This window comes from Cinclus cinclus, chromosome 20 (assembly GCF_963662255.1).
Source record: "Cinclus cinclus chromosome 20, bCinCin1.1, whole genome shotgun sequence".
In the NCBI taxonomy this organism is placed as follows: domain Eukaryota; kingdom Metazoa; phylum Chordata; class Aves; order Passeriformes; family Cinclidae; genus Cinclus; species Cinclus cinclus.
Genome location: NC_085065.1, coordinates 5,979,598 through 6,213,020, shown reverse-complemented (window position 1 = coordinate 6,213,020; position 233,423 = coordinate 5,979,598). Strand labels below are relative to the sequence as shown.

Sequence of the window (233,423 nt, the reverse complement as noted above, 5' to 3'; positions counted from 1 at the left end):
CACTCAAACCATTAAGCTATACAGCCAATATTGGGTGGGTAAATCCAGTTCTTATAAACAGAAGTAATTGTATTTTTCCTTTTTAATCACAGTTTCATCCCCTTATTAGTCAATCTCAGTAGTGCTCTGTTTATATGGACTAGCTCCCTGTGTTTGCTTTCTCTGCTCCTGCTGTCCCACATTACTCATTCACCTATTTAATGACAGATCAGGCTTTAAAGTATATCAGCACTTACTACTTACAAAGGCACACATGAGATTTCTTACTACAGTAGCAAAATATCCTAATATAGACATAGTTTGTAGCACCTTTGTTAATCACTTTCAGATTGATATCCTCAAATATGTAGATAAAAATACAGGTATATATCTAGACATATACATAAATATTCAGTTGAAAATCATGCTAAGAGCTGAAGTTGCTAGCACTTAGCATGGATTAAACTTTTATACCAGGTAGAAACAAATATCTTCCTTTTCATGTTCTGCATCTTCCCACACCATTACAATGTTAAAATATTTAGCATTACTGCATTCAGTGAAGCTTCTTTGCTCATCCTTCCATTTAATGCAGTCCTGGGCAGATATTTCAGCGCCCCCAGCTGTGTGTGTTATCAGCCCACCACTCTTGTCACTGGTGCCATGAGGATCAGTCCATGACTAATTTGCTTGATATGAAAATCAATTGTATTTGAGATAGCACAGAAGACGACATGTTCTCACGGCCTGTTCCTTGCCTTATCCACAGAAGAACAGCCATGCATGTAATTGCTTCAATAAAAGCAGTACAGATTTCTGCAGAGTCCACTCCCACAGTTTATGATCTTTATTAACCTTTACCTTGTATATTTACCCGACATGAACCATAATTGAACCCTCTTGCAGCACGTAAAATTGCAGTGGTTTCACTGAGTTTAGTTCGAGACAAGGGAATTGCTCCGTTCTGTGCCCAAACCATTGTACAACCAAGGCAGAATTACCTGCTACTCTTTTAATTCGCTCCTTGGCTTTGTTTCATATTTTTTTCCCCCCCAGATAATTTACCTCACCGTGCACGTATTGTGCCCTGTTTTTACCTGCCCTCCCTCAGCTTCGTGAATTTCAATGCCGTTATTTAAACTGGAACTGATCCAGGAGTAGCTACCACAAGAAAACCAGCATTGGAATGCAACAGCAGAACATAGAGGGAGGTAACAATTCTTTAAGTAATCAGTGGGGAAAGGTCAGCCGCTTTACAGAATAAAGCCTCGAAAGAGCAAGGCTTTACTACATAATGAGACAATCAAATACCTCTACACAGGCTCATTTATTTTTATATATTTTCTATCATTTAATAAAATATATATAATTATATAGAGAGAGAGAGACGAGCTGCATCCATCACGCCTCCCCCTCAGAACAGTGGCACCGCCCCCCGCCCACAAAATGGCGGCGGCTCCCGCCCCCCCCGAGGGGACACGGTGCCGCCCTCACCCGCCCACAAAATGGCGGCGGCTCCCGCCCCCCCCGAGGGGACACGGTGCCGCCCTCACCCGCCCACAAAATGGCGGCGGCTCCCGCCCCCCCTGAGGGGACACGGTGCCGCCCTCACCCGCCCACAAAATGGCGGCGGCTCCCGCCCCCCCTGAGGGGACACGGTGCCGCCCTCACCCGCCCACACAATGGCGGCGGGCCGGCTTTTTCCGCCGGGCACGGCTGCTTCCTCCCCGTTCCTCGGTACGCCCGGTTCCTGAGCCTACGCAGCCCGGGGAAACGGACAGCCCAGTGTGGTGTCCCGCGATGGACCTGGGTAGGCTGGAGTACCTGCAGGCGCTTGTCACCGAGTTCCAGGTGACGGACAGCACAGGTAACAAACGCTGCTGCTCGCTCGCCCTCCTCCTCCTCCCCCCCCCCCCCCTCCCGTGTCGAGCATTTCCTCACCCGCCCGGCCCTTTTCCCTTGCAGAGGCCAAGGAGCAGGTGCTGGCGAACCTGGCCAACTTCGCTTACGATCCCGGTAACTACGAGTATCTCCGTCAGCTCCAGGTGCTGGACCTGTTCCTCGATATGCTCACCGAGGACAACGAGACCCTGGTGGAGTTTGCCATGGGTAAGGGCTGCCCGGGCAGGGGACACCGGGCCCCGCGCTCGCTTTGGTCGGTAAGCCGCCCGAATTCACGCAGGGCTCCAAAAACACACACACTGTGCTGATAAAGCCTCGTTCAGTGCAGAATGGGAGAGAAGTCAGAGGCAGGCATGACCCTCCATCTCCTTACAGAGCTTAACGAAGACACTATCTGGAAGGGCTTTTTTTTTTCTTTTTTTTTTTTTGTTTTGTTTTGTTTTTTTTGTTTTTTGGGTTTTTTTTTGGCCTAAAAACTACCTGATTAACTTTTTACTGAAATTAATCCCGTAGAGAAGCAGTTACTAATACACGGATTGTGCCAGGTACATTGTACATTCTGCTATTGGCCGCTGGTCTTCCAGAATATTTACTTGATATTCTTAAACAAGTCTTTTGAGGAGCTGCCATATCACCATTTTTCATGGTCTGAACAGAAGCTAACGGGCCAGATGCTGTGAGTGGTTCTGTGAGATGATACTGAATGGATTTGATTTTTAAGGTTTGTGGCTGCATCTCAAAGTGTCAAGTTTCAAACATTCTGTGCTTCTTGGCTACCAACTCTGTTACCTCCATTCTCTGGCTTTCTCTAGCACCTGCAATAAACTGCTGGCTTGTGTCTTCTATTAGGGATGAGTGAGACTTCCTGGAATCATTCTGTGGAAGCAGCTATGTACAGCAGTAACAGTGCCCTCTAATGACATGCAGGAGGAGGACTGTGCTGGTGGTAAATCGTTGGAAAGAATCAAAAAAAAAAACGGCCTAGGGAGCCGTTAAGAATTTTCTATCCGTACAGAAGATCTGGATGTTAGAAACAGGACGAGCGGTGAATTTGCGTCACCTCAGGTACTCTCCTCTTGCCTTTTCAGGTGGTCTTTGCAACCTGTGCTTGGATAAAACAAACAAAGAGTACATCCTGGAGGCCAACGGGGTGGAGCCCATCATCAACTGCCTGTCCAGCTCCAACGAGGAGACCGTGGTGTCGGCCGTGAGCACGCTGATGTTCCTGACGACGCCGCGGTCGCGCGCGCAGACCACGGCGCTGCCCGTGGTGGAGTGCATGCTCCGCTTCTCGCTCTCAGCCAACAGGCGCCTCAGTAACCTGGCGTCCATCTTCCTGCAGGATTACTGCACTGCTCCGCAGGTGGAGGAGGCCAGGAACCTCAGCAAGCACACGGCAGTGGGGATTCCTCTGCCCAAGGACTGAGCAGGGCTGTGCAGGGGGGAACCTCCTGCTGTTCTCGCTTGCTGCTCAGCAGAAAGAGCAGCATTAAAGAGAGGAGTTGGTCCCACCAGTGCTGGTGTTTAGTTAACAAATAGGAGGAAACAGCATTAATGTGGCAGCTGGGCCAACAGCTAAGCCTGCAAATATTTAAAATAAAGCAGGTCCTGGCTGCGTGTTGGAAAGTACTTTGCCAAGTGCAGCTCAACACCCAGCTTGCACAAATAACCCTTCCCAGCAATGAGGGGTGTTCTGCTTGGGTTATTGGGCAGAATTATATCCATTTCAGTTCCTGGCTAGTTGTGCTGCCCCCTTCCCATTCAGTGCCTGTGACAAGTGATGCTATGTGTCGAGTCACTGAAATGTCACAGAAATTTATTCTTCCTTCAGAGAAAGGAGTTTCCCTGCCCTGGCAGTTCACAATCTCTCCTTCCCTGTGGCACTAATTATGCCATCCTCTAATCATGGCAGAGGCAGACAGCTAGGAATCACTGGATAGGGCAGGCTGTAGCTACCCTGTAAATGAAGTAAGTTTGTCTTTCATTACCATTGGTGAGAAAGGTGAAGTGGACAAAAAGAAAAGGGGCTCAGGGCAGTCTGACTCATGAGAACAGCTGTCTTGTAAAAGCTTCTGTTAATAAAACATTAACTTAAATGCTGAGTAATCAGTTCCATGTGAGCTCATGAATATTTTTCTCCAGCACTTGCAGCCATTGCCCACTCTTACTCAAGCACAGGGGCCAAGAAATCGAAGCCAGCCTAATCCTTTTCATTATCAGCCATGAGGTAAGAGAAAGCCCAATGACCAGGGTGGCTAAATACATAAACTTTAAAGGATTTACTGTTTACAGTGCTTCCTGGCAGACACCCACGCTGGATCTGCTCACGTTTGAGAGCCGCCTTCTTTTTCTCTCCCCTTTGCCCCCAGACAACACAAACAGCACAAACCAAACAGGAGTGAGGTTAAACACACACAAAAAACCAACCACAACTGCTTGTAGTTTACAGTTTCTCTTCTCCAACAGCAACCATCCAAAATGCTACAGAGATTAACCAAGTGCAGAGCAATCTTCCAGAAACCCAGAGCACTGCGACAGGAGCAGCTCATTTCTTTCTGTGGCTGATCTCTCAGTGACAGTGCCTCCTGGGCACGGCAGGGGCTGGGCTGGTTCCCTGGCCAGGGGGAAGAGTGCAGCAATCCCTTCCTGCACTACTGCCTGCGCTTGCTCTCCAGGATGGCCTTCCAGTCGTGGGCCCAGGAGCGCAGGCGCCGGCGCGGGGCCGGCAGCTGCACGTGCCTGTTGTGGCAGCAGGTGAACAGGATGTGCTCCCAGCTCGGGTTTGGCTCTGCGCCTGTGGGAAGGGGGGAAAAAAGCTGGAATGAGCTGGGGGGTGGCTCCCCAGCCAGCAGCCAGCCATGAAAATGCTGTTCTAACCTTGGATGGTGTCCTTGTCATCAAACAGCAGGTCAGCGGCCACCACGGTCTTGTCCCGGGTCAGAATAATCCGCTCCACGAACTCGGGTCCCAAGTGTTTCTCAACCCATTTATACTGCAGAGACAAGGAATAGGAGAGAATCCTGCTGTGCTCTCAGTTTGCACATCACTTATGTCAGACCAGCCCTAAGAGCAATTTCTTTCCCCTTTAAACCTTCATTTGTGTCTAGGAATCCCCACATGTTGACTGGCTGTGGCCCAGGATGTTGATTTAAGTTGTTTTGCCCTCACTCAGCACTGCTCTGGCTGTGCCCAACTGTTGAGTTTATGAGAAGCATTGGCTGCTTGCCCAGAGCACATGGGTAGTACCTGTCTGAGTCATTCCAGTGACCAAAGTTCCCCTCCCATTTTGCCCATGCCACAGGCAAAAAGGATTTATTCCAACACTACACCCTCCTCAAAACAGCACTGACCTCTTTTGGGACATCTCAGGCTCCAGATTTAGACTGATGTAGGTTTTATTTGTTGGTGGTTCTCTAGAGTGGAATCCCCTGGGAATACCCCATCCCTGTGGGCTGCATTACAACAGTTCCTTTGGTGTCACCTGCTGACACAGCTGGTCCCAGTTCCAAGAGCCCAAGGCTCACATGGTCCACAGTAATTCTGGCACCCACGTGGCACTTGGAGATTCCCTGTCCTGAGTTACTGCTCTGTGTGTGGGAAGCTATCCCTCAGATATTGAGGGAAGCCTAGCAGCTGGAGCAGCAGCTGTCTTTAGAAAGGAGTAGCTCCAACTTGGGTAGTATGAAACAGCAAGGCCTTGCAAAAGCAGCATTAAACCAAATAAAAACAATTCTCTCCTACCTTTTCCACGATGCAGTGCTCATATTTCCGCAGAGGGCTCGTGCAAATGAAGACATCAGTGCTGAAAAGAAACAGCCTTTGTTAGCAGTCAGGGGAAAGTGTGTTAGAACCTGGAAAAGGGCTGCAGGGTGCCAAGTGTCCTTACTCCTGCATGTGGAGCATCTCCCGCACAGCTTCCAGGGCTCCTGGAATTGGATCCAATTTGAGGAAGAAGCCGGGTGACTCGTAGACACTGGCTACCTTGTCCTGCAGGAGACAGAGGACAATGAGCAGTGGCTGTGCTCTGTCGCAGCACTCTCCAGTCACCCCCTGTGTAACAGCCTGCTGCTTCCCCACAGGAATGAATTATAAAATTTCTCACCTTTAGGTTCTCGGAAAGGCCCAGCTTAGGCACACAAGAAGGAGAAGTCCCTTTCTGGTGGCTCACGAGGAGGCAGAGCTGCCCCTGGTCTGCCTTTGCTCCCACAAGCAGCCCTGACCCACTGGAGTCTCGGGGGGCTGAGGGAGGCAGAGCTCCCATCCCACCCCATCCCAGCAGGTCTCTTTCAGCTGGCTCCAGTGGAAACCAAAGGAACAAGTCAGAGGCTTCTCCTCCTCTGTCACATTTGGCTGACATTAGCCAAGGGCTCAGGAATTCGGCAGGCATGGGTGGGCAGACACAGCAGTGTCCGTGAGCCCCTTTTCCTTCCGAGCAAACAGGCACAGCAGTGACTGTGACAATGGCCAGCCCAGCACAGCCACACCTGGGGGGAATCCCTTCAGCATGAGGGAAGGATGAGGATGAGAGCTCTGGGAAAGATCCGTGTCTTTGCTGCTTTCTGATTTTCAATCACCCACTTAAAATATTGTTGAAGGAGCAGGCGGCCTTGGCTCCAGCCTGGATGGAGCTGTTCCCCTGAGGTAACAGGCTGGTGCAAAGTCTGCTCCAAAGAGTCTGAGATTGCAGCAGGAAGTTCAGAGGTGATCCCTGTGCTTCCCCAAGAATTTTTGGCTCTGTGAGATGACCTGTGCACCCCATGAGCCCCATCTGGGCTGGGTTTGAGGGTGCTTTGGGACACAGTTCCTCTCACCTGGCTCAGCATTGGGCTGAGCTCTGCAATTAAGGGCTTTATCCCTTTTGTGTCTGCACCTGCTCTTGGTGTAGACCCACCTTCCATACAGGCAGGTGGGATGCCATATGAACCAGAGAGGAAATTAATGATAAACAAGTGGCGAAGGAAGTGAGCTCTAAAGGCAGAATAATTATTAAGTGATTGTAAATAGGAAAGAAACAGGATTACTGGAGGAGCAATGCTAATGTAGCCAAAAGTAAAACAAAAATGTATTTAATATGATACAGTACAATGGCATCTTTAATCTCTGGAAGGAAGAGCAGTATTTCCAGGGCAATTTCTAGGTAGGACTGTCCTTCCAGTCCTTTTTTTGTCTTCATTTACTATAAGACGTTTTCACACCTTTTATTATTAGGAAATTTACTGGTTTGAATCCAGCTCTGGTTAGTTAATTTTGAGAATTGCTCCCTGGTGATTATTCAGTAGCCTGTGTTAAATGAGTATTTCACAGCAGGGCACAGCTGATGGGTTTTCCCCTTCCTCATCCCACATCCCATAATGACAAAGGACTGAGGGCCCTTCCAGGCTTAAGTTTCATCTTTTGACAGAGAGATTAAGCTTTCAATATCTCTTTACCCTGAGACACAGGATTCTTAACTTCCTTGGGGTCACACAGTGAACTTCAGGGGTGTCAAAGCAGCATTTTTCCACAAGCATTAAAGTGATACATTCCCATGCCACTGGACAGTTTGGAAAACTTAATTCTTGTTTAGTATTCTTCAGTAGTATTCTTCTAAGCAGTCTTTGCTTAGAAGAGTCCAGCTCTTTAGAGTCCAGCTGAAGCTCTCCTTGCTCTATACCACCAGTGGAACATCAACAAAAACTCACTTCAATTAAGCAGCTGTGAGGAAGAGTCAGCATTAAGCCAGACTTCCAGATCCTGAAGCTCACTCAATTATCACCACCTACAAATACTCATAAATCAACAGCCAGAAAGTTGGAAGCATGCCTGATTCCACATGCAGATTAGAAGAGGTTCAGGAGCCTGTCTAGGTTCAGACGTAGCAATCGGATCTGCCCCGATCTCTGTTTCCATGCAAAGCCTCCCTGATCCCAGCAACAATTCTCAGGAGCTCTTCCCAAGGAGACTGAATTACAAACCTGGGACTCATGTCTGAAAGCTCTTTTATCCTACAGCAAGACACCAGAAACTGGCAAGTTTCCACCACATTGCAAAAAAGTCTGGCTTTGTTGGAGAAAGAAATTTGATTTGATGACTCTTGGAACCAAAAGCCATTTCCTCTCATTTAAAAAGTGAGTAGAAAAAGAAAGTAAAACCATTTTCCTTCCTCATTTTCATGCCACCAATGCTGAATGTTTCCTTTTAACTTCTATTAGTAAGATAATTTGAATGCAGAACTGGAAGGACTACATCTGTCCCTATGCTTTCCCATTTGGAGAACTTAAAAATAATTCTAGAAATTTTTACCCCTGGTAGGGATGTTGAATGCTATTCTTGAAACTGCTTGGGCCCAGGAAACATGGGGATAAATCCCCACCAACAAAATGGCCACACACACAAGAGGGCAGGTGGGCAAGTGCAGTGAAAAGATCTTCAACAAAATAAAATGGATTAGAAGTCCTTCTAAATAAAATGGATTTACATTGTGAAATTATCAACTTGCAATCAAAACAGAATCAAAAATGAAATAATGGCTCAAGTTTCAATGGGCAGCTGCTCAGCACCAGCTAAGCATGAACACCACTCAGGAAGTGATAATGCATAAATCACCACCCCAGCACATCCCTGTCCCAGGAATATCCCACATCCTGAAGTTCATGGACAGACACAGCCAACACCTGCCACAAAGATCCTGGTGTCCAGCTGACCTTGTGGTATCCAGCTGATCCTGGTGTCCAGCTGATCCTGGTGTCCAGCTGACCCTTTGGTGTCCAGCTGACCCCCTCCTTCCAGCACTGACAAACTACAGGCTCAGTGTCCCTGCACTGACACATGGCCTCACAAACTGCCCTGTGTGGGCTGCTGGTTCCTGCCAAAGCTTTCCCTGCAGCTGGAGCCAAGGAGAGAGTTTCCACAGGGATTCTCCTGTCCCACAGATACTCTACAGAGCCCCAGCAGAACAAACAAGGGCTCTGTTTTTAAACTAATGTATGGCATTTACATAAAACCCAAAGGAGACTCAAATCTTTAAAACTGTGACTTTATTGTTCTGCCAAACGTACCTAAAGCAGCCCAAAGCTCCAGAGATTACTGAAGGAGACAGACACAGCACAGCTCCATAAAGATAATTTCCTTAGGAAGTCAGGCTAGAACAGCAAGATAAGAGCTTTCTGCCACTGCTGATGTGCGTGGGATCCAAACCAGTTATCTGGTTATTCCATTGCCACACCTAAGGTCTAGGGAGGAACAGGATGAGCATCAACCAAATTAGGGAATGAGGATTCCAGAAATAGAACAAAGGGCAATTTTCTTAAAGATCAGATTGTAGGCCTTCCAAAAAAAAAGAAAAAATAAAAAGTCATGACCCCTTGAATTAACTCTATTTTTTTTTTGTCCACGGGATTTGTTTAAACACTTAAACTCATTTAAACGAAAAAACAAACAAAAAATCACATTTGTTTGTGCAATGTAACAGCCAAATTTGTGCCTACTGACCATATTTACAGGTTTCTGTTTCCAGGAACTTTTGACCATCAATAGTCATTGATCAGAACTCTGGTATTTTGGAGCCTGTGGAAATGCTGACTGGATCCAGCACTACCGCCCCTTACTGTGATGCAGGAGCCTTTACCTCACTTTGGAACAGGAGTGAAATGAATTGTTATTTCTTAGCAGTAAAAAAAACCCCAGACCCAGTACAGGATCTTAAAATAAGCAATGAACTTCTCAGAGAAAGTGTTCAGCACAGCCTGGATCAGCAGCTTCCTTACGGAGTCCTCAACCGTCCTGTGGTGACAAGAAGGAAGGGTGAAATCTAGATTTACAGTTATTACCAGTTTTGTTTCATGCAGCCTTAATTTGTGCACTGATAATCAGTGACTTCTTCCAGGAGGATAAGCAGCCCTTTACAGAGGGATGTATTTGTGGGAATTCTGCCGTCAAACCATTCACTGAATCACCTTCTTTACCTACTCATGGTCTTGCTTTTGCTTTGCAGCAGAATAATAACTTACTCAAAGCTCCCTGAGCACTCTGCACGTGCTCACACAGCTCCACAGAAGGACAAGATCTATGTTCTATCTGGGTGGGCACAGAATGAAATCCTCTACCCATACTCCCTCTGCATGCCCTGACAAACCGAGTGCATGGCAGGAAAGAGATCAGGAACACTGGGAGAAAGCTGGTGGAACTTCCATGCAAACTGCTGCCATTTTTAATGTTTGCTGATAGCTGAATGAGTAACAGGGAGGTTTGCAAGGCAAAATCACAAATACTGTAAATCCAGACTTCACCCTTCCCTCTGGTCACCACAGGACAGTCGAGGACTCTGTAAGGAAATGGAACAGATGCTGATCCAGGCTGTGCTGAACACTTTCCCTGAGAAGTTCATTGCTCATTTTAAGATCCTGTACTAGGCCTGGGTGTTTTTTTACTGCTAAGAAATGACAATTTCACTTCTCTTCTGGTCCTATAGAGAAGAATAGGCTCCTGACACTAGCTGATAGGAGTATGAATTTCTATAGGTTCCAATCTGCCAGAGCTCTGATCGAAGGCTATTGATGGTCAAAAGTTCCTGGAACTATAACCTGTAAATACAGCGAGTAGGCATGAATTCAGATGTTATCTTACATAAACAAACATGACTTATTAAGTAAGTATTCCTTAACCAAATCCCATCTAGGTATACACGGACAAAAATGCCTTGCAGGAAGTTTCATTTAATAAATAAATAAATAAATAAATAAATAAATAAAAAAACCACCGAGCTTCGCACAGCCCGGTGGGCAGGGAAAAGTTTCCCAGCGTAGTGGGGAGGGTGTGTTGGTGTTGGCCCCGCAGCCGCACTCACCGCCAGGTCCTCCCGCAGGCTGCGGTACTGCTCCCGCACCGAGAACCCCCGGCGCTCCGCCAGCTCCACGCGCGGCTCCGCCGGGAAGCGAGCGCGGAATTCCCGCAGCACCGCGCCCTCGAAGTCGGCCAGGACCCCGTCCATGTCCAGCAGCACCCGGAGCGGCCCGGCCGCGCTGCCCATCCCGATCCCGATCCCGATCCCGATCCCGATCCCGGCTCGGCGCACGCTGATGCATATGCATTCAGCACATGAATATTCATTAACACCTGCGGGGCGGAGCGCAGGGGAACGGGGCTGGGCTCCGGCAGGAACAGAGCACGAACCACACTCGCTCCCCTCGCCGGCCCTCGGGACCCCGCAGTGGCCGGGATGTGGCTGCCGGGTCCCCGTCCCGAGGAGAAAGAATCACAGCGGAGCCTCAGCAGCCGTGGAGCAGCACTAACGAGCGCCCCGGGCACGGGGCTTGCCAAGGAAATATTAATTTATGGGTTATTCCCCGTGCTCTCTATGCATGGCACACCTCAGCTACAGGGAACCCCCCCGGATGGAGGAACAACCTCAGAGTAAATCCAGTTCCATAGGTTCAGCAGCCCAGGGCTTCTCCAGCAGTGATCTGGGAAGCCGGGGTGCTTTCAGGACACCGGTTCCTCCAGGAGAAGGGTGGAAAAAGCACCAGCAGACACAGCAGCTCCATACCCATCCTCTGCTGTGGCTTATGGACAGCACAGCCCTCCCAGAACAGCAGAGAACTTCGTGGTTTGGTCTCACTTCCACCCCCTCCCTTTTTAGGGTCCTCTTTTTTTTAATGAGGAAAATGAAACTTTTCTCAGTTTTCCTGAGAAAAAGCAGTATTTTAGATAAAACAGATTATATACATATATATATATGTAGCCATATTCCAGAGTTCTCTGACCTAGAAGACAAAAATGAGAAGTCAGATTCTCTCTTCAGGGGAAGATGGCACATAGTGGTGACCTCAAGCCAGGTGTAAGAACTCTCCTCAGGGAAGGTTGGCTGAGACAAGAACAACTGAGAACAAAGCAAAACCAAACCCGTGAAATAAAGCCCACACAGGAAACACTGCTTCAAAATTTCTATATTATTTACTTTTAAGCAACAATCCAGCTTCGTGAAATTACAACACACATTTTAAAGGATGAGATTTTTCACCTCATGGTCAAGCACCAGCATGATCATGCACAGCATTGAGTCAGTTGTAAAAAAAAATGCCCTGTAATTCTTATTTATATGATCCACTCCACCTTTGCTGAATAATGTCTGAATCAGCCCCTTCCCAGCACTAGGCCAGGTGGCTCTGGTCATCAGCCCTCTATTTGGCACAGACTTTGTGTCATAGTAGTCCAGTATCAAGATTTATTTTGTTTTTAAAGGCAGCATGGTGTACATTAACCACTTAATGATTTATATGGCACACCAGGGCTCAAGGCATTTACCACATGCAGTCAAATGAAGCCTTTTAGATCCCTAAATCCCACACGTGGAGGAAGGGACTGCTCTTGCTGATTGTTTGCTGGCCTGGTTAACCAGGATTCTAGACCCTTGTAAAGCTAAGGGGTTCTAAAAGAAAAAAATCTCAGTACAAAAACCCTCTAAGCACACTTAGAACCAAGCTACTCTCCTTTGAATTACATTACAATACTTCATAAAGCTTTCCCTCAAGTCTATCACTAGAAAACACTCATGTCACTTCCAGTAGATCTGGGGGAAACACAGGACAGAAGTGGAAAAAAAACCTTTAATTTCAAAAAAAAAAAAAGATGGAGTACATAAAGTGCTTCTTTTTAATGAACGAAATTTGAGATGTACAGTCAGGCTCAAGTTGTGCAGATCACAAGCATGGGGGAAAGAAAACAGACACGAGTTCAAAACAGTCAGGAAGGGAAAGGTTTAACCGAGCACTAGGCTGGACTTGCCACCGGGTGGATTTCTCCTGGAGGGTGCAGGTGCTGGTGCTACTGGGCTAGGAACAGGTGCAGCAGGCAGGGACTTTTCTTCACTCTGACCTGGGGCAGCTTCTACATCAGCCTCAGTGTTTTCTAGAAGAAAAGAAGCTTTTAAAGTGATGTGGATGATGAGAGCCAGATGTTTGGCTGGCTCAGACAGAAGCTCGGCTCCTGTCAGTTTTGTCCAGGGGTACAGACACACTCCAATGCTGTCACCCACTGGCAGGGCAGACTCAGCTCTCAGAAGTGTTTCTCAGATGAAATCTAAGGCCTCAAAGCTCAGTCTCAGGCCTTCAGCAAGAGCCATATTCACCCAGCTGCTATTAGGAGACATCAGCAATTAATTTCTTTTCAATGACAAGCAACTTAAGGCTTAAGTCTTCTACATATAATCAGTCAGTGTTGTGACTCTGGCATTGTCACTCAGGTCTGAGCAGGTGCTGGGAGCCACAGCAGGACCAGCAAGGGCTCAAGCTTCATCCCCAATTTCCTAACTGGAGGGAAAAGGATCTGACACACTTCTGAGGCTTCACACAGGACACAGCAGGGAACAGCCATGCATGGGGAAGCTCTGATTGTACACTCCCTGGAGAGCACGTGATGGTTTATTTTAAATCCTTCTGAGCAACCACAAATGAAGACAGTGCACAGAATGAATTCTTTACAGGAAGCACTTTAGATACTGGAGCAAACAACTAATGTATCTGCATTGCTGACAGCTGAGTCTAGCAAGTACATCAGCATCACACGTTTTTACAGATCAGCATGACCAGTTCTGAGCCAAAGGCCCAAATCAGCACCAAGCAGCTCCTGAGATTGGGGGTGAAGATGAACCTCACCTGTTTTCTACAGATCCCTTGTTTCCTCTCATGATCACTATTTCTGGGTTGGGAGAATTCAGAGAACTGCTCCACATTCAGCTTAAGCTTCATGATTTAATAGATCTTGATCAAATTTTCCCTTCCTCTAGTCTTCTCTTCAAACTGAACAGCGACAACTATTCCAATCTCCCCTCACAGAGCAGCCACTGCACCCCTTCACCTTCCCCACAACCCCCTGCTCTTTCTGTGTCAAGGTCTGTTACACAATTCAAGATATGGGGGCATTACCACTGTTTACAGAAAAAGGGGTGTAATTTTCCATCATCTCCCTGATGATGACATTCAGTATTTTGCTGGCACCTCCAAACACCTCAAAGAATTTCAAGGGGCAAGACTTGAGGCAGACCCTGGGAGCACCACAGCACAGAGCTGAACACAAGGCTGCCATGGTTTCATTTTGGGGGTTCCCCCCCCCCCCCCAGATTCATTACTTTACACTTGCTACCTTTAACCCACCTGCTTCATTTATCTGAGTCCTTCTGGCAGTGAGATTTTCCCACCATCAGCACAATTTGACTACTTGAAAGAGGCAATACCACCAACAAAATTGGGAGACTTCACTGTTCATTGCCTTTTCCAGGTCACAGACAAAGGCACGGAATAAAACCACCTCCAGCATCACCTCCCATAGCTCATTCTTCCAACCTGAAAGGTAATTACTGAGTCCTACCCTTTGCTTCCTATTCTTCCTACCCCCAAGCAGCAGCTTTCCTCACATGCTGTGTCAACTCAGTTTATTTTTTTCAATGCAAAACGTTACCAGAAACACCAAAACACCACTTGTAAGAACTCCAGCATCTGAGCACAGTCCTCATGCAATCAGGAATAATCTCCACTACAGATGCTCTGCTCATTAACCCAGCACAGCTGAAACAAACAGTTAACACCACATTTTAAGCCCAAAGCTCCTGTAGCTGCTCTGTCCCCCAGTGTCTGCTGACTCAGCAAGTGCTGAATGTCCCTGCCTGGGGACAGTCCCAGCACTGTGCAGGATCCAGGCTCCACCTTCCTGTGGGTCATGTACAGTCAGGCACTGCTGACACTCAATCGGGCACTGTCTAATTCTCCTTAGCTGCTCACATTCATTCAGATCACACTGCCCCTGAATCACAAAAGAAACAAGAATTACCAGCACAGGAGGTTTTGGGGGAAGTTTCTGTAGCTCCTTGTGTAACTGATACAGTTATAGCACTTCCCACATAACCAAGCTAAGTTTGCCAACCTGATGAGTGAAGTGGTAAAACCAACAGGATCGGATAAAATATTAAAGCTCTTCCTTTCTCAGAAGGGGTCTAATTCCCTGAAACAGCTTCCTGCTGAGGGCACTGCAAGCCACTGGGAACTCTGATGCCCAGAAAAGAAATACAGCTCCCAAAGAAGAATCAAGAGCCATAATGCTAAAGAAATGGGGGTTTTTACCCTACACAGGCTTGGTTAATATGCATACACATCCCACCTAACACATCCTTGGGGTTTTATAATCAGTTATGTGCAGAAAATAATTTCCACATTCAAAAGAAGAAACATTTTTTAATGACAGAAACCTAATAAGAATCTGGTTGTGCTGTGAACTTGTCAGCAGACAGCTTTTGCTTGGAAGTGTGTTCATTGTTCCTTTCCAAACCCCAGAGACAGCCCTACAAGGCCATTACAAAGTCACAGACATGCCAGTGGGATGTTCAGCAACCCAGGTATGCTATCCCACAGCAGGAAAATCCACAGGAGTGACAGCCAGACCAGCAAGACTGGGCTCCACTGAGCTACAACACCCAAAGCAATTAATGGTAGCAATTCATTTAACAATTCATCAGGATGTTCAGGTTGTCTGCCACAGACACCATTTCCAGGAGGCATTAATTTCTACTCCTTCCTAAGCACCATTAGTGAAAGTTTAACATTTAAATCTTTGCCTGCCATTTTTTCTTGGCCACCTTCAAAAATTTAATTTTCAGTCATGGCCACAACAGGAAACAATTGCAGTTACTTTCCATAATACTTCTTTTTTAACCATCTCCTAGCATAGATTCACCTGACCCTTGATAAGGACTTCCTTCACTGTCACTTGCCAGTAACAAACCAAAAGACAAATATGACACCTGTGAAATGTGAACTTTATATAAAACATCAGGGATACCACTCCACACTCCAAATTTCAGCCAGCTGTCCTGATCCCAGGCAGCCCTATTTCTGCTTCTTGGCATCTCAGCCCTTCTCACCTCCCTGCTGTTTATGGGATCTCCTCTGCCCTGTGGGGAGCTGGTTTAAACAAGCACCAGGAAAAGCAGCAGAGCCCTCAGAGTAGTTTTTTCTATTAGCAAACCACATCCTCCTACTCAAGGCATAAACACTAGATGCCTACAGTGCTAATTAAGTTCAGACAGCCATGGGAAAGAAATCCTAGAGCCTGTACAGCTAAATTAGAAACAGCCTGCTAGAGAGGCAACACTTATTTTGAGCACAGATACCAACTCAGAGGTGGTGGAAAGGTCCTGGAAAAGCTCTTCCCTTTCCCAGCCAAAGTCTTTTCAGGACATGGAGGTGCTAATGGCCTCAGGGATGTCCCACCACTCCTAGGTGTTGAAAGTAGCACTAGGAAAGCAGCAGTCAACACACACATTCCTGTCATCAGGAAGTCAGACATTCCTGAAGTGAATCTTGCAAAGGAGACATTTCCAGCCTCGGAACTAGAAAAAGCAATTGAAGGGGAAATGCCCGTTTACAGGAGATTTACAGTATGCAGATCAACTTCCGTGGCAAAAATCAGCATTTAAAAAGCAACAGGAAGTCAAGAGCTAGTTAATGCAGACACTTGCAGAGGCAGTAGCTGGGTTTGAGTCTTTCTGTGAACGTGGAGTTTGCTGTACTTGAAGACAATGTGAAAGAAGGAAACTGCTAAAACTAAAATCAATTATGTGAACTGTCCTATTTAATTATAAGCAGCTCTAAGAGCAGCGTGGCCTTTCAATCACTGAACTCTTTCAAAGAGTCTCCACCTTACCTTCTAGTACTTAAGACAAATCTTGACACCAACAGCTGCTGGCAAAATAAACCAAGAGGACTGTTCTCCTTTTTACCCTGATGAACAACAGCACTCCACCATTTCCCTCCATGCCCACACTCCACTGAAGTAGTTGGTCACTTTGTTGATTTGATGGGTTCCAGGGACAATCCCAGGCTGCCTCTCTCCTAATAAATGACCATTTAGAGATCCTACATCCTCTTCTCCTGCAAAACCACCTGCAACAGGCTTTTACTAGAGGGGTTCCAAGGAAGTTACTCACCAAAAATGTCACCACCAACATCTCCTCCCTAGAAAAGAGAGAGGAACATGTTACATCTCATGTTGCACAAAGCCTTTTCCTACTCCATGGAGTGGATACTCCTCCACGGAGTGACCATGGTGACTGGCACACTGCTGTGGCACCACATTCTGAGCCACAGGCTCAGGGAGGCACTTCCAGAGCAGCAACAGGCTCTGAGGGACAGAACCCAGAGTAGCACAGTGGGTTCTGCACTCCTAATTCTGCAGAGTGAAATGATGGTTTTGTAAGCACCATTTCTTATAGATTGACTTGTAACTTCACCAGTTCTTTATGTGCCTAACACACTTCTAAAAGCTGAAACAGATATTGGAGTAATCCTAATGACACATGGCACATTTGTTATTCCCACAGTGAAGGACAGAGGTGGGTAAGAACACTTCATTGTACAGAGCATCCCACATCAAGCAGCACTGACAGGATCCACAATCCAGCAGGATTTGCCCTTCCAGCAGCAAGGGAAAAAAATAACACTGACAACAACAAGCAAGAGTTGAGTGTCCTCTGCTTTCTACTGAGCAATTTGTGGCATTTATCTATTAGCAAGGCCAAGACCATTTGTTCTGTCCAGGGTATTTAACTTCATTTGTGAAACGTAGATCAGCTTTTTCTTCACCCTGACAAAGTTTCCTTCACTACATAAACAGTTAAACATTCTTCACATGCTTAATCTGTTCTCAGTCTGCAGCCTGGAACAACGATAGGGTGTCTCCCAGCAGCAGCCACAGCTCCTCAATGGCATCAGCTTTATCAACTTTCATAGATTTAACATTGCTAATTACACAGTGAAACTGCAGAAATTGGGATTTAAAAAAAAAAAAAGCACAGAAACTGACACAAATGTATCACCTGAAGTCTCAGGCTGTTTGCAGCTGAATTACTGCATAAAATAAAGTATTCCACATGGGAAGAATCTGTTTGCAAAGCTGAGAACTACAGTATTTAAAACAATTTATTATAAAGAATTAGACTATAAACAGTTAAATTTATAGCTGAAAATATACCACAGAAAATAAAAATGGCATTTTTTTAACAACAGTTTTGTGACTTAAAGCTACAATTAATAACAAAAGTGGGTTGTGGTGCTTGATGTCAATTACCAAAATAAAACCTAAGATAAAAAGTGTCTGCTACAAAGTTTGAGACGATTATTTACCTACCCAGCTCTTTTCAGAAAACCTAAGGCTGTAGAGTTTCAAACAAGATTTCTTCTTTCCACTTTGTCCATGTAAATACAGGCTATCCTACATGCCAAGGGATCCAAGTTTATTTTACTTACTGAATTTGTACTGAATTTACTGTGTTTCAAAATAACCTTGTTTTTCCCATAAAATGTAATTACACACCTAGCAAATTTTATTTAACACCATTAACACTACAAATCATGCTCCATACTACTACTAGGTGAAGAGTTTATATAGAAAATAATACACCCGATGGTAGTATTAAAACAAAACAAACATTGGTACTACTGAGGCAAGAACTTGCTGGGATGTGAAACCAAGCTCTGTCAGATTCACAGAGACTCTGCTGTAGTAACTATTGTTTGTGAGATGGTTAAACCCACAATCACACACAGAGCTGAAATTAGATTTCACATCACTTCATTACTGTCTCAGCAATGAGATGGGTTAAGAGCTCTACAAAGTGGTCCTTATGAAAAATCCAGCCCTTCCTTCCTCAGCATACTGGAAGAGTATCAGATGGAAAGGGGAACCTTCAGGAAAAAAACAAACGTGAGAGAAAGGATTCAAATCCTACAATGCTTTCAACTGTGTGAACATCCCTGATAAATCAATCCCACACAGAGTGTGAATTGTCCATTACCAGGTTCTTTCTAGTCAAGTACTGACCTTGGGATCTACAAAGTCTCCACAGTTTGCCTCAGTTGAGTTTGTTCTTTGTGGTCCAGAGGATTCACAGCTGTCTCTGGTTTCACCTGGCTTAGCCCCTACAAACAGAGATTAACTCCGATCAGGTTACAAGATAAACTTAATGTGAAAGCAGACCATAAATAGTCACAGGTTTGGGTACTTTGGAAGAGGTTTTTCTTTGAAATTGCAGCTTTACCATTCTATAAAGTCCTGGTGCTTTAGATAACAACTCACAATTTATTGTCTTACAGCAGCACCCCATGCAGTGAGGGTGTCATTTAAGCATATGGAGTTTGGGGTCCCAAGGCCACCCATAGTGGCAGTGCTCTGCAGAAACCCAAGCATAAACCCAACGTGAGAACACGACTAAACTTCCTCTGAATAATCAAGACCAATCATTGCTACTCCAAACAGTAAGATACAAGTCCACTTGTGTGACTCAAACTGGAGAAACTGCATCCAAAATACAATTCTCTGCTTGCAACATGCCCATCACTTCTGGAAGAAATTAATGAGATATAAACAACTCTATGCAAGCAGACATCACTTGTAAGCCCAAAGTACCACGTAGGTAGGGAACTCTAGTTTCCACACCAGCCACCAGCAGCATCAGACTGAGCCACAAAATAAATCCGTGCTGGTCAGCAGATGTAGAAACAAAGCACTACAGCCTTACCTGATGCTTTAGCCCAGGAAGGTGGGTTCTCCTCAGGAGTTCCAAAGATGCTGGATGCCATTTTGTTCCTCCTCACGGGTTGCTCTTTGGGCTCATCAAAGCCCAGGGAGAAGTTGGAGCCACCACCGGGAGGACGCAGCACTCTGTGGAGAGAGGCAGCTTTACACCCCGTGCCAGCCCCCAGCTGCACTCCCAGCACATCATTTCAACTATCCAGGTAAGCTCCTGCCAGAATTCCATCCTGGCACTGTATCTCCACTGCTCCTCAATGGCACTTACAAAAATAAAATGCTCTCATGCCCTACTTGTGCCCTTGTTCCATCCAGTATCACATCAACGACTGCTCCCACCAGTCTGAGCCAAATAAAAAAAAATAACTATGTGGGCATGTCAAATTACAGCTTTTTAAAGAGCACCCTGGGAAGGTTAATATTAATCTTCAAACTGGCTGCACAGCAAAGTATAAAGTTTGAACCAAAGGACTGGTTGCACCACTGATGGCCGGGGGCTGCAGCCTTTATTTAGATTTGTTTCCTCAGGAAAAAAAACTCAAATCTGCAGCATGCTGCTGGTCTAGAAGTAAAAGATGAAACTGAACAGCTTAGAGTTGACTATTATTAGGAGAGACACGTGTACAAAGCTCCAGATATGTAACCTAAATCTAACAATCTCCTCTTAGACACAAAAGAAGCCTGCTCAGCACTTCAAGAGCTTGATTGCAGTCTGTTTTCCAACCTGCAGAACCAACCAGAATGAACAGCTGCAGCAAAATAAATCTTGAAATGGAAACTCCTCCTGATCTACCTTTCATAAGCAGGAGATCTTGGGTTAGCTGGAGAAGCCAGACAAAAGTCAGGAGAACAAAACTGTGTGTGAGAACTTTCAAAACTCCCAGACAGATGTGAAGGCACCAACAGGCTTCTTGGGCTTTCAAGACCGCCACTGCTCCAAAATGAACAAATCAAAGGTAGAACACGAAACAGTACCCAGCTTGTTAATCTTCCAAGCCTGGGAATTCAACACAAAGCGTGTCCAATTGTACATTTCCTATCTTGGCAGAATTTGTGTCTGTTACATTGCAGCTGCAAGACAAAAAAATGCTTCTCCAGCCTACAGAGCTCAAACACCCCAACGGCAAAGGAAATTCCTAAAGGTGTGTGACATGGTATTTACTGTTACATAACCAGAAAAAATACTTTTCCTTACAAAATTATTTTTCTAAGAATTACTAATGCTCAGCTGCTAATGGGAGGATCCCAGCAGACTAGAGAGCATGTTTTATTGAGCTGTTTTGTCTCCTTTCTGAATCAAGATGTCGTGTAATGGTCTTGAATCACTCCTTATCTTTTTTTCCTCTGAGGAAATATATAGAAGGTTTATTGTTGTAGTTATAGCTGTTACAGTTACTAATGTGAAGAACAGTCTGTTCAAAGCAGGGCTTGTTCCCAAACCTTAGATTCCCTCTTTTTACCAGAGCAGTGAAACCAGTACTCTCTTAAGGGCACAACAGTTTCCACTGACAGAGTTAATGACATTAACAGAAGAGACAGCTGAAGGGGGGAAAAAGTATCCATCACTCGATCTGTTAAAAAGGAATAATCCCTTTTACCAACCTCAGGTAAAGGCTGACATATTTTATTAGAAGCCTCTCACAGCCTCGAAATGCTGTAACCTGCTTTATGAAAGCCACGTTTAACACTTCAAGCAATGAAATGCTGTTAAAATTCCACCTGATACCCAGCGATGTCTACCGAGAATCCACCCACAGCGCCAGGAAGAGCTCTGGTAAAAGGTTTGGAAACAACCTTTGTAAAAATTTTTTTTTCCGCTTTAAAATACACTCTAAAAAGCCAAAAGGGAACAGGAAGCATCCGTTTCGTTGGGCCAAAACCTTATAGAAAAAAAGCCACGAGAGCGTGAAAAACGACGCGATCCTCTCCAGCTGTGACTCCCAAACCCGCGGGTGCCCGACCTAGCGCTGCGCATCTCCTCCAGACCAACCTGCCAAGTTTTCTTTGTTTCCAGACGGGCTCCGCTTCCCCCCGCCCCTTCTAGCCCTGTCTCGGCACCGGGAGCGAGGCCCGGGCCCCAGGGAAGGGGCGACCGCGGCCCCGAGCACCGCAGCTCGCGAAGCGAACGGGCCCCGGCGGGCACGGCGGCGCGGGGCGGGCAGGGGGGGCCGGGCAGCGCAGACAATGGAGCCTGCCCGGCCCCACCCAGCCCGCGGCGGCTCCGCGGGGCCGAGGGGCGCGGGGCCCGCGACGATGGGGGGAAGGCAGGCGGGCGGAGGGGCGCGGTGCCCCCCTCCCCCGCGCCGTGGCGAGGCGGGGAGTCACCTCCCTTCTTTGTTCGGCGGCGGCGGGGCCGCATCGAGCAGGTCTCGGCAGCTCCCGCACATCCCTCCCCCGGGCGCGGCGCGGCCACGGGATGCTCCGGCAGCCCATCAGGGTGGGTGCGGCCGCCCCCCGCCTCAGGCCGACCCGCCTGGGAGAGGCCGGCAGGAACCGCACACACCCACAGCCCCGGCCCGGCCGGACCTCCCGCCCCAGCACCGCTCCGGATATGCCTTCACCGGGACCCCCAGACCAGCCGCCCTCTGGGTCTCAGCGGCCCTCGAGCCCCCCTCAGACCTGGAGCTGTTCCTGCCATTGGGGTCCATGCCCGAGAACGTGGCCGTGGTGGTCATGGCGGAAGGGCCGGACCAAGGGAAGGGCTCTGTACAGTGACGGTCCCGGAGAGAGAACAGCTCCCAACGACCACTCCTGCCGCTACCGCTGACAACTGCAGCCGCCGCCCGCACCGCCGCACCTTTTATACTCAGCGCAAGCCCTTCCCACCTGCGGCCTCCTCATTGGGCGGTTCAAACGCAGTCGCGAGCTCCTAGTGGACAGCTCCCTGCCACTCTCCCATTTGCCCCGCCCCCCTGTCTATTCGGGGGTGCCTTGCCTCTCCGCTAAGAGCCCATTGGTGAAGCACTACGTCTGCTCTGCGGTGATTGGCTGTGGCGCCCGTTGTTGGTGATTGGCGGGACGGTTGTCGCTCACTGTCGGCGAGCTGTGATTGGCTCAGCCCTACCTGAGGCCAGACAAAAGTCCCCGCGGCGCTGCCCCGCTGAGGAGGGTCCTTGGAGGGGCTGTACCGTGAGCGATGTTCAGCTGCCCCATCGCTGGCTCCGCGAGCCCCGCATGGCTCCTGTCCGCAGGCACCGCCCAGGACACACCAGCAAAGCGCCCATCGCGCCACCAAACCCACCCCTGGCACCCCCTTGGCCGCGCAAAGCCCGGCTCCCTCACACTCGTGGTCGTGGCCGGCCCCTGCAGGTGCGTCAGAGGTGTCATGGGGCAGGCTCCAAGGGACAGGGATGAACCGCAGCGAGGCCACCGCGGTGCCGGAGGTGCCGGCACGAGGCTGTTGTGGCTTTGGAAGTTGGATCCGACGAGGACGCAGCCAAGGGCCTGCAGGGCCGCAGGCCTGGTGGGGAATGCCAACGCCTCAAAAATCATGGCAGAATAAAATAATTTGCAATATTGGTGTATTCTTTTTATTATTGTATGAAAATTGAGTTCCAGCATGGGTGCTATAGCTGGAGTACACGGCCCAGCAGTGCTGCTCACCTGGCTGTCAAAAGCACGAGGCTGCACATTCTGGGTTGTGCATCTCCCTCCAGCACCAGCACAAAACTCAGAGTTTAAATCGCCACAAGTTGGCTGCTGACCCATCTGTCACATCCACCTCTGACTGGGTGACAGGGGGCTCCCTGCAACTTCCACAGACACAGATGCTTCCCTGATCACAATTTTTACTCCAAAACCTATGTATCAGCAATATTATTTCAGTTAACACTTGCATAAAGGAAGGAGTAAGGGTAAAGAAAACCTATCTTTTCCAGCCACTCCTCCCAGTTTCCACTAATGACAGCCCATAATACCTCCAAAACATTTTCTAGAGAAAAGTGTTTCTTCTTGGTCTGGAGGGCACAAGGCTCGTGTTACATCCCTCTATGCACAACATGAGTTGTCCAACATCTGAATTAAACACTAGCCTTAACACAGATCATGAAAGAAAACAGTTAAATATACACAAACAGGACCAGTGTTTTATTTTTTTCTAATCTATAATCCATTAAAAAAGGTTTTTTTTTAAAAAAAGCTCCAACCACTATTTAGATCCCCAGGGAATTCTCTGTTGCACCACATTTTTTTTAGAGGTAGATTAAAGGGAAATTTTAAGTAACATGACACTGTTTTTAACTCTATTATCCCTTAGGCTTGGGCATTAGGAAGTCAAATGATACCTACCTGCATACAGGTAAACATCTGCTCTCTCAGGAACTTGCAGAAGTATTTTGTCATCTAAATGCTTCTTATTCAAACCCACAGGATTTTACTCTTTAATTTGTATCCCTGAGACACACAGAGAGCCACTTCTTAAAGTCAAGATGAAGAAAAACCCGTTCCCTATGACAAAGCCAGTTTTCACACAGAGGTTTAGAATTCTAAACCCTAAGCGCTTCCAAGGGGCCCCACTGATCTCTCACAGGCCTGGCTGCCTGTGGCCCTTATTTAAGGGTGGCCCTTAAATAAAAGCTGCTTTTCTGATTATTCATCCATTACAAGATGAAGGGCTTTATGAAGATGACGACAGAAATTGGTCTTACAATCCATCTCAGGATGATGACATTTGACCAGAACAATTCTCAGCAGCTGTCTGAAAGAATCAGACACCAAACAATTCCACCTGTTGTTGAAATTTCACCAGCAAGGAATGCACAATGCATCTGGAAGTCTGAACAAGACCCAAAGAAATGCAAGGGTTAGGCAAGGAGAGATACCATTGGTTTGAAAAAATCCTCAGCTTGGTCATCCTTCTGTGAACACGGGTTTCTTCATGCCAGTCTCTGCTACTTATGGCTGTCAAAGAGAGCATTCCTTCTTTATTCCAAGCACGAGGCACAAAAAAAAGACGGTTTGCCTCAGTCTCTTCTCTTGCCCTGTTTCATTTACAGCTGAAGTGCCAGCTAATAAACAATCCTTGCCACAGCTGGATTTGCTGCTGTCAGATTTTGCCATCTGGAACGATGCATGGAAGTTCAGTGGAACGTGGTATCCTACAGATCCAATGGTGTGTCCCACAGAGCTGATGCTGCTGTTTGCCAGAGTTGATAAAGTTGCTCTGGTACCTCTCTACATCTTCAGGAAAAGTTCCCAACAGCCCATCACTGTTTGGGAAGGGGAATTGTACCACAGTGTCCAGGCTCGTCTCAAGAGCTGCAGAGATGACGTTCTGAACAACACAAAAAACAAGTGACCAACTCATGCTGCTGTTCTTGTCTGAGCATCCAACACCACCAAGCCTGCTCGTGGACTCCAAAGTGTTCCAGTGCTCCTCCTTACTGGGAAAAGGCAGGGATCGCTGGAAGGGGAAGTCAGTGTCCCAGTTTTGTTTTGTTTTGTTTTGTTTCAGTTTTCTTAAAACAGTGAGGTTTTCTTATTCAAGTGATCCTTCAAGATCCCTTGCAGGCATCAGATGTGTTTTGATGGGATCCATGGACTGCATGCTGAAAGGGGAAGATCTAAGCCACCAAAACCAGCAGAAATTTCACCACAAAGGGTATCCTTTGCATCCATGTTTCCCTGAAGAATATTCCTTTCCAAATGAGAAACTATTTGCTAATTGGTCTTCTGCAACCTTAGCCTTTCCCCATTACTCCAAAGTCATCCTTACATTGGGACTGTTTGAACCTACAGCTCTTCCTACAGTCCCTATTCCCACTGCAGCTCCTCACAGACTCACACACATCCCTTGTCCTTCTCCAGCACCTGCTGACCTTCCCTTCTGGGATCTCTGCTGACTCGAAGCCAGTTCTTTCACAGTTCCACCCACCACCTCACCCCTCCCACATCAACTGAAATCCTTCCGGGATAAGGGAAAACACTTCCTTAAAGGGACTTCAACCATTCCAGAAACACTGGGTAGGGCTCCCAGCATCTGCATGTTACAGTAAGATCACCATACCATGCTGCTAGGGAAGAAACCAGGAAAACCCCTGTAATTAAGCAACTTGGAGGTCCATCAAAAACTGAGAACAGGGATCAAAATTCCATCTTCCATTTATACTCGCACTCTTACGTCCTAATCACCCTGGAAGTGCTGTACTACCAATTCCTTCTGCCACTAAGTACCAAAAACCAAGATAAACTAAAGGATTGATTATTCCCTGCCAGAACACATCGTCTGGAAATTAATTACAAGCAGAATGAGCAAACCTCAATAAACCAGAGAATTAAATACATTAATTATGCTAGAAATAGAATAATAATCCAAATTACTTAAATGCTTTTAGATTAATACTCCACAAGAGTCCATCACAGCAGCTGACACACATGTACCAAGAAGAGGCCACTACCTAAAATTCTAAGAAAAATACTTGGCTTTATTGTTCACATGATGACCAAGGAGGTATCTTTTCATCTTTAGCTCTGAAAACAAATTGCTATTCCTTAGAAATTCAGTTATTTCCAGCTGGCTGAAGCCTAGGAAGCCTCCTCTCTTTAAGCCAGTCACATTATGCCTTTTCATTAATGTTGCAGTAAGAGACAATAGAACCAGCATCCACCAGGCAAACGACAGCACTTACGTTACACTGACTCAGAAGTAATGAAGTGAAGGTAGTAGAAAGGAAAATTCCTACTGGAAAACCATCTCACTTTGACATTAACCCTTGCAGAGATGCTGTCTCTGTTCTGATATTGCAGTTATCTTGAAGCAGCAATTATCTTAGTGCTACTTTAGGGATTTTTCTTCTGTTAAGAACACCTCCATATGCCAGTGCAAGAATCTCTCTCATGTTACCACTTGGAGTATTTCCTTACAGTCCTGGCAGCTTGGAAGATTCCATGTCAGAGCCTTGCACTCCTGAACTCCTTTGAATCAGCACCTTGGGCCAGTTACCACTGACCCCCACAGGAGCCCCCTGGGTGGGTGTGATCCCCACTGTGCAGATAAACAAAAGCATTTTCAGGTGTCAACCACCCAAACCAGCTGTGACTTCAATCTGTCATTATCTCCCCTGCCCATGATAATAGTGCCTTAAGGTACCTGACATAATCTTGGTTACTTATTTTTAAATAACTGATCGTGTCCATAGCTCATTTGAGGGACTAAAACCCCAGCACAGGCTGAAGGCAGGATACAGCCATCCACCAGAACTCACTCCATCCTTTTTAATTTAAAAACCATGGGAGAAATAGTAACTAAATTGTATGGCAATCACTTTAGAACACATTATTTGAAAATTGTGGGTCATTTTCCCAGGCTCTTGAAAGATCCCAACTGCTTAATTCACCATGAAGAACTTAACGTCCCAACTAGCCTGACAAGACCTCTTTGCCCAGTGTTCCTTTATCCTCCCCATGTGGACTTCCAGAAGCCCAGTGTAAACCTAGGAACTGCCACAAACTAAGCCAAGCAGCAAAGAGAGTTTAAAATAAGTTGATTCAAATTGTCCATATCCCTGTACTCCATACCACTTGCAAATCATCACCCCCAGCAGCAACTTCCTTAAAAGAGGTAGTCACAGTAAAACCACTGAGGGCTCCAGCAAGGAGAAATCCACAGGTAAGTAAATCTGTAGCACCAGAGGAGCACTACAGACAAAAACAAGTTCTGACATAGAGTACTTGCAAGACCACACAGGAAGAGTGCTAATTTTCTTTTTTTTTTTTTTTTAAAGGACTGTATTTCTGCATTACTGTTACACAAATGTGTTTATATATATGAATCAGAAATCAGCCCACTTTGCTATACTAATGGAAATTCAACATTTGAGGCTCTCGAGAAACTAAGTCACTGAAGCTGAGATGCTTTTGTGGTTAGATTAAAAATACAAGAAACTATCTCAGAAAAGACTAACAGTTTTTGGCTGCAGACACCACATAAGGTTACACCATTCAGCATTGTTTGAGGAATCATTTCAGGAACAAGAATAAGCCCAGGTAAGAACAAAAAGATGTGAACAATGGAGGAATGCAGGTGAATGCTGCACTTAAGTTCATGACAGATGAAGCAACCCTCGCCTAATTCAGGAAATGAAGACATTGTTTTTAAAAGCTCTTCAGTACCTGTCACTTGACTTCTGTTGCCTCAGGAAATAAAAAGTACAAGGCAAGATACAACAGGGAGCTTTGAGCTTCATGATCTTAAGTTGAGCTGAAAACAAATTGTATTTAAGGAGACCTCACCCTTTCTTCAGAAACTAAAGCAAGTCCAAACACCTTTTTTGGCCAAACAAGATAAAGACAACTTTCTCCCGGGAAAAGTCTTGGCATGACATCAAGTTGAAATAATTTTGTACACTGGTATCAGAAATTTAACCAGCTTAAAAGCCAGAGATTCTAAAGCCAAAAAGCAATGTATTTCACGTGCAACCTAGGAATGATGTTGAAATATATTCCCCCACCACCCTCTTTTTTTTTTTTCTTGTAAGTAGATTTTTTTTTAGGCCTTTTAGAGTTTGGACATGTAAACATTTGTTCACAAGAAGGAATTTCAATCCTGCAAAACACAAGTTTACAAGATACATCCCAGAATGTGAAGTAATCTGCTTAGCAGTAACATTTCCTTGAATTAAAACAGAGGCACACAGTAGATTACATTCTTCAGCTACAGAGTCAAAAGCAACTGCAAAAACAGATGTTAATTTTCCCTGTATCTCCACTGGATGGAACTAATGTAGCATCAAATGCATTATTCCTGACAGAAGACAAATAGATCACAACTCATCAGCTAAATGCACACACCTATCATTCTGCCACAAAACTTTCAGCTCAAGCAGGTACAAGTCCCAAATGTAATAATCACTCCTTGAATTAACTGTTACAAAAGTGACCACCAAAAAGTGGCCTCTTCTGAGACATTTATACCTAGAAAAGCATTCGCTTACTGCAAGCACTAAAATACTGGAACGTTCCTAGGACATCAGAGAATACTGTGGGTTTGACAGGTGTATCATCTTCCATGAACACCCATGGATTTCACTCCAACCTTGAAAGTTCCCCCAAAAAGTTCCCTAAGAACTCAATAACTGTGGAAAAAACTTGTGAAAAACACCACCATCACTTTATCTCCCTTCAGCCTCTTTCCTGCAAGCAGAACAGCAGAGTGGGGTAAAGCAGAGCCTGGAATCTCCACCACCACAGCTAAATACACCCAAAAAACAGAACTCAATTTTTTATTTTTGCTTTACATTTCCAAGCAGCTCCCATTTGATACCATGGTAAACTGAACGGTTAATGAAATTATTTGCTCTCTTTAACTTCATGTTTACATCAATAAGCATTCAAATACAGAGTCTTAAATGTAACTACTGCAACAACAATATTGATGCTTCTATTTAAAGACTGACAAAAAGATCTCAACCCAAAGGCATTACTAAGTAGTTCAGTATTTTGCAGATTGCCTAATCAAACAGTTTTGGCTTAGCAGAACATTCACAAAAAATTAAAAAGAAATCAAAATAAGAGAAAACTGACTTATATTTCCAGTTCAACTGTTGACTGACAGGTCTCAAGGAAGCCTTTCCTTTTCCAACAGTCTTCTGCCTAGACAAGGGGATTATGCTTACTTACCACAGAGAAAGCTGAGATTTGAGAAGCATAAAGTGCTGCAGAGAAAGAAATACAGGTGCTGAGTACTATTACTCCACAGAAAAAGAAAGAAAACTGGTTATTTTAAACAAGAAGTTTATTTAAACAACAAGACGTTTTACTTGAAGGGAAAACTATCTAGGATTTTTTTTTCTTTTTTTTTTTAAAGAGTAATTTACCCCTACTTAGACAGAGATTGCTCTACATGTAACAGCTACGTACAAAAAAGTTATAAAATTGCCCTTGGTTTTACAATAAAGAAAAACATTGAAATTATCCAATCAAACAAGGTATGCAAGGTTTTTTGTTTTTGAACAGTGAGAGCAAAATAACTTACTGGAATATAAAGATAACTCGGCTTATTCTGTGATTCTGTAAAAGTAGAAGGAGCATGCCACTAACGGAGAGAGGGGCATTTTCACAGAACCAGTTTGTTTTCCCACCCCATCTCCATTAAATGTTGATCAAAACATACCATTGGCCATTTAGTTAAAAAAAAATATGCATTATGTCTGTGCACATCACCAGTTACTTTATGTACAATAAAAGGAATAAGAAAAAAATTCAGAGAGAAGAGAGAAAACTATACTGCAGTAGTCAGGATGTGGCTGAACCAAGTCTCATTTTTCTAATTGTGAAGTGTCGCCTGTGGGAGCACAGTTCTGGAGAGGAAAGTAGCAGGTTCTTTTTTGTGTGTTTGTTTTAGTAAACTCCTCCTGTTTGCTGCTGGAACACATCAATTGTATCTTCATCCTCCATTTCCAACTACAACAGAAGAAAGAAAAAAATGTATTTCAACTCTTCTCACATTTATACAGCAGCCTGGGCTGTTCTTTCAGTTCCTGACTTTATGTTTATTTTTAATGCAACTTAACCAGAGAAGCCCCACTCCCCTCCACCACCACCCCTTTGTACATTTAACAAAACTCACTAACTCAAAAGCAAAGAAACTGCACAGAAAAGAATGCCAACTGATAACTGTTGACCTGGAATGAATTCTAGTACTAACTTCAGGGTACACTGTGTAACTCCTAATAAACAAATTTATAATATTTGATTTCTGTTGCCTGCTTTGCCATTGCACCTTTGTTCTCCTGTTTACTCCCTCAGTTTACCTTAGAACATGGCCACAATTCCAGCTGGCTGATGCTGCTGCTCAAATGGCTACAGCACAGGGGAAGCAGACTAGAATTAAGGCCTCTGCCCCACCAGGCAGTAAAATCAAGGATCAGCAAGTACAAAAAAATTAAAATCACTTTACATGTAACCATGTAACAATTACCAGTGAAGAACAATACTTCATTAATATAATTCTCTTTATTCACCCTTATTTTTATAGTTGATATTCCCAGGATGTCAATGGCACCTACTGAATTTGTACCAAAACTGAAGGAGCTGCTGTAACTAATCTAAGTTAGATTTCTAAACAGACTCAGCTGCTGCTCAGGAAATAAAACTGGTCTATGCCATTTACCACAGCTATAAACAGACTGATCCTGAGCTTCAGCAAAACACAGAAGGGAAAAAAAAAAAAAAACACCCTATTGCCTTAATTAACAGTATTGCAAATTAAGAAGTTGCACAGACTGGGGCCACAAGAGGCACAATATTTGAATCAACAGCTTGGAAAATTCAGAACTAAAAACTGAAGTCCATTATTTCATTACAAGCGGTTCTGAAAAGCAGATAAAACTATCACTTAGGCTGATTAAACAGAGCTCTGTGGAACAGGACAGAAAAATGCTCCACAGCCACAGGGAACCATTCTGCTCTTGGAGTGGCCTTCATTCAAACACTTACAGACAACCCAAACTTCAGCATATTCATTAATTCAATGCTGCTGAAACAACTTGAGATTACAAACAACGAAAAATTACTTTTGGATTACAAATAGAAGGTTGCAAACAGGATCTCTCTGATAACATCCTGGCAAGTTTTTATATAAAAGATAAAGCCAATGCTTTAAGAAAATCTCAATTCTTAACTTACCATCCTTATTTCAGAACCATGAATCAATAAAGCAAAAGTTTTGCAGGACTCACTATCCGTACATTGTACTTAACTGTTCTATTATTAAAGTGATAAAGATTTCCTGGATTCCATCTCTAATTCTCCTAAGGTAATTACACCAAAATAATGGCAGAAAAGATCCAATCCTATCACTAATATACACATTTACATAGGTATTTGTAGGAAAAGGAAGCATCAACTCCTAGAGCAAATTTCAAGTAGTTCTTCAGCCTCTCTCATGCTGTTTACCTGTGCAGGTGTGTCTGTTTCATTAATTGGCTGCCCATCGAACCGGAATCTGATTTGCCTCATTGACAACCCCTGCACAAAGAGAAACAACACGAAGGGAAATAAATCTGATGTAAAAGTACTCAGTAGTTTACTCTTGAACTTGTCACTGAATTGCAGCACCATCATTAAGAGCCACCAGAGATTCTGTTCTTCTCTCATGTCCTGACTTTTAGGCATTTCACTCCAAATCACTGCAATCTGTTTTGTATTAAACACTGCATTGTGTTCATCAACTCCTGAGAAGCAACAGTGCCCCCACTGACTGAGTTAAAATAAAGCCATTTCTGCTACACCCCAAAGGCCAGCAGGTTTATTGTGCTTCTGAGTAATTCACTCAAAAACGAGGTGCAACACTCCATGTAACAAATGTCCAACAGTGACACACGACACTCCTCTTTGATCTTCTCAAAAAACATAGGTATTCTAAAATATTTCTTCCAGAAATGCAACAAAACTAGACTGCAGCAGCAAGGAGCAAGCAATGGGAACTTTTTAACCTCCAATTCCTGTTATAAGTGTATCAAAAGTTTTTCCATGCATGGATTGGAAAAAAAAAAAAAAAAGAATTTTCTACTTCCAGAAATCAGCCAGTATTTTGGATAAAGTACCTACTTTGGATTTCTACCACATAACAATCATTTTGCTGACCTCTTCCATCCCTAGAAGAATATCTCATTCTCACCTGAGCCAACAGACTGGAAAATGGGAATAACAACCAACCTCTCCTACTGATAACATCAGCTCCAAAATCTGAGTTTTCCAAAATATTTTACAGCACCCCACATTCTGCAAAGGCAGGTCAGTGACATCTGGAGATACAAACTACCTTTCCAGTTCTATCCATTCTATTCAGAGTATCTAAATATCCAAGAGCCCAATCTGGTTTTGAAGCCAATCCAATGGATTGCAGGGTCGTGCTTTGGCATCTCTGAGTTAGAAGAGAAGCCTCAATTCAGCCTGGCAAGAGCGGATGTCACACATAACAGAAAACAATGTAGTAATTATTTCTGAAAAGCAGATTTGTCAGGAAAAATATTTTAATAAATGTGAGTAAACTTTTTTATTAACTTTATGGTTTGCAGCAAATTGACTTCTCCAGCATGACCAAGATACTGCAGTGTTCACTCAGAACATCATCTGGTCTAAGGAAAGTGAGTGGCTCAGTCTCATGGCAGCAACACATTTCTGCACAGGATCATTTGGTCTGAGGCCTTTTCTCTGACATTGTGTTTCTCAAAACATGTATTTCCTATTCCCAGAGTGTTGTTTTTTTCCAGGTTCATGACAACTTTATGAGATAAATAAATGTTGGCTGAAAACATACTGAAAAACTGTCCTTTGGTGAGTTTAGTATCCACAAAACATGAAGTATGAAACATGAATGATTTTTTCGTCACTTAAAATAATCACAAATAGCCTTGATCTTCTCAACAAATCACTCAAATTTAGTTACTTCCACTTTACATCTACTACACACAACATATCATTATCATACTTTATAGTTGGTAAGTTCTCTACCACCTCTCCAAAATTAAATCTCAAATCCACAGTTCAAGGATTTAAGTTGAGGTACACCTAGTTAGGTCTCTAAAACATAGCTTTTAGAGACATGCAGAACAAGTGCTTTTAAGCAAAATTTCAGAAGTAAGTGCCTAAAGACAAATCCACAATCACAAAAAAAACTGAGAACAGAAAAAACGTCTCCCTTTCTCAAGATTTACTGATTGTTTTTTCTCCAATCAATACCTGAGGGGTTTTTTTGTTGTTGTTTTTTTTTTTTTTTGGCTAGCTTCAGTTTTGTTTTTCTTTAAGCAGAGTAAACATTTTGGCAATCTAAGACAATTTGAAATCTTACTTTTGCTTGTTTCAAACTAAGAATGAATGATACTTTTAAAATTTTATATGCCAAGACTTTATAGACAAATAACCAATCCTCAAATTCCCTGAAAGGCAGATATAACTGCACTCTGTGACTGGAAAAAGCAACACAGTGATTTACAAAATATAACAAGAGCTTGTGTGACTGAGGTAGGAAAAACAAACTCACAGCTTTCAACGTTCACTAATTTCTCAACAGAACACTCATACAAGAACATATTGACATGTTAGCCAGAGCTAATTTTTCCTGTCTTTACACTTATTCTGTTGTGGCACAGGATAAAGTGAAGAGGTTTTACCATTCTCTATATGAATCACAGCTTTTTCTTCCCGCTCATGAAACAGCTGCACCAGTATCTTACACTAATTTTACTCTATGCAATAGTATCCTTGAATATTTGTGTTTTAAAAACTAAAAACTCGCAAATTCTGGACACTTTTGTAGAGCTATAACTTTTAAAAGGCAGTCACTAAAAAAATATCATGGATAACAGAGATAAAATTTCCCTAACTAGGAGCTTCAGAAGGAAGAATTCCATAGCTCTACTCAAACAGGTGTTTTTAAAACTTGCAATAGCTGCCTGCAGCCTCTCACACTAGCTGCAGCTGCCACCACATCAGCAAATACATGGGGCGTGTTTGTCTCTCAGATTTGTTTGTTAACCAGGCCACAAGAGAAAAAACAAAGCTCATCATTAAATGTACAAACTCCTTCTCAAGGTATCTCCTCATCTCAGTACAATAAAGCTAATAAATCAATAGTCAGTGACCAGTCCAAGAAGGTACTCAGAGCTATAAAAATCCCTGATTATCACTTTGCTCCCTCTTCCACAAGTTCACCCCAAACCCACCCTTTTCACACTAACACTTCTGAGCAGCAGAGCAGCAGTTACCTCCCACAAACCTCCACCTATAAATGCAGATTTCATAGATGACAACAGATCTTTATTTCACCCGTTTCCTGTAACAACCCGACCCCAATGACAATAAACTTCCCACAGCACAATGGTTTCTTCTCATTCTCTATCATTTTGCATATTTACTTAAGTTTGAAGACTTCAACTGTCTTCCTCTCTCCCTGTGGAGAGCAGCTCTCCCCCAGAAACTGTTCTCCTGAGATCATACCTGTCGTTCACAATAGGCTTTCATTAGTTTACTAAGTGGTGTGTGCCTCTTAATCTTAAACTGCACCACAGACCCATCTTGCCCTGCCACCTTCAGATTAATGTGGTCATTGTTTTCAGTCTTCACTCCTTCCTGTGGAGGAAATAAAAGGAAAAATAATAACCAACACTCTTTAAAAAAGGTATGAAACAAGAAGCTAACATTTTACCAAAGTGCAACAGGGTATTAAGAAGGAGGAAATAAAGATATTAAAGCTGTTTACTGACTTGAAACCTTGAATTAGGGAATAAAGGTCAGCACTTTTCAGTTGAAAATGTAAAGGAAAAAAGCGACATACAAAAAAAAAAAATCTGATATTAGCTGTCATTCTGCAGACTGGAAATTTAGCAATGAAGAATTACCAGGCCAGGCGTTCAAAACAGATTTTTAAAAAAAGTTATTTCTATCAAAATTACAACAACATGCTACATCAGTGCTCCCACTAAAAGGAATTAAGTTACCTATGTTATAACTATGATTTGTTATAGCTGATTTGTGTTATAACTGTGATCTCAACCAGCACCAAGGCTCTTTCTCATCACATCTCAAAACTTTTTTCTATCGTTTCACGTCTTTATTTAAAAAAACTTTCCAAGTACTTCAAAGGGCTATGTTTGAAACAGTGATAAAAGCTGAAGCGGCCCAAGTCTTCTCCTTCAGAAAACGTTTAAACAAAAACTTCACATGAGGCAGCCCGATCCTCTCGGAGCAAAAACCTTCAGAGGATCAACTTCCAGCTCGATCCCTCGTGTTGTGGCCGGGCCTCAGGGCAGAGGGACGGGGATCGGGGCTGTCCCACACCCCCATTCCAGCTTTGTTTTCCCTCTTTTCTGGGAGCCGGGTCCCGCCATGTGTCAGCCCGCGCGCGGCCTCGCGCCCTCCGCCACTTCGAACTCGGTTTCAAAATCGTGTGGGGAAGAAGAAAAAAAAAAAAAAAGAAAGAAAAAAAAAAAAAAGGAAGGAAGGAGGAGGAAGGAGGGGGGAAAAAAAAAGAGAGAAAAAAAGCGCCAACCCCCCGGCGGCTATCTCTGTTAATTCCTGCCGTGTGGAGCCCCCGCGGCCCCCCCCGGCCCCAAGGCGGCACAAAGGGGCCGGAGTCGTGCGGGGACTGTGAGGGCAGCGGCTGCCCAGGCGGCCGGCGGGGATGCTGCGGCCGCGGAGGAGGAGGAGGAGGAGGAGGAAGGCAGCAAAAAAAACCGCCTCCAGACCTGCCTCTCTCCCCGCGGAGGGCGGGAAGGCAGCCCGGGTTCGCTCCCCCTCTCCCCGGGGATCCCCCGCCCGCCCCGGGAGCCGCGGCCTCGGGCTCCCCCCCACCCGCGCAGGAAAATGGCGCGCAAAGGCGGCGCGGGGGCTGCGGGCCGGGGCCGCCGCCTGAGGGGCCGAGCGCGACGGCGGGAGCTGCGGAGCGCGCCGGCCTCACCTTGGGCTTCTCGTCGGCCATGGCGAGTCGGCGATGCGGGGGCGGCTCGGAGCGCGCACAAAGGGGGGGCAGAGCCGGCCGAGCGCGGCGGAGACAGGGAGAGAGAGGGACACAGAGAGAGGGGAAGGCGGGGGGGCCCGGGAGCGCGCACGCACAGCCGCGGGGCCGCGCCTTGCCCCGTGCGTGCGCGCACCCGGCGCGCTCTCCCCTCCCCCCCGGGCGCGTTCCCGCCGCCCATTGGGCCCCGGCGCGCGTGGAGGGGGCGGAGCCAGGGCCGGGCGGTGGGGGTGAGGCGGGAGGGAGGGGGAAGGGGGTCGGAGAGCGCGCGCGCGCGCCCCGCGGCCGTTACATAACGCGGCGGCGGAGGGGAGGGGTGCGCGCGCGGCCGCGCTGCCCGCGCGCTGCGTGCGCGCGCCCCCGCCCCGCCCCGCGCGGCGGGCATTGTCCTTCGCAAAATGGCCGCCGGGCCGCCCTCAGCGCCCCGCACCGCGCCTCGCACCGCGCCCTGCCCTAACACAACTTCCCCTGACCCCCTCAAATCTTACATCTCCTCACATCTTCTCAAAGCCGCCGGGCCGCCTGCTACAGCCCCCGCAGTGCCCCTTCAGTGCCCTACGTGGTGATCTTTGCCTACACCACCCCCAGCCCCATCGAGCAGGCGGCCCAAGGATGTGGTGAGTTCCTGGCCCTGGAGGTGTTTAGGGGAAGGGTGGATGCGGTTCTCTGTGCCATGGTCTGGTTGACAAGGTGCTGTTGGGGTACAGGTTGAACTCGCTGATGTCAGAGGCCCTTTCTGACCTCCGGTGATCTTCCTCGTCTCTGCCTCATCAGATCTCTCTCTGCTGGTTGTGCCCCTTGCTGTGTTATGGAGGACACTGATGGTGGGGCAGTCCCCCCAAAACCCTGGCCTGTCCCTGTAAGGAGGAGTTGTCCTGGGAGAGGTGCCATGTCTGTGAGGGAACTGAGCACCTCCAGCACCCCAACAATTACACTACAAAAATTACACAAATCAGAGGATATATCACCAGTGATGTGGTTTCTTAAAGTTCATTCCAATGGAAGGGAGGAGAAAATTCTCAGTAACTCCAGAGATTTCACAGGTTTACACAAAACAGTTCCTGTGCCTTTTTTTTTTAATCAGCGTTACACTTGCCACCATCATTTGTCAAATGCTTCTCTTCATCATGTAGGTGGAAAAGAAACATCACAAGAATGATTCTTGTTGACTCCCAGGGATGGATTTTCCAGGTGGGCATCACTCCACACTGGTGCTGCTCTGTGTGGGAACACTCTGGTCCTGACACCAAGGTAGTCGTGTGGTAACACACCTCCTGCCCTGGCAGGACTAAACTGTCTGCACCATTTCAGAGATGTTCCTTGTCCAGAATAAACTGCCCAAGTAGTGAAATACTGACTGAAGAGAAGCTTCACTTACAGGCAGAACTGCAGACTTGCTTTTCACTGTCTGTTCTGGTCCCTCTCCTCTGCCTTTGTCATATTATTTCACATTCCAGCTCCCTCCTTCTGAGTAAAGGTTGGATTTTTACTGCAGTTTTCTGGAAAATGCACAAAACTAATACCCACTGGGCAGAGGAAGCTGAAGCCAAAGGCTGAAGCCTTTATCCAAGTCCCTAGTTGAGAAAATGGCACAGCCATGGCCCTGCCTGAGGCAGGAGGATGGCCCAGACAGCCACCTGAGCTCCAACAAAAAGTGAGCAGTGAAGCCTTTTACCATCCCTTGTAGTCCAAAATTTAGCCTGAAATTTCATATAACCTTTTAGTTTTAGTATTTTACTCCTGAAGAGTCTTAATGAGTCAGTTACAAAACAATCCCAGGCACGGAAGTGTTCAGTTTGACCCAAGAAGGCAACAGATATTGTTTCAAATTGTGACTGCGACTGAAACAGACCCTCCTTTGAGCTCTGCTTTCCACTCCTACCTGTGTCAATTTACTTGATTTATCATCAAAAGATCAGTCACTTGATCCCACCTGTTTTCTCTGTGTTTAATTACTCTTGCTATTATTTTTCTATTTATTTAAGGTACTGGGAGGTGAGAAGCACCCTGGCTGGGGAAGACCATGTGCTTCTACCCAAACCCTCCTTCATGTGTGATGCCTCAGTCTCCTATGATCTCCCTTCCCCTTTCATTTGAGCTCTGAAAAGCAATGGACACCTTGGTTTGGACCTTCTCAAGTCCATCATCACTAAGAAGTAGAACTACTAATGAGAACAAGGAAACAAAGCACATTAATCCCCACCCTTCTATCTCATTCATAGCTTTTTAAAGCAAAACTCCAAACCCAAGGGGTACTTCACAGAACAAAAGATGGGTTGTGATTACCAATGGATCTTAAGTTCTATTTTTAGAGATGATGCAACATCACAGAGTAGTGTGAGGAAGAGCATCATTGGGATTGATGGTCCTGTTGTATTTTGTTCTTGTCCCTTCTTCCTCCTCCTTCCTTGAAGATCCCTGCAGGCCAAGGAGGAGAATTTTTTGGGGAGGTGGGATGAAACTGGCCAAGGCTTGAGTGTGGCATGAAAGAACTGAAGGCAGGAATGGCATCAAGTGAGACGCACATTAAGGCAGCATCACAAATAGAACAAATGTGCTAAAAAAGACAGGAAAATTCTCTAGAATTTATGAGAACATATGGGAGTTAGACGTGCTCAGAAAGGCTGAAAATGGCTTCAGCTGCACCAGCACTGGTCTCACCACCAATCACACAGATCCCAAATCACAGAGCAGGTTTCTACAAACCTCATCTCTGTGTGGCTTTTCTTTTTACATAGCAACAGAGGAAACTCTGAGAAACTCGAGCTGACAATAATCGGTGCTAAAACCTGCAAAGGAACTAGCCAGACGGCAGCAGAGGAAGTGAGCAGTGGGGGGAGAAGCCACACTGGGAATTACAAAGGCCCCTCTCCTGCAGGGTCCAGGCTGCAGGAGAGGGGAGCAAAGCAAAGCTTTTTGTCCCTCTGAGCTCCTCTTCTTCAATGCACCAAGCTGAAGGGAACTGAATGGGAAAGCATCACAGTGAGAATTCCTGAGAAATTCCATCTCTGTGTGAAAAAAATTCCACGTGTTGTTTCTTAAAATATTTCCATGCTTTGTTTCATTCTTGTACTGCAGTTTTATAAGGAAAAAATCTAGATTTTGCAGCGTTCTTTGGCTTAATTCTCCACCCTCTGATGAAGAGGGCAGGGAACACAGGCATTCCATATATATGCTCTTCACACTGGGATTTTAAAACATTAAGTTTTTTGACACCAAAGGAGCTACAGGGAGAAGATATATGCTCCTGCATATCAGCAAGCATTAGCTTACAAAAGCAACTCCAGCCCCTTTAGAACTGGGTGTTACTTTGCACTGAGTCCAAGGCAAGAACCAAAAGCAAACAATAATTTGGAGGTGTAAACGAGTGTGGCGGGTTACTGGCTCAGACCCTGCAGGTCTGAGTACTTTACTCAGGCTTTGCTCTTCATTAATTCTGGCTTAGCCCTGGGAATACAAAATACCTTTTGCCTACGGCTCTGCCTGTGCTGTGCCTTCCCTGTTCATGATGCTGATCATTCCCTTCTCTCCCCAAATAACTTCCAAACCTCCTATTTCACAGGGTAGTAACTGCTATCCTCATCAGACCTTTGGGTTGTTTTTCTCCAGACTGTAAACCACACAATTTCTCTTTGCTTTCCATGCTGGACCCACAGTCCATACTCCAAAGCCTTTCTGAGCAATGCGAAATTCCACACTGACATGGAAATTCCCATTTCTGCTTAATTATATGGACTGGAGAGGCACAGAAGCCTCCTTGAGAGGTGAGCAGGAAGGTTTCACTTCTAGATATGAGCAGAGCTCCAGCCAGTGTTCAAGAGGACTAAAAAATGTCAAGATTTCATACTAAAATTCACCTTTCCCAAGATGGTTTCTGCAGGAATCATGCATTTAAGAACAACAGATGCTGCGGATATGAAAAGCCACTGACACTTTTAGGGAGTGAGCAAAGTGGATGCTGTGTGCCAAGAGACAGCAGGAGAAGATCAAAGAGTTCCAGATTTCAGTGTCTCTTTACACAGATGGACCTGGGAGCAGCAGAGGATACTGTCCCACTCCTAGATCCACCTCCCACACAGTGGATCCCTACACAGTGTTACATGGATATTCTAAATATATTCTTCCACTCACAAGAAACTGCTGCAGTTAAAAAAGCAGTACCTTAGCCATGAGGAACAGTGGCAGGAGACCTTGTACTCCTGGGTTTTGAGGCATCCGGTTTTGATTTGCATCTAGAGCTTTCAGTGATGTGTGGGATGGTATTTTGGATCTAGGATGCCCACTAACATCCTCAGAAAGTCTGCAGCACACACGAGGACCATTGTGTAAGACAACAGGTGAATTTGACTTTGTACAGCAGAGATTAAAATACATCCTCAAATAACAAAATATAGACCCTTACCCATGATAAACGGTGAGGGGTTTAAAACTGATGAGTCTTCAGTTTCTTAAGCAGCTGAGTATTTAATTTGTTCTACCTGCAAAAATTCATTCCTTCTAACCTGAACAGACACCACTTCCTTTTTTCAGCATGACTGGTTATATGACATGCTCTTCCCAGAGATAACTGCTGGCTTTATTTTTATTGGAAATTATGGATGCAGCAGCTGATAAGTAAAAAAGGGCAATTTAGCCATGGAGTGTTGCAGCATTTGTCATACGAGGACAGCAAATTATTTACATTATCTTGAAAAGTTAATTTTTAGTGAGTGTCCTGAGAAGGCACCAGCCTAAGAGGGACTGGTTCTAGCTGTGAGATCAACAAAGCAGCACTGCTAATACCTGTCTTTAAAAGTGTATTGTTGAAGAACTTGGTTATTGGTTAGCACAGGCAAAAAGTGAGGAGTACACAGAAGTGGGGAGGAGAGCAGAATGGAAGGAGAGAAGCAGGGTACCATTAGTGTTTTATCACACCACGTTATTGAGTTGAATGCCATGGCAGGTGAGCTCCCAGCATGAACAGAAAGACGATGAGCCTGCAGCAGCCTCAGAAAGTGCCTCTGCCCAGTGCCCAGGGGATATCGACCTCCTCTTCGACCCTGAGGGAGGGACAGTGGTAGTTCTTCCTTCCTGCTGCCATCCTGTTTCATTACAAGTCCTTCCCCAATCTGCAGGCAACTCACTGAAGTCAGAGCATGTAATTTGATTCGTCAGCTTTATCAATACCCAACAGCTCCAGAGAGCGTCACCTCCAATATCCCAGAGGCTTCACTACCTGCACGAGTTTGACATGCATAAAGAAACGGGAAACATTGGTTGTTACACAGCAATCCGTCAATGAAGCCAGTATCAAAAAAACACTGTGACTTGCACTTGAAGAGATCACACAAGGTGTGGGATCTCCTTCACTGGAGATATTCCAGAACCGTCCGGACACAATCCAGTGCTATGTGTTCTGGGATGAGCCCGCTGGACCAGAGCAGGGAGTCTGGACCCGAATTTGTGGTCCTTCCAACCTGACCTATTCGGTGAATCTGCAAACGCTGCCTGACCAGCTACATCGCTGCACTACACACCCGGGGCCAGCACTGCTCCCGCCCAGCACTGAGTTTGTCCTGACAAGGAAATGAGGCAGACTGTGATGGGATGCCGTGGTGCCTGCCATCCATCCATCCGTCCGTCCGTCCGTCCGTCCGGCCGGCCCGTAGCAGCCCCGCCCGCCACGGCCCACAGGCACGGCGGCTCGGGCGGGGGCGGAGCAGCGCCCGTCCCGCCCCGGCGGGGCCTCGGGAACGGGCGGCGCTTCCGGGGCGGGCGGCGGTGCCTGTCCCAGGGCGGCGGAGATCCGCGGCCCGGCCGTGTCCCTTCCCGTCCCCGGGCGGCGGCTCCTCCGGGGCAGCAGCGGCCGGGCCGGGCCGGGAGCGGGGCTCGGGGCGCGCAGGCGGCAGCGCGGGCAGCCCGGAGGGGCCTGCGGAGCCCCGGCGGGAGCGGGAGCGGCGCGGCCGCCGCCATGGACGAGCCGGACTCGGAGCCGCCGCTCGTGGTGAGGGGTGGGCGGGCGGGATAGAGCCGGGGGATGCGGGACCGTGGGCGGTACGGGGCTGCGAGCGGTGCGGAGCCGCGGCGCCGCTGACGGACACGGTCCCCCCGCAGGTGGTGCCGGGCGTGGATCCGTCGGCCCGGCAGCTCTGCTTCGCCTGGGGCCCCGCGGAGGTGCTGGTGTGCGAGACCCTCTTCGACCGCGCAGGTGGGTCCCGCTCCCGATGCCGGTCCCGCTCTCCGTGCCCATCCCGGTTCTGGGGTGAGGGCGGGGCGGGCGCTGCTTCCCGGGCGCTGACGGGCTCTGTTGCAGGTACCGGGCATGGAGCGCCGAGCTCCTCCCGCGTCTTCGTGGTCCGCAGGGATCAGGACATTTACATCCAGACCCTGCGGAAACTCTTCAACGAGTCTCACGGGATTTTTATGGGGCTGCAGCGGAGCGAGGAGGAGCTGGCGGGGAAGTCGCGGAAGGCGCAGTGAGTGGATGGGGAAGGTGGGAGGCACCGGCTGCCCGTTCTGCAGCCGGGAGCCAACGAAACACCTCCGGTGGGGCAAATGCCGCTGGCCAGGCTGCTTTTAGCAGCACTGGAATGAGCAGCGGGGCAGACAGAATGACCATTTGGGGGGATTTCGAGACTCAGATCCTTCCAATAACCGCTGTGTGATAGAGTGTAGCACAGTCTCACTGATTCAGGCTGGATCCACCCGGGTACTGGGCGTTGCTGCTGCAGAGAAATTTGCAAGGCTTTTGCAACTCCAACAGCTCCCTCCAACCAAAGTAATTTTGTGTTTGGCAGATTGGTTCAAGTGAGTAAAAACTACCGGTCGGTGATAAGAGCCTGCATGGAGGACATGCATGAGGCAGCTGGTAAGTTTGTTTGTTTGTTCTTTTACTGCAGGAAAAGGGATCACCAGTTGCAATTATTAAAGTAGGATTGTAATGGTAACTCATTGCAACTACAGTACAATAGCATGTGTATGTTTCAGTAATTACCAAGACTCTATTTCCATGCTGCAGATTTCCAGGTTGTACTGTAAATCTGGTCAGGGACTGATTTTTCCCACTATGTTGTAACTGATTTTCTGGGGACTTGCAGCCATTTCGTATCTCATGTGGCACATACATGGAAAGCTGTGAAAGCTCAGAAGGGACTGTCAAAGGTAGTATGTTGCTCTTTGACTTTCCTTTTTTTCCCCTCAGTTTCGACCAGGGACCCTGCCCTGCAAGGCCAGTACAGCACTCAGGTAATCTGCACTCCTGTCAGTTGAACATAGATTACTGGCTGGTGAATTCACCAGGCCACCACTGTGGCATGAGGCACTTTAGATTTAACTCTGCCTTATATATGAGATGGACTTCATGACCAAGAGTAAATGGAAATAAATAGTTAATTCCTGTACTTCTAAAACAGTAAAGATGCCCAACACCTCAATTCACTGCCATGTCATAAACATATTTGCTGTTGCAGATGTGATGTTTTCTTGTCATCCCAAAGCTGACAAGAAAAGTTTCAGATTTGCTGTGTGGTGTTTCACCTCTCAAACCCTCAGATTCCAATCAGCTGCATCTCAGCCTCCCAGCAGCCTCTGGGTGTTCACGGGGAGCTGTCAGATCCATAGGAGTGTTCTGGGAAGAGCAGAGTGCTCACACCAATTTTGTCCTATCAGCTGCAGTGATGTTGCTTCATTTCTTCCTCCAATGTTTGTATTGAGTCTTAAAAGTGCAGAAAGGCTGAAAATAAGACCAGTTAGGTTGCTCACTGGTGACAGATTATTGCTGCATTTCATTACACGGTGTCAGTGTTTTCTGACAAAAAAAAGTGTGAAAGCGTGGCCTGTGTCTTTTAATTTTTATCTCTGAATGTCAGTATGATATTTCTCTGTAAGAGCTGATTGCTGTGGACAGCAGCAGATACCTTTGTGTGGTTAAAAAACCTGACTGGAATAATGACTAGCTCTGAAACTTGGCCCTGCTTTCCTTCAGGTTTCCATTCTCTCTGCCATGGAGCTGATTTGGAACCTGTGTGAGATTCTCTTTGTTGAAGCAGCTACAGGTGAGCTGTGAACTATCCTGGTGTAAAGACTGAAGGGTTTCTTCTTTGCATATTTATTTGTTTAAAATGTATATCATATTCACTGTATCAGTTTAATGTTTTAGAGATATACAGAGTGTCAATAAGCCTTTTAATACCCCTTCTGCCTCAGTTGCCTTCTTTGTATTGGAATTATGTCAAGCTATTCAATTTGCCTTCTGCTTTTCTCCCTCACTCTGATGTAAATTGTTTCTTTGTCAGAAAGGTTAGGAATAGGAGGGATATCAAAAGTTGTTGCAAATATGTTTTATTTATAAGCTTAAATAGTCTTTAAGCATGAAATGTGTTGATGCTAGTTGACATTTATACAGCTCTGATACAGCTTCTTTAACTTTAGGTTGCCATTTTTGAAGTCAGTCTGTTTACATTGGCAATTTAAAGTAGGGAATAATTTTTGAAGGAAATGATGTTATGCAAATAAATGTGCTACTTATACAATCCCAGAATTCAGGAGAGATTCACAGATTATAGATTGAGTAATCAAAATTAATCACCTAGTGCTAAAATTCTTCCTCATATGCAGTTAGTAATAATGAAATGATGATAAAATAAACAGAAATATTATATTTTTCTCTTGGCATTGCATAATTTGTGATGTGGATTACTCACTTTTTATTTCTTCAAGTTTGGGTTTTCTATTGGATCATGTTACCACAGGAAAACCTGTCAGAGGCTGGGTGCTCCCAGGGCCTCTCTGCTTAAGGAACTCTGTAATTTGGGGGTGGCAGGTAGAAATCCAGTCAGTAAATCTCATCTAGTGACGTCAAACTGTTACAAAATGCATGAGAGCAGTTTGGGAACAAACACATGGGAACTGACAGGGAAATCCAATCCATCTGCACAGCTGGGCCCCTGCTGCTTCGCCTCCTGGACTGGGTGCGGCTCCACGTGTGTGACGTGGACAGCATGGTCAGGGAAGTTCTGAGCAGTGAGAGTCCATCCAAACACAAGCTCTTCTGGAACGTGGTGAGTATCACCACCTGGAAGATTCTTAAACGAAAGGAATTAAAGTCTGTGCTTTCCTTCCTCTTCCCTGTTGGACACGACACCTCACTGCTGTTTGCCCGTGTAGGCTTTAGGATGAAGCCATTCTCATTCCCATCCTCATCCTTTGTGACCCATAGAGGTCAAGCCTTACACTGTTACTTGAATTAGCAGTCCTACTGTTTAAACATTTTAACTCCACTTCCCTTGCCTTAATCACAGGTTAAAATGCCCCTCTGATCCCTTTCCTGGGTGTTCCATAATCTTGCCCCCTGTGGAGCTCATGGACAGGGTGTTTTTGCAGGTTGATGTCTTTGTGCTGCAAGGCCGGATGGACGAAGCACGGCACCTGCTCTCCAAGGAAGCCAGTGCCAATCCCACATCCATGAACATGTACAAAATCTTGGATGACTTGATGAAGAAGATGCCTGTGCCCAGTGTATGTACAAAAGTGTTGTTTTTTCACACAGTTTGTTGGGAAAAGCCACCCAAGACCGGTTGTGTCCGCTGTAACAGTTTGTTCCCCTTTGGAACACTCAGTCTTGCTCCTTTACAGTAACAATACTTGTGTTCTTGAATTGCCCAAAGACCCACCAATTCAGATAAAAGTCTGTTAGGTGACAAATCAACATAGAAAGATGACAGGCAGCCTCCTGTGTAGCTTTTTATCAGGAGTGACTGTGAGTTTGGCCCAAGAGCCTGGTGTGATTTGACTTGGTGTTTCCTTTATTCCCTCTGTTCAGACTGGCAACACCCAGACACTGACAGAGCTGGAGCTGAAGTGGCAGCACTGGCACGAGGAATGTCAGCGGTATCTACAGGATGGAACTTTTGCTTCCAATCCCCACATGGAGTCCATCTGCAAGGTGAGTTTTTGCTGGGAACAAAGGAATCTTTGGACTAAAGTTTTGAATCCATCCTTGTGGATTTTGGGAGCCCAGTGTAGCCATAAGTAACTGATGTCTCCTGTCCTCTGCTGATGGTTTTCCAGCCTGGGTAGATGGGTTTCTCTCCCTGTCCGAGGCCCTAAGGCTGATTTGGAAACTGGGCTGTGAGAAGGACCTTCGTTATGTAATTTTGAATAAATCCTCACCTTTGCAGAGCAGGAGTAATACCGCTGGAGTGCAGCTGTGTCCTTGCTGAGTCTGCAGCATTCCTCCTGTGTTTTTGTCCCATTAGATCCTGCTGGGAGATGAGGATGCCATTTTGGAGAAGAAGGAGCTCATGACCACATGGTATCACTTCCTGGTCACCCGGCTGCTGTACTCCCACCCAACGGTGAAGCCAATGGAGCTGCGCTTCTATGCACAGGTAGGAAATGCAATTCAAATATTCTCCACTATTGCAAGCACACAAGTGTTACTACACTGAAAGAATAACTTAGGGAAAAGTCTTACAGCGACTATATGCCTGTAAGATGTTGTCTGGAGTTTGTAAAAGGACTGGGAGAATGATGAAGTTGACAAATAATTATTGAAGACCCACTTTTCAGTGTCATAACATTGCCAGTCTTGTTCCTGCAAATTGTTTTCCCAGTTCCCTTATGCAAAAATGAGGAAAATTCCATTTTGTTAATGTGTTCTGTCTCTGTGACCTCTTATTTTCTGTAAAATAACTGCGACATCCAAACAAATGTCTTGCTTCTGAATTTATCATGTCTTGTCATCTCATTCCACAGTCTAGTATGGATCTGTTTCTGGGTGGAGAGAGCAGCCCTGAGCCTCTAGACATGATTTTAATGGCAGCCTTTGAATTTGAGATGCATCAAGTGATCAAGGAATGCAGGTTGAGTTTTAAGATTTTTGATTCTCTAGTTCTACAGTATTGCTTCTGTGTATTTGGAGCGGGGGGTATGGGTACAGGACCCTTATCATCCTTGCAAAGAATTCAGCAAAAATATGTGAAGTTGGCAGCAATTAAAAGTATTCCATTAGGTCTGGGACATTGCAGCCAGACCTTGGATTGTAACAGGGCTGTATATTGGTAAGAAATGCCTGTGGAAAACCTGACACAGTCCCTGGTAGGTTAGGCTTAGTTTTTTCTTTTGCCTCAAACACAGCATTGTCCTGAGCAACTGGTGGTTTGTGGCTCATCTGACTGACCTGTTGGATCATTGCAAACTCCTGCAGTCTCACAATCTTTAGTAAGTATTTTTTTGTGTTATTTGAATAAAGTTAAGATAGTCCAGAGGGGAAAAAAAAAAGAAAACATGCTGCAGAAATTGACAGTACTTGTGAAATAATCAGATTTTACCATTGAGATGCAAATAATAATATCTGGGTATTTGCTCTCTTTCAGTTTTGGTTCAAATATGCGTGAATTCCTCCTGCTGGAGTATGCCTCAGGACTCTTCTCTCATCACAGGTACCAACTTTTGTTTTATTACTCATCGAACACACTTAGACTGAGGCAGCCAAAACAAATAACTGCATGTTCATGAAGTAAAAGGGCAAAGCTTAGAGCAGCCACTGTTAGAATTTCAGCAGAGGTGTTCCTAAGGGATTGTACAAAATAGGCACATTTCCCTTCCTGAATGGAGACAAAAGCTGTCTGTTAGAGCCCTTCTCACCTCGTGACCTGGGCACAGCCACTGCTACCACTGTGCAGAGTGTCTTGCATGAACTGTACATATTCCAAAGTTAAGTTACAGGGAACTGGCCTGGGGCAGAAAGGAAAAGCCATTTCAGGACAGTACAAAGTTAATCAGAGCTAACAGTTATTAATGCAAGCTGAGATTCTCCTTGGGGCTTTACTGTTGTGCTCATTGAAGCTCTCTAGGGTTGGAATGGTGGTGATTTCTCCTTCCTCTCAGTCTGTGGCAGCTGGGGGTGGATTACTTTGACCACTGCCCGGAGTACGGCCGGGTGTACCTGGAGCTGCACATCGAGCGCATCCCGCTCAGCACTGAGCAGAAGGCCCTCAAGGTGCTGAGGATCTGTGAGCAGAGGCAGATGCACGAACAAGGTAGTGCCTGTTCAGTCTCACTGTTTTGCCGTGGTCCAGCTGAACCTACTGACACTTCCTCCTTTGCCGTGTTCCCCCCAAGTGCGCAGCATCTGTAAGATCATGGCCATGAAGGCTCTGCGGAACAACCGCCTGGGCTCCGCCCTGTCCTGGAGCATCCGAGCCAAGGACGCGGCGTTTGCCACCCTCATCTCAGACAGGTGAGCCTGAGCCAGCTGCTCCCAGCCTGGGGGGGGACAGGGACAACGTGGCTGCTGTGTCAAGGGCCAGGAAGGCTCCCACTGCTGCAGGTGGGGCCAGGTACCTTCTTCTGAACCAGAAAACACCTTCGGGTGGACTCCCCTGCAGTACCCCCAGCTGTGCCTTCTCTGTGTTGTTTTCCTTCCTGACATCTAGAGACAAAACAGATTGGCTTTATCTGAGAGCCCAACCCCCTTAGACCTTGCTTGGATAAACATTTCTTTTAGCAACTTCTGTCCTCTGCCCTTCACTTGCTGTGGCAGAGCTGTTCAATGGGCCAGACAGTGACCTAAGGGGCTGGTTTGGGTGGAGGATAATCCTTACCTGTGCTTTATTCAGCTGATTATTTATAATCAAGTTCACCTCACAACCTCCAAACAAGTGAGTGGGAGTAACTTAAGCCACTGTTTCTACTAAAACTCTCACTGTTTTACTAAAAATTTGCATCAAGGAGTGGTTTTATTGTGTCCGTGGCTTTGTAGGAGCCTCTCAAAATTCCGGACCTTTTCTGGGGTGGGAGGGTTGTTATCAAAGTGTGGACAATATTGACACTTATTGACAATATTGACTCAGGCCTCAGCAAAAGCTCTGGCAACTCTTTATGCTTTGTAATCTTTAACAATCCATGTTGTGTGGGTTTTGCTAATTGGAAATAGGCAGGGACCAGTCTCTGCATAGTTAAGAGTATTAATTTTGAAATTACACTCTGGGTAGGTGGCCAGGCAACACTCTGTCTTTCAACACAACCTGGAAAAAGGAGTGGTAAGAGATTGCTGGTCTGAGGTTTGAGGGGGGTTTTTGTTTGTTATTTGAGAGAGTGGGAATCATTACATTTCCTTCAACAGATGCTTGAAAAAAAACATCACAGGAAGCAGCTCTGCAGAAAGCAGTGTAATGGAGGCTGTGACATAACAGATGAAAAGCTTTTAGCATTGTTTTTGTTCCTACTGCTTATCAACCTTTTTACACAGCAGAAAAACAGAGCTTTTGTTATGATCTGAGAGTGTTATTTAGGCATCCACCAGCCTCAGCTTCCTGCCTGCCTTCCTTCACTTACTTCTTTTAAGAAACAGATCTCAGCAGAAGAATCAATGAAGTGTCTGTTAAATGTACATTGCACCAGTTCCTTGGCCACTTGAAGGGAACGTTTGACAACTTCTGAAACCCTTGGGGAGGTTGATTAAGATGGAATTGAGCCTACAGTCCAATTTTCTGGGGAGGGATTAGGAGGTACAGCATGGATGTGGATGATGTCCTTCCCTCTAAGCTTTCCTTGTGTTCCACTTTCTCCCCAGATTCCTTAAGGATTATTGTGAAAGGGGGTGTTTCTCTGACCTGGACCTCATTGACAATCTGGGCCCATCCATGCTGCTCAGTGACCGGCTCACATTCCTAGGTGAGAGCTGCCTGCAGTGTCCAGACTGGTCTCTTATGGAGAACTCCATGGAATTGCTTGGATTTATGCTTTCTACTGTGCTACCTCCTGGTTTAATGACGAGGGGAAAGCAAATAGTGAATGTGGTTTGGGATGCTTGTACCAGGGGTGGCCTTTACCACTGCCCTCACACCAGGAGGTTGCTGCTCTGCTCTGAGCAGGACAGGCCCAATTCCTGACACTCTGGACTCCTCCTTCCTTCTTTTTCCAGACTCTATTGACCTTGAGAGGCTCTGAAATACTAACAAATGCTACCGTGGGGGGTTCATTGGAACAGTAATCCACTGGTTTAAGTTATGTTGACCTTGTTACAATTTTACCAAGTTCTCCAAAGTCTCCAGTGTGTGGGTTCAGTGTGCCAGTCAAGCTCACTGGAACAAGAGCCCTCTCGCTGGGCACTTGTGCCAGGAGACAGTGAGGGCCTCCAGCTCATTTCCTTCAGGTACCACAGCTTCCTACTCCTGCCTGGCACAAGGCAGGCTGTGGTGAACTGCCCCTCGGCCTGCAGCTGCTCTGTGGCCTTTGAACCAAAACAGAAACTTGATTTCTCCGATGTTTTGAGTTACGAATCTCAGTGTCAGGGGCCAGAATCTGATAGGAATTTGGAATAGCTGTCATCATTGCACTGACTCCCCTCTACCTGCTGCCACCCTTACAGGGATGGTGAACATGAGTTTTATGCTTCCACTTGGTCCAGCTTGCAAAACTGGAACTGAATTTCCTTAATTGAAGCTTATCCTAAAGTTGGGTCTAGAAGCTAAACATGACTTAACAAATTGGTAATCCCTCAGCTCTGCATGCCCGGCATCATCTGGTAACTGTCATCCCCAGAGAAGCCATTTCCCTCTCTGCTCTTTCTAAACAATCCTGACAGGCCTGAAAATATTTCTGCCTGTTTTTCCCTTGGAGTTTTTAGAACATGCTGGTCAACTTCCCCATGTCTCTGTCTTAAACTCAAGCAATTAGTCAGGGTGAATCCAAATGGAAATCATTAACTTCCAGTATTGACCGTTTAGTGGATACAGAACGAGCCCCACTTCCATCCTCAGCCACTTCTCTCATACTGGATATTGATCTCACTTATTCTTAGCAAATGCAGAACTTTCCCTATTAACAGAGATTGCAGTTTCCATTTAAACAAACAAGGGAGATGGTGCAGCTTTTCAGATCTCCTCATCACTCTGCAACCTCAGGATATTCTCTGTGCTCTCTAAGCCACTGGGGCATTGCTCCTCTGCAGACATTCAGCTTGAGGCAGCAGCAGCCACTGACCAGGCTGATGCAAACCCTGAAGCTCACCCAGAACAGCAGCAGGGTTTTGCTGCCCATTCAGGGAGGCTCTATTGTCACCTTCCTTCATGCACCAGATTCCCAATCCCCCAGACCGGGCTGCTTCGGGCTCGTTTTTGTTGGGGGTGGTTCTTCCACGGGCTTTGAGGGAGCAGAGGGCTCTGCCAAGGCCCAGCAGCCCCTGATGCCTGGTTCCCCCCGCGCCGTGGCAGGGAAGTACCGGGAGTTCCACCGGCTGTACGGGGAGAAGCGGTTCCCGGAGGCGGCGCGGCTGCTGCTGACGCTGATGACGGCTCACATCGCCCCCTGCTCCTTCTGGATGACGCTGCTCACGGACGCGCTCCCTCTGCTGGAGCAGAAGGAGGTGAGGTCCTGCTCACACCGACACGGCTCCGCAGGGAACCTCTTTTCCTGACAAGGGAGGTCAAAGTGGTCAAAGCCCCCTTCCTGCTCCTGCCAGGACCTTTCCATGGCAGTTCCAAGTGTCCCAGCAGTGGGAATGCACAGGGACCCAGTAAGGGATAAATCGACTCTTACCTTGATTCCCTGCTGTTAAAACAGCAGTGGAATTCATCTGCACTAGTAATTTTAGCACGCACTGCATCCAGCTCCTTTGGGTACATGGCTCGAAGATTGTTTCGGTGCCTCCTTCTTCTAAGCACAGTTTTTCCTTTAAGATCCATCAAGGACAATTCAGCAATTGGAGACCCAGAGCAGCCACTCTAACTTCATTGCTGACTCTGTTTGGTGCAGGAGGTGGCAGTAGAGACCTCCCAAAGTCACATCCAGCCTGAATTATCCTTGGATCCTGTAATCTCAGGGGTCAGAACAGATCTGTGGGAGTGTAAAAGCATTCTCTTCCTTTCAACTGCATTATCTTCTCAGCCTGTGTGATGTCTTTAAATTTGATCTTTTTCAGTAAATGCTTTGATTTCAACAGGTCATATTTTCAGCAGAGCAGACTTACGAGTTGATGCGATGCCTGGAAGACCTGACAGCAGGGAATCCAGATAAGCAGAAATTCCAGGTAGCCCCCAGTTCTGGGGATAACTGGATAATGAATCAAGGGGGGCTGTGGCAATGGTCAGGGAGGGAAACTCTGCATTTATATTCCTAGTAAGGGCACAAGAGAGGGACAGCCCAAGTCCCAGAGACGGGCACAGTGGCTTCGGGGCAGTCAAATGAAGCATCAACAAGAGATTGAAGTATTCACAAACCCAGTGCAGGAGTGCTCCTACCCCTCACGTTCTGATGGTTTGCACTGGACCATGGAGCTTTTCCAAGATAAATAGTTGCACATTATATGGGCAGTGAAGAGCTGAGATGTTGCCATCCAGCAGCTCTGGCTCTGAGCATTCCAGGCACAAAACAGGGATTTTTGCTGCACATGCAAAGCCCTGCAGCATCCAGGGAATGAAAAGGCTTGGCAGTGCTGCCTTGGGTTGAGCTTTTGCTCTTCTCAGGAGGTCTGTGTAAATGTGAGGTAAATACCTCTCACTGACCTGAATCTTTACTTTCCAAAGCCCGAGACAGACCCTGTCACCACCTCCTCAATGTGTGCAGTTCCCTAACCCCAGGCTCTGCTCTCTTCCAGGATGATGATGTTGAGACAACCAAAGTGGAAATGCTGAGGCTTGCACTTGCACGGAACCTCGCACGAGTCATTGTCAAAGAAGGCACCGTGGAAGGGTCATGAAGACTGCAGGGTGTTCCTCTTCCTCTGGGGCTTGCTGTACAGAAACTGATTTTTTCTAAGAATAAATGCTTTGTTTTGCAGATTGCTTGGTCATTTGGTTTTGTCTTCCAAAAACAATTTTACATAGGCTTTTTTTTTACCTTTTATGAAGGAGCTGCATCAAAACATTATGGCTGCTTGTTCCAGCTTGGCCTGGCAGCCCTCCCCTGGTGAAGTGAGCCTCACTACAGCTTTTCCTTGGATTTTACGTTTTCTTTGCCTCTAACACCCAGAACTGAAATGAAGGCCATCTCTTAAACCACTAGGGTTTTAGAAACAGCACCCTTCTCTAATTTTGCTTAGGAAGGTCTTGAGTTGATAGCTTGAGGATTTCCAGAAGCAGCACTGCACTGCAGAAGCCATCACGAGAAAGGGCCAGCACAGAGCCAGATAGGGAAAATGATTTATTCAACATGCAGCAGCACAAACGCATTGAAGATGTATGTACAGGTAGGATTGCTGGGGATGAAGCAGGAACCTCACCCTACAGACAAAGAACATTCATAGTTTAATTTCCAAAGCAGCAGAACCGTGGTGCATGTCCATGTCCAGGAGGCTGCTGCTGTTCACAGAAAGCACCTGTGCTCTCCTGCCTTCCTCCAAGTCACAGTGAGATCCACGTGCAGGGAAGTGGTGACCCTGCTCCTCAGGACACACCACCCAGGCACTGCCCCCATGCCTACTGTGTCTAAAGTGCTGGCAAGAACATGTATGAGGCAGAAAGAGTTCTCCCCTTGTCTCCCAGTCCATCAATTTAAAACAGCTTTCTTTAGGATCCAAACAACCCATCCCTCTCCCTTGCCTTCTACATCAGGGAGCTGACAAAGCTGACCTCTCCCCAGGCTTCAGACCAGGACAAGTTTGGATTCCACTTTCAGGGGCTCTTGCAGCTGCCTGGTGTCTCTGATGAGGGCCTCTGGCTTGTGAATTCCCTGTTTTTCATCTCTAGGGATTTTTACTCTGCAGCACAGTAAAGAAAATTGAACTATGCATAACTGCAAGCTGTGTTTGCAGCAATGGTTTTACAGCCACCATTAAATCCAGCATCATGTTCTGTGCAGTTTTCCTACATGAGGCAGGAGCCTCTGTGTACTGCTTTTCTCTGTGCTGCTCCCACTCTACATTTGAGAAGCACTGTTGTTTGACAGCCCTACTGGAAATGCAGAGCTGAGTGTCCAAGGACTGAGCAAGCACCTCTCTGTGCTTGTGTCAGTAGGTGCTAAAAACTCCCATTAATTTACAACAGTCTGGCTCAGAGCTCACTGAGGCACTGCTTGAGATGAAACTGAGAAGGAAGGGGCTGCTTCCTAATGATTTAAACCTTATTTCTGGGAGGTTGTAGCTAAGGAATCAGCTCTTCTGTTAACACTGATGTCCAGCAAAACTGCTTCCCCCTTTGTGGGGACAATTGCACTTTGCCACTTAATACACAGAGCAAAAAAAATGGGACATTAACCCAGCATATGCCCCATCACAGCTCGGGGGAGCCTCTTCCTTTCTCTGCCTGTTTGTTCTGTTGCAATAGCCTACAGCTCTATTATTTACATCTTGTAGGTCATTGTACTCAGCAATAAAACAGTATTAGATTCTATACCAGTAACACTGCCTGCATGAGGGGACATGAGAGGCATCTCTCCTGATCCCTGGTTTCAGTCACTGGCCCTGACTAGTGATTGTAAAGACAGTTCTGTGCTCCAGGCACTGTCCTCCTCTAATACTGACCAATACCCTCCAGCCCGCTTTCTTCCTCACTATGCATATTCTCTTTTCCCCACATGATGGAATGCAATGAAGGCAAAAAAAACCCAAACCAAACCAAACCAAAAAAAAACCAAAAAAACCCAAACCAAAACAAAACAAAAAAAAAACACCAAAACCGCCAGTGTAACCATTTACAGACAAAACTCAGCTCCAGCTGTCCCAAATGGATGCCCCAGAGTGGCAGCCAGCAGTGTAAAATAAATAGAACAAGTAAAGATACAGCAATATGGCACACATGGAGCAAGGAGCTGTTTACTCGGGCCCTTGGGAATGAAGCAGGAGAGGGAGAAGGGAGCTAAGTGCTATTTCAGTGTAAAAAAGGAAGCATTCCCTCATGGAGCAGCATTATTGCTCAGCATGCTCACAGCCCATGTGGCACAAGGAGTCACAGTCCCAGGGAGGGCTCTGTCACGGCTCTGCGCTGAGCTCACGGCATCATCACCCCACAGCCTGTTGGGACCTCTGGACAGCAGTGCAGGAAAAGCCAACTAAACCCCCTTCTGCTGACAGGTCTTCCCTCAAAATACAATAACTTCAAGTTTAATAGAGTGGAAGATAGAACCAGATTCACCCAGAGGTCAAGGTAAAAGCAGCCAGCACTGCCTGTCACTGGCTGCCTTTCAGTTCATGCTTGGCGTAAGTGTTCCAGGGCCCCTTCAAATGTGGGGCACAACATTCTGGACTAAAGCTACAAGCAGAGTGGTCAGGACATGTAAACAAAGCTGAACATCACCAGTGGATAGCATGTGTGTCCCTCCTCACGGCACATCCATTCCAGTCCTGTGGGATCCTGCCCTGGTCCTGTCAGTCTCTGGCAGTGTCCTGAGGTCATAGATTCCCCCACTGCTCTACCGGGGGAAACTGATCCACTTCGCCCACTTCTGTGCTGGGCTGATCTCCCAGGGTGAAGGTCAGTCTGTACCTCAGCCTCACCTTCTCCTGCAGGAAAGACAAAACCCAAAAGCAATGTGAGAACAGTCTCAGCTCAACAGCCCTGAACAAAACACTTCACTGTTACAGCTCTACAGAGAGCACAAGACTTCTGTTGTACAGGAGGGCTCAGGTTAAGTTCATTGAGTTCAGCTATTTACAAACCTGACTTATTCACCTTACACTTTTTATACCAAAAAAACTTTTACAGCTTAGCATAGAGCAGAACGAGAAAAGCATAAATGATCTGTGACCACAGACATGGCCAGCTGCTCAGCTGCTCTCCTGAGTCTAAAGACTGTGGCTGGAAAAGTTCCAAAAATTAAATTCCTCATCATGTGGAAGGTAAAATAGTTCCTGCACTGAAAAATGCCTTGCAATACAGCAAGCATGGAAGCAGCCCTTCAACGAGGGCACCTTCATGTACCCACAAAGGTTTTTAAACATCCACTAAACCCCTCTGACATTCAACCTTTTATCTCAGAGCTTTCACCTGACACTTGAAGGGTACATTTGTTGTAATTCTCAAGAATAAACATCTATATTTGTCAAACAATTAGAAAGCCCTTCAGCTTTCAGAGCTGGCTGAATGAGTAACTACAGCAAGGAAAAACAGCTTCTCAGATGCTCCCAGCATCATCAGCAGAAATGGAAGTGTCAACCCCATTGTGCCCCTGGTCACAGGTACTTCCTTAGAGAATGATGGAACAGACATGATCTGACATTTGTCTGTTGGTTCATCAAAAGTACTGCTACAGCACCAGTTAATTTAGCACTGAACTAATTATCAGCAAAGCCAGGCACGTTCAGTGCACGGGACAGTCAAACTCCTGATAGCAGCTTTGCTACCCTTTAAAGTCGAGCCTGACATGATCCTTGCCCTTTTGCTGGAAGAAGTGTACTACCCCTTCTCATGCCACTCCCTGCCAAAGACTGTTGGCAAAGCCTGAACTGAAACACTAACATTCCATGGTAACCACTTCTGGAGGGCACATTAGAATCACAGATAATTAAGGCTGGAAAAGACCTCCAAGATCATCAAGTCCAAACTTTTAGGAACAAACAGCTGGTCCCACCCCTCCACAGAGTTCAGATGATATCAAACGTGTCTGAAGAGGGCAGGATAAATCCCACTGTCCCTCTCACCTTTGCAGGATTTGCCAGAAGCATGACCTGGGTGATGGCAGCTGGTGGCTGGATGGGATTGAACGGAGACAGCTCAGTGCCAGAGGGTGGCTGTAGCTTCACTTTCATGGACTGCAAGTGAAATAGAGAGCAGAACCTCAGGGATGACTTCCTGCCTTGGGTACAATGAAGGATGCATGCACAGGCTGAGGGGACAACAGTACACATCCAAATGGAACAGAATCAACCCACAAGTGAGGATGAGGGAACAAGAGCCAGCCCAGCTTGCAAAACTCAATATGAACAGGCAGATCTTGACTTATCCTGTTCAGTGTTTTCTGCCTGTGACAAGAACCAATGTGTTCTGGAAAGGGGCAGAGCACAGCCTATGGAAACAGGGACAGGCTGTCCCAAGTCCCTGGATGCAGTCTCTGTGCTGTGTGTCCCTACCTTGGGCACGGCTGCCTGCAGCACGATGTTCCTCACGGGCAGGGGCGCTGTGTTCAGCATGGAGACCACCACGACCAGCACATCCGAGCGCCCTGGAGGGCACTCCCTGGCAAAGTGCAGCAGGATCCGGAAGCCATTCTTGTCATAGGCTGTAATGGGCAGGGCACTGCCTGCCACAGGGAGAGAAGGCAGAGAATCCAGGTTCCAGCAGATGCTCTGAGGCAGCATTGGCTGGAGCTGCTCAGCCCTTCTCACTATTTCATGAGCTTTGCCAAGAAGCTTTGCCTTTAAAAAATATCCAGAGCAAAATGAAAAACCTGAAATACTTACTGGGTTTAATGGATTCCAGGGGAACGTGGACATTGGCCAAAGAAATTTCAGGTGCTTTCACAGGACTGCCTTGCTGCTGGAATGATGCTGGCTGGAAGAGAGGACTTCCTGATCCAGCAGTGCAGCTGCTTGGGAAGGGAGCTGGAGGGGCTCCAGAGGTAGTGGCTGGCAGCCCTGCAGGTGCTGCTAATGGGGCAGGGGTGACAGTGCTTGGCAAAGTAACCCCAGGGAACACTGAAGGTGTCACCATGCCTTGGGTGGCATTCCTGCAAGAGTGAGAAAAGTGAAAGAGAAAAGTGATAAATGGAGCTGGAAGTGAAGCAGGAATTTCACCAATACCCAGAGATAACAGCACATCACAAGGACAAATCAGCAGCCTGGTGCCCGGCTGGAGTCTGTGGCTCTGCATGGTCTTCCTTGAGGAGAACTACAAGGACAGGGGTGGTGGCTGGGTGGGGTCACTTCTCTAAGTCAGGAAGGAAACAAGGCCTCTGTACCTCAACAGCTGGGTCCCCTTCACACCACAACTTTAGATCAGGCAACAGTACAGCTGCATGCTCTGTCTGCCTTTCTCTCCCAGAGGTGGAAACTCATATTAGTTTGTAAACTGAAACCTCTGAGAAGAAAAATACCAATTCCACATTTCTACCAAACCAGAGTTGAAAGTTACCCTCAGAACCTGGCACTGCAGTGAGCCTGGCTTTCTAACTGCAGAGCCAAAGCAAAGCCAGGACTTTTGCTTACCCTTTGGCTTCTTCAAGGAGTTGTCCCAATGCATCCGTCTTATGTGACATGTTGCTCCCCACAGACGAGCTGAAGTAACCAGGAGAAGCTGGAATAGTCTTAGGAGGCCCTGCAGGGGCAGCTGGTACAGCAGGAAATACAAACGGTGCTGAGTTTGGTGCTGGGATGCTGGGAGCAGTCTGGGAGGCTGGGAAAGCAGAAGGCAGCGTGGCTGATGTCCCACACGTGGTCTGTGATGTGTGATGGAGAAGAGGGTTCCCTGCAGGGTTGCAAGCAACAGTCACCATCTTCGGATTAAAGAAATCCAGGTCCAACTGCTCATTCTGAAAGAGAGGACAGGCAGATGCCCTAACTCACTGCTGGCCCTGATGCAGAGATAGCACTGCTCTGTTACAGAGGGACAGAGGTTTACCACAAAAGCAGGTGCTGGATGACAAGCAGCAAACTCTGCAGCCTAAGTCAGGGCTACATCTGATCTGTAATTTAAGCAAAGCAAGGACTAACATCATGGGGACAGATGGGATGCTGAGAAAGCCAGGTTCAGGGATACCTACTCTGTTTAAACACAGCTATCCCAGATTTTAGGGCTAAGCCAGACTGCCCCTTTGCCTGCGTGTGTGATCACATGATTCTCCACGGTGACAGGGTGTCCTGAGACCTCCCACAATGACAATCTCTCCCTCCCCTTCCCTGAGACTCCTCCTTTGTACCTCAAACATGCTCCACTGGTTGTTTTCCGAGGTCTCCTTCCCTGCTGCAGGGGCTGGGTCATTCAGGCCTGGAGGGAAAACAACAAGAGGAGAAAATTAATTCAGTGTCATTCCTGGGCTGCTGTTTCAGTACCATCAAAACTTGAATGAGCTCTGCCAGAGCCCAAGAACCTGATGAAACACTGAGATGGACTGCCAAGTCTATGATGAGGGAAAGACTGACAGTACCAGCAGCCAACAGTCATGCCCTGCACCCAGCTCTTCTAACCCATCCTGATTAGCACTGCCTTCTGCTGTTCACATCTGGGCTCCACAGACAGGCAGGCTCCTATGCACAGCCCCTCTGAAGCGCCTTCTCTTCAGCACAACACCACAAGCAGGGCTTCATCTGTCCCAAACTTCAGTCTGTACATGCAGCATGTCCCAGCAGCCCGAGATCAGACTGCAACTGCACTGAACAGTTACTTTCTTGCAGCCAGCTTTCGGAAGAGATTTTAATACTGACTCACTGACCAGGTCAAATATTCAGAATGATACAAGGCAGTGTTCCCTGGAATCCAGGAACATGGAGAACAAAGAAGTAGCCTTTGTCAGGATGGACTGAGCAGCCCTTTAGCAGGCCCCTCAGTATCTTACCCAAGCACAGGAGCTCCTCATCCAGCAAGGACAGGGAGCTGGTTGTGCTGCCCTGCTGAGTAGATGCTGTTTCCACCTGGCTGGAGGAGCTGCTGCGCAGCGGCGCGAACGTCTGGGGAGGAGGAGGGAGGATGGGGATCTCAGCTGGGCCAGGGGCTGTGCTGGGGGCTGCTGTCAGGCTGCTGGGTGGCATCACAGGTGGCGGGGTGCTGGTGACATCCAGTCCAGCAAGGTCAATGAGGGTGTTGAGATTATTGGTGGAGTTACTCCCTGCAGCAGACAAGAGAAAAGCACTACTAGGAAGGAGGCAAAAGGCTCACAGCAAACTCAGTGTGCAAAAGAAATTAGCAGGGAGGTGGTTTAGATCCTTATCTGAGCATGGCTTATGGATCTTTGTAACAGAGAAAGGGTATTTGCTGTCTGGACTACGTAAAACAACAGAGATACTTAAAGAATTTCCATATGAAAATCTGCTGCAACCACTGCTTGTTCCCCAGTGCTTCACAATTCATGATCTCTTCAAAATCTTTTGAAATCAGATGAGGTTTTGGGAGATCCTACAGCATTATAACAAACTGAGGCTACTAGAGAGCTGGAGAGCTGAAGGAAATTCATACCATATCAATCCTCATATTTAGAACAGCCTTGTCCCAGTAAGATGCTACCAGGCAGCAGCAAAAATGTTTGAGCCCAAAATGGTAATTCTGTCACACTCTTGTCCACAACATTCAATGGTGAAGCTGAAATGTGAAGTGGGCAACTGGCTTGAATTCCCAAGTGGAATTACTTGCTAAACCAGGAAAAGGACCCCTGGTCCAGCTCCTACTCTTCAGTTCTTGTGTTTTTGTTAAAATTATCTTCTTCTTATACATTACCATTAAGAAATAGGACAAATGTGGGGAGGAAAATGTATGAGAACTTCCAGCCACACAAACTGCTCATATGCAGGTTTGCTACTGATGTCATGAAAGGTTTCAATAATATGGACTGAGCAATAGAGGATGCAAAGCTCCAGCACTGCTGCTCCTATCTAGAACTGTTTATCCACTGCTCAGGAGCCTTCTTACTGCCCTCTGATTCACAAACTGTTGGCCACAACAACCATCAAATGCTACCTTAACAAAAGAGGAAACGTTGTTCAAAAGATTTAGAATTGCAGGAGTCAAAAATTAAAAAATTGGCTTCCCAGGAACTCACCTTCCACTGCAGAGATCCCAGTGAGATCCACTTCACCATTGATCACTTGCCCCTCTATAATTTTTTTATAGGAATTTATCACACGTGATAAATTGTCACTGGCCTGCAGAATATCCCCTACAAGAGAGACAAAAATGACCTCCAAGGCTTTAGTCACTTTGTTCCCACTAATGCTGAGAGTGCTCAGTTGTCAGCTAAATCATCAGCAAGAAAAAACATGAATATTTGGCTATGAGCTCCACCACTCTGTCTGTGCCACATTTCTATAAGCAATACCCTCATCTTTTCTAGCTCCATACACATTGCAGTAACAAGAACAAAACGAGCCCAGAGTTGTTCCCCATAGCAACTACCTCCCCCTGCAAAGCAGCAGCTGTCCCCCATCACTGCTCCCATCCTCCTGAACCACCAACTTTGCTATCCAGTCCTTGCCTGAACTGAAATGATAAGCACAAAGAGGGAAGGATTGTCCTTAATCAAACAACAGGAACCCACAGTGAGGAGATAACTTTACAGCTGAGCCCTTACAAAGGCAAGGACGACAAAAGCAATTAAAAAAGGACAAGTGTAGCTTACTTACCCAAACTGCTGTCATTATCCTCTGTCTCACTGGCCAGCTTGAACAGTGTCCGTCTCTTGGTTTCACACCTTTCGCAGAGCTCCTGGAAGACAGATCAGGACAAAGGGTTTCACCAGCCAGGAACCACTATCAGCAGCACCAGTCAGCAGAGAACAACCCCCAGAACAGACCAGTCTCACAGTGCTCACTGTGCCAGTGTGACTGCACAGCCAGAATGGCCCTCTGTGCCCAGCTCACAATGCTGAGCAGCATTACATGGGCCTGGGGTAACACAACCTGCATTCCCAAGACATCTCTCAGTCCTCCCTCACATCAGCACTTATGGCCAAGTTCTAGTCCAAAAGAGATGTTCCTTTCCCATAGAGCAGTCCCTAAAAGCTTGAGGAAGAGCAGAATCATGCTTCAGCAGTTAGGCTTCAACTGTGCTACAACCACCACTGAGTCTGCAACCAACAGCAGAGAGGTGGCATTAACAAAATGGTTCACAGAAACAAAGAAGTTTCTTAAGCATCTCACCACTGTTTAAAGACACTGTCATTAGAAAGAAGTGAGTTTTATTTTTTTGGTAAAACAATGTGCGATTCTTAAAGGCTCTGGGCCTATCAAGTCATCCCTGGTGGTTGTCTCGATTTTCACTTTGCTGATGTTCTCCTAACCTAGTAACACAACCTAAAACTCTTCCTCTGAAGGGGAGGGACTATTTTCTGCCCCATTCAGCCTTTAGTTTATTCATCCACAGTGCTGCATGGGAGAGCAGCAATCTGCAATAACCTGCAATCCCTGTGTCCTTATAGGATCCAGAATTACAAAGTGCAGCTTCTTGGTTCTGCCACGCTGCACCTTTGGAGAACAGTTGTACCTCACTTCAAGCATACACGAAACTGAGCTACACCCCCACCCAGTCTTTTGGTGAAAGGCACTACAAACATGGATATTTTCTTGCCTGCTGTTTGCAGCAACAAACAACTCCTGCTTCTCACCACTGCTCTCCTTTTTACTGCAGTGTTTGTAATTCTCTGCAAAACTTCAGTCTGTAGGAAAGGACTGACTCCAGGACTGCTGGGAAGAAGGAGCAGTTTAGACCCACCTTCATGAGCTCCCTGTCAGCCTCTGATGAGTCCTCTTTGCTGTAATGAACCAGCATCTCATTCAGCAGCTTCACATTGTTGTTCACCTCCTCCAGGGTGTGCATGCGCTTTGTCACCTTCTGGATCCGAGCTTCATCCTTCAGGGTGAAAAGCACAGACAGAAAGGGTGAGTTTCCTTCTAGAAGTTCACAGTAACACAATCACAGGTATTGTCTGCAAATGTGTCAAGTAATGGCTATTTAAAGTTAAGTTAGAAAAAAGCAAACAAAAACCTTTGTTCAAGTGAAGCCCTGTTTATTTTATTGTCTTTTCACCATCATTCTGAAATTACAGGCAACCCCGTATTTCCAATGAGTCTCATTAAATAGACTTCAGTGTATAATTACACCACTAAAAAAAAATTCCAGAAGTTCCTTTCTGCCTTTTTCAGAAGATTATTTTTTTTGTTCACTTGATGCCATTTAACAAATGAGATGTGTTTGAAGCAAAACACTGACTAGGAACAACAAGCACACTCTGGTGGGAAATGTCTACCCATCTCTGATTGGAAACTCCAACTAAGGACATAGGATAGCCTGCCCTGGAGACAAGAGGAGCTTGAATTAAATATCCTGGAAACCCATACAACCACTAAAGTCCAGAAGGTATCCTTTTATTTGCCAGAATCCCAGTGAGCAATTTCCTGGACTCGAGTTTGGAATGAGTGCCATGGGTGGATGCAGCACAGCTCTACAAATAGGAAGGTGTATCCATGAACTTGTTTGTGAGAAGACCCAGTCCAGTGACTCAGTTCTCAGCACGCAGGAGTGGTACCACAATGCTCCCACCAAACACTGATATAAAATCCCACTTTGAATGATGGGAATGTGATTATTTACAACAAGGGACATTCAATTCCTGCCCCACTCTCCACCAGAGACACCAACTGTAGACATTTCTGTGATACAAACATTTCCTAGGTACAAGCTAGAGACCAAATCTGAAGCTCTCCACCATTTAAAGTCAAATTGCTTAAAACCTGGAAAGCAGACTGACCTGAACCAATCCTACAGGAATTTCTTACCTCTTTTACCATAGATTTTATAAGTTTGTTAGCCTCTTGTAAATCATCTGGGTTTTTGCTTTTCAGCAGCTTGGCTAGAAGCTGAAAGACAAAAAGATGATAGTCAGGAAACAAATAAATTCCCTTGAGCAAAAGGAAAGGAATCCATATGAACAATTCAGGGGAAAAGGGATACGGGCCAGTGTTACAAAACTTACACAGCTTCCACAATTACAGGGACTTCAGCAGGAGTCATTCAGAGTTTATTATCTATGTGAATTGCTGCACTCCTGCTTTTACACAGGACATATTCTGTGAAATCTCAGAGACTTTTGGCACTAGATAGTTATTACTTCCATACATTATTTTTCCTCCTGTGTGTGAAACATTCTCTGCTACCCAGTAGTTCAGCAGTATGGCACTTTAACAGCAGTAACCCCATAAAGGTAACACAGACAAGGTCCTAACTAGAACTTTGGGTTAAGCAGGTGGACAAAGCAGTGAACCCTGCAAGAGTACAGACTATCTCCCCCCTCCCCAATAAAAGCCACATTTTTATACTTTGCTTCCTTATTCTAAATGTGCACTGGGTAATCACTTTTCATTAGTGATTCTGACACAAGTCTTCACTGTACCTTGGATTTCTCCTCATCATCAAACACTGGGTTCTTGGGACGAGGTGGTGGGGAAGGAATCAGTGTTCTGTCTGCAGGAATCACGGGGTCAAACATCACAATCCCTGAAAGCAGAAAGGGAACCCCTGGGGGTCAGCACACACACACCAGGCAGGGCCCACAGATACTCCCAGGCTGTGTCAAAGCCAACATACATCTGCCCCTGACACTGCCACGCTGTTCCAGTGAACAATACATCCAAATGCCTGAGCTGACTTTTACCTGGATGTTCTCCCAACCCCACAACATGAGCCAAAACTCTCCCTCTGAAAGGAAGGAACCATTTTCAGCCCCATTCAGCCTTTAGTTTATCCATCTACAGTGCTGCAAGGGACAGTTATGACTTGCAGTCTGTGTGTCCCAATAGGACAGGATGGTTTCCGGAGCTTTCATGGAATCTATTTTTCTTGTGAAGCTACTGCATTTTTTCCTTGTACCTACACAAGAAATGTGTGTCAGCTGAACTAAAGGAACAGCTGCAAAGCCATTTAGTTAAAAGAACACAAAAAGCCACTTGGAAGCTCTTATTTCACTTTAAATTGGACTTGTTCAAATAATCTAATAACTACTTACACCAAAAAAAAGAAACCAAAAAACCAAAAAACTTTAAAAAGGCCCTTCAAACCAAAAGAAAAGTATTTGCATGGTATTTCACTAATTTAGTTACCAGAGCAAATCTAACTGCCCAAGGCATTTACATATAATGAAAAGCTTTTCAGAGGATTTCTCCCTTGTTCTATTTCCCCTCAGAGCTTGCTTTGACCCCATTTAATTAGAAGCTGTATATTTTGTGACACTCTTGCTCAAATCCCAGGCTGGAGAGAATGCATGAGTGAGCAGTTGACTCCCTACCTTGTCTCTTCAGCATGTAGTAGGCATCCTTGATTTTGGATTCCTCTGGCAATGCCACAGTCCAGCTATACAGCAATTCAATGACTTTGGACTTCACCTTCTCTGAGACTCGGTCTCCCAGGTACTAAGTGTGGGAAAAAACATCCAAATTCTTCATGTTCTTAACTTCTTTTTAAAAATAAAGCTCTGTGGAAGCTCAGTGAAATACGTTCAAAGGTGTATAATCTAAGTTCCAAGATGATCTAAGGTACATCTCATTAGGAGGAGAAATTGCTCCTCTAACAGATTTGAAATAACAGTGAAGAGAAGCTTTGTGATTATATTCAGCAAAAGAAAAAGCAGCTGTTCTGCTGGCTCCAGGATTTTGCAATTTTAAAAATTACAGCAATACAGAGAGCCACCCCCTCCTCTATCTTATGGGAGAGAATTTGGGAATGCACTGCTGTCACACCATAGGGAAGATTTTCAGCACATTAAACTCATCATGAATGTTGAGGGACTTAGTCTGGCACACTTTACACAACAAGTAAGCAGAATGAGGACTAGAATGTCACGGTATGTTGTCAAACCTCTTGTTTTAACCTCTGCATCACATTTCTCTTCCACCATCACTGGAATTTTGTTTTTTAAAACAACAGAGCCCAAATTTCAGAAGCCCTTGAGGTACCTGAAGGATTAGACCAACCCAAAAACTGCATAGTGATGGCAGATTAGTCCAACTTCCTGAGAAATTTAGTAAGGCATAAAAAAACCCCAAAAACCAAGAGCTTAGCTAATAAATGCTCTTGAATATAGACTACTAAGTGTAATGAGCCAAACAGAACACTGCAAATATTTTGGATGCTGCCTGTAGCTCACAGAGGTCAAACAAAAAGCAGCTACAGCTGTAAGGCTCAGGGACTAACCTTTGGAGACACAACTTTTATTAACTCGTTTAAAAAGCGAAACTTCCCGACTTCGTTATGAAATCTTCTCCCACAATTCTTCATACAAGCTTCCAGCACCTGCATTCAAGGAACAGAAACAGGGGCTGAAAGCAACACCAAAACCCTACAATAGTAATGTGTGTTCTGCTTAGAAGGGAGGTGAAGGGCCCCTGTCAGTGAGACAAGTATTTCTGCTCCATGCAGACATCAATCTCCTATCTTTAGGAATGACACATCGAGGCAGGCTGGTGTCCCAACCTCAGCCAGGTGTATCTGTATTATTTCAATACTTGGCCTCAACAACAAACACCAATCTTGCCTGAAGATAGCAAAGGAAAGCAGCTCAAACTAACTCAGAGTTGTTTCCAGAGACTTTAGGGATGGAACTGTGCTCCCTCCCACCTCCTCCTCCCTCCCAGGGATGAGGACACTCAGCCCCCAGATGACCCCATGGACACACCCAGTGCCCCCTCTACTCCACCCAGGTGATGTAAGAGGATACATGCCTGGATTTAAGAGGAGGGGTAAGGACTACCTACTGTCAGGGCTTGGACTGCCTCCCATTCCTGTGGTGACTGGATTTTATGAGCCAGCAGTCTCACAGCTATCTGTGGCCTGAAACAGAGCAGGTAAACACCACAGAGGATTTTCACACTTTCACAAATTCTGCTGTTTAAACAAAGTGTCTTGCAAGTAAAGATTTTAAAGATGTGAAGCCCTACCAGGACTATCAGTGATAACCCCATTTTACAGACTGGCAAATGGAATAATTTTGGCCAGATGAGAACCCTGGAGCTGCAGAACCTGAAATTAGAAGCAGATTCAGAATTCCGAGTTTCCCAGTGCTCAGTCTGGATTAGCCATGCTGCCTTCACAGGAGAGGCAGCATCTTCTCTCTGTTGTAGCCAGCTCCTCCTTGTGATATCAGTATATATAAAAGAAAATACAAATGTTTGATAATGGAATTTCACACTTTAAACTGTGAACGTAATTTATTAAGTCTACAGAAGTTTGGGACACCCACCCTTCAAGTTCCTTGTTGATCTGGTCACAGAATCCAATGATGTATTCCCAATCTTCTTGCCTGTTGGACGGGTTGGTGGCTTTATCTTTGGCAAGGGAAAGAGAACATAATACCAATCAAGAGAAGAAACAGTATGAAAGGTCACACATTTCCTAGAGAAAAACATCTGACATCTATTGCCAGCTCCAAAAAGGAAGTTCACATGTGGTATGTCTGCTCAGGGAAAAGGGTGTGTCCAATCTGAGACATCCAAACGTCCAGTAAGAACCACTGCTTTCCAAAGAAAACAGGTGCCAAATCTCAAGTATTTAGAGACAGAGTATTCCCATACCCTAAATGAGAGCACAAGATAAAATATTTCAGCTCACAGTTTCCTCAGCCTGAAATGCTGTCTCTTTCTATTTGGCTGTAACATTAAACTCTTTAAAGGTTAAACCCTCACACTTTCTACATATGAAACTATTTTTGTATACCCTGGGAATTTTGCAGAAGCAAGAGCTGGAACATCAGATGTTTAATATCAGTCATTTAGCATTAGCACTTGCTTTTGGAGTGCCAGCTGATTTGATTGATGCCTTAGCATTTCTCCTGAGATTTATGAACTAAAATTTATTATTATACATTGAGTTCTTCTTGCAAGTAATAAACACTACAGCCTGCACCTGATCAGGAACTGAAATCCTACGTGCTGAAGCCAAGAGATCAATGCTTTACTGACAAGGCTATTTCAGTCTCCTGAAGGATCCTCCCTTAAGCAGCAGGACCCCACTGACTGTACTGACTGCAGAGTAGTGAGGCTATCAGCATCTCCTTGGTTATGAATGCATCTTCTCCATGTATTTTACTTAACCCTGATGCAGAATGAACACATCAGATTCCTGCTTTAACCTAATTTTCCAGCCAAGATGACCAGATAAGATGTTTTTTCTTTCTTGTAAGGGAAGAAACAATGCACTGTACCTATGTAGAGATGGCATTTAAGAAACATTCCTAAGAATTTTAACATAATGGGAAGAGGTTTAGAAAATTACATATTGCTTAGCCAGGTAGTACAGAGCAGAGGATGAAGGGCAGGAAAAAACCCAGCACACATCCCTGTACTTTCATCTCAGAGGGAAGCATAACAAAACAAACACGTGCTGCATTACCAAGTGCCATTTTTTTATCATCATTAAAACATATCCTTTTACCTTTCCAGAGACAGCTGAACAGCTGTCAGGCATCTACTCCAAACCCTCCCTTTCCCAGTGTACTTCAGCCTTCCTACTGTGCCCATCCTGCAAGGTTTGCTCAGGTTTTCCTCCTCACTGGATGATACTTGTAAAGCAAGTAAATTTTTCCATGGATTGCATGGTAAAATATTCCACTGGTCAATCTCTGTGCCTCCTGCTCACCTTCACGGGACCCTAGATAAGCAGAAGACAGCAACCAGCGAGGAATAACTGCAAAACATCCTGCAGAACTTGCTGAGCTACCAGGCTGGTTTTAAACTAGAGAGATTCAAGGGAAGCTCCGTTTAAAAGACAATTTCTGCAGAGCCAAACAAACTGTTTGGAACAGTTGTTGCTGGCACCTACATCTTATCACCACATTTCCAACTGATGAACACCATGAAACCATGGACTTACAACAATCTAAAGCCTCTTCATTCAAGTCAAACAGCACTATGGTAGTTTGGTGCTCCAAAGCACCTCTTGTGCTCGGCAGGCTCAGAAGAAAAACACTGAGTTCCTGGCTGGAATTAAGGGAATTTATTCAATAAATGCAGGAGGAACACAAACAGATAAGGACACACAACCAACTGGACTCTGTTGGCTGCACTTCCTGAAATTAGGAAAACGATGTGGTACAAACAGGAAAATGTAACCAGGATTTCCATGTTCAAAGTCTGAATTGTAAAGCTGTTCCAAATACCTCCAAAAACTGTTTGCAATGGCACTGGATTATTTCATGCTCTCAGACTCATCTAAGATTTTTTTGCAAAAGCTCTGACGCGAAGACAGTGAAGTCTCAGAAGGAGAGAGTGACTGCCAAAGGGAAATGCTGTTCCACATGAAGAAACTCCCTATTTGCAACATGCATAAAACCTCCATATGAAATCTTGGTTCATAAAAGTTAATGAGCTTGATCACAAGTCCTGCCCTGGCTCTGGAGATTGATGTGTTTGCATGACACAACACAACAGGGTGTATGGATAGCTGTTCCCAGTCTCAGCACTGCCACGTGAACTCAGCATGCCAGAGGAGTGGAATTACCTCACTTCACCTTTCCAGCCCTACAGGAAGCTGTGTCACGGCTATCAAGTTGTGACTTAAAATCTTCTCTATTTTTATGAAGAATGCTTAAAATGTGGGCAAGGAGCTCGTCTGTGCTGCTTTATAAAAATGTTTTAACTCTTATGTGAAAGAATTCCCTCCAGGATGAAGAGTTGGTGCTCTGGAATGTCAAGTCCTTGGCTTTTCTGTTGAAACTGCCAACCAAGGCCCATTTGGTACCAGTTATTTGCTTCCAAAGACACTTGTCCACATGATCCCTCCCTGAAAATCCCATTTTACACTGGCAACCACATGAATCTAAACTAGCTGTCTGGAGACTGAAGTCCTGGCACTACCCCAGTCCTGCCACCACTTCTGCCTCAGTTTTCAGCTTTTTTTAATGTGCTCAGGACAAAGCTGTGTCACACCCACCCCGAGTATCAGAGCCATTCAGCCCTCAGGTGCTCTGCCAGACTGAAATGCTAATGAGGCAACATTCAGATTAATAATTAGACATGAAAAAAAGGTGTTTGTTTTCTCTGGAGATAAACTATGCTGGAAAGCAGAGAACCACAGACCATTAACTGGCTGGTAATGAATGCTCCTGTTTTCCTGGGTTCACTTCTCTACTGAAATGAAGCAAAAGCTACTCCAACAAAGAATTTCCCCAGGTCAGGCTTAGCCTCTGATTCCTAGTCCAGGCATGACCAGTCTAACAGTCAGATTCTGCAGTCCTGGGCAGAAAAGAATGCTGAGCCAGAAAAACCAAGGAAAAAAGAAATTAAGACAATTATATTTTATCCATTTGCACCTGTTCCACAGTGGAACACTGCCTTAGCCTGACATGAGTGGGATACAAGAAGCTTCCTTTTGGACGAAGCAGAAATTTGGATGCAGCACTGGAGTCAAAGGCTCCAGTTGTGTTTGTATAACTGACATTATCTCCTAACCTTCTTCTGATTCAGCTCAGAGCAGAAGCAGAGCCTGCCAGCCAGGAGGGGACAGGAAGGATCATGTTCTCTCATCCCAGCTGCCTGGAATGAGGCAGGACATGCAGATGCCAGATCATCCCAGGCTGAGGTGCAGATCCTGCTGCAGCAGCAGGACACGAGGATGATGTTACTTCACGGGTCTGTGACTCCACCTGATGCCAGAGGCAGGGCAGCAGAAGGCTGCACACCACCACGGAAAAAAACAAAAAAAAAACAAAAAAAAAACATTTTCAGTAAGAAATTCTCCATCTTCCCGCGGCTGGGAAGTTTGCTTTGATGCTGAGCCGTTCCCTTAGCATAGCACACCCACAAGGTTGGCATTAGCCACGGCTGTGTCATGATTACAGAAAAAACCCCTCGGGAGGGCAGGTGAAGGCCGGGAGCTGCACCAGCTCTGCCTGCCCGGCCTCACGACCCCGCCGGCAATTCCCGGACAAGGAAAGCTCCGCGCTCGCCGCGATGGGAGGGGCGATACAGCCACACCAGCAGCGATCATTGTAGCAGTGACCTGGCATAAAAGCACCCTCCGAAATCAGAGAACAGCACTCAAGCCTTGAAAAAATGCGTGCCCCTCTGCAATCAGGCTCGCTGCAATGTTTCTCACAGTGAGTAAGGCCTTTGCGACTCTTCCTAAAGGCCAAGGACACATCACCTCTCCCTTAACTTCCTCAATTAAAAAATATCTCCACAAAACAAGCAGTCAGGAAGCATTCCAGGCTGTACAACCCAAAATATCCTTCCTACTAGAGATATTTTCACACACAAACTGAACTGGGTGAGTCAGCTCTCCTCAGAGAAAGATTGCAAGGAAGGGATGTGGGTGTTCCTTCTTGTGTCTCACTGGCTACAACAAAAGATAGTGACAAATTGTGGGAGTTCAGAGGAGGAGCAAAAACGGTAAGGGGTCAGAAGGGACTGAGCTAAAATGAGAAGAGCTGGAAACATCTTTCAGCCAGTAATTCCTATAACAGATCATGACAGCATGTACATGTTTGAATTGTATATAAAAATATCAAGAAAGAAGGAGAATTATCTAGTCTTGTTTATGGAAGGTTAGCTCCAAAGGTAACAGGTTTTCCAAGCTGAGGTATTTGGGATAATGACCATGTGCTGTTTGCCCAGTGCCTGACTATTTGGAACTTCACGTGCTGTCATAATCAAGCAAGTAACTATTAAAAAAAAAAAAAAAAAAAAGGAGAAAATCTAGGCAACAGGCTATGATGTGCAGCATGGCCTCCCAGGTGCAGCAGCAAGAGCTCCTGTGTGTGGAATATACAAAAAACAATTACAGATATGACTGGTTCATTCAGGAATCACATCCCTGTGTTCTGTACAGCCAGAGCTCAAATGACGTGGGCAGTACGGACAGATACAAAGGCAGGGGAAACTCAGCAGGGGCTGGGCATCAACAACAGCAAGGGTTTGTCCCCTCTAACCTTTAAGGTACCTTATTCTGACAAAGGGTTTTCATATATTCCAGCCTGTACAGAATGGATATCCACAACTACCCTGAAACCGCAGCCAGGCATAAAGCAGGATTTGTCTATTTGAAAATCACAGTTGTGTAACACATAAATACAATTAATGGGGGGAAATCTCACCATTCTGAACCTCACGGACAGCACTCAGGCTGTACACTCGGCGGGTCACAACCCAGGCAAAGGAATAGACGGGAGGGACAGACACGAACCATTTTACGGACAAGAAAAAGCAGCAGCCTCGCGGGTGCTGAGCAGGGCGAGCTGCAGACGAGCCCATCGCCCACATCTCCCACGGGAGGTTGGTACCGGGCCCAGCCGCTGCCGCGCCCCGCACCGAGCCGAGCGCCGGCAGGGACGCCCCGGCTCTGCCCCTGGGACGGCGCCTCCCCGGCTGCTGAGAGACCGTGCCCGGGGGGCTGTGTCAACCCATCCCCAAGGCGCTGTCATCCCCCGGCCTCCCCGGGACGGCCTCGGGGCTCCCGCCCGGCTGAGGGAGGCGGCGGGATCGGGCGAGCGGAGGCTGCAGGGCGGCGCCGGGAAGGGGGGTGAGGGGCCGGGGGGCAGCGGGGCCGGGGGGCAGCGGGGCCAGAGGTCGGAGGGGGCCGGGCGGTGCCCCCACGTCCGCGGTACTCACTCAGCCAGGACTCCAGGCTCTCCCCCTCAGCCTCCGCCATGTTGCCGGAGCGACCCGAGGCCCCGCCCCACCCGCGCGAGAGCCGAGCGAGGGGGCGGGGGATGCTCTGGCCACGCCCCCTACGGGCTGGCCCCGCCCCTCGCGGCGGCGCGCGCAGAGAAGATGGCGGCGCCCAGCGCGACGGGGCTGGGCCGGCGGCTGAGGGCCTGGCTGCCCCGGTGAGCGGGGACAGGGGCGGCGGGGCTCCCCGGGACAGCACGGGGGCAGCACGGGGGCGGGCCCAGGGCGGCGCGGCGGGAGCGGACGAGGAGTGCATGCGCTTCGCTGGGGGTCACAAGGACGGGCCGCCCGCCTGTTTCTGCCGGGCTCACACAGGCATAGAATTGTCAGGGTTGGAAGAGACCTTTAAGGCCATCCAGTCCGACCATGAACGCAACTCTGCCGCTCTAATCCCTAAAGCACGTCGCCAGGTCCGGACTCCTCTTGAACAGCTCCAGGGATGGTGACTCCACCGCCCCCCTGCGCAGCCTCCTCCAGTGCCTGGCCACAGGAACAGTGAAAAATGGGATAGAATCCCTTACTGAGCTGCTTGCCCGCTGCCACGTGATGCCTCTCACATCTAGCATGTCCTGAGGCGTGTTCACATCTGTCTGCATCCCTGTCACGGCACAGCACATGCACTGGGTTACAGCCCTGCTTCTCGTGTTCCTTGCAGGATAATGCCGGTGAGATGGACCCGCTACAACCCCAGCTACCTGGAGCCAGAAGTAAAAAAGGAATCGTATCGGAGACCTTTAGAAGAGCTGACTGAGGAGGAAAGGGAACAAAGGGAGCTTAAGGCTGTTCGACCAATCAAAGCTGCTCCTCCCACTCTCTCCAGTTCTGTGTTCAGCGACCCTATCATCAGGTCAGGGAAAGAAGCAGCTCCTCCTTTCTCCAAAAATGCCTGGGAGCTGTGCTTCCCTTCTCTGCCTTCACCTGCTGGCTGTACATTGCCTTTTGTTATAGCACAGTCCCTGTATTCTGGCTTAACTTTTTCCCATCAACGAGTCCATTGTCCTGGAGTGATTAGAGATAATTACAGCAGATCTGACAGCACCCACATTTAACTGGGAACAACACAAAGGAATGGGGGTGGGGGGTTTATTTCTGTGGGTGATAAAATCAGAATTCATACCAGATCCTATCTGATTTTGTGTTTACAGTAAATTCACCAATATGATGATGAAGAGTGGAAATAAAGTGCTAGCCAGAAGCCTCATGTCTCAGGTAAGAACTCAGGTTTCTTTCCCACTATTATGTTAAAACTAGACAAAATAGAAGGCTGGAATGTCAAACCCACTGAAATTGGGAGTTACCAGAACTTGGGTGGTCCATCTCTGTGGTCCTGTTTTCACTCTGCCACATATTGCTTGCACCATGAGTCCTCTGATAATCCATGATTTGTTTGATAAAGTGTACATTGCCCCAGCCTCATTAGCTCACAGACCAGCAGGTGACAGCAGCTTCACAGAGAACCTTCTCTTTCCATACTTCAGTATCCCTGTGTCCTTTTGTATTCCTATTTGTATTTGTATTAAAGCATCATTTTCTCTAAAGATCATCTTTGCAGTTCTCTGTCATAACTTGCCCTTGAAGTCCCACAGATGTGTCACCTACATGAAACAGCTTTGAACCTGCTCTGACCCACAGCAACTGGTATTAACTGGTGGTCCCACCTGGTCTGTTCCACACTTGAAATGGGAACACATTTTGCCTAAATGTTCCCAGTTAACTGCTGATTCCTTTTACAGAAAAGCACACGGGCTCTGGGCTCTGCAGTCCAGGCTTTGCAGGGGAGGATGCTCAGTGTACAGAACCCTATTCCTGGCTCCACTTTGTCCCTGCCCTTCCCTAGCTTCTGGCCCACATTTGTGCTGCTTATCCCTCTCACCCAAAATGCAGTGATTGATAAAAGAGACTGAAGAACTGGAAGAGGGTGAAGTAAAACTTGAGTTAAAGAATTCCCAATGGGTTTTTTGCCCCTGGAGCTGCTCACGTGTAAAAGCGATGTAACCTTATGGAGTGTGAGAATCCATCTGCTCTATATGTCTCCTTTCTTGCCTTTCTTCCAAGACTCTGGAGAACATTAAAAGGAAGCAGCTGGAGAAGTACCACAAAGCTCCAGAAAATGAGAAGGAGACAATTGAATGCAACCCCTACGTAATCTTCCACCAGGCTCTCAAGAACTGCCAGCCCATCATCGGGCTTAGCAACATCACCAAAGGAGGCAAAACCTACCAGGTGAAAGGGGAGGGACTGGAGCACATCTGGTTGGGAGATAATTAGCTAGGGAGGCAGATGAACTGGTTTCCACCCCGTCAGCTCAAGATCATCTCTCTGTGGAAAGAGCCACTTTGGAGTCTGGAATAAATCAGCACCTAGAAACTGTCGAAAATCAGGATCTCCACCTTTGAGTATTGTGCTTCCCCTGTCACAGAATTACTAAGGTTGGAAAAGACTTATATGATTAATCAAGTCCAGCCATTAATCAGCAGCAGTCTCTGGTTCTCTAAGTAGATGTGAGGAGGAATGCACAGCAAGTATTTTCCAAAGAGACAGAGGTCATCAGCAAAAGAATTGGTAGTCCTTGGACTATCAGTTCCATCCTTTCCACTGCACTGTTTTGCTTGGGGAGAGGTCTCAAACCCCTGGGGCAGGTCAGCATGGCAAAATGGGTCCCCTAGATCCAGTGGGATATTTAAAACACAAGCAGAATCTGTCTCTGAGTATGGGCTCTGCAACCCTTGGGGCCTGTAGGAGAGGTAAGATGTGAAGGCATTTGGAATGAGATGATCTTTAAGGTCCCTTCCAACCCAAATCATGCTCTGATTCTGTGACTTCTCTGTATTCAGTGCAGAGATGGGGTGACCATCTCCCATCTCTGCTAACTCAAACCAGTCTGGACCCACCTCCCGAACAGGCCAGAATTTCCATTTCGGTAGCAGTGACCACTTCCTACAGACAGAGTAGAACTGGCAGGGCTCAGCTGTCGGGAGTGGGTCTGGCTGCAGAGAGCAGCACAGTGAACATGTGCAGGTACCAGCTGGTGCTGTGTGACTGCTGGGGAGGAGCAGGTTCTGATAACAGCCACGGTTTAACCCTTTCCAGGTGCCCGTCCCACTGACGGACAATCGGAAACGCTTCCTGGCCATGAAGTGGCTGATCACCGAGTGCAGGGAGAACAAGCACCGCCGGACCATGATGCCAGAAAAGCTCTCCCAGGAACTGCTCCTGGCCTTCAACAACGAGGGGCCTGTCATCAAGAGGAAGCACGTCCTGCACAAGATGGCAGAGTCCAACCGGGCGTACGCCCACTTCCGCTGGTGGTAGGGACCCTCCGTGGGACACGCTGCCCCGGCCCGGAGAGCAGAGCCCCAGGGCTGCCAGCCTGGGAAAGGTGGAATATCCCTTGCAGGCAGCTTTTGATCTAACCCAGGGAAAGCTCACACCACCCCACAAGGTTGTTTTTCTTTGTGCTTGTTTGGATGGGGGAAGGGGAAATCTGAGTTATCGGCCCCAGCAGGGCTGCTCCAGTTATTTCAAATCACTTCCCTGTGAAGACAAGCCTTAGATGTTTTTCTTTCAGCAACGCTAAACAAAACCATCTTTCACTTACCTGTTTCCTGGGGATCTGAAAGTCTCTCTTCCCCTCAAATCAGCAATGTTTTTGGCTGCAGAGCTAAGAGCAGAGGGATTGGTACAACAAGCAATAAAAGGCCCTTTGTGATTTTTGGTTTTGGTCATCAGCAACATGGTCTGCACAGATTTGATGGGAATGTTGACAAAATAAATCCAGTTTTATGAGAAAGGTTTCCCAGTTCCAGACCTTTGTCTCTGTTGCTCCAACTACCCTGGTTGTGTAAAGCTCTGAGGCCCTAGACTGGAGCAGACACTGAGCTATCACAGCCTTAGGGCTTCAGTCAGGAGCAGCCCTTCAGTATTGCTCAGCAGCTGTGCAGGGAGAAAACAGGGCACATGTTAGTGGAAAACTTTTATTAGGAAAAAATCCTTCAATAGACTATTTTGTTTCCTTTCTTCATCTCCTGTTCTTATAAGAAATATACCACAGCTGAAACTTGCAAAATTCTAAAAAAAAAAGTTAAAGTTATTGTATAAAATCTATAAAACCCATTCCTACATGTGCTCAAGGACCTCTCCTTTCTCAAGCTACCCCGTGGCAGGTATTCATGGCTGTGGGAGAGGCTGTGTACATGCAGGTGCAGCCAGCATGCTGGAAGGAGTCTGGGAAAAAAAAGCACTTGGTTGAGCTGTTTGTGAGACCGTGGTGTGTTCTGGGACCTGTCCCAGAGAACCAGGTGCAACCTGAGCTGGGAGATTTCCCTGCTGCCTCCCACAGCTCTGCTGGCTTTGGCGTGAAGCAAAATGTTCTCAGTCTAAACTGTGCTTTCCTTAACACTCATAGAAAATGCTGGTGTGAGCTAGAAGCCTCCTGAACCCTTTGCTGGCAGCAGCTCAATATTGAGACAAAATCGGTGGGAGAATGTGCTGGGTGAAGCATGCCCTTCCCACCACTCTGAACCTCCAAAGACCAGCACCAGCTGCATCTGACAGTAGGTGCAGAGAGGCTCTAGACAGTATAAATCCTATTTACAGGAAGTGCTAGAAAACTAATGTGAAAAATTCCAACTTGGTACAAAGCTTGCTGGCGAAGGTGCTGAGGATTCCTGTGCTGTGGGAGGTTAATCTGTCACTTCACTGTAATAATATTTCTGGGCAGCGTCCGTCATCTTCCATTCAGCAGCCCGGAACTCGATGATCTCCAGCAGCAGGAGCTGGGACAGGGAGCTGAGCCCCTCCTGCAGAAGGAAACCATCTCGAAGGAGGGAGAAGAGCTCGTCCATCCGCTGAGAATTCATCTTCTCCAGCTGCTCACCGATGCGGTGGAGCTGCAGGACCAAGCAGTCCACCTTCAGAAGGAAGAGCAGATGGCTGAGCATAAAAGCAATGGAGGCTCCTCTGCACCCCCAGGGCTGTGCTTTTTACAGGTCCTTGGCAGGACAACAGGCACATCAGCAGCTCTTCCCTGCACTCACCTCCTCCTCCTTCTGCAGGCTGTCGGGCTGTGCCAGCCGGAACAGGCAGTCGTACACAGGGTTCACCAGAGCCATCATGGGCATGTTGTTCACCTGCAAGGAGAGCAGAATCAGCCTGGGCCAGAAGGGAGTCTGCAGCTGTTTGAAATAGTTATTCCCTTGCTGCTCTCCAAAGGAGAAGGGAGCAGCACATAGCTGTGCTGTATTAGTGGAATCCACATCAGAGATCAGACATTTGAGTCTCCAGGAACCAGAGGAGCTGAACAAATGATGTGAAAACCTCTGTTTTTAAATGTAAGGTAGTCATGGGAAATACACTTGTTCCAACAGTGTTTTTTCTGTCTACAGCTCTACTCTTGCATCATTTTTACATCTACTCCAAGCAGGAATTCAAAGTTCACACGCTGCACAAAAGCCTGAAGCCAAACTCCATCAGCAAACCCCACAGCAACTAAACCAGTCCAATCTGGGACATCTGGGAGCAGGAAAAAACACCAGGTACAAAATGAAGAAGCTGAGACTTTGTGACTGTTCTTGAAGACTTCCTCTGCCTCTCCAAGCCCTAGGTAGCACCAACCCTGCCAGCATCCTTGTGCTAAGCACCAGCTCTGGGGCTCTGTACAACACCCACCCAACACCCTTGCTCTGGTATCCTGAGATGCCCAGGCCCTCCTGGCACTCCAGGCAGCAGCAGCCAGCTGTTCTGCTCCAGCTCCTCACCCTCAGGTAGTCAAAGATGTTGCAGATGAAGGTGACGTAGCAGATCCAGGCCTGGAGCGAGCGGGTGCGCAGCTCCTCCCTGTCCTTGTACTCCTGCTGCAGCCGGTTCAGCAGGCTCCTCCGGAAGATGCTCTGGCCAACTTGTTTGCTCTCTGCCTGTAAGCCCACAAAAACAGGACAGGACGGAGGGATGAAATGGGTCCAGAGGGGCAGGGGGAATGCAGTGCCACACAGATACCCTCCTGTGATTCCCAGAGGCAGAAAAGCTGCAACTCGGTGCCTGTGCTGTCCCGATGCTGCCACTGCATGGGGCAAGTGGCAGGAGAGAAGAGATGGGCAAGGAGTCAGAGCACATAACTGGGGCAAAGCCCTTCCTGGTCCAGCCCAGGGACGAGCCACACAACAGCTCAGGTGTTTCACTATCCAGACACGATCTCTCACCTGGATGATGGTGTAGCAGATGCGCCCAGCCTCCTTGCTGAACACAGAGTCTTTGAGGGACTGGTCCACTATAATATTGGCCACTTTTTCCAGGTCCACATTACTGGGGTCTGCAGAGAAGAGGAATACTGTCAGGAGCCAGCCTTCTTTGGCCCCTGATTGCTTTGAGGCAGCTGGAAAGCAATCAAGGTCTGTGCAGGGCCCCGTACAGTCACATTAAATAGTGCAGAAACTGTGCGTACCAGAGGAGTTCATAAAAACTTGCTGACCTTTGAGGGCTGTTTTCAGCAGCTTCTGAGTCTCTGAGTCAAAGGACTGTATTTTGTACTCTTCTTTGCCTGTTTCCCCCATGACTGGTTTCCTCCAAGGGCAAGAATCAGGGCAATGGATGAGCTAGTGACAGTCCCTGGGGAAGGAGCACACAGAGCTTAGTTGGACAGAGGCAAACCTTCACCCATTTGCCATTTGGCACATGCCAGGTAGTGTTGAAGCACAAGCTGTTCCCCAAGGAAACTCTTATTAGGGCACCAACTCCACCCTTAGATGTATGCAAATTCTCAGTCGTACATCTTTTAAATCCTTGTCTCCTACCAGCTGATGATAGAACTTCATCTTCAGAGCCTTTATATTTTTCTGATATGAGAAACGTATTAGAGGCAAAGCAGACCAAAAATATATGTGGCTGTATCACAGGAAGGCACATGCTGCTCCCTTGGGCCTTTTAAACACCAATTCATGCAAAAATCTGGGAAGAATTGAAGCCAGTACAAAAGCATCCAACACATTCTCACCAGAGCACCTCTTGTGCACCAGAGCCAGGCTCCCTCAGCTTCCAGCATGACACAGCAACTCAGCAGCCAAATTCCCAACACCAACAGCTCCCATCTCGCTCAACCCTCTGCAGTCAAGCACTGCTCTGCAGCACTAGCAATGCTCCTAACTAGTCTCTAGATTGGTTTTTTCTGCTTCATGATACAATGGAGACAGCAAGAGGGTACGCACGGCACAGAGAGGAAGGGCTTTGACTCGCACAGGATCTGCTGGATGGAAATGCAGGGCTGACCAGATCGGCAGCACAAGCAGGAGAAGGCAATCAGCCAAATCAGTTTTGCCAGCTCGTCGAAATTCCTCGGCCATTACTCACCCCTCTCTGCTAACAGGTTCCTACCCAGATCAAAGCCCAAGAGTTTAGGGGCATGGGACAGGTACATTCTCTTGACACACAGCACAACAGTAACTCAGAGCAGAGAGCAGCCCTAAGGGGGTCACCACCTGCCGACGCTGCTCTCGCAGCCAAAGCTCTCACCTACCCTGAGACTAACACAGAGGTTTCTTTCCCAGGTGGATTCACAAGCAGCTGGGTGCCCCTCCGTGCTGTACCCCTCCGTGTTGGCAGACGCCTTCGTAGCCGACCTCTCCTCTCTCTGCATCTGCACTCATGCCATGCTGCAGTGCCAGTGGAGCAGCCCGAGATCAGCAGCAGCAGCCCCGTGTCCCACCGGCAGCACTTCCCCGGTGAGAGCACAGTGCCTCAGCGCAGGGGGAAGCGCCCGAGCCCGTCTGGCAGCGTCTGTGCCGCCGCCTCTCCCGGAGCTTCCCTTCCACGGCTCCCTACGATGGACACGGCTGCTTTGAAGTGCTGTGACAAATAACCCTGCCCAGAGCAAACCACAGCGTGTGAACACCGAGCCAGACGGGTCTCGCCTACACTAGAGACCCTCCTGCTAGCACCACCTTATCGGAAGGGCTGGAGGCAGTGGGTGACATGGGGTACATGTGCCACCGACGGCTCCTCTGCCACTGGCCCCTGCTAGACGAGCCGTCCCGGGGGCTGACACGGTTGGGGTCAGCACCCTCAATCTGCCGGTGATCCACCAGCTCAGGTGCCAGGGCACCTGTGACCTGCAGGATCACACCTGGCAGTATAGGCTGGACAAATCCTGGCCACTACAAGCAGAAGGAGTAAAGTAGAGTCTCCTCCGCCACCCCACAGCGTCTGCCCCAAGGGCTCTACCAGCCCCTGAAACCCCCATCCCATCCTCGCCGAGCCTCAGGTGGAACCCTCAGCACCGAGACGCCGCTTGCCCGGGGCAGCTGGAGCACCGGAGCTCCCAGGAACCCTCGCCGCTGCCCTCCCGTCGCTCTAGCCCCGCGGCTGGCACAAGCCCTAGGGCCACCGGACGGAGGAAGAGGCGGATCCCGAGGAAAGCACTCCCCGTGCTGCCCCGGGCAGGGCAGGGGGAGCCGGGCGCAGCCCCACCGACCTGCCGGCCGCCCCCGCTGTGTCCTCCGGCCGCCGGGACATCGCCGGCACGTCCCGAGCCCCGCGCCCTCCCGGCACGGCCCAGGTTTCCTCTTAGGTCATTTCCTCGCCCGAGCCGGGGGAGGGCCGGGCCGGGCCGGGCGGGAGAGCGGCGGCAGCGGCGGCAGCGCCACCGCCCGCGAGCGCCGGGGCACGGCGGGCTGAGCGCCAGCTACGGCCGGCTGCTCCTCGGGAAGTTCCCCCAGGCTGCAGCCCCAGACACCGTCCCGGGCACGGCCGCTGCTTTCCCGCGGGCAGCACTCAGCCCTGTGATCCGGTCCCCTGCGGGGCTGTCCCGGCGCTCTACGGGAGATAGCGGCGTGAATTCCGCCCTTCCCTCCCGGCCAGGGCTGGCTGCAGCCGAGCGGCATAAAAAATTAGTAGAAAAGAAGTCAGGAAAGGGGAGATGCACTAAACCAACGCACTGCAACAAGAGCTGAGTATGGTATAACACATTTCACGTTTTTCCTCTCAAATCTCAAGCATTTCATAAGGGAAGATCTCGCAGGGGGTGAAGCTTTCACCGCAGAGCAGCCAGGCTGCTGAAACCACGGAATGGCTGAGGGAGCACAGAACGAAAAATTTGGGGACATTTTCTGTAGCACTGCATGGCTGGATACAAAGCCTGAGGGTGTCAGGCTCAGGACTGGCTACCACAGCCGCTCTAGGACACAGCAGTGGGACTCGGCTGCAAAAATGCCCCTTAGCTGATCCCTTTTGGTTCAGTTCTCAACACTAATACCCAATACAGAGGGTACAGTTCTGCCTATGGCTGAGGAGCACCCACAATCCAGCAATGGGAAGTGCAAATGGCTTCTGTTGCCCCACACTCTGGGCCCCGATTATCCTCTCTTTTAGGCAGCAGGAAGGCCACAATGTTCTCTGCAGGGTCCAGCATAGGCACAGAAAGGAATAAACCAACTGCAGACGGACACTGCATGATGAAATATTTAATGTACCTTGTCTTAAAGGTAGGCACACACCGGGTGTGGTGTGCTCAGATGCTTTAAGGAAAAAGCAGCTGCAAAAGGTCCACTCAGGCAACACAGCAAAATACCATAGTTACAGTTTCTACATCACAAGAGAAATCCAAATTAAATATGATATACTCTAGTCCCGACTGTAAAACATTCATTTCCTGTCAGAAATGATGCTGTGCAGCTCTGGATGAGCATCCTGAGAGTGGGACTGTCCTAGGAACTCAGTGAGCCAGCCAGCACTGCAGGAAGCAGCATGTTCTTCACAGATCCTGTGTGTCCAAGGCTGGCTCAGTGGCCGTGGTGGAGCTGCAAACAACCACAGCACAATTCCTCACCAACACTCTGCCTGCTAAGGAGCTTTGGAGTTCTCATGGTAAAAGGCACTAGAAGAAAACAAACACAGGTGCTGAGCAGCTTGTGAGGTGAACTGCAAGCAAATCCCTGGTGAGAGGATTAACTTGGAAAGAAATCCCAATGGCCAAAATCGGCCAAGTCTCACAGCAAGGTATGTGCCACGTTGAGTCACTTGACACTGAACGGGAGCACACAGCTTCAAAGAGCAAATCTGTCACAGCACCTGGGAGAACAAGGTGACAAGTGATCTCTCCCATCTCCTCCTCCTCTAATTCTAAGAGATTTCGCTCCAACAGCACGTGTTTTGCCAGAGCAGCTTGAGAAATAAAACCTGTCCTCCTAGTGCTTCGTTCAGCCTCAGTCCCATGGAGAAATTAATATTCCTGTTACAGTGCTCTTCCCAGCAAAGTGCATGTGAGAAATCTATGAGGGACAGATGCTGATCAGAGGTGAAGAGGTGATTGTTGGATGCAGCTCCTAATATTGCTGAAGTTGACACATCTTTCTCCCTCTCACTGGGAGCCCAGATGCCTTTATGGCCCTGTAATATTTGTGACTCACAGCCCAAAGGCCTGCCACCAGGGAGTCTCTTCCACAGCCTGGGCCAGACAGGCACAACTTAAACTCTGGCTTTGCCACCTGTTGGGTAGAGGCAAGCTCACTGAATGCAGAGTGGAGGAAAAAAACAACCCGAGAGGAAAAGCTGCTCCATAGTCTCCAGTGCTGCCCTCTCTCTGGAGCAGCCAAGCTGCCCATGCCAGCATCACCCCAAGCTTCACAGCACCCTTGAGGAACTTCATCTTAACAGAGCATAGATGTTCCTGTTCTTTTCCTGCTGCTGAGCTCCCAGTTTTCCCATTTTGTGTAGTTTAACAGCAGCTCTTTGACAAAAAATGGAAATTAAGTCTTGCAATGTTTAGACAGGATGGATGAGTCCCCATTTCCTAAGGAAACCTAGGTCAGCACCAAACATTTTTTGCTGTGGCCCGTCCCTGCTAACCATGATGACATTCATCTCACCAGCCACAAAAGGCAGTAACAGAGTCAACATCTTTGTGTCTGCTTTGAAAAGACATTTCTCTCCCTCAGAAGGATGTCTGTCATGAGGCTGAATTCATTACTCCTTATGATGTCTTTCCAAGAACAACAGGTGAACAATAAACAAAGGCTAAACATTGTTAGGAAGATTTTGAGAAATCTCAGAAGAGCCTAAATAACACAGGAAAATGCCAACAGGATTGAGGCGCTTGGAGAAACTCTTTATTTCCTGCATTTTCTGCTCTAAAGAAAACAGCAATTTTTAGAGTACATGCAGCTCTCTCTCCCTCTTTAAGAGGGAGACTCACATATTGGCCTCCTGCCTGACATTGACACTACTCAATGAATTTAATTTTATGCAACTCAGTCACCTGCAGGCCACTTTGTATTCCAAGATCTCAAACCCATAGCAGACACAGTTATTCAGCCTGGGCTTGTAAGGAATTTCTTCAGATACCTCAGCCACCAGTGAAACAGCTGTTTTTTAAAAACAGCCTCTCACAATAGCTCAGGATAAGTGAGCAATGCTGATATGCTCAAAATTGCCAGGAGAAGTTTCGTCAACAGAATGGAATTGGTCACGCTGGAATTTGGCCAGACCATTTGGGATTAACACCCTGAATACTGCAAAAAAGCTGGGAAAAGCTCTGTGTTAAGAACCATCAAACCATCCTCCAAATAACTGCAGTGCTCTGCCTTATCCACTCCTTGCAGATGACTAACATGCCTTTGTACAGCAGGGCTGGGAACTCTGCCTTCCACAGTCCAGCCACACCCTGCTAGGCTTGAAAAAACACAGAATAAAAAAGGAGGAAGAAAGTAATTTTCCTCTTTTCCACTGTTATGTAAACCAGAGTTGTTGGTAGGCTGTTTTGTTGGTTTTTTTAACCACTCATAAAACCTATGAAACTCCAGAAAAAACACTTTTCCATCTCTAATTCAATCACCCATGTGAAAAACCACGCTCAGCCAACCAATTGCCATTTGATGTTCTTTCCTTTCACTTCAGCAAATCTTGTGAAAACATTTTCATCTGCTAGCACCAGTGCAGGACTGAGGTTCTGAAATATTTTGAGGCCACTACAGAGATATTTGTTAGACACATTCAAAGGTACTATTAAATAAATAATGATTAAAAAACTATTACTTTCCACAGGACTTTCCCTTCATTATTCCAGCTTAGAATAATTATTTCTTAACTCTATACAGCATTTGTTTACTCACTGCTTTGAAGCAAAGAACCCTAAAGTAAAAACTGGGTTTGTGCGTTTAATCCCCCCAGAATGGGGCTCTTAATATGCAGGCTTGCTTGTAAAAAGTGTGAGTGAGGCACTGCAAATCCCTAAGAGATGTATGGCCAGACACCCAGGAAGAGAAATGGGAATTCAGCATACAGTCAAGCTCACTGGAGTTAAAGGAAGAACAAGTCTGGTCCAGCATGATCAGAGAAGATGCTGTGTGTAAGATGACAGAGGATGCTCAGCTAGCAAGTGGTGACCAAGAAGCAGCAGCTGGCAGCAAAGGAAGGAAAAGTGAGGGTCTGTGCACTAACGTGGCTTTACCTGACTTCACACCAGCAGGACAGAGCAACCTGTGCAACCCTGAGACAAGAATCTGGTGCAAACAGCAGGCACAGAGCAAGGAAATAAAGCTGTGCACATGCAGTGCTAGGAAGTGGTGTTTGGTTGGTTAAGCAGCACTAGGCTGGGCCAGAATCCCCTCTCTGGGATCCAGGGCGAGCTCAGGGATGCACCCACTTTATTGGGTTCCTCTCCAGAGCACAGGCATTGCTAGGTAGTGGTCTTTTGGTTCCCCTTCTCCCCACTAAATGTGCACTGATATGAGAGGACACAGAGGAAAAGTGCTCTGTTAAACGGCTTCCAGCTGAGCAGTTCAGTTTCTCCAGCAGAACTGCAGTCACCTTCTCCTTCTTCTTGGTCCCAGGAGGTGATTCCCCACAGGCTGGGGGAGCTCTGGGATCTCGGATGTTTCCAACAGAGCAGGGCCATCAGCCTCCCCTCCTGAGGAGAACAGCAGGCAGCCACACACATCCCTTTCAGCCTTCCTTCCTCTCTGTGCCCTCAGGGCTCTTCAGGGCGCACAGGAGGCCGCAGAACAGTTCGTACCAAAAGAAGATGAGGCCGGTGGAGAAGGCAGCCTTCAGCAGGCTGGGAGAGAGGCCCTTGAAGAACCCACCTGGGCCCTCCTCTCGCATGATCTGCCTCATGCAGTCCAGGAAACCCCCATACGTCCTTACCTGAGAGAGAAATGGCAACAAGGTTAAACAAGAAAACTTCAGGACAACTGGAAAAAACCACAAAGATCCTCAAACTATACCACAGAAACATTATCTCGACATGCAGCTTGGAGATGCCTTTCTGGATAATATTATAACTAACTGAGAGTTTCAGAGACAGTTTAGAGAGAGCAGGATAGAGGAAATGTAGACATTTAACACCAGCAGTGGTTTATGCACATCATTCACTGAATGGCTGTAAAACCTCTGCATGCAACAACAGCATGACTTTAAATTTATGGCACAGGTTTGTGAAGTCATTATTTCAGATTGTGCAGCTGCTGTTTTCTATCCCCTGTCTAAGAAGGAAAAAATTTGAGTTTTCTGACAGAAAGACAGCACAGCTACAGCACTTAGAAGCTTCCAAATTAGCTGCCTGCATGTTGTCATGTTACACTGTGCAGTTTTAACATCTTGTGACACATCAATGCTAAGAACAAATTCTGTATCTCACTGCAAGAGGAAAAGCATCCAATGCAATAGGCTGAGACATCAAAATCCTATTCCAGAATTTTCTAGGGTACAGCCTGTTTCCTTAAAATTCCTTGGATCTGAGAAGGAAAAAGATAAAATTTCCACATTTCACAGAAAAAAAGAGAAAGTTCCTTGAAAAATCTGTGTTTGTCTTCAAGCGTATTTCAAGGTGGTAACAATGGTGAGAACACCCAGAGTATTTAATTTGTTTTGAATTTCAGGCTATTCTCATATATAAAACACATGTTGAGCACTTGGTGCCTATTTCTTGTGTCAAGATATTAATTGCAGAAGAGGAGCCTGACAGCCAGGTGACCCCAGCACAGAGCCAGTGTTATCCTCTGCTAGTTATTTGGTTCTGAATCAGAATAACCAAGCTGCAACTAGAAAAGTAAAGTAATGCAAAACCCCTTTGCCTGCCTGACTCATCCGCAGCTCCAAGACACAGCTGATGGAGAGGGATGACAAGCCAGAGCACAGCTAAGTTGGACAGCCAACAGGACCCCTTCTGGAACCTATCATAAAATAAACCCAGTATGTTCATTATAAATGCACATTATTAAATAAGACCAGTGCTCACCAGGAGCTCCCAACCCAAACACAAACTCAACAGGTACCACTGGTGGATTGTCACTGCATTCCAGTGCACTGGACTAGCACTGGAAAATCCAGCACTTCCAGCATTTCTCACCTGCCCAAAGGCTGCCCGAGCGTGCTCAAAGCCACCCACTTGCAGTCGCTTTTTGACCACATCCAAAGGGTATGTGAGGCTTTTGCTGATGACTCCAGCACAGCTGCCACAGAGAAGGTCTTTAATGCTGGCTGAGAAGCAGAAAAGGCAAAGGATAGCAGGGAGGGAAAAAAGAGGATTATCAGGGAATTCTGATTAAGTAAGAGGTAAGTTAAAAACCACTTTTCATAAGATGTAAGGCCAAAAAAGTCCTTTGAAGTTACATCACCTCTTCTGCAAGAGTGGGCCAAAAAATCTCGAGCTGTATTTTTTCAGGTGTGCAATGTCTGTTGAATCAGAGGACCAACTCCTCTTGGTCCATTACACTGACCTATGGTTCTGCTCTGCTCAAAAAACTCCAATCCCCAGTCACCAGACAATTTGCTGCCAGTGGATGGAAGTTTTCTTGCCTTCCCTCACCAGTAAAAGCCTGGTCACTGGAAATCTTGCACCCCTGACTACTCAGGCCGATGCACTCTGGATTGGAATGTCACCAGCTGACAATGCCTGATGATTTCAAAGGTTTGTGGAAAATGAGTTCTGTATTAGATTTTTTCCTGACAAACATGAGCTCCCAGCACAAAATCACCATCAGCCTCTGCCACCTAAAATTAAATATGCAGACATGATATTGAAAAGTTTAGTTCCTCTGCCAAAGAAATTCCATTGAGGAACAAAGTCATGATGCTGCTGCATCCCTCTTGCTCAAGGAGGCACAGGTATCTAGAATTGCCAAGGTGGCAGGTTGCATCAGGATGAGGTTTTCTTACAGTGGAGCTAGAAATCAACATAAAAACATAAAATCAAGAGCCTAGAAGCTTTAAATTAGAGTAAATGAATCCTCTTCCCTAGCAGCTGTGCTGGAATCTGCAGGAAGATTTACTAAGGAAATCCAAGAGTCCTGTCCCCACAGCACTAATGGAACAGAAAGATTATGGCAGCATGGTCCTCCCACAGTGTCAGTAACTTGACACAGTTAAAGAAAGAGCACCCTGGCCTGTGACACTTCACTTTCCCACCCACTCACTTCCACCCTGGTTATTCCACAGTGGGAGCTGTTTGTCAACTCTGCTGTACTTAATCTGGCATTTCTGTGCAGGGGTAAAAATGGGATTGAGAATTGATGGGAAATTGAGATACTTCTCAGATGTTGCATCCAAAAATATGAAAGGATTACAGAGCTCACATCAGTCACCCAAACCAGCATTCATCCTCTTTCTCTCCTGACTGCAGCCATCACTGTCCCAAGTTCCTACCTCCATTCTTTGCTTCAGCTGGAATCACCCATTTGGAAAACTGCTGCAGGATGTTGTAAAAGAAGAACTGGAGACCAGCGTATGGGAAGATAGCAACGAGTGTGGGGGTCAAACCTCTGTAGAAAGTCTGAGGCCCTTCTGTCTGGTACATAGTCACCACTGCATGGCGAAGGTTGGGGTAGATCTGGACAACAAGGAAGAGGCTGAGTGGCTTTCCAGTGAACTTAAAAACAGCATACCAAAGGTCAGGTAATTTCCCAGTAATGGGTATAGGAATTTCCCACTGCCCAAAATACAATTGGCTGTCTTCAGCACAAAGTGATGAGCAAGGTGATTTTCTACACGCTCACAGTGTTCTCTGCTAAGCCCTTGTGACTTAAAAGAAACAAGGCATGGAGCTGAGTCCTGAGACCACCTGCATCACAGACATGATTATTTTTCTTAATATAATTCATAACTCCTGCAATACAATTCATGTAATACATACTGTAGTTCTACTGCAGGCTATAAACAGAAATGGCTCTGATACAAATCTATCCATTATTACAGACCTAGTTAGTTACAGTGACTAATTATTGCATAAATAAGAACATGAAGCACAGGTGAAAGGTGACTGGTTTCAAGCATCATCCCCATCATTATCTAAACATGACTCTCTGCATATGGAAAGTTCCAAAAATATAATGTTCAACAGCCTGGGGAGCGGGTTCTATTAAAATCCAACAGCCAAAGCAAAAATTGAGTTATCCTGTTAAGGACAGTTTCTCCTTCCTGCATCACCTGTCAGGGTCAGAAGCAGCAAAACACAATTAGGAAAGCTGTGTCAACAGCATGAAGGATAATTTAGCAACAGTACAAACACTGGCTGTAACAGCACCTGCTCCCTCATTTTAACCCACAATGCTGTATGTGCTTTCAAACCTCCTGCATCTTCAGACCTGTGAAATATTGCTACTGCTAGGGATGACAACACGGAATGCTAAGCCTCACCTTTGGCTCACCCTGGGCAGCAAAGCGGGTGCGCAGCGTGTCCACGGGCTGGACTGTGACCGTGGCCGTGCAGGCAGCCAGACCCCCGCACACCAGGTGCACGAAGGAGTGGCGGGCATCGAAGGAGGTGACGTTGTGCACCAGCTCCGTCAGGCTCTCGAACGCCATGAACTTGCAGAAACAAAAGCAAGCCGATCGTTATGACTCACTCAGGTCTCCCACTCCTCTCTCGTTTCACCAACAGCTCCACCCCTCTCGGCTTGAAGGACTTTCTACGTCCTTCAAAAGCCCTCCCCAGCTTGCAACGTGTAAAAAATCACTAAGCAGCCCAGGGAATGCTTGGGATACACTTCTGCTAATTCTCGCATTTAGAATCGTGAAAACTTAGTTTAATGTTCTGTGGATCCAGAAGAGTGCTATGTCAAAGCTATGCTGTCCTTTACCCTTTCAGCCACTGCTCCTAAAGCTGGTATTAATGTTTGCAAATGAAGGATAACAATGCTGTGTAAAACACCCGCATCAGCTTCACTGATTTTTTCCTAACAAGCCCTTAGGGTGACAGCACGACTAGAAGCAAAAAACTGCCCAGGCTTGGGGCATGAACAGCTAAGCCAAGTGTCAGGAGTAGGGAGGGCTTATCTATGACACCAGATACAGACAGAGCTCCGGTTGCTCTCGCTGTGCTCCAGTCTATTCAGCAAGCTCGGGAATATTAACTCAGGAATTATACACAGCTTTATACAGCTACACAAGCTTCCCACTCCTGAACACAGACGGTCTGAGGGAGTAGAGCAGCGTCCTGTGTACACACAGTGTGCCCAGGTGATGCATGGTCCCTTCACCTGCACAGCTCCGAAGCCGACGGAAAGGAACTGAGCAGGAACATGGCCCTTCCAGAAGGCTGTCAAGCCCTCCTCCCGGAAGATGCGCTGCACGGCTTGCAGAATGCCGTGGTACTTGGCCGTGGGGTTTCTGGAGGAGAGTTGCTCAATCTGGAGCTGGAGGAAATGGGAGAAAGCATTTTCAATTTCACCCTTCAACACTGGTTCAAGTGTCCAGTTCAGGAATTCACAATGCTGTCAGCCAGTCAATGCTAAGGGATGACATTCTGTCTTCCCACAGAACCACATTCAGATCTGACTGGGAAGTTATTTATGAAGGACTCTAAAAGAATAAAAATGTGCGTGAACACAAAGATAAGCAGAAGGGATGAACGGCGAAGTCAGAGAGTGGAAGTCATTCACAAAAACAGAAAGAAAACGAACTCTGAGAAACACAAGATTCCATTCCCACACAAGTTAAGTTGTATAAATAGAAATGGTGGACACAAGATAGCCCTACTTCCTTGCATAACCTGTACACAACGTGGGTGAAAGCTGACGAGCGGATCTTGTGCTCTCTGGCTGCACAGGTGACCTGTTCAGCCAGGTCAGGATCAGCTCTGCTCCCTCAGGCTCTTTCATCCCTGCCCCCAGGCACGCCGCGAGTGAGGTACCTGAAAGCGGATCTTGAGGACATCCAGGGGGCTGACAAGGACTCGAGTGACCAAGCCAGACGCTGATCCCGCTGCAGCCGCTTCCGCCGCGGACACGCACTTGGATTCGGGATCGTAACCCACCATGCCTGCCCCAGCCTGGGCAGGGGCACAGGGACAGTGAGCGCTCCCCCACACGGAGCCCCCGCTCCACGGTCCCCTCACGCCAAGGCCCACAGCACCCTCCTTACCCCAAACTCCCTCCTCACCCCACGGGACACTCAGACCCTCTGCCCCGCAGCCACCGGCGGGGGAGCCGAGCCCGGCCGAGCCGAGCCGAGCCCGGCGGGACCGGGAGCGCCCGCCCGGGGCCGACTCCCGCCCGGGGCCGACTCCCGCCGCGCCGCCTCACCCGCTGCCGCCGGCTCCGCACTGCGCCTGCGCGCCGCGCCGCGGGGGCCGCTGGGAGATGTAGTCACGGGAACGGCGCCCACGCGCGCCACACGCGCGGGACGGAGCGTTCAGAGAACCACGGGATCAGGGGGGCTGGACAACACCCGGGACCATAAATCCAACCTGTGAGCCAACGCCACCTTGTCAGCCGACCATAGCACTGAGTGCCACATCCAGTCTTAACTTGCACACACCCAGGAACAGGGACAGTGACAACTCCCTGAGCCGCCCGTTCCAATATCACCCTTCCCATGAATAAATTCTTCCTCATGTCCAACCTAAAGCTCCCCTGGTGCAGCTCAAGATTACGTTCTGTTACTTTTTACCTGGGAGAAGAGCCTGACTCCCACCTGGCTGCACTCTCTTATCAGGGAGCTAGCTGCTGGACCTTCCCTTCTCCGGGTTAAACAACCCCAGCTCCTTCAGGCACTCCCCATCACACTTGTGATCCAGACTCTTCCCCAGCTCTGGTGCCAGGAGCCAGGCCTGTGAGAGGAGAAGGTCAGCATGCAGCACATGCTGCCCTCAGGACTGCTCCCACCTCCACCTCACACAACCACACACACCAACAAACCTCTTGTCTTCATAAAACACGGGGAAGGTTTTCTAAGCAACCCAAGCTACAGTAAAACACTATTTTGAGCAACATGTTCTGCTACAGCAATACCAAAAAAGCCCAGCACTTCAAGCCACACCATGAATTTTCTATTCTGACTTCTGGCACAAAAAAAAAAATAAAGAACTAATCATAGGAATATCCAGGCATTGCCACCTTGACAACATCAGTATTTGAGCATAGTAACTAAGAGCAACTGTTAAAAAACCACTCAAAACTCCTATGTAGGCCTTTTCCTATTGCATGTTAAAACTGACTACAACATTCATGCTCACAGGTACTTTCTGACCATTAGTGAAGGCTGGGGAGAAGCTGCACAGAGCTGCCCACACACCTTGTTAACCCAACAGAGCCATTCTTGTTTAGGTAACAGAAGTGAAAACAATCTGCAGAGCCCTGATGGAGCACAGCCAAAGCCACAACAGCCTGAGCCTGGCTGCTGTGCTTACACCAGCCCAACACCTGCCTCCCCCTTTTAGCACAAGGCTCCAGATGTGTCTGAAATGCAAGCTCAGTCATAGCCTGGGCAGTTAACTGAAATAACGGACAGATGCTCAAGTGAAGAATTCAATGTATATTTATTATTCACAGTTAATTACTATCTACCAAATGCTGCTGCAGAGTTAAAGGATTAAGTACATAGGCCTTTTTTTATTTAAACACGGATTTTTTTTTTTAATATATATACACACACAAGACATATGTCTGCAAGGCTGCATGATATACACCAATTCCAAAATAAGGAAACAATCAAATGGTCCAGGTGTAGAATGCCATAGATTCTTTTCCAATCACTTTACAAAGTGGGAAGAAAGTAAGTGACAGCTAGCAAGGAGAGGGGGAAAAAGTAATACTCTACAGGGTAGCTCTCTCTTTCATTTGATGGAAAATCAAAGTGTAAGGCAGAGTCCATTTCAGGAGTAAAACTTTTTGTAACACTTACTACAAAAAAAGGCACCCTCCAACAAAAGATTGCCGGTGCTGAGGCAGGGTGGGAGGAGATCTCCGCTACAGGTTGGGATGTGCTGCTGGGGTGAAGGGATCCAGCCAAACGGCCACCAAGGGAAAAACAACACAACTGAAGATTGGCACAGAGAGCTCTGCGGGCTGATTGCTTTCCTTCTGTCCAATTTAATGTCACACTGCTCTGGTGAGGAGCAAAGAAACGCCCCGGGGGTGCAGGGTGGGGAGAACAGTCACACACAGCCTGCTGTGAACAGGAGCGGGCGGGGAGCTACTTCAACAGGAACACTGACCTGAGGAGGGAGGAGAGACTGGAGAACAGGGATGCCAACTCCACTTCTCAAGAGCAACATGACTGCAAATACTGCCTATCCAGGCCGAGGAGACAGGCTGATCACATGCATCACGTAGAAACATTCACTAAGAGCATAACATTTTTTTTTCAAGCACTATTTTCTTGAGGTTTCTCTGCGTTATGAAGTTTTCCACCAAAGGAATGTACATTTTGTAGGACATCTCAGGGCTATTATTTCTCAAATTCCCCCTTAACCCTCCCTCCCCAAAATATTCTTCCTCATTTTCCCTCATAACTTTCCCCTTTCTCTTACTTTTTTTGAGGCTCCTGGTTGCAGCTCTCCACCTCTGAGCAGCCTAAGTTGCCACTTGAATGCCTTGATTTAATTTTCCTTGGAATAAGGGAAGTTGAACAGTAAGACAAATCTGAAGATTAAAGCTCCATCTCTGTTTGTAGATTTTTCTCAAGTGTCCATTGATAAAACCACTCTCCTTTGCCCCCTTCCCCCCAAGTATTTATTTACAAATAGGCAGAAAAAAAAACCCTCTGAAAAGCTCTGGACTGTCCTTTTAACTTAAAAAATAATAAAAAAGAAAATAAGGGGAAGGCACTATGGAAAAAATTACAGAATGTGCTCAACCGTACACCTTTAAGAAAAAACAAAAAAGCTGTCAGCACAGCATTAATAGACTTCAGTTGTACGTTGGAGTTTCTCAAAGCAGCTCTGTGACTCAAATGTAAAAAAACAGAACAAAAAGCCACACAGCTCTTCTCCTTTTCTCTGTTTGGAAGCTGCTGAGCTTCAGAAGAAAGTGCCAAAGGAGAAGAGACAATAAAAATTAGATTAACACCTCATCTTTCCCAGGCAAGAAATGCTGAATGTTGAAGGCAAAAGCAGAAACTGATGATTTTTGTTTTTTTTTAAAGGCAGGACTGTGGATTTGATTCTTCTCTCATGTCCCTTCATGTCAAATGAAGACCGCTTTCAGAGAGAGAAAATACCAGCAGAGTTTCTCCCTTTTCCTTTAACTGCATGGCTAGGACTTTATATGGCATTAAAACTTCATGCACTGATGGACAGGAGGAGGGGGAAACAAGAAGAGTTGTGGTGGTGAGACCTTAAATGACCTTAAAACACTCAATCGCAACAAGAGTGAATAAAAGGGGATAACCCAGGAGCAGCTGAGGAAATTTGTTATTTTCATTTTTTTTTTTCTCTCTCTCTCTCCTTTTTCTATTTTCCATTTTTTTTTCCTTTAAGATAAGTTTTGGTGTGTAAGTTGAACCCTTCCCCCTGCCCCTGAAGTTCCGTACTGAGGGAAGGAGGAACACCTCACGGTGAAAGGTGACTCCGGTTTTAGCGCCGTGTGATTTTTAGGTCACTGGCTGCAGTTAGGCTCTGTATGTGTATTTACTGTTTCTCTGGTTTCCTTAAATAATCTCTAATATTTATCTCTAGATGTTCCGGTTCACCGGGGTCACGTAGTTGCGTGGGAACATGCCCGTCTGTCCACGGCACGCTCCCTTCCACCAGTTGGGGTCAGAATTGTCAAGGACTTGGATAAAGTCTCCACGATGGAAGCCCAGCTCTCCTTCCTCTTGAGGATCAAAATCAAACAGGGCCTGAACGTATGTTGGTTGCTGAAAGAGGAAGGAGAAAGATACAGTGAGAATCACCCACAGCACTCCAGGCACCTGCTCCTGAAGGCAGGAGCTGTCTTACAGCACAGATCAGCAATAAACATTTGGGCTGCCCCCTTCCCCTGCAAGCCAGCTCCCAACAGCTGCAACAAAGTGCTAAACCAGCAACAGACAGGCCACAGAACACCTGAGGAAAAGGTGAAGTTTCTGTGAAAGAGCTGAAATACAGGAGATGATTTGGATGGTTTTTTCTAGTATTTTTCACTCTGCAAATCTGTGTTCTATTGCAATACAATAATATTGCTGTTTACTTGTCCTGTTTTCATAATTGACGGCAAAAATATTATTGATCTACACAATGGTCCCTCTAAAAACTGGATGCTGACATTTTACATCTACTTCTTAACTCCTCTGTCACAGAATATTTTGCCTGGTCAGCAAGACTTCCTTTCTGATGGAAAAGCTAACAGTCCATTTAAAATACATTTGCAATCTTAAAATCATGAGGCCAGGAAGGTCTTTTCATGCTTGTCCTTTTCAGCCAGCTGTTTTCTCACCCTCTGTTTATCCCTGACCTGGCATTGCAGAACCACGGGTTAAGTTCAGACAAACTGTGACAAAGTTGCCTGTGGCACCTGGACAGCTGAACAAATTCCACACCCCTTGCCTTCAGGCTAGAACCCGAATGCTGTACAAGGCAGCAAAAGGATTTACTCAGAACTGACAAAACATGCAGTTACATGAAACACTCTGTAACAGAGTAACATTCTGATTGACCTGGGAAACTGAACAAAATAAAGAGTTGGAGATATACAAGCTGCTCTGCTGGCATTTCACAACAGTTTTTGGATTCTCTTCACACTGGCTAGATCCAAACCAGAGATGCTCCTCCATATGCTGTAACCACCACCTCAGGAAAGCCCAGTATCAAAGCCTAAGGGCTGCACTTCCCCATCCTTCCTTACTGTGCCCTATAACAGGAGCAAATCCATTTTTAACTCACAGGAATCTGGTGATCTTCCTGCAACAGAATCCATAAACATTACAAGTCAAAGGCTCAAGCAGCAACAATAATTTTGCCTCAACTCCAGGGAGAGCAGGAGTGCAGGTAGGCTTTGCACAAGAATGCATCTTATTTACCAGTAAAATTCTGACTGCAGGATCTAAAGATACACTTCTACAGGTAAAAAAAAAATCAATAAGCTTCTTTCTCACTCTAAAATGCAATCCCACTTCATACTATGGTTGCAATAGACTGAGCAGGGCACTCTACAGGGACACTTCTCTTACCTGTGGCACCTGCTCAATGTCCCGGAGAAATATTTGCTGGTTCCTGGAGACAGATGTGGATCTGTGATAATCTACCAGCTCGTTCAAAGAATTGAACTTCACCACCCAAAGGAAATACTTGCCAGCCCCATCTCTAAGCACCTTGAAGTGCTGCACATCATTTCCGAACCTGTGTGGGAAGAATGAAGAACATAAAAGAGCACATCATTAGCCACTGAGAACTCCTTTTGGGATCATCAGCACACAGTTTGGAACAAAAAGGTCCTTCAGGGCACATGTCATTAACACTGATAACATAGATGCAATCCCATAGCTGGTATCACATGTACTTCTTGATGTATGTATATATGCTGTCACCTGTGTTGCTGAAGGTGGTGCAGAATCCCAAGGACAAATGCCAGGGACTTTGCAAGGTCACAGTAACACAGCTGCACCCTGGTGCTTTCCACTTCACATCCCCAAACACAGGACTGCCAGTCAAACAGCACAAGCACTTTGTGCTCTTCACACCCAGCAGTTTCACAACTGACTCGAGACACTTTCAGTCTGTGCTACTCTTGCCATGGTCCTCTGCTTCTGACAGACCCAGTCCCTCCTTCCCACAGCACCACTGGGTATGTGCAACCAAGCAGTGCATAAGCACCAATCCCATTACAGGCAAATTCCTGGGAAAACACTGCCACAAGGAGGGCAGGATTGGCTCCTTTGGCAACTAGAATGGACTTGTGCAAAGGGCTCTCTTATGAAACAAAAGGACCTCTCTGGTCTTTTAAAAAAAAACCCAAAACAAAATGTAACAGAAAAAAAACCAAAACCCTCAACTCCCAAAGTGTTCAAAGATGATGTGGCACACATAAACCAGCCACTTCAATTTTGTGCTAACAATTTTTTCTAACAAATGATAGCCTTCAGTTGAAGCTGCATTTCCAATGATTTAATCTGAATAAAGAGGAACTCTGGAGAGGTCCACTGGGATCTTCCAGATGAATGGCACATTGGTATTTTTACTTCAGCCTAAAACACTGAAAACAGAAGAAACTGCTACCCTTTGGCATGCCTGGCTCCTACCAGTGGGGAAAGCAGACACTGCCTAGAAACAGCTCCTGGGTGCTGCCTCTGCTCTGCCTTCCTCAGCCTGTGAGCTTCTCACCATTTCAAATCCTACAGATCACTGTTACACACACAGGGAAAACCACCCAACTAAGACATTACCACCAGGTGGCAACACCAGGCTGAACAGGCTGGCCCAGCTATGCCATTGTAACTTTCTGTTTCTTAAAGGAATGCACTTTCTGCAATTGAAGCTTCCATTCATATCTAATGCTCCAGCCCAGATGACTCTATCCAAGACAGAAATATAAACATCTCTAAAATCAGTGGCTTTAATCCCGTTTGCTGGCATGACTCAGTGCTGCTGTACAGAAGGACAAAAATTTGGTTACAGACCAAAGATGACCAGAAAAAAAAAGAAACAAATGTTGTTGAGGCAGATCATGACTGCCACAGAAAACAGAGCCAGCTGGAATTGTGCATGAATAATAAAAATGTTGTAAGGATTCTAAAGAAAATCTTGTTTATTTATGGTAGAAAAGGGGAAGATTAAAGAAAATAAATTAAAAAACCTAAAAAAAGTCAAAATCAACTGCTGAGGACATATTCCCTCCCACCCCCATCCTTCATTAAATTACTTCACAGATCTTCTCAAGTTTCTAATACCTCTATTTGAGTGACTTCAGATCAGAGAACCACAGAATTGCTTGTGCTGGGAATCACGTAAGGACCACATAATTCCAACCCTCCTCCCTTGGGCGGGGGCACCTTCCACTAGACCAGGCTGCTCCAAGCCCTGTCCAACCTGGCATTTAGCATTTCCAGGGATGGGGCAGGCACATCTTCTCTGGGCAACCCGTGTCATGGCCTCATCACCCTCACAGAGAACAATTTCTTCCTAACCAATGTGGAATATACTTGTGAGAGCTCAAATGGACCTCTGGTTTCACAGCTCCATGTCCCAGTGCTAGCCAATGGGAATATCACCAAAGCATGTGCCAAGCAGAGAAAAACGTATTTGCAAATGTACTACACAGAGGGAAGATAAAGTAATAACTTGCACTGCAGAGGAGGAATGAAGGAGGATGGAAGGTTGTTCACACTGGGTGCTTTGTGGCACCAGAGGAGGAAGTGATCCACGAAGAAGGCACCAGACAGTGCCTGGGCCTGTGTGAGCCATGTGCCACCAGGCCAGTCCTGTGGGCTCACTGCAAACCAGAGCAAAGATGTTTGTTCTATTAGAGAGGGAATAAATGTCACTAGAACAGGAATGCTGTAAGGCATCTGTGAGATTATTCCTGCTCCTCAGCATTGAAAATCATCTGCCCTGTACTCAACAGTCCAAAGGAGCAGCAGATGCCTGTTTAGCACACACTTGCTCCTGGGCATGACTTACTTGACTGAGAGGGAGAAGTCCCCAGGAGCACTCTCACTCTCCCTGATGAGGAAGGCACCATCATGTCGCTGTTTGCCCAGCATTTCTTCAGCCTTCGCTCGGGGAATCTTTCCAAAAAACCACCTGTATGGGGAGGAAAAGAAAACAATAGGAAAAGTCAAGAATTTGAATCCGTTCATGGAAGAACAAGAAGCACCACAGCTCTGGAAACAAGAACTTGTCTATGCACCACCCCATACTGCACACGTGGAAAGTGCACTTTGTAATTAAATCACTTTCTTGTCTCTTCCAGATCACGTGGTAAGACACATCTACTTCAGTAAAGAGAATCAATATCTTCATCCAGCAGCTGTTTGCTCCTGCAGCCCACAGTCCAGTCTCTGAGCCCTACCAGAGCCCTATGGTCCAAGACAAGCATCATCTGTCAGAAAGCTGGGGCAGGTGCCAGGACTGCAGTTACACACAGCCCAAGTGAGAAAAGTTTCTTCAAGGTCTCTCTGCTCCACTGCAGAGTGCTGAGCTAGGCATGGATTTCACTCCAGAAAAGATGCTGATGACACGTGTTTCAGGAGCCTCTTTTCTTGCTTTCTCCCACAGGCAGAACAATCCAGCAGCTTTCACAGGAGGAGTCACATGAAGTAGTTGCCTCATGTGAACCACATCCAAAATTCTCACCAGCCACAGGCTGACCATGATACCAAGGCTGAACCTACCTCAGGCCACCAGATCATCAGCACTGACCAACAGCCTGGTCATGGGATCCTTGCCCCCATTTATATTTGCATTTCCAGACTAATCCAAGATTAAAAGCAAAGAAGGGATAAGTGCTAGGTCACATGGCATGAGAAAAGCAGAAGCATCTTCACAACTAAAAAGCAGTGCTTTCAGCTCTGAGGAACAGATCACACAGGACAGCAGCACTTATCACACCCACACCCATGCAGATGACTGACCTTAGAGGAAAGTACTTCATTAACAAGAGCTCCACTCACACAGCCCACTGTCTGCAGTGAAGGTTTTGCTGCAGCAACAAGGCAGGAGTTGCAGAATCCTTCCTGAAACAGTCATTCTCAAGAGAAGCTGGAGCTCTTGTGACGTCAAAAAGTCACCAGATCTTTCTCTCTAAGGGGAAATTACCTCTAGAGCTGAGGAAGGACTCATTACTTGGTTACCAAACACACTTTACTTGCGTGAAACTGTTGTTGTATCCTTTTTATCCTCTGGAATGAAAAGGGAAAGCTTCCTCCCTCAACCATCCCATTTCCAGTGATCAAGAACATCATGGCATTTCGTATATTCTGGGTGGTTTAGCACCTGTGCTGCTTCTTGGTACCTGAGGTAAGGTGGTGGCAGACCACCATGGGACACCCACCTGCCCCTCTCAGCACTTTGCTGCCCACAAAAATCAACCAAGAGAAACTATTAAGTGAAACTCCTTCAGAATTCAAAGGTAGTATTTAATTTCCTGGGCTCTTGGCATTACTGTCAGAAAGACAAGGAAGTCCTGAATTTTCTCTCTGCCAAATGCTGTTTGAAGCAAGCTTTATATTATGATTCTAGACATCTTGCCATATTTCTTGTTTACAAAGTGTCTTAATTCTGTTTAGTTCTCAATTAATTCTCAATTATTCATGTAACAAAGTCTCATCTTAAACACAAACAAAAAACAACTTCATCTTTCTCTATAAAGTAAGAAGGAAAGCCTGAAAGACCTTAATAGAATCTTTCCTGAAGCCTCAACAGTCTGTTTTCCCCCTAAATTTTACTGAATCACTACAAAGTAGAAGTGTAGTATACTTTCAAAAGAAGTAACACTTCCGAAGTGACAATGCCAAACTATGCAAGTTTTCTGTCAGCTGCTTCTAACACACTTCAAATAGAAAGACTAAAAATCTTCCACAATTCTTGAGCTTCCTTGCAGCTTTATAGCTTTACTACCACATTAGCCAGAGTAAGATAACCGGAATTAAATGAAAAGAAAACCCTGGAGATGAAACAAAGTAATTTTCGCAGGACTACTGTCTACTTAAGAACACAGCTGTGAAGCAGCAGAAGTGTTCTGCACATATCTTTGCTACAGAATGTCTGAAAAAATTAACAAACATCAAAACATGTCAAAAATCACTTGTGGAGAGTTAGGCGAAGTGACAATGACATTCCCACAATTTTTCTTCTGAAGGGCTAAGCCTGATAAGGCTTGACTCCAACAAGGTCTGTAATGCAGGTGAAACTCATCCTGTCAGCACTGCAGAACCAAATGCAGACATTCCTGCTGCTGCTGCACAGCCAGAGGGAGCTGCACTGACTGTACAGCACAGCTTCTCATCGCTTCCAGACTCCCCTCAATCGGCAATTTGGCAATTCTCTCGGCTTCACTTGGCACAATCATTGCACTTGGCCAGGTTCCTCCACAGAAATTACAACACTGCAAAGTGAGACTTCAGCAATATCCCCAGGACAAGCTGATAACAAACACGGAGACCTGAGACAGCTTGGATCAGATCCATGGTTGTTTCATAAACAGCAAAGTCTTCCCCTGCCCCCTTCAAGAGCAAGCTGTTGCTGTGCCTTCACAGTAACTTCCCTGCCCAGAGCTTCCAGTAGCTCTTCTCTGTCCCGCCTATTTCTGCTCAGTCTTTGCTTTGTTAATTGAGGTGGCAATAAAAATTAATCCCCAGATAAGTCTGCTCACTGAGAGGCGTCACATTTTCCTTTCAGCTTCATTTGCTGGTAGTTACAAAGTGATCTGTAAGATCTGCAAAATACAAGCAACATGGCATTTAATGCCAGCTGTGCAGTTGGAAGATTTAAGTCTTAGATCCTATGACAGGATTTAAATCCATATTCAGTTACTTTCTTCCTAAAACCTCTTGAAAACTATTTGATATTAGTCTGAGTAAAGGGACATTCTCACTGCTCAGCTGCATGCAGTTTGCTTTTTGTATGACCTGTATGACTAGAGAGCTCTGCACTACAGCTCAGCCAACATTACGCTATAAAAACTTCTGCATAATTTCCCAGGGTTGTTAAAATGCAGTAGTTAACACTCCCAGCATTGCTGACACATGGCACTGCCTCCATCCAGATGCCATCAGTAGTTGAAAACATCTTCAGATAAGATCAAAATAACTATGCTCAAAAACCACTACCAAATTCACCCAACTGCAGGCTCAAATATTGTTCATTCCTTTTTGATATTAAATAAAAATTAAAAACGGACTGCTCTATTCCTCTAAAACAAAACACCATGGAGTATCACAGAATAAACTGATCATCAGGAGACATCACCGCAGGACAACTCAAATACCTGGAAAATTGTCACGACAAGGTACAAGCACCAAATCAATGTGAGAGAAATTGCAATGTGGATTTATGATCCCCAGTGGACTGGTCCAATCAGGGTAAATCAGACATGTTACAACAGAAAACAAGGCTTTAAACAATTTCAGAATTTTCTTGTGTGTCCTTGCTTCACTTCCCACTTGGCTGTTCTCAAGTATGACACCTCTTCTTCCTTCTTGGGGCCAGGCCCTCAGAAACTTCCTTCTGCTATTTCAAAAGGGCCCTTAGAAAAATAATTCTTGATTGCATTTAACTGCAATATCTTCATTATATAATGACAGTCAACACTTACATACATAAATCATCAGTTTTTGTGAGCAAATGAAACACTGTAGCTCCTTGTAAAACTCCTGATTACAGGTTTTGCTTCTCCCTCCTAAACCTTCCTTTGCATCTGTCACCCAGAGCTTGCTGTTCTTGTTCAGATGTTGCAGGATCTCAAAGGTCAGCAGAACCAAAGTTTAGCAGAAGACAGCAGAAACACATGAACTGACACAAAGAAAGTACTCAATCATGAAATGCTAAAGTTTTCATATGCTGGCTTCATTACACCTAGGGGGAAAGGTTCAAAGCAGTTACTCAAACACAGCTCTCTGGAGCAGCAGCTCAAGGCAACAATCCTTGTGTAACAGCACTTTGAGGTCAGCCTGTTTTGTGAGGACCAGATGACTGTCACAGGTCTTGTCCAACCTTAACAGTTCTGCAATTCTGTACTCAGATGTGACAGACACACTGCAAGTTCAGCCCCAAATACCCATCACCTTTTGCAGAGCTGTAAATGCCACGATTTTTACTCTTAGCTGCTCAGTAAAATTGAGAATCATCACAAGACCAGACACTTTTCCTGGGGCAGTGGTAGTGACAACTCTCTACTAAAGGGTTTTCTGCTATTTTATAGCTGCTAACCCCAAGGCTGCTTGTATGACCCTACAAGACACCACAGCAAGCACCAGAAAAGCCTCCCACAACACCCTGCTATGCAGCTGCTGTGAAAGGAGTTAAAACAAACACTACAGCCAGAGACACACAACTCACCAGCCATCCTTTATCTGTCCATACATTTGAGTAGATCTGGTAAAATTCTAGCAGAAAACCATCCTTCTGTTTGTGAGGATGCCCAGAGTAAGACCAAGGGAGCCTATCCCCACAGCTCTACTTACGGATGGGGTTTCATTTCTATGTAGTTCTTGGGAATGAAGCCATCTTTTCCATTGAGTTCTGCCTTGTACCAATTCTGATCACATTCTTCATTCAAAACCTGAAGGAAGCAAGCAAACAAAAATTAAGCTTGAGATACAAGCAAGACTGATGAAGGTACCCAGTTATTCTTCATTTATATTGAGAAGTTTTTACATTAATAAAATTAAGCACATTCAAATAGCAAATGCAGATGAACAAAAGTTCCTTCTTTTTATTTTTTAAGCGGATGTTTTTCTTGCTGTAATTTTAAACATGAATGAAAGATCAGGGGTCACAAGAGAGGAGCCACATGGAAAGGTAGTTTTAAAAAGCACAAATTGATATTTCAAAGTGTACTTGCTCTAAAAACTTTAATGCTTTATTTTTCATTGAATTTCTGTCAACTGGTAGAGTGCAATAGGCGAGCCTGGTGCACTCACTGTAATTGGTCCCTCCACTATTCTATTATGTTTTTGTAAGTGAAACCATGCTATCGTCTGAAACCACCTCTCCTCAAGATGATTTTTTTTGTTGGAAGTAAACACCTCAGAGAACCTGCACCCTTCCCTTTAAAAAGATTTAATACCACAACACTACTTTTCCTCGAGCACTTTCATTTCTTCTCAGCTTTCTCAGAAGGACCTAACAAAAAGCTAGATCTGAGTTAAAAAAATAAAAAAGCCTCAAGTCACAAAACTATCACATGATTAGCATTGCCTGAATGCAGGAAGATGAGGAAATGCAAAGAGAAAGAAATATAAATGCACATCCAGAGCTCACATATGACATACACAATTATGGTGAAGATATCCACCAAACCCTCAAACTAACTCTTTTGCTATGTCATTATGTTTCTTTATTTCAAGGGTGGTGAGAGGAAATTAAAAAAAAAAAAAGTTAAAGCAGACAAGATTTTGCAAGTGCATGTCTTATTCTTACACTTGATGGGAATGCTTCAGAAAATTAAACTCTAAAGATCAGTGCTTGCTGCTTTCTGAAAATGTGACACACCAACACCCTAAATGTGCCTCACTGCTGACTGCTATGTGTGACAGAGAAAAACCTCAAAAAACATACTGAAATGAAATGTGGCAAAAGAAAGAGAGCAAAATGTGAAGTTCCTCAGCGAATTACAGTGGGTAATAGCTACTTGAGTGTTCCTTAACTCCCAAGGGAAGAGGCTGATGGGATGTACATTCCTGAGTGCCAGCGCTTCCACTGGGGAACTAGCACAGCAGCAGGGCCACATCTACAGAACTTAGGTATTTATGGCCCATTTCAGGATATTTTCAGCTGAAGATGTTTTAACACTTAAAAGATCCCAAGTACTTAGATGTGGATGAAACATTCAAGCTATCTTTTGTGTTGTTGCTACTCTGGGCTTCCATGCATTTATTTGCAAGCACTGGTCCAGCATGCACAGCAGAGCTCAGTCATTTAACTGGGATAATCTGAGCACAGGTCATGAGCAGTTCAAGCGTGGCTCTGTTACAGGCTCTGAGGTAAGAGCTCACACATGGAGAGCTGCCCTGGAGCAGCTGATGTCTGCTGGACTGCCTTGGAGCCCGGTGACCTGGGCAGGGACTGATTCCTCTTCAACATGAAATAAGGGAGAGACACCAGCAAGAGTTCTGGGATATTGAACAGGGACGACAGAGATCAAAAACAGGTGTGTAAAAAAGTGAACTGTGCAGAGACCAGGGAGGGTATGAGCCGAAGCCCAGATCTCTAACTCATGTAAAGATTTCAGCACACAGCTTCCAAGAATCAGTAATTTAGGGCTGTTCTGTAGCTCAAGCTGCCTTCACTAGAGTCCTGCACAACAGAACACAACTCAACCACAACATATTAAAATATGATTTCTAATAAACCAAATCTTACACAATGGTGTGCATTCCTTTATCAGAAATATCCCCTAAGAGCTTTGCTAAGTTCATGTGCTATGGACTCATTTCATCACCATCAGAGAGCAGTTAAGGCATCTGTCAGTGCGTTCTCTCTTTCAGAAAGAATGGGTAAATTGTAGTTCCACATGAAGGACAGTGCCACCGTTTTGGGGGTTTGGCAGTAGGTATGAAAAAATTATCAGAAATTCTAATGCCCAAATGTAAATTATTTTAATGAGTTTTATCTTGCTCTGAAGATATGCTAATAGATTTGGAGGAGCCAAATCACATCGGGCTTGGGGTACTCATTAATGGCTGGCCTGAAGCCAAATGCCAGCGAGGGAGCAGTGCTGAGGGATGCATTAAAGCTTTGTGACCAGAGTAAAAAGTAACTGATTAAAGGCAGGATAAGGTAACTGCCTACACATCTGCACGTCCAGCATGTTCAGGGCACTTCTGCTGTAGCGATGAGCCCTCCACAGCTCCCTCCTCAGTGGCTTTGTTTGCTCCCAAGACCTCTTCCTGCCTCACACCCAGGCTGCCTTTATCTTCTCAGCCCGTTGTCCTTTCTAGGATCATTTTAACGAGCTGTCACAGCTCCATTCACACGCTGGCAGGCAGCCAAGGATCCCTGCCCGGTGTTAGGGACCGGAGAGCTCATACACACACGCTCACCCTGGGAACACTCCTGGGTTCCCTTTTCTGGCTCTTCCAGAGAGAACAGAACACACTGTTTTCTTTCCAAAGCTCCACGTTCCCGTGTCATTTCAGCAGGAGTCATCTCCACAACACAGATCTACAAAACCATTTCTTCTGACAGTGTCAGGCACCCCTGGAGCTGCTCCCAATGCTTAGCCAAGCAAAACTGACTTGTACTGAAGTGCCTTAAATTCAGGACAACTTTGCAGTCACATGCACAAGGCTGGAATTCTGGTCCAGCCAGAAGTTCATTCAGGTTCCTTCAAGTTCCTTCAAGAAGTTACTTCAAGTTCCTATGAAGTTATCATGAAAACTGCAGAATAGTTCTGTAAAATTTCAGCTTTCAAAAAAAAAAACAAAACAAAATCAACGCCACTAACATCCTTTAGTAACTAAAATAGCTAAAATGTAACTAAAAAGCAAGTCAGGAACAGACAAAGGAATCTTGTGCATTGATGTATCTGTCTTCGATGTTTACATCTGACACTGCTCTCTTACTTTAAATCATAAATGCCCTGAAATTAAAGAAGTGACTTTAAGTAATTAAACCATTTTACCACCAAATATCTTACGAAAAGCACCCAGTAAATGCATCTATTCTATACCCCCAAGAGACTTCCAGATAATAAATAATATTAAAATTTATCTGGGTATTAAAACACAGGGCTATGCCTCTAAGAAAAACAATGATTCTTAACTGAACTACAATAAGATTTACTGGACTTACCAAAGCTACAAAATTTAACCTAAGTACCACATGAATCACTGGATTTTGCTTTGAATAATTTGCCAAGTACAAAATGAAAACACAGATAAAATAAGTAACAAAATGAGACTTTAAAGATTTGCTGCTCCAAACAACTGGACAGCCTTCAAGGTCTGCAAAAAATCTGAAGCATTTTTTTAGATCAATTCTTCAAAACAGCTGCTCTTTGGGTAGGTCAAAACCTAAAGCATCCCAATCCCATGGCTGCCATAAATCCAGTCAGGTCTATGCCAGAGTGACTCCTCACACTGGGCATGTGTGCCTGAGAGGAGGAAGGGTGTTTTTGTCCCCTCCATTTGAAGCCACGCTGCCATGTGATGTCCTCAGCCTGCAGGCAGCCCTGTTTTACAGTAAGAGTGGCTCAACTTGGCCCGGCAGTTTCCCAGTTTGATAACAGCTCTTATCAACAAAAGCCCATCTGTTCCCATGGAAATGCACAAGAGGCACCACACAAGACTTGTGTGGCTATGCAGTTCCCAAATTTCAGCTGGAACAGCTCACACACAGCAACCATCCCCAGCCATGTTCAATTCCATACCTAGTGAGTATTTCCAAGCACGACCCTTGGGAATGCACACCAGTCTCAAAACTCTCAAAACCAAATCACCTTCAGGAAAACACAAGCACTAAATTGGAGCATAACACGCAGATGTGGCTCAGTTCTCAAGCAGACACCCATAAGCAAATATGAAACTAAATAGTGCCTCGAATATCACGTGCTGTGAATTTAGTCAAATTAATCAGCATGCTTTGGTTTTGGAGAGACAAACGCTAAAAATGTACTTAGAGAGGGCTCTGAATTTTGGCTGAAGCTCCACTTTTCCCTGAACTCCAAGGTTTTGGGACTCTTGCTGTGTTAATTGAAACAGAAAGTGTAACACAACTGCTGCAGTAGCACCTGTTAATTGCCAATGAAGTTTTTCTCCTCCACAAAGTCACACTGACAATGCCACAAATAAAACAATGCAGTATATTAAAACCATTCCCAAAGTCTGAAGAATCCAAGGAAAGCACTCATGACACTCAAACTAGGGCAGGAATTACAATTTATTAAGTGAACAAATGTTGCAAAGAGAGCAATTCTGCAACTGAATTTCTAAGTCTGGAAATTACTTGTGCCAAGAGGGGACAGCACCTGGGAGAATGATTCTCACCCTCAGAGAAGGTGTTAAAGCAGAGGTGCCTTAACACTGCTTTTCATTCCAGAGTAAAATGTCTTCTTTTCTGCTCTGAGAATTTCAAACTAGATATAAACCAGCAAGTAAGAACTGCTTCAAGGGGAAACTGGATTAAACAAAGCAAGTTCACCACAGCCCAATATAAAACATTTTTTTTGTCTGGGTAATAAATGGATAGCATGATGTTGGTTCTTGCTAATGTTGAATGTAAGAAGTTCTGTTAAGATCTGTTTTTTATATACATAAGTTTTGCAATGTTGAAAGTTGATCTCTGACCATGGTGAGGGCTGAAGCACGAAGGACTGTGCAGACTTCAAGATCAGGGATAGAGGAGGAGCAGGGTCAGAACAGTGACATCTGCATGAAGGGTTGGCTTATCAACATAAAAGGGTTTTATGGGTGTGAGTGGTGGGCCTCTGTCCCTTTTTCCTGATTCAGTCCCTTGTTGAAGTTCAATAAACTTTTCAATTTTTTTAGAAGTGAAGTGTCGTTTCTCACATCTGCAAATTTATTGTAAGTGTAATAACAGTGTATATGGCACCACAGGATAATTAAATTAATCTATTCAGATATGGTCTGGTCACATGCAGCTCCTGTCTCATCTTTGGGCTGAACAAATGAATCCTCCTGCTGCTGGCTGGGTGTCACCAAGGTGGCTGTGAGGCAGGAATGGCATCCTAAGGAAACCTGGGAAAATCTGCCCATCAAAATGACAGTGACTCTGACCAGGCCAAATCAGTTTTTCTTTTCTTGATTTACTCATCACATGCAGTACAGTTAATTTTAACTGCAAACTTTCAATACAAAAAGATACACTGGACAATTAGGGTGACTCAAGAACACATAACTGCTGAAATATTTTAAACTTTTCTTTAAATCCAATTTATCATGATAACACATAGGAAATGCAAAAGATCCACATTTTTCAGAACAAAACCTACAGTACCACGTTTGGACATCCTTCAAGACTGTGCATAGTTGCTCTCAAGGTAGATACAAAAAGCTGTGGAAATGCTTAACAACCACTGAGCAAATATTACTGAAAACAGCCAGAGAAAAGATTGTTCCTTAAATTGCACGTAACTACCCAGTATTATAATATAATACCTAAATAATGGATGTAGATTGCACTGTAATGCAATAATGTGTTATGGATACCCCTTTTCATTCTCACTCTCCCCAATTCCCATTATCACTATAGAAACACTTCTTCCACCCACAGCTTTTTTTAAAGGCAAAAGAAGAGCACAAAACACAAACGCTGAAGGAAATAATTCAGAAAGTCTCCCCACCACAACGAAGTCCAGGGGTCTTCCCTCCCCACTCCTCAGCAGTGCTTTTGTCAGAAGCCTTATCTGAAGTGATGCTGCTGTTCACACACACAGACTTTGCACATGCACACCCACAGCCTTTGACCACAACAGCTGGAAGCAGAGTCTAGAAGAGCAAATTTTGAAGCTTTTCAAAGCAGAAGGCTGATGTCTGGGTTACCAACTGCTGTCTTTAGTTTCTTTGTGAAGAATTTATATCTAAGTTATTTCCATTCATCTTGAAAGAACCTGGAAACTCCTCCAAAGTAAAATACATGACAAAGTTGTAAAATACATGACAACAAGCCAACAATAAAGTCACAAAACTATTCACCACTGGAAGTTTGTGCAATATAAATATTTACAGATAAATTCAGAATTACCTTAAACTTCTGAAAGGATTGATAGGGAGAAGTAGCTGGGTAAGATTACAGGAAATGATGTTATTTTTAACTGCATGACATAAAGACAAGCTGTTACTACAATTCCATGTAATATTTCACCATACAAAACTGAAATCCATAAGAGAACTGACTAAAAGTTGTCAAGAAATACAGAGTTGCACTGGCTGGCAAGCACAGTAAAATCTGTTGTAACAAGGAAAACTCCAAAGAGAGGCTGAAGCAAGAAATTAGCATTCAACCTTTTACAAAACCACCTATTTTATTTTTTTTGTAGGTAACACAAGAATACTTGAGGCAACTTTATGTTAGCTGAGGCACAGTCAAGTCTAGCCACAAGGACAGAAGTCAGCACAGACTAACTCACCCTGCCTCCCAGGCCTTGCCAGAGTCTTGGACTACCACATCCCCTCTGGCAAAAGTCTTCAGTTGTGAAGAGTTATTTATTAAGGATAATAGGAAAAAGTAAAAAAAAACCCAAAAAAACCAAAAAAAAAAAACAATCCAAACAATCTAGACAACAATTCTCTTTCCCTGTGGCTCACCTTTTTTGGTTCACATGGCACAAAGATGGGAAGAAAAAACCCAGTATTTTAAAGTGTACTGCAATGAGCTCCAAAATGTTTAACGGAGATCCTGGAAGGAGTCAATGAAGTTCAAGAAACTTTGCCACTGGTCTTGCATTCCTTCTGTGCAGAAAGCTTTCAATAGCACAAACACACATAGGTAAAATGGTAACAAATGTGCTAGTTCTGCCTTTGCTTTGGTGGTGGGTAGAGAGATGTCCCTGCAGTGACTATAGAATTCCCTTCAAATTAGTCCTCCCACTATTGCCACCTGTAAAAAGGTTAAGCTGTAGATACCACAAATATCCTATTTTCAAAAAAGTTGATGGAAAACCTTCCTAACAAAAAGCATGGCAGCCTGAAGCAAAAAAATCAGTATTAGTGATTTTACAACTCAAATAAAAATAGCTTTACAGAGCTTGAAGTAGCTACAGCTCACGTTCTAATTAGGCTTTCCACATCTCAAAGACCCCCAAGTGTTTCCAAAACAGCAGGGACTCTCAGAAGTGAGATTCTTTTTATGTTCAGCAACTTTTATGGTAGCTAAATGAACACAAATTCTGACAAACTTCATAATGTTTGAACTCCAACATTTGATGCTACAAGGAATGCATGGTCTCATTCCAATGCCTGATCAAAATGGAGTGTAAACCAGTAAAGAGCTTGTTAACACAGCCTAAGCTCCACAGCTTGGCCCTGTTATAGATGGGTAATGTGATGGTTGGCCCTCACAATTAAGAGATGAGTATTAGGTGTATGTTCAAAGAAGTTGTATTGATGTACAGTTATGTTATTGTGATTTGTTGTCCCCATAGTCCTCTTTCTCTCCCCCCTTTACTATTGTTGTCATGGGATGGCCTTGGTAGTTGGAGCATTTGGGAGGAGGGCAGGCTTGTTACTAGGAGGCACAGCATGGCAACACCTGACCTACAGCCAAGTTCCAAGAAAACAGTCTCCAGCAATGGACAGCAAAGAAGAGTTCACTGGCACACCTTGGGAGGGCCAGGGCTGCCTAATGCAACCCCCAGGGATATAAAAGGGGGAGCAGCCATTTTGCACAAAGTCATGTGCTCCCAGCTCTGTGTTCTCTTTCTTTATTCAGTCATTTGTTGTATTTTATTGAAGTCGAATAAACATTTTAAGTTTTAAAAGTGAGTGTCATTTCTCAGAGCCCGAATATGTGAAGAGCAGAATGCTCAGGAACTCACAAGAGCAATTTCTTAAAAAGAGGAAGGGGAGTGTTGTTTTTTCCCAACAGACCAAGGGTTAGTTTACAGAGACTAAAGATCAGGAGCAGCCACCTTTTATAACAAGCTGTAGTGCTCAGGATGTTATCACGGAAACAGAAGACAAAACATCCTTCCTTAATCTCAAACCCAATCCAGACCAAATTTGGAAGCCCTGAAGAACACAGCATTTGGTCAGTTTTCTGTTGTGCAGCGTGGATTAATTCACTCAGGTACTGCTAGGGATGGGCATTTGCTTGTGAATCAGTTATTCACTGAGGTTTTATTTAGCACTGCTTAATTTAGGATTAAACAGGGTCCCAGCAAAACCACCATTGGTGAAGCACAAACTGAAGAACAGGTCATGTGCTGAAGCCTAGAGAGCTCTACACCATACTCCCTCTCTTTTCCTGAGGAAAGAAAACAGCCTTGAATTCTGAATACAAACCTGCTCTATCTGGGAAAGGTTCAAAATCCAAAACCAGACCCCAAAACAACCCAAGTGCATATATGCACATGTCTACATAAAGAACAGAGCACATATTGCCTTAAGCACCCAAAATAAACCCTCAATTTTGAGAAGAAAAATTTTGAAAAAGGTCTTTTTACCTACTGGTCAGAGTAAGCTCTCCTGGTTTCTATTCCAATATCTGCTGCTAACACCAGTGCTATAAATTCCAGACCATCTCACAAGGGCTGTTTCAAGCAGCAACTTCAAGTTTAGCAACATGGACACCAAGCATTAAAAAAAAAAAATCTGTTATCACATGCTCTAGACTATTTATCAAGTATAACCAGCTACAACCTTCCAGTCCTTTAATGAAATTGTGAGGTTTTTGTAAGAGCTCTTGGCATAAGCTCTGATGGATGATGGTAGAAAGTCACTAGCAGAAAATAATAAAAAAGAGCTATCAAACATTCCAATGAGAATGTTCCAGAACTGGTTTAGAACTTAACAGAGAAACAGCAGAAATACCAGCAGTGGGTTTGTAGCAGTTTGCAAAGTATATCAAAATTCTACATTTCTCACTTGCTGCACTTCTGATTGTGCTGGCTCCCTTGTAAGCCAGGACTTGAGAGTGTGTCTCAAACAAAAACTGAAAAAGGTAATGAAGAACAAGCAATCATAGCACTGCTGTCCTTTTAGAGCTTTACAATACAAATGAAGCTAGTCACAACAGTAAAACTGAAAATACCCTGGGGAAATACACATGCCTGACAGCCCATAGGTCAGACATTCACAGCTTGCAAAATCCATTCCCAACCTGCTTTGCATAACAATTTGACTCGAATACCCAGCAGTTCCTACTTCTATTTGCACGTGTCCTACTTTGTCCTGCTATCCCCCACTAAAATGCACCGCTGGAGAAAGGATTTCTCACCACCTCAGGAGGAAGCAGACGCACCTGTCTCAGAGACAGGGACAATGCTCTGGTGATACAGCACAGGCAGGACCAGAAGGCAGAGCTCCCAACTGGCTGTCCCACACGCTGCCTTTGAACACACCACAGTCAAGGATCAAAACATTCACTAGAGGACAAGGGAAGGTTTACATCAAGCACAGGACAGTGCACCACTAACAACCCTTGATCACCTCATGCTTCGTACCCCAAACCTCTACAGATATAAAATTCTCAAAACTTCTCCAGCAAGAATGAAAGAGAAAAAAAATGCTGAAATTATGACAGTTGTCCTTTCTGTTCTGGAAGGTGTGTACCATTACCCCTGCTACACTTCACTGCCCAAGAAACCACCAAACCCAACACTCCACTCCAGAACTTTCACTCTTCATTACTGCTTTCCCTAGCACACAAACTCAACAATTTACCTATCATTTTTCATCAGTTACGAATAGCTATTTGTGGAGTGACATCCAGCAACTGCTTCACATAGGACATTCTCCATTACATCCATTCTAATGCTTGTACACAGAGGGGCTGTGATGTATGTAAGAGCAGGTGAAGTCCAAAAGGATGTTAAGGGAGACAAATTAATTACCAACACTTGGCATCCTGTAAAAATACCACACTACATAAGGCACCTCAGGGCTGGAAAAGCTGGGTGGGAGGAATGATGATTATTAGTGGGACAACCCGGACTTTTATCATAAATTTGGGATATTTGACCAGAGGGCAGTTTAGCAGCAGCCCTGTGGACATCAATCTACAATGCTCCCCAGCTACAGCCTTACACAGAGCGAGTGGAAGAATTACTCCGCACGGTGGGCAGGTATTACAGCCCTGTCTATACAACTCAATATGAGGTGACATCACCTTGATTTCAACCAATTTTCCACTGTAATGTTTGAGGCATCTTCAGAGGAACTGATACCAAGTCAGTTATTCCCTGTCCTGCATTGGTGCAGTTGATTATTTCTGTCTATAACTCTGACAGTTCATTGATCACTGCTGAACATCTTCCTGTTTTCACATTTCACATCATGACAAGAGGTGTCACCTAAATGAGGTCACTGTGCTTGTAAAACAGACTGACAGTGACAGTGGACACAGCTCAAGAAGCGTTTGGACCATGCCCTCAGGCACCTCCTGTGACTCTTGGACTTGCCCCATGCAGGGTCAGGAGCTGCACTCCATGATCCTTATGGATCCCTTCCAACTCAGGATATTCTATGATTCTGTGACACCCAAGATTAATAACGCAGGATGCACCGGTAAGTCTGAATGACTTACAACATGATGTACTTAGAAAACCTGGAAAAAGTTCAAAGAGAAAACGTACCTATCCTGCACTGATCACCAGACAAAGTGGTGAGGAGCAAGCCACAACCAACACTGCCTGCTACAAAGCAAACGTGAAGGAAAAACTTGTAAGTGTTGTCCAAAGCCCAACTACATTTCTGTGGAAGTACAATTAGAAATATTATCTGCTGCATTTTAAGACACACTAAGAAAAGGTACAACCCCATAAAGGCCTTAAAAAAACTATATGAGTTCAAAGTACCAACTTTGAGGTTTTGTGTCTAAAGGGAGCAAATTAACTTGAGCTGCAGCTGCTTTGTTTTTTCCAGTGAAAAGGCCATTGCAAACACACAAGTAAAACAAATTTCCAAAGATCAAAACAGGCAGATTTCTACTATTAACAACAGTAACATAAGTAAGGGGGGTGGGTAAGAAAAAAAAGGTTTTCTGCACAATTGGCATACATTTACAGGACAGACAACCTTTACTTCTTTTTTTTTCCTCAATATGCATGGTTTTATTTAAACTGTTTTATTACAGTACTCAGTACACATTTTTAAACTGCAGACAAGTTAACAGAGCAATAAAAACCTTAACTTTGCTTCATCAGGTTTTAAAATTTAAAAGCTTTAAGAATATATGCTAGTAAAATCCTATTTAACATTGATTCTTAGTATATTGTAATATTGCAAATTTTACAGAATGGGAAATTTACTCAGCTCTTAGTCAGAAAGACTTCAGGAATTATATATGACAACTATTTATGTACAGGACAAAGTTTCCTAATTTAATTACACCCAACAGGACATACTGGAAAATGTATTTGAAGAAATTATGCAGCACTGTAGTTATTCTGATACCACTGGACTTTTGTGCATCTCTTATTGATGGTCCTCAAAATCCACAGTTAAGTCCAGCCTTGAAAGGCACAAAAACTTATTCTACTAAACACAGAGCTATAAGCCAACATCTAGTTGATTTAAGCCTTTATTCAGGAATAAGGGCAACTGCAGGCATCTCTCAACACAGTCAGCAATCAAACTGTTAATACTGACACTGCACACACCTTGACCTTGGAATGAACAGCCTTACTGGGGAATTCATACTTCTGAGCAGGAATTCCTACCCAGCTACAAACTCAAGAGGCCACACTCTCAATTTGGGGTGGCTCCAAGTTTGGCAGCAGCTCTGTGAGTTGGTTTGTGCAATGGATGCACCCTCCCACCCGCGCTCCCCAAAGTGGGAACGGGCACTTGTTTAGTTCCTCACACTGAAGAACTGATGTGCAGAACAGTTTAGGGAGGTTTGTATTTCTCACCTGCCTGGTTGGCACCACAGGAAGTGTAAGGCACAGCTCTGGGACTGAAGCAACAGAGGAGATGGGAAGGAAAGGAATATGGCAGGACTGCTGGAGTGGGCACTGCCATGAAGGAAACAGCCCTGGTCCCAGTTACAAAGGACACAAAAGGCTTCTCCAAAATTCTTGCAGCAATCCACCTCAGAATGTTCACATGCAAGAACAGTTCCACTTGCTCGAAGATTTAAACACAGCAGATTAGGGGAAGAAAGGGCCAAGAGTTCAAAAAAGAGCACGTGGGTAGTACTGCTCTGGGGCAACAAAAATTCAGAACTCACTGACTGCAAGTGGGAGTAAAGGAGTTGGGGAAGCAGGAGTGAGTGACTCAGATGAGACCTAGATATTTTTGTATTCTCTGACGACAGGCTTATTTGTACAAGTGTTAAGACTGTTTTTTTTTCAAATTGTATACAAGTTGGGACCTTTAATGGATAAAGATGGAAAGGAGAGTCAGGTCAGCCATACTTTCATGTCAGCCAGCCAGGTCAAGCTAATGGATCCTGGCAAGTCACATCTAAAGATTTCTGCAGCACAGACAGAAAAAACTCAGACTTCACGCATGAAACAGTTCTGAAGTTCAGGGACACACAAGAAATGCTGGTGGGTTCATATATCAAGTCTCTTTGTGCTCTGCACTGTCAACAGTGACAGCTGCTGGTCCTTCTGACAAGTTTAATTCTTCACAGGTTACATCACCCAGGTGCAAAGCACAAGTCATCCCATCCATCCTACCACACCTTACCAAACTGCACACAGGAGAAAGCAGGGCTTTATGGTGTTGGAAATTGCACGTTAATACCAGAGTACAAACCTCACACCTTTTAGACATAGAACATCAAGTGACTGCTAACTGCAATAACCTCTCTGCAGCAACTGAGCAATCAGAATTTGATAATCAGTATTTACTAATTTCTTTCATACCTAAGACCCACCTGGACTTTTCTGCCTGTCCCCGGGGCATACTCTGCAATTTGCATTTGAAAGTACAGAAGAAGGGAAAGCCCACGTTCCACTACCCTAAGACAGCTGCCCCAAATGTCACCACCACCCAGGTCAGGCCCCAGATGCAAAGGCTCATCAGTGGCCAATGAAGCTCAAGTTGCCATTTCCTCTTAGCACCAAAAAGGTTTTACAGCCTCAGTGATCTAAGAATACTGCATTTTCCCCAATTTCAAAATATATCCTGACCTCCCTGTCCGTGCATTTCTATCCCCATCCTAGTGAGAAGAATGAAATAAAGGGTGTTGAAATCTCATTTTGAGATGAAAAATGAGAATTACTTTTAAAAGGACCACATACAATTTTCTGAGAAAAATTGCTGCAAAGCAGAAGTGCCAAGAGATCTGAAAACCCCTCCACAAACTACTGTCAGTCTGTGCAACAGAGCCTCTCGAAACACATACCTATAAAATACATATGTTTCAATATAATAATTTCAAGATATTAAATATATAATTAGATTTATAAAAATACATTTTCCTATGCTGTTAGGATGGTCAACAGCAATTGCACCTGCACCTTTGGAAAAGCATAATTTAGCTTTGGCCATAAAATTTCCCAGGCTTATTGATGGAGAATAAAATTATATAAATGCTTATGCAATGGAAGGACAAAGACTTTTATTAAGTAGACTTCACAACAAAATGGAAAAGAATAACTACTGCTAGTTAGATCAGAAAATAGTATTTAAAGTGATCTAGATCTTTTCTACTGTGTTATGAAAAATCATCATCCAATCTCAAGGCTATATGAGGCATTCAGATGCAAGGCTTACTGCAGCTGCCTTACACCACAAATTAATCCAGGGCTTACTGCAGCTGCCTTACACCACCTCATCAATCCAGGGCTCCAACAATTCTGTCTGCTAGAATTTTGTGCAGGAGACTTTTGGATCTTGTTTACAGAGCCAATCCCTGCCTCAAAGGGACTGCAATCTAGGCTCTGCTTTGCCAAGAACCAAGTTCAGGGGAGAAAAGAAGAAAAGCTTTGTGTTTGCCACAGGAACAGCTGACTGTGTTCATTTGCATCATCCTCCCCTTATAACACAGGAGATATGATTCCTATCAAGTGTTAAAGTCAATGAATTCTCAACATCTTTATTTTTCCTTCCACTCTTGACAGCTCCTAGCTGAAGTTATTACTGGGAGAGTGTCACAGCAACAGCTCTTACCTCACCATCTATTCCCCCTTCCTCCTCCACTACCCCAAATGGAACAGGCTTGCTATCACTGAGCCAACTCATGTAATTCTTTATTCTTTGCAATTTCCTACCTCTCATTTGAAAAAACAAATACTTCACTGTTATCTAAAAATATATTAAAACATTGCCAGCAACTCAGCACTTAAAGCAAAACAACCATCACCACCCAGTGTGAATGCACAATAGAAGTAGCATTTTTGGTAAGGCAAGTGTTTGAAGAGTTCTTGAGAACTGCAAGAAAAATAACTGAAGTTAGAAAGGGCTGCTTTGCTATCATGAGACTTAGCCAAATGCACAGCCCCAGGGCAGGAATGGAGACTGCCATCCAGGTCCAGCTTGGGGTGGCTGATCCAACTTGCATGGGAGTACACCCAGCACAACTACTTTATATCAAATCAAATACAACCTTACCTTAAAAAGGTAAACTTCCACACAAGTGCAAAAAAACAAGCCAAAACAAAAAATGCCAAGCCCAAACCCCACCACAGCCTTGTCCAGTTCACAGGGGAACTCTACAAATGTCTGTGTTACCACAACATGAGTGACACTCGACACAGGGTGTCCTGGTCTGTAAAGCTTGGACATGTCCCCAAGACAATGCCACAAGCAGAGCTTGTGAAAGAGCTCAGTTCAGCTTTTCCCTGTATTTTCTTCCTTCCAGCCATTCATTCTCACCTCTTACTCTCCATCCCCATGCTGTGCTGGCCCAGGTGTTTGAGGAGTTAGTCAAAACAGGACAGAGTGAAAGAAAAAGCCAAACATCATTTTCAAGGGCTCAGTTTTTTCCAATTTGCTAAGTCCCGGTGAAGCTCAGTTACTTGAGTGTTTTCTGTTTCCACAGAGTGCAGGAATTACAACTAGAGGAGAAGCTCAAGTGCTCCTGTACTGCACAAACCAATAAGGCCTGATTAGAGTCAGACACAACAAGCAGTTGGGAGTTCCAGGCAGCAGCTTCAGTGATCTTCCAGCATTGCAGATTCTTTCAAAACTAGCTGTAACAATAAATACCACTGTACAGAAAGGCACTGTTAGGATGGCCTATAAAAATGACAGACCAAACACAAGAGAAGGAACTTGCTTCTTCCTATCCAGCTTCAAAGTACTATCACCTCTTTTTCCTTTTCTCCAAATGTAGCTTCAGAATAGGAACTAGCAAATACTCCATGCTCAAAGGTGACCAGTAGAATACTCAGAGCAATATCCAAATGCTTTCAAAAGAATTCCCTACACTACCTAATCTGGAACTCCAGCGGTGTTGTACAATAAAATCTCAATTACCCTAGGAATCTGTTCAAACAGGAGTTATAATAAAATACCAATCTTTTAAAGACAGAGAATCACATTGCTTTTTAACTCCCACCACCAGCACTTGTCCTTTTAGCTTCTTTTTCATTTCTAGGCCTGAAGAAGCAATACCACTTGTTTCATAACTGATGCCCAAAACAGTGTAGAGAGGACAGAGCTTCCTCCCCAGGTTACAAAGAGCTCTTGTAATCTTCAAAGTCCACCTGACAATGTTTGTTCAGTAAAACATGTTAGCCCAGTGCAGAAGTCTTCTCTGCCACAAACTAGAGAGTTAACCCTTTTACAGTCAGTTAAAACTGAAATGACTTGCCAGTAACTGGAGTGAAGCTGTAGATAAGGAAAAAAACAGGAAATTTTGTGCTCCATTCAAGTTGTCCCTTCTGCATTTTAACTACCCAGCTACATATTTTCCAGCATTTTGCATTAAATTCTGTGTTCGTGTAAGAAGATGAGGAGACACTCCATGAAGTTTCATATTTTTGTGTGTCAAACACTGAGACAAAGCTCTGGAAAATCCCATTTAGTTTCAGAAAAGCTAGTAAATAAAACAGTTCTGACCTATCAGGAATTAAGAATATCCCAATCTTCTGAACTGTAATATCCATTACTAATTGTCATCATATGTAAATTGCATCCTTTGCAACTCAATGGAGTTGATTTACCCATCATTTTAGACTGTCAAGACAAAAACCCCAACCAAAAAAACCTCCCAAACAACAAACCACCACCACCAACATAGTGTACGACTCCAAGTAGCAAAGTCTTTGAGAACTTCACTATTTCAGGATAAAATAAACAATCTGAAGTTTGTAGAACACAACTCAAACACATTTTTTCACTACATTTTTGTAGCAGTTGAAGAAAGGGTTAAAGCCAGGACATTTTCAAATCTAGAGATTAAGTGTAATGAGATCAGAATAATAAGATTACCATAATCTGCCTCACACACATAGCTAAGATCAGCCCTAATCTCTTCATTTTGAGACAGATGGAAAAAGCATGAAATCAGAGATAACAGGAGGCCAATTTCCTAGAATCAGCAGCTTTCCAAGGTTCACTGTAACTGTAAGTCAATATTTTCCTAGATTTGTACCTATTTAACCAATTCTAATATAACATACTGGAAGGGAAAATCAGGCATCTCTAAATCCATACTATATAAACAGTAAGTAATACACCAGTGTAGTTTTAATATACTGCAGAATAGTAAAGACTAATTTACTGAGACTGCAGCCAGTGCCATTTCCAGATTTTTTTAGCTGGGAATGCAGTAAGTAAAGAGCAAACCATTTGAAAAACAAAGATCTTAAAACTGCACATGCCCAGAGGCTGCTTATTGATTTTTCCTATGGGGTGGATAAACAATTTGCAAAAAAGCAATCTGCATCTGTGACCAGTCTGACAGAAAGCAGTCACAGGAAGGGACAGTTTTGATCTCACTTTAAGACAGAGTATTAAAGAGATCCAGCATGGAACCATCCTTTAACTCTTCTTTCTGCAGGATATGAATATTGGCAGGGGGGAGAAGGGAGGCATGAAACAGCCTCAAAAATACAAGAGTGTGGTTATGGTGGCTACTGTCCTTCTACCTCGGTGGAAGCTGGCCAAGAATCAACAATAGGGCAACTTAAGAGGAAAAAAAAAAAGCATGCTTGATTTTAGCACTAAATGGGCTCAGGATGATGCCCTAGGATTAAGTAATACTGTTAAGGGAAACAGTTAAGCAAGAAATCATCCAAGGTTTCCATCCAAGGTAAAAACAGACTGGTGGCTGTAAGATAAATGGAAAATTGTTTTTCAAACACCTAACAGCTCCTAACTTTTTCCCACAAAAAAAAAAACAGCTCTATGCTGCAGGACAGTAAAAGCCTCAGTCCCTCTAAATCAGATCCTGCAACACAGACACTTCCGAGATTCAACGCGATGATTTAAAACAAATGTAAAGACCCGAGAAAGGGAAAAAAAAAAAAAAAAAAAAAAAAAAAAAAAGGAGGCACCACAAGATCCAATCTCTTACTGAGCAGGTTCACCTGTCAATTCAGACTAATTACTCCATAAGTTTCAGAGCACAGTTCCCATGAATCTGATCTTGGCCAGTAATTTTACAACATGTCTTAATTCAGCCCACTAAACGCCTGTGGACACTGTCACAGCCCTTGTGATTTTGTATTGTATTCTATAGACACAGCCACAGTTAGGAATTAGGTCGGTCTTCACACAAAGCTCTTTACTGCCTCAGCCCTGTTTGTACACATGCAGAACTTGCTGCCCCACCTCTTATCTATCCATTTAAAATGTTAAATTTAACTCTCCTTTGTGGGGAAGAGTGCAGATCTGCCAAAAGCACTTATCACCCATTTCATTTTGGGATGGCTCCCTGGGGAAAGCCACAAGGGGAGACCCGATCCTGATCCCATCAGTTCTGCAGGGCTGCACCAACAATCCCATCCCCACACAAAGAACAGCAGCCATTTCACCCTTACACAATTACCATTACACCAATAGTGTAATTTTGCCCTCCTGGCAGAAATGAGTTTTTGTTATCAGAATCTTAATCCAACTGCATGGAATCAAACCCTTGCTTAAAACAAGACATTTTCATAACTAGATTAGAAATTCACTTATAAAGCAGCATTAACTAAAATAAAGATAAATGAATGAAGCTTATTTTCCCTGTACAAATCAAGGCAATTTCAGTGCATAGAGCCAACATTTTGGCTCAGTGTGACATAAGAGCTCAGTTTTCTACAATATACAAAACACCTTTTAAGGCATTTAAACCACTAATTTACCACTGACGAGCTGCAATGATACTCATCAGAGATCTGTCACCTGCAGAGGGAGGGTTTGAATCAGTGCATTTTTGATTAAGTTTATTTAATGTTTTTACTGACTTATGTCTAGCAACATCTTGAATTGAAGAGGAAAGAGACATGTATTTAGTCTGGCTGATCTTCAGAGTAAGATTATTTAACAGAAAAGGGAACTCTCCTCATTTTCCTGGAACTGCAAAGCTGTTCCCACTTCCTTGCTGCTAGCGGGACACACACACAAGAGGAAGACACTTGCAAATGGTGTCTGATCCGATGTTCAACATCATCTGACTCATTCCTGTGCCGTTTGCATAATGCAAAGCACCCCAAGAGCCTGCAAGGCTGAGTGTGACAGATCAGACCACACGGGGGGCACTCTGCACCACTGGCTCTAGAACACTAAACTCACAAACATTTCACAGGATGTCTCCAATCTCACTGAAGGAAAAGAGATGAAGCTTTACTGTGCAACATTACATTAGCACAAGTGATTTCCCTGCTCACGTAACACCAAATGGGGGAGAAAGAAAGAAAGAATAATAGAGGCCATTTATTGCAAAAAGATTTTTATGGGAATTGCTTTTAAAGGCTTGAGAGGGCACATTGCACCCATGTTTCAATGGATGGGTGAAGGTCATCAGCCACACTTCAAAAGACACCCAAGAAAAAAACTAACCTGGTTCATTTAAAAACATCAACCCAACCAGGATTATGCTACTGTTGCACTAATAACCCAAAGTTCAAAGATAGTTCAAACAGTCCATTCTTACATACTGTCCAAGCCACCTCTGGAGGTTGTTAAAAGAGATGCAACTCTGCTCATTTCCACCTGGCCAGGTTCTACTAAGACAAAAATATTTCACATAACAAATGTACTGAAAGATCTTTGTTCACCAAAGCCATGATTAACACTGAATTCAAACTTCTGGGCATGCAAAAAGCAAACCTTAATGTCAAAAAAAAAAAAAACCAAAAAACAGTCACCAAGGCAAACACATTAAATAAAATATGCATTAAATAATAACATACAGGAAAAATGGGTTTCAGTGTATTTTGCAGTTAAATAACTTTTCTGAAAATATATTTAATCACAACTTTGCTTCACAGGTTGGTCTGAGCAATTATTCTAAGAGTTTCAAAAGCCAGTAGAACCAAACTGCACCAACTGGTTATGCTCAGTGATCTTTCCCAAATCTACAGTTTCTAAAACAACTGCTTTCAGTTCTAAGTCCTTCATCTCTTTTCCAGGTTTCCACAGGCCTTTGACCATGAGGCATACAACTTGTATGTCAATATTCTTAACACTGTATCTTGAGTAATTTTATGAGGAAGACTTGGGCAATTCACTAACTCACTATCAATCCCATCTTTTACACAAGTGCCAATATTCCAGCCTCTCTGGCACAAAGCTTCCTCAGTGCTTTTCCAGTGACTCATGCCTTTAGCATATGCAAACCTCAATAGGGCAAACACATCAAATTCTCTAAAAACAGAGCAGGGCTGGTGTACCAATGTCTCATGTTGATCTTCAGTCCATGACAACTTTCAGAAGAAATATATGATTGTTTTCAGGCTGCTACAGGATAATGAACTATTATATCCCAGAAGTATTTTAATGACATTTAAGTTTAGCCTAGTTTGGGGTCACAACAGGCTTGAGTCAAAAAGTAATGATTCATTCCATCATTCATACATTTTTCTTTCTTCTCCAAACTCATCATTAAATGAAGGTTCAACTAGTGGAGAACCAATACGATACACCCACAATTCTGTACACATAAATCTGGAATAACAAATTCTGGAGTCACAGTGGCCTCAATTTAACCATAAAAAGCTCAACAATTTCTGGCCAAACAGGAAAGCTTAGCCTTTTTTTCAAAGAGAAAAGAAAAACACCCTCCCACCAGAGCCTGTAAAAATACACACTCCCCCGGAGACTGAAAAAAGAACATGCTTTGAGATAACTGCTGATGGAGAGAGCAGCTGGAGAGAAGGCCATCTGAACCACAGACATGGATTCAGAAGCCAAAGGATAAGGATCACTCCTTTAAAACAACAAAAACTATCAGAACTAAATGGCCTTTGTCTAAGCCCAAAAAGAAGTGCCAGAAGTCATTGTGAATGGCAAAAAGTGGAAAGACACCTCTTTGGGAAAGGAGGAGGAAAGATGGCACTGTACAGCAAGGACCACACAGCCATAGCTGCTGATGGTCTGTGACATCCACTCATACAGCCAAAATACTGCTCCTACTCTGACTTCAATGGGGAAAGTACAAGGCCAAGAACTCCAAAGCAAATTTAACTTTCATTCTACCTCAGAAAAAGTCCAAAGTCACAGCTGTGGGGGCTTACTGAAAGTAAACTACTGAATTATTCACTGGAAGGGAAAAAAAAAAAAAAAGAAAAAAAAAAAGAGGGGGTAACATTTGCACATCAAAGTGATGCTCAAAAAAAATCCCCTTGTGTAATGAAGTTCCTCTTTCACTTCAGAATTAATAAAATAGCATTTGTTCACGTCTCATTCTCTCCATAAAAGGAAAAGAAAGCATTTAAATGCCATTTACTCATACAAAGAGTAGAACTTTGTGTCATTAATGGACTGAGTCTACACTAGTCTCTTGTAGCTCACTATCCCATGGACTGGGCTAACAAATGGTTGTCCAGAGTAACTCAGGGTCAGGAAGAAAACCATTATCCTAATACAGGAATAATTTTTTAAAATTTAACAAGGGACACTACTTACATTATCTCAGAGGTACAGGAAATATTGAAGTGATAAAAGTATTTTTTTTTAATATAACACACGATTAGAAACACCAGTTATATCAACAATAAAAATCTATTGCTGCTCTCTTGGTTTGTGGGGAAGAAAAAAATCCAAGAGTCTTTTTATATGAATAATGCAGAAATGCAGATGTGAAATGCCAAAAGCAGTAACTTCTTCCAAAATCTTAAAGTCAAGACAGCTGAGGCACAAAATTCTTAATGGAAAAGATCAGAGATAACTAAAACCATCTTCTAATTAGTGTCTCAAATTAGAAGAATTGTTCCAGGTCAAGAGCAAATTAGAACAAGAATAGAACTCGTTATGGCTCTGTTGCAATAACCTGGAAGGGATATCACAATGCAGGTCACTGACACCCGAGGGTGTATTATTTGACCACAGGCTAATTTTAAGCTTCAAAGTACATTATAGCAGCACAGTGTCTCCATTGTAAGTCACAATAAAAGCTAAAGCATTAAAACTCTCCCTTACTGGGAGATTCCAATCAGGAGATCAATGCCTTGGCCACAAAAAACTCCCCCCAGGGTCTGGACAAGGGGTCAATCCTTCCTACGCAACAAAATGGGATTTTCAGACCATGCATTAATGTGAATGCATCCAAAAGGATTCCCAACAGTGGAGTTCTGGGAAGATCTCAATATGTGAAAGCCAGCTCAGGGATGTACTCACCAACCAGGACCAGCCTTATCTAAAGATTTTAAAGTACATATGAGACGACAGATGCTAGCTGGTCCCAGCTGCTTTGCAGCAATATTGCCAGGCCACAGCCATAAAACCTCCCTGGAAGTACAGAAAATATCCAATTAAGTTGACTCAGGCAGCTGTTTGGAGGCTGGGCTCTTCTGGCAAAGCTATAAAAGCAAAAAGCAATCTTCACCTCAGACCTCCACTTAATCAGTGGAGGAAGAGAACAAAAATATAACTCCATATAGAGGACAGATGAATTACTCATTGTGATAAACTGGAAACAGTCACAAGGCTTTTCCAGGGTTTATTTGAGCTGCTTCATTTAAAAAGCCAACAACTCAACTTTTGGCTACTCGTCCCCACAAATGTGTTCATTAACAACACAAGAATCCCCCCCGTGGTGGTTAAAAAGGAAACCAAAGGGTCAATGTCTGCAGCAGAGGGAGGCTGTGCCACAGGATCTCGGGACTGGCTGCAGCTTCAGGAGCCATCCAAGAAAGTAACAGAGGGGTGAAGTGGCAGAGTACATCAAGACAGTGATGAAATGTACTCAAACTCTACAATTCATCAGTTACACTGGCAACTTTTAATACTAAAAGACCAAGTGATACATGTCAGATTAAATACAATATGCAAAATAACACATGTGAGGAAAAACACAACCCCAAAACCCCAAAGAACTGTAAATGTATGAAGCTAAGGGTTTTAAACTATTACTCCTCAGCAATTATAACACAATCAAGGGGGCAGCAATCTGAAAATAAATTAGAAATATTACCCATTTCTCTTAAAAACAAAACAAATATTTTGACACTAAATTTTTGCCAGCCTCTCCATACTTTGAATACTTACATTTAGCATTTTGAGTTTAAAAGAAGTTGCAAAATGAACCAAGATAAAACAAAGTATGGAATGGGTTTTGGACTATAAGAGATCAGATTCTCCCTACTTCATTCTCAGAAAAAAAGCAACAAAGACAAGAAGACATCTGCAAATCAATTCTCCCCATGAGAAGTACAGGGGAGATGTTTTCCTATTGTCCCTTGCAAGGGAAGGTTGAGAGAAGAGAAAATTAGCAAAACTCCTAGGTATCATGTTTCACATGAAGCAAGTGACTTTATTCCACTTAATACATGTTTACATTGTGAGGATTTCATGCTGTAATGTACAGACAGATTCAAAATTAGTTTAGAAAATGCACAGAAGGTGTGGCCAGCAATATTCAGGCACAGCTTCCAGCTGTGAGTCACTCCAGCCTGACTGAAGGAAGCCAACACCTTACACTAAGAGGAAGATGATGTCCAGGGCTAAACACTTGACCAACACAGTCAGCACCAGAGGAGTCCACCTAGCCCAGTCTAGAATATTCAGAGTACAGAGAAGAACAGAGGAAAAAATTATGTGTAAAGAGTTTTCTATTTCTTTTAATTGTGAAAATTGTGTCATTCACTTCAGATGGGAACTGCTCCCAGAAGACTGTGAAAAGTAGAATTTACTTCCATCGAAGAAAGTTTAAAGCATAATACATAATCCATTATAAAGGTACTGAGCATAAAATAACTCAGTGTAATATAACTAATATTACTTATTAAGTATATTAAGTAATATATAAGCATTACTTAGCATTATCTGTGGCAAGCAGCAGTGAGTGGGACAAAGCTGACTAATACAGGTAGCTGGCAGCACAGTACAAAGGCCATGTGAAATCAGCTCAAATCTGTCTGTGGGAGCTGAAAAACCTTGGCAAAACCAAGCACATCCCAGGAGTGTTCCTTGAACCCTGCCATTAGGACAGGAGAGCTAGTTTTCACCCATTTTTTATGATGGCCTCTCCCTCCCATTTAGTAAACTGGGAATTCTGGGAACCATGAGTGAGGAAAAACAGATGTTTTTAGAAGATTTTGATTAGGTATGGCCAGACTTCTCAGTTTTGACTGCAATTCTAATCAAGAACAGCTAAATTCAGTTAGAGACAATGCAAACTTAGAAGATTGCATAACAGTATTTCCTTTGTGAGCATTTTTGATGGGAGTCCATCAAGGTTCAGAAAAATACCTTTGGAGGGGAGTTCAGCCACTTCCAAAGAATTTCAACCTGTAGCACACTTGAGTCACCCATGGATCATTTTCAGTAGCTGACCAGCCTGTAGAGCAGCTGTTCTATCAACATACTGCCCTATGTTTAGTACCTTCAGCCTCTTTGGAAAGTTAAAAATGTTTTCTTCTCAACAAACAAGCTTTAGGGGGAATTTATTACTCATCATGCAAACAGAATCAACAGTGCTTCTAATCTTACTGCGACATCACGCAGGTGTTTGTAATCCAAACAGAGACAGGTGGACTGAAACACAAATTTTTCAAAGGAAAGAAAGCTCAACAAAGTTTATAGAAATGCTGGAAGCCTTTTTACTTATGCCCTTCCTTATTACTCTCTAAAGAGAGTAAAGGTAACAGCTTGTGCGATTTCCAGACACAACAAGCTGTAATGGGAAGGGTGGAAATCAGGAAATGTGGGTCAACTATAAACACTTTGTCTATCTTTATTTTTTGTGACCCTGCAGAGAAAGTTGTTGGCTTCAATCTGAATTTTTCTAGGTAGGAAGGTTGGATGTGATGATCTTAGGGGTCTTTTTCAACCTAGGCAACTCAATAATTTTAGGGATAGTGTCACAAAAGTCTTCAGCTGCTCACCCTGTCAGAGAACAAGTGACACTCTTAACCTTCCAGGCAATTTTCAGGGGAAGAAAAATGAGGAAAGTATCTCTTCTTAGTAAAGTGTATGGAAGGGTCAAGACAGCTTAATGCTGGAAGGAAGTTTAAACACCCTGGCACAAACAGTCAAACCAGACAAATCCACACAATTTTTGACAAACTATAGTTTCAGGAGAGGTAGGGCAGAGGAGTTGGGTCAAAGTGTATTTTAAGAAATAGGGACAGAAGTGAAGGCAAGGAGGAAGTAGAAATAACTTCTGCTTCCTCCATTCTAGTGATGAGCAGGGAGCTGAACTGCCAGCCCATGCTTGAGCACTTCCAGAATTAAGGATACATCTAGTCCAAGTAGTCTTTGAGGACAATTAGAACATTACAGAAACAAAATTTAGCTGTGAAATATATGCACAACAGGTTCCCCTAATACAGCCTGGACAAGGAAAATCTGTCAAGCTGGTGTTCACGTCACCAAAATTCAAGCATTGTTCAAAGGCAACGTTGGGAAAAAGAACATTTTAAATGCCAAATTTCACCTTTAAAAGCATTCACTGTTCTTGGCTGCCACTTTCTCATCTTTCTACTTGCATTTGGTTCTCCCCTTCTTTTGCAACTGTAGGATCCATTTTGAATGCTTGTTTCCCTGCCCTCTCCCAAGAATTTCCTTCATTAGTTGTGTCCCCAGAAGTAGTAAAGATTAGAGCACAAGACCTGAACTGCACAGGAGCTCAGGAAAACATCTCTCAAGCAAAAGTGGCAGATTTTCCAGAGGTAGTCACAAAAAGTAGACACTTCTGCAGTTTAAAATCCTACTTATTTTAAAATAAATCCACTAAGATCAGGAATCTAAGAGTAGCTCTTTCCAAGCAGAACATAATCTATTGTTAACAGCAGTAAGCAAAAACTAGATCAAATGGCTAAAGTTTCATTTTCATATTTATTCTAAATAAGTGTAGGTAACAAAAGAACACTCAAAATTTGACTGTACATCAGGACTTATAATGGCAAAACCTACTCAAGCTCAGCAAGAGTTGCAAGAACTTAAAATTTTGTGCCAATTTCTCACAAACCAGAGGACTGACTAGCTCATACTACAATCCTTCAGCACTAGCAGAGCTGCAATGATTAGTGGAACCTGCTGGCTCATACATAACTCATGAAGAATTCCCCCCTTTCCTCCCAAGGGAAACAATTTTGCATAACAGCAGCACTTTCCCCCCCACCCCACCACCTAAACCTGTAGAGTTTTAGTACAAGTTAGAGCAAGAAGTAGGTTGGCTCCATGGAGAAAGCATGAATTCCAGAGACAAATTATTTAAATAAGAGGTTTTAGAGACTAACAGTGTAATTACAGTTCAGCTGAAGAGAAAAAAAAAAATAAAAAGCTTTCTGCTCTCTCTGCATGAGGTCCAGCTGCAGTGGAGCCAACAGGCAGCTCCCAACACGGCGTGCAGACTGACACGAACTCATGCAAACCAGCAAATCCAGCAGGTACAAACAGAATCATTCTACTCTGTTGAGTATTCTCTTCTTATATTTTATTTATAAAGGGCAGTAACATTTGAACATCATCTTTCTAAATTAATTACTCTACAGAGGCTGACAATCTACTTCCTAGACAGAAATAGCTGTTCCTAGCTTTTGCCTTATTCCAGTCACTGTTCTGATCTGCCACCACAGGATCAAAACCCAGCAGATTTCATGAGTCCCCAGTACCAGGACTATCTGTTTTTCACAACCTCAAACAGCCAGAGACAAAAGAATCCAAGATAAGGTACAGAAATTCAAGCGAGCAGTCATTCCTGAAGGGGATAAAAAGCCTCTTAAGCTCTTCAAGACATTTAAAACATTTTGAAAATGGGCTTTCAGTCAGTATCTATAGAAAAAACACCATTCTTTTCTTAAAAAGAGACATACAGGCTGAGGAAAATTGTGAACATGACCATTTAAAATGCAAATTTCAGATGCATCTAGTAACTAATCAGGAAGTATTGTAGAGTAGCATCTGGGATTCAGGAATATAATAAATGCCCTAAAAATAATTTTCATGAGCAGTTTTGGAGACTGTCAGTTCACTTTTTGCTCCATTAGAACTCAGCTGTACAACTCTGTGTGTTTAGCACATGCCATCATGGAAAAACACATTCTTAAGTTTGTTAAATCAATTCTCACTTGAGTTGTCAGATGGTGGCACCAATCATGCATACAAGCCATGGGAACAAGTTCAGGCTCCACCACAGACATTCTGCTTCACAACATTTTCTGTTCCACTTGAACACCTACTCCCAGGAGGTGTTACAAGATGTCTTCAAAGCTGAAGGCATGTGCCACTCACACAGTGCTTTAAATACTCAGCAACAGGGCAGGAGCCTCCAAGTGACAAAGAAGGACAAGCCCCAGGCCTGACAGATTGAAATGGACAATGCTGCTGGTCTGTCTAAAAAGATTTGGCTATTTGAGGGAAAGAAACAACTTCATCCAACATTTTCCAATGTGGAAAATGAAAACAAACCCAACCCACCCCCAAAGTCATAGAAAGTATTCTCCTATCCTGTTTTTGCTCCCAAGGGTCAAAGCATCCAAAAACCATATTTATTTCCAAGTGTATATTAATTATTCCAGTCACTGGTGCTTGCCCAGCCTGGGAAATAACTTAAATGCCACTGCAGGACCAGCAAAGGAAATGAAAGAGCAAGAACAGCTGGGGGAATAAAGCTGCAGATAAGAACTCATGTATCAAACTGCTGCAGTATCAGTCCCCCGATCTGCCTTGAAATGCAGAACACACACAAGTCACCTACTCATTTGCATTTTAAATCTAACAATTTTCAGAGAAAACTGAAAATTACAGAGATCAAAGGCAGCTTTCCTAGCAAAATGCTAAATGAAGCAAGCAAAACATAAAACAAAAGCCTAGTGCCTCTTTTCACTAGTGCCCCAGTGAAACAGATAACTACACAAATGCTCCCTTTCTAAGGCTGTAAGACTGGGCACCAGAGAAAGAACAAATCCATTCCTTTGGTCACTTTTCTATGTAAATATTCTATTCCCAAGTCACATCTTCATCTCCCTGGCTAGGACCCATCCCACTAGCACCTAAGGACAGGGGGAAGAAGGAGAATAGGCTTATCCTCTGCTACACTGTGTTCATTAAGAGTAGCTGCTCAGACATTAACTAACACAGCAAAGTATTCACCCAGTCTCCTGTGTGAGTTTTGTAATTCACACTGAATCCCACAGTGGGGTTATCATTACTCCAGCCACCTCGAGGCTGTAGCTAAAGAAGATCCAGACCCTTCTCTTGACCACACAGGGCAGACAATCCCATGGACCTGACAGGTCTCACTGCTGCAACAACCCTCTGCTGTCACACGTGCAGAGCACATTCTGCAATTCAACAGCACAGACCAGCACAAGGGTGATGCCACAGGAAACACAGGAAAAACTCAAAACTCATCTCCACTAGGTTCTGTCTGCTGTTGAGTCTTTTGCTGATGTGAATGGCTTTAAATGTGCTTTACTGGGGGAGCTGGGGGACGTGTGTGTAGCTGTGTCAGTTGGATTTTTGAAGTTGTTTGTTGTTATGGTTCTAAAATTAGCTTTGATTCTTCAAACCTTTTAAAATACACCTAAATAGAATTATTAAAAAATTTAGCAAAGGTTGTAAGTCATGGATAAAGAACAAATATAGAAATCTGCCATCTTCAGTATAATGGCTTATAATACAACACTCCAGTCTCACAGCAACTGTGAAAATGTCCAAACATTATCTTTAGTAGTTCTTCTAGATTAGATGCCTTAGATTCCTATTGTAAAATTAATCGAGTTTAGAAAATTAAAGCTCCTTTTTGCTCAATTTGAGATTACAAGATTTATTTGCTCCAGTGTTGATGGGGCACTAATGCCTAATTTTCTTACATTTTCATAAAATAGGATTAGTTTAACCCAGCACTTTTTTTTTTACCTGAAGTTCAGGCTTTAGTATTTGATTTATGGTATGTAGCCCCTGGCAATTTTAAAGCACAAGGGATTTTATCAAGGGGTCATATAGTTTACTCCTTGTTAGGCTGAGCTCTACACAGAAAAACTGGATTTCTTATCTTCCCTTGCTTAGTTGGATCCTTATTAATTGTAGAGAAAAATCAGAAAAGTCTGAATATCACTACAAACAGGGTCCCTCCACCAGCAATTAGCAAGGCTCTGCAAACAAACTGAAAATCTATGAATACACTCCCATTAAAACATGCCACTAAAACTCATAACCTTCTTTTCTTCCCTCAAGCTGCAATAAAGCTTTCACCATTTTAATTTAGAACAGTAAATTAAATCAAAGTTAGTTCATTAACACCCAGGATGCCCAAGAATAACAGATGTTATTCATCAGAAATTCTCAGACAATACCTAATCACAATAGTTAACACAACAGAAATGCCACCTGACCAAACAGGGGAGGCATTTTTGTGCTGCCAGTAAATAAAAACAAAAGCACAAAACCTGGCTGCAGTTTGACAAGCAGGTTGAACAAAGCAGATAAATAATTTATCAAGCCACAATGTGATTTGCTGCTATGCCTGTGCTAACACTTGTCTGTCATGCCTGGCTTATCACAAGCTGGACCTTGCAGAGAGGCTGTAACAGCTCTTCCATTAAACTGGCAAAGGCTGCTGAGCTTTGAATTAGCACGATCTCCCTGGTTATCACAGAATGCAACACATGCTGAGGCAGTGTCACAAAATCAGCTGAGCTGACCACTAGCTACAGTCAGTGTTTGTTCAACATTCAACTCCTGCAGCCTTCAGGTAGCTCACAGAACTCATCTTTCTCTGCTTTCAGGGCCAAGTTTAAATAATCATCACAAAAACTTTTTAAACCAAACCAAAGATGCCATATTTCAGGTGGAATGTATTTACTCCTTGATTGCAAAGACCACCTTAGACCTTCAGACTGGAATACTCCATATCTATGTCTCCTGCACAAAAATACCTTCAGCAACACCATTTTGGTCTAAGCAGGTCCAAGCTCTTCTACAAATACAGAACACACACTTTGTTAAGATTAGGTATGTCCTTCCCACACACTTCACCCTGATGCCTACAGAAGCTGGCTAATGGAACATGACCCACCTTCAGATCACTTTTATACGTAAGAGGAACAATATTTGAGAAGTTTGCACTCAAAACAGGTCTTGAACACTCTGGCAGATCAGAAGAATGCAGCCCCTTACAGCAGCATCTCTTTGTGACACAGATTTTCAACTGCCAGGCTGCCAAATCAACTACATTTCAGATAATTGTATTTGGTATTATGTCTCTGTAATGTTCTGACAGTTTTGCCATCTTAGACTGCAAAACTTATCACATATTGATGGCAATTATAATCCTTATTCAAGGCCATCAGCCAGGGAACATGACCAAAGCACATCTGTACAAATCAACCACCACACAGAGCAGAGCTGCCACTCACAGCTAAGTCACATAATGGAGCTTGGAAGGGCTTCTGGAAGTTACTCAACCCACCCTCCTGCTCAAAGCAGGTCTAATTAGAGTGCTCAGAGACTTGTCTGGGGGTATCTCCAAGGATGGGGATTCCACAACTTTTCTGGGCAACCTATTCTAATATTTGTCCTATTTCACTATAAAGCACGATAGTGCTTGCAATTTGGCTGAATCATTAATTCAGAAAATCGTTTATTGCAGATTAAAATCATCAAGACCACACTCAATCCATCCCATTACAACAAATGGGAAATGATGGAGGAGTGTGTAAAGAAGGGAGAGGAAGGATGAATGTGAAGACAATTTCACTCAAACCAGGAAAAATACTGGCACGTTTCTTCAGCAAGCCATGAATTTCTGTTCTCTAAGACAGACACCATGACATAACAGCCAATGCAGGTGAGGTCACAGATGAGGGAAAGAGCAGAAGGGAGTCAGTGCTCCCCTCATTTATCATCATTCTGCCTCTATTCGAAACTGTTCCACTCTATCCTGACACAGAAAAATGGTTTTCATGCAGGAACTGAAAATGCCACCTCAGCATCGAGTGTTAGCAAACACTCAATCCTCTCAAGGGCTGACAAAGAAAATAAATGTGGTGACAAATACTCACGTGGACAGAACTGGTGGCAACTGCCAAGGGTATGATCAGAATGGGAAAAATAATCTTGACTCTGCCGAACAAAATTGTGATCAAAATCCTATCAAGGAAATCCTTCTTTCAGAACATAAGGAAGCTGGTTTGTATATCTCACAAAAGGGAAAACCTCAAAATTCAAGATGCCTTCTACTTAAAACATCACCTGAACAATCTGAGTAATAAAAACAATATCTAAGCACCCATGAATTAATTATGCTGACATCTACTGGGAACAGGAACTTACTTCTTCAAAAGAACATTTTCTAGCTATGCCCCAATAGCTAGTGAAAGAGGAAACTGAGCAGAAATTTATAGTTAAAACCAAAACAATTCTAACATTTCAGACATTAATTAATATGTTTAGTGCTCCTGCATTAACCACACAGAAACAGTTATCAGAGCACCATGGCATTAACTTTACACTTCTGATTAGATTTAGGAGGAGTAAAGAAATTACAACAAGATGACAAAGAATGGTGATTTTTCTTCTCTTTTCTCCCCCTGGTTCCTGCCAAACCATCAGCAAGTATTAGTACACTTTAGATCTGGGTATTTGCCACTTAGCATGAAGGCAAATAGTTCTGGGGGACATAAAACCTGAATAACAAATACAGAGACTGAATTTAACTCCTCCCAACTTCAATATATACAGGGGGGAAAAAAGGGTGAAGACTGTAAAGGCATCAGGACAACTGTCAACTGTTCAAAGTGAAAAAACAGTAAATCAAGATTTCAAGTAGGAATCCCTTAGCTCCCCTTACTTTTTTAAGTAACAGGACCATCTTCTCCCCTCCCCAGTCACCAATAAGTTCCTGTGAAGCAACAGGAAATGCATGAAGCTAGAGAACTGCAGCACTGTCAGAAGACACAGAAGGAAGCAGCAATCTTGCCTTTCCTTGAAAAAGGCTCAGCAAGTAGTATTTAGAGTATGTGAAGTTTAAAGGAAGATGTCAGTGAGCATCTCCTGAGAGGCAGTACCACACACTGCTGCAGAGCCACTGGACAGAAGGGTAGGGTTACAGAAACCACAGAAGGTTTACAGAAACCAGGGTTACAGAAACCATAGAAGCAGCTCTTACCACCTAGTGACCACACACACAAAAAAAAAAAAAAAAAAAAAAAAGGCCAAGCACTTTTCCTCTTTACTCAGCTGTTTTACAATTGCAAGACAAAGGTCAACTATCTTCACTCACTTTTGGAAACCAGCCACAAGATTACTAACAACCAGCTTAATGGCTCCAGTTCAAGTGCTATTCAATCAGGTCCTGAATCTGTGGGTAGGCAGCAGTAATGGCACATGACATCATAGGCAAGTTATCTGCTGAGGTCACAGCAGCCAGACTGGGCATCTCTGCCTTCTCTCCCCACAGGCAGAAATACGGACTTCCAATGAATGGGAATTAAACTGTTAGAGATTTTCTTCTAGCCTTGTATGACACATTTTGCTACAAATCAATCCTGTGCCATCCTCAAATGGCCATCAGGCTGGTGTGGTTATCAGGAGTGCATCACCACAGGTGTCTCAGTTAAAAGCTTTCACTGTACATGAAGGTGCATTCAACACATTACAAGTTTATTTGTCTTCCCAACTCCCTTGAGGACAGGAGGCTTGACCTGTTAATGAGAGACATCACACAGGGCACATGACTGGGATACCCTAAGATTTCTCAGTCATGAGCAGAGCTCTAACAAACAGATCTGGTATTTCCGGTGCAAATTAATTTCCACAACCTCAAACACATTTGAAGTGAAATAGATTTTTCAAAGCAACCAAGTGCCACAGAAGTCTGTCAGTTTGGGTAAACTGGAACAGTTCTAACTTGTTTGGATTTATTTATCTGATATTCACCAGCTTTACAAACTGAATCTTACCACACTTCACAGAACTCAGCTCAACTGTGTGCTGGAGAATTCCTGAAACTCCTGATGCTTACACTGACTTTAGGGATAATCTTGAGCAATTTACCATTTCTATGGCTCAGTTAATACATCGATGAGCTAAACATGTAAAATTTGTAAGCATTTTCATATGAATATGTGCTGAAAAGAAAGGAAATACAGATTGAAGAGCTGTTCATAAATGCTTTGAGATGTTCAGCCTATGTTTTGGGTTAAGTAGGAAAATCCTTCTTTTTATTCCAGGAAAAGTATAATTTTAATGCAGTATAACAGCATATATATGTTTCTATTTGTGTGACAAAATTTGTATCTATGGGACAACATCAAGTAGACAGGATTCAAGGACACCTTACTATCAGCCACTGTGCACAGATTCAAGACTTTTAACACAGACTAAACTTTAAAAGCACTAAAAAAGAGTATTTTTCCTTTACTTCTTAGAGAAGAACTAATTTTAAACAAGTGAAAATGTTATTGTATTTCTTCACGTACTTAAGCAAACTTCTACCCCAAACTAAATGAAAATAGCTGAGAATACACTTTACAATAAACTGCATTTCATAACACTTCATTTTTCCTTCCTGTTCAACATTTTCTACAAGCTGACTTCAGCTATGCTCTACTTCAAATACACTATGAAAGTTGAGGGCAGCTAGTATAGTAACCTGAAATAGAAGAATACAGCTCAAGTTAAAAAAAAAAAAAAAGCAACAACAAATCAAGGCTATCACTAAAGGTTTCCAAAATTCTGACAGTCTCAAACATTTAAAAATAGCCCTAGGAAATATCCTGGTAATTTACACACACAGTGGCACTGAGGTGTAAAGGTTTAACAGGAGTTTTCAGGCCAATTATGGGTCAGGGATGTGCAGGACATACAAAGATGCAGTCATTTTATAAGTTAAAATCTCAAAGCATTATATGCTTTAGCAACCTTTATCTGTTTACTGCTTCACACTTTTAACAAAGCCACAGTTGAAATATCAGCTATAAAAGACACATATAAGGTTTACACATAAAGTTTATTTTTTCTAGCTTATTTTAAAATGTAGTTAAAATCAGTCCCTTCCCTGGCAAAAATATTGAGCAGATGAATAATCCCACTGAGGTCTGCAGGACTTGATTTGTCAGCATACACAAAGTTACAGCCTTACATCTGCAGGAAAAGCACCTCTCAAAACTGCTTCTATTTCAAACATTTTAGAAAAAAAGCAGCTTGAAAATACCTTAGCACCAAATATATCCCACTAGGAAGGTAAAGCCCACCTTTATGGAGAAATAATGACTAGGTGAATGAATTTCATTAAAGCATTTTGCTTTACAATATGGCTCTTATTACTTGGAAGCAACAAACCTCTGAGCTACACTTCATTGAGGTCAAATCACTAAGGATTTTTGTGTTTTACTCCCCCCCAGAATAAAATTTTGGGCTTCTTTTGTGTGCCCAGTTTTATTACAGTTGTAGAAACTCAACTGTTTTTTCAAATTCCTGTAATATAGCCAAGATGAAGCCTAAAAAGCCTTTGATGTATTGAAAGAACTACAGACCAAAATTCCTCTTATGCACTCCAACATTCACTTGCATCTGCACAGATCCATTATATATTCAGCCACAAGCTTATCACTCCAGTTCATCAGGACTGAAGATAAAACTCAGCTTCAATATTTGACAGCCTGATGCTAAAAGATTATCTACTGAGAAATAATCATATCACTGTTCTTTGATATTAGAATCCTTGGCAGGAGGCAAAGAAAAGGAATACCAAATTGATCTTGATTACTTTATGGGGCTTCCTCTCATAATCTCTACGCTGAATTCCCCTTTATTCTGCACTTCTGCTTATTTGCTGCCGTGTTTATGACTAAGTTTTCAAACATTCCAATCTCAGAAGACAGAATTGAGAGACTTTGGTATGCATGCTTAATATTGAAACGAAACAGCCTCTCCTGCTCTCAGGTGTGACTGCGATTTAGAAGATCTCGAGGCTCCGTATTAAAAGGAGATGGCATTCTCCGGGGACCCAAAAGAGGGTCAGGTCAGACGGACAGGAAGAGACTCAAGAGAGAAAGTGAACAGCCCAGGGGTAAAGAGACTACTCCCGAGCCCGAGCCCTCCACTTACCTTAAGGATATCCCCCCGTTTGAAGCTCAGCTCGTCGTCCGCCGTGGCTTTGAAGTCGTACTTGGCGATGGCTTCCATGCTGGGGCTGCCGCGCCCGGCGGTGCGGGCGGTGGGCAGGAAGCGCTCCCTGAAGCCTCCGCTGCTCCCGCGGCGGCGGCTCCCGGCTCGGTGCGAGGCGCCGGCCCCGTCTCTCACATACAGGGAGGCCGGGGGACGATCCGCCCTAGGGGAGGGGGAGGAGGAGGAAGAGACGGGCCATTAGGGGAAGTGGCACGGATCGATGGCCGGGGCCGCGCCCAGCGCCGCTCCCTCCGCGCGGCGCGGCGCTGCCGCCGCTTCCTCCCGCCGCCGCTCGCCCGGGCCCGGCTCGCCCGAGTGACGCGTCCCGCGGCCAATGACCGCCCCGGGGCCGGGGCTCCCGGGGGCGGGAGCGCCACCAACACCGGCCCGCCGGGAGTCACCGCCGGTACTCGCCCTGGGGCTCGCAGCGTCCCGCTGCCCCCGGCGGAGCCCTGCCGGGCGGGCCCTCCCCGCTCCCGCCTCTCCTGGGAATCTCCGCCGCTCCTCGCACCGGTAACTACAGCGATGTAACGGGGGGAGGACGTGGCCAGCCGGGCCCCCGAGGAAGGGGAGGAGAGCCCCGGGCTCGGCGCAGCCTGCGGCGGGTGAGGGGATGCGCTTCTCTCCCCACCGGCTGCACTGGGAAAGACCCGTCTGGAAATGCCAGCGTTGATGGTTTGGGTTCTGCCATTCATACAGCTCATGTCGATTGAAATACAAGCTAGACAAAGCAGAGAGTGCTACTGGCTTTTTTGTAATGGAAATGCCTATCAGAAGGTGTCCTCAAATAATATGACACAGAAACAAAAGTTTGGGCGGACTAAATAAAAGCGACCACCCTGAAATTACAGTGCTTTGAGCAGTAAAACATGTAAAAAAATCTTTGTAATTCAGTGTGACGATCAACAAGTCTGTGTCTCTTACGGGCTCAGAGAAGACATTAAATCAAACCTGGCAAGTCATATATACTTATACAGTGTATACATATATACACTGAAACCACTGAAAAAGCTTAAATCCTGCTCTCAGGTTTGAATAGGAATGACTTACTATAACTGCAACAACACTTGACAGCAGAGAAGCTTAATAATCAGGAAAAAAACCCACCAAACCACAAATAAGACAGTCCAAGTTAAAACCCACCATGAATACCTCGGTGAAGAGCTAACAGAGAGCTGGCTCTTGTCGATGACAATTCGAGACAAGAGATCTGACAAACACTGGTGAACCCACGCACCTGCTAATTCAGGCTCTATGGTTGTGGCCCAGAAAGAGCACTGCTGCATGCAAAGGCAGCAGATGGCAACAGTAATTCCTCATTTCAGAGAAAAAACTGCCTTACAAAAATACAGTTCAGCAATTAAGATGCTTATATTCCATGAGCCCCAGGTTTGCCCAGCCTTCAGCTCCCTGTAGAGAATAATGAAGCTCGAGGCAAACACCAGAAGTGAGATTGTATCACAGGAATCTGGTAGAATGAGAGGAGGTATTTACAGGATTCAATTTGATCAAAAAAGACCAGTTTAGCAGGGTCCCCACATGGACAGAGCTTTGGGATTTCTTTGGTCCTCCTACACAGCACTACTGAAACGCCAGCAAAGGCTGAAAGCAGAGTCACCTGTCACAAAGATCCCAACAGAACAATCTCCTCGTGCTACTGATAGAAATAAATGTACTGGATCCAAGCTTTGACCAACACACATAATGAAATCTGTAAAGGGGATCATCATAACTACATTTTAGTAATTATTAAAGACTTGATTTTAGTCTCAAGGCTGATGAAAAACCTTGAGTCTTCCACATCATACCAGCACACTAATCCAAACAGCCACAATTATTTCCCCTCACCAGAAGTATTTTCTCTTTGCTGCTTCTACCGTGTTGTGTTCACTATCTCCTCACCTTTCCAACCTGTCCTCTTGGGGTTCGTCAACTGATGGTAGCGATAATTTTCTGCCATTAGAGGACCATTAAAGGGCAACATGAATGACACTGTATGAAGCAATGGAAAATGCAAACTGCTTGTTGTCTACCTCTCCTGTATCTTTCATGGTAAAAAAAAAATCTGATCTATTTCTAGTACTTCTTAACTATTACTTGCATCAACCTTTTGGTGTTTCTAACACCACCACCACACAGGTGAAGACAAACACCTTCAGCCAAGACAGCATGGCTTGAAAACTCCAAGTTCCAAACCTAAGAACTTAACACCAAGTAGCACAATTTAAATTATACACTAAAGACTTGAGACGCATTTAAAGAAATTACTTATAAATATTCCTTTTTTTTGGAGCACACAAGTATTGCTACCCAGTGCTGCATTACCAGCTAAGAATTGCTGTTTTTAACTGAAGGTATTAATACACAACTTTCTTAGAGAAACTGATGCAGCATTTCCAGGAACCATACTGGCATTTCCCTGAGCTTAGTAACAGCACAATGTCGGGAAATTTTCCAGGACAATTCCAGATGAAAGAGATTCATCATGCAATACTCTTTAAACATGCATTAGTATTACTACCACCATCAGATATACTGTCAACATACAAAGGAGTGATGTTTCCAGGTAACAATGTTAACAGCAGCTGTGATGTAGAACAAATTGACTTTAACCTTCCTGACTTTAGACAAAAGTGTAGTTGAGTTTAGGCACTAAAGTTACATATGAAACAGGAAAAAGCTTTGAAAATATTAAATCAAGATACCCACACAGCAAATGTCAGGACAGGTAAAGTCAAGGCATAATTCCCTAAAGTCTCTTAAGGAAGCATTTGCTATTCATGATCTTATTAAATTAGTTCTTACACACGTTCAGCCATGTCATTATTAAAAAATTAACAAACCAACGGCATGAGGGGGAAAAAAAGCACAGCTGTATCTCCATCAGGCAGAGAGCAGTGCAACAGGACTCATTACTGCAGTGAACCCAGGCCACAGACTGCAAAGGGAGTAAGACTGGCATGAATGAATAACAGTCAATATATGAATACAATGATTACACGCTACAAAAATTATCACATGATCTTGCTAGAGAAATGACTAAGACTTCTCAAAATATCAACGTTTCTCACCTTACTGTGACTTGGGGTAAGATTTCCTTTGCTCTTAATACTGGGAGGGGTTAGAGGAAGAAAAGGCAGCAGATGCAGCCAACAGTAAATGCTCATTAGCAGCAGTGCTGCAGCTCAGGATGGAATAAAAGTAGTTACAAATACAAACCTCCTTGTTGTGGCCAGCAAGAAACAATTCTCATGTTCACTTCAACAGCTGTTTCTAAAAGCACACAGGTAAAGGTGGGCTTGTTACATTACTCCTAGAAACAGCATGGTGTTTAAACAAAAGAGAGCTTTCTCATTGTTCTCTTTTTACTGTTTCGCTGCTCTTCTGGAAAGTGATACAGGCAGGAACAGAACAACAGACAGTTTAAAAAAGGCAAAGAGAGGCAAGATAGATTCACTGGGAGATTTTGGAAAGAATCAGATCCTAAACTTCATCAGCTGCTTTAGGACAAAACATTACTGAGGGTGGTGGAAAGAAAAATGTGTGCATACATCATCTGGAAGACACGCTGAAATGCAAGTGTCAGGCTCTAGACAAAAGAATAGAAAGTAAAAATTATAAGAGCAGAACACTAATTCAAATTAGCCAAATAAGGAAGTATAACATAATAAAGGAACAAGTAAAGTATAAATTATATTATCAACATATAAACCCTAGAAAATTCAGGATCACAAATGATCCCCCTGATCTACCAGCTCAAAATGATTCAACTCTCTTCAGCACCAGACAATCGCTTACCAAACTAAGCTACAGCACAAGGCACAGATAATACTTACCAGATCAAAACATTTTATCCAGTAACAGAAAACTTCACCTCCCCCAGAATTTATTTACTGGCAGTCATTTTTTTTTCCTAAAGCTGTCTAAAATGGCTTTAAATGATATAAGCTTAGATGTATTATGAAATACTCAAAATACTGCATGACAATCAACCTAAGAGGCGGTAACAACTAACAGGTCGTTTTGTAGCACAAATTCTCAAAATCCAAAGTTTGCAGAGAAATGGATTACAAACAACACCATGTTTGAAGATTGATTAACCATCTGTGGTCCTTCGGATTTTGTCCCTTGACACCAGGCATTTAATAATTTTTGAAACAAAGAATTAACTAATATTTTTTGAAACAAAGAATTAACTTCCCTAAGCACTGTATGTGTGAATTGCTCTTGCAGTTACTAAGTCTGCTACAGAATAGTTTTCACTGTAGGTTATAAAAGAGGCGTCTGAGTCAGATGTTGTGGGAGTTAACAAGGCTGCATCCTTGTCTTCTACAGATTATTTGAAACTATACTGGCAAGTCAAACCTTATCCCAGAAAACCAGCACTGGCTCTCAAGCAGGAAGTTCAGAAGAGAACGAAGAGGCCAAGAACGTCCTTCTCCATCATAGAAACTCACGTCTGAAGCATGACCCCAAAGGTACTCGAAGATAGTCCGGCAGGGATGTTACCCTGCCTACAGGGTACTCACAGCCTTTTAACCTCTGGAAGCGGCCTTAAGTTGTGGAACAGTTTTTGGGGAATACAAAAGATAAGCCCCAAGAACCGCGACGAGCGAGCACTCCCCGGCCATAGGGCAGAGGGAAGAGCGACCCCCGCCCGGTGTTCGCCGTACGTGAGCCGGGAATCTCACCGAGCAGATGACGCCTCTGGAGCCCAGAGCTTATTTCAACCACCTCCCCCCGCCACCAGAGCCCGCATCCCCTCCACACCCGGCGTCCCGGGCAGGCCGGGGCCCAGCGGGACACGGGGCCGGCGCCGAGGCGGGTCCTGCGGAGCGCAGCGGGAAGAGCGGAGCACCGCGGGGCCCAGGCCGCGACACCGGGGGACTCAGCGTGTGCCCTCCCCGCTCCGGCACGGTCCGCGGTGGGCGGCGGCTGAGGGGGGGTCGGCAGCCCTCCGCACGCCAGGACTCACCGCACAACGCTGGGCGTTCCCGCCGCCTGCCCGGCCCCGCGCGGCCCGGCCCGGCCGCCGCTCCAGCGCCGCCTCAGCCGCCGCTCCGGCCCCGGCCCGGCCCCCCGCCCGCCGCGCCACCGATCCCGCAGCAACTCTCGCGAGAGCCGCACGGTCAGCGCCCCCCCCCCCCCCCCCCGGCGGGAGCAGCGCCTGCGCGGTCCCCGCCCCGCCAGGGGCGCGGGCACGCCCCGCGCATGCGCAGCCCTGCCCCAGCCCGGGGCGGCCGCCTCGGGCACCCGCGGGAGCGAGCGCGGAGCGGGCGGGGACGCGCAGCAGTCGGGCCGGGCGATCTGCCTGAAAGGAGGGTGCAGCCAGGCAGGGGTCGGACTCTTCCAGGAAACTAGCCATAGGACAAGAGCGCAAACTGAAAGCTCGGCCGGTGGGGGTTCTGGTTGTACATCGGGAAGATTTTTTTGCACCGACGTGGTTATTGTCCGCTGCAGCAGGCTGCCCAGGAGGTGATGGAGGCACCTTTCCTTCAGGTGTTCAAGGAAAGACTGAATGTGGCACTCAGTGCCAAGGTCTGGTTGACATCGTGGTGTTGGATCACAGGTTGGCCTCGCTGCTCTCCGAGGTCTTTTCCAACCAAATTGACTCCGTGATTCTGCTGTCGAGGCTCTATTAACGCCCGGGGACGAGGCCCTGAGTACCGGTTTCTGGAGGGGAAACCACGGCGGTTTTGTGCAAAATACTTTCCTCATTTGTCAGTGTCTCCACTTGTCTGTAAGACAGGGCCATCTACCACACCATGGAGCCAGCAGGGAGGAGTTGATACAGAATTTAACTACCAGAGGTACAACCCAGCTTGTCCAGGCAGTGTTTGAGCAGACACAGAGGGGTGCAGAGCTGTTTACCAAGCTCAGAGCAAAGAACACACCTGGTGAGCCATCACTTCACAACTGCCATCTCTCCTGAGCAGCGATTAAGGCAGCCATGCTGTAGGAACAAATAGTTTAATCACATGTGGCAATTACAACATCCACAGAGGCCAAAATTCAGATTGCATGGGCAACTAATGTTTGGGGTTTGCATGGATGACCCTCCTGACATCTTTTTAAATTCAAAATACTTCTAATTATACAGTAAAACAGTTGCTCAGGTAAGCATCAGGCCTCAATCCTTTGATAAAGGCATAAATAAAAAACAAACAAACAAACTTTCCTCTGGCTTTAGAAAGGAAAGGTGGTTTCTCAACAAGAGGCTTTCCTGGATTGTACTCCCACCCCCTGAAGGGATGAGTTACTGCAGGGTTACTTTTATCCCTCCCCACTCCCCCACCTCCAAAAAGACACCAAGACTGGAAGTGGGCAGTCAAAACACAGCAGAGTGTCCTGACATCAACTGCAAAGCTCACAGCTGGGCTCATGTATATATATGTAGGATTATTACGACCAAAGTCTACAATTTAGGCACAGGTAACTGATATTTTGTTTTATGACAGAGATGCACATTGGCCTCCAATTAAACCCTTTTTAAAAAATAAACTGTGATACTGGTAGCTCTCCCCAGCTGGACTCTGTCCTGGGGTTATGGTTACATCCATACCAAGACCAGAGTACCATCAGGATATTTACCACAACCTCAGACAATCTAGCTTACAAATCGTGTTCTGCAAACATTGCCTTCTAACATTCTCATTATAAATGCTTAAGCAGCTTGATAAAAATTGGATTAAATTTGTGCTTCAAAACCTTGACAAGTTCATTTTCTCATCCTAAGAACATCATCTTTAAGGGGCTTTAACTTATTCCCAGATTTAGGTATTGGGGAAAGATGTGAGTTCTTCCCATATTTCATTTGAAACATTGGAAAGGGTGGAGAAAATGAGCTTTAGGAGTTGAGATGTTGCACATGTTTCAGACATTCTTTCTGAGGATGCAAAAATTATTAATTTAGAAGTGACACCAAGCCTGATGAAATTAGAGCTAGATTCCAAGATCCATCAAGTCCACTGTACTTGTTCTTAGAACAGTCCTACAGAATCTCTGGTTTCGTGTATGCCCTCAAGATAGGGATTCAGAAGTTCGTAGTATGTTTCTGTAAATTAAATAACATCTCAGAGAAGTTATAGGAGCTACTTTTAGCTGGACTTGAAAAGCCAGCTATGGCTAACAGCTGCCAGTTGAATGACAGCTATTTTATGAGGCTGCAGCTGCCTGACTCTAAAAGGGCAGTCCTAGAAAATCAAACAAGCAACAAATTTCAGAAATAGCAGAGATTAGAGCGTTACAGAAAGATATTCCTGACTGAGGAGTTGCTGAGATGTACTTGCTTGCAAAGCAATCCATGTAGAATGTTCCCCCAAGCTTGCAAACAAGTTAATATTTTGTAGAAACACACAACTTACTGTGCAATACTGTGAGGCTTTGCTACAGCAAAAGCCAAAATCCTGACACAGCTGTGAGCAAGGGTGAAAAAGGCAACAGATACATTGTTTTGCTAAAGGTTCTTTTTTTTTTTCAGTCTAGGAATAGCTTGAATTTTCTGTGACAGTTGATGATGATAAAATATAATCCAAGATTAGCTCTTAGTATTTCAAGAGGGTAAGAAAAATCCTTGTGTCTGACATTTCTTTTGGACACCTTTTTAAACTTCTCAGAGCAGTCTGGGGAAATAAATGTATGGGTTTTGCTATCAATAGATCAGAGGAATATTTGTTAAAATGGGTCAAGCAGCCACTAAAGGTTTAAAATTGCTGTTTGGAATAGTAATATTAATGCCATGTTCCTAAGTCTGTTCTCCTCAGACATGAGGATCTGTCATCATCATGAACTACAATACACTATTGACAATTTAAGGAACTTTGCTGCAATGTTTTTTTAAAGGCATCTGGAACACTAATTGTAATGAAATACATTTATAACATGCACCTTTCTTCCTCTGACGCATTTCCTGCTTTCAAAGAATTGTAGTGCATTTTTTTTTAAAAGCAAACCCCTGACTGGCTCAGCACATCTAAAGATGCTCAAAATTTCACGCTGTGATTCTGCATTGCACTGCTGCAGTTTGTATAGGGTAACACTCAGTGTTGGGTCTAAGTTGTATCTAAGCAGCCTGATGGATGAAGCAGGACACAAAGCTTGCTCCCGTGGAAAATCATTCTGCCACAGGGAATGTGCAATAGATGTAGACAGGGCCCGATCAATTTTCGCCCAAGATGAAAATTTATTGCCACAAGACTGTTCTGACAGCTGTGGGGGGACTGCCTGGATATACACCTCTGTCTGAGATGTGCAGGGATACAGTGGGTGCGGCACAGGAGGGAATGGCAGGAATGTAGGCACAGCATGGAGGGAATGGGGAATGCTGTGAATGGGGCTGTTGAGATTTATTGCATTAATATTACCTTCTTGCCTTCTTCTTCCCACATCAACCCCTGTTAGCCTCGGTGTGATAATCAAACCAGGGACATCAGCCAGAAAATCCAAAACTATTCCATTTACTACGTATTTGGGTCTGTTTTGGAACAAAGTTGCTTCAAACATGCCTGATGCAAACAGAGAGCAATAAACATGACCTGCTCTAGGAAGATACTGATTCCCTTGAGAAAACCTAACACTGAGATTCTAGTCTAAAGTCAGACCACAGAGTGGAACAAAACTGCAGGTACCACATACACACAGAACTGGTAACAAATTCACATTCTTTGTCAGTTCATATTAAAATGGACACCAAGGAGGGGAGTCTACAAGACTTAACTGCTACTAATAGAGTTTCTCTAAAACCTTAATTCAAGATTTAGGTTTCTGGTCTATAGGATTTCCCCACATGCCCATATTTGGAACACTGTGTGACAGGACTAATTAGGGAATCAGACAGGAAAGCCAAGGAAAAAACCCTGTCCAAATGTGTTTTCTGTGTCTGTTCTTTAGAGAGCAGGATAATGAATGAATTGGGTAACTTTGCTGTGTATTGGTGAGTAGGTCTCATTTTGATTTGCAGCTTTAGGTTAGTGCTAATATCAAAGGGACAGAATAGATGTATGGTAACAGGTAATAGACGTGTACACATATAAATACATAGATATCCATATTCTGCAAACAGGGAAACAGAGGCATAGAGGGCTTGCCCAAAGCCATATAATAAACTAACACCAGTGTTCAGCAGCATTAGCAACAGAATTGGTAGTTTTTAACTTCTGAGCCAGCTGAAACCCTCCTAATGCTCTGACTTCTCACACACACCCTGAACTGTTATCACAATGGTCTGTCTGTACATCTGCTCAAGTGCAATCAATAAGTGTTGGTGCTTGTGACCCAGACAGAACAGCTGATCTGCCAGAACAGCTTCACAATTTTACTCACTACAGATCTCAAGAGCACTTGTGAAGCAGCTTAATCACCATGTGAGACAAACAGGGGCTGTTCTTTTATAGACCATGAGACAAGAAAACTTAGGCTCAAAACTAGCAGAAAAAAGGTCCAAACCAAAACCACACGTGAGTCTTACACTCAAGCAGATTCCTTTCCATACCACCTGTGTTTCTATGGTCACAAAGAAGAAATTACAAGATTTACAAAACTTACTATGTAGGAAAGGCTGTTCTACCTGGGACCTTCAATAGCTATCACTGACATTAAGAAATTAAACAATAGAATCAGTTGGCCCGGGTCACCCAGAGCTGCTTAAGCTCAGAAAGGGATCTGTAAAAGAGAACCAGAACCAACTCTAGTGTGCCATCCCCCTTTCTTTTGTACAAAGGGACTTCTGCTTTCTTCCTACTCCCAATCCAGTCATCTGTCATTTTCAGGATAGCCTGCAATTGTCAGTTCAATTACCTCTCAGTTTGGAGAAAAACAAAGCAGATGTTGCTTATTACGAAAAGGCAGAATCTCTCTCTTTTGAGAAATATCTCATTTTTTATAATTAGACATTGAATTACATGGAAGTCCTTTATTTATTAAACAATACACAGGAGCTGGGAAGTAATATAATTGAGCTAAAATAAAATACTATCTTCCTTTGGTAAAGGTGGTGGTCAACACAACTACTCCTTTTAATTTTTAAGACTCAGACAGCTTTTATATCAATCTTCCCCTTTCAATTCCTTTTCCCACCACACACATTATAATTATAGTAATTTTTTAGCATCTGTCATGAAATATGCAAAGGGGTGGGGGAATCAGACAAACAGCAACTACCTGTTCTAAACAATACAAAATTTTCTCACTGATTCAATTATATTTTTTGCACTACTCTTCAGAAACTGTATTTGTCAAATACTGATTACAATGCAACTTCAACACTTTGTCAGAGAGCTTAACTTAAAAAAAAAAAAGGCAAAGAAATGTTTGGGAGTTTTTGCATACAATACCTGCTTTAAAGTGGTCCTACTGAAATTCTCATGTCTGCTCCACCCGCAGCAGCCACCCTGGTGAGGACTGACTGAAAGGCACACGCAGGGAGGTCAAACAGTTCCCGTGGATCTGCCAGGCTCCACAAGCTGTTCCAGGCAGCAGCTCACAGCAAACTGAGCCCTGGCTCTGCCCATATGTTGTGGCCCCAGGAGGAGCCAGCAAATCCCTGTGCTGAGACATGGGGAGCATGAAATGAAGCTTTTGCAGACTAACCCACAAAGGTTTGTGTTGGAGTGTGTGTAAGGATGTAAAGAAGAAAAGCACTCAAGGAATAGTTTTGAAAGCTATTTAGAAGCAAGTATGGGAAGAGATCTTAATTTGCAGGCAAAATGGATTGATTTGTGGTTCTCTCCATACCAAAATATTACATTGCTATATATCCAGAACTAACATTACCTTGTTTACCATTCATTCACTATTCCACAATATTAAAAAATAGAGGATGATGACTTGAGCACTGTCCTGTAGACCAGGTCTTTACAGCAAAGTTCTCAGGTCCAAAAAATCACACCAGCTTAGTGCCTCTTGAGTGCTTCAGAGCATTTATATCAAGTTTCCCTTTGTCATCCAATCCTAAAATACATGGGAAAAGTGCTCTCTGGATACCTGTCCTATTTCTGGATCTGTAGCAACACTGGCCAATTCAAGGGTGTTTCTGCTCCTCCAAGCTCCCCTATAATAATGCATTTTGACATTTCTCATTTATTCTCAGCACTCTGCAAGCATGAGGTCCCTGAGGTGAGCAGTTAGATCAGGTTTACCAAGGAGGAAGTAAAGGCACCAACACGTTAAAGGTCCAGCCTGCCAGCCCCTGAAAGTGCACATTTCATTGACAGAAATTCTATACACAGTGTACTTGTGATTGAAAACAGGGTTTATTAGGGGCTTGTTTAAGACCCACAGGGAATCTGTGTCAGAGGCAAAAGAACCCAGATTCCACATCTCTGTTCAAGATGTAGCTTTAATCCGACCTTTTTCTTAAAACCTTCAACTAATTAAGTAGATTTTATTGGGGTAAAACAATCTAAAGAGGAACTAATAAGCTTGTGCAGCACTAAGCACAACTCATGATTTTGTGTTATTGCAATTGAAGTAGGACATTTATCTCCTTTCCCTTCCTTGTACCATCTTTAAATCACACCATCAATTCTCCAGGTCTGCTGTTTTGTTTCCTTCTATGTCACCAAAAACAGCGTCTCTCAGGTGTTGTGGGGATTTTTGTTAACTGATTCTAGGGAACTCTTCTGAGTAATAAGCTCAGAAAATCCAGGAATTCTGTGGCCTTGATTCTCCCCACTAAAATTTAAATTGTATTTAAAAGAGCTGAAAATACACCTGTAGAATCCTGCACTGGGTGTATCCAGTCACTGTCAAAGTAAATGGTCTCAAAGAAGTTTGAAGAAAGCTCCCAAAATACTACAGTCCTGTCCTAACACTGCATCTGCAGAGAAAACAATGCAGAGCTTAAGCTGTTTGTACAAAATTGCAAACAACTGCACCAGGCTTTGGCATTTGCAGTTTAGCAAGCTAGTCAAGATGAGTTTTGTAACAAAATATCGCACATGGGAACTGCCACATCGCAGCTCAGAATAATACAAGCTCTGCAACAAATTACAGAAGTAGGAGAGGAGTTAAAATTGACGAACATATTCTCAATTTACCCAATTTACTGCGAATTCAGAAGTCAAGCCCCAGATGTCTGCAGGCAGAGCCACAGCATTTCGGCATCACTGTCTCACACCTATGACTTCTACATTCTGTAGAGGCTTTGATTTCATGTTAAGATTACCTGGCTGGGTAGGTTTGTGTGCTCATCCCTGCCCTGGTTTCCTGTGCACCTGGCACCCCGCGTCTGCCTTCACATGACTCCTGAGACTGCCAGTCTGCTGGTTCTCTACGGCAAAAATGGCTTTTCAGAGGGAGATCTGCAGGTGTCACCCTCCTCTTGCAGGTGTCACATCCTCCTGCAGCGGCACAGCCCCGTAAAAGGGGAACTCGCCTTCTCATTCACCCCCTTCCCTGGGGCACCCACCACGGCCTGCTATTGACGAGGGCATGGAGCCTCGGGCCACGGACCGCTCTAGGGCCTTCTCCATGCCCTCCCGCGTTCCCTTCCCCTCAGAGTCACTTCACTGCCTCTCACCACCGCCCTACGACGTCTCCCCAGCAGCCTAGGTGTAACCCTTGCCCCGGGTCTCCGCTCCGCCCGCTGCCGCCCTTTCCCCCCAACCTCCCCTCACGGCTTGGCCCGGACCTGCCGCCAGGGCGAGCGCCTGGCTTCGCGCGCCATCCTTCCTCAGCCAATCAGCGCGCGGCGTAAGGGCGGACGCGAGGGCTCGCACCAATCACACAGCGGCTTCTTGAGCCGGCCCCGAAGCGCCCCCGCGGGCCCCCGGCGCTGGGGCGTCCCGCCTGCCAGTGACCGAGATGGCGGCCCCGGCGGCGCGGTGGGGGAGTGGGTCCGCCGGCAGCGCCCGGCGCGGCGGGTGAGTACGGGCCGGGCGGCGGGACAGGGCCGGGCTGTGGCCCGCCGGGGATCGCGGCCGGGGGTCCCTTCCTCGGCTGGGGGCTGCCCGCCACGAGGGGGGCAGGCCCGAGGCACAGCCCGCCGCTGTCCCGCAGCCCTGCGGCCCCATTGCCCGCAGTTCGCCGGAGCGTTAGCCAGCAGCTTGGGAAGGAGAGGGAATTAGAAAAGGACACAGAAAAGGCAGTCCAAACACGTGTTGGCAGCTCAGCGCAGCGGCGGGGCTTCTCCCGCAGCTGCGGGACAGGCTCCGGTTCGCAGCACCACGGAGCATCCCCCCGGGGGTACCGGGCTCGGAGCATCCCCCCGGGGGTACCGGGCTCGGAGCCAGGCCAGGGTGTGCCCATCAGCCGTGGGTGCACTTGGGGTAGCTGCAGTTTGGTACTCCGTGTAAAGGTTTAATGTCTGGTCCCAAATTCTGGCCTTTAGGAGGTTTTCCAGAGTCCTTCCAGCCGGGATAGCAGCCTTCACTCGGTTCTTTCATATTGCTTCCCTTCTGTGCCCACTTCAGCGCAGTGCTCTGATCAGCAGAAGTTTGTGGCACACGTTGTTCTGTCCCAGATGTCCACCTGTTCTATTTTCAAAACCTGTGATCGATACAGTTCTTCCTATTTGTCCCTTTGGGTGTTTACCCCTGTCAGGATAACAGAGGCTGTTATTGATAAGGAAAACAAATCCCCTTTAAAAATGTTGTTGCATAAAGCACAAGAAGTTTGTCTTAGATGATTCAATCTACCCAGAAGATGGAGAGGAGAGGGAAACCCATAGACAGGAACGGGGAGTGTTTTAGTTACACATTTAACACTGAGTTTTCACAGGAAATCTTGTGCCATAGAAGAGTTTTCTTAAGTTAGGCTTACCAATCTTAAAAGTTACCAAGATAGTAGCAGAGACCATAAGCACCCATCCATCTTCCTGAGGCAGCTACTAAGGCATAGATGTTTTCATGCTTTCTAAGGAAAGGAAGCTACTAAGAACTGCTTTAAAATCCTTTCATTTCCCCCAGGAATTGTAGAATAAACTTCCTAGTTGAACAGACAGCTCACACACAATGGAATAGTAGCACATGAAACACTTTAAGTTACTTAGAAATGCAGGTTTCTATGTAAACAAACTGTTACTCAACAGCTGCTGTACTGCATTAATTGACAGGGCTTGCTCAGATATAGTAAAATTTGGATACCCTAGCAAGCAAACTAAATTTTTTTTCCAATAAGCTTGCCTAATATAGGCATACATAGAAATAGCTACATGGTGCTGGTTTTGTGTGAGATATGTTTTGTTCTTTAGAGAAGTGGTTTATATTTCCTATCTTTTACTCAAGCTTATTGAAAAAAAAATTCCATAATATTCTTTTTAAACACAACCTTTTTAAATAAACACCTTGCCAACATTTTTTATCTGGTGAGAGTATTAAGATATTAGTTCTTCTATCAAATCAATATAGGTGCTGCAGGTGGAAGCAAGAAAACAAACCCTTGTCCTCTTATAGTCACATTACAGCTCTGTTTACATCTTCATCTGTCAGAACCCTACCCAAATTAGGTGCTGGAAGCCACTGCAGACACTCAGAATGATGCCTAGAGAGGCTGATCTGGAGCAGAGACTAGACAGCTAAAAGGCTACAGGAGGTATTTATTGAGAGGCCTTTTATAGGATGCACCTTGGACAGTACAAGAGTCTGGCCAGGGCTACACCCAGAACGGATCCCGGTCACGAGTTTTACACTTTTATAGGTTTTGGTCCATTTACATATTGGGATCAATTGTCCAGTTGCAGCCTCAGGTCGTGAAGGCCCATCCTCCTTGTTTGCTCTCTTCAGTTCTCCGTTGTTTATGCTGTTTGGGCCTGAAGCTTTTAATGGTTGTCCTTGGTCTCAAGCTGGGAAAGGATTGTTTTGTCTATTGTCCCTGTGGAGAGAACATACTGACACTTAACGTGAAGCTCACAGCTACATGCCTAGGCAGCACAGAATCTGAAAGAATGAAAGCTAAAATCTAAGGCATCAAGACCAATCTGCTCCAGTTAGAGACACAACCCTGAAGAAGGTGTGGGTTGGGAGGGTTGATATCCCCCTGTGGCTGGTTGGGACAGGAGCAGAGCCAGGAGCCATGGGGTATTGGCCAAAAGGCAAGTCCTTGGGTTGGGTTGGCCAAAGAGAGTGACCTGCTTGGGCAGCATTGTCCTGTGCTTGGACCTGTGGGAGCAGGGTTTGCTTTGGATTGGTAGGATTCACATGTGTGATAATGTATGTATTGGAACACTAAATAGTACACTTTGCATCTCTGAAATGCTCTTGAGAAAACGGGGGGAAGATTCTTCAGGAGCTGCAGAGAGCCCTGTTTTCTTTTCACAGCAGAGTGAGGCAGCTCACTGCCCTGTTTCTAGACATGGCTCATCCTACATGTGTTCATCATAAAACTTTCATGGGGCTTGTGAGAATAGCAAAATAAACAATCTGTGAACTGCCTTTTCTCAGTGAGGGCTGTGCTTGGAATGGGTGTTGGAACTTGGTCTGAATGGCCTTCAGGTGCTGAGTCTGCTCTGGGGAGCTCCCAGAGAACACCTTCCCATGGGCACAGTGTTTATCAGCTATCTACAAATGGCAAACACTGGTGTAAGAATGCTTTTTAACCTAGATTTACTATAAACTATGAATGCAAGACCTTTATTTATAATCTAGAATTAAGAGGAAAAGCTGAACTTTTGTCTCTGAGTCAGTGTATGTCAACAAAAATTGATTTGTTAGAAGGTCCTATAAATACAGCCCAGATTTTTAAAATTTTATTTTGGGCCATTTTCTTTCTGTCTTTTTTTAACATTCCAGTATTATTTCTTTTAAAATGGAGGTAGTTATACAATCCTGGTTACCATAATTACCAATATCATGATGATGAATGACAGCTGTCACTTTTGCAGTGAATCCTCCCATAGATTTGCTGTAAAAATTTCTGTTTAAGACATCATGCCACAATGTCTTGTGTCTCTGCAGAAGCTGGAGGGGCCCTTCCACCTTTCAGAATTGTGCCTTTTGTTCTATTTTTTCACTTTGATCCAGACTCTCTACATGCTGTGTCTTTCTGTGGCAGGCACTACCTGAAGCAGGAAAATTAAATCAATCCTTTAATTCCCAAACACTTTTTCTTTTTAACCAAGTAAGGAAAAATGAACACAGCAAATACCTTTCAGATTTACAATACCTTAATTTAAAACAGTATCAGCCCCTGTGAAAATAGTAGGGTAGACTAAACTAGCTTTATAATTATTTTGATCGTATTTCTTTTGACAATTGCTTCTCAACTCACCAAAATGAAATTTAAACAAAACCAAAAGTATTCTTTCACTTGTGGAATGTCTTGTTTAATCAGTCTTAATAGGTAAACCAAAGGTCTGACTCTTACAAGTGTGCCAAAACAATTCCCTACTCCCCTTCTTCCTCTTTGTTGCTCAGGTTTCATTTTGAGCAATTGACTCTCTTTTGAAACAGTCCAGTGTACAAGTCCTGAATGTGCTGGAGAAAGTAGGAAAGAGTCAGATATTTTTTTATTGGAAAACTCTCAGCAGGTAAGGTTTAAACAAAAAGTAATTTCACCTCCAAGAGGCACAGTTATCAATGGATGACAATAAGTTCATTTGAAGTTTAATGCTGTTTGTGAGTCAGTGCAGAATAGACCTCTCTCTGATTCCTGTAATTTAGGAAGGGAAGCAGAGACTGTGTGAAATCAGCTCCTGAGTCTTCACAGCCAGGCTCAAATTAGATATTTGACCACTACTGAGTTGGTAATACTTAGCACATGGACAACACTATTTCAGAGGATCCCACTTTCCAGATACTAATAAATTGACTTCACAGTCTCCCTCTGAAGCAGATATTCATATTCCTATCTACAGTCTGGGGTTATTGAAGAAGAGAATGTTTAGCTGGCCCAAATTCTGACAAGTCTTTTTTCACAGGCAGATACTGAAGCCAAGAAGTGTGGCTGCCAGCTCCCTTGCTGTAATTATTCCATGCTCTCAGTGGGTCTCAAAGCAATTGACAGTATCACTTGATGCACCTTTGGAAGGCCATATATCAGCAAATGTGCCCATGTTGCAAATTTTCAGGCAGACATCAGCTCCTCATGAGTAAGAAGACCGTATGGTTCTGCTAATATCAAAACAGTCAGTTCAAATCAAAGCCATTTTCTCCAAGGCAGCTGCTTTTTTTGGTTATTATCTGTTCCCCCGTGTTTCTATTCTTGGTGACAGATCAGGCTTCTGTTCTTGAGGAATTCACTTTTGGCAACAAGAGATGTTCACAGTCCCCATCATTTTTCATAGACTAATCTGTGTTGGGAATTTTCAGTAAATAACATGAAAGGATTAGTGACTGAACACTTTAGGGAAAATAGTATCATTAGATTGATTTATTTTTCTCCCTAAAGACAGCAGCTTCTGAAACACATTTTTCTTTCCAACTGTCTATAGGTTCTATAATTACCTGGTCTTTCTTTTTGTTAGTTGTTTTATAAGTTTGGTAGGTAGTACATCATGCTGTATAGTTTTTTTATTACAATTCAACATGGCTATCTCATACTGATGGTTAAGTGATCTGAAATCCTTAGATTTCAAAGGAAGATCTGAGCCACTGTATTTTTAACTATATAAATACACTGCCTGCATAAGACATTGTTATTCAAAAGATGATCTGGTGAAATAAAGGGTGAATGGACCCTTGCAGAGTTCTGTTGTCCAGAGGGATGTTTCAAACACTTGTTGATACTCAGATTGAGCTACAAGACTTGCTCTTTGCTCAGGGCACATCCAAACTGAATTAAGGTGTGGGGGGGATGTGGATGTATTTTCCAGTTTAAAAAGGATGTCCTACACACATGGCAACCCAGGACAGAACTCACTCAGCAGTGTAAAATAGAGATATTCTAAGGTGGGTTGCAGACCTCTCCCCACAGCTGTGGGATAACCATTGGCTGGGTTTGGCATACAGGACTTCCAGACAATTGGCTTGCTGTGTTAGCATTGGGTTATTTGGTGAACCCTATCCTGGTTTCACTCTTACCCCACTATTTGGAAATATTTTTCAGGCTAAACGCAACATGATGACACTTGAACACCACATCCAGCCATTCCCAAGTTTCACAAACTGCTCTAGGCTTGAAAATCCTGAGCAGAATGGAGTATGCTGGGAAAGTGGAAGGAGTAAACTGGCTGCACTGGGAGCATGTGGTGTCTGATTAGAGCAGCCACAGCTTCAGGCATCTCTGATTGTCTGCGGCTGAGTATTTGACACCCTCCAACATGTCCCAGCAAAGCAGTCCCACTTCATTTCTGTCCTGCAGAGTGTAACATGTCGAGGTGACTAATTGCCTGGGCAGACAGAACAGAGATAAGAACAGGGAAGACAGAAGGAAGCAGATATTCCAGTGTGGAGTAGCAGTGCACAAAACTAGGATGGGTCCAGAGTGTGGATAGTCCCTGCAGCAGGGTAGGGATGGAGGTGGGAATTGCAGAAGTCCCTGAAACAGAGGAGTGTAGGAGGGGAGCACACAGGGACCTTGCAGGGTGAGGAGTGAGTGGATGCACAGTTCTGCAGATTTGCAGGCTGCCTCCAGAATTTATGAAATTGCTGCAGCCTCAGTGTGTGAAGCTATTTCCCGAGTGTTTGCAAGACTTCTGTAATGCATGTGAGGTGTTTAGTTGGAATGGCAAAACTATTGCAGTTTTGTTTTTATAGATTCTGCATTTAAAAGAAAGTGTGCAAATCACATCTATGGCTCCAGTGCCAGTCCAGGTGCAGAAATTGAGGAAGGTTGGTTTCTCATCCTAGCCTGTCTTTGCTATTGGCTTCAGTTACCCCAAACCTAAAGTATACTAACCTGTCTGGGGTTAGCTGTGTTTGGAATTTTTGGTCCCAAATTAAAAGCCTTTTTAAAAGTTGGAAAATTAAACATCCTTCTTGTTCTCTGTGTCCAGATTGGCACAGGAAAGACTTGTCTTCTTGCTTTCTCTGTGAAATTTCTAGAGTCTACCACTGCTGGTACCTTAAATTAGGAATGTGACAGAAACTAAACTGCATCTGGGCTGGTCAGTGTGTTTAAATTTTGGAGAAGCCCTGAATATGTACAATGATGAAGCAGTGTTTTGTGCACCACTGATTATTTTCACAAGTTCATTTATGTTGTCCATTCTAACAGTTTTTGGATTTCTCTAAACAGGAATATTCACTCTTTCCAACCAATCCATTGCCTTTTTAACACTCTTGGTGTGTTTCCTGCTTCCTAGCACTGAAGGACTCCAGGGTGGTGTTCTAAGCATGCAGATGATGTGCTGTGAACTTTAGGGAATGGCGTGTTTTGCATTCAGGATCACATTTCAGCTTGCTGCCAGAACCAGAATGTCACTGAGGGCAGTGCAGAAATCCTGCCTCCTGCCCAGCTCAGCTCCCTGCCCTCTAGCCATAACCACCCACCCTTGCTGGATGCTTTGAAATCCAGATCTAGAGAGAAATTCAGGCTCTTAGTTTTGTTTGAACAAGTGAGAGCATGGTGCATAAGTCTTTCAGTAGATCAACTAATAAGTCTTATCTCAGAGGTGGCTAAAAAGAAGGATCATGGATTTATCTTAGTTATTTTATTGTTAGTGACCATTTTCTCCTTAAAATCATCTTGTCTTGCCTTCCTTTATACAAAAGTCACTCTCAAAGGCAAAATACAAAGGCTCTAAACTCCTGTGTGTAAACACCCAAAACTACTTTTTCCTCCTTCCCACTCCCAGCCCTTTGCTGGGAGCCTTTTGTCAGCTTCACACCAGTAATTTTGTCTGATCTTCTCTTTGCAGTTGCTAATTGGCCTGGCAGGGATATGAAGTGACTGAAAATAACTTTATTCCCTTATTGTGTGCACATTGAAAGGGTCACAGAATAGAAAAGTAGGGCAGAGTCCAGACTGGTGGTTCATGCCAACCAGCCTGGCAGCCAAAAAATGGGACTTGAAGGTGCTGGTTGTGGTTCTGAAGGCAGGTCTTTGATAACCAGCACTCTGAATATTGAATGCCTGCTCCTTCTGCTCCGGAATGCAGGTGCAGGATTACCTGCAGGAGAGGAAATACTGAAATCTAACTCTGCAGAGTGGGGCAGAATGACTTTCTGAGTAAGCTTTTGGATGCCTTTTATTTTCCTTGAAATTATGCAGCATTAGCAGAGCTGTGGTGTAGGAGACTACCACAAGGATGGGATCTCCAGAATCCCTCTTTGAAGGAGGCAGTGTTGTATAAACCAGGGTAGTAAATCCCAGGTGGCAAAGGCCAGTCCTGTTGTATCTAGGAGGTGTGTGGGTGGTTTGGATTGATTTGCATATCTTGCTGCTTCCTTGTTTATTTGGATTTAGGAGAAGGATATGTCAAAGCCCTGAGCTTCTTTGTGATATTAAAAAATAGAACCAGGAATTATTAACCAACAGAAAAGATTTTCCCAAGACAATCATAGTGTAATGTTGTAGTTATTGTGTTGTGTTTATATGTAATAGAGTCCTCTGGAGCAATGTACACAGATCCTTTATTTTGACCAGAAAAGACATTTTGTGTGAGGAGAACAAATCTGTGCCATGGGAAATAGAGGAAGGTGAGCTGGAAGAAGGATGTGAGTTCCAGGGCTGCTTTCTACCTCAATTCTGTTAGAGTCCCACTTTTGCTGAAAAGAGAAAAGGCCTAGATCCACAGTCATCTGGAAATGTTTTTAGGAGTTCTGGCCTATTTATGGTGATCAGATCCATGCTCAGCCCAGCAGCACACCTTGTCAAAGGTTGGATGTGATGTTCAGCAAATGGAAGAATCATTGCTGCCTCTATTAGAGATTAGCTGGACAAAGCTCCTGGTAGATAAGAGTAACAAGACAAATAGCTGTGGGTGACAGCTTGATCTAACACCTGGTGGAATCCAGGCTTTGTCAGCCTTTTTTTGGAGGCTTGCCCAAAAGCCTGTCAGGACTACTATCATACTCTTACTCTTCACTGCAGGGAACTTAAATCATCCATGGATGCCAGATTTTGGGGAGAGTTAAGCTAATTTAACTTCTGAGTTACAGGATGGGTTGATGCACTATTAGAAGGGCTTTCATCTCCCTAGTTTCCTTCTTTTAAAGACCAATCCTGTAATTTGAATTTTGTGAATTTCGTTGCTTTCTTATCCCAAAGGAAGCAATGTGGGAGACTTGATTGCTTCCCCTTCTGTTTCTACAGATGGTGATGTGGCAAATGTAGCCAAGCTCTTCTCTACCTAGGAGCCATTCTCTCCTGAGGAGCAGTCCCCTTTTGCTGGACATGCTTACAGAACTGCACAGCCATGGACCTCAAGGAGAAGTGTCAGGTAGGTTAAGGTTAACTGATAAGTCACACCCAACTTCAGTGTTGAGTTGTTTTAAAGTCTTTATTATTTTGGGTCAAGATTCACCAGGTGGCATTATTATGTAGTGGTGTAATCCATGTATTGAAGTTGAGAGTTCTGTCACCTTCACATCCCTGTGTCAGCAGGGAAATCCTGTGCAGGGTGGGACTGAGGCAGCACAGTGGAGCAGTACAGGTGAGGTGTTCTCTGTCATACCTGCAGTGTCTCTCTTTTGAGCTCTAAGCTGGAGCTCCACTCCCATGGACACACAACTCTGTTTTACTTGAAAGGCTGAATTCACCGAAAGATGTTTAAAATAAACCAGGGCAATGAAATCATCTGAGTCCAGGTTTGCTGATGGTAACCTGGGGTCTCAGCCAGCTCTGGTGAGAGAACACTCTTTGCTTTTCTCTCTGGTGTCCCTTTTTCCACCACAGTGTGAGCTTTTGTCTGTTGGTTGTCTCTGTTTTCTCCATGCATCCTTTCCTTGCTGTTTTGTTTGCAGCAGTGAGAAATGGTTTTGTTCATTAGGGCAAAGTACCTGTTAGGGACTCACGTAGATTAAAAGATATACAGCAATGTAAGTGACTTTTAAAGGTCAGTTTTTCACATTGTCTGTGGCACTTGCCTACTCAACTGCTGCTTTGCTGGGTTTCTGTTCTGAGCTGTGCTAGACAGGAAGGCTTGGGCTCACTCCTGCCCAAACCTCTTGGTTCTGGAGTGCTCAGAGGACATGTTTGACCTGTGTTATTTTCTAGCAAATTGCTTTATTACCATGGAGTTAACATTCCAGTGAGGACAATTATCTACTTGTTCTCTTGTTAATAACATCATGGACTAATCTGGTATTGATCATTTTAAGAGATGATGCAATTACCAGTGTGTGGAGGGGTGTGTTCTCTGTAGGATCTGAGAGCACCAAAGAGAGCAGGGCATAGCAGGGCCATTTTCACTGTAGGTCACTCTCTTTGGCTCACCTTTCTCATTTGACATTCTCCACAGTGCAGGAAGATCATATCAAATTGCTGGACAGGCAGCAGCATGGTCAGTGTTGTAACAGACCTTTAAAAGGCCTATTAGGAAAGTGTCCTGACAAGGAGGTTACAGGGGGAATCATGGTGTTCTGAAGTCCTGATCTCCTCTCCTGACTTCCTGAAATTTTTTCTCCCTCCTTTTTGAATGGGAATTAAAAATGAAGGCAAGAGATCACTACAATCATTCATTAAATAGGAATTAAAACCCCCCACAGATACATAAAGCTGCATTAAAACTTATTTTATTTGAATTGTGAGGAAAGACCATGATTTTATTCTTGTTAGCAGCCCCCAAGCAGGGGGCCTGGAACTAGATAGTCTTCAAGGTCCCTTTCAATCCAAACCTTTCTGTAATTATTATTTAGTGCTAAGGAGTTAGCTTTTTAAAATTATTTTTTAAACACTGCAGATCCTGGTTCCACCCCATTTAAGGTGGAATCCATCTTCCTTCCCAAAGTGAAGAACTTGGACACATATACACTGATAAGGGAACAAATTAACCTGCTTTGTAACTTCAGCAGTAAATTCAATGTGCTAGGTTTATTTTAAAATGCTAAAAATGAAATGAACCCATGTGAAAACATCAGTCCCAAATCTGATTGAAAGCAATCTCTTCAATATCTGTGTGTGATGGAGAGTTAGCACTCCTGGAGCAGGAGATGTGCTCAGAGCACTGCTGCAGCACAGACATCTGTCACTCAGATGAGAGGCTTGTCCTCTGGCTCCAGGTGGCTAATAAGTTCCCTTGTCAGGAATGGCTGAAGATCAGAATTTGTCAGGTGTAATGCAGGCTGCCTTTCAGTTTTTGCCAGAAGCCAGACCACAGAGAAATGCAGAGAGTATTTCAGGAGCAGAGCCAAAACCTTCTTAAATTAAATGTGCTGATATCTTGTTCTTTCTTCTCCTCTTCCTCCTCTGACTTTTTAATTTTCTGTGTATTTCTGAAGTGAATGTAATCCTTGTGAAAGGTGCCTCCAAGACCACTCAGCACACACTGAGAGAGCAGCACTGATTGCCACAGGACAGTGGGAGGCTCCTGAGTTTGCCTTGCATTAGACAGAGGCTGGATTTGCAGCCCCACAACTAATAAAACTTCTTGACATCATCCATTCCACAGTTACCCATAACAACTGAGCTGTATTGTCCCAGTGTAATTGCTGCAGCCTGGATACAGCACTGTGCCTCTTGGCCAGAGCCTGGAAACGTGTTCAGGGAGCCTGGGCTGTGCTCCACATCTCACTCCAGCTCCAGCCCTGTTTGTCCTTGTTTCAGGTTGCCTAACAAGAGCTGCAGTCCTACCTTTGGACTGAAATGTAGCCCAAGTCCTTTGCCACTTCTCATCCTGCCACTGGCTGTGTCTCTGTTTTTATTCCCTGCTGTTCTCTAAAAGCTCAGCTCTTCTTCCAAGGGTTTTTTCACAAACTGATCCTTTTCCCACAGGCATCTGTTATTTATGCTGCAGGTTTTGTGTAGGTCAGTCCCTGCCTTTATACTCAGCCTTCTATTTCAAGTCCCAGTTTTAACTTCAGATCCCAAATTTTTGTGTTCTGCTCTTTCATTCTATTATTTAATGTACAAATGCATATCCAGATGCAATTTCTGATACCAGTTGATATCAGAAGGAGGCTACATAGTACAAATTTCTACCCTGCACAAAACACTTCAGAGCAAGGTCTCTCAGCAGTGGAGTAAACAAGAAGAAGAAATTTGATCCAATTCCATTTGTGTCCATGACCAAAGCTGGAGGTTTTGAGGTTGGGACCTCTAACTGCATGAAGCACAAGGATTGTTCCTGGCATTGCACAAGCAAATTGTTTTTTTCTCTTTCATTCGAGTCTCCAAAAGGTAGAAAGCCATGGGAAACAGATCAGCAAACATTGTAATAAAGAAGGGATCTTACAAGTATGTTGTGTGAGGGTTTATCCACTCTTAGCCAGTCTTATTGATATTTTCTTTTTTCTCTCCTTTTTATTTTTGAGTTTAAAGGAGTAGATGAGTAGTTCCTTAGCAGGCAGGAAAGAAAAATTGTGCCATTAGGACATTTTCTTGTTTTCTGCAGTATAAAATTGTTGTCTAGGAAACAAAATGCCCTGCAGAAGGATAAAGGATGTTTTGCCTCTCTCTCTCTTCTGCTTTCTCCTGAAGTTGCATTAAATAAATAGTAAGTGTCTGCTTCCCTTCAGCTTTGGGTCTGGGAGCTTTGTGAAATTGCACACCCATGTGTAACTCAGTACCAGCACACAGGTGACAACCAGACCCTGTGTTTGGTTTGTTGTGAATACTGAGGCCACTTAAAACACAGAATATGGGCTGTGCCTAATGAACCTCAAAAAAGGAAAGGAGAGGAAATGAAGAGCTTGTCCAGGCAGTGTAGGTGAGTCCTGACACCTGTACATGGTCTTCAGAGCTGCACAGTCTGCTGGGACTGGAAGCCTTGGCAGTGCCTGTCCTGTTTGGTACCAGCCAGCTGTAATCCTTGGAAAGCTACTGAGGTGGTGCTTGGCTGGGCCAGTTCTTTACCCCTTTCTGTGTAGAATAAAAGCAGTTGTTCTAGTGATTGCTCTGCAGAACTAGGAAACCCCAGACAGAATTAGGACAACACTGAAGTAGGAGCTAAATAAAAACTCATTTATAAAGGTGCATCCCTCCAAAAGCGAGAAGGAAACATTCCTGCAAAAGATTAGAATGAGAGAGAAGGCTCTTTCCTTCTTCACCTTTTTATCCCCTTGTTCTACCCAGCCCTTCCCAGTCTACACTTATCCTTTCCCTCATGTGTGCCATGCCCAGGTAAATGTGGAGCCCCAGGCATGGCTGTGGTGAATTTATGTGCACCTTTTAGTTCAGATTGTGTGATTCAGGATGAATATGGGATGCTGAGGGGGGCTTTTGCTGCATTCTTTATCAGTAAGAGAACAGGGAGGCAACACTTCAGATGGGACCTGTAACCATCTCATGTAAATGGCAAATACTTGCATTTTTGAATTGAACTTGAATCCACAGCTGTGGAGTCATGTGTGGGGCAGTTAGTATTCCAGGGTCTCTTGGTCTCAGTTTAGTTTTTTTTTTCATGCCTGCTCAGGTGTTCCTTCCCCTGTAGTATATTTTATAGCACTTTGTCCTACCTAATTTGCCATCTGCTTTTGCACAGACCCCTGTCTGTCTGTCAGCATCATTCCTTCCTGTGCATGCATATGCAGCTCTGCAGGCAGTGAGCCCAGGGATCCTCACTGTGCTGGCTCCATATGATGAATGAACCATTCTCACAGACATCTGGTGCTATCCTGGGCAAACTTTCTTCCCTCTCTGCTTTTTTCTCCCCCTCTTTCCATCCCTCATCCTCCCTCATCCCCCACCCCCATCTGCTGCCTCCTTGCTGGATCTGCAGCGTGACTGGGAACAGGCTGAATTAATCAGCACACTGGTGCTTCACTCTGCTGCTTCTGTCTCATTCTCTGCAGCGCTGGGCTCTGCACAGTCTTGCTCCCTCTCCCTCTCTGCTCTCTCATTTTTGGAGAGCAGCAGCAGTGCAAGTTGCTGGGGAAGTGGTGCAGGAATTTAGCCCAGATGCTCTTCAAGCAGGCTGATCTCTGGATCCCCCACCAAGGCAAATGTCACAAAGTAAGTTCCTCTCCCTTAACATTTAATTTCAAAATGGCTTTCCCTGGCTCTCTCCCCAGTCTGCATCCTTCCTGATGTGATGGGGCATGAAGATCTTTGAGGTTTTTTGGGGAAGGAGGTTATGGCAGGACATGAAACAGAGAATGATGATTTTAGCTAGGGAATAGCTCGTTTTTGGCAGTGACAGGGAAAAGAAACTGTTTTAAACTGCAGTTTTAACCCCAGGACCAATAGGAAGATACATACAGGATTTTAGCTGCTGGGTCCTGCTTTGCTGCCCCTCTACCTCATGGCTTAAATTTGTCTGTTGCTTCTGTAGGCTCTGATGTGTAAGTGTTGAACCTCCTCATTTATGTCTGTGGGATCTGTCTGGCAGTGCCAGACTGGATCACTGTTTTAGTCCCCAAAGTCTTCAGCTGAAGAAGTGGGGATGGGAAGGAAACTATCAAGGGGATGAAAGATGAACTGAAGTTCTGTGGATTTCTGAGCATTGCTGGACTCTGAGAGGGGATTAGCATTCCCTGGAGGGAGCTCTGCCCTGGCATAGAGCACTGCTGCATGTTGAAGCCAGGATAAATACAGACCCCTAACTGCTCTCTGAACTTGGAGGAGTAATGCAGCTGGCTAAATTACAGTAATTAAAGCTTAATAATTATATAGTGCTTCAAAGCACTGCATAAACTGTGTCTCATCCTGCCAGCAGCCTGGTGGGACAGGTAACTGTGGTTGGGGGTTTGCTGCTCCAAACAGGTCTGAAGGGACGGACTGAGCAATGTACAATTCCAAACTGGGCTGTTCCCTGGAGAGAAGCAAAGTGCTGGGCTTTGTATTACCTGTGTAGAAGGGTTGATTGTGCCTATTGGCATCTTTATGGAGAGCATGAGGTGTTTTATGGAGAGCATGAGGTGTGGATGTTGTTGCGTGGATTGAAATGGACTCTGTGCACAGCAAAGTGCAGCAGTGATTCAGGCTGGTGAGCGCTGCTTTGGCCACGTCTCAGAGCTCTGTGCTCCTGCAGCTCTGTCTTTTTGCAGGGGGAATCTGCAGGCCCTATTAGTGAGCTTCAGAGCATCCACCCTGGAGCCTCTGCTGGCACCCAGTTACCCAGCTGGGGGGTTCTTTTGTCCAGGGGCAGTGGGAGAGCTGGGCTGCCTTTCATCCTGGGCTGCAGGTGGGGAGGAGACAGTTGCTGCCTATTGCTCTGTCCATTAACTTGGGCACTGCTGTGCTGAAGACCCTGCTTGTTTCACTTGATTTGAGACCACCAACAGCTAAGCTGAGCCTGCCAAGCTCACATCAGGTGCATTCAAACCAAGTTTAATAGCTGTGTTCCTCATGCCTTCTGGTGCTTTTCCCAGCATGTCCATGTTTAAAGGCAGTGGTTCCCACAGAGCCATGGTCTGCTTGAGCTGCCTTAATTGTGCAGATATCAACATACATTTATTTTTCCTGAGCTTTCCAGTAGTGTTCAGGTGGACTGGTGAATGTTATAATCTTCACAATTACAGCAGTTGGTGAGGAGTTGGTAGCCCCATCACAGAATGAGAAATTAAGGCACAGAGGAGTATCTGATTTTCCCAGTGTCATACAGAAGCCAGTGGCAGAAGAAATTAGAGAATCCAGCTGTCCTGACAGTCAAAGTCAAAAGTCCTGACTGTCTTAGTCAAAAGTTCATCCCATGGAGTAGGAATGTGTAGGGGGGATGATTGATGTAGCCTGGGTCACTAGAGAAACATTCTTGCCTTGACTCAGGGATCTGATGTCTTAGGAAGAGTAGACAGGGGAGCACCAAGGAAGACAAGAAAGCAAGACTGGAACCAAGTATGGGATAAGAAAGGGAAGTTTCTGCCCAGACTGATTGATGGATTGGCCCTGCTGGTTCCATCTGTGTCACTATGTAGCAGGGCTGAGCCATTTCAGGCAGTCTGAGCACTAAATCAGCAGCTGCAGGTGTACAGGAGCTGTAGCATCCTGATAGGTGATTTGCTTTAGAACAAGAATAAATCCTGCTCTAGCTGCTGTGTGAAATGCTACCCCAAGAAATTGTGTGCTGTCATGTATTTGGTGTCTGTCATCCTCTCTGATCAGACCCCAAACCCCCACTTTGTGCCATATTGTGACTTATCCTAAATAAAAATCCAGCTTACAGTAATAAATGCAAATATATTTGGTGGAGTTACTCCTTATCGTGTGTTTTTGAACCTGTGAATAATGCTTACATTTCAGGAGGTGTAATCCCTGAAGTAGATTAATTGCCTGCAAAGTGTCATTGTTAAATTAAAAACTGTCTTCTTTTTCTGCTAAGGAATGCAAAATAGCTCTCAAGAAAAGAACATTCTGCTGCCCAGTTTCCCACCTCCAACTGTTCAGATCTGAAAGGCAATTGTGTAGAGGTGTTACAAAAGGAGCCTAGTGAGTGCAGCCTGGAAAGAGGGAAACAGTCTGACAACTGCCTTGCAGGGGTTTTCCACCACTCTGATTCAGAGGGTGGATCTGCAGTCTATGAGAATTGAAACTTGTAGCAAATATTTTGTATTCTGTTCATTTATTTGTTTAAAGAGTCTTTGTAAAGGCAGTTACACTCAAGTGTACAGCAGTCTCGGTGAGAATTCCTTATTCTTCAAGAGACTGAATCCACAGAGGATGGAGGATGACTCAACCCACTTTGCTCTGGAAAGCAAGGAATATATTTGTGTTCCTGTATTAAAAAAAATATTTGGCACATATTATATCAACATTTACTGGTACAACAAATAAATATGCTACTAGGGATGTGTAATGGCTGTGAGAAAATATAAGAGGACTTAAATATACTAATATTTTGTGCCATTTGTCTGTACACATCCTGGGCTCTACTTCTTTGTTCCTCTGTAAAGAAGCTGCAAGACCTCTGTCTTTAATGAGGTAGCAGAGAGTGTGAGATGGCTGATAAACTTTTAAGGTTAATTTTAAATGGTTCTATGTGTAAAAGAGCAAGATATGAATTTTAGGAAGAGAGCTCAGTGGTGAATTTGTGTGAGGATATGAAGGTGGGCTGCAGGAAGCAGACATGGGTAGGTGGTGTTGCTCGAGAACAACTTCACGTTGTAGGAGGAAAAATCAGAAAATAACCACATTTTTCCTACCTATCAGCCTGAAAATGCACCTACAACCCCTGAGGAAGTCAAAGAATGTATTTGCCATGAGCCAGGCAAGGCTATGGATTTAAACAAGCTCCTGGGTATTTGACAACTTATTTATCCCTGTCAAGCTGTGGAGGGTAAACTGGAGGGACAATGCAATGAAAAATTTCTAGATTCTGTGACTCCTCATCTCCTGCCTCTGAGCTGCTTCTTGTTTCCTTCCTGAAGAGCCAAACCAGCTCCTAACCCTGGGCATTTGCAAGATCTATCTGATTCCCTTTCCCTAATGTTTTCAGGCAAGCTAAACAGTAATTTAACATGTAGAATATTTACTGTGCGTGGAGAAATTCACACATCTTTTCATGTTCCCATCCAGTCCACACCTCAGCACGTTCATTGCCTCTAGAAAATAAAATCACACGCACAAAGGACGTGTCCTGCACTGTTTTTCCCCTAAGAGCCGTCCCGTAGATCACAACTCTTGAGAGCCCAGATCCCATCCCAAAGCAGAAGGATGCAGTCATGCCCTTTTCACCTGGCTCCAGCTGTGCCTCTCACACTGAGGCTGGGCTGGCCAGGGCAGGGCTCAGCTCCAGAGGAGCCCTAAGTGCACTTCGAGGTTCCTGTGCTCTCCAGGGCAAAGGAGGAAGCCACTGCTCCTTTTGTCCGTAGGACTTTTGCCTTTAGGCACAGGCAAAAGGGAAGCACAGCCTTTTAAAATGCCTCCTGGTACCCATCAGGGGTTTGCTTTCACTGTAACCTGGAATTTACTGTCTGCTCTTTCTTTGTTGTTCTTCAGAGGAAACCCTGTGCTAAGGCAGCTGGGTGGGAAGGTGTCTTGCTGTTTGTGTTTGGACCGGAAAATTAGCTGCTTTCTCTTTGTAACTTCCCAAAGCAAAGATGTGAATGTTGAGGGTTTTTATTAATGAACTGATGCCTCCTGTGAATGGCTTCTTCACCCTGGGGTGCTCGCTTCCTGGTCTGTGGCAGGAAGAGCACTTGCAGCTGATGAAAGAGTGGAAAGATCCCTCTGGGACAGCTTCAGAGAGCCTGGGTTTGCCAAGGGTTCGCTTAAGGGCATTTGAAAAATGCCTTGTTACCAGTTAATGGCTTTGCAGGGCAGCTTCTGTTGCATAAACCTGGAGCTGCCCCTTGCCAGGAGCTCAGGGTGGCTCTTCTTGCCTGTCCCTCATTTGGGTCCCAGGCTCTTGCCCTTCACCCACAGCAGCTTACCTGATGCCCCCAGCAGCCCTCCCTTGCAGCGTTTGTTTACCGACTGGCTCTGCCTCCTTTGCCAAATACTCCATGTTCTAAGTGTCAGGATGGGTGTTTAACAATCCCTGCCCTTCCTCTTCCCCAGCCCTGCCACACTGCACTTGTCCTTTGTCACCTGCTACAGCCACGTTCCTTTGTGGCTGCCCTTATCTTGTCTGACACTGTGCCAAACCGGTGGCTCCTGTGTAAAGTCTGGAACAGGTGTGCAAGTGTTTCAGGAACCTTTTTTGATTATCTCTGGGTTTGCTGCCTTTTTGTGCTCACTGCCTGCTGAGCTATGGCAGTTTCTCTTTCCAGGCACTGTGTGACTGTAGTAGATGTTGGCATTAAGTGCAGCTTTCCTCTCATTTCTTCTGTAGCTCCTGATGTATCCATTGGAACTAGCTCAGTGTCTAAGCAGACTTTGCTTTTCAGTTCAGGTCCCTATTATTTTTGTTGCCTTTTGTTCTGTGTATTTTATTTATCTGCCTGCTTTCCCCGTGTTGGAGAAGGTTTTTTTTTCCTGTGGACACCTTGCTCTGCCCCAGACAGGCAGCAGTCAGACAAGAGAGAGAACCCTGATTGTCCTTTGCTCAGTGTTGCTCTCAGACACTCCTGTTTGCAGCACTCTGTGGTGCAGCAGCATGGCTGGTGCCAGCTCCACTGCCATCTTCTCCTCTGGGAGTCTTTGAGACACTCCTGCGTTTAGTCCTGTGCTGATGTTACCTGGGCTGCTTCCAAGAACAGCACAGAACTGCTTCCTCTATTCCTACAACTAACACAGACAATGAAAACTGCAGCAGGATTATTTTTAGTTCTGTAAAAGTGCAGCTAAAGCAGCATTGCTGGACTTTGCCTGGACAGAATTTGCTGTTTCACATTGTCCTTCACAGGTGGGGAGAGTGTGTGTGTGTGTGGTAGATGATATTTGAAAGGGAATTTATGTTCTATTCCTCAACACTGTGTTGCAGTTTTGGATTGGACCATCAGTGCAAATGAGTCTGAAGTCCAAGATTAGTTTCCAGTAAATGTTCATCATGAAACCATGCAGTTAAGGAACAGGAAGAACAGATCAGAGCCAAGCTGCACTTGCAGAGTTGGGTGTGTGCTGGCAGCTCCTGAGGAGCAGAACTGCTGCAGTTTGAGACCACAGTGGGTTTGGCAGGGCTGGGAAGAGCTACGAGAACAGGAAGAGCTGCAGCTCCTGACTGAGCCCTGGGCTGTGTCACACTGCTGGGGACAGCAGGGACAAACTTTCCTGCGTGTTTGTGTTCAGTAGTTCTGTACTCTGGGCACAGTATGACACACGTGAACATTTCCAACATGCAGGATATCCTGTGTGCTGTGCATGCTCACTGTGTTTGTATTAAAACATGAAATGCCCATGAGAACTTTTATTTAGCAGTTCCCTGCTGTAGCCCTCTCATGGACACCTCCCTGCTCTTCCCTGTTGAGTAGCTGTCAGTGATGTGGTGCAATCTGTGATTTGAAAGAAAGGAAAGTACTTATGCTCCTGGCCCAGAAATGCAGGTGTTTACCCTACTTTATTGTTATCAGCATCTTATGGCAGCATTTTCCATATGGTACACTCCTGGGATGGGTCCTTTGGGACTGCTGCCTCTTTGCTGAGCACTGAGGGAACGGTGCTGTGAACTCTGTGCTTCCTGCAAATCCAAATGTCTCCCTCGCAGTTCAGCTTTTAAAACTCCAGTGTTTGCTCTTGTAAAAGGAGGAGTTGATGACAGGGTCATGTCTGGTCCTGAACTGATCCACAGCCTAGCATTTAAATCTGGGAGCTTCTGCATCAAAGTAGATGCAGGACTCACAAACAAAAATCTGTAGCAAGCACTTGTGGAAATTGGACTGCTCGTGTTTTAAATTGCAGATGTTCTGCTACTTAGTCTTTACTATTGTTAGGAAAATTCATCCTGTATCATTAAAATTTTACCATAACTGTGTTCTGTTGTCTCTTGAAGCTGATACCAGTTCAAGCCTGCATAACTTCTGTTTGTACTGTCCTCAGCCTCTACTGATTAGATCTTGTTTCACAGAAATGACTTGGTATTGTGCTTTGATAAAGTGTTTATCAGCACAGTCAGGACTGGTTTGTTTACCTGATACTATCTAAGTGCTCTAATCCCAGCCAACAGTCACAAGTTCACAGGAGGGAAGATTATTTCAGAAAAATGAAGAATCAGACTGGTGATGATGAGTGCAGGGCATTCACAGTCACATGCTCTGTCAGCCACCAGGAAAAAGCCTAAAAGGAAAATAAGGAAGCACTAACCAGTTTATTTTTCTGGCACCTCAGGATGAGATGACCTCAAGTTTGGGCCTTACCACAAAGAAAGCCCTCACGATCCTGAGAGACCAATTGTCAGCACTGCTGGAGGGGCATCAGAAGGAACGGAAAAAAGGGACCTCATGGAAGGTGAGGCACCAAATAGCACAAGTTGGGCACTTGGTCTTCCCTTCTCAAAATAAAGACGAGGGCTAAACAGAAGTTGGCTGCAATCCCTCCCCAAGTGTGCAGGTGTAGAAGTGCTAAAGTCCTTGGGAACAAAGCAAGGAATCTACCCACAGGTGAGTTTTTGTCAGCACTTCTCTCCTGGATGCCAGAGCTCAGTTGGAGAATGCCTCTTGCCCTGTGAAGGATCTCAGGACTTCAACAGCCACTAAGGGCACTGAGCTTAGAGGGTCCATCTCAGGTGGAGATAAAGAGCTGTGAAGCTCAAAGGCTCCCCTTGTCCATCATGTTTTCCTAGCATGTGTGTCGAATACAAAGTGCCAGTGTTTATGCACAGTGCTTAAAAGTGTTCCTTGGTTGGTCAGTGACAATGGGATAGCCTGGCACAGAAGCCTTTTCATTTTTCCAGTCAAGACAAAAGCAGAGAGTGTTCACCCAGACTCACCAGCTGAATATCCATTGGTGCTGAAGGATTCACACAGTGGGTCTGAGATCCTCTGTGTCATGTTCAGGGGTCTTGCAAAGTTCTGTTCTCCCTGGAGAACCAGCTGCTGTCTTCACCCTTTCTCATTCTGCTTTTCCAAATGTCTGGCTCTGTATTCCATGAGTGCTGACTGCTGCTCTCCCTTTGCAGGAGGTGTGGAGGAGCAGTTTCCTGTACCATGGTAACCGCTGCTCCTGCTTCCACTGGCCTGGTGCATCTCTGATGCTGCTGGCAGTGCTGTTGCTACTGTGCTGCTATGGGAGCCAGCCACAAGGGAGGTGAGCAAAGCTTCCTGTGCTGCTGAACTGAAGCAAGGTGGTGGTTTAGCATCATCTTAGTACTGGCTGTGATTGACGTAAGTGTTGTCCCTCAGTCTGTCTGGATATCTAGGTATCAGCATACTCACACTGGTAATTTCCTATCAGTCCTTTTAACAGAACTTCAGCCAACTTCATTCTACTTCTAATACACCCAGAAAGTGTTCTATGGAGAGACTGAGGGTTGTTGTTTTTTTTTTTTTTCTACAGCATTCCTAGATCTTTAAAACTCCTAAGGCATTATCATAGTTAGGAAATATTTTGAAACTGGAGAAATTAGTGGCTCATGGGAGAAGTTAGTGTTCTATACATGCCTTGACCATATTTGTAAATTATTTTTTAATTGAGATAGGTCCTTTCAGACTTCTCTGGTGTCATTATTCTAAAGAAGAAGTGTGATCATGCTTTTCTTTTTGAGCCATAAATCTGTGAGATTTGGGAATAAACAACCAGGCAGTTGTATGTTTATCTTTGTGGGTGTCTGGCAGTGTATTCTGCTCATTTACTCAAACCTCATCTGCATTCTGCTTCCTCCTGTTTTGCTGTGTGAAGCCAAGGTGCTGAGATAGTCAATGCACTGGCACTCTTTCTCCTGCTGCTCTTGGATCTTCTCATGATCGGGCGTCAAGAGAGGCTGAAGTGCAGGGAGGTGGAGAGGAGGCTTCAGACCATTGTTGATAAGATAAACGGTGAGGTCTCCTTCATCTGTCCCATTTTTACTTGTGTTTTCCACCCATTGAACCTTTCCCCAAACCTGATCACATGCATTCCTAATTAAGCTTGCTAACCTTCCCCTGTGTTGCACAGAAACAGGCTGTGGGAAGTGTGTTCTCCTCATGCCTGTCCTGTAAAATAGTTATTTTGAGCTGTCATGTGGCCATGTGCTTCCAAGCTGTGTGTTAGCAGGTGGGTGTCTGTTATGGCTGTGCTTTGGAGTAATTCAAATCCTCATATCCTTATAAAAATATCTGCCTTGCAGCAGATGAGGAGGGGAGAACACATGGGGTTGTACCACAACACAGAGCAGAAGGAAATAAATTGCTGAAGGAAATAAATTGCTGTGCATGGGCATTGTCTCAACAAGGGCTTTGGGCCCTGAGGGGGCAATTCATGTCAGTGGGCAGTTTTAAGGACAGCCTTTAGCTTTTCTGGTGTACAGGTTTTTAAATGACTGTTTAGCTGTTAATGCTGGGTGGAAAGAGAAGGGAAAAGCCATCAAAGAGGAAGAGGGAGCTGATAAAAGATCATGGGAATGGGCTGAGCTTAGCACTGGGGAACTTATAACCACTACAGGATGTAAATCCAGAATTGTTACCACTTCATTCTTTTGCACTTTGTGCTTTCAGATACACTTGGCAAAGAGGTGAAATGGCCAGACTCCATGTACCCTGACCTTCACATGCCTTATGCCCCATCCTGGTCCCTTCACTGGGCCTACAGGGATGGGCATCTTGTCAACCTGCCCGTGAGCCTCTTGGTAGAAGGAGATGTTGTTGCTTTGAGGCCAGGCCAGGAGTCATTTGCTTCTCTGAGAGGGATTAAGGTAACCTGCTTGTCTAATTTCCCTGGCCAGTAACAATATATTTCCCAGGTTTTTCTTGCTAATACTTTAATTCTCAGAGTACAGATTATTGGAGTGTTTGGTTTCTTCTGACCTTGAAAATAACTTGGAAATTCCAGTTCAGTCAAGGATGGTGCATAGTTAGCCAGGCTGCATCATGAACTTCCAAACCCACTGGACAGGAGACACTAATGTTATACAAAAGCACCGTATTTCCTCCTCTCTCAGGTCAAGGGGAAAATGTAATGTGCTGCTAAATATAAGTGGAGTGAATCTATCCAGTAGGATAATATGACATACAAACCTTGTCCTTTATCCTGCTTTTTATGTGCAGAAATAAAGTTTGTCTGCTTTGACCTTCTCCTTACTACTGATTTATTATACAAGAAGGTAATATAAAATACCTGGTGTAGAAGTAAATTAACCACTCACAAGATCTATACAAAGATTTTACTACTTGAAGAAGGTTGGGAAAAGTTTAAAGCTTCAAATTTACCTTTGGTGGTTTTAATTGTAACTTTCACTCCAAATGCCAATTCTCATGAAACAACCAGATGTGCTTGAATACAAACCTTTGGGCTCTCTGACCTTTCTTTTAGGATGATGAACACATAGTTCTGGAGCCTGGAGATCTGTTTCCACCTTTCTCACCCCCACCCTCCCCAAGGGGAGAAGTGAAGAAGGGACCTCAGAATCCTCAGCTCTATCGTCTCTTCCGTGTACTGAAGACCCCAATAATTGATAATGTCAGGTGGGTTAAATGCAGGGCACAGTGCTGCCTTCCTGCTGAGCAGGTGAAGAGACCTGAGGAGTTTGCTTGGCAGCACTGCAAATTTACACTGCCAAGTGCTATTACTGTAGATGTTGGCTTCTCTTTTGACAGCCCTCCCTCATAGCATAGGCTGAGCACAGTGTTCTAATCAGGTCTGCTAGGAGGTTTATATCCAAGGAGAGTGAAGGGTTATGGTCTTGGCTGCTGAAATTTCAAGCTGTTTTCTGTTTTTTAGGTGGTGCCTGGAAATGGCTCTGTCACGGCCTGTGACAGCCCTGGATAATGAGAGGTTCACTGTGCAGTCAGTGATGCTGAAATATGCTGTCCCTATTGTGCTGGTAGGTCTCATTCCAAGCCTTTGTCCTTGAGAATAGCCATGTTTTGTCAACAAATCTGAAGAATTTGCAGTCATCAGCAGGAACTTGTGGCCAGGCTTGCTCATGCAGCTGACTCTGTGTGAACCTTGGGCACTTCAGAGATGCTGAGCTACGTAACCATGAGAGTGGAGGGAGGAACTGCAGCAGCAGATCAAAAATATATTTTTCATACTTAACCCAGGGCTGACAAAGGCACTGAAAATACCTTCCCTGCAAGTGCCAGTAGGTAGGTGACAGTGTCATCTCTGAATTGCAGGCTGGATTCCTGATCACCAATGCCGTGCGCTTCATTTTCCAAGCTCCTGGAATTGCTTCCTGGCAGTACACTCTTCTTCAGCTGCAGGTAAAGGAGAGCACTGAGCATCACTGCACCTCCTCCCCAGAGCACCACCAAGATGAATTCCTTCCTTAATTGAGGGACTTAATTCATCCTATGCAGCATTCTGTGCTTCCTGGATCTGGAAGCGTGCTGGATCCAGGAGGATTCAGTGGAGAAGGACAACAGAACTTCCCTGGCCATTCCTTACAGACTCAACTTTAAATGTTTTGCTCTCTCATTTGCCATGTATGTGTGTATCTATACATCTATCTATCTATATATCTATATCTCTATCTATTTCTCTATATCTCTTATCTATATATATGTATCGTATCCTTTGCCTTTAAACTCATTAGAGTTTATGCCAAATTCAGCAGGAAAAACAGCTGCAAGTTGGTGTGATTGATTCATTGCCTCCTTCATTAAACAGCCCTGAGGTGTGCACTGTTTGGCATTGCTTCCAGTCTCCTTCCTTCTTGCCCTGGTCTTTTATCTTTATCCTCTCACTGTGGTAGAAAAGATGTCATTTGAGAGGTTCTGACTTCTTGTCTCTGTTCTTGTTGGTGATCACAGGTTGTTTTTTTCAGGTGAATGGTGTCTTACCCATCCTTCCATTGCTCTTTCCTGTCCTATGGATTCTTGCTACAGCCTTTGGAGAAGCCAGAGTATTGGCCCAGATGAGCAAGGCCTCCTCCTCCTCACTGGTAGGTTTCTCTCTAGATCAAACCATTGCAGAGACAAGGGCAGGAGATGAAAAGGTTCTGTGAAGTGAGCACATTTGATTCAGCACATGTGTCCACATAATTGTAAAACCTTGTTGGATCTTTGGTTGTCCCAGCTGTGCCCTCTCCCTGGAGTACAATAGTAGTTCTTTAATTTTTTCAACCTCTCTACAGATATCCCAAGGTGATAGGAAGCTCTGGTGATTCCATAAAACTCCTCAAGGCATGCACTTTCTGTCAGATAAATACAATTTGTCAGAGGGGTCAACGTGGAGATACATGCCCTGTGGTGGCTGTAAATTGCCAAGTGTAGGAAGGAATGTGAAGGAATGAGATGCATCATATCCTCTGCAATGCCCTGTGGGCTGAACCATCCTTTCCTGAGGCTCTGGGGCTTTGTTTGCAGGCATGGCCTTTGAGTAGAGTACCCTAGAGGGAGTTAAGAGCAGTTTCTGGTGGTTGTGCTGGTTTGAGGAGTGAAGTTTGGTGGTCTGATGGGATGTGATCCTGAGCTGGATGTGCTGTTGCACGTCCCTTCTTTTGTCCTGGTGGCAGTGCTGGTGAGATGCACTGAGCTATGTTTGTCTTCTGTGCTGATTTCTGTTACTGGGACAGAGTTTCTCCCTCCTTCTTGCCCTTCCTTGGCCTCTGTGGCCCTGGGTCTGTGTTTTCTATGCTTTTCTCTCAAGTTGAACATGACTAAGCTGCCCCTGTCTTGGGAGGAAGGACATGTTACAGTAGCAGTTGCACCTTTAGAATCTCTTCTCAGTGTTTTGCCACTTTACCTTTCCTACCCATTCTCAGCATCACTTGGTTTATACTTTTGAAACCTCCCTCTTTCCCTTCACAATTCACAATTCAGCTGGGAAAGGCCAGAGCTCCTTGGCTTCCTTGCATCATCATTCTCAATGTTCCCATTTGCCCTCTCACTCATACTTGCACTTTCCTTTTTTTCTTTCCTGTCTGCTCCTTTTTCTTGTCCAGGCAACTCTGTCTGTCCAGCCAGCTCTTTCTATGGCATCTCACACATGATCCTCCATCCTTGCTGCTGCAGAACAGCTGCTGTGATGTGCCTTGGTCACTCACCCTGACCAGGGCAGTCACTTGGCCTCTCTATTTCTCTCCTTCCTTGTCTCTTTGTTCAAAATGCAGCAGGTAAGACCCTTCTCCTCTCCAATCACTTGGCCTACTTGGTGGTAACTTGGCCACTTCTCCATCTTCTTCCCCTTCCTATCATGTTCAAGCTGTTTGATTCCCAGTTTTTCAAGGCCAAAGGTGACCCTTGTGACTGATTGAAAGGTCACAAATCAGTGCCCCCCTAAACAAATCTGTGCCTCAAGTTTCATTACTACAGTTGGACTGCAGCAACATTCCTTTTATAAAGGAATTTACTGTTGCTTTGAAAATATTTGTACTGCCTTTGTTAGGTTGTCTCGTAATTATTTACCTTCACTGCTAAAAATGGACATTCTGTGTTAGTAGGAATTTCTGCAGTATCTGATTTCCAGCCCTTGGAAAATTTACATCTTTTGTCACCTAGATTTAAGAGCAAAGATCACATCAATCAAAATTCTGGTCTGTTGCAACTACTCACATTCCTTTTTACCATATCTGGTTAAGTAAACAGTTCAAGCACCTTGAGGCACTATAGGCATATTTTCCAAACCTCTAATCTTTCTCTTGGCATTGCTCTTGGCTTTCTCCACTGTTTCGGGACCACTGTAGGGTTATGAATCTCAGACCCCACAAAATATTCCAGTAATAGCTGTGCTTCTGATAAATTTCAGAATGATTTGGACTTCCTGCTCTGTGTTCCCTTGTTAGTACAACAAAGGATCCCATCAGATCTTTCAGCCACTGCTTTAAAAGGCCAGGCTTTGTTCAGCTGCAGTTACTGCTTTCTGAGAATCCTCATCCTGTAATCCAGCCTTCACTTTTGCACCTAAATACACAGCCTTAGTTTTGTGCCTGTTGGGATACACGTTTTTGCATATTGCCCAAGCAGTCCATATTGTTCAGTGACAGTGGTCTGTCCTCTTTGCATTGCACCCTGCCCTAAACTTTATATCCTTTACAGTCTCTATCACTAATGTGTTGTTTTTAGTTTTCTCTCAGGCTATTAACAAAATACCCAGATTTGTCCCTGCTTGAGCTCATAACACGTTATTGCAAATAATTTCTGTTCCATTTAGAGATAGTCTGTTTCTAATATATCTGACATGGGCCCTATTACCTTGTTATTTTCATTAGAAAACTAGTCAAGCATTTAGAATCTAGTCAAATTACCAAATAGTCTATGTCAAAAGCAGTACTTTTATCAGTCAAATCTGTAATTTTGTAAAAAAATATAATAGTTTGAGGAGATTTGCTGCTCATATAGTTGTGGTGTTTGGCACTGATTGTATTATTCCACTTCTTTTTTTTTTTTTTTAATTGAGTCTCATATTAGCTGCTCTTTTTTTCTGTCTGCAATCAAACTCTGTCTGGGGTCCTGTGGTAACTTGGATGGTTCTCCTTCCCTTTTTGGGCATTGGCACCACTTCCATTGAACTGGGACTTAATCCATAGTTCAAGCCTTGTGCAAAATCAGCAGTAACAGTCATTGTCCAGGCCTGCTAATTTAACATATTTACTTTCAGTAGCTGGTGTTGGAATGGAAAATATTTCATAGTTATCATATGGTATGATTGTATCATTGAATAAGGAATAGCAATATTTATTTAACACGTCTGCCTTGCCTACAATGTTCATTTGCAATTTCACTGTCTTTAACAAGCAGTGGTCTGTTTTTAATTACCTACTGGTACACTTTTCCTTATTTTTATGTTAATTCTTCCTTCTGTTTTCGCTTTCACTCAAAACTGGTCTCTTATTTTTACTATGGGATTGTTGCTTTTTAAAATTGTAACAAAATTTTCTTAACCAGTTCCTAATTATCCTTTGTAGTTCTCAGTTTAAATGATTTCTGGCAGATTTCTCTTGGCTTTTTTCAGCTTTGTTAAACTGATCCTTTTTCAAGTGACAGATATATGCCCTATTATTTGGGCACATATATGTAATTGCCATGTTCACTTTTGGTTATGAATAGACTTAAATTTAAACTTTTTCAAAATTACATTTAGTGTGGAATACCCTTGTACTGGATGCAAAAATTCTGAGTTAATGAATTTCTCAGTGTGATTCCAAGAGCACCATGGTGGTGCCCTGCTATAATTTCTTTTCATTTCCTATCCACATCCCTTTCACATCACCTCATTCCTCTGTGTCCATTGTGTTCCAGGCACCTGCTTTTCCAACCCCTCTTCCAGCTCCCTTCCTGTAACTGACCCATATAAGTTAAAATCAGATCACTCAATCCTGTCTCTTTCTGACTAAAAATAACCACCCAGAAAGAGCCTTCTCTGGCTCTAATTGCTGTTATTTTCTCTGTAGACATTTAGGTAATGACTGTGTGTTCCTCTGTGATGTACAGCACCAAGCACTTTGCCTGTGCTTCACAAGTAGATAAAACCAGAGTCCATTAAAGACTTAATTGCTTTGATGAGTTATCAGTCTGCCTTGGTACAGTGATTCCCACAGAGCAGGACTCCTGCTTTCTCCTCCCTGAAGGCACATCCTGAGGGAGGGATGTTCCTCATGGCACATTTCTGAGCACAATTATAGTAACTGGTCTCTTCTCTTGCTGCAGCTTGCTAAGTTTTCAGAGGACACTCTCAGCAGCTACACAGAGATGGTATCTTCTCAGGTACTATTATTATGAATTGTTTTCCTCCATCTTCACTGCAGAACTTCATGATATCCTTTCCCTTCCTCTCTGATCTGCTTGTTGCTAGACCCTTTTTACTTGTGTCAGTTGTCCATTGTCACTCATTTGTTGCTTTAATTTGCTGTGCATGCAGGTTGCATGTCTTCCCCTCTGCCTCCCCATGTAAATACTGCTGTGCTGACCAGAGATGGAGGTGACCTCAATACTGAGTCCACTTGTGCTTTTCTGAATAATGCAAATGGTTGAAAATCAACGTTTTCTATCCTGGAGACAGTACCTCTTCTAAGTCCTGTTCCAGAAGTAAAATAAACTTTGTGTGGTGTGTGTCTGAAAGAAGGGAAGTATTTTGCTTGTACCAGAAAAACCTTGTTCAAGCCAAAACTAAAACCCAGAGGGAATGGTGGTCACCACCTAGACCAAACTGCAGAGGGGACCATGGGATGTTCAGGCTTTTTAAAAGTCTGATCCTGCTCCATAGGCTTCTTATCAGGCTTAAGCACATTACTGGTGCTTCCAAAGCTGGGGCAATTGAACGTTCAGGAGCCCTTTTTCTAGGGAAGGAACTGCTCTGGCCCCTCTATAAATTACATCATCCAGATTAAACAGGTTGGTAGAGGAAAGATACTTCTCTGTCTAATCTGGTGTTAAGATTCCCCTTTCTGTAAGGAGACAGATGGAGTCCAGGAGCGATTAAAGATCCCTAGGTATGTTAAGAATCAACTCCTGTCTCCTTGCTCCCAGTCACTCAGAGGAATGCACATGGGTGCACACATGTGTTTCCTTTGCTGAATATTTTGTTGCCTTTCTGTACCAGTTCATCATTTAGCTGAGATGTTTTTCAGGTATTAAAGTGGATTGGTTTTAGCTGACCTACCCTGTTGGGAAGATCTGTTTCTTTCCTTTTGTAACATTTTTTCTTAGAAGAAACTGATTTAATTAAGAGCTTTATTTTTTTTACTTGGTGATAGCTGTGGATTGTTTTGCATTTGAGTTTACTGCTGTATTAACCATTAGGATCCAGGGAATATGATTTGAGGAGCTTAGGGGGAAGTGCTCTGCAGTCACAGTATTCCAGAAAAACAGCTAAAAAGCAGTAAAATAGCACAGTAATTCAATCCTGGTTTTACTGGCTTTAGGATTGCCAGAAGAAAACACACAGCTCTGGTGCTTGGATTGATCCAGACTCCCTCTGAAACATGTTTGTGTGGAAAATGAAGGGTGCCAACTGGACATTTTAGTTTTGCAAAATATCCCCTTCTTTGCAATTACATTGTAATTGTTCCATTACAATTCTTTTGTAAGGATGGAGTAGTCATGGCACCTTGGCTTTGTTTCAGATGTTATCATTGCCTCAGTAAGTAACCTTGGGCAAGTCCCCTCACCACAGGGACCCCATCCTTTACCTGATTTGCAGCATGGTGGTAGGAAACCAAAGACCTCAAACTCCACAATCCAAAGGGTTGAGTTACTTCAGGATAAAAATACCAAGAGGTGACAACTGGTCCACTCAAAATGAACTCCAGAATTCATTTCTGTGTTTTTGGGTAGACAAGAGGTAGTTTAAGTGGATTCTCAATTCAACAATCAGACTGACTGTTAGCAATCAGTGGAAAGGGGAAGAAATGCTTTTCCCTGGAGAACACCAGCACTGTATCAGGTAACAGGTTCCCACAGGGAGTGATGTCAGTCTTACAGTGTATCCCTGTGTTGAAAGTGAAGGCAGGTAATGTCACACGCCCTTTTTTCCTTCTCTCCTGTCATCTCCCACTGAATGAGTCTCTAACTGGCTGATGTCCTCTGCTTCCCTCCTCAGGAAATGATCCGCTGTATCTGGAGCCACTTCCTCTGTGTTTTAAAAGGCAAATCCCCAACTCTGAGCTTCACTTCCAGCTTGCTCCACAGTCTGGGATCTGTCACTGTGAGTATTGTTGGGTTGTCAGAAAGAGGAGCCCTGTGAGGATGCTTCATGTGCATCATTCATACCATTCTTCCCTGAGCACAGACTGTTTGCAGTCAGTTCACTGTGCTGGAATTAGAAACCCTTCAGGCACCTGTCTTTGTAGAAGGGTTTATAACTGTCTTGTCATGTCCAAGTACATTTACAGGCTAAAACAATAGTTTGAGATACTCTGTGACATCTGACAGGATGTCTGTATTTTCCAGTTCTGGTTCTGGTCAAATTACACTCTTGATTCCTGTGCAAGAACCAGCTGGTTTGGGTCCTGGTAAGGTATTAGCTGGTGAAATGGGCTGAGTGGTTACTTCCTTCCCTTGGTCTTCATACCTAATTTTGTAATATGCTGAAGTAAAATGGGTGTTAAACAATATTGTTAGAGCAAGGCATTACTGGATTTCTTGGAGTGTTATTAGGTACAATTTCTTAAGAGAGAAAGTTGATGAAGGAGAGACTTGTCTATCCTCCCATGTGTTTTTTAAAGTCATGATATTTACAACTGTGCATGAACACTGAGATGTTTTCACTAAGATTTTGCTTTCTTGGGGGTGTTGTGGGATGTTCTAGGTGCTCTGCTGTGTAGACAAGCAGGGGATTCTTTCCTGGCCAAACCCCAGCCCAGAGACTGTTCTGTTCTTCAGTGGGAAGGTGGAACCACCTCATGACAGCCATGAAGACCTGACTGATGAGCTCTCCACACGTTCCTTCTGCCATCCTGAGGTGGAAGATGAGGTGAGTGATCCCTAGTCCATTATGCAGTGTGTTGGCTGCAGTTGTAGTTTGACTGACACACAATATGATATTATAGAGGGGCCTTGTAGAGAAGTCCTGTGCCATAATTCTTTGCTTAAAGATGAAGAGGCAAGCGAGGATCCTTTCCTGCAGGAGTCCTGAAGCAGCAGGTGAATCAGCAGTGCCTTGTGTTCAACCCCTGAATCACCACCCTTCCCTCTGTTGGTCTCCCACAGCCCCATGAAAGAGATGCTTTGCTCTCTGGCCCACTGGCAGATACAGTGCACATGGCCAATGAACAAGAGAGGAACAACTGGTCTGGTGATGCTCCAAAGGCTCCTGAAGCCTCTGCCCACCGAAAGCCAAACAGCAGAAGCAAACATCCCTCTGGATCCAACGTGAGCTTTAGCAAGGACACAGAGGGTGGAGAGGAGGAACATACTCAGGTAAGACTTACTGGAGGGCCACACAAGTAGGCTTTTGTGGAGCTGTAACACAAACTCAAACCCATAGAATCCCCACTGTTGGGGAATTTAACTGGGAATTCACTGCAGGATTCTAGCTCAAGCTGTATTCGTTGTAACCAACTACAATTTCTCTGTCTGTTGGACCAGGTTGTTGGAGACAGCGAGGTGTTGGCTTGTGAGGCTGAAGACTTTGTGTGTGACTACCACCTGGAGATGCTCAGCCTGTCCCAAGACCAGCAAAACCCCTCCTGCATCCAGTTTGATGACTCCAACTGGCACATGCACCTGAATTCCCTCAAGCCTCTGGGCCTGAACGTGCTGCTCAACCTGTGCAACGCCGGCGTGACCGAGCGGCTGTGCCGCTTCTCCGACCACCTCTGCAACATCGCCCTGCAGGAGACTCACAGTGCTGTGCTGCCTGTCCACGTGCCCTGGGGCCTCTGTGAGCTTGCCAGGCTGATAGGTGAGGAGGAACTGGATGAACAGACACAGAGGAATCAGAGCTGTCCATAGACACTTAATCCTTAGAGAGCATGAGAATATTTCCCCAGTCCCGTTTGCTGAGGAGGTGGAAATACAGAGCTGACTCTGTTGTTTGGTTGCCAAAAGAGTTTATTAAAGAGATGGCTTTTGGCAAGTTCTGACATTGTCAGCGCTATCCAAGGAACAAATGTCATTGAGGATAGTGCCAGCCAACCCTGGCTAGGCTTCATACTCTTCTGGTGTGAGTCTGCCAGTCTCATCAGGAGACAAAGAATACCTGCTAATGAACAGTTAACTGGCCTGTCTTTACAGTAGGGCTTTAGAGGGAGTTTGGGGACAAATGATGTACCTCAGCTCATTTTACAGATGGGAAAATGAAGGCTTAGGGGTACTAAGAGGTTAGAGGTAAACACTAAGATTAAAACATGGAAACTTGAACTCACTTCTGTGCCTGTCCTGTGATGTCACAGTTACTCTCATCGGTGAACAAGAGCATGAGCACTTTAATTACTAATCTAGGCCTTTTGAGTGTTTTTCATCCTAGATCTTGAGCCATATTTACATAGATGCACAGTAAGCACAGCTTACCTACCATTGGCTGGGGAGGTGTCAGAATGAGCACAGGCAAAGTGAGTGGCATGGAAGCAGGAGAAGGGACTTTTCTTCTGCATTGATTAGAGCCTGATTTTCCTCCTCCTTGTGTTCATGTTTCAGGTTTCACACCAGGTGCTAAAGATCTTTTCAAGCAGGAGAACTATTTGGCTTTGTACCGCTTGCCAAGTGATGAGATGGTTAAGGAAACCATCCTGGGGAAGCTTTCATCCATCACCAAGAGGAGACCCCCCCTGAGCCACATGATTAACCTGTTTGTGAAGGACACCACTACCAGTAAGGCTACCTCTTTCTCTGGGCATACTTTTGGCACAGGGTGAACTTTTCCTCAGAGAGCCCAGAAAATGTCAGGCTGGAAGAGCCTGGAGTCCCTGTGGGGTGATGTCCATGGCCAGTGCAGATATGATTAACAAACTTCAGTGATCATCTGTGGTATATATATATGTGTATATATATATATATATTTATATATATACTCAGTATATATATATATATATATATATATACACTGAGGGGGCCTTGACTCACTCCAGAATCATAAATAATTTTTAAAAAATAACTTAGCACATAGTAGACCTGTTTTCTGGGAACAAATGGCAGTGCAGAGCATGGTATGGGTTTATTGAGCTTGTAATAGACTTCATGATGGTAGGGAAGCTAATACTGCACAGGGTTGAGTATCACTCTGGGTTTTAGTTAATAATGCTCATCCTTCTGGTAAATCATAAACCAATATATTTGTGAGTTGTCTTGTGTATTACATTACACACTCCTGTATTGCATACTAATAAGAAATCACAGAACTCTTATGCAAGCTCCCAGTGACCATGAATATAAATTTGAAGCCATGCAGACTTCCCCACTCTTTGTACTCCTTCCTACTCTCATAGGAATGGGCTAGGATGGAAAGGATGTACAGCTGGTTGAGGTCTTAAAGCACCTCAGAAAGATTTAACAGCTTGCCTGTCAGAGCTCTTGGTCTCTTTGTAATTCCTTAAATTGACTGAACTTGGCTCTCTAGAGTTGCAATATGTTCAATATTGAATCTGAAATATGATCATTGTGCTGGCCAGAGTTTTACCAGGTTAACTGTCTTCTCTCACCCGCTTTTTAAATTTTTGTCTTAATCTGTGAAGCAGCTTTTTCATTTGTTCTGATTGCTGCTATCTTACCTTTGTAAGTAGGCATTATTTTGATGCTGAGATTTTTAGTGTAGAGAAAAAAAATCCTTTAATGTTGCCTCATTTCAACTCCTTATCCTCACTTTTAAACGGTTTAGGTTAGAGCCTGGAGCTCAGACGAATAGGTGTGACCTGGATTATGCTGTCTAGAGTAAATTCTAAGAGGAATTCTGCCAGTTGGGTTTAGTTAACCATTGGAACACCTCTCACACAATAGTCTTATCCCTTGAAATTTCCTAAAATACAGCCATTTTAGAACCAGAAATACTGGATTGTGCAGATAACATTGGGTGAAGTCAAACGGGCTGTGTTTATGCAGAAGTCAGACCAGATGATCATAATTTACCTCTCTCCACACATTATTTGTGAATAAACCTTTGAATCCACCCACTCCCATGACATACTGCAGTCAAAGCAAGATACATAAATTCTACAGCTGTAGCAGAAATAGGAGGCAGCTTATCTGTATGTTCCCTTACTATTCCATTGAAATACATGTCTCACCATCTGGCAGTGTTCATCTCTGATCCTTAGTAACCACATGGAAATGAGGAGCTCACTGGCATCTTCCAGGGAGTAAAACAGCTTGATGCCATCTCTTCCTTCCTTTGCTGGAGCTGCACTCCTCCATCCCTTTTGATCTGTCTCATTGGCTCAGCTGGAGCAGTTTGGTTCTTTCCAATGAGTCCCAACAGCCATGAATGGCTGCTCATTCCCCCTGCCCTATTAATTCGTTTTTTCCCCTTTTGCCAGAGAAATCCTGGCCTGAGAGTTCATGATTTGGGAAGAGAAAGGACTGAGCACATTTTACTGGCAAGGACAGCTCAGTGAACTTGCAATTTATAGTGTCTGCAGTCGCTGCCACTTTCCCCTTAGCAGGACTGTGGTGTGGGATTCTGGTGGGAATGAATGGAAAATGGATTGCAGTTGCTCTCAGGCATGAATGTGGGTACATCTGTGCATGTGGTCATTGCAAGCTCTTGCTTTGTATCCAGGACATAGGTTTTGCATGGATAAACATCTCTTGTTCCCTCTTTCCAAGCAAGGACATCTGACCTTAGGAGCAAGGTGGGAAAGATTAGGTGTTTATACAATAAAATTAATCAGAGCTCTGCACAAATGCTCCTTTGTGTCCCTGAGACAGGCTCCTTCTTTCACACACAACTCTTATTCATCTTGGGGGTTTGTTATGCTGAAAACTTGGCTTGTGATGACTATTTATAGCAAAAGCAGAGAGCTGCTATGTTTTGGAAAATCCTCTGGTGTTCCTGAAGGTCCCTGCCTGGTTTGTGTTGAGGGGATATTCTTGGCTCTGGATTTCACCAGCCAGTGTGAGCATTAGCAGTCAGCAGCAATGCCTGCGAGAAGCCTTTGGGCTCATTTTACTTGCCAGTGGGGTTTTTTGTGTGTTTTGTTGTGGTTTTTTTTGTTGTTTTTTGTTTTCTTTTTCATTAGCTCAGCTTTGAAGAGGTTGGGGGCAAAGTCACAGAGCAGCTGGAGGAGGGAACGGAGATTCTGTGTGCAGGAAATGTCAACGAGTCAATACAAATGAGAGGGAGCAGAAGGTGTGGAGGGGAGGCAGGCCCACATCCCTGAACTTGTGTCCTGTGTCTGGAACCTGCATCAGGGATGTCGCACACCTCTGAGAAAAACTTTTTAATACCTCTGACTACAAGAGGGAATAAGAGATTTTGAATCTGTATTAAAAACTAAAATAGAGGGAGAAAAGAAAACAGGACAAGCTGTGGTGTCTGTTGATGCTCAATTCTTCCCTAAAGACAACATGAGTTACTTTTTCAGAGTCTCTTGTGTTGAACTTCTGACCCATCCTGATTTAACACATTTTCAGGGTGAAAATATGAAGCAGGCTGTTATCTGGCAGGTCACACTGTCAAATTATCTTCTGCTACTCGAATGAAAAGTATTCAAGAATAGCTCTTACCCTTTAGTTCCACATCTGGCCTAAAAATGAATGCACTTTGCAGTGTAGGCAGACTTTGATCCCCAAAGGCTCATCATTGCTGCTTGTACTTTCATGACAAGAGGCACAAAGGAATTTCTCTTCTTCTGCTCTGTGGGATGCAGGAGCAAGGTACTACCCCACCTTTATAGGAGCAGGATTGATAAACTGGGTTAGGGGAGAATAGGAAGGGACTATACAGCTTATATTTTATCACAGCCTTGTTTGAACCCACAATTAGACAAAGGGCAGTTGAAGGTGCTTCATCAATCCTGAACAATTTCTTGATGGAGACTGAAGACATTCAGCAGAGGAAAAGGGGATATCTGGAATGCATCAAAGCATTTTGTGGTAATGCTCGTGTCTTAACAAATAAGGGAACAGTTGGTGTGATATCCCCTTCCTGGGAGCTGTATGTGTGGTGCTGACTCATTGTTCTCTTACACTTCAGGCACTGAGCAGATGTTTTCTCATGGGACAGCTGACATCATCCTTGAGGCCTGCACTGACTTTTGGGATGGTACTGATATCTACCCCCTCTCTGGCTCTGACAGGTGGGCAGCTTTCTCATTTGGGGAATTCAGGAGCTGCAGATAAAATGCAGAGGGAACCCGGTCACTCTGTTAAAATTCTTTTCTTTAAAAGCCTTTTAAGCTTTCTAAGAGCTTTGAGTAGGTTATGAACATGAACCATCTCTGCTTGTAATTAATTGTTACCATAGCAATGTAAGAGATTAGATAGCAACAAGCATTCAGTTGGACTGAAAGAGCAAGCCACTTCTTACTGTATCTGTTGGGATACTGTCCTCTTGTAAGTGGATTCTGACTGTACTGTGTAGTAGGACTGAATGATAATCAGGTCACGCTGCTGGCAGAGAATTTTTTGTTGTTTTTCAAGAAAAATGTGTTGTCTTACATGAAATGCAAAATGATCAGTTGTGCCTGAACCAGTCCACACGGTGCATCAAGCCCATGGAGTCCTGCAGCAGTATCTGACAGTGTGTGCTGTATTTTCATCTACAGGCTGAATTGCTGTTCCTGTTGGCATAGCAGGCCTATAACGTTTAGTTTCACTGACTTTTCACATTGTTCTTCTAAATCTGCTTATCCTCAGGTGTGAAAAAACTGCCACTGATCCTTTTTGGAGTATTGATCACGTTACAAGCAAATTAAAAATCTGATGCATAGTCTAATTTGTTACGTTTAATTTGTTACCTGTGAATTCAGCTCAGAGAAGGAATTTTACCTTATATCAGTGATTGAATGTTGACTAAATACAGCTCCTGGGACCCAGACTCTGAAAGGGGATAGGAGGAAAGTTTGCTCCTGCAGCTATCTCTGCCGTAGATCCTGTTGTCAGAGTTGTCAGTTCCCTCTTTGGTGTTTATCTCCCTATAGATAAATTGTGTCTGATGAATTAAGCTTCTGCTGTCATGTAATGAACTTCCTTGTAGTCATCTGGCAGCCATATAAGCATATTATAAGTGTATTTGAAGAGCTCTGTGTTCATACCAATCAATCTGATGAGCAAACAGAAACATTCATCACTGCCCCTGCTGGAATACGTGTTCTTGCTGCCCTGCAGTGCCTGCAGCTTGGAGAATGCAGAAAGAGCAGGGAAATTCTTCTTCAGACTTCCTAACCACTCTTTATGGAAGACATTTTTCCAAATACATGAAACTGCAGCATTTCTGTATTGTCAGAAATGTGCCACATTTTTGTTAACTTTGCCTGTTTTTTCTCTCTTCCACATAGGAAGAAGGTGCTGGATTTCTACCAGAGAGCCTGCCTGTCAGGATACTGCTCTGCCTTTGCATACAAGCCAATGCACTGTGCCTTGTCCTCCCAGCTCAATGGCAAGTGCATAGAGCTGGTGCAGGTGCCGGGGCAGAGCGCGATCTTCACGTGCTGCGACCTCCCCGGGACCACTCCCATCAAACAGAGCAGCAGGAGGAATAGCTGGAGCTCAGATGGTACGTGTGGCTGCAGTCCTGGCTGCAACCAGGGCTGCTGCTGGCCCAGGGGCTGGATCTGAGCAGTGGAGAGCTGTAGGAACGTTGTTATTCAGAGTGGCATTTGGAAATTTGGAAGGAAGAGTTTCTGGAGTAGATGCGTTTCCAGAGGAAGTGATGACGTGGCAGCTGGCAGGGGGATTTCTAGTTAAGGTATTGAAGCTTACAGAAAAGCTCTTCTCCTTGTAGGAAGTGTTTCTAAAGCAGGCTACAAAGAGCCAAGGTGTTTCAGGACTTGGTTTGCTCTTTGTCTCATTTTATGGAAATCACATGGGGTGGGCTTTTCAAAGGATTGAAATGTACAGTGCTATGCAACTACTATTCCTTGATAGATTTTGTTGCTGTACTGAAGGAACTGATTCCCACTAGATGAACTGTACATGTCCTTCAGAATAGCAATGGAAACTGAGAAAGAAGCACATACCATTACATAAATCCAAGAGGCTCTTTTGGAAAACCAGTCTTAACTTCTTTCTGCCTTGGTCTCCCATTCTGTAAAATGTGACTAGTGGGGTTTCCAATAGCTGGGAACAGTTGTGACTATTTTCAAAACGCTTTTGAGTCCCACCTGTGGCAAGCCTTGCAACTGTGTGAAGTGTTTCATTATTTTGTTCTTCATGCTGCATCCAGCCCCCATTCACCACAGGCTGATGTGGTGATGGTGAGGGAACCCTGTCAAAGAGCCTTTGCAGGCTTTTTGGAAGTGTTTGCAGGGAACATGATTCAGTTCCTTTGCATCAGCCCCTTGTGCTCTGATGCCACTGTGCCTCAGCTAGACTCACCATATTGTTTAGGCACAGTAGGATGTGTTTAAAATGCACATGTGAACATTACGAAGCACATCCTTGACCTTTCTACCCAAATTCCATGTGACTGATCCCTGCCTTCTGTTTTATCTTTTTTCTTTCCATGCTTGCTGTTTCCCACTTGTGTTCTTGATGTCCTATGTGGGGGTGTCCTGAAACCACTTCTGTGACTGGGTATGCTGTGACAAATGGGTGTCTCTTCATCTTTCCTCCTGTGTTGGTGTTCCTGCACATTTCTCTGTCTGGATACCATGTCCTTGGGTGTCACCTTGGTGTCCTCCCCACCACGTGTCCTTTGTCTGATGCACATGTGCCCCTCATGTCTCAATGTGATTGCGTGTTGTTTGCATGCCTGAAGAAGGGATTGGGGAAGTGATGGAGAAGGAGGACTGTATCCAGGCTCTGAGTGGACAGATCTTCATGGGAATGGTCTCATCTCAGTATCAGGCTCGCCTTGACATTGTCCGCCTCATTGATGGATTGGTCAATGCCTGCATTCGTTTTGTCTACTTCTCCCTGGAAGATGAGCTCAAAAGCAAGGTAAGCTGTGTTTGCTGACCCCCCTGACCTTGCATGGCCTCTGGTTGTCTGACTGGAGAGTTTAGCTCCAGTGCAATCTGAGGTTAATCTGATTCAGCCCACTAATGAGTCCAGAAGGTACCTGTGCTCCAGTATGGCATCAGTCTGCAGTGCTCTGGCCTGGGCAGCCATTCTGAAACCCTTGTCTGCTCACCCACAGGTGTTTGCTGAGAAAATGGGTCTGGAGACTGGCTGGAATTGCCACATATCCTTAACACCCAATGGTGATGTACCTGGCTCAGAGATCCCCCCCTCCAGCCCCAGCCATGCTGGCTCCCTGCATGATGACCTCCATCAGGGTGAGAACTGTGTCTTGGCCACTCTGAATGCCTTTTTTTGTGTTTCCTGGGTGGTTCTTTTAAACCCACTCATAGGTTCCTGTGTCCACACCAAACACTTGATCTAACAGAGCTTTGAGCACAAAACTGGATGGGCCTCAGGTGTGTGTGTGTGTAAGTGACATCACTTTACATTTATAGCCTTTCTAGCAAGCCAGTACCAAGTTTTGGGAGAGAGACATCTTTCAGTGCACCAGCTGCCATGAATTTATCTGCTGGGGCCCTGGTCAAGCCACTGAAGGTCCCTTGCCTGTGTGTTACTCTTTTTTTTTTTCTTACATTAGCTGGGATTTCTTTATTCTCTTCCCCTAGAAGGCCAATAGAACAGATAAAGTATCATGTCTCAAAAGAGCAGAGACTAGGCTCACATATCTACCTCTGAACAGATTAGTCATCTAAAAATACTGCATTTTAGATGACTGAGTGGGAGATCTGAGTGTTGCTAACCCAGAAAACCAGGCCTCACGTTTCCTGGCTTCTGCAGTGCCACGTGCATTTCCCACCCCCCGTGGCACAGGGGTGGCAGAGGCAGGTTTGGGATTGTTGTTTATGCTGCTTCTCTCTGCTCCAGTTTCTCGAGATGATGTGGAGGGGCTTCTGCTGATGGAAGAGGAAGGGCACTCGGATCTCATCAGCTTTCAGCCGACAGACAGTGATATCCCCAGCTTCCTGGAGGACTGCAACAGGGTGAGGGCCCCTTTCCCTGTGCACCTCCTGCTTTGTCATGGTCAGGAGTGTCACCTCATTATTCCCAGAGGAAATTCCTCTTCGAAGGAGATTGGTTTCCATTGGGACCCCTGATTTCCCTCACCCTCTTCCAGCTTGGTATCTAGTACCTGGGAAATTTGTGATTCTCTCATTTAGTTACTTTTGCTGAGCAGCTCTTTGCTTTGGAGTTTAGGAATGGAGGTTACCAAACATGGGGTAACCTTGAGAGCTGCATCTCAGTTCCTCTGGTTCCCATGGGCTGGGCAGGGAGTGGGAGCATCCCCACTTTCCATGCAGACAGAAGAAACACTCTCTCTTTCAGCTGTGAGCCACAGACTGGTGCTGCCCAATGGTCAGTGTGAGACATGCCCTTCCTGCTTCAGAAAGACCTCACATGTGCTCAGCAGAGATTACAGGAATATCAAAGATACGCAGATTTCAAAAAGTCCTTTAGGCCTGGTTTCAGAAGGCAAGAACCCTTCTTGCCTTGCTGCAGGTTGATGTGGCTGCAATTGAAATAGATCCAGTTGCTGGAAGACAGCAGATGTGTCTGACTAGATTCTCCACACAGGCAAAATGTCCTTTAGAAATCCTTGAGCATAGGTTTGTCACACTGACCTTACAAACCCTGAGGGCAAGCACAGGCAGCTTGGCAGGCTAGTGTAGAACTTTATCAGAAAACTTTTGACACTGACTTGGGAAAGCCAGTTCTATCTGCAGGTGTATGAATTTGTGTCTTGAAGTTGCATAATTCTAGGAATCATCATTTTCATTTCAGCAGTTTTCTCTGAAATGCCTCTCTCTCACACTCCCTGCTTAATCTGTCCTTTCTCTTTCTCAGGCCAAACTCCCCCGGGGGATCCACCAGGTGAGACCTCACCTGCAGAACATTGACAACGTGCCTTTGTTGGTGCCCCTGTTCACAGACTGCACCCCAGAGAGTAAGTGGCCTTTCCTACTCCTTTCCATGAATTCCTTCCCCAGCTCCTTGGTCTGGCTTATCCAAGTTTGGACATGGGTGAAGGGAAGGGGATACATTCCAGAAATCTAGGAGGACATATTGATATTAATTACCCTGTTACTTCCTGTGGAGAGCCAGGTGTTAACTGAATTTTAATGCAGCTGTTGCCCAGCTGCTGAATTGGGCTGAGAACCATTTCTTTCAATTTGCATTAAGAGACACCAAAGCAAACATAAAAAATGCTACTGCCTTTCATTAAATAAGTGTTATCAGTGTACCAGGAGACTTTGATCTCTGCTAACAACTCTTGTATAACTCAGAAATCACTTACACGAAGAATTTTCCCCTGGCAGTTGCTGTTAACACCTTCTGCTGCTTTGCAGCTTTTGATTGCAGGAAACGGAAAGGACAAAATTTCTCTTTCTCTCTCTCTGAGGTATTCTTAAAGAAAGGGGCTGAGTGCTCAACTGGCAAATACCTGCCAGATCTCCAGTGAGTGTGGAACCACATTATGATTTCCCATTTTAGTACTTCTGGTCACAATTTGCAGTGTGTCAATCACAGTGCAGTCTGCCTTCACACTTAGTGCCCAAATTTCCTCTCTCTGACAGAAGTGGCAGCTCCCCACTTGACCCAGCCCCTCACTGTGCTGCAGGTCTTTGTGCACCTGGCATTTTGTGAAGGTGTTTACAAGGGAATCTGCAGAGGGGAGGCTTGGGCTTTTTTGCCTGGAGCATTCTAGAAAATCCATGTATATGCAGAGCACTGTGCATGGAGCTACAGAACTAAAATCAGATCAAAGACCAGATTTGACTTAGAGGCCCCAGGAATGTCAATAAACATATTGATAAAGGGTAGAGGTGGTGGTGGGTGGGAGTGCAGGAGCAGGGTCTGGCTCTGAGTGTGGCTAAACGTGCCACTGCTTTTGTTACATTCCCTCCCTTTAGACTTGCAACACCACTAGTGATGTGCTACTGAGCAGAGTTTGAAACACTGTATTTATTTTCAGTTTGAATTATTTAGGTTTATTTCTTTTCTGATGTTTTCTAACAAGACCATTTGATGCTGAAGCTGTTTTATGCAGCCAGGCTATACCTACACCTCTGGTCTGAAAGAGGTGTGCTGGAGATGGAAATCTCTGGGTTATAACTCTGTGAATCACAGATCAATTCCTGCAGTGGCAGATATATAGAGCACCTAGTTAATTAACTGGTCTGCAGTTAATTAACTATCTAATTGTGTGCTTTGTCTGTGGATCTCAGTGTACACAAGTGGTGACTATCAGATGGGGCAGTTTTAAAGGATCTGTTTGTTACCCAGATTGGAAAGGATGTGAAACACTGTATTTTTGTGTGCATGATAACATAATTGCTCCTTCTGTCCCTCTGCAGCCATGTGTGAGATGATCAAGATCATGCAGGAGTATGGGGAGGTGACCTGCTGCCTGGGCAGCTCTGCCAACCTTCGGAACAGTTGCCTCTTCCTGCAGAGTGATATCAGGTGGGGCAGGATCTATTCCTCCTCCAGCTGCCTTCATCTTAGCAAGTACCCAGCTGTGGGTCACAGCACATCTGTGGATTGAGCAGGGGGTGCTCACAGTTGCTCTGTCCATTTTTAACCGTCTTTGTCTCCAAGAGAGAGATCTGGGGGGATTGGATGGGGATGTCTGTTTAAGATCCTTGACCCACAGAGCTATTTTCATGTCTGAAAAGAAGATGCTCTCTTGCATGCTGGACTGTTGTGCCCCAACTGCCACTGCAGATTCTTCCCATCAGGTGAAAGAGTGGAAGTACCCCATGGATCAGCCAATTTGTTGACTTTGTGCCACAAACCCAGTTATGTTCATTATTTCTCTGTGAATAACTGAAAATCTAGGAAGATCAATCCTAAAATCCATGTTATAGCTCAGGCTTCTCTACCTGAGCAAGGTATGCAGAGCATGGCACAGCAGTGAGACAGTTTCCTTTCTGGCAGGAGGCCTTTCAGCAACACCCCTTGTATTGTCCTTGCAGTATAGCCCTGGACCCTCTCTACCCATCCCGCTGCTCCTGGGAGACCTTTGGCTATGCCACCAGCACCACCCTGAGCAATGGCTCTGAGGAGCTCACCCCACTGCAGCTCTCAGGGCAGCTCAACAGCCTGCCCTGCTCCATGTCCTTCCGCCAGGAAGAGAGCACCAGCATCATCAGGCTCATAGAGCAGGTGAGCCAAGCTGTTCCCTCTGCCCTCTGCAAGGGGCAGAGCCAGGAGCTCACACAAGTGTCCTGCTTGAGGTGCCCACAGTGCTGCCAGCAGGAGCTTTGGTGTGTCTCCTGGCCTTTGTCCAGGAAGCACAAGAGGGAGAATCTTCCTGCCCTCCTGGTCCAAGGTGTTGGGGATGGTTTGGGAATGGTGCCTTGGGTAACAGAACATGAATATTGTTCTTTTGGATGAAGTACAATCTTGCAGAGATCCCTAGCCAGACAACAATGCCAAACTTACCCCTTGGCTAAATCCTGCCTTTCTTTTAGATGTAGGCAAGAGACCTTCCCTTTTTGCTTTCACTGTGTCCAGATCCTCTCCCCTCCCACTTCTCCTGAGGCCACATGTTCTGCCCCTGTCTGCTGGTAGCTGCTCTGGGCTGGCAGCTGCTCCCAGCAGGGCTCTGAGAGCTTGTGCTTCCTTCCAGGCCAGGCACGCAACCTATGGGATCCGCAAGTGTTTCCTCTTCCTGCTGCAGTGCCAGCTGACCTTGGTTGTCATTCAGGTGAGTCCTGGCCTGACTGGGGATGGTGTTTAGCTCAGAGGACAGGAGGGCTCACATGGGTGTGGGGTGGCTGCAGTGGGGCAGCCTCGAGAGAGGAACGTGGCCTTCAGTCAGGTTTACACAGTGTGTTTGGGGAAGTTACACATGGAGACTTTGTGATCTCAGCCTGTGCTGCCCCTTCTCCCTGATCCTCATACATTTACTTTCAAACCCTTTTTTCCCTGGAGAAAAGTATCCCCTGCAGCTCCTGCCACAGGAACATATGGAGGGGCTGTGCAGTGGCAGCCCAGTTACCAGCTCATCCCAGTGTTTCAGGGAAGACAGCAGCATTTTTGGTAACAAGTCTGTCCTAGCATTGCTCATGCTCATCACTCTGGCTTGTTTCTGTCCAGTTCCTCTCCTGCCTGGTGCAGCTGCCCCCCATCCTCAGTACAACAGACATCGTGTGGCTCTCCTGTTTCTGCTACCCACTGCTCAGGTGAGTCTGTCAGGGTGGAATCTCCTCCCACCCATCCCCCTCCAGGATGTACAGACCACCCCCTCAGCCTCACTGTGTCCATGCTAAAAGCAAGCTGACATCACCCACAGCACGCTAAGAAGGCTGCAAGGATTATTCCAAGCACCTGCTTTGACAAAGTGCTTGGAAACAGGGACAAGAGCATTTGTGTGCTTCTATGTTAACCCCTGCCTTGTGTGATGGAAAGTCTGGAGTGTCAGGTGGAGGCCAAGGTACCACAGGTGTTGTGGTTTTTTTTTCTTCCTCCTACATCTGGAGATCACTTCTCGCTCTGTCTGCACCTTCAATGAATAACACCTTTTATGGCATATGTAAAGATAAGTGCCAATGCTTCAAGCAGTCTGAGTAGGTTATTTGGGTTCAAATGTTAGATAAAAGCACAATAGCTCTGGTGCCCAAACACATTACTGAGACACTTCACTTACCTTTCTCCAGTATCTCACTCCTGGGCAAGCCTCCCCACAGCTCCATCATGACCATGGCAACAGGAAAAAACTTGACTTCCATTCCCAAGAAGGTAGGTCACTCCTCAGATTTAAATTATTCACACTTTTTTTCTCTTCAGTTTTGTCCCAGTGCTGATGTGTAACTGAGGCCCTGTGCCTTCCTTGCTCACTCAGTAAATTGATCCATGGCATGAGCCAGGGAGGGAATCCCCTATTCCAGCATGGCCAGAGGGCAGATCCTCAGTGCAGCATCTCCTCTGTACTACAGCTTGTCTTTTACAGCCATTGATTCTCTGATGGTCCATGGGGAGGAGGTTGTACACCAATGACATGTCCATGTCAACCTCCTTGCTTTCCCTTATTCACAGACTCAGCACTACTTCCTGCTCTGCTTCCTGCTGAAATTCAGCCTGACCATCTGCTCCTGCCTCATCTGCTTTGGGTTCACCCTGCATGAGTCCTGCAAAGGGGTGAACACCACCAGCCTCAACCTCACAGCCTGCTCCTCCATCATGCTGCACAGGTGAGGAACTGGCCACACACATCCCTACTGCTCCTGCCCTTTCTAAGGAGGACTGATTCCAATCCTCTAACAAGCTTCAGCCTCTTCCGTGACCCACCAGGGCTGTAGCCTTGGCAGCTACATCATTGCCCACTGTCACCTCCTGGTACCAGCACAGCCTGAGCTCACACACAGATCCCTCAGCTGTTAAAGGAGAACATGGCTCTGGTGGGAGCAGGGCAGACAGTTAAGTGCCCACTGTTGACTCTCCTGTGTTCTCTCATTCACTAGTAATGCTTATGGTGCTCCTGACTGGTTTGGGACATTTTCCAATGCTCTCCTGGTAGCCCAGAAGCTCACAGCTGGCCTGATTGTTTTACACACAGGTAAGTCCCTGTTCCCAGAACCCCATTCCCTGCTCTGAGGGAAAGCTTGCACCCTTTGTCTCTTTCTTTGCCCCTTATGCCAGAGCACAAACTCCCTGATAGAAGCAGACCCTGCAGTGGCCTCACAGCACAGGCTTAAATCCCCCTGTCTCACTAAACATTACCCTGGCAGATTAAAGACAGCTCCCTCAGAACTGATTCTGTTCCTACCAGCCTGGTGAAGTGATGGTTCTGTCCAGTCCCACCAGAAAAGCCAAATCCCTTTTGCCTTCTTAAAAATAGCAGCACCTGTAGCTTTCCAAAAGTATTCCCTGCTTCAAAAGTGTTTATATCTCTGCTACTATTCTGTAAAGTACCCCATTGCCTTCCCACAAAGGGCACTGGTGCAGCTGTGACTGTTTGAGAGCTGGAAGCCTTTCTAAATCCTCTGGAGGTGTGTAGAGCCAGCTGAGCAGAGCAGGTCCAGCTGCTCCCTGACAGCACTGAAGGATCTCAGCTCTCTGTCCCATATGTCCCATGGTGCTGGGCAGAGTGCTGTGTGTTGAGATGTGCAGATGTCCAGTCCAGCAGAAATGCTTCCTGATTTGATCTCCAGCTTTGGAGAGAGTGGGTTGCAGTACTTTTATGTCCCTCAGACTGCCGAGGCAAGGCAGGGGTGCTTTGCTTGGCAGCTGTTTGGAAGACCCCAGGTGAAAGCTGAGCAAATGCTGGGTCCTGTACAGACAGCTCTGGGTCTCTGGCTAAATCTCTCTCTGAGCTGGAGCTTTCCTCTGTTGCAGCCCTGGAACAAGGGCACACCCACCCCTGTCCCACTCCCCAGACCTGGGCCTTTACCTGCTCTGTTTTAGCTGCCAAGTTATTCACCTCAGAGTGAATAACTGTGCAGTACAACCACTTCACTGCACCCACCTGCATTCCAGAAACTTGGAATCGCTGTGAGGAGCCTGGTCTGACAGAGCCTTGAATGGCAGGCTGGTTCCAGGGACATGAACCCCATATCCCTTAGGAGTAACAGGTGTTGATGTACCTTGTAAAGTGCTGTATCTGTGTGTGATGCCAAATAATCCCCTTTTCCCTGCAGTGTTCATATCCATCACCCACGTCCATCGCACCAAGCCCCTGTGGAAGAAGAGCCCCCTCTCCAACCGTTGGTGGACGCTCACTGTGGCTGTTGTGTGAGTACCCCAGGCCCTGGGGAGGTGCTCCAGGATGCTGGAGCAAGAAGGGCCCCAGGCCCACTCCAGCACCAGTTTGCTGGTGCTGAGGAGAATCATGGCAATTGATCTCCACTGCTGAACTGGTGAAGGGTCTCTGTTGTGAGCGTTTCATCTGCAGATCCTGGGAAACTTGTCAGGTCTGCTGAGATTTTGCTGTGTCTGTTTTTCATCTTAGAGTGCTGGGGCAAGTGGCACAGACTGTGCTGGACCTGAAACTCTGGGAAAACCTCAACTCTTCTTTGACCTTTAACCACGTCTCCATCTCTCCAGTTTCATGGCTCTTGGGTTTTCTTTCCTTGGTCCTTGTGGTTATCATCAATGAGATTGTCAAGCTGCATGAAATCAGGTATGGGGGTTATAGGGAAGATGGGGAGAAAAGGCTGAAGCCTCCCTACAGCCTGGCCTTGAGCTGCAAAAAAATAATGATGCCCAGGGAACAGGGTGGGGAACAAAAAGGAAAAGCTGACTGCATTGTGTAAATCACCTGGCTGTTGTGTGCAGGCTCACGTTCCACCTCCCAGGGAGGAAGCACAGGGGAGGAAGGAGGGTCAGAGAAGGGCAGTGGCAGTGATTGGGAGCAGGAAGGGAGAACAAAATTTCCTTATCTCAAACCAAAGGGAGGGAGACAGCCAAGGTCTATGCAACACCAGCATGGAATTGAGGAGGGCTGTTCTCTCCATCTTGTCCCATGAGGACAGAGAGGCATTGAATCACAGCAGAGGAAATGTGCCTTCACACAGAGCCTGGACTGTGGGACTCGTTTTCACGGGAAGTGGCTGAAGCCAAGAATGAGTAGCAGGCAAAGTGACTGGCTGTTCTTCCCAGCACAGGGAGCAGCCAGAGCTGGGAGTCAACACTAATGAACATTGATTCAGGAAATGGGCTGGGGAGGAAAGGTGGGGATTACAGGGAACCCTGATGGGGATAGAGACACCATCTCAGTTCCTGTGAAGGGTTTCTGGACCTTTCTGTGCTGTGTCTGGTGTCCCTGGAGATGGGATTTAGCTGGATGGGGTAAGACTGAGACCATGGGTTGCTGTCTGGATTTGATTCCCCTCCCAGACTACCACAGGACCCAGGCCAGGACTAGCAGCTCAGGAATGGCAGTGGAGCAGTTTTACCTTTCACCCCTCTGCCTAGTGACTCTCTTCTTTCTTCTCCAGGGTCCGTGTCCGTTACCAAAAGAGGCAGAAGTTGCAGTTTGAAACCAAGTTGGGGATGAATTCTCCATTTTAAAAGCACCCAGCTCAAGTTCCTTGGAGCCAGGGCCAAACAGCCACTGGGAAAGTGGCTGCACCAAAGGCCCAGGGAGTTTTCCATCACAAATGCAAACCAGACAGCCTCCTGGCAAAACTACATCTGCACTTCCCAGGGCCCCAGGCATCCCCCAGGGATCCCCTCACAGGTATGCAGCCCCTTCCCAGCCTGCCAGGAACCCTTCACAGGAACCTGCAAGCTCTAGTGCCTGTTCAGGCTGTTCTTGCTTTATTTATTTATTACTAGAGGTATTTGTTAGTATCATGGTGATGCTAAAATGAAGTGGCTCCTTTCCTCATTGTGAGCAGATGGGTTTCCTGGGCCTGGCAGGAGAATCTGGGACCAGTAGGGCTGCTGAAGCAGGAGATCTCTATTGAAACCCATTCTGGTTCTCCATCTCTGCCTGCTCTCCTTGTGTGTGTGCCTGTGCACGCCCTCCCTGCCTCCCTGCCCTGTGTCCTGGGGCAACGGAGCCATCCCTCTTGCAGTCCCAGAAGTGCTGGGAGCTCACATTCCTGAGGTGACAGTGGGAAGGGTCTCTGGACAGCCGGGCTGGGCCAGCCCTGCCTTCTAGTGCTGTTGTCACAACCATGTTCTGGCTGTGTCAGAAGAGGGATGAGACAGGGCTTTGGGAAAAGCTGCCTGTGATCCTCTGGTCTGGTGCAGAGGAAGAGCAACTCCTTTTGCAGGGAGCAAGCATGGTTCAGCTTCCTGCAGCCCTGCTGAACCAGCTTTTATCTCCTTTAACAACCCCCAGAGAGGTTTCATAGCTGTTCTCCTGTTTGTGATCCAAAGTGGTGTTCTGCTTCAGTAATGAGCCTGCTTGAGAAAACCACAGCTGAGATAAAGCCTGAGCCCTGACTATCCCACCCTAGAGGAAGGGGATGTCTTTCCAGGCAGGATATCTGCAGCTTGCAGTTGTGACTAATACAGAGCTGGTGAATGGCTCCTTTCCCAATCCCAGGATTGTGCTGCATCCAGTTCTTGCTCCCCAAGGCACAGGGAACCCTGCCCAGTCATGACTGTCTGTGATAGTGCTGGGAAGTCTCTCTCCTCTGTGCTAATGCCTTCACACAGAACCACAGAATGGTTTGGGTTGGAAGGGGCCTTAAAGCTTATCTTGTTCCACCCCCTGCCATGGGCACCCTGCCATGGGCAGGGACACCTTCCTCTATCCCAGGGTGCTCCAAGCCCTGTTCAACCTGACCTTTAACAGTTCCAGGTATGAGGCAGCTACAACCTCCCTAGGTAACATCTGCCTCAGTGTTTTTCTGGAGGTCTCTTCATTTGCCTGGGAGCACCCTCCCCTGAGGGCTGCAGCAAGCCATGATCTGCCTCAGTGCAGCACAAAAGCTCCCGAGCTCTGACCAGACCCCATCTGTACTGGGAGCACTGGTCCTGTTGTGGCCTGACAGCCAAGGGCCACAGAGGAGCACACAGGCATGGCTACCAGAATATTTGCAGCTCATGGAGATGTTGACTCTAGATCTAAACACTGACTAAAGCTGGTAAATCCTGGCCCTGTTTTTGGTTCCAACATTAACACTACAATATTTGGCTGTTGCTGCTTCTTTGGTACCAGAGATTAACAAGTGGCAGCTGCTCTCCTCTGGGCAGGCAGGGAGCTTCCTGGAACCCCCAAGCTCTGCCCTGCTGCTCCTCCTTGTCTTCCTCACTTTTCAGCATAAGCAGAGAGCATGGACACGCAGCTGAGTGTCTCCAAGCAATACCCTCACCCTGCTGTGGGGCTGGTAGAGGAGCAGAGCTGGCTACAGCCAACCCCTGGACTCTGGGGACACACTGAGGGTGCTGGACGGGGACAGCAGGGAGTGTTCCAAGCCCTGGACCCAGTTCCTGCAGTGGGGGGGCAGATGTGGAGAGCCCATGCTGGCAGGATTGCATGGGAGAGGGAGCCAGCAGCTCCTTGGGGCAGCACAGGGCTCTCCCCTGCACCACAGCAGTGTCTGCCCACCTTTGCCAGCCAGGCTGGACTGTGCCCTCACTCCCCTGGCACCTGCAGGGCTCAGGGAGAACAAGCTGCACTTTTCTCAGCCTCAGTTCACTAAATGCCACTTCCAGATCTTTGAGACCTGGCCCCTGAGAAATCAGCTTTCCTTCCTGATGCCAGGGTTGGATCACAAGTGGGATATGATCTCCTCTGTGGCCCAGCTGAGCTGGAGTCAGAGGCAGCACAGAGCTGCTCACTGCTGTCCCAGCCTTCCCCCCCACCCAGACCTCAGCTCTTGCCCTGTGCCATGAACTACTGCAGGTATAAAAAGGCAGCAGATTCCAGGGCTTCGTCCTGGCCATACCTTCCTCTGCAGGAGGCACCTTCAAGGCTTCTTCCTCTAGGTATCACAGATGTTTATTTTCCTGCATCCTCCTTCCCCAGCTAGACTTGGAGGAAGCTAAAGCATATGAATGGAGCCTTTAGGATGGTCTTGCCAGTGCCACTCTTCCCTCAGCCACTGAAGTGTCTAAGAGTCAGAGTGCACAGCTTCAGAAGGAAATTTCCTACATCAAGATGTTTTTAAATGCTGTATATTTTATATTAAATTTTTTTGGATGTATGTAAAAATATTCATTTGTATTAAAACTTGTAAATTGTATAAAAAAGAAAAAAAAGAAAGAAACAAACCCACACCCACAAGCATCCAGTATAAGAATGGCAATAAATGATTGTCTTGGCTAATGCACCCAAGAGTTGGGAATGAGTTTGCAAAAACCCCAGCAAAGGAAGAAAGTGAAAATGTCTGCTGGGGTCACAGGGTGTGATTTTCCTGTTGTTAAGGACACAGCCTGAGAGCTTGATGCTTCTGGGATCCAGTTCTGACTTTCCTTCCAGTTTCTGCCCAGCTTTGGGTACGTCTGTCCATCTCTAAAAGCCTCTTCCTACAGAGTAAGTTTGGTTACCTGGTGGTCTCCTGGATCTCAGGCACTGCTTCTGTCGAGGCTGGCAGCACAGTTTGAATCTCTCTGGATGGGTGAAGGGTTGGGGTGAGCTGGAAGAGGCACTGGGAGCAGTGGGAATGAGCAGGGCTGGGATAAGGAGGCCTGGCTGCTCAGCCTGAGCACATTTAGGCACTGGGGTGACAGTGGCCACGCTCGCAGGCAGGAGCAGGGAGGAGTGCTCTGCCTGGCACAGGGGTTTGTGGAGGTGCCACATGGGCAGAGCTGGCACTGGGAGGGACACCAGCACTGTCACCATGTTACTGCTGTGGTGGTGAGACTCACACTGAGCATTAACCTCACTGGAGGTGCCTGGGACTCCCCAGGGGAGATTATCTGAGGAGCCCTGGAGCACCAGGGACAGGATAAAGCTGATCCTCGATGGACTTCAAACAGTAGGAGACAAGCTTATGCCATTTGACACAAAGGACACAGCTAGGCAAAACTATCAAAAGGGTAAAATATGCCCCACTGTTTAATAGAATTTAGTCTTAATGGATGTTAGTGGAAAACAAAACACATGATTAACACAAACAGAGCAGATGGTTTAAAATCTGTTGTCAGTCTGGTGATTACTTGGGCTATTTTTTCCCCTCACTGTGTCACTGCACAGAGCAGGTGCAGCTGGGGTCAGTCAGTCCCAGCTGCAGTGTACGTAACTTACACACCATACAGTAGCTTCAAAATAGAGATCCAGAGCTCAAAAAATAGGCATTCTTCTGCAAAATCAAATGTTTAGTTCCCTTATTGACAATGAGAGCAGCGTTCTGCTGCCCTCAGGTGGCTCAGACAGCGGCAGCTCCACCCCAGTGTCCTCTTATCCCTGACCCAAGACTTGCAGTTCTGGTTAGTAAATATATAGAATAAATCACATTTTAAATATATACATTGGCCTTTTAAAAAACCCAAAACATTTACAGTTTATCAACATATGAAAAAAACCAAACTGGGCTTGTACCCGGTTGACTCGTGAGAATAAAAATCAGTTTTAAAAGGTTCTGTGAACCTCCTTATAAAGTGCCACTGGTTGTAGCTGTTTGAAAACATCATGTCCATGATGTGGCACTCAGACACAGGTAGTGGATACACTCAGTGTGGGACACAAATCAGAGCCAGGCAAGAAGTGTCCTTACCTGCCTCACACTGACCTAAAGTCCTGGACAATGATGGGATTTTAGGTTTTTTCAGGGCTTTTTGTCTTTGCTTTTCAGCCCAGAAACCAGGCTGGCACCTCTTGCCTGCCCAGCCCCTGGCAAAGCTGCCCTCAGGAATGTTCAGGTGGGCTTTGCTCCCCTTCCTATGCAACAGCACAAGGGGCTCCAAACTCCCAACAGGATTGGGAAGCAACTACCTTCTCAGCCACCTTCTCCCTCCAGTTTGGGTTTGCATTGGTGATTTTTTTTTTCAAAAAAAGGGAAATACGTGGAATTTTCTTCCCCTTCGTTTGGAATTTTTGTAGCAAATGGCACTTCAGCACAATCTTTGGTTCCCTTCTGGTGCTCTGATGCTTTCATTTGCTTGGCATGCCGGGCGCGAGCCAAGTTCCGGGCTCTTGGACATATTTAGCCATGCACTAGTGAGCAGATCCTGCGAGAGAAATCTGTCTGGGAGCGATGCAGCCGCTCCTCCTGCCTGGATGCAGAGAGCTCTCACTGCAGCCAGGGGCTGTGGCTGCATCCAGCACGCAGGAGTTGCTCCCGAGCCGAATTCCCAGTGCATCCAGGGTCAGCTTCCCTGCTGGGCTGCAGCCCTGAGGAAGGATCACGTCTCAAATGCTGCTACTGTTGAACAATGCTCACGGCGGGGTTTGTGCCAGCAGCTCCCCGCAGGGAGGGGCACGGGGGAAAGGGACTTTCTCCCAAAAAAAGGGATAAGGGAGGGGAGAAAAAAAATGTTTAAAAGCATTAATCGTGCTGCTGCTGCACTCTGGAAGGACCAGGGTGGGGGGTTGTGTAGGCACCGTGTTGGCAGAGGGCAAACTCCATTGAGCAGCATGATCCAGACGGACTGGCCCAAATTCCCAGGTTTTTGGCACTGCCATCACCATCCTCATCGCTCTGGGAAGGGGCAGGAAGGCTCCCGGGTCCAGCAGGGCCGTGGCAGAGCATCCGCTGCTCTGCAGGCTGTGCCAGCCCCGTCTCGAGGGGTCTGTGGGTCCCGCTGGACCGATTTCCATCCACTTGGATTTCACGCTGCCCGACGCTGACGCATTTGGAAAAGCGGCGAATAAAGCAGAAAGGCTCCTTCTCGCTCCACAAGCTGCCAAACTGCGACAAGCCCTGTCTTCTTTTAGCTGCTGTCAGGCCTGGCCGGGGCTGCGGCTGCACGGTGAATCGCCAGCTCCGCGGCGGCTGCCCGGGGAGGTCTCTCCTGTGACACATTGTTGGCAGGGGATAAATAATAAGAGGCAGGACTCGACAATGCAGTGGGGAAAGAGAAAGGTCCCTTGTGGAGGCTACTCGGCTCTGTGCAAGGAAGCAAGGGCTTCTCCATTGCCTCCAGGACTGCATGTGCAGCCCCTCTGGGCTCTCCTCCTGCTGCCAGTCTGGTGGGAAATGCCTGACCCCCTCGGAAACCGGCCCAAGGCCCCGCTGTCACATGTGACACAGAGACGGGGGTGGGCAAGGAGAGCAGCTTCGTTCCCAGCCGCAGTGCAAAGTGTGGGGAGGGAGGCGGCTGCAGAGACCTGCAGGCACCAGATCCGCTCTCCCCCCATCACGAGGGGCTCTGATGGAGCAGCTGGAGGGGAGGAGGGGAAGGAGGGAGCAAGCCTCAGTCCAGCATTGCATCCAGCTGGTCAGCCAGGTCGTCGAACATGTTGCTGATGTCTTCCAAGATGTTCTTGGCCGAGTGCATGGTCCCAGGGTGGCTGGAGAGGAAAGGGAGAGAGTCAAAGCACTTCTCAAAGGCTGACTGGGGGAGGTTTGGCCAGGCTGGACCTTACCCAGCAGCAGGAGCTCAGCACAGAGCTGGGCTTGAGCATGTCTGACCTGTGGTGCAGGCGTGATGTGCCCATACACAACACTTCTCCTGCCCTCCCTGGGACCTTCCCAACCCCAGCATTTTCCTCACCTCTCTGCCTCCTCCACCGTGATCTTCTCGGCCACCTGCAGCGTGGCAGCCAGGCTGGAGCTGGTCTGCTCCTGCCGCTGCTGGGCCAGGGTGGCCCCTGGGGCAGCTGCCAAAGGCTTTGCTGACACCTTGCTGCCCGTTTCCAGCATCAGCGAGCTGGGACCGGGCAGGGACTCAATCACATCCGGCACCGCCTCAGGGGCCGCCCAGGGAGCAACAGTGTGGCGGGAGGGCTGCAGGACCTGCTGGTAGATGGTCTTGGGTCCAGAGAACACGAGCTTGGTGGATGCCACGGAGGTGTGCTTGGCAGGGACATCTGCAAAGGGAGGGGACTCATGGTAGGTGGTGGCACAGGTCTTCCTCACCTCCCACAGTGACATGGGAGGGAGCCCCACCACCACCTTGGAGACAGCTCCACAAGCCCCCATACCTGGAGTGGGTGTCCTCACCACAGCCGTTCCCACCAGCTCTATGGGGCTGGGGGCTTTGGTGGGGCTTGGGGCCTTCTTCATCCCTTTCTCCAGTGATAAGATGCTTTTCTCTATCTCGGCAATCCTGAACTCCACGCTGTCATCATCAAAGGCATCCCCACCCAGCGTGGGCCGTGGTGTCAGTGCTGGGGCGGGGGGACCAGTGATGCTCACGGCCTGGGCCTGGGCATACTGGGGTGTGGGGGTGCCCCCCGCCTCCACCTGCCCCGCCATGCTGAACGCCTTCAGCACGGCCTGCAGCGGCTCCCGCTCCCTGAAGCGCGGCCGGCGCTTCACCGTGTCCGACTCGGTGAGGTTGAACTCTAGCACGGGAGGCTCCTTGGTCACAGCAGGGGCTGCTGGCTCCTTCCCACAGGAGCCCTGGGGCTCTGCCGGCTGGGAACCAGGCTCCGTGTCCGGTACGGCCGCGTCGGCCTTGGAATGGCCGCTGGGCTTTGGCCGCTGTTTGATGGTTAAATTGCCTTCTTCTGCAAAGGGGATGCACTCACTGGAGCTGTTCTGGGACGATGAAGAGGAGACCCCCGGCTTGGCCTCCTCCTCTGTGTCTGAGCAGGCATCCTCCTGCTCACGCTGTGCAGCCGCCTCTGTCATAGGAGCGCTGGGCTCGCTCACTGTCCGTCTCCGTGGCTTGCTGCTCTCAAAAGGGTCCCTGCTGCCATCAGAGAGTGTGGCACTGCTGGCATCACTGCCACTGTGGGACCCCTCAACCACATCTGCCCGGGGCAGACAGTCCTGAGTCAGGTGCAGCGGTTTTGGGGCCAGGAGGGGCTTGGACAGACTCACACCTGGTGTTCCCTCCAGCGCAGCCGCCAGGCTCTTCACCGTCCTGCCACGGCCGGCATCACTGGGGGTGGCACCTGTGTCAACCACGTCCTGAGTGGCTGTGGGCTGCCTCTCGGGGCTGGGGGGCTGCTCTCCGTCTGCCTCGGCAGCGAGGGCACTGGACACGGAGCTGAGGCGCTTGGGAGGCGGCGGTGGAGGGCCCTTGCGCTTGGCCCGGATGGCGAAGGACTGGCTGCGGGTCACCTTGGCGTCCGCCTGCAGACAGGCCCGTGGCATCTGGCTGCGGCCCGGCCGCCGTGTCAGTGTGGCATAGGAGCCCAGGGTGCTGCTGGGGGTCCCCTCCTCCTCCTCGTGCTCCCCATCCGACAGCGCGTAGCGGTTCAGGCTATGCGAGCGCTTCTTGTGTTTCAAGCCTTCGCCCCCGTTGTGCTGCTCCCTGGCCGTGGGGGCTGTGCTAGGTGGCTCCGTGGGGCCGCACTGGCCGTGCAGGTAGGAGAAGCCTTTTTGGGCTGACGTCTGCAGGCTGCTCTTCTGTCCAGGGGAGACGGAGGGGTATGGGTGTGCCAGGGCCTTGGGCTGCTCTGCTCCCAGGACAGACGGGGTCGTTGGGGATTTCAGGGAGACGTGTGGGTACATGAAGACGTAAGGGGCTGTTCCCTTGCTGGGTGTCTGGGGAGGAGTACAGGGAGTGCCTGCTGGAGTCCCAGCTCCTTTCTGAGCCACAGGTCGTGTGTACTGATCCGTGCCTTCGGGCAGGTTCCTCTCCTTGAGAGGGCTGCCCCCACCACCGTTGGCAAAGCCATTCAGCCCCTCGGGGGACACGAGCTTCCCATAGGGCTCGGTGCTGGGCCGGCCGGGCAGGCTGGCTGGGCTCTCCTTGCTGCGGGGGGGTGCACAGGACTGGCCACTGCTGCTGCTGCTCTCGCCGCTGCCCAGGCTCTCCTGCGAGGGGCTGGAGAGCCGTCGGGACAGCATGTTGTCCTGTGAGTGCCCTGAGCCCCGTGACCGCACCCCGATGCTCTCCTGGCTCCGTGACATTCCCTGGCTGCTCTTGATGCCGAGTGTGTCGTGGCAGCTGTTGGACATGGCTGTCTGGAGCTCGTAGCTGAGCTCACTGTCCTGGAAGGTTGTCATTTTGGGCGTGTGTGGGGACTGGCACTCGCCGTTCTCCAGCGACTCAATGGTGACAATGTCCAGGGAACCGGGGATTTTGCGTCTAGCCAGAGTTGCTTCTGCTTGGTTGAGGCTTTTGCGGAGGTCTCTGAGCTTCTTGACAGCCAACATGATCTTCTTCTGGTGGCCTACAGGAAGGTAAGGGACACTGGGTCATCTCCAGCCTCCAAGGCCTGTCTCCAGGCCAAGAAGAGTAGTAGAGTTATGTCACACACGGGGGCAAAGGCCTCAGGGTTATCTAAACCCCACCTATGGGAGGAGATAAACTACCTAGCTAGGCCCAGCTCCAGCTGGCCAAGGAGAGTTCCTAGGGACAGCCAGGAACTGCCCTTTCTGGGTGCTCAAGACATGCCTCTACCTCCCAGCCTGAGGGAGAATGGGGCGTGGGGACCTGGGTGGGAAACTTGGCTGCCCTGGGCCACCCCAGCATGGCAGGGGAGACTCACCCAGCTTGTTGATGCCAATCTCTTGCAGATCCTCCCATGTCAGGTCCGTCACGATGGTGATGGAATCGTAGCCATTGTTCACCAGTTTTTTGTGGTACTGGGGCAACCCAATGGCACTCAGCCAGTCCATCAGGTCGGCCTGGAAAGAGCAGAGGGCCACTGCCATGAGCACTGAGGAATGGGCAGCACCTTCAGCATCTCCTCCCTGCTCAGAAGACTGTGTTTTTAGGGTCTCTCTGACTGCTTTAGCGAAGTCAAAGCTATTCACTTACAGATCCCTGTGAGTGTCTATTCTGGGGTCAGAGAGCTCTGAGAAAAGACCTGAAGAAAAGGGGTGACTGAAGCCCCAGTGCCAGGCACTCACCGGGATGTAGTTGGGCAGCCACTCAGCAATGCTGAGCTGCCCGATTTCTGTGGAGATCTTTTTCCTGTGGCCTGGCTTGGTCACGCCAATGGCTGTCAGATCCTAGGGGAGCAGAGTGGGGCCGTGGTCAGCAGTGGCTCAGGGAGCTCAGGGCAGTGTGTACCCACTGCTGGCAGCTCTGGGTGGGGAAGGACCTGCCTCACCTCCGGGGTCATGCGGCTGATGGTGGGGACGTCGTAGCCAGCGTTGAGGAAGTTGACAGTGTATGACTCCAGCTGGAACTCACGCAGCCAGTTGTAAATGGCTTCTGCATCCTGGGGAGAGGACAGGACACAGAACAGCCCATGATGGTGGCTGCAGGGGCTGGAAGAACCTGACTGCTCCAGGCAAGATGACAGGATCTCCCTGGGCACACTTGTGTCCTGAAGACCCAGTTCCCTGTGTCCCTGGTGCAGTGAGAGCTGGGCTGAGTGCCCCAAACATGACCATCTCACCCAGCACACCATTCCCCAGTTGTTCAGTTACCTTCCCCTCAAGAAGCTGCTCAGGACGTAAGAACTGGTGGGAGAAGACCCTGTCTCCAGGGGGGCAGCTGCCTGGGGTCTGGAGGCCCTGTGGCCCTGGCAGAAAGGAGAAATCAGAACTGTTACAGGGGCACAGGAACAATGAACAGCCCCCTAAGGCTGCAGGGACAGCTGTCCCCAGGGCCCCATGGAGTTGGAACAACCCTCACCTGCTGGGGAGGTCCCATTGTGTGGTTCTGATCCCAAAAGGTGTTGCTGGAGGTTGTCACCGGTGGAGGGCAGAGGCTGAGGGAGAGGAGGAAGGACCCAACTCTGGAGACCAGCTTTATCACACCCCCAGGAGCAGAGTGGGGGTCCCCATGCTGGGCTGCTGGTCACAGCTTCATCCAGCAACAGGCTGGCCCCCAGTAAGAGATCGGGGCAGGATTTGGCTCGGTGCCTTTTATTATACTCTCAGGTGACACAGCACATGATGGAGATGCTGTGTGATGCAAACCACAGCCTCCAGCTCCACTCAAAAAGGCCAGCTGTACTTTGGGGAACAACTGGGGTCCCCCCAGGAGCATCTGCCTGAGTCCTGGCAACAAGTAGGTGTTTGGTGTAGGATACTCAACTCCAGCAGCTCCTCCTTTGTTAGGAGGGGGAATGGGAGGGGATGGGGCTCCATCTCCAGCCTGAGCCAGCACAGGGCAGCAGCACAGGGGAGCAGGGGTTGGTGCCTACCCTGGCATTCTCGATGAGGATGCTGGTGCTCTGCCCATTGGTGCCCTCGGTGCTCTGGCCGCTGCCAGCGCTGCGAATGCTGCCGATGCTGCCCTCGCTGCCCACGCTGTTCCTGTCTCCTGCTGCTTGGGGCAAGAAGGGAGCCTGTCAGCAGCTCCCCAGGATTGGGGCTGACACAGGGCACAGAGGTCCCCAGCAAGGACCTGTGTGCCAACACAGTGATGCCACTGATCTCCCACAGGATACCTCCAGCCACAGTTAATGCATCAGTTCCCTCCCGCCTCCCAGCATGCACAACACAGACAGGGTGACCTGGGCTGGCAAGGGACACACAGAGGGCAGAGATACAGGGAGAGAGTGGGCTGCTCTAAGGGATCCCCAAAACTCCATTTTTGTGCATCTGCTCCCTCTCATCTGGCTGCTTCCCCATGGAGAGGTGGAAGGAGAGTCTCCCCCTGTGCCCCTGCCCAGCCAGGGCTGGGAGCAGGGGAAGATCCCCAGCCCCTCTCTCTCCCCAGGTGCTCCCCTGACCTGAGCTGTCAGGGCCTGGGGCTGTCCGGGTTAGGGTGAGGTGACCAAAGGCTGCCGGGCCGCTCGGGGCTGCCGGGTGTGGACACTCATCAGGGAGATGCTGCAGCCCCCCAGGGGGGGGCAGGAGGGCCCCGGGGGGACCCTGGCGCTGCTGCGCGGGTGCCACACGGGGGACAGCCATGCCTGCATTCAAAGACAAAACACACGTGGTCAGAGCTCATGCAGGAGGCAGGGATGGGGGGGAGAGCAGAGTCACAGCCTCCAAAGTACTATCCCAACCATGGTGACACCTCGAGTCCTTCCCTTCCTCCCTAGCCAGCCAGGGCTGCAGGGCCTCTCTGACAGGAGGTGCTGGGAAGTCTGGGAAGGTTTCACACAGGGGAATGTCCCCAGCATGCCCAGGATGTCCACTGACCTGTCCGCTTGCTGATGACTTCAGCAATGGAGGGAGGGAAGTACCCGACCCGATCGGTGCCTTTCTGAGCATCGTGGATGTGCCCCTTCCATCGGCCATCTGGATGCTGCTCCAGGACCTGCCACGGGACAAGATAGATGGGGCTGGTACCAGGGCCATGGTGGGCCAGGGGGATGCAGAGCAGAGAGCAGCCTCACCGTGATGATGTCTCCTGCTCGGACGTTGAGAGCAGTTGGGTCATGGAGGTTCCAAAAGTCCTTCAAAGCTCGGACCTTCAGGATTCCTGATGCCTCTGAAGGCAAGGGACAGAGGAAGAAAGAAGGCACCAGAATGTAGGGAGAAAAGAGAGGAGTCCAGGGAGGGTAGAAGGAGAGAGCAAAAGTGAGGAGAGAAGAAAAGAAAACATTAATACTGTGGAAGGGAACTCAATCCCCAGGCACTGCCCCCCATGTAGGATGGGGACATATGTGAGAGGGGACTGGGATGCTGGCACTGATTTAGGCTGTTCAGGAGCAGCACTGGGAGCCCAGGCAGGTCTCAGGGGGAAGAACCCCCTCTCAGTGCCATCCCCACCTCACCTCTCAACAGCTGCTTGATGTCTTTGCTGGCATGTGAGGTGGTGAACTGGTTGACAATGTCCAGGGCTGTCTGGTTGTAGGTGTTCCTGATGTTCACATCGACTCCGCCCTGTCCAGGAGGAGACATGGTCAAGGCCAGATCCCTCCCTGCCACCAGACTCAAGGGAGGCAAGAGACCAAGGGGGAAGGGGTGCTGAGTGACCCCAGGGGCCTTCTCCTCACACAGCCCTGTCCCCACCGTGCTCACCTCCAGCAGGAGCCGCACCACCTCTGTTTTACCGTAGAGTGCAGCCTCGTGAAGGGCTGTGCCTGTCTTTGTCTGCTTGTTGATCTCAATCCCAGCCTTCAGCAGCTGCCTGGTAGGAAGGAGGGAGAGGCATGAACAGCAGGACATGAACATCAGGGTCAGGCACTGGGCTGCTTTATGATGGGAAGGGGACAACAGCTTGCACTTGCTTTGGGGACGAGGGGCTGAAGCTTGCAGGAGGAAGGTGTGTTTGGGAGGAAGCAGCACTGAAGCCATGATGGGTTTTTCCAGCATGAAGCAGGGAGTTACCTGATGATCTCCTTGTGCCCGTTCTTGGCTGCCAGGTGCAGTGGAGTGGTGTAGTTGGGGTCAGTGGCATCCTTGGACTGTCCCTCCAGCAGGGCAACACACAGATGGCTGTTCAGCAGCAGCTGAGCCACCTGAATGAGACATTGGTAAGCAATGGGGTGCAGGTACCCCCAGCTGCATCCTCCCAGTGAAGGGCTCACCCTTGGGGCCAGCCTACCACTTCCCATCCTGCCACTCCCTTCCATCCACAGCCCCAGGCTTGGCTGGAGCTGGACAGTGCTTGGCATGGCCACACTGTCGTGAGAATCTGTAAAAGGTCACAACAGCTAGAAACAGTCTTCCCATAATCAGGCTTTTCAGACCAAGCCCTAAAAACCTCCAGTCTCTCCAGCCCACAGCAAGTCTCAGCATCTCAGGGCAACCCAGAGGCACAGAGGAGTTATTTTTACTGCCCTGTTTATAGCTGCAGACATTATAGATACTCCAAAAATGGAAATATCCCCCTGGTCCCCTCCCAGTGGGGCACTGAACAGTCTGGCTGGCCATGCTCCAGCCCAATCCAGTGGTGCTGGCTGGGCCTGGGTCTCCCAGAGCATGGTGTGGCCCTATCCCCAAGAACTGTGCTGGGGACCTGGAGCAGGGCTGGATGCGCAGAGCTTGCTGGGATTAGCCAGCTCAGCCTGTCCATGCTTAACGGTGAGCAAAGCTGGGATGGGTGGGGGAAGGCTGTGGAGAACCAGGAACAACTCCTGGCTTCACTCCCAGTCTGACACTGCCCTGCTGTGAGGTCAGGGGCAGAACCCACAGCTCCCAGGTTCAGGATCTGGCTATGTCTGGCCACAGGAGGAGGCAGGTGCTGCCTGCCAGGCTCTGAGTCTCATGGTAGAGGGAGATCAGCTGTGGCCAGATCCTGCACTTTGCTCCCAGAGGAGTCACTGGGCTCCAGAGCTGCCCCTAGAGAAGCCCTTGGTGCAGGGCAGAGCCCACAGCACCCACCTTCAGCCGCCCGAACTCGCAGGCCAAGTCCAGCGGGGTTTTCTTCGCCTTGTTGATGAGGCACGGGTTGGACTGGTGCTGGAGCAGCATCTCCGACTGCAGGGGAGCAACGTGGTGAGCTCAGCACCACCCTGCAGCCTCCCTCCCACCCGGCACCACGGCGTTTGCCCCCTCCCAGTACCCCAGAGAGCCTCAGGGAGGGCACATGGGTAGCTCTGGGCTCTCACTTACCACCTCGTAGTGGCCGTACTGCGCAGAGAGGTGCAGCGGGATCTGCCCGTCCAGCGAGGCCATGTTGACAGAGGCGGCGGCGCGGAGCAGCACCCGCACGGGCTCCACACGGCCCTGCCACGCCGCGTAGTGCAGGGGCCGCATTCCTGTGGGCAGCGGGGCTCAGCGGGGCTGGACACGGCCCCCGGCCTGGCACAGGGGGCTGGACTGGCAGCCACGGGGGCTGTGCCTGGGGGTCACCCCTTACCGTTGCTGTCCTTGATGTCGACGGTGGCCTGTGCCTCCAGCAGCAGAGAGATGAGGTCCAGGCTGCCGCCCAGGGCTGCGTGGTGCAGCGCTGAGAACCTGTGGCACAAGGTAGGGCTCAGCCCAGCCCTCCCCCCGCAAGGGGACACGGCACGAGGGCTGGGATTGTCACTGGCTGAATCCTCCCCGATTCCCCACTCCCAGTGCCTCAGATTCCTCATAGCAAAACACTGATAAATCCCTCCAAGTTGTCTGTGTCCCAGAGCTCAGTGATGGATGCAGGCACACCGTGTACCTCGGGAAACCCCAGGGAGAGCCGTCCCTCACTCCGTGCCCTCTGTTGGGGGAAACGGGCAGGATGGAGAGAGATGCATCTCCCCTCTCCACAGAGCAGCCAGGCAGCCCCAGCGCTGCTCACAGCATCTGGCAAACACATCAGCCCCGTGACCACTCCTGCCCCCTCTTCCAGCTGCCCCCTCCCCATGCCAGCAGGGCTGCCAGGAGCCCATGGCAGAGCGTGGGAGGCCGCCAGTAATGAAAGAGCCCAGTGTACTGGGGCTTTGAAAGGGGCCTGTCTGCCTGGCACTCCCCCTGAGCCGTCACATGAAGGGCCAAGGCCAAGCAAGGGGTCCCTGTGCCACTGGGGATTAGCTCGTGAGCTGCTCCAGGGGACATGGGGGGGTCCTGATAGCACCAGCATGGAACTCTGCAGTGTCCAAACCCAATGCCAGGGATGCTGCTCATCCAGCATGGATCTCCTCATGATCTGCAGTCCCAGAGCATCCCCAAATCCCTGTGCAAGTCTCAACATTGCAGGAGGGACACTAACCCCAGAAGAGAGGGCTGCTCCTTCCTCCAGTACACCCACCATGTCCCTGAGCCACATCAAAACCTCTGCCTCGAAGTCCCCCAAAAACAAAATCCCCCTGACCCAACCCTGTGGGGTCCCACTCTGCCCAAAGGTAGCTGCACAAACCCACACTCGCCCAACCCATCCTCTCCAAGCCCTGAGTAAGGCGATTCCAAGGATACTACCAGCACCATGGCTCTCCCAGGACAAACACTGCCATCCCCATGCTTGTGTCTCACTTCCCCATCATCCTCTTCCTGTGCCCCAGTGAATCCCAACACCCTGCCTTGTGTCCCTCAGACAGCCCAGTTCCCACCATCAGCTCCCCTGGAGCTGCCCAAACACAAACCTTGTGCCCTATCAGAATCAGATCATTGCTTCTATTATTAAATTCTTTTTCTATTAAGCTCCATCTGTACAGTATTATTTTAAGACAGAGCCATCCTGCACGTTCCCAACCCCCCACTGGCCTGTTAGGACTCATCATGGACACCTCTTCCTACAGAGTCCTCCAAAAGAAAACATGTAGAAATTAGGTACAACAACAGCACATAAAAAACAATGCTAATGACTGACAGGTCAGAGTTAATTCAATAAGAATAATGTGCTTATTTATTTTATGGGCCTTTGTGGTTTCTTTAACTCTCAGTACCCAGCTTATTAAGTACTTGGATTCTGGAAGTGATGAGCTACACAAATATGCTGTGGTCACTTGGCAACCTCATATTTTCTTTCTCTAACTCCCCCTAAAACAATGGGATTTTGCTTTTGAGATATTAAACAGAGGCACGAGCACGTGCAGGCGCTGAGGCTGGCCAGGTGCTCCTCTGGGCTTCTAGGGGGACACGGGGCACTGGCTGGACATGCTGCCATCCCCATTCAACTCCATCCCTACAGAGGGGCACACAGAAGGGATTTATGAAGCATTTTAAGGAGGGATTTTCAGGATCTTAGATTGGTTCTGCCTGTGAAGGGCTTGCCCTGGCTCTGGGATGTTGATGTGTTCTCCAGCTCCCCTGGAAAGCTGTATGACAACCTGAGCTGCAGGACTGACTGGATACTGGGGAGAGGAGCCCTCCCTGGGCTGGCAGCAGCACCCAGCACCCTCCAAAGGAGCACTCACCCATCCGCATCCTGGTAGTTCACGTTCAGGCGCTTGGCAGATCCCAGGAGCTCTGCAGAGACAAGAGGTGAAGGTCAGGGCAGGAGGCAGAGCCTGCAGCCCCCCAGATGAACCCCATCCCACAGCCACACCCACCTCCCAGCGGGCAGAACAGTGCCTGGCCCATCCCGGGGGTCTCTCCTCTCTGCTCTGCCTCCACTTCACCTCCACAAACCCTCAGTGGGCTGACCCAGCTCCAGCTTAGCACCTTCCTCCTTCCTCCTCTCCTGCCCCACCCATGTGTGCCCCCGGGATGGGTCGGACCCCACAGCTCCTGCCACCCTGGCTTGGCAGAACAGTGAGCCTTCCCTCCCCTTTATAGGCACTGACACCCCAAAACTGCTGAGTGGGGCCATTTTGCCCCTGTGCCCACCACTGCCACTGAGGCCTGGCCCACAGACCACATGGTTGGCATTTTTATGGCCAGGGCAGAGGCTGAAGCTTTCAGCTGTGAATGCAAGGATTGTGCTACCTTGGATATCTCCATCCCCCTGTCCAGCCCTCCCTCCCCTTCAGGGACCCAAGGATTGTGCTACCTTGGATATCCCTATCCCCCTGCCCATCCCTCCCTCCCCTCTGGGGACCACTGGGCAGCAGAGGATGCTCAGCCCACCCTCAGCACAGGCTCACATGCACCCCCAGTGCAGCCCCATCTCCCTGCTCCTTCCCACAATTAATTTGAATGGATTCCTTCCTCCCACACAGAAAGGACATTTTATTCTACACCAAGGGGTTGAGAGCGGATTAACATCCCTGGAATTCATCTGCCAAGTCAAAAGGGACAGAAAGGGGAAGGTATGTGGGGGGCCAAGAAATACCACCACTCCTCCTCTGCCTTTCCAGGCAGCCCCATTGCCAAGCTAGGCAGGATTAAATGCTGTGAATGGCTTCTGTGCTTTTTCCTACAGAAAATCAAACTCCGAGTGTCAGGCTCTGAGCCTGGGGTGAAACAGCTGCTCAAACCTCATTGTGCTGTGGTGAGTTGTGGGGAAGGATCCCCCTTCCTCACAGCCAGGTAGATCTCCTGGGCTGAAAATCCCTCTCCTTCTCCTTCCTCTCCTCCTCTTCAATTCCCCTCTCACTCTCTCCCAAAGTCTCTGCCTATGTCACATGGCAGATCCCATATAAAGCCATACAAGGCTGGGTGACCTCTCTGCTGGAAAAGAAGAGCTGAAGAGGGGCTGGCTCATTCATCATGCAAATGGATAATTAAAGGAAACCAAGGACTGGGCTGTTCATTACTGCAATTTACACTGTTTTGTAAACAGCCTAATTAAGACAAAATGGGCTTGGAGTGGCTGCTGGTGAAGGACTTATGACTCCTCACCACAGCTGAGGTGATCAGGACAGGATCACTCTAATTACCTCTTCCAGGGACTGTTTGTCTTTGAGCCTCAGCCACCAATCCAACAGCCCTTCCCAAAGGAGCTGGCTCCCAAAGCCATCACTCAGCAGAGCTTCCACTTCCCCCTCCCAGCCCCAAGAGCCCAAGATCCAGCATCTTCATCAAGAACAAGTCGCTTCCCTTGACCTCAGCAGCCAGGAAAAAATAACATTTCACTTGTAAATTGCCCACTTCTACAGATCTCCAGGACCTGAGTCCTGGAGAGCTGTAACCACTGGGATTGCTCCCATCATCTGCGGTTTAAAAATGCCACTGGAAAAGGTTGGGAAGGGGAGGAGGAAGAAGAGGACGAAGAAGGGTCCTTACTCAGGGCAGAAGGGGCAGACCCTCAATGATGACCATCAGGAGCGCAATGCTGGGAAAAGAGAGGGGCTAGATGGAGATGCCAAATGAGCACCAGCACCTCCAAAAGAGGCAGAAACATTCCACAGCCCCTGGAGGCTGATCCTGGAGTTGAGCAATGCCCACTTATTTAAAGAAGGAGAGTCCACCCCAAAATCCCCTCCCTAAACCCACCTTCAGGGGGACTAAGCTGGCCAGTGAGGTCCAGTAAGAAGGACTGGGATGTCCCAGGACATGGTGGGTGTCTCTGCCTGCTTCCAGACAGCTGCCAGCATCCACATCTCCCTGAGCAACATTCCTCAGATTCGTTCCCTGCTCCAACAGCCCAGCCAAGTCAGTACACAGGACACATGGACATGGTGCAGGTGTTTGAGAAAGCAGCAGGTAACAAATAGCAGAACCGGGAGCAGCATTCCCTTTGGGGATCTTCCTAAATGCTTGGATTCACCTTGGGCGGGAAAGGAAGGAGTTCATCCCTGTTTTGCAGCTAAGTAAATCACTGCTTGGAGAGCTGGAGGGTTTGCAGCAAGGCTGGAAGGGGAAGTGTGGGTGGAAAAGTTTCTGGATACCCTAGCATAAAGGCACGGGAAAGGAGAGAAATGGAGGGGAAGCAGAGTACAGCCAGGCAGCTGGGACCCCTCCACCAGTGCCATCCTGCTGTACAGCCTCAAACTCCAGAGACCTGGAGACAGGAAGGCAGCTGATGGGACATTTCCCCTGCATCCCCCTTCCTCATTCCATCCATGTGCTCCTTTTGACCAATTCCCCAGGTTTTTCCCGCATTTCTTCAGCCCCTTCTCTCCCCGTTGGTGCCAAGCCTACCCATCCTTTTCCACACAAATGTTCTGGAGCTCAGCAGAGGCTGGGCCAAGCTGTTCCCCATCCCACAGCCCTCCCAGACGGGCCTGCTCAGCTTTGGCCAGGGGGCTGCAGAGCTGGGCTGGGAGAGGGCTACAGGGTTAATCCAGCCACAGCACTGGGATGGTGTAGCCAGATCCTCCCCAGCCACATCATAATCCCGGCTGGGTTTGCACTGGGGTGGGGCCACTCTCAGGCCTGATCCACAAGCCCCATTCCCCACCAGGAGCACACTCAGATCCCGGGAAAATGAACCAAGAACGCGGACCCAGCACTGAAATACAAAACACCCTGAAGGGGTTATTTATTTCCAGCTCGGTGCACCCCAAGGGTTAACTCCAGCCGTGGGTTCCCCCTGCCCGGCCCTGTGAGGTTCCCGCCCGGCTCCCAGCGCGCCCAGCCCGGCCCGCGTTCCCCGGGACAGGACGAGGCCCCGCAGCGCAGGGCCGGGCCTGAGCGAGGCCTCGAGGGAGCCAGCGAGCTTCTGTGCGGAGTCTGGCTGCCAAGCGGCAGCGGGAAGCACCTCCGGAACGCTCCGGCAAATTGCTTACAAATGTCGGGCCGGCCGCCGGCCGTGGCGAAGGCAGCGAGGCCGCCCGGCACCAGACGGGGCCGGGACCCTCATCCCTGGCACGGCCTGGCTGCGGCCCTTAGCCTTTGGATCCCCGCACGGGGCATTCGCCAGCAGCCGCCTTTGCCTGTGCCTCAGCGTCCCCGCGGGGTCGCTGCCATGGGCTGTGCTGGGCTGGGCTGGGCTCCTCGTGGGGTGCGGGGGGCACCCGGGGAGCGGCCGGCCGGGTCGGGCACCTCACCCGCCGCCCTGGCAGCCGGCCCGGCACAAACCCGTATTTACCCCCCGAGGCACTCACCTGGCGCCGGCTGTGCCGGCTGTGCGGAGCCAGGCGTGCCCTCGCCCGGCCCAGCACCCCTGTGCCAGCACACCGGGCACCCTGAGTCACCCCCTGCCCTCCAACGGAGAGCTCGTTCCTGCGGGGACACCCGTGAGCTTCACCAGACACAATCCCTCCCGAAGCGCTCCTCGGGAAGCAGCGACACGTGCTCGCCTGGGTTTGGCTGCAGAAGGAAATGCCCAAATATCCCGTGGAGTCCCTGGCTCTCACACGGGAGTCAGGCTCCAGAAAATATTTCTCTTTTTTTCTTTTGCTGTGGCCACCCCGCCGGTTTTCTCCTCCCGGGGCAGCCACAGCAGAGCTCCACCACTTGCAAAGCTTTGCTGCTGTGAAGGACGACGCACAGCTCCGTAACTGGAGATCCATCTCCTTGCTGGAGACACTTGGAAAAACACTGCTTTCTGCTGGTCCTGTGTCACAGCCTCGTATCCCATCCCGTCCTCCAGGGGGAAATGACATCCCCACACGGCTGCCTGCAAGTACCCCTGTGCCATAACCCTCCCTGTGCTGCACGTCTGAGCATCCCAGTGTCATGAACATCCCTGTGCTGCCAGCCACAACATCAACCCTGAGCGTCCCTCTACCATGAGCATCGCTGAACATCCCTGAATCCTGAGCGCCCCTACATTGCCTGCTACAAGTACCCTGCATTCAGGAAAGCCCTGCAAGGGCACTGCAAGAACAGCATCCTGCTTCCATGGGCAGTGGGACTTGAACATACCAAATACGTTGTTCAATGTGCATTGAACATACCAAATACATCCATGTACCCTCTTGGGAAAACGAAATCCACCTGGGGACTGTCACCACTAAGCCAATAAACTAGCTGGAGGAGCTAATCAGCTGCTATTCTGCAGAGCACCAGCTGTCTCTGATGGTGGTGACAGCCTCTGGAGCTGAAGGTGGCGGTGGCAGGAGGTGGCGACTTCTCCCAGCCTGCCCTGTGACATCCTGGGGTGGCCCTGCCTCAGCCTATGGTGGGCTCGTGCCAGGGCTCAGGACAGACTCAATGTCTTGGCCAAAATCAAGACCCAAAGAGGTGATGTCCATCCCTCTTCCGCAGGAATCACCCTTCCCTGTCGCCTCTCTGTCCACAGGCACGTCCGCTGTGGCCACACACACCCGGCTCCTCCCGGCAGACCGGCTGCCTGTGGAGTAGTTTCCCAATAGGTTCAGAAGATTCACCCACCTTGATAGGGAAGGAGTTCAGCCACAAAGATGTTAAGAAACTCAACCAAAGCTGCCCAGCCAGCTCAGAACAGAGGCTGGGTGAGAGCCACGGGCTCCTGACCCCAGCTCTCTACTGCAGCCACCAGCTGCACCCCAAACACTGTGCCCAGCTCCCAAACCAGGGGGTCCCTTAATTCCCCCATGGTGATGGTCAGTGAACTTGGCTGCCAAGGTGCTGCTGGATACCTGGCTGAGCACCCATCCCTGTGCCCAAATGCCACAGGTGTCCAAATGCCACAGGTGTCCAAATGCCAGGGGTGCCTTCCTGCCCACAAAGAGCCTGTGCTGGGTTTGAGGCTTGCAGCACCACTGAGGGATGGGCTCCCCACCAATGCTGACAAACAGGCCCCTTGCCAAGCCAGGCACTATGGGGTTGATGTGACTGGGGCAAAGCCACTGGGTTAACTGGCAGGGATGGGGAGGCTGCAGTCAAGGAGGTGGATTCCCATCAGCAGAGGGCAAATGGCAGTGACATGAGAGCAGCTGGAAGCTCCTTACTGTTCCTATACCAACATCTGGCAACATCTCAAGAGTAATTGGCATTTTCATCCCTTGAGAAGCCTATCAAACCCTGGACCAGACCAGGGCCCTGCCTGCTCTGACACTGCAGGATGGCTGTCACATGAAGCCCTGCTCCTGGTTTCAGCAGCCTAGAATAACCCCAGCAGGTATAAGAACCTCCCAGGAGCTGAGCTTTGGGCAGCTCCTCACAGCATGCTGATGCTGGATACAGCACCCCTGTGCTGTAAGTATCCCTGCACTTAATGCTTATTTCTAATCTCAACACAAGTCACCATTTACCCCTGGATGGAGCCCCAAATTTTAGGGCTTACAGCCATGCAGAGCCCAAGCTGTTTCTGTCACCAACTTGTCTCTGCTGATGGCATGTCTGAGTCTCCTCTGGCAGCTTGGCCTCCTTCCTCATCTCCTTCTTTAAGCAATACTGTCCTGCAACATGTTCAGATACGATGGTGGACAATGGTGAAGGCAGGTGATGGCAAAGGCAGAGGAGTTTGAGTGGTTCAAAGATCTGCTTTCCATCCTGGGCTGGGCTGGAGCCTACCACAGGCAAAGAGGGATAGGGCAACAATACCATGGAGTCAACTGGGAGCCTTTTTCCTTCTTTGAAAAAGGTTGGGAATATTTTTTCCAGGTGAAATCAAAATTGTAAGGTTTTTTAAGAGGCTGGCAGCAGGTGAAGCATTGGGCAGTACTGCCATACAGCACAGACATTGATCACTTACCCCCCAGCCTAGCCACTCCAGGACCCCCATCCAAACCTCCAATTCCCCCCTGCTGCTTCCCCTCACAAGCAAAGCAGGAAAAAACAGGCAGTTTGTTCAAAGTGAAGGCTCCCAGAACAATGAAAGGAAAAGCAGAATCGGAAACCCTGTCTCCATCCACACAGCTGGGAAGAAGGTGCAGCTCTCAGCTCTCGACCCCAAAGGTTTGGTGGCCACAGGGGACAGAGGGGACAAATGCCAAGCAGGAAAAAGAGCATCACAGGAATCCTTTGGGACTGGATTCACCCCTTGCAAAAGCCAAACACATGCTCCCTGCTCTGAGTTTCAGGCCCCCAGAAGGATTTCAGCTGGGATGAGATGAATGGTGCTTGCTCCCCTTCTCCACAATAATTTGTGGATTCGTAGTGGCTGCCTACTCCAAAGTGATGCAGCCCAGCCCAGCTCCCCTGGCTGGGAGAAGTGGTAACACCCCTTCCCCACAGAGCCAGAGCTACATCCCCCAGCCCCATCCAGGATGGAAACAGCTGGGAAAGGCTTTGGGTGGGGGAAGCCAGGCAGCTCCTTCGGAGATATACAAGGGTTCCTTTCCCAGCTGGCCAGGGAAACGCGTTACCGGGAGGTGAAGTCACCGTCCCTGCTGGGACCTGGCTATTCCGCTCTCCAGGATATGAACTCAGAGGAGCTGTATTTGCCCAGGGAAGAGGTGGAGCCTTTTCCATTTCCCCCATCCTTCCGAAAGGACAGGACGCCTCCTGAGCGGGAAGAGATGGGCCGATAGCGGTGGGGGCCAACAGCCAAGTGTGAGTTGAGCACTGCCTGAACCTGCAGCAGGCACCCCTGGGGTGGGGACAAGGGCCACCTCTGGGCTGTGGGACACAGCAGAGCATCGGCCCCAGCATTAACAATGCACCTTAGCTCGTGTCCAACCGTTCCCTGGAAGTCAAGGAAGGGCTATCCCAGAGACCCTGGCAAAGGGGCTGCACCTACAGACACTCTCAGTGTTGTCATTAATGCCACACCCAGCAAATGGTGCTTTAAAATAATCTGTGGTGCATGTGCTACAGATTGACAAGGGCAGAAATAACACAAAAAGGACTTAGAGGGATTAGGAGAACAAACCCAGGCAGATTCAACCTGGGAAAAATGCAGATTGCAGCATCTGGGGAGAAATAATCCAACCGGCAGCAGGTCAATTGGAGGAAGGAAGAAGGGAAGCAGGATGTGGGGGGACGGTGAGAGGAGCAGTGTAACCGTGGGCACAGAGGGAGCTGCTGGTCAGGAAAGCAACCTTGGCAGCCCTGCATGGGGGGATACTGCTTCCCAGGGTACCACCTCCCACCGTTTATTCTGTGGCCTTCTGGAGTACCATTGTCCATCACATACCCAGGGCTGTGAACATGAGAAGAGAGGCTCACAGGGGACATGAGAGGTGAGTGACAGGAGCCAGCAGTGAAGGGCTGGCCTTGCATAGGAAGATCAGGGCAGGTCAGTAAGTCTGGATTAGCTGAGCAACAGTTAATTAGGGAGGGCGGGCAGGGACGCAGCAACCCAGCAACCCACCTACACCTGGAGGGGTTTGACGCTCCAGAGCAGCACGTACCTATTTATTTTATGGTTCTAACAATGAGCCCCAGATAAAAATTAGAGCAGCCAACAGTGGCCAGAAAAACCCTGTGGGCTCAAGGGAGTGAAACAAGGATCCAAACCTTACACTGTAGCTTGGAGGTTGCAGCAACCATGCAGCTTCTAGGGAAAGCAGGGCAAGGCTGAGGCTGTAGGACTGGGCTGCCACAGCCCTAATGGCACCATGCTGCCATCAGGGCCAGCCCCGTGCCTGCACATGGCAACTTGGCACCCAGGAGCTGCTCCAGCCGGTGGAGCCAGTACTCAAAGCACACAGCGATGCGGAGGCTGGAAATCCTGTGACATCCTCCTCCTTTGACCCCAGGGAAGGTGCCGTGCACCTGGAGCAGGCACTGCCAGGCAGGACGGAGTGGCTGTCCCCACCCTGGCTGCGCTAGGCACACGCAGGATGGGAGGGGAGGCAGCGGGAGGTGAAGCTGTTTGCTCGAGGTCACCCAGAAGGTCGATGGTTCAAGTGCCGCCACTCCTTCCCGAGGCCGCGACATGGCTGGGAACTGAATTTTACTCAAAACTCCCCCTCTCTCCAGCAGCCCGTGGGCAATCAGCTGTCGGCAGCCCAGGACTAACCTCAGACGGCTGCTGGCGGCCAGACTTCAGAGTCACAGTTAAAAATACCTTGCGGATGCCTTTCCTCAACTCTGACCCTGCGAGCTGGTGCTGCCGCCAGCCCCGCTCGGGGATGTGCCGGCAAGGTCCCCTGGACAGTCACAGCCTGGGCTGTGCAGGAACGTGGCAGCTGCTGCCTGGGGACTGGGTTTTCCTAAAAAACAAGGATTTCCACTTCTAGGGGGCTGCTGACTGTACTCTTTCTTGCCAAACTGAAAGGCTCAGCTCCCTAAAGCTTCCTTCCAGCACACAATGTCTACACTGTCTGACTCCCTCTGAACTGCAGCCTGGATTTCAGAAGTTATGAATATCCTTCTTTCCAGGAGGATATTCCCTCCAGGACAGAGGCAAAATGTGGCCTCTGGTTACTGCCAACCTCAAGGGATGGTGGATGGGTGACTGCTCCTGCAGATTCCATGGTGCTGCAGCCATTTGTGGCATCTGCATTGGGAGAGAGTGTAAGGATCTCACCCAGGAGTGGCTGCTCAGCTCCCAGGTCATGATGGACGGGAGGGATCCCTCTCCAAATCCCTTCTCCAGTGGTAAGGGAGCACTTATGGATGGCAAAGGTCACTTAGCAAAACACATGAGAACTGACTGAATGCTCCACGCTACTGCCAAGTGGGAATTGGAAAGGGATGGGTCCACTCCCAGCAGGCACAGGCCAAGCTCTCTCCAGCCTGGGACAAGCAGCCTGAGAGAGGTGGTCCCACTGCCACTCTCTCCTTTCCCTCCCAAGACAGGGAAAGGTGTTGTCCATGCCCAGAGTGAGTAGTCTTTCCCAGATGGATCAGACCCTCTGACTGCCTGCCTGGGTTTCTGGCTGGACAATGCCAAAGTGGGAGAAGCCATCACCAAAATCTTGCCCACTGCCTTAGCAAGGTTGGGATATTTTCATGCAGCTGTGGCAGTAAAGGATTTGCCTGGGATCCTGGTCTATAATGAGATTCCATATGCAGTGGACAGGAGAGGGACATGACAGCTACATGACCAGGATGTCCTGTACCACCCTGCATGTCTGCACAGGGAAGCAGCAATCACTTAGCAGCTGGTGACAGCCTGTGTCCTGGGGAAAGGTATCACCCTGTCCTGGAAGCAGGAACCCGCCCCAGGACCCCACACCCTCCTTCCCATCCCTTTGGGCCCTTGGTGACTGCTGAGTTATTCTGGGCACTGCGTTCCTGACACCCTCCCCTCGTCCCAGCTGCTCCAGGCCGGCAGGGAGTGCAGCAGGTTCCTCCCATTGCCCAGCCCGGACGCCAGGGTCAGGCAGCAGCTGCCTGGGGACCAGCTGGGGACAAAGGCGACATGGAGCAGCCCCATCCCCCCATATACCTTGGAAGGGACAAGGGCAGAGTTACAGCAAGGTCAAAGGCATCACAATAGACACTTCAATAGCAAAGAAGGAGCTGGATCTGAGGACCCCCAGTCCATGGGCTGAGCTCCGGTCAGCAGGTCCCTATAAAGGGATCAGGAAGGGGTTTGGGGGCAGCACATCAACACCTCCCACCCCCCAAAGAAAAGGCCCACCTCAGCACCAGAGGTAAACAGAGGCAGAGGCAATATCCTTGGATCCTTGTCAAACCAATGTCGTGCCCAGTTTCCTGCAGGGATCCCTCTGCCAGGTGAGCCCCCTCCATCCCAGCCCTGCCTGGGCGCTCCCCACACCCCATCCCGCCGGAGCAGCGGTGGGACACAAGCCAAGGCCTGCCCGCTCCCTGGACCCCTGCCGGGAACCCGATCTGTTTAAACCCGATCTGTTTAAACCCGATCTGTTTACGCCTTCCCGGCGTGGCGGGTGCGTGTCGGGAACGGCCCCGGCAAGCCCGGCTTGGCGGCACAGGCAGGACGTGGGAGCGAGCCCTGAAACCCCCACCTGCTGCCCCGCAGCATCCCGGGCGGGTGCGGGGAGAAAGTGAGGGAGAAAAGGGACAAATGGGACCCTGTGTCTCCATCTGCTCCTTTGTGTAGGAAAAGGCACCACTTCTTGCTCTGTGCTACCCTTCCTATGGCATCCAATGCCCCCAGCCCTGGCCATGAGACCATGGTGGGTTACTCCACCCCCAGGTCTGGCAGGGAATGGCTTTCTGAGCAGTGCCAACCCTGCAAGGAAAGCACTGGGAGAGCCAACCAGCCCTGGAAGTTTCATGTCCCTTCCTGGAAAACAAGGCAGTGTTTTTGCAAACAGATGGCCAGCAACATGTGTGGGCACAGGGGGCTGATAGCCACATGCTGGTCCCTGTCCCAGCGTCTGGGCTGTGCCCCACTGGGGCTGAGAAGAGGCACCCACCTGCACTGCTCCTGGGAGATGTTCATCCAGGACCACTCACCTGGTGTGAATTCAGTCCCCCAAAGCCACAGGTATATGGAGCAGGCTGCAGTGGGACAATGATCCCCATGACTTTGGGGACTTGGAGCTGGACACCTGCACACCCACACCAGGTTTGGGGTGAAAGGAACAGAGAAGCAGCTCCAGGATATCCATGTGCTGCTAAATATAACCAGTGGGACAAATGATCCAAGACAGGGAGTTGCCTGTGCCTCAACACGGTTGAGGAGGAAACTGAGGACTCTCCCAGTGCTTAAGTAGCTCTTGAGGTTTGGAGACACAGAGCAGGGTCAGAGGCAGCACCTCATTCTGTGCAGGAGCCTCCTTCCCTCTAAGGAGGAGCGTCTCCCTTCTTTTTAAGCCAGCAGGATTAGCAGGTACTGGTTCAGAGAAGCCAGGAAGGCTCATGAAGCCCTTCCCATCTGTGTCAGCCCCACAAAACCAAACCAGAGCTGCTTCAGACCAACCAGAGCAGCCTGGGTTGCAGCCCAAAGCAATCCCTGGGCCATGGCTATGCTGAACCCCACACTGCTGGCCAGACTCACCATGTCCCCATGTCCCCCGTGTAGGCAATGATTAGCCACCAGGGAGGACTCTGGCCTCCTTTGGAGGCCACTGAGGCAAGTGGTTCTCACATGGCCTTGCCACGCTGGGGACACATCCTAGGTCCCTGAGGGGCTGCACAGGCTGTCCTGCCCAGGGAGACAGGACACCATGGAAGGGGAAGATCAGTAGGGTCCCAGTCTCCATACTGCTACTTGCACCCAGTTCACCTCCAGCTGGAAGCCCCCTTCAGGCTTATCCATGCCTATCCTGGCAAAGAAACAAGGCAGTGCCTCACAAGGGGGAGAGTGAGGCAGGCAGCCCCTGGGATAGATATTCCATGGGGGAAAGAGGCACCTGCAGAGTGGGTGGCAGAGCCTGAGCCAACCTTGCTGCTGGGGACACCTCCAGTGATGGACACCAGATGCCCTTGCAATGCTTGCCAACTCCCTTCCAAGCAGACAGGGCCTTACACAACCAGCCATGCCCAGCATTACGAAATCCCAGGAGTTTTCACCCCTCCCAGCACAGCCGCCCACCTCGGGTGGCTGAGCCAGACCCAGCTGCTAGGACAGCACCGGGGAGGATGGGGCAGGGGTCTGGGCACGGCATCAGTGCCAGGGGCCTGGGCACAGCCTCAGTGCCAGGGGCCACGTGCTCCCTGCGCAGCCTTGGCTGGGCCCGCGGGAGCGGCGCTGGCAGCGCTCGGCGGAAGCACAGCCGGACGTGTTGCACCAGGCCTGGGATGCTGCGGGAGCCGCATACCTGCCTCACTCACGCAGGTTCTCCCTGCTCCCTTATCTCACCATCGAAGCCCTGCTCCCTTGCAGCTCTGGCCTTTCTCCCTGGGGCTGCAAACAGCTCGGGATGGCTGAGCACCTACCCCAGGCAGCATCCTGCAGGAGCGAGGGATGGGCCAGAGCATCCAGCCCTTCCCTGGGAGGGTAGAGATCATACCGACAGAGACATTTCCAAGCAGTTTGGGCATCTCCAGACAGGTCTGTGACTCACCAGGACACCTCGGCAAGGCTTGGGCGATATTACAGCCCCAAGGTTCAAACAGATCCCTCCCTCTCCATCCCGGGCATGATTTTTTAGGGAAGCTGGGATGGGCTTTAGGGGGAGACGGAATGCTCACAGCTCCTCCCCACCCTTTTGCTTGCTAGAGCAGCCAGGGGGAAAAAAAAAAAAAAGGTGGTTTATTGTTATTTAGTTTCTTGCCCCTTTCATACTCCTTTGCCGGAGTTTTTGCCAGCGGCGGGCCCCGGGTCTGGCCGGGATCCAGGACAGCCGAGGCGCTTTTAAAAACAAAGCAGGGCGCGTGCATGCACACATACACGCACGGCATCCAACCCCGCTTTTAACTCTTGCCGGAGCAACGCTGGTGGAAGCATCCATTTCCAGCAGGAAACCATCTTACACGCGGTCCATCGCCACTGGGATCCAACAATTCACCTCCCACCTTCCTAGAAAAGCCTCTCTGCGGCACTGGGATCCTGACAGAGGTGGCAGAAGCGATGCTGGTCCTTGTGGTCCACCAGCTCCCTGCTGGAACCAGCCAAGCCAGAGGATGGAATGCCTGTGCTGGCAGTGTCCTTGCCACGTCCCCTTCTCTGCAGCCCTGGGGAGCAGCGTCCTGGTTCCTGGGCCCGTGTGCTGCTGACAGCCGGGCACATGGAGTCCCTGGGCTCGGGGCTGCCCTCCCTGCAAGCTGTCCTCATCTGAAGTGTTGCGTGTTTCTGGGTCACACAGCCAAAACGGCCTCTGCAGCCCTTGGGAAGGGGTGGCTGAGCCCCCTGGTCTGGGCTGAGTCACCAGGAAATGCCCAAGGGATGGAAATTCCCCTCCTGTCCCAAACCTCAGCCTCCTGCCTGTGACACTGGGGATGGCTGCCAGCCTGGCTCCATCCATGGCCCTGGGGGACTTCTGCATTTCCAGGAGATCCCAGATTCCCTGGGATACCTCAGTGCTGTCTGGCCATCTCCAAAGGATGGCAGCAAGGCCTGGAGCAGGCTCTAAAGTCCCCATATTCATCCCCTTCCCCAGAATTAGCCTGGTTTTCCCCCCATTCTTTGAGACAAGAAAAGCTCATCTGCAGTGGCCTAGGCTGACAGCAGGTACCACAGGTTGCCCTGCCACTGAGCATCCAAAGGCTGGGGACAGAAACACAGACCTGGGGCAGGGGGAGATGTGGAGCTGTGAACACAGGGAAATGGGCTGCAGAGGGGTAGGGGCTGGGCCAGCCGATGCCCAGCACAGGCTCCTCCATGTCCCCGTGTGTGTGACGCTGTCTGCTCGTGCCTTATCTCCTGCACTCAGCACAGAGACTCTTTCCCTGGCTCCAGGCGCTCCGGTGGCAGTCGGGCCCCTTTCCAAACACAACACCCGCTGGAGCCCAGCTTTGAAAACCAACTGTCCCTTCACACCTTTCCTTCCCAGCAAGAGAGGTGGGAAGGAAAGGATGTGGATGGGAAAACCCACCCGGCAAACACCAGGCTACCAAAGGATACCCCCCTTCCAGGGAGGTCAGGAAGAAAGGATTGACCCCGCTTTGCTATGGAGCTGCCCCCCACCACCGTCCAGCCCCGTGGCTGCCGCACTCTCTGGAGCCTTTGAAGCCTCTTTTCTCCCGCTCCTACCACCCACCCACCGCAGGCTGGTTCGGAAGCAGGTTTGGGCATGCTGTGCGGTGCTGGGGTCTCCGGCACGGGGCTGCCGCCAGCCCGGCTCCCCAGGCACGGTGCCTCACCCCGCTCCTGGCTCAGTCCTGGAGGAAGAGGGAGTTTTGCCCGTTTCGGCAGAGTTTCTCAGCGTCTTTCCGCAGGCGTGCCCACAGCCTTCCCAAGCCGGAGCGCGGCTGCGGAGCCGGTCCAGCCCGTCAGACCTAGAGCATGCGGGGAGAGGAGGGGAGAACACAGCCAGGGAAGCTTTGGGAACTCACCCTCGAAACTTGGGCTATAAGGGATGTGGCCAGGGCCACACTCATGCTCTGTGGCAGAGCTGGGTCCAGCCACCTGCACTGCCTGGAGTAGGAAAGGTGCCCAAATAGCCCTGCACCACTGCCACCAGGAAAAGCCAGCGGGTGTAACAGAGCCTGACACGATAAGGATCCTGCCCAAGGCCAGTCTGGGCTCTGCCCTGCAGCCAGACCAGGAATAGCACCTGGAGTACTCCAGGGTTTGGGACAAGCCTTGCTCGGTAGCAGCGGCAAAGAGGAGGATGGTTCTCCTCTGTAAGGTAGGATGGCACACTGAGCTTGCTACCTGGCACACAAGGACATCCAACACCATTACAAAATAACTCCCAGATTGCAAAAAGGAGCAACTTGTCCCCCAAAACAACTACAAACCTGCTGCTGTTGGGAGAAGTGGAAATCCTGGCAGGTCATGAAAGGAGGGCGGATGTTTCTGAAGGGAACAGGGACACAGAGCATGGGTGACAAAGACTAAGAAATCACAGGAGAGCTATTAAACCTCACACTTTGAGGCTTAAGCTGATACAGTTTGGGATTAGGAAAAAATTCAAGCGGGAGAGAAGAAATGAGTTATCCCACATCTGCCTGCTATAGTCTCATAGCACATGGAGCAGCATCATCCTTCTGCCAAACTGGATGGTGACAGCAGCATCTGAGGGCTGGCACAGCTCTTGAGAAAACCTTAACGTGCTTTATGCAGCAGGGATGCAGCATTAGAGGCTCTAACACGGGTATGGAGATAAAGCCAAGACCCCTCTGCAAGCTTTGCTAGCATTTAACAACTTGCTAGGTCATGGCCCAAACACAGCCATGTCCCAGGAGCCCACTCCAGCCCTTAATATCTAAGGTCTGGAAAGCACCAACGTAGCTGGTGAAATGGGGCAAGTGACTGACTGAACCTCCTCAAGCCAGCAGCTAAACCCCAGCAGGGCTTTGCTCCCTGTCCTTCAGAGTTTCACACCAGTTTGCTCAGCTGCTGCCCTTTCTTTGCACTTCACATAGGTCTAAACAAAAACCTTCACCACTCCCTTGAGGAAGGCAAACAGTGAGTCCAGCTCCCATCACCTTCCACAGCTCCTCCAGCCCCTGGCTCTCACAGGGGCACCCCCTCTCCCAGCATCACCCTGGCATTCCCCCATCCCCTGTCCCTCGATCCTGCATCCAGGGCTGGGACACCCAAACTCTTCCAGGCACCGTCCAGCTCCGGGAGCTGTCGCCTCTGAGATTCCTGCCCAGAGGGGCTCTGCCTCTTGCCTCCCCCGGGAGCCCCAAGCCCTCGGTGCTGGCCCTGGCTGGGCCAATTGGTGTATTGTTGGTGAGGGCAGCAGCCCAGGGACGTGATTGATCGTGGCGGAGAGTGGCCAAAGCTGTGATGGGTCGTTTAACAATTTCAATTAAACTCTGCAGCGCTCCCCAGGCAGAGGGGAGGGGAGAAGGAGAAGGAAAATAAAAAGCGGGATGTTTCCATTGCCAGGGAACCTCAGCAAAGCACGGCTGGCCCGGCAGGAGCAGCCTGGCTCCCCCAGACCAGAACCCCCTCCCTGGCCGCAGGAGTGACCACGGCGTCGCACCAACATCCCCTTCCAGCAGGCAGGAGAACTGCCCTCACCTGCCCTTTCCCTCCTGGCTCCTGCCCCCAAAAATCTTGTCCCTGCCCACCCCACCACCTTGGAATGAGAGGTGCTGTGACCCACTTGTGTGGCGGCGCTTGCGCGGGGAGGAGGCTGCGCACGGGGAATATTAAACAACGTGTCCCTGAAGTTCCCGCTGCCAGGACTGGCGCTTGGATTTTGCTTACGTGCGGTGACTTTTTTAGGCACAGAAAGCCCCAGAGGGCTGATCACAGCGATCGAGCTCCCAATCCACTGAGACAGCAGAAGAACTCTTAGAGGGATTTTAAAAAATATATGATAAAAAAAATTAAATAAAAATCAGCATCTCAGCCTGTCGTATGGAAAAGGCGCTTTAATGAGCAGCAAAGGCAGCAAATGCTTGGCTCACACAGCATTGGTGAGAAGAGGGAGAAGGAAACATAAGGGATGGGGAACAGTGGTGCCCTCCGTGCCAGGGATGAGCCCCAAGCCCCACAGCAAGTCAAGCGCAGGAGCTCCACTGAGGGCCTGCAGCAGTGGCCTTGGAGGAGCCAGGGTTTTTCGGCCCCTTCTTATAAAGGAATAAAATGAAAACAAGCTGAGGGAGCTGCTGGTGCTGCTGCAGCAGGGGAGTTAAACACACATGTTCACGTGGGTGCCCCACGGCTGCAGGGAAGGCAAGACTCCAGAGAGAAAACAGACGGGATTGAACTGGGAGACAGTTACTGGGGGGTACAGGAGACAACAAGTGTGACTTCACCCCTCTGGGTGAAGGAGAGAAGAGACATGGCCACCCTAGCCTGCACACTGCCCAGCCATGGGGCACCAGCTCAGGGGACAGGGCTGTGTCAGCCAGCAGGACACTCACCTTATTTATTGCCTTGGGGGTGTCCTTCAACCACCCACATGGGCAGACTGCTCTTGTTCAGCTCAGCGACCCTACACAGGCACAGTCTCTGAGCAGCAGAGGCAATGGCACCCAGTACCTTCACCCAGGGAAGGGGCACCAGATGCCCTTGTTCTGGGAGAAAGTGGCTCCCAGCCCTTCTGAAAGCCTAGCAGCTGAGGTCTGCAAAGTTCTGGCCGCAGTCAAAGCTTTCCAGTAGATGACCCGGGGGAGTTGATCCCCTCCTCACATTTATAATCCTCAGCCTAACTCAGGTTTCTTCGCACCAGTCTCTCCGCTCCGAGCTGCTCCTAAGAAGTCTTAAAGCTTCTCCTGCCTGAGATTCCTCTCTCCCTCCTCCAGACAGCTTATTCCCCCTTCAGCTTTCCCGCACACCCCCATGAGACCCCCCACGATGAGCAGCCTTGGCAGGGGTATCCACACTCCCAACAGCCCAGGCAGCCAGGGTGCACTTTCCCCCAGCCAGATACCGCATCTAAAGCCCTTTTATTTACTTTTCCCAGTTTCCTTCTCTTGGTCTGTCAGGAGCTCAGCTCTATACAAGGGCTCCGTGGCACTGGCCACGATCTCATCGATCTTTACACCTTCTCCATCTCCTCCAGATGCAGTGAAGCATCTGCAGGATCCCGGTGCCCTTGGGGACCCTCCCGGAGAGCCCTCTGTTCGCTCCAAGCTCTGCTTTCTGCTGACCTTTCTGAGAGCACAGGCAAGAAAACAGCCGTGCTGAAGGGTTAAACATTACCAGACTGAAATTCAAGGCTTGACGATTGGTTCCAGTCGACTGGCTGGGATGATAATTTTTCACAAGATAAATACAAGCAGCAACCGCTGAAGACCCTTTGTAGCGGTGTTCCCCCTCAAAGCAGTTCACTTCCCCCTGCTTCCCTTCACCCACCCCTGCTCAGTGGCCCACACTGCAGGGCCCTTGGCCCTGAGCCCAAGGGGATCCCCAGCTCAGCTGTAGGATTGCTTACAGCCCAGTCATTCATCCGCACGGGCTGTGCTTGCACTCCCACCTCCAGCCACAGCACAACTCATGTGCCGGGGGTCAGAGGCAGCACCTGCACCCCGGCTCGGTCAGCACTGACACTTGCACCCTGGGACTGGCAGGAGTGCTCAGTCAGGGGTAGGGAGCCCAGCTCTCTGCCCAGGTACTCACTGCTCTTGGACGCTTTGATCTTGGCCACCAGTTTCTGCACGCCAGGTACGTCCCCGTTCTTCACGGCCTGGATCAGCTCCTGCTCGCGCCCCATCGCAGGCAGGTGGGAGCAGCGGCAACGCAGAAACCCTCAGATCCCAGAGGTTTATAAAGCCATGGGAAAAAGGCCCTAATTCCTCAAAATACACTTCGATGAGAGATGAAATCCAGGAAGAAAGACACTTTACAATCCCACAGGGCATAAAAACCAGAAGGAAGAAGTCTTTCTGTTAAGGGCAGAAGTCCCTTTCTGCGTTGGGAGGAGCAGGACTCAGATGGGGTTTGGTTGGAGAACATGCGATCAGTTAAAACAAAAAACACTTCAGTGCTCAGGGACAGGCTCCCGGCAGCACCAGAGCTCTGTGAGACAAAGCCAGGCTGCTTGGGGCAGGGTGTCCAGCACTGGCAGCATTGGGATGCCCTCAGCCTCTCACAGTACTCCTGGAGCCAGAGGTGTCGTGCTTCACTCCCTTCAGCAGGCTCTGCTGCGTTGACGAGTCCCTAATTCTTCCCAAAGGGATTATGGGCTCGTTGCCATCTGGAAGTTATAGATCCTCCCTCTCTGGTGCTCATTAGCCCCTTCGTTTCGGCATTCCTCTTGGTGACGGCACTGCAGGCACGCTGGGGAGCCCCGTGCACGGCCAAGCCCACGCACGGCAGCCCGGGACCTGCGAAGGGAAGAGCAGAGTCAGCCCCCAAAGGCCATTTACCTCCCAGCTCCGTCGCGACAGCTTTTGTATCCGTGCCGAAGAACGAATACTTTGCCTATATTTAGTCCTGGAAGGACTTGGCTCATCCTTATGTTAAACGGAGAGGGAAGAACCTGTGGAGAAAACCTCCTGAGGGTGCTGCCCCCGGAGTGGGACAGGGGCACAGCTCTTTCCCCATCCTCCCGGGACCACACACACACACACACACCCCACGTTCTCCCTAAAGGCAGCACACAGTGTTTGGGGTACACGTCTCCCCCTCTCATTTCCCTGTGGCAGCACACAAGGGATGGAGCTGGGAAGGTTTACCCAAAACCCTCTGCAGCCCACAGGAGCGGGTCTTGCCTGCTGGAGCCTGCCTCACACTCTTCTCCTCCTGTGCAAGGATAAACCCTCACCCTTCAAACTTCCCGGGACGCTCAATGTCCTGGGACCCAAGACACTTCCTCACCAGTTCAGGAGCTCTCTCTGGCCCCAGTGAGGAGCCGGGTGTAGGTCAACAGGACAACTGTGCTCAGAACAGGATCAAGGCCATATCCTGGCCAGCCAGGGTACCCTGGGGAGGGCACAGGGTCCTGCAGAAGCAGTTCACATGTCCCAGCCTGTGCTCCCACACTGCACCAGGCTGCCCAAACTGTGTGGCAAGAAAATCCCTCCTAGTGCAGGGCCATGCATCT

General features: G+C 46.9%; 12 protein-coding genes across 25 annotated transcripts; 4 read left to right on the top strand and 8 right to left on the bottom strand.

Annotated features, from left to right (window-relative positions):
• Window positions 1-1,620: 1,620 nt before the first annotated feature.
• ARMC7 (armadillo repeat containing 7) lies at window positions 1,621-3,997 on the top strand. Its single transcript, XM_062506339.1, has 3 exons — window positions 1,621-1,846; window positions 1,945-2,088; window positions 2,970-3,997. The coding sequence occupies exons 1-3, from the start codon at window positions 1,780-1,782 to the stop codon at window positions 3,305-3,307; spliced, it is 549 nt and encodes a 182-aa protein (XP_062362323.1). The 5' UTR covers window positions 1,621-1,779; the 3' UTR covers window positions 3,308-3,997.
• Window positions 3,998-4,258: 261 nt separating this feature from the next.
• NT5C (5', 3'-nucleotidase, cytosolic) lies at window positions 4,259-11,008 on the bottom strand. Of its 2 annotated transcripts, XM_062505986.1 has the most exons (6): window positions 10,706-11,008; window positions 5,768-5,868; window positions 5,623-5,683; window positions 4,759-4,873; window positions 4,543-4,675; window positions 4,259-4,511 (listed from the first exon to the last, which is right to left on the bottom strand). In XM_062505986.1, the coding sequence occupies exons 1-6, from the start codon at window positions 10,886-10,888 to the stop codon at window positions 4,451-4,453; spliced, it is 654 nt and encodes a 217-aa protein (XP_062361970.1). In that variant the 5' UTR covers window positions 10,889-11,008; the 3' UTR covers window positions 4,259-4,450. The 2 variants fall into 2 exon arrangements, with proteins under 2 accessions (XP_062361970.1, XP_062361971.1); XM_062505987.1 differs by having other exon boundaries at window positions 4,425-4,675.
• Window positions 11,009-11,820: 812 nt separating this feature from the next.
• JPT1 (Jupiter microtubule associated homolog 1) lies at window positions 11,821-22,185 on the bottom strand. Of its 2 annotated transcripts, none has more exons than XM_062506235.1 (5): window positions 22,054-22,185; window positions 19,424-19,566; window positions 18,727-18,824; window positions 16,835-16,862; window positions 11,821-12,780 (listed from the first exon to the last, which is right to left on the bottom strand). In XM_062506235.1, exons 1-5 carry the CDS (start codon window positions 22,107-22,109, stop codon window positions 12,617-12,619), a joined length of 489 nt encoding a protein of 162 aa, XP_062362219.1. In that variant the 5' UTR covers window positions 22,110-22,185; the 3' UTR covers window positions 11,821-12,616. The 2 variants fall into 2 exon arrangements, with proteins under 2 accessions (XP_062362219.1, XP_062362218.1); XM_062506234.1 differs by having other exon boundaries at window positions 11,821-12,765.
• A 6,546-nt stretch (window positions 22,186-28,731) lies between these two features.
• Window positions 28,732-36,093, bottom strand: SUMO2 (small ubiquitin like modifier 2). 2 transcript variants are annotated; one of them, XM_062506004.1, is made up of 4 exons: window positions 35,831-36,071; window positions 34,372-34,503; window positions 31,327-31,398; window positions 28,732-29,832 (listed from the first exon to the last, which is right to left on the bottom strand). In XM_062506004.1, the coding sequence occupies exons 1-4, from the start codon at window positions 35,849-35,851 to the stop codon at window positions 29,770-29,772; spliced, it is 288 nt and encodes a 95-aa protein (XP_062361988.1). In that variant the 5' UTR covers window positions 35,852-36,071; the 3' UTR covers window positions 28,732-29,769. The 2 variants fall into 2 exon arrangements, with proteins under 2 accessions (XP_062361988.1, XP_062361989.1); XM_062506005.1 differs by lacking the exon at window positions 31,327-31,398 and having other exon boundaries at window positions 35,831-36,093.
• Window positions 36,094-41,744: 5,651 nt separating this feature from the next.
• NUP85 (nucleoporin 85) lies at window positions 41,745-52,648 on the top strand. Of its 2 annotated transcripts, XM_062506306.1 has the most exons (19): window positions 41,745-41,870; window positions 41,981-42,074; window positions 42,180-42,342; window positions 42,664-42,734; window positions 43,068-43,111; window positions 43,851-43,920; window positions 44,804-44,925; window positions 45,248-45,382; window positions 45,687-45,809; window positions 46,123-46,254; window positions 46,622-46,728; window positions 47,003-47,086; window positions 47,242-47,307; window positions 47,756-47,907; window positions 47,990-48,107; window positions 49,443-49,543; window positions 51,085-51,236; window positions 51,813-51,899; window positions 52,467-52,648. In XM_062506306.1, the coding sequence occupies exons 1-19, from the start codon at window positions 41,838-41,840 to the stop codon at window positions 52,566-52,568; spliced, it is 1,956 nt and encodes a 651-aa protein (XP_062362290.1). In that variant the 5' UTR covers window positions 41,745-41,837; the 3' UTR covers window positions 52,569-52,648. The 2 variants fall into 2 exon arrangements, with proteins under 2 accessions (XP_062362290.1, XP_062362289.1); XM_062506305.1 differs by having other exon boundaries at window positions 41,981-42,342.
• Window positions 52,649-52,998: 350 nt separating this feature from the next.
• GGA3 (golgi associated, gamma adaptin ear containing, ARF binding protein 3) lies at window positions 52,999-72,097 on the bottom strand. 7 transcript variants are annotated; one of them, XM_062506427.1, is made up of 17 exons: window positions 72,039-72,082; window positions 66,677-66,761; window positions 66,192-66,456; window positions 65,632-65,730; window positions 64,727-64,850; window positions 63,836-63,939; window positions 63,222-63,302; window positions 62,158-62,295; window positions 61,071-61,152; window positions 60,491-60,607; window positions 59,294-59,563; window positions 58,658-58,725; window positions 57,948-58,270; window positions 57,204-57,469; window positions 56,874-57,043; window positions 56,445-56,555; window positions 52,999-55,307 (listed from the first exon to the last, which is right to left on the bottom strand). In XM_062506427.1, exons 1-17 carry the CDS (start codon window positions 72,076-72,078, stop codon window positions 55,197-55,199), a joined length of 2,454 nt encoding a protein of 817 aa, XP_062362411.1. In that variant the 5' UTR covers window positions 72,079-72,082; the 3' UTR covers window positions 52,999-55,196. The 7 variants fall into 7 exon arrangements, with proteins under 7 accessions (XP_062362411.1, XP_062362414.1, XP_062362413.1 ...); XM_062506430.1 differs by having other exon boundaries at window positions 66,192-66,267; XM_062506429.1 differs by adding an exon at window positions 69,882-70,103 and having other exon boundaries at window positions 66,192-66,761; window positions 72,039-72,073.
• Window positions 72,045-76,776, top strand: MRPS7 (mitochondrial ribosomal protein S7). 2 transcript variants are annotated; one of them, XM_062506436.1, is made up of 6 exons: window positions 72,045-72,126; window positions 72,227-72,256; window positions 72,754-72,945; window positions 73,244-73,307; window positions 74,154-74,321; window positions 75,189-76,776. In XM_062506436.1, exons 1-6 carry the CDS (start codon window positions 72,077-72,079, stop codon window positions 75,408-75,410), a joined length of 726 nt encoding a protein of 241 aa, XP_062362420.1. In that variant the 5' UTR covers window positions 72,045-72,076; the 3' UTR covers window positions 75,411-76,776. The 2 variants fall into 2 exon arrangements, with proteins under 2 accessions (XP_062362420.1, XP_062362421.1); XM_062506437.1 differs by lacking the exon at window positions 72,045-72,126 and having other exon boundaries at window positions 72,201-72,256; window positions 75,189-76,683.
• A 4-nt stretch (window positions 76,777-76,780) lies between these two features.
• Window positions 76,781-80,631, bottom strand: MIF4GD (MIF4G domain containing). Its single transcript, XM_062506438.1, has 6 exons — window positions 80,560-80,631; window positions 78,565-78,701; window positions 78,296-78,405; window positions 77,855-78,010; window positions 77,135-77,227; window positions 76,781-77,008 (listed from the first exon to the last, which is right to left on the bottom strand). Exons 2-6 carry the CDS (start codon window positions 78,644-78,646, stop codon window positions 76,781-76,783), a joined length of 669 nt encoding a protein of 222 aa, XP_062362422.1. The 5' UTR covers window positions 78,647-78,701; window positions 80,560-80,631.
• A 3,315-nt stretch (window positions 80,632-83,946) lies between these two features.
• Window positions 83,947-90,397, bottom strand: SLC25A19 (solute carrier family 25 member 19). The gene is made up of 6 exons (XM_062506435.1): window positions 90,211-90,397; window positions 89,558-89,713; window positions 88,716-88,886; window positions 87,726-87,909; window positions 86,431-86,561; window positions 83,947-85,226 (listed from the first exon to the last, which is right to left on the bottom strand). Exons 1-6 carry the CDS (start codon window positions 90,334-90,336, stop codon window positions 85,026-85,028), a joined length of 969 nt encoding a protein of 322 aa, XP_062362419.1. The 5' UTR covers window positions 90,337-90,397; the 3' UTR covers window positions 83,947-85,025.
• Window positions 90,398-91,819: 1,422 nt separating this feature from the next.
• GRB2 (growth factor receptor bound protein 2) lies at window positions 91,820-142,308 on the bottom strand. The gene is made up of 6 exons (XM_062506054.1): window positions 142,189-142,308; window positions 137,154-137,376; window positions 102,396-102,493; window positions 97,894-98,016; window positions 95,448-95,616; window positions 91,820-94,157 (listed from the first exon to the last, which is right to left on the bottom strand). Exons 2-6 carry the CDS (start codon window positions 137,229-137,231, stop codon window positions 93,972-93,974), a joined length of 654 nt encoding a protein of 217 aa, XP_062362038.1. The 5' UTR covers window positions 137,232-137,376; window positions 142,189-142,308; the 3' UTR covers window positions 91,820-93,971.
• A 20,777-nt stretch (window positions 142,309-163,085) lies between these two features.
• Window positions 163,086-198,617, top strand: TMEM94 (transmembrane protein 94). 3 transcript variants are annotated; one of them, XM_062505990.1, is made up of 31 exons: window positions 163,086-163,139; window positions 169,827-169,946; window positions 170,617-170,744; window positions 171,336-171,472; window positions 172,130-172,326; window positions 172,944-173,095; window positions 173,352-173,454; window positions 173,750-173,836; window positions 174,400-174,516; window positions 178,223-178,279; window positions 180,114-180,218; window positions 180,822-180,974; window positions 181,223-181,432; window positions 181,601-181,916; window positions 182,651-182,824; window positions 186,141-186,243; window positions 187,444-187,661; window positions 188,868-189,046; window positions 189,246-189,384; window positions 189,995-190,110; window positions 190,973-191,072; window positions 192,484-192,592; window positions 193,105-193,294; window positions 193,761-193,838; window positions 194,231-194,316; window positions 194,791-194,872; window positions 195,170-195,324; window positions 195,595-195,689; window positions 196,771-196,864; window positions 197,082-197,252; window positions 198,070-198,617. In XM_062505990.1, the coding sequence occupies exons 1-31, from the start codon at window positions 163,086-163,088 to the stop codon at window positions 198,140-198,142; spliced, it is 4,098 nt and encodes a 1,365-aa protein (XP_062361974.1). In that variant the 3' UTR covers window positions 198,143-198,617. The 3 variants fall into 3 exon arrangements, with proteins under 3 accessions (XP_062361974.1, XP_062361973.1, XP_062361972.1); XM_062505989.1 differs by having other exon boundaries at window positions 188,865-189,046; XM_062505988.1 differs by having other exon boundaries at window positions 180,822-180,986; window positions 188,865-189,046.
• A 5,267-nt stretch (window positions 198,618-203,884) lies between these two features.
• On the bottom strand, window positions 203,885-232,091 carry CASKIN2 (CASK interacting protein 2). Its single transcript, XM_062506281.1, has 20 exons — window positions 231,998-232,091; window positions 214,215-214,266; window positions 212,243-212,340; window positions 211,996-212,141; window positions 211,765-211,860; window positions 210,769-210,899; window positions 210,460-210,568; window positions 210,213-210,321; window positions 209,832-209,926; window positions 209,635-209,752; window positions 209,220-209,402; window positions 208,689-208,810; window positions 208,175-208,250; window positions 207,967-208,061; window positions 207,645-207,755; window positions 207,442-207,543; window positions 207,078-207,216; window positions 204,615-206,759; window positions 204,185-204,500; window positions 203,885-203,981 (listed from the first exon to the last, which is right to left on the bottom strand). The coding sequence occupies exons 1-20, from the start codon at window positions 232,089-232,091 to the stop codon at window positions 203,885-203,887; spliced, it is 4,434 nt and encodes a 1,477-aa protein (XP_062362265.1).
• Between the last annotated feature and the right edge of the window lie 1,332 nt (window positions 232,092-233,423).

Coding starts and splice junctions, on each gene's coding strand:
- MRPS7 (XM_062506436.1), top strand. CDS start 72,077: ATGTTGCCGGAGCGACCCGAGGCCCCGCCCCACCCGCGCGAGAGCCGA. Junction 73,308..74,153: donor CCAGAAGCCTCATGTCTCAG/GTAAGAACTCAG, acceptor CTTTCTTCCAAG/ACTCTGGAGAACATTAAAAG. Junction 74,322..75,188: donor AAGGAGGCAAAACCTACCAG/GTGAAAGGGGAG, acceptor AACCCTTTCCAG/GTGCCCGTCCCACTGACGGA.
- GGA3 (XM_062506427.1), bottom strand. CDS start 72,078: ATGGCGGAGGCTGAGGGGGAGAGCCTGGAGTCCTGGCTGA. Junction 63,940..64,726: donor CTACATGCTGAAGAGACAAG/GTAGGGAGTCAA, acceptor TTCTGCTTTCAG/GGATTGTGATGTTTGACCCC. Junction 59,564..60,490: donor TGGGATCTCTGCAGTGGAAG/GTGAGTTCCTGG, acceptor TGTCTGCTGCAG/GGAGTAACTCCACCAATAAT.
- NUP85 (XM_062506305.1), top strand. CDS start 41,838: ATGGACGAGCCGGACTCGGAGCCGCCGCTCGTG. Junction 45,383..45,686: donor AGAAGATGCCTGTGCCCAGT/GTATGTACAAAA, acceptor CCCTCTGTTCAG/ACTGGCAACACCCAGACACT. Junction 51,237..51,812: donor CTCTGCTGGAGCAGAAGGAG/GTGAGGTCCTGC, acceptor TGATTTCAACAG/GTCATATTTTCAGCAGAGCA.
- MIF4GD (XM_062506438.1), bottom strand. CDS start 78,646: ATGGGGGAAACAGGCAAAGAAGAGTACAAAATACAGTCCTTTGACTCA. Junction 78,011..78,295: donor TCTGCTACACCATCATCCAG/GTGAGAGATCGT, acceptor GTGGGCTTACAG/GCAGAGAGCAAACAAGTTGG. Junction 77,228..77,854: donor ACATCTTTGACTACCTGAGG/GTGAGGAGCTGG, acceptor CTCTCCTTGCAG/GTGAACAACATGCCCATGAT.
- CASKIN2 (XM_062506281.1), bottom strand. CDS start 232,091: ATGGGGCGCGAGCAGGAGCTGATCCAGGCCGTGAAGAACGGGGACGTA. Junction 210,900..211,764: donor GCGAGTTCGGGCGGCTGAAG/GTGGGTGCTGTG, acceptor TGTCTCATTCAG/GTGGCTCAGCTGCTGCTGAA. Junction 208,251..208,688: donor TCCTCATCGAGAATGCCAGG/GTAGGCACCAAC, acceptor CCTCTCCCTCAG/CCTCTGCCCTCCACCGGTGA.
- SLC25A19 (XM_062506435.1), bottom strand. CDS start 90,336: ATGGTGGGTTACGATCCCGAATCCAAGTGCGTGTCCGCGGCGGAAGCG. Junction 88,887..89,557: donor TCGGCTTCGGAGCTGTGCAG/GTGAAGGGACCA, acceptor TGTTTCTGCAAG/TTCATGGCGTTCGAGAGCCT. Junction 86,562..87,725: donor AGCTGAAGCAAAGAATGGAG/GTAGGAACTTGG, acceptor TCTGCTTCTCAG/CCAGCATTAAAGACCTTCTC.
- NT5C (XM_062505986.1), bottom strand. CDS start 10,888: ATGGGCAGCGCGGCCGGGCCGCTCCGGGTGCTGCTGGACATGGACGGG. Junction 5,869..10,705: donor GCCTGCGGGAGGACCTGGCG/GTGAGTGCGGCT, acceptor TGTCTCCTGCAG/GACAAGGTAGCCAGTGTCTA. Junction 4,676..4,758: donor TGACAAGGACACCATCCAAG/GTTAGAACAGCA, acceptor CCCTTCCCACAG/GCGCAGAGCCAAACCCGAGC.
- ARMC7 (XM_062506339.1), top strand. CDS start 1,780: ATGGACCTGGGTAGGCTGGAGTACCTGCAGGCGCTTGTCACCGAGTTC. Junction 1,847..1,944: donor CCAGGTGACGGACAGCACAG/GTAACAAACGCT, acceptor TTTCCCTTGCAG/AGGCCAAGGAGCAGGTGCTG. Junction 2,089..2,969: donor CCTGGTGGAGTTTGCCATGG/GTAAGGGCTGCC, acceptor TTGCCTTTTCAG/GTGGTCTTTGCAACCTGTGC.
- SUMO2 (XM_062506004.1), bottom strand. CDS start 35,851: ATGGCCGACGAGAAGCCCAAG. Junction 31,399..34,371: donor AAGCCTATTGTGAACGACAG/GTATGATCTCAG, acceptor CTCTTTGTGCAG/GGGTTGTCAATGAGGCAAAT. Junction 29,833..31,326: donor AAACAGACACACCTGCACAG/GTAAACAGCATG, acceptor CTTCTGTTGTAG/TTGGAAATGGAGGATGAAGA.
- JPT1 (XM_062506235.1), bottom strand. CDS start 22,109: ATGACCACCACGGCCACGTTCTCGGGCATGGACCCCAATGGCAGGAAC. Junction 16,863..18,726: donor GAGACTTTGTAGATCCCAAG/GTCAGTACTTGA, acceptor TCTCTTTTCTAG/GGAGGAGATGTTGGTGGTGA. Junction 12,781..16,834: donor TGTTGGTGGTGACATTTTTG/GTGAGTAACTTC, acceptor TCACTTTAAAAG/CTTCTTTTCTTCTAGAAAAC.
- TMEM94 (XM_062505988.1), top strand. CDS start 163,086: ATGCTCTTCAAGCAGGCTGATCTCTGGATCCCCCACCAAGGCAAATGT. Junction 171,473..172,129: donor CATTGTTGATAAGATAAACG/GTGAGGTCTCCT, acceptor TTGTGCTTTCAG/ATACACTTGGCAAAGAGGTG. Junction 173,096..173,351: donor CCAATAATTGATAATGTCAG/GTGGGTTAAATG, acceptor TCTGTTTTTTAG/GTGGTGCCTGGAAATGGCTC.
- GRB2 (XM_062506054.1), bottom strand. CDS start 137,231: ATGGAAGCCATCGCCAAGTACGACTTCAAAGCCACGGCGGACGACGAG. Junction 102,494..137,153: donor AACGGGGGGATATCCTTAAG/GTAAGTGGAGGG, acceptor TGCTTCCTTCAG/GTTTTGAATGAAGAATGTGA. Junction 94,158..95,447: donor ACATTGAGCAGGTGCCACAG/GTAAGAGAAGTG, acceptor TTCCTCTTTCAG/CAACCAACATACGTTCAGGC.